The sequence below is a fragment of the Triturus cristatus genome, chromosome 7 (assembly GCF_964204655.1).
Source record: "Triturus cristatus chromosome 7, aTriCri1.1, whole genome shotgun sequence".
NCBI lineage: Eukaryota > Metazoa > Chordata > Amphibia > Caudata > Salamandridae > Triturus > Triturus cristatus.
Genome location: NC_140590.1, coordinates 1,278,126,244 through 1,278,414,601, shown reverse-complemented (window position 1 = coordinate 1,278,414,601; position 288,358 = coordinate 1,278,126,244). Strand labels below are relative to the sequence as shown.

General features: G+C 45.2%; 1 protein-coding gene and 1 pseudogene across 1 annotated transcript; one reads left to right on the top strand and one right to left on the bottom strand.

Moving 5' to 3' along the window:
* Nucleotides 1–64,245: 64,245 nt before the first annotated feature.
* On the bottom strand, nucleotides 64,246–193,214 carry LOC146811825 (polymerase delta-interacting protein 2-like). Its single transcript, XM_085618817.1, has 11 exons — nucleotides 193,078–193,214; nucleotides 155,368–155,449; nucleotides 146,355–146,452; nucleotides 146,181–146,268; nucleotides 131,914–131,983; nucleotides 122,507–122,614; nucleotides 94,521–94,657; nucleotides 78,291–78,317; nucleotides 75,935–76,060; nucleotides 72,165–72,244; nucleotides 64,246–66,114 (listed from the first exon to the last, which is right to left on the bottom strand). The coding sequence occupies exons 1-11, from the start codon at nucleotides 193,167–193,169 to the stop codon at nucleotides 66,009–66,011; spliced, it is 1,014 nt and encodes a 337-aa protein (XP_085474943.1). The 5' UTR covers nucleotides 193,170–193,214; the 3' UTR covers nucleotides 64,246–66,008.
* Nucleotides 193,215–242,608: 49,394 nt separating this feature from the next.
* LOC146811824 (E3 SUMO-protein ligase KIAA1586-like) lies at nucleotides 242,609–244,672 on the top strand (annotated as a pseudogene).
* The last annotated feature ends 43,686 nt before the right edge of the window (nucleotides 244,673–288,358 follow it).

Here is a 288,358-nt window from a genome sequence, read left to right as displayed (position 1 = left end):
CTCGTGAAAGGTTGAATAAATTAGAACTCCTCACCTGGCTCTACAGAGTTCGTGGTGGATGCGGCTAAAATGAGCAGAGTGGGGCATACGTAGCACACGTTTAAAATGTGACCGACCACTCGGAGAGCAGAAGAGTCTGAATGTAAATTAACGAAGAGACAAGATGGCGGCACGTTATGCTGGGTACTTTGCGTTACGCCTGAAACGCAGTAACGTCTCAGCGCAAGTCATGCGTTCCAGTGACGTCACTGCAGGTCCAAGGACAGCACGCGCTTCAAAAGGCTGCACACACACAATCACAGAAATGAGCCAAAAAGTACCTCCAAGCCAGAGAACAAACGGAGAAGACCAACGTGGGAACGAGGAAAAGCTGCTGAAATTCTGGGATGACTGAAGAAGAAAAAACGAGGTAAAATTTTCAGACGCACGTCAAAATGGCACCAGGTTGTGCTGAGCGAAGACCAGGATCGTCGCCAAAATTGTTATGACGGGTGCTCCAAAGAAAGACCAGGAAACATCAAGTAAGGCACCGAAGTTTACTCGTAGCACAACCTGGCATCTGTCTACCTCCACGACCCAGCTGCAACTGTCAGCCGTGGAGTGCCGTCAGCCTCACATTCTAGACACGAGCACAGAGAACACAAAGAGCATGAACGCTCGAAACAAGGCAAGAGTATCCAAAGAGCTCTAACAAAGGTAAGTATACCAAACTACATAAGTATACATCACAACAGAGTGCTATAATCAAATGTTTTAAGAAATAAATTCCTTAGCACAGCTGCAGCCATTTGCCTACTCCTTACTGAATATTAGGCCATTGCTTTTGGCAGGGTTGACCACCCTTACAAAGTGCCTTGTGAAACCTTTAAAACTTTGCAGTACACCACATTAATTTGTAGCTCTGCATTCTACTGCAGTTGAACTTGCTTCTTTAAGAATGTTTACCACAGTTTTTCTGCATTCTTTGCACCACTTCATTAAGGTGGTGGTGCTGCTGTTGTGTGGGCATTCATAGCTGCCAAGTGTAACTATGGCAATTGTCTCACTTTAAGTTAGTCCTGACCTTTTACCAAACATCACATTGTATTCTGGGATTTAAAATGTTGCTGTTAATATTGTAACCATGGGCTCAAAAACCCAGAAGTAAATTGCAGTTCGGTAAAAAGCCAGTATTGGCTGACGGTATCCCACATAACAATGTGACAACTTGCATCTATGAATTTCGTTGGTATGTGGAAAGTCTTGTCATTGGTTTTTACCGCTATCCTATGTGCTTGGTGACAGCACTCTTTTCAAGGGTACCTGCTACTACATCTTGTATTGAATAATTAAATTCTAGGGTGTTTGGCAGTTGACCTGCTATCGTTCTGGATTTGTTATAAAAAGAGTGCTTATATATCAAAGGGTTTTACCAATTATGTGTCTGTGGGTACATGTGATAGTACATATTGGCCAAGATTCTTATGAGCCATTCATTTCACCAATCAGTGCAAGAAGTAAACACTGCCAAAAAAATCAAATATGATTTTCATATTGTCAGATTCTCTACTGTGTATAAAATAATCAGATCTGACCTAAAACATGCATTGGAAATGTGCACCTTTTATTCAAGCATCCAAAACTGAAAGCATCAAAATGAAGAAACAATATTTAAGTGACATCCCTGAACAACAAAATTCAAGCAAAATAATCTTGGACCAAATTTATTGCTGCTACCTTGTACGACAAAGTTATATTGCATTGGCCCCTTCAGGAATAAATACAAATGACTCATTTGCTCTCACTTTGTTTTTTTGTTGTTTTTTTAATGGCATTTTAGTTTGTCATTGTACAGGTGTTTACACCGATGAGGGCTGTTTCCCATTTGGTGGAGTTTTATCAATTATTACAGGTTTCAACCTAAAACAGGATAGCCTAAAAATGTGTTTTTTTATTGATATAAATGGGTCGTCTACTTGTAAAACCACCATTTGTACCCATTGAAAAATGTCTGTCGGATGTGTAAAGTTTGAATTCAAGCTGCAACTCATGGTAAATTTGTGCAGTAGGTATCTACTATTTACAGCACACTGGTTTGAGAATTTAGCAATCAGGTTAGGAGAAAAGAGATTGTGTGGGCCCTTTCATACCAGGACAAAAGGATAAACAAGCACAGGACTTCAACTGATGTTCGTTCTCAAAATGGTAATCTTTGTGTCAGCTGTATTACATAATCTAGGGAAACTCAAATGTGACAGACACAAAATTTCTAACAGATTCTTGTGTGAAGTGGTCATTTTGATGGTGCCTGAAAAGTGATACAGAATTTCTGTACGTACTATTGATTGTCCAGGATTTCCCTTTGTGGATTTCTCTTTGTGACAGGTGCCCATCATAACAGGTATCATCCTAGTGCGCTTTGGACAAATGTAAAAAGTATATTTGGGATTTGGAAGTGTTGCAAATGGCTTCTACCTTTTTAGTCCACCAACGTGTTTCCCTTTTGGTTGCCCAATTTTTGCACCTTTACTTTGGGTGGGTCTCTCTCTTGGTAATTTTATGGCAATTCCACTGAGTGTGCTTACTCCCAGTGTCTGGCTTTTAAGATAACGGCCCAGCTGGGGCACAGGGCTGGTTGCACGTGAACACTTGTGCACACACATGTACACTAGTGCAGGCTGCTATGTGTGAGACTACAGTCATGTGCAGCCCAGTAATTGCGAGCATGTAGTCTGACGCAGAAGGCAGACTGAACGAAGAAGAAGGACCAGACTTTGGAGCCAACACAGGAGGCCTCCCCTCTCCACAAGATGCCCCCACCAGCAGGAGAGGAGGACCAGGAGTCAGGAGAGTAGAAGACCCCAAAAAGCTCCCCAAAAAGGGCACCCTTAGATGTAAGGAGGCCTGTTGAAAATGCTCCTAGTGGCTAGAGCTCGCCACCAGGAGTAAAACAAGCCAAAAATTAAAAAAACAGGCCACCATGGCCCGAATTATGGCTGCTGCATCACTGTTTGAACTCTCCCCCCCCCACAGGGAGGGCCAAGCCCCCGGTGGTAAACACTTTATTGATTCAGATATTTGAGGAGACGGGTGTGCATGGCGACCCCCTCCCTGAGCATAATTTCGCCCTCTGAGCCCCATCTCCCAGAGGCCGGTTTCTTGTGACTGGGGGCCTAGGACATCATCACCAGTACTTAAGGATGGCAGGCACAACAGCCCCCAAGTGGGGCTCTAGGTGGGGGCAGAAGACCATCTGTGCTCCCAGAGGGAGCAACCAAGGAAATGTTGGCTCCTGACCGCACTTGTGGTGCAAGAGAGTAGCTTGCGGGGCAGCTGGGTGTGGGCTCCCTTTCCTGAGCCTTGAAGGACAAAGGCTGTGACAAACCCTGGTGGGACCCGGGTACCCTGTAAAAAAAAGTGAAAAACTCCATGCGGCATGAGGCGACAAAAGAGAAAAGAACACTTAAAGAGAAGAGCAAGCTAAACATTAAACTGCTCGAGAGAATCACCACAAAGTGCCCTGAAAGGGCTTGGTCTTTACATGATTTTTCTTTCTTTCTTGTGGTAGCCTTAGAATGGGCAAGGGCACTACCAATGTAATTTCTAAGAGTTGTGGTGGGCTGCAGGGAGTGCAGCAACTACCCCAAGAAGTGGTTTACAAAATTGTCCTGGGGTAATTGCATTCTTGACCCCCACGAGACATTCAGGTTGATTTTAAACATCCCCAGAGCTGGAGCAGAGATCTGCAGTGGTTAGTCCTGTGGCTACTTTATGTGGCCTGAAGCTGTGTATAAAACAAACATTTTTTTAAAAAAGACAGCGACAAGTGATTTAAAATTGAAAATGCTCAATTACGAGTGCCTTTACACATGATTATTGACCCCATGGGATACAATGATGACTAACGTAATTATTGCTTTTATTGATGTGGTGACCCCTTCCGAAAGTATTCCTTATTAAAAATGATACCCATAATATTGTGATGTTGCAACTGGAATAGGAGGAGGTATTGTGATAATGGGAGCCATGTCCCTTCATGGGTCAAGTGTGGCTTAAGGATGTCATCAAAGGTAGTTTAGTCTAAGCATTTGTAGAGCGCATGGTTGCCCAAATGGTTCTCCCTGAGCTATGTAGCTATTATCATTATTGTATTTAGCTCATTTAAACAAATAGCAACGTTTTTAATTGCTTTCTGAAACTCAAATCCTCCTTAGTCTTATTTTACGTATCTTCTGAGGTAAAGCTTACCAAAGTCTGGGTGCGACATATGAAAAAGACCTGCCCCCACTTCTAGTTTTCCAGATCCTGATGGTCATCAGTTGATATGAATCAGTTTTACAACCTGCAGTCTTTTAACCACATCTTGTGGACTTCCAAGATAAAGCTAGTTCCCATGAGCTAGACAGGAGGGAATTAGTGCCTGAACCACAACTCTCCGTGAAGCAAAAAGTAGAATTTCTAATACTTTAATGAGCATTATCAAGATTCCAAAAACAACTACTGGCCATGGATCTGTACCTGTACTTCTGAGGTGAGTATGTTTCTAGCCAAATGCCAAAATGTTTGACTGTTTTTTGGGTGCTGGAAGGCTACCTAATGAATCTGGCCAGCACATCAGTGACAAACGATTGAAGTCCTTACCAACCACGATAACTTCAGTGTTGTCCCCATTTAGCTTGAAAAAACTAGCTGACATCTATTCTTCAACATCCTTTAGACACAACTTAAGCTCATCAGAGTTAAGAGTTGTATTGGGTGTGAGAGAGATAACAATCTGGGTGTCATCAGCAATGACACTACTGTGAGGCCACAGGATTGCACAATTTCTGCCAGTGGGCATACGTATAGATTAAAATACATACAGATTAAAAAGATATTTCCATCTACCTGATATACATATTTGTAACTTAATGCAGAGCATTTAGTATTGTGTGTGCGTAATAAATGTACTTTTCCTCTTTCTAACAACTGGACAAAAATGTATTGAGTGTTGTTGCATGTCAGCGAATGGTGGTTATTAGCCCACACCATCGCCCCTGAGTAGGCCTTGGACTGCTGTGCTTCAATGGAGTACTTCATTCCCAGTAAGGAGACAATTGTGGACCTGTTACTTGAAGAGGACTCACATCCTGAACAACAAATAACCCAATTTCATAAAGGAAGAGCAAAGAGAAGTCACCTAGAGTTATTGGGGACGGGGTCAACAGGAGCACATAGAGAGGGCACCTGGATTTGGAGCATAGACAGGACATCTGTAGCTATTAAAAGTGATAGGGGAACAAAGACGGGGGCTTCCAAGTTGCGGAGGGAGTGGGCACTTAGATGGCTAATTACATCTGGGGGCACAAATATGATCTATCTAAAGTGCAGAGAAAGGTTGGGGCCTGCAGGGTCTTAAAAGGAACACAGCAGATTGAGTCCCTTGGACCCATAGAGGGAGCTTTTGTACTTTGGTGCACAGAGTAGAGGAATTTGGGGGACAGAATGATGGGGTAACTGTTGTCAATTAAATGAGATGAATGTTGTTTAAGGCTATTGAAATGGGGCCTCTGTGTCATAGAGACCGGGTTCATTTAATGGTGCTTACAGGGCCCCTGGATGCAGAGGGAACTGGCATATGGGGCACTTACAAAGAGGCACAAAAGATGTGGGGATGTTGGATATTTCTGGGACACTGTGAGGGGGCCCTCTAGAGGCACTAAACACAGCAATTAGAAAAGAGCAAAAGAGGTGGTATCTGGGACATGAAGGGATGGCTGAAGTAATTCCGTGGGATAAGCGGAGAGAGGGCATGGGGCATCTTTTCTGATTTAGAACAGTTGGGGTAGGTAGATAGTTTCTTGAGACACCTATAGAGGACTATTGAAGGTAAGGAGTTTGGAGAAGGGGCATCTGGAACAGAAGGAGTGCTGCCTAGAAGCATTTAGTAGAACTTAATTGGGGAGCTTGATGATGTAGCTTCTTGGGAATAGTGAAATGGGTCATGTAGAGAAGGCAATTATTGGGAATATGTTGGGCGCTCAGAGAGTAAGAAACAAGTAGAGCGTAGTGAAGAAAATTAGTAGCTAAAGGTGGCATATTGTGCACCAGGTCAGGTGGTTTTTGGAGAGGACACATGGGAATGAAGCCACATCAATGGTACATGGGGAGGGGCCTTCACGATCAAAGTGCGTAATTGTCAGTTGGGGTAAAAGGACAGGGCATCTGAGTCAGAAGAGTCTAAATGGTATAGGTGTGATCCAGCGAAAGGCCAGGATGAATATTTCACAATCCACATATTCACAATGGGCCCATATACACATTCAGATTTTCCTGACTGTTTCGCTGGGGGTCAAGTTTTATTTCACTTTGATCTGAATTAGTCAATACTTAACTAATCTTCACAGATCAACACTCTTCCTTTGGTCAATGGCGCATTAGTCGAGTAGTTGATGGTGATATTAACAAATTCATTAATTTATCTTATAGCTTTTCAATAAAATGATCACAGACTCCAAGTAATATTCAATAGATTGAATCTAATAATTCAGTGAAAATTAATGCTCATTTATACAGATTCACAGTGCAAACTCCATCAACTTTCATGGGAGAGAAAATTAATTTATTAAATAACATACACAAATACATCCAACAATCTCAACGCATAAGGAGTGACAGATGAAGAGACAAAGGACATAATATCTCATACTTTACAAAGAAATATGCAAATTCAAGACAGAAATTTTAGGTACCTAATGGTGAAATGGGAAACCCAACCCCTGGCCAGAAGGGTTAGTGGAGGTCACCTGATAAAGTCAGGAGACAAAGACTGTAGAATAGGTGCAGGATAGGTTTATACGTACTATACTTCTCTAGAACCAGACACACCGGAGCTCATCCCTCTCTTCAACTCTCTCCCTCCTCGATATTCTTCTGCAAAATCTTCAATCTAATCAGGCTGTCTAAAGTATTGAATCTTCTCAGTCTGCTCTTCCCAGCAGCAGTTCTCGTCCACTCCTCACTCAGCATCAACGTCTCTTCGTAGCAGCGCTCTCTCTCACTTATCTCAAGTCACTCCAGTTATACCCTTTAATTTTGCATGTCCCAACCCTCAAAGGTTGCAAATATCTGTGAATCATGAACTATGATTGGGCTGGGGCAGGGTAGTTGTCATCACCTCATGCGGTCTTGGGCTGGGGCAGGGTAGTTGTCATCACCTCCTGCGGTCATACCAAAATTCTTAACTAATTCTTTGTTTAGTAAACCCTTCCCACTTAATTTATTAAATTTTCAGAACACTTCCTTTCACATGCATTTCACAAAATAGATACAATGTTTATATAATTTCTTCAGTTGAGAAACTTTCCCTAGCACACGTCCTTGGTTCTTGGCAGCCGATCAAGGTCCTGGTCAGCCGGTCATTCCAGGACTCTAATGCGCAGACTCAACTTTCGTTACATTTCACTTGTCATCTTTTCCTTTGGCTTAACACATCAGGCCCAAACGCACACTGTTGATAAAAGAATCATAAATGGAGGTTAATTTCTCAAATATGTTATTATCACCATTTACCACCCACTTCTACTCTATCCCATATTATTTTCTTCTTTGTTAAGCAAAAGCATTGTCAACGGCAGCTCTTTTACGTTCAGGCAAGCATTTGCCAGGCACGTGGTACTTCAAGACCTACAGTTAGAAACTCTTTGTGCATGTGTGAGAGTTTGCCTCTAACGTGGGTTAATCACGTGGTCATTTACGCGGGACGGGTTTGCACAAGCGCAGAACGATTCTCGGTTTCAAGCGGGATTTCAGTTACGTGGCACATTATTCTTTGTTAATTAAGCAAACAGAAAGCCTTTTTCCCCGTATGTGAATGTCGTGTATATGGTAATTTTTCTTTCAAGTTACTATTTCTACTTGTTAGTACTTGTTAACGAGAGGTTGATTCGAGCAAGTTTCTTTTCTTTGAATCCTTGCTCCATCAATCCCCCCTCTGATGGCATTTTAGAGCCTTCATAAAATACCCATCATTACCAATTGCCAATTAGATTTTAGTGTCTACATTTATTTTTATACCTTCTTTATGTCTTTCTTTTATGTTCATCCCTTTCATTCTACCATACAGATTATCTTTCATTTCTTCTAACTCAATCTCTTCCCACTTTCTCTTTCTTCCCATTCTTTTGTTCTTCATTTCAATCATTGACCTAGTCTTCAATTTTCTCTTACAACATTTATAGGTGACTACTATCATCAATATCATTAATGCTATTGAAATTGTAGGTATCACTATTTTTCCTAATAAACTACTTCCAAAGGTGGAAAACCAATTACGTAATTTAGAAAGACTTTTGCTAAATCTTTCCCATGCACCGTCAACCTCCAGTTGGGTCAAATCATTATGAATCTTCGAAATATTCTCGATATATCCCTCAATACCTTTACTTTTATCTGGGATATATGTACAGCCGTGTTGAACTTTCAACATGTCACAGACTCGACCCTTTTTTGCCAAAAGAATATCAAGGGCAAGTCTATTTTGCAAAACCATAGATCTGATCACCACTATTTCAGTATTGATCATTAAGAATCCTCCAGCAGTATCAGTTGACAATCGGTCAACTACAGTGGACAACAAACGTATTTTATGAGACTTTAATGTGACTCCAACTGATGGTATTAGTGCACCAAATATATCACCTACTATCTCGGAAAAACTTGCTCTCTTATTTCTTGTTAGTCCTTTACTTATATCACTCATTTCATTGTTCTTAGTAATGTCGTATAGCTTTGGAAATACAATGGCAATGTAACAACTGCCATACCATCATGCAGGTAACCTATAATAGGCATTTTTACTACACACATAATATATTCCTGGAAATACAGGATCAGTTCCTCCTTTTAGTCCCCATCATCCCATTATTAGAAAGGTATGTTCACATTCACTAGTACCAATTAATATACTATTATACTCCGTTTTTAATCTATGAAGACAGAATTTCCCTATTTTTGCCATGTCCAGGGACATTGCAGCATGAGCCTCGCCTTTCTTATATTCCCCTTCTAATGCAACCCATGGAGGTATAGGAGACTTTTGCTCAACCGCTTTCTTTTGAAAATCCTGCCTTCTTTCTTCCACTAGATTCAGAAAATCTTTTTCTTCATCATGCAAGAGGCATGTTAGATTATTTCTGTATGCGTATGTTATATCTATGAGGTTCATTGTTAGAAATAATTCCGCCATAAACTCTGCATTTCTAGCACTAAGTACTGGATTCATATTTCTTCTAATAGGAATTTCAGAAAAGACTAAATTCATGTTACTATGGAAATATTGCAACTAACCAGTAACATAGAACAAACTAGTTACAACACTACAAGACACACCATAAGTTAATGGAAGGTGATGATACATTACACCTTCCGAGACAGAAGTAGGAAGTTTCATGCAAACATAACAATCACTCACATCCATCGTCTCTAGGTAGTGATAGAGGAGTTTAGTGAATACATTTAATGACAAATCACTATTTGATTTATCATAATAATACATGCTTTTATCCGCTTGTGTTAATTCTGTAGTAGTAGCTTTCTTAGTAACCACACTTGCTCTCTCACTTACATTTGTATTGTTCTTATTATCAGTTATCATTAAGATGGGTATTACAGAGTTAACAAAACCCACATCAATATTAATATTGTAACACTACATAGACAACATTTAACACATTGAACATCCTAAATCTAACCTAAAGCAACAATCACTTAATTCTGCAATTTTTAATTTCTAAAGTAAGTTCTAAATTTTAGTTTCTTTCCAACATAAAATATGTAAAACCTCTGTGTGACCCCACATTTCATAAAGCTTTCAGCTTTAGCCTTTCCTCAGGGTCTGTGACGGGAAAAGTCGTGAAGACCAACAGGTGTACCCCGGGGGCACCGAGCTGACTCGACTTGTGCTGACTCTGGCGACGGCCATGGGGCGGAGCTTGTGGGAACAGAAAAAGCCAGAAGAAGGAGCAACTGGTATGGAACGCCGAGGAAGCGAGGAGCTATACGAAGACCCACGATACGAGGAGGAAGACGAGAGGACACCGGAGGAAGAGACAGACGAATCCGATCAGACGGGAGCCCAAAGCGACGACGGGAGGATCCAGAGGAGAATCGGGACGTACCCCGAGGAAGGCACCACAGACGAGATGGCCGGGACCCTGTCATCGGGTCCCGGCTTCAGGCAAGTGATAGGGAAGACAGGGCGCACATTGATAGGGTGGTGGCAAGCGCAGTCCAGCTTCTCTGGCCTATAGGAGGACCACCTGGACAGCTGGGGAACAGCACAAGAAGCGGGAGACTTCCTTTTTTTTTCTTTTCAGGGGCGGGCACGAACGGGGGCCAGGGAAAACCCAAGCTCACCTTCAACGGGAATCTGCCTGAAGAAAGGTCCCGGGGACAGGATAGACTAAACCCGATTGGCCACACGGGTTACACTGGGTGATTGGGGAGAGAAAGAATGACAAAAGGGAAATAGCGCAAAAGCTTACACGCGCAAGGATTATAACAGGGAGAGATAAGACCCTGACCGTCTCTTATTTTCTTTTACCAAGGGGATGCCCGGCAGGACAGCCCACGGGAGCGGGAAAGCAGCGGAGGCCGATATCGGTGCACGGAACCGACAGAGCCCGGGGATACGGACCACAGCGGAGAGCCAACTTCAACACAAGCAGTTCCACAGTCCCTCATCTGTACACCCCAATAAAAGTTTATATACCAAGCTCCTTTGCCTCGTCCGGTCTGTGGGGGCGTGACAGGGTCCTTGTTTCAATATCTTTTCAATAGAGTCCACCCTTTATGCAAAAGGAAAGACTTTAAGGTGGTCTCAATTCCCTTTCATCAGACCCTTCAAAAGTGTCACTTTTTGGTTCTTCATTTGGATCAAGATTTTCAAAGTCTTCAAGAATAATGTAGGTCCACTCTGGAGCTTTCTACTTTCTACTTGGAACCTTTACTCTTTTTGATTACCTTAATGATTTTCTTCTTGTTTGTTCTTGTTCAGCCTGACTTGATACCTCATCTACTTGTTCTAGTCTCTTCTCTGGTTGTCTTCTTAGAACGTATCTCAGTCTTTTCACTCCACTTTGCCGGCAATCTTCCTTTCTAACTCTCTTTGTCTGTACTGCCCTTTCACCTTCTTCGCCTATTTCAAGTGTTCTTTTATTTTCTCTTTCGTTTTGTTGTTTGTTCTGGATTCCCTACTTTTTCTTCTTCTATTGTTTGTTCTTGTTTCTGACTTTCTACTCTTTTCTTCTCCAATGGCACCAGACTCCGCTTCCAGGAAGGAATGCAGAACGTGGCAGCATGGATGAAAGACAGCTGCTTGAAGCTCAATTCAGAGAAAACTGAGGTCCTCATCCTCAGACCCTACACTTCCGCCTGGGACAACACCTGGTGGCCCTCTGCCCTAGGGAACTCTCCCACCCACACAGACCACGCTCGGAACCTTGGCATCATCCTTGACTCCTAGCTCTCCATAAACCGCCAGGTCAATGCTGTCGCTTCGAATAGTTTCAACTGCCTTCGCATCCTCCGTAAGACCTTCAAATGGATACCCCCGACTGCAGAAGGACCGTCACCCACGCACTTATAACCAGCAGACTGGACTACGGAAACGCCCTGTACGCCGGAATCAACAGAACTCTTCTACACAAACTCCAAACCATCCAGAACGCCGCAGCAAGACTCGTCCTCTGGACACCACGTCACAAACACATGACCCAACACCTTCGAGCCCTCCACTGGCCCCCCATTGAGAAGAGGGTCACCTTCAAACTCCTCACCCATGCCTACAAATCCCTCAACAACATCGGACTCAAATACCCAACAAGAGTTTTTCCTTCCACGTACGCAAGAGGAACCTCTGCTCCACCGACCTCGCCCTGGCAGGGGTCCCTTGCATTCGCAGAAACAGAACTGGCGGGAGAGCCTTCTCCTTTATCGCAGCCAAGACCTGGAACAAGCTCCCCGTGAACATCAGACGCTCCCCGACGGGGGGCGTGGCTTGGCGCGCGACTAAGATGGTCGCAGCCCTGTAGAGCTCCGTCGTGCTGGTGCCCTTATCCTGGGTTTATCCTGCAGGGGAACCCCTCCTGGGTGCTGTGAGCTGTGGCGGGGCATCAAAATAATTACAAACGGTTCTGTCGGGTAAACAATATTGCTTCAAGAAAAATCATCATTTTTATGCATATACGAACACACATAGAGACCATAAGTAATTTTTAAAGAGGCTTTATGAATTGCATCATTCATAAACAACTAAAGGCAATGGCTGTCAATTGTAAAACGTAATTGCGACAAAGTGGCATGAAGTGACATAAAGTGCTCAGTGCTCTGGTGAAAAGTGCGTAATATATACAGTGTAATTTTTGCAGGATACGAATAATTTGCAAAGGTCAGTCTGAGCGAATGATCAAAACAAACTGCAAGTCGATTAAATCAGTCTTTTGTGCAGAGTATTTCAACTGATCCTTCAATAAGTGTCGACGTTTCAACCCAAGATAGCGTGGTTCGCTAGTCAAAGCGGGTCTTCTTCAGGACGGGGATAGACAGCCTATGAAATAGTAATGCATATGGTCAGGTGCGTTTAAGAGACTGAATGGCGTCTATGAATGCGCAAGCAGGGTGAGGACTCACCAAATTACGCAAACCCAATGTTCCTTGAGGGGCGATGTGAAATGGAGAGGCAAGAGCAGAGGTATCCTGTTCTCCCTGATTAAAAAATAATAATAAAATGGTATAAGTAGCCCTATCGTGGCTAAGAGAATGATCAAATGAGTGTGATAATATGGAAGGACTTACTTGGAAGTCTGCGTGAGTTCCGTTCAAAATTGGAACGTGTCCGCGTAGGGAAAAGGATCGTCCTTTGCGGGAGTTTGGTATTCAGATGAATGATTTACTATAAAAAATTAAGGTTAAACTTATTCAGGAGTTCGAGTCAGCACAAACAGGCGGCTGACTCATCAAGAGGGAGGAGAAGGCGTGCACTCACCATCTAGTTTCTGTAATTCATGTACGATCAGAGGCGCGCAGGCAAACGTCCTGTCATTCGCGAGGTCTGTCAGTGAATGTGACAAGCACTGTCAATTAAATAAGCAGGGAAATGCACCGAATTTGGCGCGTGAGGCCGCGTCATCTTTCGGTTGCTTTGGAAACGCTCGTGACTCGGAAAGCTGAGTCCTGATTGGTTTTAATGGCGGGTCTTGATAGGCTAAAGTGAACGTTGTTATGGTAACGTCCAACTAGTTACTAGCGCTGTCAATTGGATGGGCAAGGAAATGCACCGGATTAGACACGTGGGGCCGCGTCATCCGTCGGTTGCTTAGAAACGCGCTTGACTCAGAGTCCTAATAGGGTTAAATGGCGGATCATGATGGGCTAGAATGAACGTTGTTATGGTAACGTCCAACATGTGTCTAATACTAGGAAACGCTCTGAGTCATTGTGAGGTGGCAGATCTCGATTGGCTAAGATGGACGTGGTAACGTCAAACTCAGGATAATGATAGCCCCGGTGTGTGTAATCAGAATGGGGCGATGTCAATAAAGGAATTGAATTGGAGCTTGAACAGTGATTAGGAGCGGTCTTGTGATGACATTCATAGCAAATAAGGCGATAATCAAATCGTGCATTGGAAATGTATATGAATCAAGCAAAACATGCGGGCACAAAGCGGATTTTGCTGTAAGTATTCAAAATGTATACATACATTTGGTGTTTAGGAGGCATTGGTGGAGATGATACAATAAATTAATTACACACAAATGGCTATCTGGCTAACATTTGGTTCATGTGAGCATTTGGCAATGTGGGATTATGTACATATCAAAAATTCCACAGATATACAGGTGGTTATGACGCATCTGACTGGTATACATGGAAAGGTAAAAAATTAATAAATACAATTCTTGTCAAAAGGTGTGCCCACCATCTCAAGGTATTGGATGTGTTTCAATAAAGCTTAGCTAAGTATAGAGACATATCTGAATGCCTTAAGTGTGGCACATCCTGGTCTGTGTCCTGTGTGACCAAAACATGGGGGTATGTGCGCGGGATTCATGTTACAGTTCTACCCATGGTACTGGAGATATAGACTAAAGTTGCCCCATGGTACTGGAGATATAGACTAAAGTTGCCCCATCTGTTTTGCCGTCTCTTCAATTTCGTTCAACCCGGTCTGTACAGAGTTAAGCAAATGGATCCACCTACATTCTTTATAGTTTAGGGTCCCAGAAATCGCACCACCCCTAACATTGGGGCTAACTTTCTCTAGGATCCACCATTTGATGCTGTCCGGGGGGTGATTGTGTGTCACAAAATGCTCAACCATAGGTGCCCCTTGTACTTTACACCTAATCCTGCTAGTATGTTGGAGGATTCTGGCTTTCGCTTTCTGAATTGTTTGACCTACATAAATAAGGCCACAGGGACAAATGATGGCGTAGATAACTTGCGAGCTATTACAGTTGGTGAATTGGGGCAATTTGTACGTTTTATTGCCATAACTAAAACAGTTCCCCTCCTGGCAGAGGTCGCATGCTTTGCATTGCCCACACTTGTGGTGTCCCGACAATGGTGGCAGTCCAAAATAGTTTCTCAGGTCTAGTTGTTTGGGTGGTTCAAGGAAGGCTCGTACTAGTGAGTCTTTAATGTTTTTACCCCGCTTGAATGCAAAGATAGGGTCTTGCTGGATCAACAATTCACTCGCTACCAGATTCCAGTACTTTTTCACGATTCTTTTGATGTCATTGCTCCTTGTGTTGAATGTTGTGACACAAACGATATTGTTGTCAATGGTGTTTTTAGCTTTGACCTCTAACAGCTGTTCTCTTGGACAGTACCAGGCACGTTTCTTCGCTCTTTTCAGAAGACCCATGGGGTAGCCTCTCTCCCTCAATCGGTTTGTGAGGACATCTGATTCTTTGAAGTAATCCACTCTACGGGTGCAATTTCTTCTTAGTCTCAGGTACTGTCCGTAGGGTAAGTTGTCTCTCAGATTGCGGGGATGATGCGAGTTGTATCTTAATAGTGTGTTTCGCTCCAAGGGTTTGCGGTAGAGGTCACAGTAGATGAGTCCTTCCTCCACTCGAAAGGTGAGATCCAGGAAGTCGATTGACTCGTTGTTGGTGGTCATAGTGAATTGTATATCATTTGACCTAGCATTGAGCCACTCATGGAAGTTATTAAGTTCCATTCTATCACCGGACCATACCATGATGACATCGTCAATGTAACGTTTCCAAATGGTAATCTGGTTTAGGAATGGGTTTTGGAGACTGTACAGATGTTCCTCCTCGTAGTTATCCATAAAGATATTTGCCAGGCTCGGCGCATATGTGGCTCCCATCGCCACTCCTTTGCACTGGTAGTAGAAATGTTTCTGAAAGATAAAATAATTCTTTTTCATTGCGATCTCCAAGAGTATAATCAAGAAATCGGTCGGGATCCAATGGGGTCTCTCTCGTTCATCCAGGACGGTTCTAATAACTTCCAAGGCTTTGTCTTGGGGGATTGAGGTATATAGTGAGGAGACATCCAATGTGACCAGCAGTTGTGTTTGTGGATCAAATTCCTGCCCCTCCAGCAATTGGATAATATGCATAGTATCTCTTACATAGGATTTCGTTTTGGGTACCAATGGTTGCAAGAAATAATCTATGAATTTATTCAGTGGTTCCAAGATTGAGCCACAACCAGAAACAATCGGTCTGCCTGGTGGTTTCAATAGTCGTTTATGCACCTTGGGTAGCGTGTAAATTGTTGGTATACGGGGTTCTTTGTTGTTTAAGAAGTCATGTTCATGTTTGCTCAGGAAGCCGCAGTCAAGTCCATGTTTGGTTGCCTGTTGTATCATTGATTGTAGAGTTGGTGTTGGATCTTTTCTTGTTAATTGATAACTTTCTGGATCTCCCAGTTGTTGTTCAATTTCATCCACATAGTCTTGAATGTTCTGTAAGACCACGGCTCCACCCTTATCAGCTGCTTTTATGATGATTGAGTCGTTGCTGCTTAGGGAACGTAATGCCTGTTTTTCTTCCTTGTCAATGTTAAATTGGATGTATTTCCTTTTATCCAAAATTTGCATTGTTTCATGAAGAACAATCTTTTCAAATGCTAGAATTTTTTCACTCATTTGGTAAGCATTTGGGGTGAAAGTTGAAGCTGGCCTAAAATTTGTCGCTGCCGGTGTTGGATTGAAGGAATTTTTACTGAAGTAATATTTCAGCCTGATTTTGCGAAAGAATTGCTGGAGCTCTAGTTTCACTTGAAAGGAATCAGGTATGACAGTAGGCACAAAAGATAGTCCTTTAATGAGAACATTTCTCTCAGCATCAGTCAAGTTATGTGTGGACAAATTTATTATGGGTTCTTTCTGATTGGTTACAATGAGATTATTTGAAACCCCGATCTGATCTGTTGCTCCAATATTGTCAATTAAGGCTCTCGGTGGTGCTGTGGTGTCTTCTGTGTCGGCATTGTTGGCTGCAACTGTCTCATGTGATCCGCTGTCAGTACTCTGTTCCATGTCTATACTTATCATACTCTGATATGTCCCATCAATCAGTGTTCTGGGATTGGTATTGTCAGAGTTCGGTAGCAATGTTTCGCTGTTCATGTTATCAGTGTTACTCTGTGTCTGAGTGTTGGCACTATTTCTCTGGTTTTCAGTGGTGGTTGGAATGCTGTATATCTGAATAGTGGTTGTCGTATTCTGTGTAAGGAGGTCTACCCTCGGGCTACAACTGTTTACCACCTGTATGTTTGTCTCCGGGTAGATATTTCCCCGTGTGTTTCTGGTTGGTAGAAGCGTACCCGTGATGTCCCTTGTTGCGTATTCCTGCCTCTGTTCCAACCTCTTGGTCTTTCCCAATTCTGTGCTCTGCCACCGCCCCTGTTGGTTTGGCGGTAGCCTTCCCCTAAAAAATTGGGGCCTTGATTGACTTGGTTACCTTGATAGCTGGTGGAGGGTCTATCAATGTCGGTATCAGAGCCACTACCAAAGGAGGAATCTGAGAAGGTTTTAAATCTCCTAGGGCCCTGTCTGCTTTTGTTTGAGAAGAAGCCTTGGCTGTCTTGCTGATAGTAATCGTCAGATAGGTAAGGATATGTGTTGTTCTTATCGTAGCCTCTTATATCCTTTGCTAGTTTATCCAACTTCCTATTCAGTGTGACTGTGTTAAATTCTGCCAATGTTTTCTCTGCCCGCTCTAGAGCTTCTCTAGCATTAGTAAGAGCTCTGTCCTCAAGAATCTCCTTCTTAAGGTCAGCGATTTCTTGTGTAAGTTTTTTGACGTACTCAATAGCTGTCTCTACACCTAGAACCATCCAGTGTCTGGAGCAGTTATTGGCCACGTAGCTGAATCCTTCCCTAAACTTGGGGATATCTATAAAGATTGCTGGTTCGTTGCGTACTTGCAATCCCTTGGGAATTATATTTGAGGACAAATACTTGGTTAGGACATGTCCATGAAGGCGGGCTCTAATTAGTTTCTTTTCAAGTCTTTCGATTTTGGCTAGTTTCTCGTTGAGACCTGAATCTGCTGACACTCTGTCAGAGCCTAGAAGAAAGCTAGAAGCACCTTGATCTTGTATCAGTTTAGCTATATAGTCTTCCGTATATGATAGAGTTTCTCTTTCAGACATACTAAAAAATTTTTGGAATGGTAAACAATACAAAAAATAATAATAAGAACAAATAACACACAGTACAATAAGCGAATTACAAAACAACGAATGAGAGTTAGAAACCCTCGCAGGTATGTACCTGCACTCAACTTGAAAATATCAAAATGGGGTAACCCAGTATCCCTCAGAACCTGGGCGGATAATCAAAATAATTACAAACGGTTCTGTCGGGTAAACAATATTGCTTCAAGAAAAATCATCATTTTTATGCATATACGAACACACATAGAGACCATAAGTAATTTTTAAAGAGGCTTTATGAATTGCATCATTCATAAACAACTAAAGGCAATGGCTGTCAATTGTAAAACGTAATTGCGACAAAGTGGCATGAAGTGACATAAAGTGCTCAGTGCTCTGGTGAAAAGTGCGTAATATATACAGTGTAATTTTTGCAGGATACGAATAATTTGCAAAGGTCAGTCTGAGCGAATGATCAAAACAAACTGCAAGTCGATTAAATCAGTCTTTTGTGCAGAGTATTTCAACTGATCCTTCAATAAGTGTCGACGTTTCAACCCAAGATAGCGTGGTTCGCTAGTCAAAGCGGGTCTTCTTCAGGACGGGGATAGACAGCCTATGAAATAGTAATGCATATGGTCAGGTGCGTTTAAGAGACTGAATGGCGTCTATGAATGCGCAAGCAGGGTGAGGACTCACCAAATTACGCAAACCCAATGTTCCTTGAGGGGCGATGTGAAATGGAGAGGCAAGAGCAGAGGTATCCTGTTCTCCCTGATTAAAAAATAATAATAAAATGGTATAAGTAGCCCTATCGTGGCTAAGAGAATGATCAAATGAGTGTGATAATATGGAAGGACTTACTTGGAAGTCTGCGTGAGTTCCGTTCAAAATTGGAACGTGTCCGCGTAGGGAAAAGGATCGTCCTTTGCGGGAGTTTGGTATTCAGATGAATGATTTACTATAAAAAATTAAGGTTAAACTTATTCAGGAGTTCGAGTCAGCACAAACAGGCGGCTGACTCATCAAGAGGGAGGAGAAGGCGTGCACTCACCATCTAGTTTCTGTAATTCATGTACGATCAGAGGCGCGCAGGCAAACGTCCTGTCATTCGCGAGGTCTGTCAGTGAATGTGACAAGCACTGTCAATTAAATAAGCAGGGAAATGCACCGAATTTGGCGCGTGAGGCCGCGTCATCTTTCGGTTGCTTTGGAAACGCTCGTGACTCGGAAAGCTGAGTCCTGATTGGTTTTAATGGCGGGTCTTGATAGGCTAAAGTACCATGGGGCAACTTTAGTCTATATCTCCAGTACCATGGGTAGAACTGTAACATGAATCCCGCGCACATACCCCCATGTTTTGGTCACACAGGACACAGACCAGGATGTGCCACACTTAAGGCATTCAGATATGTCTCTATACTTAGCTAAGCTTTATTGAAACACATCCAATACCTTGAGATGGTGGGCACACCTTTTGACAAGAATTGTATTTATTAATTTTTTACCTTTCCATGTATACCAGTCAGATGCGTCATAACCACCTGTATATCTGTGGAATTTTTGATATGTACATAATCCCACATTGCCAAATGCTCACATGAACCAAATGTTAGCCAGATAGCCATTTGTGTGTAATTAATTTATTGTATCATCTCCACCAATGCCTCCTAAACACCAAATGTATGTATACATTTTGAATACTTACAGCAAAATCCGCTTTGTGCCCGCATGTTTTGCTTGATTCATATACATTTCCAATGCACGATTTGATTATCGCCTTATTTGCTATGAATGTCATCACAAGACCGCTCCTAATCACTGTTCAAGCTCCAATTCAATTCCTTTATTGACATCGCCCCATTCTGATTACACACACCGGGGCTATCATTATCCTGAGTTTGACGTTACCACGTCCATCTTAGCCAATCGAGATCTGCCACCTCACAATGACTCAGAGCTTTTCCTAGTATTAGACACATGTTGGACGTTACCATAACAACGTTCATTCTAGCCCATCATGATCCGCCATTTAACCCTATTAGGACTCTGAGTCAAGCGCGTTTCTAAGCAACCGACGGATGACGCGGCCCCACGTGTCTAATCCGGTGCATTTCCTTGCCCATCCAATTGACAGCGCTAGTAACTAGTTGGACGTTACCATAACAACGTTCACTTTAGCCTATCAAGACCCGCCATTAAAACCAATCAGGACTCAGCTTTCCGAGTCACGAGCGTTTCCAAAGCAACCGAAAGATGACGCGGCCTCACGCGCCAAATTCGGTGCATTTCCCTGCTTATTTAATTGACAGTGCTTGTCACATTCACTGACAGACCTCGCGAATGACAGGACGTTTGCCTGCGCGCCTCTGATCGTACATGAATTACAGAAACTAGATGGTGAGTGCACGCCTTCTCCTCCCTCTTGATGAGTCAGCCGCCTGTTTGTGCTGACTCGAACTCCTGAATAAGTTTAACCTTAATTTTGTATAGTAAATCATTCATCTGAATACCAAACTCCCGCAAAGGACGATCCTTTTCCCTACGCGGACACGTTCCAATTTTGAACGGAACTCACGCAGACTTCCAAGTAAGTCCTTCCATATTATCACACTCATTTGATCATTCTCTTAGCCACGATAGGGCTACTTATACCATTTTATTATTATTTTTTAATCAGGGAGAACAGGATACCTCTGCTCTTGCCTCTCCATTTCACATCGCCCCTCAAGGAACATTGGGTTTGCGTAATTTGGTGAGTCCTCACCCTGCTTGCGCATTCATAGACGCCATTCAGTCTCTTAAACGCACCTGACCATATGCATTACTATTTCATAGGCTGTCTATCCCCGTCCTGAAGAAGACCCGCTTTGACTAGCGAACCACGCTATCTTGGGTTGAAACGTCGACACTTATTGAAGGATCAGTTGAAATACTCTGCACAAAAGACTGATTTAATCGACTTGCAGTTTGTTTTGATCATTCGCTCAGACTGACCTTTGCAAATTATTCGTATCCTGCAAAAATTACACTGTATATATTACGCACTTTTCACCAGAGCACTGAGCACTTTATGTCACTTCATGCCACTTTGTCGCAATTACGTTTTACAATTGACAGCCATTGCCTTTAGTTGTTTATGAATGATGCAATTCATAAAGCCTCTTTAAAAATTACTTATGGTCTCTATGTGTGTTCGTATATGCATAAAAATGATGATTTTTCTTGAAGCAATATTGTTTACCCGACAGAACCGTTTGTAATTATTTTGATTATCCGCCCAGGTTCTGAGGGATACTGGGTTACCCCATTTTGATATTTTCAAGTTGAGTGCAGGTACATACCTGCGAGGGTTTCTAACTCTCATTCGTTGTTTTGTAATTCGCTTATTGTACTGTGTGTTATTTGTTCTTATTATTATTTTTTGTATTGTTTACCATTCCAAAAATTTTTTAGTATGTCTGAAAGAGAAACTCTATCATATACGGAAGACTATATAGCTAAACTGATACAAGATCAAGGTGCTTCTAGCTTTCTTCTAGGCTCTGACAGAGTGTCAGCAGATTCAGGTCTCAACGAGAAACTAGCCAAAATCGAAAGACTTGAAAAGAAACTAATTAGAGCCCGCCTTCATGGACATGTCCTAACCAAGTATTTGTCCTCAAATATAATTCCCAAGGGATTGCAAGTACGCAACGAACCAGCAATCTTTATAGATATCCCCAAGTTTAGGGAAGGATTCAGCTACGTGGCCAATAACTGCTCCAGACACTGGATGGTTCTAGGTGTAGAGACAGCTATTGAGTACGTCAAAAAACTTACACAAGAAATCGCTGACCTTAAGAAGGAGATTCTTGAGGACAGAGCTCTTACTAATGCTAGAGAAGCTCTAGAGCGGGCAGAGAAAACATTGGCAGAATTTAACACAGTCACACTGAATAGGAAGTTGGATAAACTAGCAAAGGATATAAGAGGCTACGATAAGAACAACACATATCCTTACCTATCTGACGATTACTATCAGCAAGACAGCCAAGGCTTCTTCTCAAACAAAAGCAGACAGGGCCCTAGGAGATTTAAAACCTTCTCAGATTCCTCCTTTGGTAGTGGCTCTGATACCGACATTGATAGACCCTCCACCAGCTATCAAGGTAACCAAGTCAATCAAGGCCCCAATTTTTTAGGGGAAGGCTACCGCCAAACCAACAGGGGCGGTGGCAGAGCACAGAATTGGGAAAGACCAAGAGGTTGGAACAGAGGCAGGAATACGCAACAAGGGACATCACGGGTACGCTTCTACCAACCAGAAACACACGGGGAAATATCTACCCGGAGACAAACATACAGGTGGTAAACAGTTGTAGCCCGAGGGTAGACCTCCTTACACAGAATACGACAACCACTATTCAGATATACAGCATTCCAACCACCACTGAAAACCAGAGAAATAGTGCCAACACTCAGACACAGAGTAACACTGATAACATGAACAGCGAAACATTGCTACCGAACTCTGACAATACCAATCCCAGAACACTGATTGATGGGACATATCAGAGTATGATAAGTATAGACATGGAACAGAGTACTGACAGCGGATCACATGAGACAGTTGCAGCCAACAATGCCGACACAGAAGACACCACAGCACCACCGAGAGCCTTAATTGACAATATTGGAGCAACAGATCAGATCGGGGTTTCAAATAATCTCATTGTAACCAATCAGAAAGAACCCATAATAAATTTGTCCACACATAACTTGACTGATGCTGAGAGAAATGTTCTCATTAAAGGACTATCTTTTGTGCCTACTGTCATACCTGATTCCTTTCAAGTGAAACTAGAGCTCCAGCAATTCTTTCGCAAAATCAGGCTGAAATATTACTTCAGTAAAAATTCCTTCAATCCAACACCGGCAGCGACAAATTTTAGGCCAGCTTCAACTTTCACCCCAAATGCTTACCAAATGAGTGAAAAAATTCTAGCATTTGAAAAGATTGTTCTTCATGAAACAATGCAAATTTTGGATAAAAGGAAATACATCCAATTTAACATTGACAAGGAAGAAAAACAGGCATTACGTTCCCTAAGCAGCAACGACTCAATCATCATAAAAGCAGCTGATAAGGGTGGAGCCGTGGTCTTACAGAACATTCAAGACTATGTGGATGAAATTGAACAACAACTGGGAGATCCAGAAAGTTATCAATTAACAAGAAAAGATCCAACACCAACTCTACAATCAATGATACAACAGGCAACCAAACATGGACTTGACTGCGGCTTCCTGAGCAAACATGAACATGACTTCTTAAACAACAAAGAACCCCGTATACCAACAATTTACACGCTACCCAAGGTGCATAAACGACTATTGAAACCACCAGGCAGACCGATTGTTTCTGGTTGTGGCTCAATCTTGGAACCACTGAATAAATTCATAGATTATTTCTTGCAACCATTGGTACCCAAAACGAAATCCTATGTAAGAGATACTATGCATATTATCCAATTGCTGGAGGGGCAGGAATTTGATCCACAAACACAACTGCTGGTCACATTGGATGTCTCCTCACTATATACCTCAATCCCCCAAGACAAAGCCTTGGAAGTTATTAGAACCGTCCTGGATGAACGAGAGAGACCCCATTGGATCCCGACCGATTTCTTGATTATACTCTTGGAGATCGCAATGAAAAAGAATTATTTTATCTTTCAGAAACATTTCTACTACCAGTGCAAAGGAGTGGCGATGGGAGCCACATATGCGCCGAGCCTGGCAAATATCTTTATGGATAACTACGAGGAGGAACATCTGTACAGTCTCCAAAACCCATTCCTAAACCAGATTACCATTTGGAAACGTTACATTGACGAGGTCATCATGGTATGGTCCGGTGATAGAATGGAACTTAATAACTTCCATGAGTGGCTCAATGCTAGGTCAAATGATATACAATTCACTATGACCACCAACAACGAGTCAATCGACTTCCTGGATCTCACCTTTCGAGTGGAGGAAGGACTCATCTACTGTGACCTCTACCGCAAACCCTTGGAGCGAAACACACTATTAAGATACAACTCGCATCATCCCCGCAATCTGAGAGACAACTTACCCTACGGACAGTACCTGAGACTAAGAAGAAATTGCACCCGTAGAGTGGATTACTTCAAAGAATCAGATGTCCTCACAAACCGATTGAGGGAGAGAGGCTACCCCATGGGTCTTCTGAAAAGAGCGAAGAAACGTGCCTGGTACTGTCCAAGAGAACAGCTGTTAGAGGTCAAAGCTAAAAACACCATTGACAACAATATCGTTTGTGTCACAACATTCAACACAAGGAGCAATGACATCAAAAGAATCGTGAAAAAGTACTGGAATCTGGTAGCGAGTGAATTGTTGATCCAGCAAGACCCTATCTTTGCATTCAAGCGGGGTAAAAACATTAAAGACTCCTTAGTACGAGCCTTCCTTGAACCACCCAAACAACTAGACCTGAGAAACTATTTTGGACTGCCACCATTGTCGGGACACCACAAGTGTGGGCAATGCAAAGCATGCGACCTCTGCCAGGAGGGGAACTGTTTTAGTTATGGCAATAAAACGTACAAATTGCCCCAATTCACCAACTGTAATAGCTCGCAAGTTATCTACGCCATCATTTGTCCCTGTGGCCTTATTTATGTAGGTCAAACAATTCAGAAAGCGAAAGCCAGAATCCTCCAACATACTAGCAGGATTAGGTGTAAAGTACAAGGGGCACCTATGGTTGAGCATTTTGTGACACACAATCACCCCCCGGACAGCATCAAATGGTGGATCCTAGAGAAAGTTAGCCCCAATGTTAGGGGTGGTGCGATTTCTGGGACCCTAAACTATAAAGAATGTAGGTGGATCCATTTGCTTAACTCTGTACAGACCGGGTTGAACGAAATTGAAGAGACGGCAAAACAGATGGGGCAACTTTAGTCTATATCTCCAGTACCATGGGGCAACTTTAGTCTATATCTCCAGTACCATGGGTAGAACTGTAACATGAATCCCGCGCACATACCCCCATGTTTTGGTCACACAGGACACAGACCAGGATGTGCCACACTTAAGGCATTCAGATATGTCTCTATACTTAGCTAAGCTTTATTGAAACACATCCAATACCTTGAGATGGTGGGCACACCTTTTGACAAGAATTGTATTTATTAATTTTTTACCTTTCCATGTATACCAGTCAGATGCGTCATAACCACCTGTATATCTGTGGAATTTTTGATATGTACATAATCCCACATTGCCAAATGCTCACATGAACCAAATGTTAGCCAGATAGCCATTTGTGTGTAATTAATTTATTGTATCATCTCCACCAATGCCTCCTAAACACCAAATGTATGTATACATTTTGAATACTTACAGCAAAATCCGCTTTGTGCCCGCATGTTTTGCTTGATTCATATACATTTCCAATGCACGATTTGATTATCGCCTTATTTGCTATGAATGTCATCACAAGACCGCTCCTAATCACTGTTCAAGCTCCAATTCAATTCCTTTATTGACATCGCCCCATTCTGATTACACACACCGGGGCTATCATTATCCTGAGTTTGACGTTACCACGTCCATCTTAGCCAATCGAGATCTGCCACCTCACAATGACTCAGAGCGTTTCCTAGTATTAGACACATGTTGGACGTTACCATAACAACGTTCATTCTAGCCCATCATGATCCGCCATTTAACCCTATTAGGACTCTGAGTCAAGCGCGTTTCTAAGCAACCGACGGATGACGCGGCCCCACGTGTCTAATCCGGTGCATTTCCTTGCCCATCCAATTGACAGCGCTAGTAACTAGTTGGACGTTACCATAACAACGTTCACTTTAGCCTATCAAGACCCGCCATTAAAACCAATCAGGACTCAGCTTTCCGAGTCACGAGCGTTTCCAAAGCAACCGAAAGATGACGCGGCCTCACGCGCCAAATTCGGTGCATTTCCCTGCTTATTTAATTGACAGTGCTTGTCACATTCACTGACAGACCTCGCGAATGACAGGACGTTTGCCTGCGCGCCTCTGATCGTACATGAATTACAGAAACTAGATGGTGAGTGCACGCCTTCTCCTCCCTCTTGATGAGTCAGCCGCCTGTTTGTGCTGACTCGAACTCCTGAATAAGTTTAACCTTAATTTTTTATAGTAAATCATTCATCTGAATACCAAACTCCCGCAAAGGACGATCCTTTTCCCTACGCGGACACGTTCCAATTTTGAACGGAACTCACGCAGACTTCCAAGTAAGTCCTTCCATATTATCACACTCATTTGATCATTCTCTTAGCCACGATAGGGCTACTTATACCATTTTATTATTATTTTTTAATCAGGGAGAACAGGATACCTCTGCTCTTGCCTCTCCATTTCACATCGCCCCTCAAGGAACATTGGGTTTGCGTAATTTGGTGAGTCCTCACCCTGCTTGCGCATTCATAGACGCCATTCAGTCTCTTAAACGCACCTGACCATATGCATTACTATTTCATAGGCTGTCTATCCCCGTCCTGAAGAAGACCCGCTTTGACTAGCGAACCACGCTATCTTGGGTTGAAACGTCGACACTTATTGAAGGATCAGTTGAAATACTCTGCACAAAAGACTGATTTAATCGACTTGCAGTTTGTTTTGATCATTCGCTCAGACTGACCTTTGCAAATTATTCGTATCCTGCAAAAATTACACTGTATATATTACGCACTTTTCACCAGAGCACTGAGCACTTTATGTCACTTCATGCCACTTTGTCGCAATTACGTTTTACAATTGACAGCCATTGCCTTTAGTTGTTTATGAATGATGCAATTCATAAAGCCTCTTTAAAAATTACTTATGGTCTCTATGTGTGTTCGTATATGCATAAAAATGATGATTTTTCTTGAAGCAATATTGTTTACCCGACAGAACCGTTTGTAATTATTTTGATTATCCGCCCAGGTTCTGAGGGATACTGGGTTACCCCATTTTGATATTTTCAAGGTGAGCTGTGGCGGGGGCGGCTCGCTCACCCCCCAACACATCGGCGTGACAATCGGCACGCGTGGACATTGTAAGTGCGGCGGGGGGCGCCTGCAAGTTGCGGCCGGCAGTCCCGGAGTGAGGCTGGAGCTCGGCGCCCGGCAGCGAGCCCGACTGGACACCGCGGCTTGGTGGAGGCCCACTGGGCCGCGGCAGTTACGGCGCCGGAGCTCGTGATCCGGAGGTAACGCGGAGGACCCGTGGAGGTGCCAGTGCGGTGCGCATGCTGTGAGGAGCCAGCGTTGAGGACCCCCGTAGAGGAGCAGGTGTCCGGTGCTGAAGGAGTGCACGGCGGGAAACCCTGGAAGACGGACGACCTGGCTGGCTGCGGTGAGAGCGGGGTGGGCTTGACGACCCAGTGGGAGCCATCCTGTGGCTCGGAGCCCGCCGAGGCGCGATCGCATTGCCGGGAAGGGGGAGGCGCTCCCCGCTGCGACCCCCGGCTGCCCGTGGTGAACTATGGCGCAAGGTAGCGGGAAGACCGGGGAGTGAGACGCTGCCTGGGGCCCACAGATAGCAGGTCTTCCGCTGCTGCCCCGTTGCCCCGCTGTGTGTCCTGGGAGTGCGACACCTTGCCCTGGGGAGCCACGCGGAGGAGCGGGTGTCTGGCGCCGACGGTGTGGACGGTGGACAGCTCTGGGAGGCGGACGATCTGGCCGGCTGCGGAGAGAGCGGAGTAGGCCTGAAACCCCGGCGGGAGCCACCCTGCGGTTCAGAACCCACCGAGGCGTGATCACGTTGCTGTGGAGGGGGAGGTGGCCCCCGTTGGGGCACCCGTCTGCCAGCGGAGGACTATCGTGGAGGTAACGAGAGGATCGGGGAGTGTGACGCCGCCCGGGGCCCGCGGATAGCGGCTCTTCCTCTGCTGCCCACGCGGTGTGCCCAGGGAGTGCGGCGCCTTGCGCAGGGTCATTGCTGGGAGCTACCTGGCAGTACACAGGCGCTTGACTACCGACGTGGAGGCCCGCGCATGAGAGCTTGTGTGGGAGCGTAGCGAGTGGATCCACGGTGCTGCGGAGGGACAGACGGCTTGTACTAGACGGGACGTGGTCGCCGGTCGCGTGGACTGCGGGCGGATGCCCACTGCACAGCAGCTGGTCATGGGTCGGCTGCGCAATGCCCAGAGGGATGGCCAGCCACCGGCGGCCGGCCCGGGCCGGGCTGCGGCGCCCGGAGACTCTGGCCCGGCTCCACAAACTGAGCTACTGGCGGCTAAACTGGACTCTGTGCTGGCTGCGGTGGAGCGGATAGGATCCTCGCTCGAGCAAACGAGATCCTCCTTGGAGGCCCGCATTGACAAAGTCACCGTTGACTTCACGTTGCTCCACGCGGATCATCGCAAGCTGGCGGACAAGGTGACGCTGCAGGGGCAGACTCTACAAGACGTACGGCCGGTCGTAGCCACTCACACGGCCGCCCTCCAGGACCTGCTTGACCGCGTCCATGCTCTGGAGGATCGCGTGGACGATGCCGAAGGACGTTCACGGCGCAGCAACGTGCGCGTGGTAGGCCTGCCGGAGGGGGAGGAGGGGCGGCAGCCGGAGCACTACGTGGAGGAATGGCTGCGCGGCCTGATCGGCCCCGAGAAGCTTTCGCCGCACTTTGTGGTGGAGCGGGCCCACAGGGTGCCGGCGCGGCGGCCCGGCCCCGGGTCTCGCCCTCGACCCTTCCTGTTTAAGCTCCTGAACTACCGGGATAGAGATGTGGTGCTCCGGGAGACCCGGCGACTTGGCAACATCGCTGTCGGCAATGGACAGGTACAATTCTTCCCAGACTATACTGCCCTGGTGCAGAGGCGTCGCAGCAACTATCTGGCGGTCAAGCGTCGCCTGCGCGAGTTGGAGATATCATACTCCCTTTTGTTTCCTTCCCGTCTGCGGGTGGTCACCGCCGATGGCACTCGCTTCTTCGATGCACCATCTGAGGTTTGGGACTGGCTGGAGGAAACTGGGCGCAGCGATGGCCGGCGGCCGCCGGACGTGGAAGCAGCTCCGCGGCGCCGCAGGAGATCTCGACAGCGCAGGGGGAGAGGACACTGGCGAGCGGAGGAACGCACCCTGGGAGTGGCCCCTAGCCCGGAGAGGAGCAGAATGGAACGGCAAGAGGCGCTGGAAGCGGTGGCCACTCTTGGGTCCCCGGACAGCAGGAGTGGGGAAGCTACCCGAGAGCAGGGTGGACTGGTGGCCAGCGGCTCCTCTTCTCCGTCCACTGTAATATCGGATGACCAGCTGCTGCCGCTGGTCACCCCACAGACATCGGACCATGTCATGTAGGGCATGAGTGGTGGGGAGGTTGGGGTCATCGCCAAAGGTACTCCCCAGCATTGGGCCTGACTCGTGTGGGCTGTTGCCACTTGACCCGGGCCTGTGGGGTGGAGGGGGTGCTGGGGGGTGGACGGAGGGGGGGCCTGTTGTCGGGGTATCTGGAGGGGTTAGCGGGGAGGCTGAGATGAGGAAGAGGCGACCGGGCTTGTGTTTCTCTCTAGTGGGGTGCGCACCTGTTGTGCTGGACGTTCCCGAGTGCGGGCACACGCTGTGGGGGCCGCGCGCTCCTCCGGCTCGCATTGCGCCCTGCGCAGGGGAGGCCCTTGCACCGCATATACACAGGCACCTTTACAGGGGACCACACATACGCAGCGACCACCACTCGCCCGCCCCATCAGCCACAATTAGGCTCAGTTTAATATTGTGAGCGTTGCCTCATGGTTAGGTCGAACGCCCGCAGAGGGGTTTGCCCTGATGGTTACTTTGGCCTGTTTGGTCTGGTTTTGTGTTTTATTGTACGTTTACATGATGTTGTTCTAACTGGTTGTCAATGCAGCTCCCTATATAATCTAGTGACAGTCCTCTGCCTCCCGCTCTGGGGCGGAGTCCCTGGCCCCGGTCGCAGATCTCCACTTTGGATCTACACATGGCTGTTACCAATGTAATTACGTGGAATGTCCGAGGTATGCACACGCCGGCGCGTAGGTACTCGGTCTATGCATACATGCAGCGACACGCAGTGGCCATAGCTCTCCTGCAGGAAACACATATGACACCGAGGGAACTGGAAAGACTGCGCATGCGCTGGAGGGGTCAGGTATACGGCACCACATGCTCGGCGCACGCTAGAGGCACGCTGATATGGGTGAGGGCGGGTACCCCATTTGTTTGTTTGGAGGTGCTGGTGGACCCGGAGGGGAGGTATACCCTGGTACACGGGAAGATTGATGGGCAACAGGTGCTGCTGGGGTCCCTTTATGCGCCCAATGTAGAGCAGCCCTCTTACCTGGCCGGGCTGTCGACGGTGCTGGCGCCGTACGCTGGCCTTCCCTGGCTCTTGGGCGGAGATTTTAATTCCGTCCTAGATGTGCACTTGGACCGGTCCTTCCCACCCCTGCGGAGCACACAGGTGGGGTCGAATGCTAGGGCCCTGACCGCCTGGCTATCACAGTGGACCCTGATTGACCTGTGGCGGAGCATGCACCCCGGCGACCGCGTCTACTCCTTCTATTCAGCGGTTCACGGCCTCCATGTTCGGTTGGACAGGGTGGTGGGTACCCAATCGGTGCTTCCGTGGGTGGTTCGGGCGGAGTATATGGGTAGGACACACTCGGACCATAACCCCCTCATCCTGGGACTTCGGTGGCGCCCGGATAGACCTCCGGTTCCGACCTGGCGCCTTCAGACGGTGGCTTTGGAGGACTCGGAGTTCCGTGCCTCCCTGGGTACAGCGATCGAACAATACTTTGACCTAAATGAGGGCACTACGGATAGTGAGTTGCTGGAATGGGATGCCCATAAGGTGTATATTAGGGGGCACTGCTTGGGTGCGACGTGGAATATTCGTAGGCAGTTGGCGCGAACTCTTGCCGCCCTGGAATCCCGCCTCCTCGCGTGTGAATTGCCTGGGGAGGGTGGCGGTACAGGCTCAAGTGGCTTATTGGAGCTCAGGGCACGCCATGCTGAACTTCTAGAACGGCTGCGCTGCCTTAATTATGCGGCCCACTCGGCTAGGGTGCACGCTACGTCGGATAGGGCCGGGCGGCTCCTGGCCTGGCTGATTCGGCAGGAGACCGCGCGGGGCCCTATAGGCGCCATTGCTGGCCCCGATGGTACGCTTGTCCATACCCAATGGGAAATCCATCAAGCATTCACGGCGTACTATACCTCTCTGTACCGGTCAACTGGAAGGAGGAGAGAGTGTGACCTAGATGACTTTTTGGGCAGTGTAGTACTGCCCGTGGTGCCGGAGGAGCACCATGATCTTCTGGAGGGCCCCCCCACAGTGGAAGAGATAGGAGATGCTGTCTCCTCGCTGGCGACGGGTAAGGCGCCGGGGCCGGATGGGCTCCCGGCGGAATACTATAAGGCCTACCGCGAGTCCCTGATACCAAAACTCCACAGCCTCTACTTAACAGCTCTGGAGAACGGCACGTTACCGGAGTCGATGAAGGAGGCCTATCTGATTTCCCTGCTTAAGCCGGGCCGCGATGCTACCCAGCTGGGGTCTTACCGCCCGCTCGCCCTGCTCAACACAGACTATAAAATCCTGGCGAAGATACTGGCGGAGAGGCTGGCGCCGGTGGTGCCTGCGCTGATACACGGTGACCAAAACGGCTTCGTGCCTAAACGCAGCACCTCTCTCAATTTGAGGCGGTTCTTCCGAGTCATGGCGGAGAGCACCCGCCTCTGGCCCCGGGCAGGATGTCTGATTTTAGACCTGGAAAAGGCCTTTGATAGCCTGGAATGGGGGTACCTAGTGACTACGCTGTCGCGCTTCGGGATGGGGCTCGGCTTTCTCCAACTGGCGGCTCTCCTGTATAAAGGTCCGACGGTGAGAGTGCGTACTGGCCCATATGTTTCAGAACCCATTAAGGTCGGACGCGGCACCAGACAGGGCTGCCCGCTGTCGCCTCTCCTGTTTGCGCTCGCAATGGAGCCGCTGGCGGCGACGCTTCGTAGGGACCTGGCAGACGGCATTCCGCTGGGGGATGCGGTGCACCAGGTGTCCCTTTACGCGGATGACCTCCTAGTCTTTGTTAGGGATGTGTCTTCTATCCCTGTAGACTTGGAACGAGTCTTGTCCACTTTTGAACAGCTCTCGGGACTCCGGGTGAATGCCGCCAAATCCTGCCTCTATGCATTTCGAGACGACACTCAGGACCCCGCTTACCAGCTTGGTGGGGTGCGAGTGCGGTGGCAGTCGGACACCTTTCATTACTTAGGAGTCCAGATCTATCGCCGGCCAGAGGACCTGGTGGAGGGCAACCTGGGGCGTGCCGTGACGGCGCTTCGGACTCAGATGGCCTTCTGGAGTACGCTAGCCCTATCTGTCACTGGCCGTATAGCGCTGGTCAAGATGGTAGTGCTGCCTCGGTTGTTGTACTACTTCGCCAATCTGCCGCTGTACCTGCCGGCATCTTTCTTCGCAGGCCTCATGCGCTCCCTCCGGGATTTCGTCTGGGGAGCGGCACGCCATAGGGTTGCGTTGCCCAAGCTATGCCTTCCCGTTGGCCAGGGCGGGCTCGCAATGCCCTGTCTTGAACACTACTATTTGGCGGCGCAGTTGCAATGGATAGCCCGGTGGCTGGCGGACAGATGTCGGGAGGATACTGCAACAGCGGAGAGTCCTCCGATGGCTGTGGCGGAGCTTCTGCGGATCTTTCACCCGATGACGGGGGCTTCCCGGCCAGCACCGGCGCTGCTGGCGGTGGCGTGCAAATGCTACCGCAGAAGCCTCCGGCTCACCAGTACCAGGACCCCTTATGCCCCGGCTATGCCCCTGGAGGGTTCCCCTTGCGGCCGGGACACGCTTGGGGCCGCGGAGCTGAGGGACTGGCATGCGGTGGATATCCACACATTGGAGGATCTCTACCGTGAGGGGGAATTGTTGTCATTCGCGACCCTTGCGGAGGAGACGGGACTGGCACAGGGCCAGTTCCTCCGCCATCGGGCCCTGGTAGAGACGCTCACGGGGCACTGGGGAGACCTACGGGAAGAGCCAGAACAACACTTGGTGATGCAGTACCTCCATGTCTTGGGCCGCGGGGGACACCTGATCAGGTGGTTTGCTGCGGCACTGCGCGCGCATGCTGTGCCGGGTCTGGGTGCACTACGCGAGAAATGGGAGGGAGACCTCGCCCGCCCCATGACAGACAAGGAATGGGACAGGGTGTTGCAGGGGCCGAGGAGGGTACCTCGAAATATGAGATTTCGTCAAATACAATTCTTCGTCTTGCATAGGGCCTACCTAACGCCTGCCGCCATTAATAGGTATTTCCACCGTGTGGATGCCAGCTGCCCCCGTTGTGCGGAAGCTGATGCTGATCTGCTTCACATGCTGTGGGGCTGCCCGGAACTGAGTACATACTGGCAGGCGATACACGGGATACTCCGTCGGTGTACGGGACGGGAGATCCCTCTTGAGTGGCCTACTTACCTGTTGCACCTCTTTCATAGGTCGCCCCCGGTCAAGGTAGCATCTCGTTTTATAGACCTGGGGGTCATAGTGGCAAAGCGACTCATCACTAAACGCTGGAAAGCAGACGCTGCGCCACACGTACGGGCGTGGCGCGGCTCTTTTCTAGTCTGGGCCAAGGCGGAGGAGGTGGCACTTCGGAGAGAGGAGACGCTGGGTCTCCGGATGACACCGATCGCGTCCCAATGGGGAGAGATGCTGCAGGTCCTGCTACAATCAGATGGGGTGACTCTGGCTGGGGTCGAGGGTGAGCTGCAGGACCCGGGTTAGCTGCGGGGAGGTGGTCCGATCTGACGGGGTGCCGCAGCGCTGGGGCTGATTTGCTTGGATTCTGGCATTCCTGCGCGTCGCAGCCCGGATGTTCCTACACATGACGTTCCTGGGGTGGGAGCCGGGGGGGGGACTCGACGGGAGGGGGGGTTTGAGGGAGAAGGACGCCTGGAATTGAGACAGGAGAGCTGCTGTTAGATGTTGTTTTCGTTGTTCTGTGGCAAGCAGACCAGTTCCCCAGTTGCAGTATGGATGCGCAAGGCTGTTTGATTATTGATCTGGGGGTACACTGGGCAGCACGCGTCTATAGTGAATAAGGCGGTGACTTGCTACTCTCAACTGACACAGTGACTGCAACAACACGCGTGATGGTAGTGGTCATTACAGACTCACGGGTCACAACTTTAGCCCATACTGATTGCTCCTCAATTGGCGTAAAATGTTATGCTTATATGTGGCATACTACGAGTCCTTACTGTGTACCAGCTGTAATTATGCTTTTTGCCATTCTGCACTGCATTGTATAATCTTCTTGCTGCAAACTTTAAAAATTCAATAAACAGATTTCTAAATAAAATCAGACGCTCCCCGACCCTACACATGTTCAGGAAGGACCTCAAGACCTAGCTCTTCGACTGATCCAGAGCCACTCCCCACCCCCTCCCCCCCAGCGCCTTGAGACCCTCACGGGCGAGTAGCGAGCTATATAAACCCCCCGATTGCTTGATTCTTCTTCTGATTGACTCTGATCTAAATTTTCCTCTGCAAATTCTTTCCTTTTTCCTAAATTAGACTGTATTTGAATTTTCAATAATAAGTCTTCCCTTCATTTTCTTCTTGTAACTGAACCTGATCTAAGTTTTCTGCAATGAGTTCTTCTATTGCTGACTGGGCTGAATCTAGGATTTCTGCAACAGTTTTTTCTGGATTTTGCTTACTTTGTTCTGGTCTTTCAAGTTCAAGCTCTCTTCTGGCCTCTGCAGCAGTTTCTTCAGTCCCAGTAACTGGTGCCCACTCTACTTGACTCGTACTTGGTTGTTCATCATCAATGCGTTCCTCAGAGTCTGATTCTCTGATCTCTTGGACTTCACAACTGTCAGCTTCTGGTTCTTTTCTTTGTTCTACCAGTTGCTGCTTTGGTCAATCAGGTGGACATGGGACTCTTTGAGTAGGACTTGCGTGGATCCAGTTTGGAATCCCAGCACACTTTACCGCTGTTGTCATGACCAATATGACTTGATGAGGTCCTTTCCACCTGGGTCCCAAGCACGACTTCTTCCTATGCTTCGTTATCATGACCCAGTCATCAGGACACAAATCATGAGCTTGATTTGGCTGTGCTGCGTTTGGATCTTCTCCAACCTGGTGAGACACAGAACGTACCAGATCAGCCAGCCCTTTGCAATAATCCAATATTAAATCATCAGTTATATTCATCAATTTGTTTCCAGGTATAAATGCGTGTCTCACTGCTCTTCCCATGAGGATTTCATGAGGTTTAATCCTGTTCTTCAATCAGGAATGCTCCTAAGGCTCATCAATACAATTGGCAAAGCATCAGGCCATTTCAATGAAGTGGATGCACACACTTTTCCTAACCTGGATTTTATTGTGCCATTGAGCTGCTCGACCACTCCAGAGGCTTCTGGTCGGTAGGCACAATGTAACTTCTGCTCAATTCTGAAAGCTTCACAAATTAGTTTAATTATCTCATTATTAAAATGAGGTCCTCTATCTGATTCTAAAGTCACTGGAAATCCGAATCTCAGTTTAAGCTCTCTTAACAGTAGTTTAGCAATTGTTAGGCTGTCGTTCCTTCTCGTGGGGTAAGCTTCTACCCATCGAGAAAACAGACAAACAATGACAAGGACATACTTCAAACCATTGCTCGGTGGCAACTCGAAGTCTAGTTGCAATCTTGTGAATTGTCCTTCTGTTTTTCCAATTTTACCCCAACTAACCACAGTTTTCCTTCCTGGGTTTTGCAATTGGCAAGCCAAACATCTTTGGCAAAGGCTCTCTGCAACTATCATTAACTTGGGATTAAACCACATCTGTCTGAACTGTCTAATCATGACATCCCTCCCAACGTGTACAACTCCATGATACACCCTAGGCATTTGTGATAACAAGCTGTCTGGCATTATTGGTCTACCATCTGGACATACCCACACTTCATCATCAGCCCTTCTAGTGCAACCTGTTTTAATCCAGCATTCCTTTTCTTTCAGGTCTGCCTCATCCTGTAATTGCCTAACTTCATCCCATGTTTCAAAAGCAGAGAAAAACATTTGGTGGTAATTGGTAACTTCTTTTTCCATCCCTCTGTTCAAAGACATTGTATTTCTTGCACAAAATTGTGCCACTTGGTCTGCGTACTGATTACCCAATGTCACATAATCATTTCCTGACTTATGTACGGCACAGTTGACCACTGCAATTTCTTTTGGCAATTTTAGTGCTTCCAATAGTTCTTTAACATCTTTGCCATTTCGTATGGGAGATCCTGAAGAAGTCAGAAATCCCTTTTGTAGCCACAATTGGCCAAAATCATGTAGCACCCCGAAACCATATTGACTGTCCGTAAAATGGTTACTCTCAATTTCTTCCCAACTTTGCAAGCCCTCGTCAATGCAAACAACTCAGCAATTTCAGCAGACTTGACTCCTCTTAGACAGGAAGCTTCTATAATACCTGACACAGTACATGCAGCATAACCGGACATCAGTTCTCCATTTTCTCTTCTCAAACATGACCCATTAGCAAACAGCACAAAATCTGATTCTTCTAGGGGAACGTCAAGAAGGTCAAGCCTGGGCTTGGTACACATCTCTGTCACATCCAGACAATCTTGATCCACTTCTTCTTTCACTTCTTCACAATAAAAATCAGGCAACAAGGTTGCTGATTTCACCATGGTACATCTTATCATACTTACATTCCCAGCACACAAGATTACTCTTTCATACTTAGTCAGCCGACTAGGGATCAAATGTTGAGTAGGAGTCCTTGTTAAAAGGATCTCAACTGAATGTGGCACATACACTTTGATGGGATGTCCCATCACAATCGATTCACTCTGCTCCATACTCACACAAGTAGCAGCTACTGCTTTTAAACAGCGAGGCAATGCTGCAGCCACTGGATCAAGGGTAGCAGAAAAGTGTGCTACGAGACGTCGAGTCAATCCAGGTCTCTGAGTTAGCACCGAAAGTGCACACCCTTCTCTTTCAAAACAGAACAATGCAAATTCTTTTGTATAGTCTGGGATTCCTAAGGCTGGGGCCTGACACAAACAACTTTTCAATGTTATGAATGCCTCTTCACTTTCATCATCCCACTCAATCGGATCTGTCATTTCTTTCCGAGTCAAACTTATTAAAGGTTTTGCCAACAGTGAAAATCCACTTATCCATTGACGACAATATCCAACCACTCCCAAAAACATTCGTACTTCTCTCTCGTACTTCTCTCTTAGTTTTAAACATACTCATTTGTCGAATCACTTTTATTCTTTCTGGCGTCACGTTTCTGACTCCTTTCTCTATTTTGTGTCCGAGATATTGAACTTCTTGCTTACAAAATTGTAACTTGTCTGGGGACACCTGGTGTCCTCTTTCGGCCAAATGGTTCAGTAAAGCTATTGTGTCAGTGATGCAAGCTTCTCTTGTCCTCAATGCCACCAATTTGTCATCAATGTACTGAACCAAAACTGAATTTCCTAGCATTACCAATGTCTCTAACCACTTTTTCAAAATCTGGTTGAATACTGACGGACTTTGTTTACCCTTGAGGAACTCGGCACCGTGCCAAAACATGATCTTCAAACCGGAAAACAAAAAGATATAAACTATACGGGTGCAATGGAATTGAAAAGAACGCTTGGCACAAATCAATCACAGTATACTAATGAGCATCCCATGGTATCTGATAAAGAATCACTGCTGGGTTTGGTACTACAGGACAACAGGGTATTACTATTTATTGATTTTCCTCAGATCTTGCACTATCCTATATTTTCCACTAGGCTTCTTGAGTCCCAAGATTGGCTAATTACAAGGACTGCCTAATATTTCTTTCAAAATTCCTTGCTCAATCATTTGATCAATTACTTGGGCAACTCCTGCTTTTACTTCAGCGCTCATTTTATATTGTGGGGTGTTTGGGTATATTGCACCTTCCTTTACCATAACTTTGACAGGGTCTAACTGAGCCATTAGACCAACTTCTTTTCCTGTAAAATCCCAACACATCTGACCTCACTGTATCTCTTAATTCATCAGGCAAATCTCTTTCAGTAAGAAGTGAAAACATCTCATCCACTTCAGTTCCTGTTTAGCTAGCATCATTTTAAAAGCTACATCTTCATCCGGTGTTTGAAAAGCTACACCATCAGGCATACAAAAGATTGTACAGTTCATCTTGCACAACAAGTCCCTACCTAATAGGTTTACTGGACTCGAATCACATACCACAAATTGATGCATGTCTTTGAAATTTCCAATATTCGCTTCTATTGGTTTAGTGATCGGGGTCCTAATCTGCTTATTTGAAACTCCTACAACTTGGATAGTTTCTCCCGAGAGGGGTAGGTTTGGGATTTCTGCTGTTCTCACAGTAGAACGGGTAGCACCAGTGTCCTCTAGGAAAGTGATATCATTGCCCTCGACCTTCCCATCAATAAATGGACTGGACTGATTTACCGCTAAGGATGTGCCAAGTACACACTCCTCCTCCCCCCTCAGGCACCGTCATTGCAACATTCCTGAGTCATCCGCATCACTCTGCATCCAAAACTGTTGAACGGTCTGTTTATTCTTACCACTTTCTCCACGGAATCCGGTGTTCACACTGTATCTCTGCACCGGAGCATTCACATTGTTGGGCAAAGGGGCTTGAGGCACCTATAACTGATGAGTAACTATCTGCTGCTGTTGCTGTTGGTTCACAACCACTCCATTCTGCATCTATGGATTTAAAATGTGATTTTCCCCATTATTCCGTTGAAGGTTTCTACACTCATTCTTCCAATGTCCAAGCATTCCACACCCATGACGAGGATATTTCTTTCTCGCTTCTTCTCTTGACCACTCTGATTCTGTCCATTCATCTGAATATCAATTTGAATTTGCTTCTTGGCGTTCTGCTATCTTCACTTGTGCCCACATCATTATCTCATTTAACTTTTTATGCTTTGCATCAATGTCATCACTGCAGTATTTTGCATACTTCAGAATGTCATCGAGTGGCTTGCTTTGCCAACAAAGCATATGCTGCTAAATCATCTGACTAATTGCTGATCTTAGTCCATAGACAAATCTATATACAAAATGTTCCATATCTTTATCACCAATGTTCTCAAATCCACTATACTGTTTAAACACCTGCAGTAACCCCTTATAGTATGCATGCACTGTCTCCTTAGGTTCCTGAGTTGTTCTGTCTATTTTAACCCAATCAGTTTCATTGGGGGCAATTTTTCCTTTCAGGAAAGTAATTACCCGATTATATTTCTTCATTACTTCCTCAGATGGTGCACCTGTTCTCGCATCTCTAGGATATTCTTCGGTGAGCCAATCAACTGTAATTTTATATTCCATCCATAAATCTGTGGGTACCACTATATCAAACAGACCATTCAAATCTTTCAACAAAACCTTTGATACCTTGACAAATCTCCTCACCTGCTTGTACCATTCAACTGGTTTCTTTCTGAACCTCGGGAAGTCATTTGTAAAAGACAAAATATCCTGCCTGCTCCATGGAACATGAACATATCCACCACCTGGAACTTCTCTCATCGGACACATCTTTTCAACCTGTTCCACTTCTCTCATCAGAAATGCAGATAACTCTTAGGCAATCGCCTCCTCTCTTTTCTTAGTCCATCTACTTCTCCATCAATCTAGATCTCCCCATTTCTTTAAAAGGTGCATCAATTCTTTTATTTGCAGTCTCCTTCCTGACGCATTCAAGCTTTCTAAATCCTTTTCAGTAAATTCTGCTCTATAGTGCTTCTACAGTACTTTTGTGTTTTCTATAGCTATTCCAAATTCCAAGGCCACTTCCGCTATTTTCTCAGGCTAATTCTTTGCCCTCCAAGTTATATTCTTACATAGAAATAACAACTCTTCATCTTCACAAGAACCCAATCTATCAAGACCTATTGTACCAATGATGATTTCTTCTAAGTCCACCCTTAACTTACTTACATCTATAGTTTGTGATTCTTCTTTTCTAATCCTTATGCCCATTCCTCTAGATCTTCAGGAGAAAACCCAGCGGAACCCCCTGTCACTGGAGTGACGGTTAGTACTTTTCTTCTCACAATCATGGGTGAAATTCTTTTTGGGGTTTCCGTCACAGCCTCAATATTTGGGAGATCGATTAATGAAACATTCGACTCACTCTCACTAACTTGATCGTCTTTCACAATCATCTCCTTTCTAGCCCTATTCTGTGAAGGTGCCTGTGGTGCGGTGGAGAAGCAGACAGGGACAACGTTGTGTGGATTAGAGGTCTTTATTGTTATAGTAACACTGTTACGGTATGCAACTTTGTGATAGGTGAGACAAAACCGGGTTCCTCGGGGTCCTGATATGGTGCTTGTCTTCATCTCTCACTCTCTTCCCTCAGAGAGGAGAAGGGGGCCTCCAGCCGTCTTGTACCACCGTATCCAAGGGGTAGCTCACAGTGGATCGCCAGTTGTCAACACATAAAAGGGAAAAATAAACAAAGAAAAACACCCCATAAGGAGGAAGTTCTGTTTGGTTCAACTGTGATTGGGATCAGGGAGTGCAAGGAGTATACACCCAGTACCAGCACCAGTGCTTGTGTCATTTACACGCAACTTCCGCATGCCAGCAAGAGTGCTTCTCAGGCCTTCACCTCCCTCCACCTACCCTGCTTTTGCGGTAACGGTGTCCTTCCCCCACGCGGTTCCTATCCGCGCCCGTACCTTGTGAAGCCACGTCCCTCCAGGGGCGCAGCCGGCTTCTGCGTAGTGCCGGATAGAGTCCGGCTCCCTCTCAGGGTCATGGCATGCGAAGGCGTCCTCCTCTTCTGGTTTCGGTGTCGTTTTCCCTATGTCTTCGGACTTCGGCAGCAGCGTTAATGAAGAAGAAGGTTCTCACATACCTCACAAACCTCTTGGTCTCTTCCGACTCCTCTTTCTCCGTCCTTGGGCTTCCTGACGAATGCGCTTCTCATACCGCCTCTTCCGGCTTTAACCAGACCGGGTCTCCTGACGCAGTGATGTGACCAGTGAACGAGCCCGATGAAAGCTCATTCTTAAAGGAACAGATCTAGTTGTTCACTGCAGTAGTGTTTTGAAAACAGGGAGACAGGTAAGGGGAGCCTGGTTCCACTTCCACAGTCGGAGTGACAGTTTGGGGAGGTAGCGCTTCGCCACACACTCCTACCCCAGTCTGTTCACAGTCGGGGAACAGGGAAATGCGTGAAAGGAAATCCGCGTTCCCATTGTTGGTGCCTTTACGGTGGTGGATCTCAAAAGAAAAGGGCTGGAGGGAGAGGAACCAGCATAATATTTGTGGGTTATTCCCTTTATTTCGACTCATCCATAAGAGTGGGGCATGATCGGTGTATAAGACGAAGTGGGAACCCTCCAAGTAGTATCTTAGCTTGTCCACCACCCACTTGATTGCAAGAAATTCCTTTTCTATTATTAGATAACGCTGTTCCCGAGGGTAGAGTTTGCGATTTATGAATAATACCGGGTGTACATCGCCTTCAGGAGAGATTAGGGACAACACCGCCCCCACTCCATGTTCTGAAGTGTCAGTCTGGAGCAGGAATGGTTCCCTAAAATCTGGGGATCTCAGAGCGGGACTGGAGGTGATAGCCGTTTTTAAGGCAGAAGACGCCTTTTGGGCTTCTGGTGAGGGATGTAGCAGGTCTTTGGTCTTTACCTGTTTCTGTAACAAATCAGTAAGAGGTGCGGCCACTTCGGAATACTGGGGAATGAAGCGCCTGTAGTATCCCAGAAGACCCCAAAATGCCCTGACTTCTTTCTTAGTGGTGGGAAAAGGGGCCTGTACTATTGCTTTTACTTTCTTCTCCTGCGGTTCTATGTGACCCTTCCCAAGGAGGTACCCCAGATATCTAACCTTTTGGAAACCTGCCCGGGATTTCTTTGCGTTTATGTGTAGTCCTGCCTCTTGAAGAGCATGAAGGACCTGTTGGCAGTGTTGTAGATGTAATTCCCAGGTGGGGCTATAAATGATAATGTCATCAAGGTATGCGGACGAATACTCCTAATGTTTGGCCAATACCCTGTTCATAAGTCTCTGGAAGGTGGCAGGCGCTCCATGTAGGCCAAAAGGTAACACTGTGAACCCATACAGGCCTGTGGGGGTCAAAAACGCAGTTTTTTCTTGGTCTTGGACTTTTAGGGGCACCTGCCAATATCCCTTTGTGAGGTCTAGGGTGGTAATGTACTGCGCCTCCCCCAGCTTCTCAATCAGCTCGTCCACTTGAGGGAGGGGATAAGAGTTACATTTGGATATCGCGTTCACAGCTCTGAAATCAACATGAAAACGGACGGAAGCGTCTGGTTTTGGTACTAGCACTATTGGAGATGACCACTCACTTTGGGACGGTTTTATTACCCCCAAGGCGATCATACTCTCGACCTCTTGGCTTATGGCCTTTCTGCGAGCCGCAGGAATGCAATAGGGTTTTTGTTTTACTACTTGTCCAGGTTGTGTAAGGATGGTGTGTTCTGCTAGAGAAGTCCTGCCCGGGAGGTCTGAAAACAAGGGAGGAAAAGGCCATAGGGTATACTGTAGGGTATCTTTCTGAGGATGTGATAGGTCGGGGTTGACAACTAGTTGGTGTAGGGTGGTATCATGGGTAACGATGGGGACAATGGTATGCAGGTCCTTGGGGAGTGGGCCCAGCCAATTTTTCAAGAGATTGATGTGGTACAACTTAGTACGTCTGGGTGTGATTTGTATGTGGTAGGATGTCAGGCCTACTTTGTTCACAACTTTGTATGGGCCTTGCCAACCGGTTTTGACCTTTGACAAGGAGGACGGCATCAAGACCAGGACCCAATCCCCCACTTTTAGGTGTTGCCACTTCTTTCGCCTGTTATGTAGTATTTATTGCTTGGCCTGGGTCTGTTCTAGGTTTGCATCGGCGAATTCTCTTAGTTTCTGTAGCCGGGTATGTAGGCTTTGGGTGTACTCAAGGAAATAACTGGTTTCCTCCTGCGTTTCTTGTTCACAGACCTCCTTGGTTATTTCCAAATAAACTACGCGGCTCCTGGCCATGAAGGAGTTTGAAAGGGGAGCAGCAGAGGCTGGTTTGGGTCTGGCTTTGGATAACAGAGTGCTAAAGGGAGGCGTTTATCCCAGTCCTTCCCCTCAACACTTAACAATTTTTTTTGTGTCAACTTTAGTGTAGCATTGTAGCGTTCGCATAGTCCGTCAGTTTGGGGGTGATAAACGGACGTTTTGATATGCGATATATCAAGGGACTTGCATATCTGGGCCATCAGTTTAGAAACAAAGGGGGTTCCTTGGTCCATGAGGATCTCACAGGGGAAACCAACATGGGAGAACAGTTCCAACAATTTGTCGTCGATATTTAGGGTGGTAGTGGTATGCAAGGGAAAAGCCTCCGGGTACCTTGTGGCGTAATCTACAGTGACCAAGGCATAGAGGTTACACTGCTTGGTTCTAGGTAAAGACCCGATCAGATCCATGCCAAGTCTTTCAAATGACTTACCTACAACAGGAAGAGGTTGGAGGGTAACGGTTCCAGTGCAGGTCTGTAGTTGGGCGTTTAGCTGTCAGCGGTCATCTGTCACTTTTTGAATGCTCTCTGCCTGGTTTGTCATCGAGGTCCTTAGCAACACCTTTCTGCTTGGGCAGAGGTCATTTGTTTCTCCACTGCCCACTCCAGCTTCTCCTGTCCGAGTATCAATTGCTGGATTAGATTTTCCATTTTGACCGGTTATGGGGCATCTCAAATCCCACATCTGACACCAAGTGTGGTGCGGTGGAAAAGCAAACAGGGACAACATTGTGTGGATTAGAGGTCTTTATTGTTAGAGTAACACTGTTACGGTATGCAACTTTGTGATAGGTGAGACAAAGCCGGGTTCCTCAGAGTCTTGATTTGGTGCTCGTCTTCGTCTCTCACCCTCTTCCATCAGAGAGGAGAAGGGGGGGCTTTCAACCATCTTGTACCACCGTATCTCAGGGGTAGCTCACAGTGGATCGCCAGTTGTCAACACAAAGGGGAAAAATAAACAAAGAAAAACACCCCATAAGGAGGAGGTTCTGTTTGGTTCAACTGTGATTGGGGTCAGGAAGTGCAGGAATATACACCCATCACCAGTACCAGTGCTTGTGTCATTTACGCGTAACTTCCGCATGCCAGCAAGAGCGCTTCTCAGGCATTCACCTCCCTCCACCTGCCCCTGCTTTTGCGGTAACTGCGTCCTTCCTTCACGTAGTTCCTATCCGCGACCTTACCTTGTGAAGCCACGTCCCTCCAGAGTTCTGGATAGGGTCTGGCTCCCTCTCAGGGTCGTGGCGGGTGAAGGCGTCCTCCTCTTCTGGTTTCGGTGTTGTTTTCCCGACGTTTTCGGACTTCGTCAGCATTGTTAATCCCAGGATGACAAAGAAGGTTCTCATGTGTCTCTTGGTCTCTTCCGACTCCTCTTTCTCTGTCCTTGGGCTTCCTGACGAACGCGCTTCCCGTACCGCCTCTTCTGGCTTAAACCAGACCGGGTCTCCTGACGCAGTGATGTGACCGGTGAACAAGCCCGATGGAAACTCATTCTTAAAGGAACAGAGCCTGTTGTTCTCTGCAGCAGGGTTCTGAAAACAAAGGAGGGGACAGGGTAAACAGGTAAGGGGAGCCCGGTTCCACTTCCACGGTCGGAGTGTCAGTTTGGGGAGGTAGCGCTTCGTCACAGTGCCACAGTTTGGGACTTTGGTGTACCTCGTTTGTCACCATACAATGGAATCACAGGACCAATCAATACTGGTACTGTCAGTGCTTCCGCATTTAAGCCTAACTGATTTATCTTCTGAATTAGCTCTACTTTAGTTTTGTTCAATGCATTCCTTTCTTTTTCCTGCGATGCTCAAATGACTGTTGGATCATACAGAACTTGTGGAACCAATGGAGTCTCCATCATGGGGGCACTTGGAGCAATATCTCTAGCACTTTCCTGATAAAGCGGAGGACTCTTTATCAAATTGTCTTCTAATAACTCATCGTCAGATTAATTACATACTATCCCTGTCGTGACCATATGTTTTGTTTTCTCCTTACATTTACTCCCTTCTTGATCATCAGCCACCAATACTGGATATAAACCCTCTGTTACTTCTGCCCTTCTCCATCTTTTCATTTGGTCTCCTCGAGTGTCAAATGGGTATCTGGGTAAAAATCCTCTATTGATTCTCATACTTCCTCTATATTTCTCACGCTCAAATGCCTCAACTTCCCATTCTTCCAAAGTCTCATACTGTGTTAACCTAGGGTTTGGTTCCAATGAATTCATCCTGTTTCTCAAATGCTGAAGAACTCTTACATTAAATGTACCATGTTCGGGAGAAGCTAAAACACCATTATCTTTCGTATACTCCACCCAATTTTCCAACCATACACAAGTATGATATCCACTTTCCATCATCATATAGGAAGCCTGTGTATTAGGGGGTGGCATAAGGATACCCTCCCTAGTTATTATGTGCTTATCTTTCTTAAAGAAATTCTTGATCTTATTAATTAACTTAATTTTTCTTGTTCTCTTGTTTAATTCACTCTAAAAAAAATCCAAATAAACCTCTTCCATCACTAAACCTATTAATTATTCAATACCCGTCCAATGTCTGCGCGACTCGCTACAACAACCAATTAGAGCTTACTACGTATTTCCTTTTCCACCCAATACCAGCACGCTACTGTTCTATTGACCAATCTGATCTTTCAGCACACCTGCTCGTCTGACCAATGCCAGCGCGGCTCTTGTGACATCAGTATTACTCCTTCTACTGATCCTCCCGTTACAATCTGCAGTTTTTTCACACCAGCTGCTCCAACCAATACCAGTGCGGCTCTCTGTGACGTCAGTATTACTCCTGCTACTGACCCTCCCTTCACAAGGTAATACAACAATGTCTGTTTTCGTTATAAAATTCTTGTCAGTAACAACGTAAAAACAGCGTTACTCTGTCTGCTCCACTAAACCAAAGATAGTTTCTACACGTGCTACAAAGTAAATTCCTTCCTGTCACTACGAGTAAAAAACACTGTTTACTCTTCACTTAAGCTCGGGGAGCACCGGCTACTCCTCAAGGGATACTCCTCCTTTGGGTAAGGCCAAGGTTTCACAGGCGGGCCCTCTGCTGTCATTAACACTCTACTTTTATACGATATAGTCCCTAATGTAATACTGCCAGCCCTCCATAGCTTCTCAGTATTACGACAACAGACGAGTAACCTTCTGCAGTGTGATTTCCATTTACCACACTCTTCTAAATCCCGTTCCCGGGATTCCCAGGTATCTCTGTACCTGTGCTTCCAGACAACATAAAACGCGACACTAACTCTTAGTGTTAAACATATAGTCAATTAGTCAGAACAATAGTCAATAATCAATAATCACCAAACTAATCGTTAATAACCATCACTCTGCTACCAGAACAACTGATCCAGCGACAGGCCAGGATGAATATTTCACAATCCACATATTCACAACGGGCCCATGTACACATTCAGATTTTCCTGACTGTTTCCCTGGGGGTCAAGTTTTATTTCACTTTGATCTGAATTAGTTAATACTTAACTAATCTTCACAGATCAACACTCTTCCTTTGGCCAATGGACCATTAGTAGAGTAGTTGATGGTGATATTAACAAATTCATTAATTTATCTTATAGCTTTTCAATAAAATGATCACAGACTCCAAGTAAGATTCAATAGATTGAATCTAATAATTCAGTCAAAATGAACGCTCATTTATACAGATTCACAGTGCAAACGCCATCAACTTTCATGGGAGAGAAAATTAATTTATCAAATAACATACACAAATACATCCAACAATCTTAACGCATTAGGAGTGACAGATGAAGACATAATATCTCGTACTTTGCAAAGAAGTATGCAAATTCAAGACAGAAATTTTAGTTACCTAATGGTGAAATGGGAAACTCAGGACACTTCCTTTCACATGCCTTTCACAAAATAGATACAATTTTTTATATCATTTCTTCAGTTGAGGAACTTTCCCAAGCACACGTCCTTGGTTCTTGGCAGCCAATCAATGTCCCGATCAGCAGGTCATTCCAGGACTCTAATGCACAGACTCAACCTTCGTTATGTTTCACCCGCCATCTTTTCCTTTGGCTTAACACACCCGGCCCAAACGCACACTATTGATAAAATAATCATAACAGAGGTTAATTTCTCAAATATGTTATTATCACTGTTTACCACCCACTTCTATACTATCCCATGTTATTTTCTTATTTGTTAAGCGAAAGCATTGTCAGCGGCAGCTCTTTTACGTTCAGGCAAGCATATGCCAGGCACGCGGTACTTCAAGACCTACAGTTAGCAACTCTTTGCACATGTGTGAGAGTTTTCCTCTCACGTGGGTTAATCACGTGGTCATTTACGCAGGACAGGTTTGCACATGCGCAAAGCGATTTTCGGTTTCAAGCGGGATTTCAGTTACGTGGTACATTATTCTTTGTTAATTAAACAAACAGAAAGCCTTTTTCCCCATATGTGAATGTTGTGTGTATGTTAATTTTTCTTTCAAGTTACTATTTCTACTAGTTAGTACTTGTTAACGAGAGGTTGATTCGAGCAAGTTTCTTTTCGTTCAATCCTTGCTCCACCAGGTGCACTTAGAGCCACAGGGCGCACTGAACGAGGGGCCTCTGGTGTACAAGGAAATGGGATTCCCCGCAAGGGCAAACTGCTGTTAGAGACATAGAATTGTGGTATCTATGGAAGAGGTAGTGGGAATTTGTAAACCCTTAGAAAGCAAGGTTAGGCATCTCCGGCGCAGAGAGAATGGTAATTTGGCATGTGGCCATAGAGCCATGGTACCTGTGGAATCATGAAGTGGGGCCCGCCGGGAGCACAGAGAGAGGATAGCCAGCAAGTACTTATAGCAATTGGGGGTTGGGACATCAAGAAGTGGAATTAGGGGATCAAGGGGACTTGGCACATGGGGAATAGAGAATAACTGGAGCTGGGGTCCAGGAGATGAGATATTTAGCACAGAGGAATGAGTCTTCCGGCTACACTTTTTCAGGAGTTATCCTTGGGCAATATGGTATCTGGCACCAAGGGGATGGGCAACTGGTGGCAAGTTATGGGGACCATAGAGAAGGAGTGCCTGTGGCACAGAGAAAAGTGGCACTTTGCGAAGGCTCCATGGGGATCGGCCATACGAAGCAATGGCAAATCGGAAGGAGGGATTGGGCGCCTGGAGGCACTTAGAAATGCCAGTCACGGGTAGTGGGAAAGGGGCATCTTGGGATAACGGGACAACCAGAGACAGTGTGGAGAGCGGCCTCAGGTATTGAGTGCTTGTAACATTTACAAAGGGCTAGCAGAGCTAAGATGATGGGCACATCTGAAGCAAGAAGGGGGGGCCCTGGTGGAACTGTATGCGATTTCAGATTAGTGGAGATCATGAGTAATTGGGGCAGAAAGGTTGTCCTTTGGGGAAACTTGGTGAGCACAATATGGGACGGGAAAATGAATAGGTGGTATTTGGGACATAGGAATGTGGGACCAAGATGCTTCGGATAGTCGGATGTGGTTAATGGAGGAAAATTGGAATTTCTTGTACTCAAGTAGCTTCATTATAGGTAAGGAAAAGAATGTTGCACTAGAAGTGTTCTTATGGGATGTTGGTGGGGAATAACTTTTGCAGAGATCCTAGAACAGCGTCCGCCTAATGTTTTTGATGCTGTGTCACTCCCACGTGTAAAATAAATAAATAATAATCGGGCCGCCCACAACGATAAACACATTTTATCACAATTATTCCATAAAATTGGCAGCTCTTAACAGATTAAACAATTTAAACACTGCAGGTATGATCAGTTATACCATTTAAATATATATGGTATTATATGCATGATAGTTAGCTTGCTATGGGTAGCTTGGTCTCCCAGAAGTGAATAAGTATCTATAGCAAGATCCTTTATCAAAAATGGAGGGTTAAGGTGGGGGACATTGAGGGTTATTTCAAGCCCCCTTCCAGTTTGACAGCTACTCCTAGCCAGGACATGAGTGACAAATAAGGTTACCGATGGCTCATTACAAACTGGCTCACTGCTCCTTAATTTTCTTCACTAAAACACAACATTGTTTTTAGCATAATGGTCCGTGCCTGGTGTATCCCATGAGATTAATTAAGGCTCACCCCGTAGTTTGAAGACCTCTGCTCTAGTAAATACAGCCACTAGAGTATTTCTTGCCAACATCCTAAGTTATCAGGAAAATTTGGCTCCTCCATCTCGACCCTAGACATAGATCAGTAGTGAACGCATTGATCTCTCCAAATAAGGCAACTCCTTGTAGCAGGTCGTAAGCATTAAATCTTTTCTAGGTTCCAAAAATACACAGAACTAGACTCTGAGGTAGGCCATTTTTAGGTCGAGCCTAGAGCCAGCACGCATGCGCTGCTTTGCGAGACTTGTTGTAGTGGAGTAGGGAATAGAAGCCCTGCCCACTCCCTGCCCATATTTGCCATTGGCTTTTGTCATGGTTTGTCCTAAATGCTGGCTTCTGATTCATAAATACACTTGTTAGTCCCTCCATAGTACCGCCTCCTCTTCATTTGTCACCTCCCATGGCTACTGGCCCCTTTACTTCGGTTGTTACACAGTACGTGTTATTTAGACTGAGCACTATTTTCTTTATCTATATTCTATTACTGCAGGCATGACATGCTTTGGTGCCTTGTTTACAAGCCCACCTTCCCTGTCTCCCGTGGTCCGTGCCTTCTTTCCCCCCCGCCCTCCCTCTTGTTGTGGTACCTTAATTACTCACCTCTCTCCCGTTGTCCCTGCCTTCTCTCAGCCCGCCCTCCCTCCTGTGTCCATGATGCCTACCATTTGCAATGCAACCGTTCTCGCGTAAATGCGAGACCTATTGCATTGTAAATGCTAGTTTAACCTGCTCCTAATGTTATGGAATGGATTCCAGAAGATATAACAACCCCAAAGGAAGACCTATCCTTTCAGATGACAAAGGCTCCCTGAAGCATTCCTGATGAAAGACATTGAGACAGGAAGGCTGTTGAAGTAGGTTTATTCCAATAAAGAAGATCCCATCCAACAGGAACCAGGTTTCAGCATCAACCGAAGTTAACATCAAGTCATAACAAGTTCTACATGACATACATAGGATTTTATGGCAAGACAGGAGGCTATCATTTTGCATTATTACTTTTATTCGTCACCTCTGCAGCACTTTAAAGAACTCAGAACATAGTAAAACATAAAAGCTCCAAAATAGAACTCCATATTTCCTTATGATCCTGACGTCCGCCATCTTCTCGCTCTTTTGTTTAGTGCTTCTGGAGCAGATAAGTATTCATTATGAGGGTTATGAAATGTTAAAATATTTGATTGTGTTTAGATAAAATAGAAGTTAGATATTTATAAATGTCCAATTTATGGACATTAGATGAGTTATTTATGTGAATATTATTTAAATAAACGCGGAGATAAATAGTTTAAAAAAAAAAAAATCGATGTCATTCTGGGGAGGAAGTTTTATGAGTATTTGCTATAGTTGTATGTGTAGCGCTATCAAAATTATATCGCAGAGAAAAATGTGTTTATTAGAAAGTAGGGGATAAGTAAATATTTTTAAATACCGTTGCTGGCGCGAGGAGTTCTCTCCTCAGGTTCGGCGGCACGAGCTGGAAAGTCTTGAGGAGAGCTGAAGAGCCACTTGAGAGAGAGCGCGAGCGAGGGTTGCTCCGCGTATGGCGGCCATTTCATGAAGTTAGGAAGGTGCGCGTGTGCGCATCGGACCTTACGTTAACCAGGTTATCGGAGATGGAATGAGAGCGGAAATTATATTTGTTTAAAATGAATAAGAGGAAATAATTAATAAAGCGAAAAGAAAGAGAAAGAAGTAAATGAGGTTGAATTAAATCAAAAAAACACGAAATTAATCAGTTGTAAAGGGGATTAAAAGAAGGGGATGAGTTAGTGGTCTAGTTTATTTTTTATGTTAGCGATTGGACCACTTTCCAAAGAGAAATTGGGCTTGTTGTTTAAAAGGTGAAAGAGTGCTTTGGGAGAGTTTCCTAGCAACGATTAACTGTGGAAAATAAACGGAGGTTAGGATTTAAATCAGCTGTTTGGTAGAGAGTCAGTATATTTGAGGAGAGAGGAAAAAGGAAAGGAGAATGTCAGGGGAGCAAACTTCAGGTGAAACAGGAGGTTTGTTGACAGATGAAATAAGGAAGTTGGTGAACGAGGCGGTTGGTTCAGCTTTGTCAGGTGTAAAGAGACCTCATATTAATGATGAGGAGGAATTTTTCTCGATGGATGAGGAAGGAAATATGATTGAAGTGAGTGGAAAATGTAAAGAAAAGAGGAGGCATCTTGAAGACGGTGCATGTGAAAGTGGAGTCCAAAGCGGTTCAAGAAGAAAAAATGTTCAGGGTAACATAAGAGATGAGCAGGATTATACTGCAGATAAGAGTGACATTGATGAATATGTTTTGGATTTGAATTACAACGAAGATGAAGAAGATGAATTGGGAAGTGATTCATTGAGTAAAAAATGAAAAAAAGGTTATTGATCCTTTTGGGAAAAAAATGTTTGATCCGAAAGATGTTAGATATCCAAGGGGATCAGAATGGTGGCCAATTAAACATGTTTCGGAATATATTCAGTATTGGATAAGAAGGCCTTTGGAAAGAAGTGAAAGAAACATGAGGGCGGAGTGTTCTCGCCCGGTAATTGGCGAAAGAGATGCCTTAACAACAAACTTGGATCCAGAGATTATAACATGTATGTTTAAGATGGGGAGTGATCCGAGAAAGGGATTGGAAAAGGCCTTGAAACAGTGTGAAAATAAAATATTAGATACTTTAGGACCACTCGCAAGAATGTTTGATTTGGTGGAGTAGGCTTATTTGAAAGGAAAAGATTTAGATATTGGTTTGTTGAGAGGTTGGTGCCAAAGGGCAATTTGTTTCCTTGGAAACGCAAATGCGGGAATTATTGAAGAAAGGAAAGCTGTGCCGTTCAAAATCAGCCCAAAGTTAGGCGATTTTGCAAAGAAAGACACATGTGAAAATTCAAATGGATTATTATTTGGAGATGGTGCAGTTAAAGACTTAGGAAAATATGTGAATACATTTACATCTCTGGATAGAGTGCAGTCGAATATGAGGAAAGTTTTTAGTGGAAGTACTTCAAATAGTTTTTATGGCAGGGCTGGAAGGAGGGGGCAACCTTCCAGCCGAAGCTATTATAGGTCCCACTACAGTTATTCGAGAGGAGACAGAGGACAACAAAATCAGTACAGCTTCTTTCCTCAAAGAGGAAGAGGTTATCGTTCAAGGGGATCAAGAGGTAGAGGTCAATCCTTAAGTCAAAGTGCAGGTAAGCTCGAATACGAGGATTTGTACTGGTTCTTTCCAGGAAAAGGTGGGAGGAAGATTGAAAGGTTTTGTAGGAAATTGGGAAAAATAACGAGGGATCCTTGGGTCCTGAGAGCTGTGACAGGTTTCGAGATAGAATTCACCAATGCACCCTTTCAATCAAAAGAACCAAGAGAGCTAGTTTTCAAGGAGATTCAGGAAAAAATAGTGTTAGAAGAAATAGAGAGTATGTTGAGGAAAGGAGCGATTGTGGAAGTTGGAGAAGAAGAGATAGGCTTTGTAAGTACTTTATTTCTGGTAGAAAAAAAGGAGAAGGGTTGGAGACCAGTAATCAATTTGAGGAGTCTGAATCGTTTCGTGGTTTACAGGGATTTCAAGATGGAGGGAATCCATCTGTTAAGAGATTTGTTACAGGATCTAGATTGGATGGTGAAGCTAGATCTAAAAGATGCGTATTTCTCAATTCCGATGAGTATCAGGAGTCAGAAGTATCTCCAGTTCAGGTGGAAAGGGCGGATTTACCAATTTGTTTGTTTGCCATTCTGTCTCTTGTCCGCGCCTTGGTGTTTTACAAAAGTGATGAGAGCAGTGGTAAGTTTTTTGAGAGCAAGAGGGATCTGGATGATTGTTTATTTGGACGATCTGTTGATCATGAATCAGGATGTGACAGAATCGAGGATGCATTTGAAGATGGCGATAGATCTCTTGGAGTCGTTGGGTTTCATAATAAATTTGGAAAAATCAGTGTCGATTCCTTCTCAGTCATTAGAATTTTTGGGATTTGTAGTGGATACAGTCAATTGCATCCTATTACTGCCGGAGAAAAAGGTAAAGAAAATTCACAAAAGTGAAAGCCTTATTAAGAAAGAATGCGGTAAGTTTGAGGGAAATTGCAAGGGTCACAGGTCTTTTGTCATCATCTATTCAGGCTGTGTTTCCGGGCCCCTTACATTACAGGACTTTACAACGTTTGAAGACCTCGGGTTTGGACAGAGGTTTATGGTACGGAGATCGCGTGCAGTTGTCAGAGGAGGGAAGGATAGAATTGAATTGGTGGATGGAGAATTTGGCAGCATGGAATGGTCGGGCGACCTTTGGAATGAGACCAGATTTTGTTTTGGAGACAGATGCAAGCAATCTTGGATGGGGTCTACTTGTTTGAGTCAGGAAACAGGTGGAGTTTGGAATTTAAAAGAAAAAAGGGAGCATATAAATTATTTGGAAATGAGAGCGGGTCAATTTGCTCTGCAGAGTTTCAAGAGTATTTTCCGAGGAAACTCTTTTCTCTTGAAGATGGACAATATTACTGCCGTTACATATATAAACAAACTAGGAGGGAGCCGGTCCAAGAAATTGATGGAGGTTACACAGGAGATTTGGGATTTTTGTATGGAGCACAAGATTTCCCTACAGGCTCAATACTTTCCAGGTCAAGAAAATAATCGCGGATTGGTATTCAAGGAACTTGGTAGATTTCTGCGACTGGATGTTGAACAGGGAGATATTTCAGGAGATTCAGTTAATGTTTGGTCCTCTGGAGATGGATCTGTTTGCCTCCAGACTAACTTATCAGTTGAAAGAGTATTTCAGTTGGAGGCTGGATCCGGGGGCGTTATGTGGATGCGTTCAAACAGAATTGGATAGGGAAGAAGGCTTATGCTTTTCCGTCTTTTTCTATCTCATGTTCACAGTTGAATCAGCAAAACTTTTCACAAATTATTTCATCAACTCACTCTTATTGGTAGGGAATCTCATGTTACGAATAGTATTAATCAAATCATTCTTCGGTTTAACTCCATCACCAGTTATGTTGTGTCCTAGATAATTCATGGAATCAGACCTGAATTTACACTTTCCCATCTTAATTGTATGGTTGCACTCACACAATCTCTCTAACACCATTCTTAGACGAGAATCATGTTGCTCAACATCGTCACCAAAAATGAGGATGTCATCTTGGTATATGCAAACCCCTTTTAACTCCGAGTACATTTTCCTTGGCTCGTTGAAAAACAGATGAAGCTGACACTAATCCAAATGGCATTCTAAAAGTACTAAAAGGCGTTATAAAAGATGTAAAGTCTCTACAAGATTCTTCTAGCTCAACCTGATAAGCGGAGGTGAGATTGATTGTACTAAATACCTTCACCCCTCCTAAAAGAATCAACAACTCAGTGACGTTTGGCAAAAGATACTGATCAACAGTCACACATTTGTTTAGTTGTATCAAATCAATGCAGAGACGCAAGTCACCATTAGGTTTTCTGGCAGCGACCACTGGGACCAACCATTCTGTTCCCTCTACCTCTTCTATAATTCCACAACTCTTAAGTTTAGAAATCTCTTTTTGCGTATCTTCTTTTACAGATAGAGGCACATTTCGTACTTTGCAACATACAGGTACGGAACCATCTTTCAATTTGATTTTGTGTTGGTAGCCTTTTAAGCATCCCAACTCATGTTTGAATACACCAGGAAATTCTTTAAGACTCTGTAAAAATTCATAGTCGCCTGATTTCGTCACAGAACACACACTATCCCCAATTTGAATAGGAGGATCAGCGTTAGGATCAAGAAATATCCCAAAATCACCTTGATGTAGCCAACTGATAATACTGTCACCTTTTTTTGACACACAGATCTTTCCTGATACAAATCTGTTTCTATATTCAATTAGTCCAATGAAATACCCATTCAATTTTATGGGTTCCCCACCATAGGCTAAATGTGTGATATCAGGCTTTATAAGAGCAATCTTGTCTTTCAATTTAATATAATAAAAATCATTAGAAACAATAGTACTTTTTGCACCAGAGTCAAATAAAACACGAGCGCTTTCCCCATCAACAATAATATTGTCAAAAGGGCATGATTTTTTCTCAGATCCATTTTTGAACTTGAATCACTATTTGTCCACATTCAAAATCATCCGCCTCCATTTCACTATTGTTATTTTCAAAAATTTCCACCGTTTTGACTTTTGGAACATATTTGCTTTTACACATAATGTGGAATGACCCTTTCTTTTGCATTTGGTGCATGTCTGACCTAACGCAGGACACTTATCGTTTGCAAGATGGCCCACTCTGTCACATCTGTAACATCTCTGTTGCTCACTAGCTTTTCCTTTAAACTCATCTTTATCAATGGAAGAATCATATTTACTTTTTTCAACTTTCTTTTGATTTTTATCCTTAACATGTTGAACTTTTACTGTTCTATTCTCTTTGCAACATTGAGACCTCATCTAAGGTAGGGTAATCACGTAGCCAAAGTTCTTCTCTAACCTTTTCCATGTTGCACCCAAACATGAACTGATCACAAATGCGTTCATCAGTTAAATTCTCAAATTTACATGAAGAGGCAAGTTTTCATAGATCAGTAACGTACCCTTCTATAGTTTCTTCTTCCTTTTGCGTTCTTTTAGCAAACTGATATCTTTCTAAAATTGTACTAACTTTAGGTAAGTAGTGCTCATCTAACTTTTTAATGCAGATCTCAGTCATTCAAGTCTCGTTTCCACAGGTGAAAGGTCAGGAAGATGATCAAACACATCTTGGCCTTCCGAACCCAGACAATGAAGAAGTAAAGACGACTTCCTCTCAGCACTAAGAGAAGGACCACAAACCCTAGCATACCTTTTAAACAATACTTTCCATTTTTTCCATTGTATGGATGGAACCCCTGGACTTGAAAGGAAGAAAGGTGCTGCTGTTACGTTTTGCATGTTGAATTATAAACTGTTCCCAGCAAGTGCTACTAAGGGAACAATACATTGATTACCAATTTCTTTGTAGTAGGAAATTACCTAAAATCATTGAAAACACAAAAAATAACAATAAAATAAAGTATTTCATTAAGGTTGTCCCACAATTAAATGAAAAGTTCCTGCAAAAGATGTTACTAACAATGAACATGTGAGTGTATCACAGCTGATGTAACACGCAAAGATTAATATAATATATATATATTAACAATGAGCATGTGTGCATATCACAGTTGACGTAACTCGCAAAATTTGGGCATACGATTTAATGAAGTAAATTCTGAGGTACTAATCCTGTAATGACGTGCAAGCAATAGTGTGTGTGTCACTGTAGCGACACGCTTTAAATATCATGGGCTATTTAATACCTCGACTTCCTTGGCTTGAAGTCCATTAACTGTACGAGAATAAAGCGCGTCTTGCTTGGTTGCTGCACAACGATTCTAAATTAAAATCACAATTTGTTCAAAATGGCTGCCACGTATATTAAGTTACGTGCTGAAGGTGCGCTTGACATAGGAATCTTGATGTTACCAGTGAAACGCACACGTATCCATGCTGACGTATGAAGACTCGACAAAGAAAATGCCAGGAAGACGAAGATCTCCGTTTAGCTTGGAATACGGGTGAGTTTATTTTTGAATTTATAATTCTCAAACATTGTAAGCTTGTCACAAAACAGCCAAAGTTCAAACCATGCACATCAAAATAAAGACGATACAGAATCGCTGCCAACTTGTAAGTTTAACCACTGCGTCGCAGTTGCTGTGAATTTAATTATTGCCGCAGTTGACAACTAGTGAGTTTAAATATTGCGCATTAATGCAGTGCGAATACAAAAATCATGCCGCTCAATTCCATTACACACCAGCGATCTCCAGTGTACACGGGGAAAGCTCACGTCGAAATCAAATCAGAGCACACGGCAACGCTCACAATTTCAGGCAATACGCAGAGGTAGTTTCCAATTAAATATTTAGAGACGAGCCTGCATCGATATAATTATCGCCCAACCCCAATAAATACAGATAGGGGCGAGCATGCGGTGAAGCATCCAAGCCCTAATAAATACATTGAGCAATCCAACCTTTAAAGTCCTCAACTTCTCAACTTATTTTAAAAATAAGTCCAAGTTTTCAAAGTGAGAGAATCCACAAAATATTTAAAATATCTCTCACCAAAACTTCTGTGTTGAGATGATCTTTATAGCTTATCCTGCCGACTACGCCAGTGAAGCATTCCTGATGAAAGACATTGAGACAGGAAGGCTGTTGAAGTAGGTTTATTCCAATAAGGAAGATCCCATCCAACAGGAACCAGGATCAACTGAAGTTAACATCTCAAGTCATAACAAGTTCTGCATGACATGCATAAGATTCTACGATAACATGAGTACATGACATCAAGTGATTCCAATATACAGATGTCATTAAAAGAGACACTCCACTCTTCCCCAACTCGGAGGAGCCACACATATGGCGGTGAGCCGTGCCCGGAGTGGGGAATGTGGTGGCGGTGCAACATACCCTTGTGGCAGTGATTGGCTAGCCGGAGTGTGACCCCGAGGGCACTAAAGTGCATCAAGGGTTGTTCCCAACAATGTGGCAGCCCCGCCCATAAAAGGCGACATGAGACAACCTGGTCTCTCTTCCTACTCGCCGCCTCGGATAGAATGATCATCACCAGGAGGCATGGAGCCCCGTTGCATCTCCTTAGATTTTCGTTTTTCCACCCACCACCCCCAGGACAAGCAGCACTGGGTGGTGCGAGCCTGTGGCGGTCCTTTGTGACATAATGTGTTGACGGTGATAATGCAATGTTTTGTTTGATGCAATTTTACTAGAGTAAATAGAGGTCATTAGTAATATGAGGGATACAGAGTAAATAGAGGTCATTAGTAATATATTGGGGGAGAGGATGTCGCCTTACAGCTAGAGCGGCCGACCTCAATGCTGGGGAACTGGGTTTAAGTCTGGGCAACGACGCTCAACATCCTGTGATTCTGGCAAATTACTTAATCTCCACGTGCCTAACAAAAATGAATGTGTCTTCATGTAACGCAACTGGTGCTCATGTAAAGCACTCGGATACCTGATATCTTCGGGTCAAGTTCCCGCTATATAAAACTCTGGGGAAAAAAAATATATATATATTTGTTGTCATGTCTAACCTCTTTACTCTCTTGCAGGTCATGTCTGTTATGTCATTTATGTTGGACGTGAGGTCATGATTAGTAGGACAGTTTGGGTCCATGTGAGGCATCCTTCTACAACACAACTAACAGCAGCTTCAAGGGGCCTCCAAAGAGGTGTTGGCAGCAAGTCAAAAGGAGATGGTAAGGGTACCGGGGTTGGTGACAGACCTTACCTGCTGACTACCGGCACTGGGCCAAAGCTAGCACAGGCCTTGGGAGGGCGGAATGATGTGTAGTGGGGGCCTGCAGGAGGTATCCTAGCAGGCAGATAGGCCCCTTGCACAAGAGTATCCTGGTAGGTTGATGGGTGTAGGGGATGCCTGCCGTAGGTATTCTAGCGGGCAGACGGGTGCCTTGGACAGGGATACCCCAGTAGGGGATATTGGTGGGGGGGGGGTCCTTCCCTAAGGAGGAACCCACCTATGTCCATTTTATTGGACAAGAGGTGTTAAGAGGAAGGGACATTGCGACCAGTCATGATCCAAGTCACAAATGTATTTTTGCAGGATGCACAGGAACAAATGTTTAGATATGGTTAGGTTAATACCATGTATTAGATGTCCTGTTAAGGCTAGATATTAGTCCCTGTAAACATAAATGTAAAATGATGGGTTACTGTACATAAAGAAAAATGTGTTTTATGTATGTGTGTGAATAAATACGGCCAGGGAATGTACGACCCCTTACCCAAAGAAAGAACTTGTTTGGATTTTTTGTCTGTGACATGGGTTTGTTAGGTCGAGAGATTTGTTTAGGCACTCCAGGCTCTTCATGAGGCACCAGCATTTGAAAATTGCTTGAAGTCAATCAATCAGGGCTTGATAAAGTGCAACTACCACCCGCAAGGGTCTCAAGGCACCGGGGGGAGGGGGGCAGCTCCAGATGGCTAGGCTTCTCCAAAGGTATAAGGCTGTGTTGCCATGGAATGTAGTTTATGTATCAGTGTCTGCTACCAGAACTGGCCTGTTAACATGACTTGAATGAACGATTCGGTGGCTGAGCTCCATGAAAACTTTACGTGTATGCAGCATGAGAACGAAAGGTCTTCCCCCAAACACAGAGATCCAAATCTTCCTTCCGACTCCTTTTTATATGAGGCAGATTCTACATGCCACTATCGAGCTTGCTTATTCCTCAGTGTTGGCACCAGCTTTTGGCTTGTGGCCAAACAATCACAGCGGGCTGTGGCATAGATAATGTCACTTTGCAACATGGCAGACAATTTAATGTTGTCCTATTGCTGTATGTGGCCACCATGAAGGAGTATGTCCAGGGGTTCGGGTTGCACGGTCCCCACGAGGGCCGCGAGTCTCAGGTTTGCTGAGAGCTCTAGTCAGCCTCAGGGAAGCGACCACCTGTGTTGCAAAATCTTCGGAGTCCTTCAGAAGCTGCGTAGATGCAAACCGGTCAGATGCGTTTCAGGTGCCTGCCTTGCTGGGGAGTAACTCCTTTACTCCAAGGGAGATTCTTCAGTCATCCAACATAGTGTAGATAGTTGAAGTACTTGGTTTCTGCAGCAGAGTTTCGTCCAGGTAAATCTAAAGTCCTGTAGCCAGGGGTTCCTACTTGATACCCAAGGAAGGGGTGGGATAAACTCTGGGGACCCAACTATGGGAGGGTCAGGACAGAGGGGTGGCTACACCCATGTCCTTTGTCCAGTTTCGTGCCAGAGCAGGGGCGGATAGCCCCTGCAACCGGTTTGAGCTGGACTATGCACAGGGACACCAAATGTGCCCCAGTGCGAACATCAAAGCACACTCAGAGTGCACCCACCCAACCCCAATACACTAAAGCCTGTCTGGGAGGTGGTCACACCTCCCTGTGACAGCTAACCTATTGTCCAGCTGTCCCCTGCCGGAGTTTCGTCCAGCAGCAGGAGGGCAGACTTGTGTCTGTGTCTGGCAACATCCATTTTGTGATGCCAGGGTTTGTAAAGCTGGTACCGGGTGTACCGGTGTGGTCATATTTCTCCCTCTAGTAGGGTGGAATCATACCTCCCACACCAGTTACTGGTGTGGAGGTATGATTCCAAGGTGTTTGACACCAAACACAACATGTTTCCATGCAGCCGTTTTAAAGTTAGCATTTACCGTGAGGTTATAATGCACTAGTATATATGGTTGGCTGCATCACAAACAACCCTGGCATATAGGTTCCGAAAGCTGCAGAGGGGCTCTGCTCATGCATGGGCACCCTCTCACATAAAACCCAGCACCCTGCCTTCAGGATTGATAAGCCCTGCCATAGGGGTGACTGATAGGTTTATATGTGCAGTGATTAGGATAGATATAGTGAACCTATATCTAAGTAAGGGGTGCATGCACCACCTTACACAGGCTGCTGTAGCAGACCTGTTGTGTCATTTTGAATGGTCTCCAAGGGGTGGCATAATACATGCTGCAGCCCCCGAGAGGCCTCTGGGGTACCTATGCCCTAGGTACATAGTATACCATATACTAGGAACTTATAAGGGTACCCCAGAATCCAATCTGGAGTGTACCTAACGTATATGCAATCACTTTATAGGAGAAAGCAGCTAGGCTGGGGTCCTGAATAGCAGGATCCCAGCCAGTCTAAAGTCGAAAACAGTGAAACAGCAAAAAGTGGGGGGTAACTATAAGAAGCAGATTCTACTCTCCTACACCTAGCACTTGCTGGGACCTCATTGGGGAAGGTCCATATTCTCCCTTGCGTACATAGAGCTCCCAGTCTCTACATATCCCCAATCACGAGCTCCTTGTTAAGGGTGTGGGACACTCAAAGTCTTAGGAGGAACCAAACCTCTGTTCCCTACCCCCTGAAATCCATGGTGGATAATGTGGCTTTCACACGAGGTATGGGGTCTGATTTCCGAGAGTGGCTTGAGGCCGGCTGTCAGGCAACTGAGCACTTTTTCTATCAGGACGGTCCCATTTCCTTCGATACTCTGCGGGCATATTTTTCTATCCCTGAAGATGAACGGTTCTGTTATCTTCAAATTAGACACTGGAGTTTACACCAGCAGGTTAGAATTAGAGCCCAGAGGCAACTAACAAAATTAGAAAAACAGCTCCTTGCCAAAAGGTTCGATAAACGCCTTATCACAGAATTATACACACTGTTTTTACCATCAAGGGACGAGGAAAAATTCCCAGCCCAATCACCTGGGAGACAGAATAGGAGAGGCAGCTCACCAATAAAGAGTGGCAAGATATCTTTTATAGAATGCAGCACACAGCATATAACACATCTATCACAGAAATAGCTGTATAAATTGCCACTTACTGGTATTTGACCCCCGTCAGGCTCCACAGGGGCAACCCTACTGGTAGTGATGAATGCTGGTGACAATGCGGGGCTAAGGGCACCCTCACTCATATCTTGTGGAACTGTCCGAAGTTGTCTTCATTCTGGTATTCTGTGTTAAATGACATTTGAGTCCCACTTCCACACCCAGATCCCCAGGTTCCCGTCCTTTACCTTACTAGGACTCCCCAATGCTCTCACATACCTGCTTACAACGTGCAGAGCGCAGCACATTAGTATGGCCTGGGGGCGGCCCATCAAACCATCCTAGCACTTTGGGGCACAGCCAATACACTGATACACCTAGGATGGCTTCAGCTCCTTTGGCATGTTCTTGAAATGGAGAAGCTGACCCATACTCTTTCTGCCCAAGATGACACATACAGAACCCTCTGGCAACCATTCATAGCCCTTCTGTCCCAGGAATTTAGGGAACTAACCTGCCATCCCCAAATAGGTCTCGGGGAACCAAAAACCAACTGCCCCAACAGGGTGGTTTAACAGATCATGCAAAATTGCAAAGTCAGTTGCTGGGTGCGTTAAAAAAGGGAGACCCTGGTAACATTAGGGAAAGCAGGGCCGTGCATGGGGCAACCCTACAGGAAGCTAATTAACTGGGAAAATGATATTTGGCCTAAACTCCGGGAAGCTGCGACCTCCAATAGCCAGATCTAGTTCTGGTTCTTGGTTAGCCTTGGTAGTGGAAAACTGAGCAAACCTTCAGAGTCCTCAATCTTGCCCTGCGACTGGGCTGCTCATTTTGTGAGTCAATATTTAGACCACTCCCAGACCAAGAGAACCATTACTCCTAGGGGTGACACCTATTTGTTAAGATCTAATTTGCCCCAGTAGTCCTTTCGTTGGAGGAAACTGCGTGCGCTGGAGCTGCTTTTAGGCCAGGGAAAGCCCCAAGCCTCGAGAAGATCCCGGCAGATCTATTCAAATCTGAGACCACTGTCTGGGTACCCTACACAAATGTTGCCTCTAAAACATTAGGGAAGAGGCTATTCCCACTTCTTGGAAGGGTCCTGAGATTGTCCTAATTTTTAAAAAGGGGAATCCCAGCATCCCATATAATTACCACATAATCAGCCTTATAGATATTTCACAAAAGGTTTTCAGTAAACAGATTGAGTGTCTTTTGGATTGGTGCGAGGAGAACGATGTTCTCTCAAATCTGCAAACAGGCTCTAGGCTCCAGACGAGTTTTGTTGACCAGGCCTTCTGACTACACCTTGGTAAATAGAATATGGTGGACCTGGGCAAGGATGACCTTTTTGTGGCCTCGTTGACCTAATTGCAGCCTTCGACATTGTGCCTAGGGGGAAATTGTGGGAGGTGCACCAAGAAATGAGAGTCCCCCAAGATTTACTGAGCATAATCAAAAAACTCCACAAGGGTAATTTTGCAAATGTCAGGTGTGGCACCAAGGGGAAAGCGACAGAGGCCAATCCCAGTGGACCGAGGAGTGCGACAGGGCTGTGTCTTAGCGCCAACACATTTATACATTAATAACTGTCGACTATCTGCTGAATTGGGTTAATGACTGTCCCTCCTTGGCAGGGAATCCTGGTGCTCCTATTTGTGGACGACACTCTTGTCCAAAACTAGGAGGGGCCTGCATAACCTGATTGATAGATTCAACCAGTCTTGCAGAGTATGGTCTTGAGATCAACACCCCTAAAACTAAATACATGACATACTACTCTAAGGAAGGAAGGGTGAGATGGCTGGTCAAAGTGGGGAATAAACACCTGGAAAAAGTGAGAGAGTTTGACTACCTAGGCATCAGATTAGCTGAAACTGGGTTATGAGAACCACAGATCTAAGAAGCACACTTTTCAGGACCTCTCCAATCCCAATGAACTGTTGACACTCATGCAAGCATGCAAGCTGTGCTACAGATCCCACCCTCCTCCTGTGACCCTATGGAGCCTCCAACACTAATCAGCCAGTTGCAGACAGAAGAGATACCCCGTTGTGGTTTGTAGATGCAGGATTACATGAGTGTGAAGAGTCCACACTACCATTGCTAAGAGATGATAAAATTTACCATTTGTCTAAACAAATTGGGATAGGAACGGTCCTGAAGAAAGCCCCTTAACCCAGAGAAGGAGAAAGTAGGAATGAAACATGTCGACCAGTGGCTTGGGGGACATAATATATACCCTTAGGAAGCCACCATTTTCCTTGCTTTTAATCTTGCAAAAGGTACTCAGATTTAAAAAAAAAAAAAAAAAAAAAAAAAAAAAAAGAGGAACCGGCAGGCAATTTTAACCGATTCCCATAGAATCCAACAGGACATACGTGTTTCAGTAACAAATCGTGTGAGCCTGCCCACTCACTCTAGGAGCAGTGGGTGAGGATTTGATGACGAAGCAAGACACAGGTGGTAGTTGTTGGTTAGGATACTATAAAATAATCTAAGATTTCTAGGGTCTTCCAATTTCCACCCATTAGGAGATAGAGAAGGTAGGAGCACCCTTTTACTGTGGTTAAAAAAGAGTAAACACATGATTCCTGCCACAATACAGCCACTTGAAAGAAAGCATCCTGGATCTATTGTGGTCTTGTGGGAATCTATGCTGGTATGGCAAAGTAGTTGTTCACTAGTACAATGAAATGATCTATTAATGGAAAGCTGAATGTACAGGGAAGTGGTGCAGGATGCCTACCACTTAAAAGAGAAGACGTTGTAACTCATTGGAACAGGTGGGCCCACCAAGTCTGGATCGAGTCAGATAAGCTTTAGCTTCCATGGCTCATTTTCTAAAATTAACCAGCTTTCAAAATGGGGGAGAGGAGTTACAGCCACAGGAACACACCGGAAATTAGTATAAATTAGCAGATAACGATGCCTGAAAAGATTGCTCCTTAAAAATACCATAAACAGAGTGATTTTTATATAGATTTTATTAGGCAGAAAAAAGTATCCCTCTCCAAAGAAATATTAAGAATAATTTTCTGAGCTTAAAACATCATGGGAATACAAAACAGCATGGAGTTATTATGTCAGGAGCTTGAGTACCAACCAATTACTCACAGGTCTGAGCTAGAAGAAAGTGGTAGTCACACTTTTGCAGTAGGGGCGGGGAGGGACACAAGTAGGGTTGCAGCTTTTCAATTACTCAGTAATCTGCTTGGTGCAAGCTATGTGATATAAGCAAAGGAACCCCGACGTCCAGCGTCAGGAAAAGGCATGGTGCTTCTGTACAGATGAGTAAGAAATGCTTCTTGGGTAATATGCACAAGAGAACTGTTTGAGAACAACTATGCAAGGACTGACTGTAGACTCAACAAAGTTACAACTAGACAATTAGAACAAAAATAGTAAACAGAATAAACTGGAGCAGCTTAGACGGAGTGCCCAGAAGAAGCCATGACTCAACACTCCTGACTTCAAATGCAACAAATTGCCAATGAGAACTTTTTTCGGCTTACTATACAACAACAAGGCAGCTTAGATAGCAAATATGGTTTGCAACAAAATAATAATCCATGATCCTGTTTGTGATCTCACTCTCACCCAGGGAACAGCTTCATGCACAGCTCTCCCACAACTCTCGACAATTTTAATAGGAGATGTGTTCTAGCCTTTTTGTTTTCCCCAAAATGAAACATTTACTTCTATGTGATAATAGTCACCAATTTGCTTATTTGGCCTTTGAAGTGCTTGTGGAGTTATTTCCATCCGTAAATCCAGAACAGGCAATAATAGAAAAGCACTCCCATTACCTTTAAGGATCTTATTGAAGACATATGCGGCATAAACAAACAAAATGAGCATTTTTATTCATCCGCGTCTTACAACAGAGGCACAACAAAGATACACACATTTTTCTACAATCTATTATTTTACTTACTCGATCCTAAAGGCTACTTAAAGCACTTAAGCCAAGAATGCATTTTCATCCTTACTAGATTTCCGCTGCAGGAGATTTTCAGCATTTAAGTACATTTTCAAACAGGGGCCCCATTCAATTTTTGGACTTACTGGCCACTATCAGAACCAGGTATCCGAATAATGTCTTATTGTCCAGGAAAAGCAGAGAAGTTACCTGCGTTGGTTTCTGTGAAGGCAGGGTAAGGTGCCGTATTTTTAATTATAATTCTGAATAAGAAAGTAACATCTTGATGAAAAACTAGCAGACTACATAATTAACCAAAAATAGAAAAAAAAACATAACAGGTCAGCTGGGAACAACCCCCCAAAATACTATTTGGGTCACACATTTAGTAGTGCAAAATAAATAAATAACACTATAAATGAGACAGATGTACAAAGCAGCTCTACAATTCCGCTCCAGGAGTGGAAGACCTCAGTTTAGGTGCCGGATAGTTATGCTTCCGGTGACTAGCAGGATCAGATTACATTCAAGTTCCCACTGCCATTCGAAGTTTTAACATGGGATCTCTTTTTCCAAGTGCTGTCCCTCAGATTTACGTGCAGTGAGTAACTCAGCATCACGTGACGGACTGTCGCAGTACCCGGCTAGTATTTCAGGAGCAGCACCCTGTCCTCAGGAGTGTTGGAGCAAGATCATAGAAATACATTCTTACAGCAGAGTCATCACCAGATACTGGTACTGAATGTGTTGGAGTGAGTCAGGAGGGAGTGTTGCCCAGATTGTGCAGAAAGCAGGTCTTCATGCCTTGTTTATGTCCCATATCCCGGCAGGTCCTCAGGGCGGCTCTCCAGTGAAAATGGAGGGATACGGCAGTCAAACATGTAACCATCCTCTCGTTCCATTCGAAATGTGCCCCTGAGAAAAAAAATACCCATGTTATTGTGCCTGTAGGAGAGGGTGCCTGAGCGCTGGTTTTAGGGGAGCAATAAGAGATGGTGCGGATGAGCAGCTGGGGGGAAGTGGGGTATGTGTGCGCTGTGTAGCGTAGGAGTGTTGGTTGTGGGACAAGTCTAGGGCATGGTTCAGACTGGGAAAGATACAACACTGACACGCAGGTTTTGAAGGAGCTCAAGTACTTATGTAGGAGAGATGCCAAGTTTATCATGCAGAGTGGAGAAAATGTTACTCACCTGTACCAATCGTTTTGCAGCTTGTAGAGCTGTAGGTTCACACGAGATGCACACTCCTGCTATCTAATGTTGGGCTCGGGCAGTGCAAAGTTTTTTTTTTTTCACATAGATGTACTTTCAGTTTTAAGGTGACTCAAGATTCACCACCTGAAACATACAATCCACAAGAACACAGACTCACCATCAATTGGGTTTTCTCAATAGGGTTAGTGTTGAGAGGTGAATCATTAAAATGTCTGAACTGGAGAAAAATAATTATTCATAATTAAAGTAGATAAGCATTAATGTAAACACATGTGGTGCTGTGCACTCATATGTGGAGGTGGATAGGGCGCATGAGAATCTACAGCACTACAAGGTGCAGATCAATTGGAGAGGTAACGTTCTAGATTTCCAGCATGTGCTGATGAAGCTCAAATGCTTTGGAGAAAATGAAAAGCTATACCCAGTCCCTAAAGCGGTGGCTTATGAGTAGCAACCTGAGACATGTGGGGCAATGTTTTAAGTAGTTTGTCAGACTTGTACTTTTTATGGGGAGATGGATGACCACACAATTATGCTTAGTGAATGTGTAGCTAGACAACCAAGTGACAACTTGCAGATATCTCCTAATGGGATACGGTAAAAAAAAAAGCCATTGTGGTCCACTTCTTTAAAGTAGAATGAGCCATTTGCACAGAGTGTAATGTGCATTTGCCTCTGGCATAATAAATCTGAATGCATTCTGCAATCCACCTTGGGCTGCCAAGGTGCGACTGGGCAAATGCAACTAACACCTTCGTTTTTCTGATGGACTTGGTATGGCAAAAAAAAGTACATAATACATCTAAAGTCAGTCTTCTCACGACAGACTGTGGCCGCAGAAAAAAGGAAGAAACGTCAACAGACTGGTGACAAGAAAAGAAGCGCTGACTTTTGGCAAGAGACAAAATGTGTCCACTACGGACAACATAGTCTTTATGCATCTACAGAAAAGATTCTTCAGTGGGCAAGGCCTGTATTTGACTTACTCTTTGGAGAAAAATGATGGCTACTAAGCAAGCCACCTTCTGGAAGAGAAACTGCAGAGGACATGATTGCAGGATCTCCAAAAGGGGCACGAAAGTCAAATATGGACAACAGTAAGGTCCCATGAGGGCGCTGGTTGTAATCTAGGAGCAATTACCCTCTTAAACCGTACCATGAATGTTTTAACAGCAGGAATTGTAAAGGTGGGTTGGTGGTGTCTGTTTTATAAGTAGGCAGCTATTGCTCACAGGTTTATATGTACAGAAGAATACTCCAGCCCTGATGTTTGGAAGTGCAGCAAATAATAAATAATATTTTGTACAGTAACCCACAAGGGCTATATGTGTAGACTGTTACACTAGAGAATACATTGCTTGCATTTAGATGCCCCGGTGGTAGACTTTCTAGGTTCTTTCAAACTTTGCATACATTTTTCAGGGAGCTGTAAATACCCAAATTCTAGGATCCCTTCAGAGTGCAAGATTGCGGCCCCCGAGGTTGAAGTGCACTATCTGTGCCAGCTGTTGTGTGCGCAGGTGTTGAAGCAGTTGTAGCTTCCAGTGTGGGGGAATGGACAGCTCTCTACACAGCTCTCTAGAATTAGAGAAACTGTCATGGCTGTCAAGCCCAGAAGGAAGCTATGGGGACCATTGGTGCTTGTCACATTTTCCTGATATACGAAATCCATGGTAGCAGGGGGAAAAGTGTATGCAAATATCCCTGCCCAGCTGATCCACAGGTCATTGCTCGAGGACTGTGGTTGAAAGTAGCTGGGTGCCAAAGTTTGGCACATTGCTTTCTCATGTCTGGAGAATAGGTTGATTGCTGGAATGCCTTAATCTGAGAAGCCACTATTGGTTGTTGTTCTCCAACTTAGGGGTTTGCAGAGCACTCCTGCAGTGGAGATCAACACAGTTGTGTACTCCCCAGGGATGTGTTCAGCAAGCAAAGATACTTGAACAGCTAGCCAAACGCTACATTGTCTGTGCAAGCCTGGACAACTACACAAAGTGTGTGCTCAGTTTGTTTACATAGTACCCGGTAATCAGGTCTGTTTGAATTTATTTCTGAAAGGCTTGGAGAGCGAACCTCATATGTTCTAGCATACTGATGTGCAGGAGATGCTTTTTCAGGAGCCACTCACCCTGCACTGCGAAGTCTCCCCTCTAAACTCCCCAACCTATGAGGAATGAGTCTGTATTGATGGTCAACTGCGGCTGCGAGTCGACAATTGACCTGCCCAGTCGTGTAGTAGTTCGTGTGCCACCACTGCAGTCTGTGCTGAAAATTGGGCTCCTTCAACACTATACCAACCAGTTTCTCAGTCGCCTATGACCACTGTTTGGCAAGTTCTTTCCTGGGGAGAATCCTAGTCTCTGATGTCAGTCGTTGGAGGACGCATAAGGATTCAGCTACTTTACTGCTTCAGGATATCAGAGTGCCTCTCCTGGTTTAGTCATCGGAGTAGATTCATTTGACGTCTTCGGAGGTTGAGGTAGAGACTATACAGTTCTGGAGCTGCATTGCTGAATAGGACACCCACCTTCTATTTGGAGTGCAATTGTCTTTTTTGAATAAAAGGCGTTATACGCTGATCAAGCACTCTTGTTGCGATTACTCGGCAGTTTTCAGATTGGTTATGTGTGTGACATTTCCATGCTTCCAGTGTACTTATGAGTGACATTCAACGACCAAATGCGCAACAAGAGTAACACTTTCGGATGAGTAAAAATAAGGAATGCAGTGCATTTTACAGACAAAAGTATCAAAAATCACCCTTTTTTGAGCAATAAGAAGTTCAAAAAAGAACTGGAAACTGCTGGAAAACATTGGAAATGGAAGTTCATTAACCCACTGCAGCTTACTATTATGATCGTTATTATGGTAAACTTAAAAGAAAAAAAAAAAAGAGTGCATTATCAAATACATTTCTTTATCTTGAATCTCTCAGTTTTTCTTTGTTTTTGTTTTATTTTTATAACATTATTAGATTTTTCAATTCCTCCGCTTTGAAATTAAATTGCATCTGCAGAGTACCTTTACATAAGTTAACCACTTGATATATCACATTCCCAAACCATAAAAGTCCCCCCTTTGTGCGGACAGCTGAGTGCAGTATAGATGGGCTTCTTCAATTGGGCACACAGTCACTCCCACCCTCCACTCCGCCAGGGAAGGGGCGTTCAGGGAGCTCCACATACGAGCAATATCACGTTTAACGACCAAGGTGGCAATACCCACAACGTGTGCGATCAGCCCGAGGGCCGCTGATCTCATCAACCATGCCCATGAGGGCCACTCTTGGGTTAAGTGCAAAGTAATATTCCAAGACCTCTGAGAGTTCACATCTTATATGTTCCCAGTAAGGTGAGAGGACAGGGCAGGGCCAGATCATGTGGTAGAAGTTGGCTGTGGTTGCTGAGCAGTGGAAGCAAGTGGGGTGGGGGATCTTGCCAGCATGATATAAACCTGTTGGGGTGAGGTAGGTCGTGTGCAGATAAGTTAATTGAATGAACCAGAGGTGTGTGGAAATGGTCAGCATGCGCGAGGCAAGCCTAGCCTCCCACCAGTCTGCCTCGTCCAGTTCGCCAATTGAGTCCACTCAACATGTTTGAGAGTGTCAAAACTGTGTGGGGCATTCGCAATGAATGATTGATAAAGTTGGTCTATGATGCCCCACCAATGCTTCCCAGTAGCAGTTTGGCCTCGAGGGGGATAAATTCAGGAATGTAAGTGTCAGGAGGAATTTTGGCCCGGAGGGGGTGGCGCAGTTGCAAACATTTGTGGAATTGCGTCTAATGGAGGTTGTAGCAATCTTGTACGTCTTGAGAAGTCAATATATATTTCCCGGCCCAGACATCCCCCAGGACTGTGATGCCTATCAAATCCTATTTACGGAATCCCTCGAACCCCGCCACGTGGCTGAGCCATCGCCCCCTCCACAGTGGGATCATCCCAATCAGTCTACCGTTCCAACCCAAAAATCTCAGTGCGGACCTCCCTCAAAGGAAGACCACACAACTGATGTCGGGCAGAATGTGAGGTAATGGGGCGCCATATAAAATATATAGGATGCGGTCTAGCCCTTAGAAGAGAGAGTTCCCCTAGATAAGTTGGATCATACCACCCACCCACTCACCACTAAACCAGTCGCTAATGACAATTAGTTGGGAGGTATAGTAACTTTGAGGCTATTTTATGTAGTTACCCGAAGACGAAAGACCAAGAAAAGAGTTAAATAATAAGTTGTGCTTTAAGCCAATTACCCTCATTGCACTGCTCTTTGGTTATTGCTCTGCTGCTGGGCTCACCTGTGTCGGGGAGGGGGGGCGGCGGCGTGGGGACAGTGAGCTCACATTGGCAGTGTTGTAGTAGAATGAGCTATTGGGGCCGATTGCAGTCTCACAATAGGTTGGTGCTGATTGAGGCTTGACTTCAATTTTTTGCCTAGTTTTTTGGGTATTCTTTGCAGTTCTTACATAGCACGAATTTGACCCTTGCTCGGTTACCTTCGGGTCAAGTTTGTACTATACAGGATTACCAGTTATACGAAACATTCCTATTTTTCAGACACAGGTGCTACACAGTCACCGAAGCTGACCCCTGGCGCTGCCCTAGAGCCGTCTGGCTATAAGCGGGCCAGCGTGAGGAGTGTCTTGGGTCGGGCAGCCTCCGATTATGGCAGCTGGTTGTCATCATCGTCCATCCAAGCTGACAGATCACCCTTGCCTGGCACTTTTAAGTGTGCACCGGTGCCATGAGTATAGATGTCCTGGTCACACTGTATGCATTCCCCAAGTTGATAACACACTAGTGTCAACAACATAATTTATATATTGAGTGGGCAAGTTTAAAGTGCCTGGGCTGGGGCCCAGGAGTGAGGGGAGCGCACACTTTGGGAGATAGTGCTCTGACCCCGCGGAAGCAAAAAACCATCTCCACTAGCACATACAGTTTGTTGCGGCACCATCTTATTTTGGATGGTGAGAGCAAGAAGAGAGCATGAGGATAAACAATCTGTATGCTGCACCTGGCCAATCACTTTATAATGCACATTGAAAAAGGCACCAGATCCACAGGAGGTTGTCTCTGTCTCGGTTATCAGTTCATTTTATTTTCCGACATTGTTCATCTCAAGTGACCCATAGAGGTTGAGCCTAAGACCAGCTCACAATGTTATTTTTTTTGGTTTATAAAAAACAAAGGAAGCTGCACTCACAGCTGCTAGTGCAGTGAGGAAACAATGTATCAAGTAACTTTCTAGATGCTGATGTAACTAAAAGGGGTAAGCTCTTCCCGGATCGGCGCTGTCTGGCGCAGAAAAAAGATGAACTGACGTCAGCGCGCGAGGGCGGCGTCTAAGTACTCCGATGACGTGATTCCGGGCACGACGCCGACGACGGACGCGGTGCCGCAGACGACGCCTAGCGACGCGCAAGGGGTATTGCTGACGAAAAATCTTTCCGGATCCAGCCTGACGCCTGGGGATATTCTAAGGTGAGGAATCTAACTAACGTGTTTCTTTCAGATAAAACAGGTCTGTGCTCAATGTCCAAAAACAAATAATAAAGTGTAGCATCTGTGTTCAGGTGTATTGTCGTTTTAAGGGAAGGTATAACAAGTCACCGTCAACAAAAAAAACAACTTGTAAATCTCAAGATCAACACTTGAAGGCAGAACTGTGAACAGCAGGAGTTACAGCTGCACAGGCTGCAGACAGTGTTTTTTCGCCTGCCTCTTGTGCAAATCAATGGGCTGCCCACTCACCACATATGACCACTCGGGGCTTGCAGAGACACATGGCTGCTGTACTGGAAAGCTGGTTCCTCCTTAGACAGGACTGGCTCCTAGAGGGAAGATAACAAGGATCAGGTATGCCGCACATGACATCTGGACGCGCCCATGTCCCTTCTCAATTCAATGTCCAATGACCTCATCCCTTCAAAAGATGCCCAGCCTTCAAAAGCCTGGTGACCAGACCCCCTACATGAATGATCAATGGAGGAATAAGGGCTTGTGTGGATTATTGGTATAAAACTGCATGCCACCGTAGGCCACTTCAAAGCACTAAAAGGACTGGAGAGAGGACAAAAGAACAACTAGAAGAGCAGAAAAGATTGGAAAACATGGAGGAAAAGATGCAGGCCCTTATCAATGGATTGGCGCTCTACAGACAGGATTGAAAGGCGTAGAGAATGCGTTTTGCCAGTGGAGCCATTATTCCCTGGGCCTGCGCTTTTTCAGGATTCCATGCTTGTACTGCAAAATATACATTATGAAACATGCCTGTACTGTTTATTACTAGTGAGACAGCTAACAATAGATTGGGTCACACGTTTGACCAACTGTTTTTTCTCTTCCACTTTAGTCTTTTTTTATGTAGGCGCCTCTGGTTTTTTTAAAGTTCCTCAGTGAAGTGTTTAACTTTGGCCCCACAAAAATCTGATATGCCTGGTGATAGTTTGCTGTGGGTAACCTGCCATAGGCAGCTGACTAGCAGGTATTGTGTAAGAAAAGCTAAGGAATGTGATAGGAGAGGGAGGCAGAATTCAGGGCAAAAGTTTAGGGGTTGGGTGATGATACCAAGAATAATACGATCCTGACAGAGGCCATTGTAAACTCTGTACTGTATTATATTGATTCACCTGTATCACATAAAAAAAGAATGAAGTCCAGACAAGCTAGAAACAATGGTACATTAAAGATGAGGTAAACCAGATTGCCATTTGGAGGCGGGATACTGTTCTCCCCACCACTTTTCACCCTATCAACCAAGACAAGAATTCTTGAGAAGATTGCCTTTTTGATTAATACAGGCTCAGCGTCTAAGGCTTGTGTTCCATAAAGGTGCTAGATTGAACACTCTGAAAGAAAAGCACCCTGTAGCTATCTCAGTGTGGTGCAGTTCAGCCTGTATGATCAGGAACTCCAGAACACACCCTTCAATACTGAAATCTGTCTTTTGTGACTAATGCCTGATCTTGTCTGTGCATCAATTGAGATAATGCTGCTTTCCATTTGAAGTCTACCTTGTGACGTTCATCCCACCTTAGGCCAAGACCAGTCGAAAATTGTGAAGTCAATTCTAGATTTGGATGAGCAGTGAGGGGGCAACGTTGGGAGAATCATACTCCTGATTTTACCCAACCATCAACAGGGGATCTATGGATAATAACTGGGGAGGAAATGAGCTAGAAAAAGGACAAAGGAAACGGGGGCCCAGAAGTTCATTACCTTCTGGATCAGTTATTCTATTTCCATAACATTTCCCATCTCTCATCTGCTCTGCCGTGGGCACTCAAGACATATAAATGATCGTTCCACTGAACTTCCAGAGGTGCCACCCTAGCTAATAACTCACTAGCCTACAGCCTTACAGATACACAAGTCCAGAAATATCTTGATTTTGCTTATAGGTCAGTCTGCACTTCTGGTTTGTTTATATAGCGCTTACACGCCTCCTTACTGTTGCTTCAAAGCACTCAAATGCACATAAATGCAAAAGCAAGCAGTATCTAGATATACAGCAAAGTACCTTATGTGTGAGTGAACTGTGTGGAACTAAACACAAATTGAGAGGTCCAAGATTTCTCTTGGTGCAAATGCTCTGCCCTAGAGTCTGGTCAGTGCATAGACAGTTTAAGGGTGGCAGTGGTTAATTGTGAGCAATGGGCTCAACATTAGTCAGAGTTGGCTCTTCTGAGAGTTACTTGCATAGGTCAACCCCCTGGAACGAGACACTGAGCAAGCCCCCTCAAGTATACAGGTGATGTAACAACATAATGAGGTACAGTATTTACTGATCTTCGTTATGCTGACAGAATCTGAGACTACTGGATGTAGGGGATGCAAGGACGAATAAGAGGGTCGTGTGTGTGCATACTATAATTATACACTTCTGTTGCCACAGTGTTTTAAGCATAAGTCTAGATTTTACAAATTTGCCATCATAACCTGGAGATTTAACCCCCTAAAATGTGTTTCTAGCTAAACAAATCCAACATTACTAAACAAAACGTGCAAGAGGTGGGTCTGTCTGTGCATTGGCCGGGCCATTTAGTAGGTCAACTTTTAGTTGCTAATTCCTGTATTTAGGTGTTAAACATTTACCAACGAAGTGCAACTTTGCCCAGAGCGTATAAATATTTGTTAAAATTATAAACTAATCATAGAATACTGCTACAGCAATAAAGTCACATAATTTGTCTTTCCTAACAACATAATTTTGTCAGCCTTGTTCATAATTTGGTGCTTCAATGACGTATAATTCTAGTGGCCCTCACTATAGTAAGCAATAAGGAATAAAGATTCCATGAATATATGCAGCTTAGTACAAATTAAGTGTTTTAAAAGCCTAAAGCATATTTAAATGGCACATTACATTGTATCTCTGAAACTTTCAATTCCCAAGTGCTAATTTAAAGCCAGTTGCCCCTTACTGCTGGTTGAATGAAGAACTGAGATTGATGGGGTAAACGGGTCCTACATAAAGGCCACACCCCGTCCCCCAGTACTTACTACATCCACCTACTGGTTGCCTAGCTCCCTTCGTCCATCTGATCAGGCGGGGCCCTTCCTTAAGGGCGGACGGGCCCTCCCCTCCACCTTACCGCAGACATGAAGAGTGTGTCACGCTGAGAAAAGGTCAGCCTGACAAGACACTTTTAATGTTCATGCCAGGTGATATATATGCACCGGCGCCTCTCGGTCTGACCTGAACTTTGCCAGTCTGAGAATTTCACAACCCTCTGGGCATGACCTCCTCAGCCTAGCAAGCACCTGGAGGTCCTCCACCTCATTTTTCTTTGTGTTAGTTGTTTTAAGTAGGGTTTTATACACACAAAGAAAAAACAACAGTACAGATCATTTCATCATTACAGTTGTTGCACAGCACCCGCTCTGGTGATTGCTAGGTAGTAGCATGCCAGTGTGTGGCTGGATTGGGCGGTTTAGCTACCATAGTGTCCCAGAATGTAGTGAGGGACACAGGTGCATTAATCTGGCCAATTTAAACATCAAATAAAAAAATGTAACCTACTTCAATAAGCCCATTCTGAGAACCGGGGTAGTGTCCCTGAGATGTCCTCCACCTCATGACGAGGGGTGTGTTACAGATAGACATGGACCTGTGCGCTTCAGTTTTAAGTCCTGAAGTGCCTAGAGACAAATGTCTATTAGTGACACCTTGTCACAGAGTGGGATAGGGTCAGCGACTCTCCCTGACACAATCTCGCTACTGACGAGTAAGGGACTGCCGCGTCCTCTCATTGGCTGACCCAAGGTCAGCCAATGAGAGGAGGCAGCAGTCCCAACCCTCCAGGAACTTTGGAGACTTCCCTCACACCACTGAGATCATTCTAGTATTGTGAATGGGTGCATGCATGTGTATGTGCCTGTGCTTGGTGGTTGTGAATGTATGGGTATGCGTGAGTGTACATGTAGATAGTTGAGTGTGAGCATGTATGTTTGTGCGCGGGTAGCCCACTCCACCTGCCCAAATTACCGGGCCCCACTGAATCGGATATTCCAGCACTCACCCTTCCCACTACACCACGGCCTCGTACAGTCTCCAGCGTCCCTGTGAGGCTAAATATTCGCCAATGTCTCTCCCGAAGCTGCACAGTCTCCAAGCTCATGTTTTCCAATCGAATGCAGTAACGCCACTAAATTAAGAAGAAAATTAAACAATTGAGAAGGTGAAGGACATGGTATGAGTTTGTTCATACACAGCATGTCATATTATACCCTACCTCTTATTCTGAATGTAGGCATAGTGAATTACTTTCATCATGTTACCCTAAATAACATTTGTACCACTGCTCATAATTTCACAAGAGTCTTTGATAACTTACTAGTAATTTATTTCTTTGGCTAAACTACAGAAACATTAAAAATGCTAAAGTGATGACTAAAGTTTATAATCTACGCACCACCTTTAAATTACTGCAATCAGCAGTCCGTCGGTTAAATCCTTAGTAATCGACTGCAGCGTCACTACAGATTTCTAATGACCAACTAGAGCGCTAACATGATTGTTCAAGACTAAACTAAGGCTCTCCTGAATGCCAGTTTGTTGAAGCAGGAGCTGCTGAATTTAAAGCCCTTCCTGAGGTGCAGACTGAATTAAATAAGCATTAAGATGATAATGCAGGCATGAAACCAGAGGTTTAAAAGTGTGAGGGAAGGTATAGGTTTTTAGTAACTCGAGGCATAATATTTTTATAGGGGATGAAAATAGTTAAAGAGATAGACGTCTGCATAAGTACACTATACCCTTTCCACACCTGCTTACACAGCCTGCCCATCTTCTCCAGTGCTCAAGAGCACTCTAATATTAAAATAGTAACATTTAGATATATATATATATCCACTGAAAAATACAAAAGGTTAAAGTGGCGTTATAGGTAGGCGTTGAAATGAGACACAAGCCAACATTAAAAACCCTGAAACTACTTAAATAAGCCAGTATAGTTCACTGAACTAACCATAACTTGTGCCCCCTCATGCACTGCTTATGACTTCATATTACACCACACATGGCATTAAATGACTACATCGATGATTTCTTTGATAACATCTCATTCATAGCCTCCAGGTGGACCCTGCATCCAATCACAATCAGGACTTAGACTCAGTGCCTACGCTCCAGGAAACCCTGCACCAAACCGCCTGTAAGCATCAAATCCCCACTGCACACAATCTTCAGCCATACGTAGGCCAATTTTGCCACAGGGCTTAGCCTTTAGACATACACAAAAAACACTACTGACTTTGAAATATGTAAAAAATAAAAAAACTATTTAAAAAAAGTACTAAATGGTGCAAACTCATCTAAAGCATACATTACACTCCCTCTTGATAAAGTAGCCCTATTAAGAGTCCTAGCCCCTACTCTATGCACATCCTTCGCCACGTGCACAAGTTTTCACAGGCAGACTCTCAAACCGGTTATGTGGCGAAACCCCGGTATGCACAGCCTTTGTCCTGTGGACAACTTTTCAAGGAGAGTTAAACACATTCCACACACACAAGCCGATATAAGGAAGGACAAGCATGTTGCAAATGCATACACTCATTTGTAGTACAGAAGCTATAGCAAATCTGCTCTAGAGCCATCTCAAATACTTTTCGGTGTCAGAAGCAGATAGCAAACGGCCACACCCATTGAATGATGTCATCAATGAGATTATTGAACACGTCATGAATAATGCAATATGGGAGGTATTTTGAACTGATTTTTTTGCCTAACTAAAACGTCACTTTAACCTTTGTTTTTCAACGAATATATATATATATATATATATATATATATTGGGGTAGGCATCTTGGGTTATATAATGCCCTGTGCATTTGCATATATGGTTTATATTACTCAACCAAAACCAGAATATAAGGGGTTACTTTTATGTAGCAAGGTAAAAATCACACTCAAGAGGCCTCTTGACTATTAGGAGAGTTGTGTAAAGTAACAGTGGCATGCAAGATAATAGGGTATTTCTCATGCACGTTTTGCTGAACTGTGGTAATAAACTAAAATCGAACCTTAGTATTGAAATAATAATCATGTGAATGGTTGTTTATTAGTAAAATTTCTCTAAGTAATATATTAGTGGGTCATATTTATTTTCAATAGCATGACGTTTCAGAAAGCCAGGGAGAAAGAAAGAGATGGTGATTGCTCAAACTTGACTACCACCCACCTACACAAAACATTTTTAGTGAACAGCAGAGTCCCATCACCCCAAGATGCCCACCCTAAGCACATTCATCACAAAAACATCCAACGAGTAAGTTACAAAGAGTTGGTCACAAAAGGCCACCTTCCTCCACCTTCATCAGACAACCACCTCCCTTCCTAGCCCCCAAACAGCTCTCCCCTAAAATATAACTTACCCAATACACAGGGGTATTTTGTGTCTCCTACAATGAAAGAAGAGAAAAATAATGTATTAACCACAGTGGAAACCGGGTCTCTTTTAAAAGGGCCATCGCTCATGCAAACATTTTATAGCTGGACAAAAACAGCAAGTGTAGCAGCAAAGAACATTTCACAGGTATGTCAAGAAATACCCCGCAGGCCTTCAGAATGCCCCAACAGGCCTTCAGAAACGCCTCATAGCAATGCAGTAGAGGCCGCTGCAGCTTTTACTTCCTTTTTTACATTCTCAGTAAAATATGAAGCAATTTTGAAGAATAATAGCATTCATTTATTTCCTTGAGGCGATCTTACGCCATAACATCGTGCTTTCATTAAAGCTCTCCAGAGGAGCGTAGCTTTGTTAGTGGCGCCGACTGTCACAAAGGGTTTGGGGACTCAGCAACTGCGAGCGCAGGCCCATCACTTTTAGATTCCTCTTTGTCAAATGTGAAGGAAGCACATTAAGCATACAGACAATTTGGCTCTCCGCAGACCAGAGGTCTTCAAACCGGGGAGCACGTGAATTGATCTAAGGGGGTCTGCCAGGCATTGGCAAAGAGAACCATCATACTGAAAGCAGTGATAACTGTACTTCAAGTGAAAAATCAGAGAGGCATTAAGCCACTCTGTACTGGACCATCGTTAACATCGTTTTGTAACTCATGTCTACTCTAGGAGGAGGTGTGTGGGGGGGGGGGGGGGGTCGAAATAATTTTTAAGGTCCCTCTTTCCATTTCTGATAAAAGATCACAGTGTGAATACTTAAGGGAGCCAACGATGCCAGTAGCATGTTGGCAATTATATATTTTATTGCATTGTTAAAATCGATCACAGAACATAACTTAAATGTTTGGATTGTTGAATATATATATATTCACTTAAAAAACCATAGGTTTCACACAGGTTATAGTTAGGTGGACATTTCACTCGTAAAAAACCAATGAAATTCCCCCGTTATAGTTAGTTCAGATAACTATAACTCGCGCGCCCGCAATCCACTGCTCATGACGTCACATATTACATCACTCATGACATGGTCAGTGGCATCACTCATGACATCACTGATGACATCATCCTTGTGATAGAGTGGCGGTCGCGCAAGTTATAGTTATCTGAACTAACTATAACGGGGGAATTTCATTGGTTTTTTACGAGTGAAATGTCCACCTAACTATAACCTGTGTGAAACCTATGGTTTTTTAAGTGAATTTACAAGGTTTTTTAAATGCTAATTCCTAACTATAACGTGTGTGAAACCTATGGTTTTTTCAGTGAATTTGTACGTTTTTTTAAATGCTAAGTTATGTATTTATTAATATATATATTTTTTTTAAGGTATTTCACCGTGGGCGCATGGTGCGCTTCGCGCACCGTGCACCATGCGCGCACCCCGCAATTTAAAAAAAAAAAAAAAAAAATGTTTATTTCACCCTTGGGGGTCCTTCTGTGACCCCCTGACAAAGGCTAGGGGGTCAGGAACTCTCTTCCCTGCCCCCTTTTCACGTTTTCCACCTTTTGTCCCCCTTTCCTTTTCAGTGCGAGAGATAAAATGGCGGCCGACACTTCCTGATTTCGACCGATTCGAATGTTGACTGACATCTAACAACCAATCAGAATTTCGCTCGCTCACGGCACCTTGCGCGCGTATAGATATTTATATGCTTTTAAATGCTATTTTCTCAGGAAATACTGAACAGATTGACACCAGACCTGCAAAAGGCACTTCCCTGACCTGAGGACTACCTCTCTGCCAAATTTCAAGTAATTCTGTTCAGCCGCTCGGGCTGTACCTTCGACTAAAGGTCCTATGGAAAAATGCATGGGGAAAACGTGTTTTGGGACCCCCCTTTTTTCTCGGCCCCCGCTTGACGAATCACCCCGAGACTTTCAGGGTAGGAGCTGAGCGGAGTGCCCCATTAGTTTTGAAAATTTCACGAATATTCGTCAACCGGCGCCAAAGTTATTCAAAATAGAATTTTGAGATTTCCTATGGAAACACGGTCCTAACTATAACTATCTACTGGCGACCGCCAGTAGATAATATATATATATATATATATATATATATATATATATCAATACATCAGACAATTGTGTGCTACTATACTAAGTAATGTTTGTCACTCTGAGGTACCCAAAGGCATTTCTTTAGATGTGGCGAAGGAGGGGGAGGGGGCATCATGAACCAGAAACTCTAAGAATTGCATGAGGAGTATCATGAGGCCACCATACTCTAACATATCTGATTATTCCGAAGAATACCAACAAAATAGGGCCAAATGTCCCACTGCAAAAGATCATTGGTGGACCCTTTATAAGAACACCATTGTCAAATGAAACTTTGAAATTCACTGCATTTCTTCGCCTTTAAAAAGGGACTTGGTGCCATCTTAGTCACCAAGGCGATAGCATAATGTGTAACACTAGTTTCTCCGCCGTCAGCTGCTGATGACTGCCCACAACTGAGAACCACGGGGCCTAATGTTTTGTGCTGGTGGAGGGAGAAGCAGGTCATTTATTGTACTTTGTGAGGAGGGGTCTTGAACTATAGCTCTTAGCACCTTCATTTCAAAGGAAATCGCCACCTCCCCTACATATGAACTATCCAAGTGCGACTGCCTCCAAAGAACCACAATCACTAACATTCAGAAAGTGAAACTTTTTCAAGTTGCCTCTATTTTACTAAGTGGAATTAATTGTATGTATTGTTTTCTGGAAAAACACGCCTGTAGTTTGTGGTTTTAAACACAATCAAAAGAGGTTCATTTTACATTGATATTTTTAACTGCAATATTTATCAAGCCTTTTAAGAAATTGCTTGAATGTCTAGTTGACGTAGGTCAAGTGTAGACTTTTGTTCTGTGTTGTCACTTGGAAAACAACAACATAGCATGTGCATTTGTAAAGCACACGTTCACACGTGGGCATCTTGGCGCTGAATAACAGATGTTTATTGTTATCCAACTCAATAGTACTCATATTATCACCCTAAGGAGGATGAGAGGCTGAGTGAACCTGCCGGGATTTGAACCTGTTATGAGGTCAAACACAGGCCCCTACAGTTGACGCATTAGTCCACTAAGCCAGCGAACCCGGCTTCAATACACACAAAAATAAGAGTTAAAAACATACGAACATAACATTTTGCAAACCAAAACAAGTTTTAAAAAAAGGATTTAATCAAAAGGGGAGGAAAAGGGGAAAAAGGATAACACAAATGGCTGTTTCCATATTCCACGGTAACATTATCATTTGGGAACAGTAGTCTGTGGACGGGTGTGAAGCATAGATCACCAGTCATGATACTATAAGCAACCGGGAAAGCTCACCTAAACAGATGCACAGAGATGATCTTTTTGGGTAGCTCACAACACCCATCCTTACTGGGAACAAATATACAGATTAAATCGTCACTTAATTATCAAAAATGTAACAAAGTGTGTATGCTTAAGTGTATAACAGAGCAGGAAGAGACTTGGTAAGGTGGGGTGGTTTTTGTGCTGTGTGTGAAATAGCAAGGAAAACAAGTTTCATAACACTCACCCCACGTTCAATGCCTGAGTCCAGAGTGCAAAATTACCCTTCTTGTCATAATCCACACGAGTTTCCGAACTCCATTTAAAATTCACATCATATTAATTCGTAGTACATCTCTATAACAAGCCATATCCAATTTTAGTTGTAATAACTGGTAAGTGGATTATACGTACCCAAGATTCAAACTGCGGGGTGTCTCACCCCATCAAACATTATGCTTAGTGATTACTAACGCCACACATGTGAAGGAATGGATGATTAAAATTTAAATATATGCCTTGAGGAAGTCTAAATAAGGACGAAACGTGTCAGCTGCCAATAAATTCATAGGATGCGAATTTTGGAGTTTGAAAAAACAAAGAATAAAGGATATATGAAGATTTTAGAAAAGACATCCTGACTGAAAGACATTTTTTTAATGTGATGTTACACAAGGAATGAACTTGAAGTATGATATTATGATTACTACTGGGTGCAAACAAATATTAAAAAATTGCCGACCCATTCCAGCAGCCTATTTAGCAAAGCCCGTCCAAAAATATTGCCACAGCCATCTAAGAGAAATATTGGCCTATAGTTGCTTGGTGTTAGCTTGCTTCCCTTCTTGTGAAAGGATATTATTACTGAGGACTGCCAAGAATGTGGGATGGAATTGGTGGCTAACACAGAGTTAAAAACCTTTGTCAGAACCTCAGACCACAGCTGTGAGCCATCTACGAACATCTCTACAGGCACCAAGACGGGTCCTGACGCTTTGTTGAGCTTCTGGCTACAAACTGAGAGGTTTGCCTATATATCCCCAACCACCTGGGCCATATAAACAACTTAATGAAGTTATGGTGTACAAAATGGGGATCAATTATAACACAATCAAATTAAATACAATAAGACATTCTATCCTTATTGAAACCTGAATCAATCAAGCAAATTCATTTAATGTGCAAAGTTAGTGTTACCATCAAACATTATATCTAGAGGAATTACACATTCCCCAAGTACAAATCTCCGTAGCATTAAAACAAAAAACACATTCGCTATATATACATCATTAAAAGACAGTCCCTATTCTCTTGTGTCCTCACAGTATTGTAGGTGTCCAAAAGTTAAGTCCATACAAGGATTCACTGCAGAGGTAGTCAATTAGGAGAATCAGAACACAATGTCCTCTATTTTTTTCTCCTTATCTTTCCACTGCTTGGTCGGCTAATTTTATATACAATAGACCCCTCTAAACACAGTTGACGCGTTTCGGCCGTGTCAAATTCACGACCTCCTTAGAATGAAATGGAAAAGACAAGAGGCCCATTGACTGCACCAATATGGGAAATGACTAAATCAGAAACATTAACTAGGGACTCATCCCATAGCATACACACTGACCATCAAAATTCATGGAGGACCAATCATTCATATTTAGCAAATAGGGTCGTCATGTGCTACCAATGTGAAACACTGTGCAACTGCCTTGCACTATCAATAGAATGGCGTGGTTCCTAAACCACCTCCATAGGTGATCCTAGGGGATTAATACAGGGAAGAAGGGGCATGAAAGTGCATCAAAAGGATACTGCACAACCAAGTAGGCGTTGAAACACTCACTGCAAAGTGAATCATTTCCGGTGAACTGATAAACGTAATGCGAGAAAGGGAAATGCTACTTACCCAGTATGCATCTGTTCTTGGCATGTAGAGCTGTAGATTCACATGCTTTGCATAGCGCACCATCTAGTGTTGGGTCCGGATGTTTGCACTTTGTTTTTGGTCGAAGAAGTCTTTTCCAGTCACGAGGTAGGTGACTCCCTTTCGGTGACAGTGCGCACGGGCATCGGCTCCACTGTTAGATTGTTTGCCACAGAGGGTGATAATGGAGTTAGTGAGAGTAGTAAGAGCTGTCCATGTATGTATGTATATAAGTAAGATATTACTGCAACAGGTAGAGGTACCCGGGGAGGCGGGTGGGCACATGTGAATCTACAGCTCTACATGCCAAGAACAAATGCATAGTCGGTAAGTAGCATTTTCCATTCGAGGCATGTGAGCTGTAGATCACATGCTTTGCATAGACTATACAGCAGTTATCTCCCAAAGCGGTGGTTGACCTGTAGCTGTTGCAGTCGTCTGAAATAGTGTACGTAAAACTGCTTGGCCCACACTGGCTTGCTGTCTTGCTAACACATCTACACAATAGTGTTTTGTAAATGTGTGCGGTATAGAACATGTTGCAGCTTTGCGGATATAATCTATAGGTATATTCCATAAAAATGCCATAGAAGCCCCTAGTTTTTGTGTGGAGTGCGCTCTAGGGGAAATTGTAAGTGTTCCTTTTGCATAGCATGTCTGAATGTACTTGACTATCCACATTGCAATGCCTGATTTTGATATAGGATTGCCTTTATGTGATGGAGTAAAAGCGACAAATAGTTGTTTTGTGTTGCGGAAAGGTTTGGTCCTTTCTACATATTAAAGGAGTGCTCTTTTCACAACTTAAGTGTGCAAAGCACGTTCTGCCACAGAATCTGGTTGAGGGAAGAACACAGGCAACTCAACAGATTGATTGTTATGAAAGGCAGAAAGACCTTTGGTAGGAATTTAGGGTTAGTCTGAAGAACCACTTTGTTTTGGTGTACTTGTAAAAATGGTTCTTCTATGGTTAGCGCCTGAAGCTCACCCACTCTCCTCAGTGATGCGACAGCTATGAGGAAAGCTACCTTCCAAGTGAGAAATTGCAGTTCACATCTATGCAATGGCTCTAAGGGTGGATCCATTAGTCTGGTGAGGACAATGCTGAGATTCCACACTGGAGCAGGTGGAAGTCTTGAGGAATGATTCTTTTAAGTCCCTCCATAAATGCTTTTATGACAGCATTCTAAAGAGAGACAGATATTGTCTGTTCTGTAGGTATGCAGCTATTGCAGCAAGATTTAAGTGTATGGAAGAGTATGCTAAGTTGGAAGGCTGCAGGTGTAGTAAATAGCAAATGATGTTTTGAACTGAAGCGTCTTGCGGATTGATTTGATTGTTATTGCAGTATATTACAAATCGCTTCCACTTTGCTGCATGCTCTTGTGGTAGGACGCCTAGCCTCTTTGATAATGTTCATGCAGTCTGGCAGAAGATTAAGGTAGCCAAACTCTAAGATTTCAGGTGCCAGATCACAAGGTTGAGATGACTGGGATTTGGATGTCTTATCTCTCCATGGCTCTGAGTGAGAAGATTGGAAGTGAGGTGTAGTTTTTAATGAGGAACTACTCAGAGCTCCAACAGGGTTGTGAACCAGGGTTGTCGGACCCATGTGGGAGCAAGTAGGATCAGAGTGGCCCATGTGGGAGCATCTAGGATCAGTGTCAGGATGCCTGTCTGAGCTTCCGAGCCACTAATGAAACGAGTGGGAGAGGTGGAAAAGCGTAGGCAAATATCCCTGACCAATTCATCCATATTGCATTGCCCTTGGACAATGGGTGTGGATATCTGGATGCGAAGCTAGGGCATTTGACATTTAGGCTTGTGGCGAACAGATCTATGACCAGAAAAACGCACATTTGGAAGAAAGGAAGGAGAACTTGAGGGTGGAGTTCCCATTCGTGGATCTGTTGTCTTTGACGACTGAGCAGATCTACAATCTGATTGTTTACTCCTGGGAGGTGTTCTGCAAGGAGATAATATTTTTTTTAATGTATGGCCCTTCTCCAGATGGTCTGTACTAGTTGTTACAGTGGGAGAGAGTGTCCCCCCCCGTTTTTGTATGTAGTACATTGTTGTCATGTGTGTACGGATCAGGACAGCTTTGACTACTAGATGAACTTAAAACGCTTTGAGCGCTAGAAAAATCGCTAGCAGCTCTAGATGATTTAGGTGAAACTGCTTTTTTCTGCAGGGCCCACATGCCCTGAATTGTATGCGTCTGGAGATGAGCTCCCCAACCAGTGAGCAATGCGTCTGCTGTTAGCACTATCTGTGGAATGGGGGGGTCGATAAAGGTACGCCCGTTTGAAAGGTTTTGTGTATTCCACCACTGCAGAGAGCGATGGGTGCGGCCGTCCACCAACACTAGATCTTATAACTGACCCCGAGCCTGGTTCCACCAACGTGCTAAGCACTCCTGAAGGGGGATGCATGTGAAGTCTTGCGTAAGGGACTATTAGGATGCAAGAAGCCATCATCCCTAGTAACTGCACGAACACTCGAGCTGGCAAGGAGTGTTGAGGCTGAAACTGACTGAGCAGAGTCTGCATGTTGCGGATTCTGGCCGGATTGGGGTAGGCCAAAGCCTTTTGTGTATTTATTGAGGCTCCCAGGTACGCCTGTGTGTTGGATGGCTGTAGATGGGACTTGGACAGGTTTACTGTGAATCCAAGATTGTGAAGCAACTGCACCTTTTTGTGAATGTGACGTAGACCGCTTTCTTGAGATCTGGCTTTTATGAGCCAGTCATCTAAATATGGGACGACGTGAATGTGTGGTCTTCGAAGATGGGCTGCGACTACTGCCAGGCACTTGGTGAAAATTCTGGGTGCGGTGGTTACTCCGAATGGGAGCACTTTGAACTGATAGTGCTGTCCTGCTACTACAAACCTGAGTTACCTGCGGTGAGCAGGATGTACTGGGATATGGAAATATGCGTCCTTTAAGTCCAGCGTGGACAGAACGTCGCCTTGCTGAAGGAGCATGTGACCATTTGACAGTGATCCGACTGAATGTATAGATTTAGTTCTCTCAGGTCTAGTATAGGTCTGAGAGAGCAGTCCTTCTTGGGAATCAAGAAGTACAGGGAGTATACCCAGGCCCCTTGATATTTTAATGGAACTGGTTCTATAGCCCCTTTCTCTAACAGAGAGAGAACTTCTTGCTTTAGAAGGGTAAGTGGTTCCTGTGACATTGTGCGTGATCTTGAAGGAATGTTTGGGGGAGTGTCTTTAAGTTCCAGGCAATAACCATATTGGATAATTTGTAAAACCCATTTGTCTGAGGTGATTGTGTTCCAGACAGGGAGAAATTGGGACAGACGTCCCCAGACAGAAGTGGAATGATCTGGGGTAGCGGAAGGAAGTCAATGCTTGTTGTTTGCGGGGGAAGTGAGTGTGGGATTGCCTCTGCCTCTTCCCTTACCATTGTTTCCTCTAAAACCTCCTCTGAAATAACCTCTTGATGAGGGTGATTGGTTGTTGCCCTTGTAAGAGGAGGAGGGATTTTCTGTGGAAATATTTTTTGAGCCACCCCTGTAAAAGGAGTGCCAAAAGGAACCCTTATTCGCAGGTAACTGCAAAGCCTCCATGGACTTTGTGACCTCAGTGTCTTTCTTCATCTATTCCAGCGAGGTGTTAACTGCTGGATCAAAGAGGTGTCAAATGGCTGGTTGAGAATGGGGGCCTCTACCTCAGGTTTGAACCCTGAAAATCTCAATCATGCATGTCTGCATAGCAGTACGTTGGTGTTTATTGTGCGCGCTGCTGTGTCTGCTGTGTCTAGGGCACACTTGATGGAGGTATTAGTGATAAGTTTGTCCTCCTGGATAAGATAATTTGCCTTACATTTATGCTCATCAGGCAGAAATTGCATAAGAATTTCTAACTCATTGTAATGAGCCCTATCATTTGTGTCCAACAAAGCCTGAGCATTGGCAATGTGCCAGTGATTAGCTGCTTGTGAGCCTACCCTTTTGCCAGAGGCATCAATTAACTTGGACTCCTTGTCAGGAGGAGGGGCCTCACCTGTGGTCTGTGAGTTATCTCTCTTGCGAGCATTAGAAACCACAAGAGAGTCTAAGGGCAGCTGAACCTTGAAGGAGGCCGGGTCAGTAGGTGCTATTTATATTTCTTTTCAACCCTGGGTGTAATTATTCTTGCCCTTACAGGATCTCTGAAAACCTCATCTTCATGTTTAAGCATCCCCTTAAGCATTGGAAGTGTATGTGTAGTTTTTGAGAGGAACTTCGGGTCTCAAACAAGAAGTCCTACTCTAAAACAATTAATCAATCAACCATTTGTAGAAGCGCTACTCACCCATGAGGGTCTCAAGGCGCTAGAGGGGGGGAGGGGGATGAAGCAGCTACTGATCGAACAGCTAGGCCTTGAGAAGTCTCCTGAAGGTCAGCAGGTCCTGGGTTTGTCGCAGGTGGATGGGGAGGGTGTTCCATGTCTTGGCGGCAAGGAGGGAGAATGATCTGCTGCCGGTAGTCGTTCGGCGGATGCGTGGGAGAGTGGCGAGGTCAGCAGAATGAAACTGGCGGTTCGGGGTGTAGAAGGTGAGTCGTTCGTTGAGGTATGCTGGTCCGGCATTGTGGAGTGCTTTTTGAGCGTGGGTGAGGAGCTTGAAGGTGATCCTCTTGTTGACCGGGAAGCCAGTGCAGGTTATCTACAGCTCACATGCCTCCAACAGAGTCTTACCAAAACAGGAATCAATCCCACATTTTCAGACAGGGCCTACCCTGTTCCGCTCTGAAGAACATCAGCTAAGAAGTACCGTCATGTAAGTCACGGAAACGCATAACCCAGTCACCAAAGGGAATAAACCCACTTATAAGCCAAGCAGCTGCTAGGGAGTTTACCCAATCAAACTGTTGACCAATTTAATCATACTCAATTTACAAACCTCACAAAGACAAGTTGGCCTTGCCAGGATACAAACATTTGACCTACATAATACATCAGATATTAGCAGCAAGTACTAACTCACTGAACCAACTTGGCAGCTGTTTGCAGAGAAGACTGCTTAATGGTTTGTCATGGTTACTATATGTGGTGAGCTTCACAGTTACTTTCCCAGGGTGTTTGCTTGCAGATTTGTACTGCATGAGAAAAGAGAAAACAGAAAAGATGCAAAATGTTCTATTGTCTTCTTAAAGACTTGTCTCATTCTGACATATACAGATAAGCTGCACTACAGAAGAGAGATTGGGGTGGGAGTGGAGAGAGCAAATTAAGAGGAAAAGTATACAGGAGACGATGTACATTTTGTGAAAAAGGTCTGACAGTGACAGGTAAATAGTGACACAAACAGTGTAGCAGTGATGAAAGATTATGACAAAGTTAGAGTAACAAATAGTAATGGAAAGATAAAAAATCAGCAGAACATGTGACAGGAAAAGAACAGAATATGACAGAAAGTGTTGGGCAGGATAGTTATGATGGGAAAAGAGTGAAAGAAATAGTCGTGGAGAAAAAAGAGTGACAGGGGAAAATGGGTTGGTATTGGTAGATAGTGACAGACCTTAGTAAAGTGACGGGCACAGAATTAAAGTATGAAATGGAGACAGTGAAATGAAGGAAACGAGCAGGATGTGGATCGGAAGGGGCTCTCTTGTATTGGCTAGAAGGACTGCATAGTACCATGAACATCCATACAGAAGCAACGAAAGAGCATCATGATCAATGCAATGTCGTTTTGGTAAAGCATAATACACCCCCCCCCCCGCACCCCCCCCCCTCCCCCCAATGAACAGAAACAGTCTCACTATCAGTTACCCATCAGTTTTGACAGGACATCTTTAAAATCAGCGTCAGTGGCACACATCAGTACCTATCTGGCGATCAAAGTGACTAGGTGATTACATTTATGTGTCAAAGGGCAAGCGCTTTTATAGCAGTTGTGGGGGACAACTATTGATCATTGCTGCAATGCTGAATCGCTTCCTATGCTTGGCGTGCTTTTGTTCAATAGTGTACTTTACAGTTTGAGCGGATGGTTACTCCCTTATAGTACAAGGCCGTGGTGTGATTGGTGGTTGGTGGCAGCTGACCTCAACATTAGTCTTCAGGTGACTTCTTTCTTCTGGGTGGTGCAACCTGCATGCTGCAGTTCCTGCGGATCAGCCCCAGCAGTAGTCTGTCTGGACTGAGGCAATGGAAATCTGTTCTCTTGCCAGTCCGCTCCTGCCCACCACTACATGCAAGAAGCTCTTACCGCTGTTTTGTGATGGGTACCTTGCTGCTTGGGTATTTATGTAAGTAAATATTTCCATATATGTAGGAAGGTGGATATCTGACTATGGTTACCCCCAAATTTTTGCCTAGTGTCTAGCTGGTTTTTCGACTTAGTTGGCCTGAGATCCTGCTATTCAGGATCTCAGCCTGGCTGTTCTCTCTTTAAAATGGACTCCATGTACCCTAGGTACATAACCAATTGGAAGTGGATCACCCTGTCAGCCCCTGTACCAGTGTACACTAGGTACCCAGGGCATTGGTGTACCCAAGGCCTGCCAGGGGCTGAAGCATGTATTATGCCACCCCAGGCTTGGCCTAACAATTTGACACAACTGGCTGATCACTCAGCTGGGGTAAGTTGGTGTAATCACCTCTTACTTAGGTGTAGTATACCTATACCTAACCTTAAATGGGACACCTGGTAACCTATAAGTCACTCCTATGGCAGGCCTTAACAATCCTGAAGGCAGAGTGCTTGGTTCCATGTGAGATGGTGCTCTGGCATGAGCTGAGCCTGTCTGCAGTGGTCGGAACAACTTCCTTCTACTGTTTCCAGATATCGTCATACCATATACTCTAAAGTGCATTATGAACCTCGCGGTTAAATGCTATCTTTGGTTTGGCTTTATCAAAACATGTCGAGTAAGGTGTCATACGAATTGGAATACTAACCCCTCGCCAATTCTGGCGACGGGGTTAGCATTCCACCCTTCTAGAGGGACACGACAAGTACAGTACCTGAAACCCGGGTAAAATCAGACATAGCCTCAGCTCCACAAAATGGATGCTGCCACCACAGACACAAGTCTGCCCTCCTGCTGCTGGGAGTCCTTCCAGCTTGGGAGGTGTGGACAAAGGGTTTCCTTCCAGGGGAGGTGCGTGCACCACCCCAGACAGGATTTTGTGTATTGGTCAGGTAGGGCTTGAAAGAAACCAGACATGCCTGTGGCTCACAAGGAGCCTCGGTGCATATGCCAGTTCAAACCGGTCCTGGGGCACACCAGTCCCGTGCCTGGGGCGAGCTGGACAAAGGATTGGGGGTGTAACCACCCCCCTTCCTGGTCCCACCCATAGGGAGGGACCTAGCAGGTAGTCCGGCCCCTAGAATCCGCTTAAAGGTAGGAGCTGTGTCCTAAGACTTCAGACATCCTGGAATCAACTTGAAACTAAGAAGAAGACGGGAACTTCGACATTCTGCTGCACAGAAGACTGAAGGAAATCTCCCCTGTGGTCAGGGAGTGACCACCTTGCTAACGCAAGCACCATCCAGCGAATCAACGTCTGCTTTGCCGCCGCCTCCCGCCGGAGCCCGAGCCCAGAGACTGACAAGACCTGGACCTCCAGACCTCTCACCGCCCGATCTACAGTCCCTGAAAAGAAGAGACCCGTGGAGGCACCGAGACACGTGGAGCCAACCATCTTGAAACGACCACGACAAGCTGACAAGTGCAACAACCGAGGCTCCCTCCAAGTTGTGCTTTGGGATCTGAGAAGCCCAACACCCGAGCAGCATCTGCACCAAAGGTGAGCCCTCCAGCATCTCCACGATCTGCGTGGGGCCCTTCTGCATTTTGCCACTCGACGCGCCTAACCGGTTGCTGGCCCGCTGGCTAGTAGCCATCTTGGCGACGAACTTTACGAAATACACCGCTGGTCTGGTTGCTCCAGACTGACCCTTGCTCCCCTCCAAAGGAGCAGTCCCTCTGACCTTGCTGGTCAGAACCATCAGCTTATTTCATCTCCTACAACAATTGCTTTTGCCAAGGCTTGTTTGCTTCGATCAAGTCGCCGACACCGCCGACAGCGAGAGCCTGCGTGGGACAGCTCGTGAACCGACTCCTGGACGTCGTCGACCTCCAGGGACCACGTGGCTGCAGAGACAAGCTACACCTTTCTTCCTGTTTGCACCCGACATTGCCTGGTACCCACCTGGTGCCACGCTGGTCACTGGCTAGTGACTGTGAACACTGTCCCCTCTGCTTACAGGTCTTCAACATCTCCGATCCACTCTTGGATCCACCGCATCTCTCCCGGACCGACCGCCTGCAGCATCTTTGTCCACAGGCTCCACGGAACAGATAGAAGAAACCCGACGCACTTCGAGGCCTATGCACCCGCTTCCTGTGGGTGAGGTAAAGCTGGCACTCCTGTGCCCAAGTGTAGTATTACATCTCTAGTGCCTGTGTTCCAAATCTTGAGTTCCTAGTCCATCCGGAAGATCCTCTTTGCAGTAACTTTGTACTTTTTACGCACCCATTGAAACCTATGGGAGCACGCGTGTAACTATTTGCTCTGCACACGCCACCCGTGGACCTCCTGGTCACTAACTGAAGTTAGCTCCTTGTAGGCCCAGCGATTCTAGAGGCCCTAGGCCTTTTCCCTTTTCTGTTCGTGGTACTTATACCACTATTTTAGTATATGGTTCGAGCGGCCACCAGGGCCTATCCATATAAAGTGCAACTTCTGTGTATTCTACTGTAATCTTGTTTGACGATTTGTGCTCCTGTGCTCATAAAGAGACTAGGGGTTACTTTGAGAAATAAATACATATATATTTTGAATATATATCTGTGTGGTGTCCTTTCATTGGTATAAAAGGGGGTTGCATTTGGTAAAACAGCTGGCTTAACACGCTTCACGAGTTTAGCCTCAAAGACTGCTTAGCCTACGCTACCACTAGGGCAGCTAGTCCGAAAAGGTTGACTTACAACCACACCATAAGGGTTGCTTGGCATGGTACAAGGTGATCACTTTAACTAGTGAGCATCATATACCAGGCCAACTTCTCACAATATAGGTCCGAAACAACCATACAGTTCATGTGAACTTCACAAGGGCACAGAGATGCATGCCAGGAAAAGAACCCATTAGTGGATGTGGTACTTTTCAAGGTCTGGATTAGGTCTACGATTTCTGAAAAACCCTGGCCCTATGACCTGCAGGCCCCTGATGAGGAGAAAGAGCAAGGCCCACCTGAATGAGGCCTGCATGGAGATTGTCAGGCAGGCAGGGGAGGTGGAGTGAGCTACCCAGGAGCTACATGCACCATGCTGGCCAGAACTGACCAAAGAAGCATCTTTGTGGTTTGCAAAGATGAATGTTAGGACTGTGAGAGGGGTCAGCCTACAGCATCCGAGCCCCGACCTTACACCAGTTTTCAGCCCTATCGGAGACACGGAGATGTTTTCTTTTTCTCCCAGGCCTTAGTGGCTGAAGCTGGGCTCCCGATTCCAAAATCATTTGATTATTTGATCCCTTATGGTTGCAGAGACACCATCTTCTGAAGGCACAGTTAAACCCTAACCATACATCCAGTTCCACAGTCCCAACTGGTGGTCCTTTGAGTCTAGCAAGCAACCCAACTGAAAAACGTGACTAGCCAGTTATAATATGAAGACCATAATTTTTGGAATCCTTACTTTGGGTACTGCACTGGCATCCCTGTAAACTGGATTATGCTACTGGATTCTTAACCACTTGCCAACAAACTCGTCAAGCTGCCTAACCTTGCAGCCATAGCTGAGGGGAAACTAAGGCAGAGGGTACACTTATTACAGCCAAATTAGATGGCATCTCTGACTTGTTTACTGGTTTAGTTAACAATAGCCTGAAATAAAAATCTACGGTCCATAATCTCTGCAGGAGACCCCCAACCTTCACCCCCAGAATGTCCCTAGCTATTGGGTCTACATGTTATTTGTATTTTGATGCCTTACTAAGTTATACATTTGTGGTTCCCTTCATTTTCAATCCCAAAAGGTGTTAGTTGATCACTATTTACCTGCCATAATCTCTTGCCTGGAAAAAACAATGTATTATTTTTTTAAGAAATAAATCGTAATGGACATTGTACTTCAGTGCATTGTCATACAAACCCTCTACCATCTCCTGGAATACGCCCAGATTGCAAGACTCAATACTCTTCGAAAGACCAGTTTATAAATCAAGTACCAACTGAAGTAAAATAATTCATGCGGCTCTCTGTCACACTGGTAAACTAATGTAGCCACCAGAGATTCTGCAAAGTAACTACTTAAAGGCTTTAGAGAAACCATGCTATGTTTACTTTCAGCTCACTACCCCTAAACGTTTACCGGTCTGCAATTTTATTCACCTGGCAGTCTCCAAACTCCCACATGCTATCCAGGTGCCAGCTTTACAAGCCAGCATGCAGAGTTGAATTGTGCCTGGTGGTGGAGTAACCAAACTGCACCTCTTTTCATTCCAAGAAACAACCACCCTCCGTGACAATAAGGACACAGCTGGTTGGTGGCGGATTGAATAAGGTCAGGTTACATTTTTTTCTGTTCACTGGGACAAGATATATGCCCACACACTATAAAATCCAGTGTGTTAGTCCACAGTGTAGCATTTTTTCCTTTCCTTGTATATGTGGTAAGCTTGGATTCATATATGCTTGAGGTCACCAGGAGCAGGTACTGATGCCAAGAATGGTGTCCTACACTGCCAGCCACCACCTCTGCCCCATTTGTAGGTGCCCAGACCTCCCCTCTGGAAGGTCAGTAGTGTAAGAAATCCTCCTCCACTGTGTCTGAGCCCATCAATCCTTCCCTCAAAATTGTGCCCATTGGAAAAGCCCTAGCGAGGAGTGGTTTCTCCAACAGTACCAACAAAAATAAATATAAAACTGTTACTATAAATTCATCCCCAGGTGCCCTGTGACCTGGAGCATTAATGTGTTAACATTCAAGAGAGCACAATGAGTCTCTCCCAGGGCAGGGAACATACCCGCATGCCCATGTAGAAGGGTGTGGCAGTAACCCGCAAATTTTCTGTGGTCTCACGGTGGACATCAGACAGTTCTAGCCAATGATGATTCTTATCCTGCCAGGCCCGGAGGGTCTCCTGAACTACCAAGAAGGGCTCTGTGAAAAAATTGAGAAAAAAAAAATCAGCTGGTTTAAATGCAGACATAGACTCAATGTTACTTTCCTATTTCCATGCATACATTTTCCAAGGTACAAATTGTAGGAAAGTGCCCCTTTTTGACATGGTCACCCCCACTTTCTGCCTGTGCACTTGGTTCCTGCTAACCAGATCCCCAGTGCCAGATCCCTTTCCCTAAAACTGTACAAGTGTTCCCCCAATCGGCAATAACTTTGAACGAATTAGATAGTTTTATAAAGTGCGCATTACCCGAGGGTGTCTTAGCGTTAGGCAGATCCAGGCTGAGAGAAGGAGCCGCACGTTTAAGGGGGGAAAAAAAGCAAGACCAGGGTGACCCCACTGGTTAAAGTGGAAACAGCCAAGTCTTTAGCTGCTTTCTAAAGACCTGCAGGGCCGGCTGTGCGCAGAGAGCCAGGGGGATAGAGTTCTATAGATTTCCCCCCCGAAAGGCTAGCGTTCTGCCACCCCAGTTAGCTCGCTTGATTCTTGGGACCACGATCATAAACGCAGAGCTAGATCTGAGACTCCTGCTGGGAACGTGCCATGTGAACCGTTCTTGAAAATAAGACGGGCCAGTCTTGTGAAGCGCCTTGTGCATAAGGCACAGTGCCTTAAAAGACACCCTCTTCTCCACTGGCAAGGAAGGGGGGGGGGCACGTACATGTTAAAAAGGGTGGGGGACTGCTGAGTGCCGAGCCCTGCGGCACCCCACAGGGGAGCGAAAAAGGATTTGATTTTGCATCTCCCATCTCCACCCATTGTGTTCTGTCTGCCAGAAAATACCTCAGCAGTGATAGTGCAGATTTCCTAAAACCTAAAGCAGACAGACGCTTAATGGGTAACGCATGGTGGACCGTATCAAAGGCGGTAGAGAGAGCCAGGAGGATTATAGCCGCTCTGCCGCCTTTGTCCACCCTGATTCTTACCTCCTCTGCTGAGGCTACCAGAGCTGATTCTGTGCAATGGTTAGCTCTGAACCCATATTGGGCCAAGTCTAGCAGTTGATGCGTATCCAAAAAAGCTAGAATTTCTTCGTTCATATCCTTTTCTAGCAGCTTCGCAGGGAAAGGAAGACAAGAAATTGGTCTGTAGCTTTCCACAAGCTTAGGGTCCAGGGAGGGTTTCTTCACCAAGGGAAGAATGGAGGCTTCTTTCCAGCTGCTTGGGTAATGCCCGGAGCTAAGCACCTTATTCAATAGGACACTGAGTGGTCCAGCCATTGTGCTGGCCACCTTGTTAAAGATCGGGGAGAGGGGGACAAGCGTCCGAAGGGGCACCAGATTTGATGGAGCTCTCTTCATTGAGAGGGGCGAGAACTCCACGAATAGCGGAGGAGCTCCGTCCCCTGAGGAAGTCGCAAAAGTAACGGCCTCAGTCTGATGAGGAGGAAGGTCGGAACTACACAAATTTAGAGAGAATGCTTGAAAAGTAGTGTTGACCTTATATTGAAGGAAGGAACTCCGCCAGCTTATTGCAGAAATATACATCCGGCTAGAAGACGTCGCTGTTATTCCAGTTGAACAAGTGTTTGACCGTTTTGAAAAGTTCCCTAGTGAAGTTTGCATTAAGCCTGATTTTTTTCTGCTTTAATTAACTGTTTATATTCCAGGAGAAATTTCTTCCATTTGATCTTTTCCTCCAACCCCTAATCTCTCCTCCATATATGCTCCTGCAGTCTACATTTAAGCTGTCCTGCTTTTAAAGCTGGTGAGAACCAAGGAGCCGATGGATTTTTCCTATGGCTATTAAGCGTTTTTTTGGGCACCACTTTGGGCAAGCCAGTGTGTGAAGCGGATAGTAGCGCAATCTAAATTGCTCTCAGGCAAAGGAACTGATTGAGAGAGAGCCTCACATAATGCTGCCACTTTGGCCTGCTTCCAGGGCCTGTATTTAATTATTCTATTTGCACTTGTGCTATCCATTTTGTTAAAGTGGGTTGTGACTGCGAAGAAAATGGTCTTGTGATCCGACCATAGGAGTGGCAGAAGCGTGTCAATGACCAAGTCTGCACTGCTGGTGAAGACTTCATCCAGCATGTAATCCGATTATAGGAGTGGCAGAAGCTGGTCAATGACTACGTCTGCATTGCTGGTGAAGACTCCATCCAGCGTATGACTTGCTGTGTGAGTGGGAACATCTATTAGTTGGTGTAGATTGAAGCTGTTGAGCGTATCAACCGATTGCCCAGAGTCCTTGTTGGAGGACAGTTCTAGCTGAAAGTTAAAGTCCCCTACCAACGTAAAACTGGCATGAGTCATGCAGTATTCCATAAAAGACTGGATTTTATTGATATAGCCCGTAAGATTGATACCAAACTTAAGTGCTTCACAGTCAAGCTGAACCATTGGGGTGAAACTCGCCTCAAGCATGTTGGGATATACAATTGCCTGCTCTCCTCTCTCTTCCCGTGGGGGGGGGGGGGGGGGGGGGGGGGGGGGGGTAGCACATACACGTCTTGATGTTTGGATCAGACCCGCTATTGGCCCAAGTCTCCGTAAGAAAGCAGATATCAGGATTATGCTGGCACATGAAATCTGCGAATTCATATTTGTTCTTAATGAGCGACCTGGTATTAAGGAGAACACAGCAGTGTGTCTTGGCGCCCCTCTGCCCTCTTACTATTTCACTAAAAAGGGCTCTCGGGGTACCAGGCATTGGCCCCACCCCTATATAGGGGGAGAAATTGCATGCACCTCAGAAATATTCCTTGGAACTTCCACACAGGTTATGGGGGAGACAGTGGCTATTGGGTCCAGTATAGCATAGGGCAAGGAGTTCCTCTCCTATGTAAGAGACAGGGGTCCTGGCCCCTGGCGCCGTCCAGGCAAGGACGAGCACAGACAGGCTTGCCTTAGGCGCACCTTCGGCGCGCCAGCGTCCGCTGTGCGGCCGGCCCCTCTCTCACATTTATGGCAGAAGGTGGAGAGGGACTAGAGCGCCAACCCCAAAAGATGGCAGTCGGCCCCGTCTGGCCGGAAGTGAGGTTAGAAGTGGAAGATGTATCCACCTCCCCTCGGCTCCCACCACAACAATCCGGAAAACCCGGTGGTGGACCAGAGAGCCAGGGAAACACCCGCCATCAACTCTGCGCAGGGAAACCAGTAAGACCAGCTTTAAAATGCTCCCGTAGCCTCCCCCTGTGACAGTACCCCCCCACGAGTTGGCAGTGCCCGGTTATGGCTGGCTAACAAAGGTGCACAGTTTGAAACTATAAAAACGATATAACAATAAAAAAATGTTAAAAGAAGGTAAAAGGCACCTCTCGCCTCAAAGCGAACTGAATCCGCTGCGCGGCCGGCCCCTCTCCTGCATTTATGGCAGGAGGTGGAGCCGGACTAGAGCGCCAACCCCAAAAGATGGTGGTCGGCCCTTTCTGGACGGAAGTGGGGCTAGAAGCGGAATTTGTATCCACCTCCCCTCGGCTCCCTCCACAACAATCCGGAAAAGCCGGTGGTGGACTAGAGAGCCAGGGGAACACCCGCCATCAACTCTGCACAGGGAAACCGGTAAGACAAGCTTTAAAACGCTCCCGTAGCCTCCCCCTGTAACAGTATCCCCCCCACGAGTTGGCAGTGCCCGGTTATGGTTGGCTAACAAAGGTGCACAGTTTGAAACTATAAATACGATATAACAATAAAAAAATGTTAAAAGAAGGTAAAAGGCAGCTCTCGCCTCAAAGCGAACTGAATCCACTTTAGTACCAATGTAAGTCCCTAGTAAACAGTACCCCAGGTACTTAAGGCAAGGGTACTAAAGGGGGTTCCCCAGGGCTGCAGCATGTATTGTGCCACCCTAAAGAACCCCTCACCTAACTCATGCCGACTACCATTGAAGGCTGCATGTCTTGGTACAGACAAAAGTGAAAACATGACATGGCACACATCCCTGTGTGCCATGCCTACAGACACTTCATGCAGTATAGATAAGTCACACCTACACAGGCCTTACAGCCCTAAGGCAGGGTGCACTATACTACATGCGTGTACATATCTGCATGAGCCGACATGCGCCTGTGCTGGCCAGTCCAATTCCTGCCAGTGCAAGTGACCAAGGAAGCCATTTTAACTACATGTGCTGGACATTGGTGTAAAACGAGTTTGCCAGCTACATGATGGCTTCACTAAATCCAAAGATGTTTGGTATCAACATCTTATTTTAATAAACCCACACTGATTCCAGTGATGGATTCATTAATAGATGCACCCAGAGGGCACCTTAGAGGCACCCCCAGAACACCTACCAACTACTAGTATGCTGGTTGACTGGTCTTTACCAGCCTGCCACCACATATGAGTTTCTGACCCCAAGGGTGACAGTCTACGCTCTCAGGAGATCAGAGACACTGCCTCCTGCAGTAGAGGGTGTTTTACACCACCTACAGCAAGATGACCTTTAAATTTGCATTCCAAGGAAGGGAGCTTCAATGAGCTCGCCGCCTTTGGTATGTGAATCGGTCTTCCCTCAGAGGTAATGCAAACCCCCTAACCATGGCCCATTTGGTGCCTGGACTGGTGGGAAAATAAGTACACAGAGTGGCGTGTTCACCCTCCGGCTAGTTCCACCCCTCAGATGGGTTACCTGATGTGGGCACGAAATTTAAAAGTCTGCCATCTTTGTGATCCCAGAATTTGGAACTCTGGGACAGGGTATTGCCCACAGAAAGTCATCATAGAGGGGGCGTAGTGACCCAGGGGGGTAAGTAGCCCATTGGCTACTATTCTACACTCCCCTAACGCTCCTAAAGTTGGTATTTAGAGGGCCCCTGGCACCAGGAAATCAGATCTTGCCAACTTGAAAGAAGAAGATGGACACTGAAGAGTCACAAAAGCAAGAACAGAAAACCAGCAACTGACTTGGCGCCAACACTCCCGGCCTGTCTGCTGTACTCGACAAATGCGTCAAAGACAACTCGTAATGCAGCTGCCTGTGCCTCCAAAAACCTGGCAGACTTCCAGCCTTCCCCAAGACTCAGGAACACCAGTGGAGTAGCCAAGCTGCTCCCCTGCATCCTGCGTGCACCCCAGAAAAGCTGCAAGGACTCCGGGCTGCCAAAACCCCAACACCAGAAAGCACCATTGCACTAATGCCCCTTAGCATGAGTTGATGTGGGCCAACAAGTCAGCATGGTCCCCAGACTCTCCAGATCCGAAGCCCACCGTGGGTTTACTAATTGTGGACTTCCCGCCACCTACAGTCTCTTTGTTCTGGCCCTCACTACCGTGAGTGTCTCCGGTCACAGAAACCCGATGCACCCTGCCGCGCCGGCCAGAGGAGAAGAGGACCAAAGGTGTCCCTCCATCGCCAAGCATCGTGAGACCTGAGCCACCGTGTTGGTTGAACGGGACTGGCCCCAGTCCCAGCCCCTTTTTTACCAGCCCGAACCCCATTGACTTAAACTGAGCACCTGACGCTGTGTTGACCTCTGCACTCGGCTGCCACAGTGCTCCCTCAATTGACGTGTTGGTGCTGCCTTGTACCCTGCCCAAAACTCACCTAAGTCCAGAAGATTGGTCCTGTAAGTTGCTGTAATCAACTGTATTCAGTGTAGATCTTTCCTCCACAGAATAACATTACCACTCCAGAAATTGCAATATGTCGACTTTTAAAAACTGTAAATATTTCTAACTCGAAACATACTTACCTGACGTGATGATTTCAGTGCTTAAATATATATAATGTTACGTGTTATTTTTATAAATTGGTGTGGATCTCTTTAGAGTCTTGTGTATCATTTATTGGCTGTGTACATGCAGGAGATGTCTAACCCTCCTCTCTGATAAGTCTAAGGCTGCTCCACCACACTTTTCCCTAAGAGAACACACTGGGATTGCTAGAGTAAGCCCCTGTCCACTTATAAGGAATTTGTACACACTTTGGTAAACAGGTCAGAAAAGCAAAAATAGGCGCTCTGCACTACGAATGGGGAAAGTAAAAACCAAGACTATCTTTGAATGGTGCTCAAAGGAAAGAGGGTCAGTTACCAAACAACCCTAATATGTCCCTCAGAAAGGAGGAACAAACTGTATTAACAAACTAATCCGAGCACTCAAAGGTTAAAAAGTAAATATCCATTCCTACAGTAGGTGCTGTAAAGTCCACTTTAATCCAATTCTTCTGTTCGAGCCAAAAGAGGTGTAATCCATAGATCTTCGTATACCACATGTGCCAGACCGCCTATCAGTTGGCCACATCACTCTGATGTTATACTGTAAGTCGTTTTCACTCACTTACTTGTTGACTGAACTGTTCTATCCTGGTTGTGTAATTCTACCTTGGTTGGAACTTTCATTTGGCTGTGTTTTTTTAATATATGATTTTACATCACAATCAAGTAGCACTCATGGCATTACCACGCGAATTTTACATCGCAAGTGGCATTACCACGCAGCTTTTCACTTCGGAGCATTCTACCACGCATTCAATATGTTACCACTTCCCTTAGTTTTTACATTTTCTTTAGGGGGGGGGGGAGCCCCCCCCCCCCCCCCCCCCAGCCCCCTTTTTTTTCCGTATGCATTTTGCATTTTTAAAATTTTTATTTATATTCAATATTCACCTGCACGCCTTGCACCAGCAGCCTTTCCTTCCACCAACAACTGAAACAAGCGTGAAAACACACCTAAAACGACTGTAAAAATCAAAAAAGGACTACTCAAATGACGTACGCGCAGGACGCAGGAACGTAGAAGACGATGAAGATTGATGAAGATACTTGCGTGGTAAAGACGATCGATGAATGAGACGCGTGGTGAAGACGTTTATGTGGTAAGTGTACCGTAGTAAACGTAACACGTTGTAAAGCCTTTGTGGTAAAGGATGTTTCCCGTGTTTTTTGTGAAGATTTATGGATTACACCTCCTTTGGCTCGAACAGATTAATTGGATTAAAGTGGTCTTTACAGCACCTACTGTTGGATTGAATATTGACTTTTTCTTAACCTTTGAGTGCTCAGATTAGTTTGTTAATACACTTACAAAGGGATAACTAGACAATGCACACGGTTATCTCTTTTTGATATACTATATAAAGAGAGCGCTTCCTACACTAATTTCAACGAGCACTTTTTGTTCAAACTGGTAGAAGAGGAATTGAAGGATTGAGAGTGAAGATTAGTGTGAATACCAATTCGATTTTTTATTTTTTTTTTTAAAACCTTTATTCAGTTTATCCGGAACACAGCTATTCAGCCGACAACCCGGAGGTTCGGCAGCTTAGGTGAAGCAACATTGAAATGCATTCGCACTGAACCGACAGGAGAATCAGATAAAAGGTTCAATTTTAAAGAAACACCAACACAAACCAAACCCTTGCAAGGCGTTAAGCTTCGAGTGCACATGAGGGGTGCCCATCAGGGGGAGTTAGTCCCATTCATCTACCAGAGACAACACTATAATGAGAGGAGGGAGGGGGAAAGCAGAGACCCACAACAGGCAATCAGTCATCAACAATACGAACATAGCCGGAAAGAATGTCAAGGGGAAAGCTGCTCCTCTGGCTGATCCAGATCAGGGGGCAGACAGATGTCCCCTCTGTAGTGGTTCCATCGCCCCCATACTGCATGCCATTTCCGCGGGCGCCCTCTAGCACAATACACCGTCTTTTCCCTGAGCATGCTCCAGTCCATATTTTCCTTCCACGCTGCCAGCGCGGGAGGCACTGCCGAGCCCCACAGGCGCGCAATATCCCGCTTAGCCACCATGTTCCCCAGGGTCACCCACTGAGTTTGTGCGTCATCGAGATCGGTAGGACCCCAGACGTTCAAAAGACAACACCGCGCCTCCGGTTGCATGACAATGCCCGTCACCTCCCCCATCACTGCATGGACTCGCCTCCAAAACTCCACAATCACGCCGCATTCCCAGATGATATGTAGGAAGGTGCCCACCATGCCGCAGCCTCGCTTACATAAACCCTGCTCAGAAAAACCCATACGGACCAACCTAGGGCCTGTCACGTAGACTCGAAGTATTTTGAGCTGCACCAGCCGCAGATGCGACGGAATCGCAACCTCCTTAGGAGAGGAAACTGCATATTACCAGTCCTCATCATCCAGTTCGAGGCCGTCCCTAGTCCATTGATCCCGCAACCCACGAAGAAGGTCAGCCCGGACATTAATCAGCTTCTTATAGATGAGAGAGATCGTGCTCTCCGGCATATGGCCATCCAGAATTCGGTCCTCCAACGGAGAGGACGCAGGCACCTTCTCACCTTCTACAATGACCGACTGCAAGGCGTGACGCACCTGGGCATAGCGGAAAAACTCAGTGTTCCCCAACTCATACTCCTTCTGCAGCTCCTCAAAGGACTTCACCTTGCCCCGAGCCAGCAAGTCTCCCACCCTTGAGATTCCGATCAAATCCCATTTCTCGAACCCTTTTGTATGCCAAAGCTTCCCCAGGATATCCGAGTCAAACAGCGGGGTAGCAAGGGTAAGTCTGCCCCTCCAACCCAGGGAGTCCGTCGCCAACTTCCACACCCGCACCGCCACCCCAGTGGGCCCCGTAAGGGACAAGTCCAACGACTTCAAGTACAAGGCTCTGTGGTAATTACCGCCACGCAGCAGCCACCGATCCATAGCGATGCCGGGGCTCAACGCCGAGCCATAGACGCCATGATTAATCGCGCACAACTGGGTAGCCCAGTAGTATCTGCGAATGTCCGGAAGCGCAATACCACCATCGTACCACGGAAGCGTCAACTTAGCGATCGCTATGCGCGGTCGCCCATCCCACAATAGCGAGCGTTGGAGGCTTTCGACCTCTCTAAAGTAACTAGTCGGGACCCAGTCAAGAGTATTCTGCAAGGCATAGAGGAAACGGGGAAGAGACATCATTTTAAACAACGCGGCGCGTCCGAGGAGAGAGAGCGGCAGCCTCCGCCATCCCGCCGCATCCCGCCGCAGACGCGCCAGGGGGGGGAGCAGATTCTTCTCATATCGCAGGATGGGGTCAGTGGAGATGTAGATCCCCAGATACCGGAAGCCCTGCTGGGCGATCTGGATCGAACAGTTTCGGGGGACAGGCGGAACATCGCCACACAGTACATACAGATATGACTTACCCCAGTTGATAACAAGGCCCGAGTTCCTACCAAAAGAAGTCAAGACGTCGCAAACCACTATGAGAGACTTCTGGGGCGAGGCGAGGTATAATAGGATGTCGTCGGCGTAAAGTGAGATACGATCCTCATAGTCGGGCGACCATCGGAGGCCACGTATACTCGGATGCCATCGTATCCACGCTGCAAGCGGTTCAAGAGCAAGGGCGAACAACAAAGGCGACAGGGGGCAACCCTGCCGGTTGCCCCTCCCAAGAGGAAACGGCCTGGAAGCCCTCCCGTTTACCACAACACTAGCGAGGGGACCCTCATAAAGCAACCTCACCCAGTCAACAAATCCAGGTCCAAAGCCGAACTTGGCTAGTACCACCCACAGGTATGCCCACTCCACCGTGTCAAACGCCATCGTGGCGTCAAGAGACGCCACAATAGCCGGCTCCCGCAGCGTGTCCACCCTAGCAATCACACCATGGAGGCGCCTAAGGTTCAATGCAGTGTTGCGATGCGGAATGAAGCCCGATTGGTCCGGGTGGATCAAGTCCTCAAGCACCCAGACCAAGCGGTTCGCCAGGATCTTAGCGAGGATTTTCGGCTCAGCATTAAGAAGCGATATCGGCCGGTAGGAACTACACTTGTCCCGAGGCTTACCGTCCTTATGCATCACCACTATGGTTGCCAGTCGTTGATCAAGCGGCAGATACCCGTTCACCCGCGCCTCCACGAACATGGCGCGCAGGTGAGGAGCGATCTTATCCGGACAAAGCTTGTACAATTCGATAGGCAAACCGTTCGGACCGGAGGCCTTACCCGAGTTCAACGCCCGAATAGCACCCGCCACTTCATCAACCGTTATATCACCATCCAGGTCGTCCCTATCTACGTCAGAGAGGCAGGGCAGAGCAATATCACGCAAGAGGTCACACGAGTCGGCAGTCGGCCTGTCCGAAACCGAGGTGTACACTACGCGGAAATAGTCCGAGAAACACTGGACTATACCGTCGGGGTCAGTAACAACCGCTCCCTCCTCCGTCGTTAACTCCGGCACCACTCTATTGACCCGCTCTTTTTTGTACAACCAAGCTAGCAGTTTCCCGGCCTTATCCCCAACATCATACAGACGGCCCTGCTGCTCCCTGCTAAGGGTCTTGGCAGCATTCTCCGCCAAATCCCTGTACTCCGACTGCTTCAAACTCAGATTATGCAGCGTATCCGCTGCCACCCCCTCCTCCAGGGTCACTTCTAAAGCCGCAATCTCATCCTCAATCTGCACCACCTCGGCATCTTTCCGTCGACCAATTCGATATTTGAAACTCTCCTCAAAGGAAGATGCAACAGGCATACAGTGACTGCAACTTTCTACAGTTCTTTACTCCAGGAAGCGGAGGGGCTTGGAAAACGATGTGAGAGTAAAACTGTGTGTAAAAAACAAGAATGAGTGAGACACAGCGTGTGAGAGCCAAAAGAAGAGAATCAGAGAGTGAGGGAGACAGAGCGTGCAAGAGATACTTTCCAACCGCAAGTGAAATGATCTCATGTAACTGGGCAGGTGGGGGGGCGGGGGGGGGGGTCTAGTATTGAGGGACATTTGTGTACCATGAGATGCAAGGGAAAGGTTAATCTCAGCACCATTAGCAAACTTTCTCTGTAATAGAAAGCAAAGTGGATTTTATTTCATTACCAGCTGAAAGGGATTTACTTGTAAATGCCCTTGCATATTGGTTTGTAACATTGACTGGGCAGAAATAGTTGCAGTGCAGGGCAATTCAGACAACATTTGTAGAGAGCGGGGGCACCACAGAGTTCCCATGCTATCTCGGGAAGAGAAAGAGTTAATTCTTCTATCCTGGTGGGATAGTGAAGGGATTTGCCTCACCTTGTCTTGACACACAGAAGTGGCGAATGAATGTTGGGACACTGCATCCCCTGCTTGTTCTGGAGGGAGCATTAGGGCAAGGCAGCACCTTATTCTACTGGGGTCTGTCCTGGTGGAGTCTATTTTACATTTAAATCCCCTTTCTTTGCGCCCAGATCCAAGCACTAGTCTTTATTTGTATACAAAAAAAACTATTAGGATTGAAATTTTTTAAAGTTGGTGGGAACATTCGGTCTCTGGCTAACTATTGTATACTCTAGCATCAGTAGCGGGGCCAAGGAGCTTAGTTATCTTACCTTGGAGATCAATCAAAGCAGAACCCTAGTCCATCCCAAACTCCAGCCCTACGATTACTGCTGGGAAGGGATTATTAAAAGCAGAGGGCATCAAAATGCAACATCAGAGAAGGTACTTTGTGAAGAGCATGCGAGTAGTCTGTATATTTCCACTTCTATCTAAACTATCAGCTAAAGTATAAGTGCATATTGTGCCGATATTGAATGTCAGCACAAATATTATGTGTTTAGATTATGTATATAGATACTCCAATGCGGTCTGAATAACTGCCACTTTTCTGTCAAAGCTTATTGCCTGGGGAAATTAAGATTTTAGCTCCAAACACAACTTGCGATGGACACCACTACAGAGCTGCTCACAGCAGAAGTGCATTGATTTTAGGTTGGTGGTGGCAGTCTAGAATTGTAAACTAATCACAGATTGAGTGATCAATAAAAATATTACTATTCCCCCCTCCATCGTTCCACAGATCATAGAGCAGGAATGGGTCAGCAGATACCATAACGCATATCTTGTTCCAGGTAGCTGGGCCATGGGGCTGTTAAATGACCCTCTCATCGGTCTACTTGCCACTGGTTAGGCTCTTGCAAAAGAAATAACTGCCACCTTATCTAGAGGTAACATATTGTGGAAAGTAAGGGAGTTATGTTGAACAGATGGAGATATGCGGCTGCTCTATACCAAAGGAAGAACGGACATCATTTTCTTAGCTAGGGTTAGTCTCCAGAAGGATATAGAGGAGCAATTGGGGAGGTACTTTAAAAGGTAGAAGCATGGGAATTCAAATACACATCAGAAACCCTCCATCACTGCAGAGATTACCTATGGGACAGGGTCAGGGCATGAAGATGGTTGCTTCACAAACTTCTCCAGCTCTCTGGCCACAATATTGTAAATCCAAGGTTTTCTGGTAATGTTCAGGGATGAAGATCAATGTTTGGAAAAATATGTTGTTTAAAAATATCCCATACCCAATTACTGAAGAGTTTGGCTCTGTAGACCTCCGGACTATCAAACTGTAGGTTTCCTGGCAGGCAAAGTGGAGGAAAAGCAATCAGACTGGATCACTAGGTGATTAAAATGCACCTCCCTATTAAATGGAGATGTACACACAAATTGTAATTCAAAATCCTCTTTAGTGGTAAAGCTGGATTTTAAATTACTATTCAGAAAATGCTATATTTAGAAAGTTATACGAGAAGGGTATACAGTTCCTCTAGTTGTACAAGAGTGTGAAGAGTACACTCATCCTTGGAATCAAGACAAGGTGGGGAGCAATGTCTAGTTGGCCTGAAAGTGTACTAGTATGTGCAGGGTGGGGGAACCCACATTGGTGGAACTAAAACCCTCACACACCCAGCAAGCTAGGTGTCATGCTTCATCATCTGGGTTTTGCTCCTCGTCGGGTCGGCGCTGCAATTCCCGACGGGCACCCAAAGATGGGGCTCTTTAGCGGAGATCTTTTGTTCCTTGCCGAAGGTGAGTGCAAGTGAGGGCCAGGTAGGTGTAGATGTTAGTGAGTGTGTTTTAAAATGGGGTTGGTTAGTCTGAATAATGGATTTTATTCGGTCAGTAAACCACCCTATTAAAAACGAAGTGAGAGGCGGTGGTCTTGACTAAGTGGGTCAGAGACTACTCTGCTCTGCTCAGGTGGTCAACATGTTTCATGCCTCAAGGTCAGGGGGATCCAGCGGCAATTCATCAGGACCGGTGAAATAAACTATCTACAAGATTGTGAGGGTGCGTAGCTAATTGTTTACAATGGTGTCTGGATAAAAACTACCCTAGGGAAGTGTCAGAAAAACTAAACACTTCCGTTATGGATTGGCCTAGAGGAAAAGGAAAGAAGAAGCAAAACAGGCCAACAAAGTACGTTAAAAACACACTTAGTCATATATATACAATTCGTAGTATGGAGCCAAGGACTCCTCATATGCATGTCCACTATAAAAGCAATTGCGCTAAACAGGAGTGATCATGCATAGGTGGATGCATTGTGCAGGTGCGTGTCAAGTGATAAACATCCGAACCACTCAGATTCTTACGTTATGAGGTCTGGTTATGCTCACCTAACGTTATAGAAAGTGCCGCTCCAGTCGGTACATGGCGAGCCTCTTGGGGTGGCGTGTTAGCCTACTGTAAATAATAGTACAATAGTGAAAAAGCAAGAGGCTCACACAGGTAGGTGTGCCCGAGTAACACACTCACTGGTGCTAGGTCTAATCAGGGCAAGGTTAGCAAGGTCCCCCGGGAAAAAGGTGATCGGAAAACCGCCGCCCGAGGAGCGACCCGACCCCCGGCCCGAGCGTCTCGCAAGGGAGGACACGAGGAAGCCTAAGGATCGGTCCGCTGCCACAGCTGCGGTCAGCCGTCTACCGAAATAAAGGGGATCTCTGCTCGTTCAGTCTAGCGGTAAAAACGGGAAGCAACTACTTACAGTTCTGTCGCCCAAGGGTGGTTTGTAGACCTACCCCGCTCCGCCGAAACCGGGAAGTGTGGTTTGCTTCCCGCTGATCAGTTAAAAACCAATCCGGTCAGGTGTAGGCGAGTTCTGATTGGGCATTTGAAAGCTGACGAATTAGTTCGGAAAACAGCCTCGTCTTCATAGGGTGACTACGGGCGCCATCTTGGAATGGGGTATTATGCTAGGTAACAGATGGTGTAAGTATATATAAGAGGTCAGAGGGTTCTTAGAAGTAATCAGTGAGCTTCATAAAGTACTCATCTGATGTCTCCCTGTCAAAGCCTGGAAAGGTCACGCATTGTATGTATAATGTCATGAATTGGAAATCATATATATATACACTACGGGCGCCATCTTGGAATGGGGTATTATGCTAAGTAACAGATGGTGTAAGTATATCTAAGAGGTCAGAGGGTTCTTAGAAGTGATCAGTGAGCTTCATAAAGTACTCATCTGAAGTCTCTCTGTCAAAGCCTCGAAAGGTCACGCATGGTATGTATAATGTCATGAATTGGAAATCATATATATATACATATATGAATGCATAATTGGCGTTAAAACAGGCATAGCGGGAGGCTTCGAAATGTCAGTGTATGTCAGTGATATCTTATAAGGGTTACAGGGTATGTCCGATCGCTATCAGTAATGTAAATCAGAGCCCCTCCCCTGTGTCCTTCGTCAGGACAGGATTAGTGCTTAAACTCGGGCATGTATCCAGATCTCAATGTGTCAAAGTACCCCATGGTATGTCGTCATTCAGACCTCGTGTGTCAGATGCCAATTTGTGTACCCATCTTTGTTCTAATCTGAACAGTGCTTGTGATGTCATGCCTGGATGGGGCAGAGGAAGAGGGCGAAGGCGAGGAACACAGCATGTCCAGTGGCAGGACCAAGTCCAGCCCCCGATGGAGACCCGGAGCCAACGCAGGGGCAAAAGGACCTAGTAATCAACCTTTCTGAAAGACCACTCAACAACATTGAACTGCGAGTGATTCGCAAAGGACTAGGTTTTGTACCCACACCTAAGATTGACAAATTCAGGGAAGCATGCGAACTGCATAGTTTCTTTAGAAAGATTCGCCTAAAAGCCTTCTTTCACAACAAATCTGTTATAGATACAGAACACACAGACACTGGACTGCATAATCCATCAAACTTTACCCCCAGCGCTGGTATGGTTCCCCCAGAAGTCCTAACCTTTGAAAAAGCGATACTCAAAGATCTTGCCGTGACACGAGACAGGTCCAACACTTTCTATAATCTCTCAAAAGAGGAAATGAATGCAGCCAGGGCCCTGGCTGACGACCACTCAATCACAATCAAACAAGCAGACAAGGGTGGGGCTACAGTCATCCAGTCCACCCTTGACTACGAGAGAGAGTGTCGGAGACAACTAGGTGATCGGAAATACTATACACCTATCACTTTAGACCCCACTCCTAGGTTGAAGGACGCCATCAATAGCCTGACCCTGGAGGCTGAGACCAATGGGTGGATCACAAAGAAAGAGGCCGATTACCTTAATACACGGAATCCTGTAACACCATACTTTTACACTTTGCCAAAAGTCCATAAGGGAACCTTTCCGACCCCAGGTAGGCCTATTGTGTCCGGGATCGGCTCCGTCCTAGAGCCACTGTCCAGATTTGTGGATCACTTCTTACAACCCCTGGTCCAAAGAATACCGTCTTATATCAAAGATACCAGTGACATCCTAAGAACAGTAGAAGGGTTTGCACCTAATGGGGAGATCAGCCTCCTGGTCACCTTAGACGTGGAGGCGTTATACACAAATATCCCACAACAAGCCACCCTAACTGTGATCGAAGAGGCCCTTCGTAAGGAAGACTGGACATCACCCACTCCTGTGTCTTTTATTATGGACCTAGCATCCCTAGCATTAACGGAGAATTTCTTTGAATTCAGGAACGAACTGTTCCACCAATGCCAAGGGACTTCTATGGGCAGCACATTTGCCCCTAGTCTAGCCTGCCTCTACATGGCAGCTTTCGAGGAAGAGATCATTCAGAGCCCTACCAACCCCTTTGACGAGAGTCTGATTATGTGGAGGCGTTTTATTGACGACATCCTCATCCTGTGGAAGGGGTCTTTGAGCAGATGTGAAGAGTTCTGTCGATGGATCAATACCCAGAACCCCTATTTAAAATTTACCAACCACATCTCTCCATCCCACATTGCCTTCTTGGACCTAGACATCAGATTAGAGTCCGGGGTGTTGACAACTAGCCTCTACAAAAAACCAACAGACAGGAACAGCCTGTTGCTGTATAGTAGTCACCACCCCAAAGCACTGAGGGACAACCTTCCTTTTGGCCAGTTTCTCCGTGTGAGGAGAAATTGCAGTTCTGTGTCGGACTACAAAAAAGAGGCAGACATTCTGGCAAACAATTTAAAAGAGAGAGGGTACCCCACCGTTACCATCACAAAAGCCATGAAACGTGCTAGGAACAACCCCAGAGAGGTTTTACTTGAGACCAAGGCCCGGGAACAAACTGAAACCTTGACATGTGTCACTTCGTTCACCCCGTCCTCTAACAACATGAAAAAAGTAATTAAGAAACATTGGGGCATTTTAGCTGCTGGGAACCTGTCTCTACCCCAACCCAGGTTTGCCTTTAAAAGAACGCAAAACCTTAAAGACATTTTGATCCACACTAGACCTAAAAAAGCAGCGCAGAATCCCCAGGTCACTCTATGGGGGCTTCCACCAGTCACTGGACATTTCCCTTGTGGAAATTGCACATCCTGCAAACAGACGATGACCACAAAGGAAGTGACTCTGTCCGATAGCTTAACCTGGATATTGGTACGTCATACAAATTGTAACTCTAAGAATTGTATCTATCTGTTACAGTGCCCTTGTACATTGAATTACATAGGGATGACGACACGGCCCATTAAGACACGCATCACAGAGCACAAAAGCAACATCAGATGCTTAAAGGAGACCACAAAACTGTACTGCCATTTTAAAAGTCTCCACCACACAGCAGACTCTTTAAGATGGGTCGTTCTTGAATCACATCCAGGCATGACATCACAAGCACTGTTCAGATTAGAACAAAGATGGGTACACAAATTGGCATCTGACACACGAGGTCTGAATGACGACATACCATGGGGTACTTTGACACATTGAGATCTGGATACATGCCCGAGTTTAAGCACTAATCCTGTCCTGACGAAGGACACAGGGGAGGGGCTCTGATTTACATTACTGATAGCGATCGGACATACCCTGTAACCCTTATAAGATATCACTGACATACACTGACATTTCGAAGCCTCCCGCTATGCCTGTTTTAACGCCAATTATGCATTCATATATGTATATATATATGATTTCCAATTCATGACATTATACATACCATGCGTGACCTTTCGAGGCTTTGACAGAGAGACTTCAGATGAGTACTTTATGAAGCTCACTGATCACTTCTAAGAACCCTCTGACCTCTTAGATATACTTACACCATCTGTTACTTAGCATAATACCCCATTCCAAGATGGCGCCCGTAGTGTATATATATATGATTTCCAATTCATGACATTATACATACAATGCGTGACCTTTCCAGGCTTTGACAGGGAGACATCAGATGAGTACTTTATGAAGCTCACTGATTACTTCTAAGAACCCTCTGACCTCCTTGATATACTTACACCATCTGTTACCTAGCATAATACCCCATTCCAAGATGGTGCCCGTAGTCACCCTATGAAGACGAGGCTGTTTTCCGAACTAATTCGTCAGCTTTCAAATGCCCAATCAGAACTCGCCTACACCTGACCGGATTGGTTTTTAACTGATCAGCGGGAAGCAAACCACACTTCCCGGGTTTCGGCGGAGCGGGGTAGGTCTACAAACCACCCTTGGGCGACAGAACTGTAAGTAGTTGCTTCCCGTTTTTACCGCTAGACTGAACGAGCAGAGATCCCCTTTATTTCGGTAGACGGCTGACCGCGGCTGTGGCAGCGGACCGATCCTTAGGCTTCCTCGTGTCCTCCCTTGCGAGACGCTCGGGGCCGGGGGTCGGGTCGCTCCTCGGGCGGCGGTTTTCCGATCACCTTTTTCCCGGGGGACCTTGCTAACCTTGCCCTGATTAGACATAGCACCAGTGAGTGTGTTACTCGGGCACACCTACCTGTGTGAGCCTCTTGCTTTTTCACTATTGTACTATTATTTACAGTAGGCTAACACGCCACCCCAAGAGGCTCGCCATGTACCGACTGGAGCGGCACTTTCTATAACGTTAGGTGAGCATAACCAGACCTCATAACGTAAGAATCTGAGTGGTTCGGATGTTTATCACTTGACACGCACCTGCACAATGCATCCACCTATGCATGATCACTCCTGTTTAGCGCAATTGCTTTTATAGTGGACATGCATATGAGGAGTCCTTGGCTCCATACTACGAATTGTATATATATGACTAAGTGTGTTTTTAACGTACTTTGTTGGCCTGTTTTGCTTCTTCTTTCCTTTTCCTCTAGGCCAATCCATAACGGAAGTGTTTAGTTTTTCTGACACTTCCCTAGGGTAGTTTTTATCCAGACACCACTGTAAACAATTAGCTACGCACCCTCACAATCTTGTAGATAGTTTATTTCACCGGTCCTGATGAATTGCCGCTGGATCCCCCTGACCTTGAGGCATGAAACATGTTGACCACCTGAGCAGAGCAGAGTAGTCTCTGACCCACTTAGTCAAGACCACCGCCTCTCACTTCGTTTTTAATAGGGTGGTTTACTGACCGAATAAAATCCATTATTCAGACTAACCAACCCCATTTTAAAACACACTCACTAACATCTACACCTACCTGGCCCTCACTTGCACTCACCTTCGGCAAGGAACAAAAGATCTCCGCTAAAGAGCCCCATCTTTGGGTGCCCGTCGGGAATTGCAGCGCCGACCCGACGAGGAGCAAAACCCAGATGATGAAGCATGACACCTAGCTTGCTGGGTGTGTGAGGATTTTAGTTCCACCAATGTGGGTTCCCCCACCCTGCACATACTAGTACACTTTCAGGCCAACTAGACATTGCTCCCCACCTTGTCTTGATTCCAAGGATGAGTGTACTCTTCACACTCTTGTACAACTAGAGGAACTGTATACCCTTCTCGTATAACTATTTCAGGGCTTGTATACTGGACCTCGTGAAATATAGCCCACCCGCTTTTATTTTTCCTTCGTTTGATTGTGACATTTAGAAAGTTGCCATTTTTCTGCCTAAACCAACTGCATCTTTCAGCCAGTGTTCTGGGTCACATGACTGACTGGTTCTGCTGTTGTGGGGTGTATATTGCTTCCACACAGTGATGCAAAGTAAGCTTAGGTGGGAGGGGAGAGGATATTCCTGACAGGATGGCTGGGGAGGAGTTGCACACTGCCCTGATTACATTTCAAAAGGGACCTATCTTCAGTACATGCAAAAGAACTTGACATAGGCCTGCCATTGCCTTTGTCACCCTGGACAGTTTGGAGCCAAGGGGAAGAACTGACCAGAACCAGGTTTAGTCAGGTCAGGGAATTCCTCTACACAAAGGCTGACACCAGGTACAAAAGTTGGGCCTTCAGAACCTCTCAGCAGAGCCCCCCTGTACCTGTGAAAGATTTAGAAAGAATGCCCTGCTGCCTGCGCAACAGGGACTTCCCTGCTGACTGGAATATCGGACCCGCTTGCCTAGAACCCAGGCTACCCAGAGTGACTCCTTGGTCAGCTGGCTGATTTCCTGTGTGAGTTCAGGGACACAACAAGTTTTCAGAGGCCTCCCTGCAACTGCCCAGAAGACAGGCACCAACTGAACCTCCCTGAGCCAAGCTGTTAGCCTGTGCAGTAGTGAGCCCCGAAACCTAAGAGGTGCTCCCCTCCGCCCCACCCCCTCAAGCCCTGGGCCCTTGGCTGGCATCAATGTGAATGTCTGCAAAGAAGGTGAAGATACAGATGTTTTGAGCTCCACGCGACTGGGTAGTGACCTCTTCGCATCAAGAATTAACTGCCCAAGACGACCGCCAATGCGAAGCTCCAGCGGGACCTTCTCTTCATGCAACAGGCGACGACTGTCAAACCAAGACCTATACTTCACAACAATAGCCCTCGATGATCGACAACATGAAGCTCCAGCGACAACAGACTCTTCGGGCCACAGCAAAGACCATCCGTGACGCACAACCGGCTCTTCGGGCCACAGCAAATACTGTGGACGCTTGACCTGCTCCTCGCATAGACGGTCTCCTCCCCGAAGCCCCAGCAACTGCAAAAAGCGCCCTTTGCGTCGGTCTTGATAAAGTAACTCTTCATCAGGACTAACCTGGTCCCTGTATCCGACCTGGGCTCCATAATGGTCGGCCTGAACTTGTGACTTTCTCCCAGTCTAGCGTGACCGGATAACCGCGAGTGGTCCTTTGTGGTACTTTTCTCTTCACTATTTTCACGGTAAATTCTGAAAACTCATATCTCCGGTTCTACTGATTCGATTTTTGTCATTTTGGTGTCAATTTATTTATTTAAATTGACTCTATTTCCTTTTATTTCGTTTGGGATTTTTCTTGTGTTGGGACTTCACTTTATTACTGTTTGAGGGCTGCATGAATATTTTATACATTGCCTCTCAGTCAGTGTTCCCCAAATTGTGGGTTGCAACCCATGGTGGGTTTCAAGCAGATTTTTGTTGAGTCACGAAAGTCCAAGCAATAAATTATGATGCCTTTAAATTCTGTATTTATCTAGACACTTTTGCTGCGCTTCAAAGACAAAGGTCAAATGTCAGGCTAGGTCTTCTGATGAATTGCTACTTATTTGTAATTTTTTTTCACATTGGGTTTGGGGTTTACAAACCCATCTCACTTTGCTGTCAGAGAAAAAAAATGTGTGACAATAGGTTTCACACATGTTATAGTTAGCTGGACATTTTACTGATAAAAAACCAATGAAATTCCCCCGTTATAGTACAGTTACTGCAGGTAACTATAACTCACGCGACCGCAATCCTCTGCTGATGCTAATACTGTATTTAGACACTTATTTGCCCATGTCTTCTTCCATTAAATTTTAGCTTTACATATATTACAAATATTTTTTTTTCATAAAGACACATATGTCATCAGCAGAAGATTGCGGTCGCGTGAGTTCTAGTTGCCTGCAGTAACTATAACGGGGGAATTTCATTGGTTTTTTATCAGTAAAATGTCCAGCTAACTATAACATGTGTGAAACCTATGGTTTTTTCAGTGAATTTGCAAGGTTTTTTAAATGCTAAGTTACTTTACGCCATTCGTGGCGTGCGCGCCCAGTTAACGCAGTTCGTTCCGTGCGCGCACGGTGCGCTTCGCGCACCGTGCGCGCACAGTGAGCACGCGGTGTGCTTCGCGCACCGCGCGCCCACTTTACGCAGTTAGTGCCGTGCACGCAGTGTCCACGTTAAGCGGGATGGGCCATGTACGCACGATGCGCTTCGCGCACCGTGCGCACATGGGGGACATATTTTGCGCATCTTTGTGAAATGTATTCTTTGTTAACTTCTTACATGTTTTATGCCATACACAAATGGTGCCCTTCGGGCACCATTTGCACACGGGGTGGGGAGAATGTGGCTAATTTTTTTTTTTTTTTACAATTTTTTACCGTACGCGTACGGTAAGCGTAATCGGCGATTTTCCGGAAAAAAAAAATTATTTATTTTTTGGGCTTGGGGGTGGTTTGGGGACCCCTGTATCAATGCTGGGTGGTTAGGATCTCATGAAACTGCCTCTTTACACATTTTTGGGGTTCGTTTTTGCTGCCCAACTCAGGAAGCGAGAGAGAAAATGGCGGCCGCCGCTTCCTGGTTTCGACCGATTCGAATGTTTACTAAGATCTAAGAGCCAATCAGAATCGCGCTCGCGCACGCCACAGTACGCGTACGGTAAGCGCACCGTAAGCTGCCACAGATATATATATTGATTTAAAGGCTATTTTCTCAGAATCTACTGAACAGATTTACACCAAACCTACAAAAGGCACTTCCTTGACCTGGGGACTACCTCTCTGCCAAATTTCATTAAATTCTGTTCAGCCGTTCGGGCTGTAGCCCTGTCTAAAGGTCCTATGGAAAAATGCATGGGAAAAACGCGTTTTGGGACCCCCCTTTTATTTCAGCCCCCGCTTGACGAATCCCCCCGAGACTTTCAGGGTAGGAGCGGAGCGTAGCGCCCCACCTATTTTGAAAAATTCGCGAGGATTCGTCGACCGGCGCCAAAGTTATTCAAAATAGAATGTTGCGGATTTCCTATGGAAACGTGGTCCTAACTATAACTACCTACTGGCGACCGCCAGTAGGATGGATGGATGGATGGATGGATGGAGATATATATATATATATATATCTCCTACAAGAAGAGAGGCAGGGGACAATGGAAAGCCAAAAACTAATAAATCCAACAACCGATGAAACCTCAATAATCAATCTGACCACTATAACACTCACTGAGGAAGAGGAGAATATTTTAAAACTCTGCCTCTCCTATGCCCCACAGACAAATATGAACTACACAAATACAAGATTTGATATATATATTATGCTGTGCGCAAGTTGAAACACCGCAAGTTCTATCTAATGAAAAGTAAAAATCTGGCGGTTACAACAACACCCGATAGTCCAGATGATGTTACAGCATCAGGGACGATTATACCCAGCGGCATTGTTGATCTGTGGATGATAGAAGGTTCGGATTCCACAGCGATCCTATCCGCAGGAGCAGGTGGTACAAGCAGCAAGGATACTACAAAACAAATATCACCAGCTACACCATTTAAACCTACTTCAACTTTCATCCCAATATTGATACGGGACTCTATAGATATATTCAACGAGAATGTAATCTCTCAGATCAAAGAGTTACATAAGAAAAACAGTCACAAGAAACCTAGATTTGATATGAGGAACAAACAATATGAGTCATTGATCCACAAATTGAGTAAGGATATGAAAACCATAGTACGGGGCAGTGATAAAGGTGGCAACATCGTACTTATGACCAAGACAATGTATGACAAAGAGGCCTATTCCCAGCTCAACAATAGAGAGCATTATGAACGAAGCAATGTATCTAAGGTAAAAACGATGCAAGCCGAATACCATAAAAAATTATCTAAATGGAGAAACAAGGCAATGTTGACTGACGACGAATACAAATTTTTGAGGCATGATCATCCAACAATTCCATTCATTTATTTTATCCCTAAAGTCCACAAAGACATGGAGAACCCCCCGGGCAGGCCTATTATCTCTGCTAGGGGTGGGTTACTGGAAAAAACATCAGTCTATATAGACTATTTTTTGCAGGGAGCTGTAAAGTCACTGGAGTCTTATGTTCAGGACACTGGGGATTTCTTGTACAAGTTACAAGCGGTTGAGTGGAAGGAAGACTATTGGATGCTAGCGTTGGATGTCTCATCACTATATACAAGCATACTTCATGAGGACGGCACAGCAGCAGTAGTATATTATTTATCCAAACGGGAGGAACAATTTAAGAATCACACTGCTATGCTGTTGGAAATGCTTAATATTTGTCTGAATAACAATGTTTTTATGTACAACAACCTGCTATACCGTCAGTTGCAAGGAGTTGCTATGGGGGCCAGTTTCTCTCCAAGCTATGCATGTTTGCACATGGGGGCTTGGGAGGAACTGGTCCTCAAGACGGAGTTTAAAGAGGTGATGAAAACAAATATTGTTGCTTGGTATCGATTTATAGATGACTTGTTTGTAGTATGGCAGGGTGATAGGGAATCAACTGAAGCATTTGTCAGAGCTATAAACATCAACACACTTAATCTCAATTTTACGGTCACCATAAGTCAAACAAGTGTCACCTTTTTAGATACGGAAGTGTATATTGCCAATGGTGCGATTGAAACCAGATTATTTAGAAAAGCATCGGCCGGCAATACTATTCTCCATGCGGCCAGTGCCCATCCCCAACATCTGATTGCCAGCATACCATTTGGGGAGATGCTGCGCCTTCGTAGAGTATGCAGCAATGAGGTGGAATTAGGTGAAGCCCAGGCAGCAAGTAAGAGTAGATTCTTACAACGTGGTTATTCAGAATCAATGATTGACAAAGCAATTACCAAATCTCGATTAAGGAAGAGACAGGATTTATTGGATAAGTATGGTCAAACCATCACCAGTAATCCGGTCTCTGATAAGGTTGCTGAAAGACCTAACAAGTTCAGAATCATAACGGGATACAATAAACAACAGAGAATTGTACCGTATTTTGAATCGCAATTGGCCTACGTTGAAGAGTGATCCCATTTTGGGACCGAAATTGCCATGCAGGGCTACCCTCACTTTTAGTCGTGCTCCCTCAATGAGGGACTGCCTCATCAATACAAATCCAGAAACCATAGAAAAGACCACATGGTTGCAAATCAATGGTGGATTTTTCAGATGTAAAGTATGCAAAGCATGTACACATGGGGTTAATACCAAAACTTATAAAGATGGGTTTAGTGACAGGAATCACAAAATAGAAAAGGTATTAACTTGCAAAACAGAATTTGCTATTTATGTGCTCCAATGCCCTTGTGCACTTAGATATGTGGGCAGCACCAAGTTAGAAGTACATAAACGCATCCTGCAACACCTAAGGGCAATTTCGAACCAGGACAATACATACCCGGTGGCTCGCCATTTCAAGGAGGTACATCATAGCAATAACAGGGAATTGACATTCTTTGTTATTGATGCTGTACCAGCGAGCAGGCGTGGAGGTAATAGGGAAGCAACGCTTCGCAGATTAGAAACCAAGTATATACTCCGCCTAGACTCTAAATTTCCGGGTGGGCTTAATGTTACAGAGGATCTGCATACTGCTCTAGGTTAGTATTTGATGCCCATCTGTACTTTGCACGTAGTAATTTTGAACTGTATATTGGATGGTAACTGCAATCTCCTGTACTTTGATGAAATTGGTTTTAGCAAAAGAGTTTATAAGGGTTTTTATCACGTTGAGTTTGATATTTTATCTTATGTACTATTTATTATTTTATAGTGAGTAATGAGCACCAGTATTAAGTTTTATTGTTGTGGACTCCTATGATCTATATATGTATCTACATATCGGGATGTAACTCAAATTCGTGATATATTCTAAACCCAGACACTTCTGCACTTTAAAACTAGTTTGCACTTTATTTAGCGGGACCTTGAAATTGGCTTCGTATTTGATTACTCATTTAACGACTAGGGATTTCTAGTAAGTACATCTTAATAATATGAAATACCCACCATGGCCGTTTATTAATCACTGTTAGCTCCAAGGATCAGATTTTGAGTATGACTGGGCCCAGTCTGCCCATTACATGTGTTTGCTAACACGGAACTGCTGCTATTTTGTTTTTAAAACAATTTTTCTTCTGATTATTATATTTATTGCTATTACACTTTATATGCACATTGCACTTTATTACACTCCACTTTGGTTACACAGCTGCAGAGGGTAGCGACAAAAACTGTGACACTGGTTAAATGAGTTGGAATATTTAGGGATTTAACCCATTATATCTAGATTGAGTAATTGGAAAGATGTAGGATGCTTGGAAGTGTAAACGCAAATGCTGTTTTGATTGCAATGCACAGACAAAAGCCAAAATTTGTAAACATGTAAAAAGAATATGTTGGCATTTTTGTGTTTTAGATTCAGCTATACACTATTGAAGCTTGCATTAGTAACTTGAATCAATGATGGTATTCATTTGCAACATTAAGACCTACTGTACACATTGTGCAAAGGTTAAGGCATTGTATATGGTAGTTGCTTGACATGCATAGTCTTTCCATTAGGTCTATGTGATTTTACCGGTATCACGTGCAGAGTGCGTTTCGCCTACAAAAGGGTGTGTCTACGATATTCACGTTGTCATGTGAACAAGGCTCAGGTGGAGCCGAAACGTTATGGCGACTAGCACGCAAGATTTTTAAATAAAGAAATTGCACCAAGATTGAGGTCCGTGTCTGTACTGTTGGGGGCCGGCGCCAGAAGTGGGCAGAGTCGACGGAGTAAGAGTAACGGAAAGCAGTGGAGATATATATATATATATATATACATATACATATATATTCCTCCAATTCGCTCCTGCTGCTTTGAAGAAGCACTCGACAGTCAGGTAAGTGAATGGACACTTTTATTGCATAGATGAAGATGGCATTTCACTCGTTATGTTCAATCCTGTAGCCTACGCGTTTCGGAGCTGTGCGCTCCTTCTTCTTGGGCTGTTGGTGAGTGCGGGATCAGCTGCTGCCAAAAATGTCCTGTGATTCACTGTGTCTTTCGTAGTGAATGAATGAGTCTCGTTTTCATAGTGAGTGAGTCTCGTTTCCGCTATAGTAGCGCTGTGAATCTTGGGACTTGTATTCTTTGCGTGCCGCTTTTCACCCACAGTGGGTCCCATACTTGTCCAACTATTGAAAGGGGGGAGGGAGCATAAAGTGTCCATTCACTTACCTGACTGTCGAGTGCTTCTTCAAAGCAGCAGGAGCGAATTGGAGGAAGATGTTATACGACGGCTTCGGTCGTAGAAGAAGCACCACCAGAATGAAAAAGGCGGGAGCCGACCAAGTCTGGGGCCGTGAAAACAGGAATCTTCCTCGTTTTAGCCGGCGCAGCAGGGGCAGTATACTAATGAGGATGACATTGTTCACCCGGGGCGCACTGGAGCGCCTGATTGCAGAGGATTAGTACTGAACCTCTGCTCCCTCCCCCCTTTCAATAGTTGGACAAGTATGGGACCCACTGTGGGTGAAAAGCGGCACGCAAAGAATACAAGTCCCAAGATTCACAGCGCTACTATAGCGGAAACGAGACTCACTCACTATGAAAACGAGACTCATTCATTCACTACGAAAGACACAGTGAATCACAGGACATTTTTGGCAGCAGCTGATCCCGCACTCACCAACAGCCCAAGAAGAAGGAGCGCACAGCTCCGAAACGCGTAGGCTACAGGATTGAACATAACGAGTGAAATGCCATCTTCATCTATGCAATAAAGTGTCCATTCACTTACCTGACTGTCGAGTGCTTCTTCAAAGCAGCAGGAGCGAATTGGAGGAAGATGTTATACGACGGCTTCGGTCGTAGAAGAAGCACCACCAGAATGAAAAAGGCAGGCGCCGACCAAGTCTGGGGCCGTGAAAACAGGAATCTTCCTCGTTTTAGCCGGCGCAGCAGGGGCAGTATACTAATGAGGATGACATTGTTCACCCGGGACGCACTGGAGCGCCTGATTGCAGAGGATTAGTACTGAACCTCTGCTCCCTCCCCCCTTTCAATAGTTGGACAAGTATGGGACCCACTGTGGGTGAAAAGCGGCACGCAAAGAATACAAGTCCCAAGATTCACAGCGCTACTATAGCGGAAACGAGACTCACTCACTATGAAAACGAGACTCATTCATTCACTACGAAAGACACAGTGAATCACAGGACATTTTTGGCAGCAGCTGATCCCGCACTCACCAACAGCCCAAGAAGGAGCGCACAGCTCCGAAACGCGTAGGCTACAGGATTGAACATAACGAGTGAAATGCCATCTTCATCTATGCAATAAAGTGTCCATTCACTTACCTGACTGTCGAGTGCTTCTTCAAAGCAGCAGGAGCGAATTGGAGGAATATATATATATATATATATATATATATATATATATATATATATATATATATATATATATATATATATATATATATATATATATATATATATATATAGGATAAAGTGTGACTGGGCTGGTAAGGACGTTTCCATAACCGAACAAAGATTTCGGACCCTTTGTAACCAGAAGAGAAGTATGAAGCATGGAGTGCATTAGAATATCTATTTCTAGACTGGCCTGGAGGAGAAAACTTATCAACTCAATTAAAGCATTACAACTGAGATGCCAGAAGGCACAACCATCATCCATACTCACAAACAGAGAAACAAAGTGTGCTTATATGGTGTAGCTTCTGGTCAAAGTAAAGGTTTTGACTCCCAATAAAACAGTATACAGCATTTTAAGGGGGATGGGTGCAAATGCTAGGAATGCCGTGGTGTTACAAGGGATGAGAAAAAAATCTTACCGTTCTCAGAGTTATATGCGAAAAACCTATTGAACAGCTCATGCTGAATGGGGCCCTGGTCACTGGAACTGTAGGGAAGGATGTCTTCATGGCTTACATAGTCCAGGCCTGAGGAAAAAAAAAGGAGTTAAACATGAGCAGGGTAGGAGGCAAAAAAAAGTGGGCAGCAGTAGGCAGGTGGGGGGAGAGTGCATCTCCAAAACAGACTGAAAGCATCACTTCCACAGTAAAAAACAGAATTAAGACATACAGATCACAGGCAAAAGTACATCCACAGTTGTAAAAATGAAAAGGTATGAAAACGTCTGTCGACCTGTTAGAGAAGTACAAAGACATCCATTTCCATCATGGGGTTGACATAAATATTCTCAGGATCCTGTCTCCAGTCCTCATAGAAAAAGGTCAAGGACAGATTCACAGACAGACATGGGTAACACACAGCACTGCCTAAAATAACATTAAGTAATGTTATGCATTTTTGTATTGAGCTACTGTGTCGCTCTGTTGGCTGCTCAAATTGAAGATTCCGTAGCATGCAAAAAGGGTAATATAACCAGGTGAATGTATCCAAGTGGGCTGCAGTTAGACTATACCAATCCTTTTCATTTTTAGTTATGGTATTAGTATGGTATTTGTGAATGCGTGTGTGTTCAGAAGTAGTGCGTGGAGGACTTAGGCTTTCAAGAAGTCTGTTCTTGTCACCTCAAAGTTTTTACCCAGGGTGGTTAGCACAGGTTCGAGGTCAGGAGAGCAAGGAAGTTCAGCTTTGAAGCCGGCGGGAATAGAAGGTCAACTTGGGTTGTCCAGTTAGCACTCTGTAGAAGAACTGATGTGATCTTTGCATTTTCTGCTTATGTGCCCCCATTGCATTTTGTATATTCTTGTACTTGAGTGCTCATTTTTCATTTATACATGTGTTACATTTAGTATTTATTGCACATATGGAAAAGGTAATGTTTGCTTTATTACAATTTGATACTGCATCAGTTATTCATTTATCTGCATTAATTTGATTTGTGTGTGGTACAATTTTGTGAAGGTGCAACAAAATTAATCTGCCAATTCTTCTCGGACGTCACTCATCACTAGGTCTGCCCTTTTCAAATTAATCAGAAAAGTGTAGTTTGGGAGACATGTATTACGCAGCTTCCTGGAAGTCTAGAAAATTGTGCAAGCTGAGCTACAAAACATCCTTCATGTACACCATCGTTTACTCAACTAGTTCGGCCTTATCAGCTCGTGGAAAGAGAAAACTAAGACAGAGCGACCTTCTTGAAGAGCAGAATAGGCTTGCTAGTCAGAAAAGGTAAGGAAGGGGGCTTGAGGCCACCTCAAGAGAGAGTCAGATGAGCACTTTTGGTGCAAAGACAGCCTAGCTAGGGGCTAAAAGGGAGGGTTTGGGACTGGTTCCATCTTTCAATTAAAGGAACTGCTACTACTGAACCATCATCATAATGCTGCAATTCTTTTAAATAATTTGCCTACAAAATTGCTTATCTAATATTGTGTTTCTAAATTGTTTTCATTGTTATAGTTACATAAATACAAATTATCTGCCCTAGATTATGACACTCATTTTAATAAAGTCTTTACAATTTCTAGGGAGCATTTCTTGTGTCTCCCCACCCATGGTAGCTTTGGAGCACACTAACAAATGGTCCTATAGCCTCACAGATCTCCTTAGATCGCACCATCCTCATATAATGTGCAGGTTGTTCATGTTTTACAGTGCTTTTGCCAAACGGTTTAGAGGGGGTCTACAACTGCGACGTATTTTGGAAAACCTGTGACACGTTTCAGAATGATCATTCAGAAGCTAGTGCCGAGAGTTTAGGGCTTGTTTAAAGCCATACACAAGGCCTCTCCTATACAGATCATGGGTGGAGACCCAGACTCATGAAGCAATGCATGTCCCACTTGAGGACATCTTTGGAGAAGTAAACAATCAGTGGCTAAGACCCCCAACAGCACCGATCTTGGTAGAGATGCCCGGATACCAACGCTTCAATTAGCTTCCATTAGCCGACAGGAGACGGGCCGCTGAAGGGGAGGAATGAAATGAAAAGAAATGATGGCAAGATACCAGCCCACGCGGGCAGAAGGCATGTAGCTCAGTAGAATCAGCAATTGTGAAGTAAGGTTTTCTCACAAAAGTGCAGGATTCAGCTCAATACTGCCAGACCCTGAAATCAGGGACACCTCCCTTCCACCAAACCGCGTAAATAATAATAAATTGAGGGCTCAATAGGGATAGAGAAAAGCTCCAGAGGCAGAAAAGAACAAGTTAATTACCTTCGGTAACGCTTTTTCTGGATGGATACAGTATCTGCCTGTGGATTCCTCACCTTGTGAATATCCCCTGTGCCAGCAACTTTCAGAAACCTTTGTATCTCTCCACGCCGACGAGGATCTCTTATGGATCACTGGATCCATAAGAGGACCTAGTCCGTGTGATGACGTCAGTTCCGCCCTTTTTTCCGTACCTTCGAGGCACGCGGACGGACCGACAACAATATATATATATACAGCATACACAGTACATAATATACAAACTAACACATACAGTGTGAAGGCAATGCAGGAAAGCAAAATAAATAACACTTCCTTTGTCAGTGAAAAATAAATTTGACACATCATCACTATTGTAGGTATACAAGGATGGACAACGGGGAGGCGGGTGGGTCAGTGAGGAATCCACAGGCAGATACTGTATCCACCAGAAAAAGCATTACCGAAGGTAAGTAACTTGTTCTTCTGATGGATACATCTGCCAGTGGATTCCTCACCTTGTAAAAAGATTCCCACAGCAGTCCCACTCCCAGAGGAGGGTGTCCATCCTTCTATACCAGAAAGTCCTGAAGGACGGAACGAGCAAAGTGACCCTCCCTCCTCACCTCGGAATCCAAACAGTAACGCTGCACGAAAGTGTGGAGGGAGGCCCAAGTTGGTGCCCTACAAATGTCCTCCACAGGAACACCTCTAGATAAGGCAGATGTAGAAGACTTTGCCCTGGTAGAGTGAGCCCTTATACCCTCTGGAGGTTCCTTACCGGCCAAAGAGTAACACATCTTGATGCACAAGATAATCCATCTGGAAAGGGTGCGCTTGTGCACCGCTCTGCCATTCCTGCAGCCAACAAAGCCCACGAAGAGCTGTTCATCCACTCGAAAATCCTTAGTCCTATCGAGGTAAAAGCTCACCGCCCTCTTAAGGTCCAAGCGGTGAAGCCGCTCCTCCTCCTTGGAAGGGTGATGGCGAGGATAGAAGGTAGGAAGGGTAATGGACTGCCCCAGATGGAAAGGAGTTACCACCTTAGGCAGAAAAGCAGCCCTGGTCCTGAGTACCATTCTTTCAGCATGAATGGTCAAAAATGGGGGTTTCGAACTTAGAGCTTGAAGCTCACTTACCCTCCTTGCGGAGATAATGGCAATGAGAAAAACTGTTTTGAAAGACAATAGCCTTAAGGGACAATTGTGCAAGGGCTCAAAGGGAGAACCCATCAAGTAAGTTAAGACAAGATTTAAGTCCCATTGAGGCACAATAAATGGAGTGGGCGGAAATTTGTTGGTCAAGCCCTTAATGAACCGTAATACAATAGGTGACATAAACAAGGACAGCTGACCCGGCAAGCAAAGGAATGCTGACAAAGCCGATAAATAACCCTTCACAGTAGCTACAGCAAAGCCCTGCTGAGCAAGAGAGAGCAAACTGAAGGATGTTGGATAAACGAGCCCTCAAAGGATCAATAAACTTCTCTCCGCACCAAAGGACAAATTTAGACCACCTATAGGAATAGATAGACTTGGTGGAATGACGCCTGGCAGACAAAATTACATCTACCACGTCAGGCGGGAGAGAAAAAGAATTCAGGTTGCCCCGTTCAATCTCCAGGCATGAAGATGTAAGCTCTGGAGGTGGGGGTGTAGTACCTGCCCCTCCGACTGCGAGAGGAGGTCTGCCCTGAGAGGGTGATGGAGCGGAGGGCACGAGGAAAGGGTGAGAAGATCTGTATATCACACCCTTCTTGGTCAATCCGGGGCAATCAATATGACTTGGGCCCGGTCTTGGCGAATCTTCCTCAGAACCCGAGGAATCAAGGGTATGGGAGGAAACGCGTAAAGGAGATGAGAGTCCCATCTCAACTGAAACGCGTCCCCCAAAGCTCCCTGCATCGGATACTGGAGACTGCAGAATGACAGGCAGTGAGCGTTCTTGTGAGTGGCAAACAGGTCCACCGGAGGAGTTCCCCACGTCCGAAAGACGTGACGAACCACCTCCGGATGGAGCCTCCACTCATGGTTGGCAGAGAACCGCCGACAGACTGTCTGCACGCACGTTCAGAACGCCGGCCAGATGATTTGCCATCAGACAAATCTGATGATCCTAAACCCTGGACCAGAGACGCAGAGCCTCTCTGCAGAGACAATGAGACCCCACTCCTCCCTGCTTGCAGACATACCACATCGTGGTAGTGTTGTCCGTCAGGACTTGAACAGACTGACCGCGTAGGGAAGGGAGGAAGGCCTTGAGTGCCAAACGTATAGCCCACAACTCCAAAAGGTTGATGTGAAGCAACCTTTCCTCTGGACACCAAAGACCTTTGATCTCCAGATCCCCCAGATGCGCACCCCACCCTAAAGTGGATGCATCTGTTATCACTGTGGCCACCGATGGAAGGGCTTTCCTTGAGACAGATTGCCCTCCACGCTCCAAGACAGATCCGCTGCAGCTTCTCTGGAGATCCTCACAGACTCCCTGAGATCTCAGTTGTGCTGATACCACTGCCTGCGGAGGCACCACTGGAGCGCCCTCGTGTGCCAGCGTGCATGGTTGACCAACAGAATGCAGGAAGCAAACAGACTGAGCAGACGAAGGACCTTCAGGACTGGAACGACCGCTCCATTGTAAAACAAAGGAATCATTTCCTGCATGTCGAGAATCCTTTGTGGAGGTGGGAATGCTCGACACACAGTAGTGTCCAGTACCGCCCCTATGAACAGGTTGTGCGGAGAGGGCACCAAGTGAGATTTGTGCACGTTTATTGAGAAACCCAATTTGTACAACAGCTGAGTTGTATCCTGCAGATGATGAAGCACCTTCTCTGGCGACTCTGCTTTGATCAGCCAGTCGTCCAGATAAGGGGAAGACTGGAATCCCCGACCTTCTGAGATGGGCTGCCACCACCGCCATCACCTTGGTGAAGACTCGAGGTGCAGTAATAAGACCAAACGGGAGGACCGCAAACTGATAATGTTGCGACCCTACCTTAAAACGGAGATACTTCCTGTGCGACTTCAGGATGGGGATGAGGAAATACGCATCCTGCAAGTCGATCAACACCATCCAGTCCTCCTGTTGCAGTGCTTGAAGAACCTGCGCAAGGGTGAGCATCTTGAACTTCTCCTGCTTCAGAAAAAGGTTCAAGATCCTGAGGTCCAGAATTGGACGCAGCCTGCCATCCTTCTTCGGAATCAGGAAATACCAGGAGTAGCATCCCTGACCCCTTTCCTGCTCGGGAACCACCTCTATCACACCTTTTTTTTTAGCAATGAAAGGACTTCCTCCTGCAGGAGAAGGTGGTCTTCCGAGCAAGCACCTTAGCAAGGAGGGTAAATCGGAGGGAATTCCCGAAAGGGAAGAGCATACCCATTTTCTACAAGATCTACAACCCAAACGTCTGTAGTGACAGATTCCCAATCTTGTAGAAAATGGGTAAGCCGACCCCCCCACAGGACCAACATGATCCAGAATGGTGGATCTAGGGCTGCTTTGCAGTGGCAGGAGGGAGGAAGAGGAGGAGGAGAGCAGACTACCTCGAGCACGACCTCTGTTCCTGCCCCTGTAGCTCTTATACAGGGTATTTTGCTGCTGCTGCTGAGGCTGCCTGTAGTTCCGAAAGGACGACCTCCCAAAACCTCTGTACCTCCTATAAGAGGAATCTCTAGGCTGTGCCTACAGGCCCAGAGACTTAGCCGTGGCTTTACTGTCCTTGAACTTTTCCCCGAACCGCCCAGACCCAAACGGCAGGTCCAGAAGCGTTGCCTGCACATCAAGGGAGAACTCTGAAGATTTAAACCAAGCACTCCTCCTTGTGGCGATCGAGGAGCCCATGATCCTGGCAACAGAGTCCACAGTGTCCAAGCCACTCTGGATAACCTGACGTGCAGCCGCCTGAGTGTCCGACAGGACTTCATTAAAATTCTGCCTGTCCTGCTCAGATAACTTAGGAGCCAGCTGTTTAGCAGAATCCATGAGAGCGTGGATATAACGGCCCAAGAGACAGATGGCATTTGTGGACTTTAAGGCCATTCTCGCCGAGGAGAACACCTTCTTGGCCGATAGGGACACAAAAAAGCTCAACCAATCACTAGGAAACTGTGGAAAGGTTTCAGAAGACTTCTTTGAGCAGGCAGCCTGAACCACCAGACTTTCAGGAGAAGGATGGGAAGTAAGAAAGTCCGGGTCTCCTGGAGCCGCCCTTTACCTTTTAGCAACAGACTTAGATACTGCCGGAGCCGACAAGGGCTTACGCTAAACCTCCATGACTGGCTCAGTGATGGAATCATTAAATGGTAGTAAAGGCTCTACCACGGTGGAGGGAGAATGCAGAACCTCAGTCAGGATGTTCGATTTAAATTCAGCAGTTGGGAGCTGTAATTCCAAAAGCTCTGCTGCTTTCCTTATGACCATGTGGTAAGGAGCCACATCTTTAGAGGGAGCATCAGTAGGAGGAGTAAGCTCCCATTCTAGTGACAAATCAAGGCCACTTGCTTCCTTAAGTTCCTCAAACAAATCATCTGACTCCATGAGCTCACCCTCTTCCATTTTTTCCACCTGGTACCTTTTCTCCTCCAAAATTCTCTCTGCTTCTCGCCTGGATCTAATCCTCAGAACCGGCGTCGGCGGCACAGCACACTACTCCGACGGAGCCGGTGTCGAACACGGATCCGGAGGAGCAGCCGGAGCCGAACGAGGTCGAGCCGGAGAAGGGAGCGGCGTCGATGGCCTCGGCACCGGGAAATGCAAAGACGGCGTCGCTAGAAAGAATGGCATAAATGGAGCCTGAGCGTAGGCCTGAGGGACCCCCAGATTAAAGACCAAGGGACCCGAAGGTGTTCCAGAGGGGTACCTCGCTCTCGAAAAGACGCCATACATAGCATTTAAATAATGCGATGGGTCTTGCCCCGGGACAGGAAAAGGGGGGTAAGGCTCAGACTGAGGCATTACCGTACTCGGGCCAATCGGCGCCGACAGTGGAGGCAATGGAGCCGAAGACTCATCAGGAGCAGGAGCCTTCTCCACCGGACCCGGAGAATGTGTCGGAGTCGGTGATGGAGCCGGAGAGCGCTCCAAAGAAGCCGCAGGCGAAGTCGGGCAAACAGGAGAAGCCGGATTTGACACAGAAGGAGAAGGAGCAAGTGAAGTCGATCTCGGAGCCTTCTCCTTCTCCTTATCCGAACGGCGCCGAGAGCCGTGCCTCTTCTTTTTATGTTTCTTCGACTTCGAAGCATGACCCGACGTCGACTTCGAGCCCGACCTCGATCGCCTTCGACCTCTCTTCTCCTTCCTCATTTTCGCTATAAATAGCTTAACTTCTCTTTCTTTTAAGGCCTTTGGATTCATCTTGCGGCAGCAAGAGAATCCCTTGACATCGTGATCCGATGACAGGCACCAGACACAATCCTCGTGTGGATCCGTAATGGACATGTGTTTACCACACTCTCTACACGGCCTGAATCCTGATTTCTTCATTGACATCTTAAAAAAGAAACAAGAAGAAAGCAGAAACACCAAGTAACCAGTAAAGCTACGGAGAGTCCCAGAAAACCGTTCGCGTAGACGGCGCGGAAAAAAGGGAACGGACGTCATCACGCCGACGAGGTCCTCTTATGGATCCAGTGACGTCAGTGGAGCCATGCTTCTGTGACGTCGTCCTCGTTGGCGTGGAGAGATACAAAAGTTTCCGAATGTTGCTGGCGCAGGGGATATTCACAAGGTGAGGAATCCACTGGCAGATGTATCCATCAGAAAGCATGCTATTGAGTCGACAAGAGCAAGACCTTTACAGGTTTCAGGAATGGGAAAGAGCTTCTCCTCACTGGGGCACATTCAGAGGCAATTGTGCTGTTACTCCAGAACTGCAATCTCCCCACATGCTTGGTAGTACACTATAGACAGTAGTGCAGGCTCTATAGACAGTAGTGCAGGCTCAGTAGAAGGGAGAGTTTGTTTGGAGGGAATATGTGGAAATGACGACAATACCAAATGGCATTATGGACTCAGACTACCCAGGAAGAGACCCTGTTGGTGTGAACTCCCTTAGGACCAGAATGTAAATAAGACAGAAAGTATTTGCCTATGCTGCCCTTCTGCTTAAGAGAAGAACCAAAGAGTAAAGTCTGCAGGAAGCCTCCAGAACCACACAGAGTAGGCCCTGCATGGTTTAAGGGCTCATTTTACAAGTGAGCAGATCTGCTGAAATAGTCAATGATGTAAGAGATGGTACAATTGCAGGGGAATGACACTGCTAGTAGGTTGTAGATAATGTTAAATAAAAGCAGTCACAGTATGCACCCAAAAAACATGTGGACAGTGCTTCGTGCATGGTTGTGCGAATATGCTGTTCAGCCAATCCATTTCCTGGTAAAGATAGTACAGTGAAGCACTTTTAATAAATGAGAGTAACTTAGAAGGGACGCCAAGGGAGTCCAATAGGTAGCCAAATCCACTGCAAAATAATTCAGGTCATTGATTCCTACCTTGGTGGAAAAGTGAGAATCCCCTATCCTATTTACCAAACATAGCGCCCTGGCTGTGGGCGCTCTGCCATGTCATAGCAGAGTGACCGTTTGCAAGCATGAGAGCATCTTGCATCAAAGGGTATGTACTGACATACATCATCATCCCTCCTTGGTTGCTGTGAATCTGCTGAATGCTCTCTGGGTAAGTTCACAGTGTGGGACAAGGAACCTTCTCAGATGAGAGCATGGTTCAGTTTCTTTGTCCTCGGAGTACAGATTTCCTGGTCTTGTGTCTTATCTCTGCTCAAATGATGCTAGAAATTTTGTGGTATACCTCTGGGGAATGAGACGGTCTTATGCTCTGATTGTGCTGGATTAAAGTAATTTGCTCCTTCACTCCCCCAGCTACAGTGTTCACCTTCGGCTAAAAGATAGTTGCATGATGATTGTTAATCACAATCAAGGCAGAAGTTAAAAGCCACTCCATTTCACCTAAACAGAAGACATTGGTAAAGGACCAAAGTCCCCTATTGCAAAGCAATACCTGTAAAAGTGATGCTGATCAGCTCCTGTACTCTTTTCATACCAGTGAAATATACAGAGCTTCCAACAAGCACATACAAAACCTCAACCTCTCCTAGAGGCACACAAGAGTTGCAGACTCACCAGGAATTGCATAGAGGGCCCGGCTGTCATCATGACTGGCAAGAAAAGTCACTGCTTCGGTCTGGGCTCTCTGCAAAAGAAGTACACGATGCTTAGTAGTACACCCCGACACAGAAATATATTACAAAAAGAAAATCGGAGACAAGAGGACAAATCTAGATCAGCATGCACACGTAGAGGATAGAGCGCTATGGACTCACAAAAAGGGGCTGGGAGGATAACACCATTTCAAAGGTAGTGGGTGATTTGGGGACATTCTGTTTGGATTTTGGAAACCAATTCTGTTAAGTGAGATGTGAAAGCATGCATGGTGCGGCTCAACTTCAGATAGACAGGGAAAAGGGATGGGGTGAGAGAGCACGAGAAGGCCTGGGACAGGGGAGGGTATGTGTGGGTGCAAGGGTGTATGTGCCTGCTCTCTCTTGCTCCCCTAAATGACTGAAATAGCAATAGGTTCCGCATATCAAGTTCGCTGCACATTGTGCGGGAGTGAATGCTCCAAACTTTGGAATAGCAGCGGATCCAAGCAATGTTTCCACTAATAATTTTACACTGTTTGTGGCAAAACGCGTTTTTGTGCAAACTTTTCGATTATGTGTGGAATTGAAAATATTGGTGAGTGACTATGCAAGCAATCACAGAGAACAAAACTATTACTTCATATGGTGTTAAGGGAAAGATATCCATTTCCGATTTTTAAATAACTCCTCAACAAACACCTGGGGAGGCCCTCTTTTGATTTTAACAGTCATACATACATACATACATGCATAATCTTTATTCAATTATAAAATACAATCATAAAAGACAAAACAGTTAAAAAAACTGCAATTGACAACCACACTTGCTTTAAAACCCAGAGAGATAACACACACAAGAAAGAAACTGTGGATGAATTTAAAAACTGTAATTACAGTAAAACCGGCCTTCATTAATTTTAAAATTGGTAGCAAAAACTTGTATTTAGAGCAAATCCTAACAATGTGTAAGGTGCAATTGACAGAGGCATTGTCACAATCACAAATGGGGGAATTCCGAATCCTTAAAACAACCATGATTAAAAAAGTCTAAAAGCGGAAATAGATTCTGCCTAAAATAAGTCAATAAGCATCGCTGATGACAAGTCATGTTCAAAGTCAAATAAGGTTCTAAATTACTAACAGTTTTCACTAAAATTGCATGTCCGATGGATAGTTTCAATTTTGCAGAGTCCTCCCGGTCCGCTGCCTTCTTGCCCATAAATGCCGCTACAACCCATTTATGATCAGAGCTAACTAAGCAGCTGGGATTAGCATATAAATCGGGCCTCCCAAAAGACATCATATTATGGGAGATATAAGCCAGGCATGGGATCAGAAAGGGCTTATCCAATTTGAAACAATCCTGCAATATTCATCTGTTAAAACCAAGATCTTCCTTTGTCCAAATTGATAACCAGAGTTTTACTGGGGGAAAGTCGGATCTGGTCAGTAATGTAACCTAATCCCAGTTCTTCATGGGCGATTTCATAGGGTACAATTTGTGGTACTCCCAGGAGGCCCCTTAAACATTTATTTTCCGCTACCTGTATGGGGGTGTCGGGGCCATAGCCCCATATTCCACTGCCATAACTTGCTAATAGGATGCACTTGGCCTCAAGATTTTCAATACAGATTTAATGTGGGCGAGACCCAACTGGTGAGAGAAATCGCCAATGCTAAATGTGGCTCTGTTAAAAGACACCGCATTCTGGGTTATGAGTGGGTGCCAGCTGACACCAGAATCCAACTGGACCCCTTAATATTTAAACATATCTACCTGACTGACGTGGTGTCCCTCTACAACAAATTGTTTGTGTTCAGCGGAACACTCTTCATGGCATGCGATTTTGTGAAGTTGGTACAAAGGTCAAGGCTGCTCATAAAATCAATAAAAAAGTTAAGACGGTTTTGTAAACCCCTGGCTGTCTGAGCAATGTGTCATCTGCGTAAAGCAGGGCCAGTATAGAACGGCCTTCTACTTTAGGGACATCCACAGCCAGGTCTGACAAAACATGGTCTATTTGATTAATATAAAATAACAAGCATTTGCAATGCAATAGGTCTCGCATTTACGCGAGTTTGAGCTATTGACATTGCAAATGGCAATGCCTTTTATTCATGTTTTCGTTTTTGAAACATAAATAAAAGGCATTGTCATTTGCAATGTTAATAGCTCAAACTCGAATAAATGCGAGACCTATTGCATTGCAAATGCTAACGGCTGTCCTGCAGTTCCCCCAGGGCACAAGCAGGCATCCACTTCTGTGAGGACAGCTGATCTCAGCAAAAAGACAGAAGTGGATGCCTGCTTGTGCCCCGGGGGGGACTAACAAAAAAAAAAAAAAACACACGAAGCGGCAGTTTGTTGCTATGGCAACAAAATGGCATGGGACTGTCCACAGTACCACGGACACTCGCATGCTGTTTGCAATGGACAAATGGCGAGAGCAGCCATCTTTGTCCATTGCAGACGTGTGCATGAGAGTCCTCGCAGAATTGATTCCAAAAGGTGCTCTCCTGGCTAGAGCAGCGCATGCGCTGCTTTCGCCAGGCGAGACCTAAAAAAATGGTGCTAAGATACAGCCTTGACTCCGAACAGTCATTTAGTTATGCACTGTAGAGGTTGTTGCCTGGAAGTTATGGAACAAATTCTATGCAGAATCTTCAGGATGTGAAATGGGTTGTGCTTATGAGGTAAAGGTTTAGTTCCCTTCATTATCAGTGAGCTACAATGAATAGGCGAAAGACCCCACCAAAAGCCATTTTATACTAAACAAAAAGGATGAGGTTTAGTGCAGTGCTAAAAATAGTGTTGAATATCTTCATGCGATACAAGTTTTTTTCTGAAGCATCAATTTGCTGTTCTGATACGGAACAGTTAGGCCTTTTTTTGTCAACTAGCATTTAAACTGGCTTGACAGCAGTGGTACCCAAAATAGTGTGCCACTGAAGTAGGCTAGTTTTTATGAGGCATGCACAAGTAATGCTAGATGCTCTGAGCAGAGCATACAATATTTCATTTTGTTACTAGAGGAGACTTCCTTCCCTGATCAGACTGATGCACATTTCCTACCGATAAAAAACATAAAAGTTGCCCAATACTGGGATTCAGTATTGGTACTTTCAATAAGGCCTGCTTTGATAGAAAAGAGTGAATTAGTGAGTGACTGAATCATAGAATTCAGTCCATAAAGAACTGCTCTGCCTCCTTGTACTCCAAGTTCAGGAGTGCCTTGGGCTGCTGTAATTGCCTGAATTGCAATGCCAAAAGACAGGGGTTAGATTTAGTGTTGCTCCATTCTGCAGGCTAACTGAAGGTACCTGTGAGAAAGTGGCTCTGTATATACTGTTCCCAAATAGGTACAGTGTGCACAGAGTCCACAGTCCCCAGAGGTTTGGCAGAGGCTAAAGTTAGATATAACCTTACTCTCTAAAGTGGTAGCTTGGTCGAGCAGTAAGGCAGTATCAGAGGACAGTGTAAAGCATTTGTTGTACACACTCAGTCAGCAAATGGTCTCACACACTCAAGAACTGAACTCTAGGCCAATGGTTTGTATTTAAAAATATGTGGTTTTATTTTAGAACCAACAATAGGTATCAAAATATACTTTCTCAGAATGAGATGCTTTAGTTAAATACTTTGCAATAGGCAATTGACTTTTGCATGTAATAGTTACAGTTTGTTGCAATAGGCAACACTATTTCAAACACAATAATACATTGAGCTCAATGGGAATTTTAAGTTATATGCAATGGATTACTTTCAGGATTACTTTTCTAACTCCAGGACTGAATCCTAGATTCAGTCCTGGGACAGTTCTTGGAAACAATCATCACCAACCCATTATGAATGGCATAGGTTGCCTAGACCTAAGCCAGTTTTATTCAGAATCTGTTTACTCCCACTACCCATACTCTTTCTCTCACTTGCCCTATGACGGGTATTATAAGGGAGCTTGGAACATCAGTGAAAAAGTTTCCCCCATACCGGTCCTCAGCAGATATTATGAACCTTACGGTCGCTATGACCATTATTGACATGGAACTCTCGCAGGGGCTGTTATCCCTTCTTTTGCTGGAGACCAATCTAATAAAAAAGATCTCGAAGCAACTATTGCTCCAGATAGAGATCCCCTCCAAATCATCCTGAGTTCCCATGCCCAGCAGCACAGTTTACAGCCTCCTTCAATCACCCAGGATGCCAACTCTCTTCCATTGCCTTCCTCACACAACTTGTCCCAGGTTACTCCCAATCTTCTTAATCCTCCTATAACACAAGATGCAGCTACTGATATCCCTCCTCTTAGGATCTTAAATTGGAATGTAGCTGGCCTCGCCAGCAAATTAGACCTCCCTTATTGGAATTCTTTAATAATGTCCTATAGTATTTGCATCTTTCAGGAGACCTGGGCCACAGAGCCGTTCCATATGGTTGGTTATACTACCTTTTTCATACCGGCCATCCCATCTTTGACAGGAAGAGGACGCCCTTCGGGTGGCCTACTGATCAGGGTTAACATTTCTCTTGGGTGTATTACCAGGCAGGCCCTTATTGTCTCCCCTGATATTTTAAGACTTACTCTTAAGGGAGCCCAGGGAAGGAAGTCTCTTGACATATTCAACGTCTATGCTAGGGGCCTTAGTGGAGGAGCCTTATCACCTGCACTCGTACTTCTTGAGGATGAACTACGCAAGTGTCACCATGCATCTCACGTATTGGTAGCAGGAGATTTTAATTGCTCCTTCGAGCCCCTTGCCTCAGCAGATCTCCCTGATCTATTTGAGGACGACGCTAAACGAGGCATCCCGATATTATCATTGCCTCCTATCAAGAGATGGACTAAATCAGTTGTATTTCTGAACACCATGACTCTGGAGTTTGGGCTGAGGGCGGCAAATGGCAGAACATCTTCTGATCCTCATGGCGTACATACCTACAATAGGCCAAACCACACCTCAAGGATCGATTATATACTTCTCGATCTTAAGCTTTGGGTGTACATGGTGGACATGGAAATAATTCCCTCTTATGATAGCGATCATAACCAGCTATCTCTCTCTATTAAATCATTATGGGAGGAAGCACACGGTTCCTTGTTCCTACCAGTAGCTAGTTCTCTGCAAACCTCTGAGGTATGTCCTACCAATTGTGAGAGGCGCCTTAAATGGCGCAAAGTAATGCTGGACGACGGTAAAATCGAATCAATAAGGTCAATCTTACATGCCACACAAATTGAACTGGCCTCATCAATCATCTATGAGTCTGCTTGTGTTAGGGTTCCAATTGTTTTCCAAGATAACATCTGTAAATTGGGAAACTTATTCCGAGTACGCGGCCCACCGAGTGGTGGGCCCAAGCTCACCCCTAAGGGCGGTTGGTACACGCACAGTTGCAGGATTAAGAAATCTGCCCTAATTGTGGCCCTTAAAAGTGGGAATGCATCTATGATCCAGAAAGCTAGGAAGGATTACAAGATCTCTGTCACTAATGCCAAAAAGTCTTGGGAGGAACAGTTTTGGCAGACTTTAAGGGAGGCCTCCCTTAAGCGCAATCCTGGTGCCTTTTGGGATACAATTAGATCTAAGAACAGACCAGCCCACGAACTCCTGACATGTAACATCACTAGCATAGCATGGTACGAGCACTTTCTCAAATTATACTCCTCTCGTTCCGAGACTGTGGAGAAGTCTTTCTTTGATGGGACGCTCACTCCTGTGGACGCTCCGATCACTGATCCTTTCTCTGATGGGGAAGTGCTCTGTGCTATCCAGTCCATTGTCCCGCAGAAGGCAGCGGGTCCGGATGGTATCCCTGGCGATGTCCTCAAACTCTATCCATCTAGATGGGGGAAGCTTCTTTCTACCCTAATTAATGCCATCGCCAATGGTGCTCCGGTCCCCGAATCCTGGAAGGGGGCCGAGGTTGTTCCCATTTTCAAAAAGGGTGCTAGAGACGATCCAGCTAACTACCGCCCAATTAGCCTGATCGACTCATCTCAGAAGGTCACCGGGAAAGTGATTCTGGAGAGGATTTTAACTTGGGCGAATGACAACAACATCCTCTCAGACTATCAAGCAGGATTTAGGGTCGGGACAGGTACCATAGGACAGGTCTTTAGATTGTTCCTCATCTATTGGAAGGTCGTCCTTCTCGGAAAGGGCAGTCTCTATCTTGCCTTCATAGACCTAAAAACAGCATTTGACCTTGTCCCTCGAGACTCTCTCTGGCGTGTTTTGGCCAATATGAATATTCCTCCTTACTTGTTGGCTTTGTTAATAAAACTCCATGACGGCAATTATGCCCAAGTACGTTGGGGCCCACAGGGCCAGAAAACAGAGAGAATTCCAGTAAACAGGGGCGTCCGTCAGGGATGTGTTCTTGCTCCCACCCTTTTTTCACTTTTAGTGAACGGCGTAGTGGATCATTTGTTGAAAGTCCCTGCCGATGCACCATCCCTGGCGGGCGAACGTGTTCCAACTCTCCTGTTTGCTGATGATACTCTCCTGTTGTCCAAAACACCCATGGGCCTGCAAACTCTTCGATAGTTTTCAATCCTTCTGTAATGACAGAGGTCTTATTATAAACACCACCAAAACAAAATATCTAATTTTGAATCCCCCTAAAAAATTAGGGCGGCCTCCAGTCTTAAATGCAGTTTCCCTTGAAAGGGTAAAAGAGTTTGATTATCTAGGTATCCGCATTACAGACACTATGCGTTGGTCATCTCATCTACAAAAGATGCTTTTAACCCACAAGAGGGTCACTGGTGCCCTTCTGAGAGAACATTGTTCCTCTACATCTAGGCCAATAGCCCCAGCTCTGGATATATATAAAGCAAAGGGCGTGAGTTCGGCACTTTACGGTGCCGAACTATGGGGCTCATATAACATTGATGAGCTTGCTAGATCGGATTCCAGTTTCTATAGGGAACTGATGGCACTCCCGCAGAGCACTCCTATAGTGCCCTTACTAATTGATCAAGGGTGCCACGCGATGAAAGACTTGGCAAAAATACGCCCCTTGCTCCTTTGGGCCCGGCTTTGGCGGCCCCCCGAGCTAGCCAAGTATGCGGAAGGCTCATCAGAAATACTGTCTATGCCCTGTTGGATTAAAATCAAATGGCTGAAATATGTAAAGATCCTGCTTTCTGACCTTGGCCTTAAAGATGCTTGGGTAAATAGAACCTCGCCCCCGAAAGCAGAGCTGAAAAAATTATACTGGAGTTGGGTCATTGCAAAAAGGAACTCCAGTTCTCAATTCGGCAGATGCACCATCGAGTTCCTTATGCTCAAAGATCAAGCCTGTTTTGAGCCTTATCTTGACACTATCCAGAAGCCATTCGACCGAGCCCTTTACTTCAAGTTTAGGGTCGGTACTCTCCCGGTGCGTGAGCTGACCGCTCGATGGAAACCACCTTTCCAAACTTCGCCACTCTGTCCTTTCTGTGAGACCAAAGTTGAATCTATTGCACATGTCCTATTTGCATGCCCAGAATATAAAATCCCAAGATCTTACTGGCTAAAACCTCTATGCAGAGTCCTGGGCACACGCGACCACCTCACAGCATTGCGCATCCTTAAATCAGACACGCGATCTCTATATGCTTGCGCTCTATCGAAATTCCTGAGATGGTCCTGGCTTTTAAGAGCTAAAGCCCTTGTAGCCCTCAACTAAGTAGCCTGATTGTTTTTACTGTTTGCTTGCATTCCTGTTTTATATTGTCCTATTTATATTGTCTATATGTATTTTTAAATCTTCTGTACATCTTGGGAATATGACGACATACTCATATGACCTGTCCCTCGGTCTCGCTGGTTTGTTCATGTTATACTTGTATGTGCTTTTTAAGATATTTTTTATCGAAATAAAGCTTATTTCATCATCATCATCAAGTGAGTAAATAAGTTTTAGTTACTGTTGTGATTTTTAAGCAATATTTTGCTATTTTAAAAGTTGACAAACTTTTTCTAATCAAATTACCAATGTTATCATATGGAAGGAAATTCACTTAGCAGGCAAGTAGGGTTATGGTTACTTTTTCTAGGTCAGTGTTGGATCCAGCACAAGTGTACCACCTGTAAGCAGTTGAGAAACTGCGTTTAAGTTATACAGGGGATTTTTAACGAATATTTATAAGTTTGCAAAATCGACACTTGAAGACATTTCACAGAAAAACAGTCAATGGTTTCCTATGGAAGAAAATTCAAGTTACGGGTAAAGTATGTTCTCGTTACTTTTGTAATCCAGTGCTGGGCTCCTAGGCTCAGTACTGGGACATCTATTTAAAATAGGTAAGTAATTACATTGTTATCGTTGGCACGATTTTTAAAGAATATTTGTAAGTTTCAAAAATCGACACTTAGAAACTTTTTCAGCAAAAAGCAGGCAATGACATCCTATGGAAGGAAATTCAAGTTACTGGCAAGTACGGTTAAAATTACTTTTCAGGGTCAGTACTGAGCTACAAGAATCAGCACTGAGGTCTCTCCTGATAACAGGTGAGTAAATCGGAATTCGTTGTTCGGCTGATTTTAGATGAATATTTTAAAGTTCCAAAACTCCACACTTAGAAGAATTTCCAAGTGAAACCAGTCAATGTTAGCCTATGGAAGAAAAGTGAGTTATCGGCTTTTAGGTAAGTACTCGACTGGCATAGTTAAGGTTCTGGGCATAGACTCAGGGGTCTCCAAGGGTCAGGTAGGTACAGTTGGGACACCCTCAGCGGCACAGGGGCAGCCGGGTGCAGAGGTAGTTAGGCTCAATGTTATCCAATGGGAGGCAGGGGGCCTTCGGTTGGTGGCTGCTGGCGAGCAGGCCACGCGGCTGTGGGAGCTGGGCTCCTGGTCACTTGCTCAGGGCAAATGGGGAAGTAGATTAGGACATAGGTTGCACTGCCAGGGGCACTCGGGCGGCTGGGTGCAGGGTGCTTCTGAGCCGTCGGGCGCTCAATGTTATTCAATGGAGATCTTGGAAAGTGAACAAAGGCTCGGGGACGGAGGATCTTCAGGAGCGACCAACACTTCGAGGGGTAAGTTGGGATCTTGGAGGATAGGTAGGCACCCAGGAGTTGGGGCCGTGGGGCGCCGGGGTGTCTTTTGACTTCGGAAAATCTTACCCCCTGCTGGTCGCGGTTGGAGGGGTCCCTGGTTCTGAGGCTGCAGGCGTCATCTGGGTCGTCGAGGAGGGTCCTTGGGCACTGGATTCCAGGTCAGAATCGCCGGGGGGACGTCCTCAGGGTCTTTCTCCACTCGGGCACAGGCCGGGTTCGGCGGGTGCAGAGTGTGCTGGATTCGCGGTTCCTGGCTGGCACCAGGGGTATTGCGGTTTGAGCAGAACCACTGCTCGTGGGAGTCCCAGTCTTGGTAGAGTCAAGGTGGTCAGGTCCTCCGGGGTTTTTGAGGTTGCTGACCACGGAAGGCGCCGGAGTTCCACAGGAGCAGGTTCAAGGATCAACAGGCCGGTAGGGCTGGGGCCAAGTCAGTTGGTGTCGTCCTCTTGTTAGCAGCTGTGCGGCGGGTCTTCTGGGTTCTTGATCTTCTTGCTTGTTTTCGAATCGGGATCTAATGAAGGAAGGTTCAGGGTGTCCCTAAATACTGAATTTAGGGGCGTTACAGGTAGGTAAAGGGCAGGGACCACTGGGTCCCTGCCCTGGGGTGGGTACACCCCCTATCCTGCCACTCTCCTGTGGGAGGGAGGCAGTGACCTAGTCCTGATTGGGCAGGGCTTCCCATCTTCAAGGTGGCGAGAGCCCGGGGACGTGCTTCACCTCGCCTCCCCCACCTGAGGGGTGGGGTTGGCAGAGGCTGGCAAAGCCCCTGTCCTTCCTTGGGGTTTCCGGCCAGTCCTCCCGCCAGAGAAGGAGTGGAGAACTGGTAGGGGCCAGTTGCTGGGTACAGCAAGTGGCTTGGAGAAGCTCACAAAGGCGGAATGCCTTTGAAGCTTCCCCTGCCCATCCTGGGGAAGGAGACTTCGCACCTCACCCAAGATGTGCATTGTTGCAGGCCCAGGAGAGCAGATGGCTCTCTACCCAGGGGTCCAGCAACATGTCTGCTGTGTGGCAGCCTAGGCAGCCCCTCAGACAATACGTGGATTGTAGGCTAGGTTCAGGGGGCATCTCTAAGATGCCCTCTGTCGTGCATCTTACAGTAAACCCCACACTGGCATCAGTGTGGGTTTATTGTGCTGAGACGTTCGATACCAAACTTCTCAGTCTTCAGTGTAGCCATCGTGGTGCTGTGGAATTCGTGTTGACGACCTCCCAGCACCATATACTCTTAATGGCAGCACTGCACTTACAGTGCCCAGGAATGGACCTGGGTAGTGTAGGGGTACAGGGCTCATGCACCTGTGCCCACACCACTGGCATAGGGCACCCAGCTAGAGGGGTGACTGAGGTATGCCAGGGCAGTGTGTGTTGTGGGCATGGCACACAGGGATGTGTGCCATGTCGACTCTCTGTTTTGTTCTGCACCCAGACACTCAGCCTGCAAAGACAGTGTGTGTGTTTCAGGGTACAGGGCCTCTAAGGGTGGCACAATAAGTGCTGCTGCCCTTAGTGGCCTTCTCTCGTCACAAGGCCCTGGGCACCTAGAGTAACATTTACCAGGGGCTGACATGTGACCAGAGATGCCAATTTTGTTTTGGCTGTTAGGCAGTTTTTAGGGAAGGAACACAGGCCCTGGGCACCTGATAGGCAGGAGCCCAGGGCACAACAAGGAAAAGTGCATCAGTTATCAGGCAAAAAGTGGGGGGAGGGGGGGGGGTTACTGCAACAGAAACCCACTTCCTTACAGTACCTCACAACGAGTTCTAAAAGTGAACAAAGCGAGATATTTTTGAGGGAGTGCACGGCCGCTTTAAGGTAAGAAGTCAGTGCATTTTGGGTTTATCAGAACATCTGCAAACCCAAAATCTTTTACCATTAGTTACTTACCCATTTACTTTTCACAACTATGGTCACCTCTATTAAATGCTCATGTGAGTTCTTAAGAAGGTGTGCTTTTACTGCCAGAAACAGAATGACAGTGCATTGCTATAATGTGTCTTCATACATTCTTCCAAATAATCAATTCAGGATGTATTTGATAGAATTTTGTTTTCATAGGCTCAATTACTGGACGAAAATATTAAATTGTGGGTGGAGGGAAAATCATGTTTTGGGTAAGAACATTTTTTTATCATGGCACCAGCATAATGATTCAGTTTTGACATACAGAACTGTTCTGTTGTAAGCTGCATCAATCAACAAACAGGATGTATTACTCTTTCTGGTAACGTCGGATTGATTGGATTTAGTACTTGCAAGTCATTAACTTGGTGCAGAAGAAAAGACCCCAGATAGGTGTTCCTGTGTTGGAATTTAGTTTCAGGCTGCTCAATAGGAAAGTAAACATGAATGAGACTGAATTGTTACAAACAAAGGATTGTGCTGCAGGGTTAGTCCATATGTAATGTAAGCTGTAATAAAGTTGGATAAGCCACTGAGTCAGATACCTGGCTTTACTCTTGGTTCTCATGTTAACGCAAGCCAAAAATGAACAGAGCCTTCATGTGGCTTCTAAATCCCACCATCTTACTGCAATCACCTGGCACCTCTTCTGCCCCTGGCCCTCCTCCGACCCCGGCAGCTCAGGAGGTGCTGCAACGTGTTCATTTTGTAGATGTGCTGAAAGTGAAGGCCTAGCCAGAGTGCTGTGAAAGTGCTCAGAGAAGATGTTATGCCAACAATTTTTCTTTGATCAATTTCACAGCACTTTGCATTGTTTTGACACGTAGCCCATCCAAAAATCTGCCTCCGGCCCAGGATTAATGAAACAAAATGGTTACTTGACAGTAGGAGCAGTTTTGAAGCTTGTAGAATTTTCTGTGAGTGGTGTTTTTCTATTTGGCATCGAGGGCTCTCCTGGCGCCAAAACTTTGCCTTTGTCCCTCGCAAGCACTTGCTAGCGTTGATGGCTTTGTAGATGTCTCATCAGTGTAATTTGGTCAGGACTCATGTGTCTCTCTGGTCTTGTGCCGACATTCGGTTGGTGGGTGTTTTGACGCCGAGGCTGCCTTTGAGGACCTTGCGTTCGAGGACTTAGCGTTTATGCCTTTCGGTGGTTTTGTTACCTTTTACCGTTTCCTCTCAGCATCCTTCACCGCCTTCTTCTCCTCTTGTCTTTTTTCAGCTTTGGTTGCGGAGTCTTCAATGTCAGACTCCTCTCCTCGTGTTGTTTCGGTCTCCACAACATTTTCCTCTTCGTCACTTGATAGCCCGAGGTATCTCAGAGATTCCTGCGTCTTGCGAGTGCTAGGCATGTCCTCTGTCGGCGTCATAACTGAAGTGTTTACGGTACAAACACGGCGCAGGTCTCGCAGCCTTAGTCCTTTTGGTTCCTGGTAGGCAAAGGTTCCAGTTGGTTATTTCCCATGAACGTTTACCATCTCTCCACTCTTCATTCTTCGGCCACGTGGTCATTACCGGCAGGATACCCCATCGGGGTCTCAAAGGTGGCCCTTCTCCGTTACTTAGACCTTCTCGGGGCCTTCGGTGTTTTCCCATCTCCTTTCCTCTCTTCTCCGAAAATCTTCAGAAGTCCTACGTCGTGCTTCCAGACCCAGTGGTGGAAAAAAGAATCTGAAGATGCAACCACGCAAAAGAACTTCTGGAGCGCCGTCTGACGTCGCACAAGGGATGGACTTGACACCAAAAGGTGGTCAACAACGCTCACGCACAAAAAAACTACCTGTCCGGACCCCAACTACTAGATGGCGGAATAATGCTGGACCCAACCACTAAATGGCGTAATAATGCACAGCATGTGAATCCAGAAAAGAATTCCTGCTGCAAAACTGAAAAAAGGCCATACGGTTCGGGCTGTGTGTGAAAGTTTGCCAGCAGCGGATCTCTAAACGTTACTTGTTTCATGTGAACGCTGTATAATCTTCCACACCCTTGTTTTGCTAACAAGTTTAATTGTCTTCACTGAAGGTTTTGAGCCTCTCCTAAAATCAATTTTAGTTAGGTATTATGAAGCAGATGTTAACATTTAAATAGAGTACCCCACCATCCTTTGCCATACAAATATTTCCCATAAAGTCTTATTGCTTCAACTTGGTAATGCTTGTAATAAAGTGCATTTTTAACACTGTTTGTTGAAGAATTCAAGAGCAAGCATTACGCACTTATACAGTGGGGAAGAGAAAGAGATACCCATCTATTGGCTGAATTACATGACGAGAAACCAGGAAGCCACGGGTAAATTACTGTTTTCCCTCTTGGCCAAAGTGTGTGATACCACGGAGTTACCATATTTCACTCCTCCTCCATTATTACATTTGAGGAATACCTGCGAAAATATCAATTCAGGTTGTGTGCCAAACAAAAAATACTCTTGCAAATATTTGGTAGATTATAACTTTGCTCCATTAAGAAAATGTTCCTAGCCAAGTGCTTCATTTCTAAAATTATAAGTGACAGGCCCAAAGTTCTGTTCAGCAGCCCATGGGTGGCCTATCAACGATCGGGTGCAGAATACCAAGATTGCATAGTCTTAAATTCACCTCATGACTCTTTGATCCACCTCCATACACTCCCTGCCACTTTAAACAAAGATGGCCTGCATGTTTTCGTGGAGAGAAAGAGAGAAAAGGAGAAAGACCAAGAGACAGTCAAAGAATGAAGACAGGAAAGTGAACCAGAGAGTGAAAAAGAAACTTAACGAAAAGGAAAATAAAAGTGAATGAGAAAGATAGTGAAAGATAAAGTGAATGAGTGAAAAAGAAAGTTAAAAGAGTGAAAACCAGAAGGAAAAAGGTATTTGGGTGCGTGCATGTCTCGGTCTCACTGCCATTTATGGGAAGGTGCACGAGTACGCAGTCCAGAGCGAACATACGCTACAGGTCAGCAATGCTGTCCCAGCACAGAGGTACCATGAGGCATTTCAGGTCAGAAATTACTTTTTTCAGTACAGCTGTATGGCAGTCCACTTGTGGCAGTGAGGGCTGTGTTGCAGGTCAATTGGCAGAGTGGAGCACGTTCCCCAGTATAGAAACAGCAGCGGGTCAGGGTTGTCAGATACACCGGCTGAGCTTTATTTGAGACTTATTGCTGAAACAGCAGGTGTGCTGCAAGACAGACTGATGTACAAAGGCGGAGGGGTGTATGGTTCAGGTAAGACAAAACATAAGTGTGGTAAAAGTCATGATTAATAGAGATGTGCAGTTATGACAGTACTGGCACAGATAAATGCAACTAAACTCACAATGTGGGGGCAGTCACGGTTGTCCACCAGCACCTGGTAGTATGGATGCGTTTTGCCTTTCACCTCTTTAGTAGCGGTCTTTTCAGAACTATGAAGAAAAAAAACACACATGTGAGAAGGCAGTAGCTCAACTAGGGAGTCTACCCCTGCACCCATTTCTGCCCAACTACTCACTTGGCCCCATTGGCAGAAGCAACATCTCTATCATAGAGGCGTGCGAGCCACGGGAACAGCACCACACCACGATATCCGAACACCTTGTGGAGAAAAAGCTGTCAAGTGGGAAAAATTCAGGAAAAAAACAGAATTAAAAATTGAACACAACAATCTTCAGATACAAGCAACCCATCTTAAAATAAATGTCACAGTGCTAGAAGGCGATTTTAAAAGAATTTCCCATAAAAAAGCAAGAATGTCAGTATGAGGTTCTAGTGATACAGCACCCACAATGACAGTTTTCAATGATTGCAGTTGTTCAATGGAAACTCTTCGTAGATACTGGTAAGTGCGGTTATTAGATTTAAATGTGAAATTCTTGATTCTCTAAACCTTAAGAATGAAGTGAAACATATGGAGATTCAAACATACAGTAAAGTACAATATAACAAAAATAGGTGAGTCCTTCCTTCTACGGATACGGACTTGTTAGTCTGCCTTTTTGTTAGCAATAAATGGTAAGTGGAAATCAAAGTCTGCCACCTTTGATTCACCGCAAAGTTAGCAACATTAATAGACAATTATCTCTTGCATGAAAATTGGGATTTTGAAAATGTAGATAATGCACGTTCTGGTGATTTCTAATTTTAGCAATGGGGTTGCAAAAAGGATGGGCATTATCAATGTACTAAAGAAAAGACTGACACAAGTATGAAAACATATGTATATATATCACATAGTGGCATTCGCCGCTAGATAGCTATAGTTTGGTCTGCTTTTCCATAGACCAAAGTTTTTTTGGTTTGCTTATAACTTTGGCCCCCTTTGATGAATCTCCGCTAAACTTGCCACAAAACATTCATCGACCTCAGTTCCCTCCTGGAAATTTTAAGAGTGATCCATTAAGCGGAGGCAAAGAAAAAAGGGTGTCCCAAAACGTTAAATCCCCATGCATTTTCCATATACGTCTTTAGACACAACTACACCAAAAACTGCTAACGAAATGACACCAAATTCAGCAGAAAGCTAGATCTTGGTCGGCAGATGGAGCTTTTTGTGATTTGATGGAAATCCGTTCAGTAATTTGAGAAAAATAATTGCATATTGTGGCAGCTGGGCCACCGAGAGTACCGCATGTCTCCCGTGAGAGTGCAAAATAAACAAGCAATGAAAATGCACTATGTCTCACATTTCCTTGAGTTCGAGCTATTGGCGTTGTACATGACAATCTCTTTTACCTATGTGTATGTATGTAGTGGCAAGGGAAGGGAGTGGAGGTAAGTGGGTGTCTAGAATGTGAATCCTGAAGAGTGAATAAAAAAAAATAAAAAAACATGGATGCTGTAATTGTAGGTGCGAGGGTGTGGGTTTTCCATTTAAAAAAGAGGGTGGCAGGGGTCTGTGAACAACAATTTGTTGCTGTGATCCTGGGTGCTAATAGTTCATGTGCAGGGAGTATTTGCACTTTAAAGCATAACACACAGAACAGATCAGGGAAGCAGATACAAAATTTCGTTTTAGAGAAAAATATATTTTCGTTGGAAAGATTACGGTAACATTAACGAGAGAAGGACGGCAGCACAGGGAAGGAGATATGCTGCTCACAGCAATAACAAGGAATCTTTTATCTCTTGCTTGGGTGGCTTGGCAGGAATAAAGAAGAGATTATGCGTCCAGTTGCAGACACCAATCCTGCACAGTAGAGGATGTGGCGTCATAGCCAGAGTTGCCGACTTTGAAGCTGGAGAACCAGGCTCGAGTGTTGGCAGTAGCTCAACTTCCTGTGATTCTGGTCGAATCACAATATTATTGTTTTAAAAAATGCAATTACTGAAATCTGATTGTGTGAGTTGAAAATGAATGCCCTCATCTGATCCCGAACTCAAAATGCCTACATCTTCTAAAAGCAAAACCACAGAGAAGGGAAAACCATATGGCGGAACAGCCAGAGCTCCTGGCTTTGGAGCTAAGGAACTGGGTCAGAGTCTCGACGTTGACTCGACATCTGATTCTGGGTGAATCACTCGATTTGCTGTGTCAAATGTAAACAATTTAAAAGGTGCCGTGCCAAATGTAAAGCAAATACGCTGTGTGCATACAGATATCTTTCTATGCATTTATTCTAGTATATAGATTCGCTATATGCATTTATGTTACATATGCATTATTGCTATTTGACATCTGGGTAGGTGCCTTGTCGAATATATTTTGTCTTCGTTTTAAAAGTGTGGTACTAATAAATTCATGAGTTTCATTTTAAAAGCTCCCGATTAGTTTACATGCCTCATTTTTGAGAGTGCAGAGTTCCTATTCTACATGTGTCATTTAAAGGTGCAGTGAAATATATGCATTTGCCTTATTTTTAGAAGGCCGAGTTTAACTCTGTCCTATTGTTCAAATTTTGAAGCATTACATTTTGGTGACACGAACAGGATTGGATATTAAAAGCGAATATGTTTTCGCAAAGGCAAATACCCAGATACCAAATAAGATACCGGGGTGGGAAGTAGCCCCCTATGGTATGCTTGCGCACAAGTGGTCTTGTTGTTTAAGGCTAAGTGAAAACTGGAATGCATGTATAGCCGATGCTGAGCCAGTACAAATCGTGGCATGTCTGCAGAAAGTGCCAATTGAAAAAGAGGAAAGAGTTTTGTACTTTAGACCAAGGTTGGATTCTCTTCAATGCTTATAGGAAAATGCATGAAAAATGCATTCAGTTGGAACAAGAGTGTGAAGAAATGGAAGTACAGTTAGTAGAAGCCAAGAATACTTCTGCAATTATGTTATGCCAGAACAAATTGTTGCAAGATAATTTGAAAACTTATCAGCTTGTGGCTGAAAAAGCGGTGGTTGGTATAGATTCTTTTGTGCAAGATGATTTTAGGAATTTTCAGAAAAATGCACAGACCACTTTACTGCAGTTAGGGGCAGATGGATGTTTACACAAATACCCAACTGGGTCAGATTGGCTGCCAACTGAGATGGCCGGCTTTACACGAAGGAATGCAATGCAGAGAATGAATGAGGATGTATGTTTAAAATTGCAATTTTTATAGTTGTTCCTCATAATTTGATAAATGGATTACTAAATACATCAGTGCTAAATAAGATAATTAGTTCAGCTCCCCCACCCCAGCCTACAAACATGTTTAAATTATGTTGTTAATTCATCAGACAGGCAATCCCTTGTCTCAGGTGATGGCAGTACGTGAATTGGGTGAGTCGAACAAGACAAGAGTTCCTCCCGGTCTGAAACTTGTGCTGATAAGAATAGAGTGTTCACAAAGAGACATGCTTGTGGCATAGTTATAAGACGGAGTGTCGTGGGAAGAAATTGAAGGCACGGCTACCAAGAGTATGTGGGAGATGTATTGGAGGCTAGAGCTGGATCGAAAGGGTGTTCTACTGTTTCAAGTCTGAAGCATTACAAGTGGATACTGTTTCTTGTGGCACAATCCGCTCTAACCGTAAAGGGTACTCAAAAGAACTTGTTTGTCAAAAACCTGAGAGGGGATAGTGCAGCTCTTTGTGTAGTGATGAAGATCTAGCTGTGAAGTTTGCAGACAAGAGAAATGTCTACATGCTGACTAACATTCACGGTTAAAGTACTTCACCCTTGACTGTTTGAGGTCAGGTTGCTGAAGCGCTTAGGGACATGGGTGGTGCCGACAGAGTAGATCAGAGGTTGGAACCTTACACTGCTTATCAGAAGGCTTACATTTGGTATAAGAAGTTGGCTATCCATCTTTACCACTTAGCAACCTTTAATGCTTTTGTTGTATTTAAGGATTGTTCTTGAGAGTCAAAGATGATGTTTGTTAAGTTCCAGGAGTCTGTGATAGGCAGCATTGTTGTAGAGGAAAAGGCAAGTGTTCCTTGAGTTGGAGTGGTGGAGGGTGTGGCTAGACTGAAAGATCACCACTTTGCTGATCACATTCCTCCCAAGGGCAAAAGAAGAATTTCCCAGTAAGGGATGTAGTTTGTATGTGAAGAGGGGCACAGAAGGACACAAATGTGGTTCCCAAGTGTCTGCGCTGTGTGTGCCTGCTCGTTTTAGAATGTACCACGTGCAAAATAGTTTTTGGGAGCAACCGTGAGTGTAAACATTAACTGCCTGGTCTGTATTGTTTTATATTTTATGTTCAGTTTCACAGTTGGCATTAGTGCAATGTAAAAAGAATGTGAAGGTGGTGTGCATGGACAGGCGCTTGGCTAGCGGTGTGCAGGGACTGGCGCTATGCTGGCAGTGTGCAGGGATTGGCGCTAGGCTGGCAGTGTGCATAGGCTGGTACTTAGATGGCAGTGTGCGTGGGCTGGCGCTTAGATGGTGCTGTGCTTGGACTAGTGCTTCGTTGGCACTGTGCATGGACTGGTGCTTGCCTGACGCTATGCGTGGACTGGCGCTTGCCTGACGATGTGCGAGTAGTGACTTCCTGCTGGTCACTACACACACTGCTAGCCAAAAGACAGTCCACACACTCCGTCAGCCGGTGTGGTTGCTGTGTCAGGCATATGGACGTATGAAAGTGATGAGCCCTTGATTGGCGCGGTCTGTAATGTGACTAATGTACTGGGCTTGTGGCTGGAGGCATGAATGGGCTTGTGTGTGTCTCGTATGAATGATGTGCGAATAGACTGTAAAGTGATTGGGGCCTGGACGCAGCTTTACAGCTCACAAGCTGTGAGTCACTGGTTCAGTTTTTTGACCTTTCAATTATTAATGGAACATTTCATTTTTGTGAAATCTCCTCTTATTAAAATGAGATATTACATATATAATAACATTTTATATATAGAACCATCACTCACCCTCGTGCGAAACCCAACCAGTATGTGTTTATACTTGATGAACATATGGTTGTGCAGTAATAATTGTCTTTTCCGTCTCTCTGCCAGGGTGTACATGGTCTTTTTGTGAATGTTGTAATGTGTTGGTTCCATGGCTGGCAGTGTGAATGGTCTTGTGTGTATCACGTACGAAAGATGTGTGAATGGCCTGTAAAGCGGTTGGGGCCTCAACGCGGCTTTACAGATCACAAGTCATGAGTCACTGGTTCAGTTTATTAACCGCTCTATGAACAATGCTTTTCATTTTTGTAAAATGTCTAATAAAACTTTTTATATTGAACCATCACTCATCCTTGTGCCAAATCCCACCAGTAAATGCATGTACTTGAGGAATAGATTGTTGTGCCGTAATATTTGTCTTTTATGTCTTTCTTTGCCAAGGTGGGCATTATCTCTAGGAAAAATCTACCAGCTCTAGATATTTTCGTAAACTAAACATCCAGGAGTGCACAGTGGCGTTTCTCTCATGGATCCCAACAAGTTTTCTTTCCCACCATGCACTGCAAACCTCCAAATGTGACTAAAGACACATATTTTTATTTTATTTTTGTGCCATAATCTTCCAGAATTAGAAACAAAACACACATTTCCTACCACCCAAAATGTATTGTGGAGACATCAAAATGATCTAAACACAAAACATGGTTTTGCAAGGGGGGCACCTGCATTTTTGGACCTGGGCTCGGCGGCCATCTAGGGGAACCTACCAAACACAGACATTTTTTAAAACTAGACACTCAGGGGGTGTGGCTCACATGGATCCCCCAACGCAGGCGCTGTGTGCTGTAGACAGAACTTCCTTTCTGAAATAATCTTTAGCTGCATGTTAACAGAAGATTACTCTAACTCAGCCCAATGATAAATATTCTTGCTGCACCAACTTTTGGAATACCAGCTAAAATTTCCCAAACTAGACCTAATCCCATCCACCCTGTATTAGAGCTGATGTGAAAAGGAGGGTAATCTTGAACATATGTTCTTCATCTGTACACACATCAGTCCTTTGCGTAAATACATCATCACATACATAAGAGACAAATTCAAGATATATACTGGCATAGATTTTGTCACAGTGATGCTAGGCATACTAGCGGACCCCTCGTCTGAGGACTGATCTGAGATTCATTCATTTTTGCTGACCATTGCCAGGAAAAAAATCTTCACAGATCCACAAAACCCACCTCAATCCACACATGGTAAACCTGGCTCACTTAGCTAATGGAAGGTCAAACTCCACTGCAATCTCTTCAACATAATATGAGATTGCCAGCCACTTCCTGGGAAAATCTTGAGGCACTATCTGTTGAAGAACAACCCACCATAACTTCACCCACCTTCAGGCATCACCAATAGAGTACAAGATACCGGCTCACCCATCTAGAGCCCACCATAATATGAAAGATTCATCCTAATGAATTATATGCCATAAGCCACATACAAACTTAAACTTGATGTTTGATATCTTCTTTTCCCGCTATCATTTGCATGCTAAATAGGTCTTGTAGAGTGAACTACCAACTTTTTATACTGTATACAAGCATTCTCACCTCATTAAGTTGCTTCCTTGAATGTATTAGCAACTCTTACTAAATTGTATACAGAGCATCGTTTTCAATGTCTGTAAACTACTATTTTCTTTATGTTGTTTTATATTAATTTGTTTTTTCCACTGTAATCTAAAATTCAAAGACCATTGAACAAAAAATAGCCATCGTACTTCTTGTCGAGTTGTCCTTAAAAGCACTAAGTTAACCCCTTCTTCCAGTGTGTCTATTTTGAAATATGTCCTTGGAGTCCAGAAAAATTGATTTAACCTTTTTAAGATTACTTTTGCAAACATATTGCAAGTACTTACAGGCAGCTAACTCATACACAAAAGGAGTAAGGCAAGATGGGATTCGAATAATAAAGGTTACTGGACACCGAGCAATGAAAATAGCCATGCCCTTCCTATAGATTCAAACCTAAGGAGAATATACTATTTCTTTATACATCAGCTCTACTATACACCTGTAGTTATTTATATACCAGTTCTACTATACACCTGTACATCTTTTATTTCAGATAACCCTGGCAATAGGTGTAATAGGTGCATTAGGTAAACCAGGAGTCGCGTACATGTTCTATTCTACCTTGGGGATGTTTTTAATCCCCCTGGATCTTTTTGTGGCTTTGCTCAAGCACTTTGAAAAGACTTGAGATTAACTCCAGTCTATACATAATCTAAATTGTTTTTGATCATTGTCAGCCAAGACTTTACAGCCTCACCGACGGTGATCTGTAGAGGTACCTGGCACGGTTGCCTGGTGGCATTATTTAAAATCCATTCCATATTATGAAAATTATTATTATAAACTCAAAGTTAAATGTAGTTCATGATACTATGAGGAAATCTGTCAGACGAGATTGCTGTGTTCTGAGATATAAAGATAGGTTACATTATAATCATTCGTTTAATATTTATGGTATGCAATTTCCTTACCGAATAAAGCTTTTCATTCATTCATACTGGAACACTTCGATTAAGTGGAGCTATACATTTATTTTATTTCTGCTGCCTTTTCAAATTAAAAAAAATATATAAAAGATTACTTTTGCCCCACATATTTGTAGTCTTTTGGCTAACAAGGTTGAAGTGGGTCCAGTAATTTTATTCAACTGGCTTTTTGTTGATGGGATTTCAGGTGTTAGCAGGCGTCAAACTCAGCAGCAATTACCAAACTCCTGAGTAACTTGGATGCGATTTGGAAAGGAACTTGCAGGCACAATATAGTGTTAGTTGATATTTCTTTAAAACCTGATGTTAATGTTACAAATTACATGCACTGACATGGTTGAGATCATTCCTCTTAAGCGAGTGAACTGCTGTGAGATAGAGTTGTTTCAGTAAACCCTAGCAGAATCTCATGCTACCAAAGATTTACTGAAACGAGATGACTATCAATCAACAATACCCCATTGTTAACATGGGGTACTGTGTTCTATGCTACAGCATTAGTAGCACCAAGAGGCAATAGCCCTACAACATTTAAGTTCATATCTGTCAACAGACAGAGCCTCGACCTTCTAGCGTGCTTTGCTGAACATCATTATTTTTCTACTTACTTATAGAGGCATTCATGACCTATATATTTTAACTATAGGTTTGACTGAGAATTCACTACATTCAGTTTTACTACTTTGGGTCACACTACATATAGGTCCCTAACTAATAAACCCTCCTAGCTTAAACTTTGAGGGCTCACCCATATTACCACAACGAGAAGAAAATAAAGGTGGAAGTTAATGCTACTTTTGGGTACTGCAAACAGTGTCCAATGCCCTGTGATAGCAATGGTAAAAAGCAGCTTCTCACCAGAGAACTGCCCAGTAACGACCAACAGACACTGCAATAGAACCATAAGAAAAGGCTCTACAGCATAAGACCATGTATCCTGGTTTATTGTCCAATTACTTGTTTTTAGTTTCTTAAACCTAAAACAATCAAAGTAATTTCAGGTACTGATGTGTAGGGACCTCAGGAGGGGCTGTGTGCTGCTCTTATCGATCCCATACATGTGCCTTGTTTTTCAAGAGCCAGAAAGGACCAACTCCCTGGTGGAAGGCTTACAGGGTGTAGACAGATCAGACTACAATAAATAAAAGGCAGAAGCAGCCCAAAATGATCTGGAAACAGAATAATTAGTAATAGGCCACAAATAGAAAATGTTTGTCACCATGCTACAATTCTCAAAGTACTTCACTGTGGCTCAGCTCCATCCATCATAGCTTTTTCCCTCGTGCTGTAATCCTCCTGCTCCAGTTTATCTCTATTTCTCAAGAATAGAGGCTTTATTTACCCTAAATTGAGTGGGAACATGGATTTCTGCAAAGAGCGGTCCCAGGAACGTACACATGCATTTCTGGGAAAAATCCTACTTTGACTCTTACCAACTTGGTGCGCGTTTTAGGGAGCGTAAAAATTAAATACAAATGCGAAGGCAAGTTTAATGCTCGTCTCTGGACAAATGTTTTCTAACCCCTTCCTCAGCAATGACCTAGTATTCAAATATAGTTTTCTGTAGAAGAAAATAAATATTTTCACAAAAATGTATACTAATCTAAGGTAGATATATACATGTTGAGGTTAAATGACGATATCAAAACCATGCTGATTAAATATGTATTCTTCTAATCCCCTCACCTGACCCGCATCATACTGGCCTTGAGATTTCGGGGCCTCGAAGACACCAACAGCCTCCAAAACAAGGTTGCCCGCACGATTTCTGAAAGAGAGTAAAGAATGGCAGTGTGATCATCATCAGGCCTCGCAAAATTATAAAAATGCTACTAGACCTGCAGGTCGAGTAACTTCAATAATCTACTCGACATAACTAATGTACTTGACCTGTAAACTGGTCTCAACCTGTGTGATCATTGGCAAATATTTTACTTTACAGAATTGCCTTTTTTCTTCATTCTCACATAAGTGCACCTTTAAAAATGGAAGTTCAGCATTTCTGCTGTACAAAACAAAACTCTTCTGTTTAATTAAATAGGCTAAACGTTTGCACTATGTGTAATAGGAATCTAGTCCACATATAGGGTACACATGACCCCTAATCTGCCTCTCAGTTTACTAAAAGCATTGCCATCAGTGCAGGGGCTGGAGTGTTTCTCAGTTCATGTTTAACCACTCACTTTCAATAAATAGATTACTAAGGCATTATGTGGTAGCGCACTGTCATTTACAGACACTACATTTCCAAGAAATGGGCCAAAAACCTTCCAACTAATGTAGCTTTACTGATAAAACTATATAGTATATTAACAATAATCTGTGAGAGCAGAGTTTCAGAAAACATATTTATCATTTGCACACCACTAAGTACAGTTTTCGGATTTGTTTTTCCTCCTAATAAAAAAAAATAAAAAAATAAAAATATATCACACAGAAGTACAAAAGAAGGGCTTTCACAACTTCTGAAATATATTTTGAAATGTTTGTACAGTTGACTAATTAGCTATTTAGATGTGTGTTGGGAAAAACCTGATATGTTACAGCCTTTAATTTCAGACTTGCTACAGCATGTCAGACAGTTCAGTTTACAAAATCCTGGAATTTTGCAGTCGGAGAAGGAACAGTAACTGTAAACTGACTTATGACCTCTTTCTCTGAACACGGAGCAACTGTGACAAGATAAAAATAAGATTTAAATGCATCATTATAACTTCTTTACTTTTGGACTGAACAGAACACATGTTCTTTGTCAAGTCGCCAGAACGGGTAGTAGGTCCTAGATATAGCTCGATCTGATAAAATCTGACTCGCCATATTGAGTGGGTGAGTAGATTTTTCGAGGGCTGATCATTACGAAGTGCTCTGTAATATCGCACATCTCCAGGAATGTGTGATCTTGCAGTAGTGCTCTGTCAATGGCACAAAGTCCTAAGTTTCTTCAAGCAGTATCCTATCATAGTCGTTAGTCACCAAAACTGTTAAGACTCCTCCAGCAATGCCCTATCGATGTCCACCAGTAACACAAGTTCTCTACTACAGACTCATGCAGGGCGAGCTTGCTATTACAATGTGCAAAGTGCTGCTTACCAGTTCTTTTATCAGTACCCTGTCGTTTGGTAGGACCATAACACGAGGTTCCTGTCATTCATTTAAGATACCAGCAAATCAAACTTCCCAGAGGAGCATAGGTTTCTTTCAGCATTGTAAACGTCCTCACCAGGCGGCCAGGATGGTGCTAAAGCATTGCCTTTACGTATAGGACTGTCTTAATGGCCCCATTGTGCCCGCTCAGTGGCCGAAGGTTCCACCAGTGCGTGAGCTTGTTCCAGCTATGCCACTTTACTGTTGCAGGACTCCCTCCAGCAGTGCCCTGTAACTGCTGTATAATCACAGAGTAAGAAACTGGAATATTATTTGGGTACGCGACTACTCACCTCAAGGAATAATCACAACCCTTGTCAGGGTGACCTCTCATAGTCACTAAATTAAGATGAGCTCAATTAAGTTCCTGGTAGCTATGGCACAAAGCAGACAGGTTTACATGAGGGCAACGTGCAAAGTATTTATACAGTTCCAAAACAATAATAAAGTCAAAATGCAAAACAACAAAAAATCCAAACCAAATGGCCATCCAACGTCTTTGTTACATAATTACCAGAGAAGAGCTGCAGAATTTTATTGCACTGCTACTTGGGAAGATGTTGCCCAAGTACACAGGTTGTTCAATGATGATCAGTTCTTTGGAAATGTTCTACGGTTTGTTCAGGCAAAAGCAATTGCTCGATGGTTACAAATAACTAGATTGGAACTCCTGAAGATGATTAATGCCATTAAAAATTGATTTACCTCCATAAACGAAGAGCTGCGTGCCATGAGAAGGATGATCATGCAGCTACGTTATTTACTTGATCTTATGACGGCCATGGAAGGAGGAGTATGCGGAAAGGTAGGTACTTCTTGTTGTACTTACATTCCAGTAAATGATACGGACAATAGATCATCATCAGAAGCCATACAGACTTTGTACAATCTACAAATGAAAATGGTGGCTGAAGGAGGTGCTCCAGATGAGTGGTTCAAAGGGAGGCTTGACTGGCTACCATCCTGGATGTTGGTATTGTTTAAGGCTTTATTACCACTTCTCATGCTATTGGTTTGGACATGTTGTGGTCATCAATTAGTTACAGCTTGTTGTAAGAAGAGGAATACAAAGGTGGGACAGATGTTCACAATTATGTCACCTACACAGGTAGTAGATGATCAGGACAATAGAGATCATTTGATACCAAGTGCAGATGCAGGATTAGAGACAGTAGTTGAAATATCAACTAGAGGGGGAAATGTTGAGCAGGAAACAAAATACAAAGAAATCTCACTACAGCAGATATCAGTGGAGAGCACAGCAGAATTGTAAGTGGTTAAAGAACAGTTCAGGCCTAAGCTTCACGATGATACAATATAGGTGAGAGTACACTAGAAATTAGAATGTACGATCAGCAAGTTTCAGTTAAATGGAACACATGTTTAAACAAGCTTTGTAGAGTTTTATAATCACAGCACAAGTACGTCTCTCATTCTCCAATTAAATGGAAATTTGACCTGGAGAATATAGGTGAAAGGTAGCTTCAGTTAAGTGTACACAGTCAGATAAGAAGTCTTGGGAGCAAAACGATAAACATGCATACACGTGTGAGGTGAAGTTAATATTGTACTAAAGCTTTGTTAGACTTACAATAAGCAAACGTAGAGGGAAGGTCACGAGTTTAAAGGACACAGGTGATGTGAGGTTATGTAAGGTTTGATTAACTAGATGCACTCTTAGACCGGTTATTGACTTTTTGGATAGTTGTATGTAGCCCAGCACTTTGTGCAATATATAGGTGTGGGTCTGCAAAAGGCAGATTGAGTTCAGCTGGTAAACTCTGCGAGACCAGCTGTTTTCACAGTTGAGAGGAATTAAACTGCCTTTGCCTTATTTCAGTTTTCCCACAACAAAACCTCTAGGAATACTAAGTTCAAGTGTATCAAACTTAATTGTTTGAACCTAAATTTCCTTAACCCTGAAAGACTGAGCAAGATAATGGAAATGGAAACCCTGACATATCCCCACTGTACCCCCACAGTGGTTGACTTTTAAATGGTGTGGAGTTGCCCCACAACAACCAGATGTTGGGAATGTATACAATATCCCTAGAAGCCACCTAGATCAGATAGAACTCAACACTCCTGTAGCATGCTTATCGGAATTCTTTCAACACTCCAAACCCAAAAATGCCAGCCACAGAGTCCAACATCTGCCCTTTGCCTTAGCAAAAAAAGAGTGATAACAATGAAGCGGGAGAACAAGGGATAGCCCCTCATAATAAAGATGGCATTGAAAAGTTGAGGTGGACCAAAAAAAGAGAGCACAGAGACACCCAACTGTAAATTTATGGGATGAATTACTGAGTGCATTTGAAACATTTGTAGAATGGGGAGAAGGGGTAGCACATCAAAGATAAAGGGAAGAGGCTAGAAACATTGTGAAGAGCACAAGGAGTTATGGATGATCTTATCAGAGGTTTGAAAACAGACGCCACACTCGAACACAAATGAAAGTTCATTATTGTGAAGCGCTTATGACTCCCAATGAGGCATTGGTGCACTTTTTACAGCAACTATCATGGAGTCAATGAAGCACTTTTTACGGTGAGCCTCATGCTACTCCGGAACCAAAGATAATAATGAATAGGTTAGGACAATAATTTATTATAATTTTTTTTCCTGTGCAGTAGTTGTGTTAGGATTATGCTCTGGATTTCTTGCGTTTAGGAGAGTCTGGGATAGGGTTAGAATGATACGAGTGGATATGAAAAGGGGAAGTAGTGAGTTGTTTTGTAAGTAATAGTCATGTGTGCTTGTTAGTTGGTTGAAATGGCTACCAGAGAGGTTAAAGATTGAGAAGGATGTTTGGGAGTTCATAGTAGTCAGAAGGATAGAAGGGTTCTTGTTTCCAATTTTTTTTCCCATAATAGCAAAATGCAAATAGTATATACATACATATATTTATATATGCATGATGAAACTCCTGTGTATAAATACGCATAAGAACACTGAAGCAACAATATTTACATGGTTTGTGGCCCACATTTATCACGTGGTACATTTTGTATGGTTTCAAATAACTGCAATTAACACACACACACACAAACACACACACCACTTTTTGCAGTTATTAGTAGCAGGTGTAACCCTCTTAACATGCACATATATGTACACTCACTAAAATAACACAAGGTTAAAATAGCGATATAGTTAGGTGAATGTCAGTGACATTAACATTTTGAACTAAACCACAGAAGCTCACCAGTTATAGTTAGCAGAGCTAATTATAACTTGTGCCCCGCTATGCGTTGCTTATGACCTCACATATTACATCACTCATGACAGGTTCTAACGACATAATTTATGACATTACTGATGATATTTCAAATGACATCACTGATGACATCACGGGTGACCTGACTGATGACATCATCCAAGCTTCTTTTGCACACATTGCTCTATAAACTAGTATGGCATTAGAGGAATTAGAATAATATGAACCATCATTAATGCCATCAAGGATACAACTCCCTTGGATGTGGCAAGCATGGGTTGTGTGTAACCTTGACTCTATACCATGCACTTAACCACTAGCCTAGTTCACATTAACAATTAACCACAGATATATGGGAAACCGTTACTGGAGACAGTGTTCAATCTGTATACAAGTGATCAGAGAAACCAAAGTCCCTCAATATACTCAACATCTCTTCCAAAATTAATACTAATACGGATAGCCTTTATCTGTATCAAACTTTTCACAGTCACCAAACCTACCCTGAGAAATGATGCTGGTATGAGTAGAAAAGTGGGTACTGTAAAGAGTGTTTAATCTATGGAGAGAGTTTACTCTGTACCACACAGTTTACAGACAGCAAAACTCTCATGAGAAATATGCCACAAAGTATTAAAAAGTAGCTACAAAGAAGATGGTTCACTCTGCAACACTTGTGAAAAAAAATACACTATTCACTTAAAATACCAAAGTTCTGAAGGTGCTAAAGATTATACTTCCTGCAGCCTTCATACAGAGGTGAAATAGCACATCTTCTGAAGCAAAAGAAGCATATGTACATGGGTAGGTACCTGGACGCCCCCGCATACTATTACATATGCCCCCGGGACTTGGCCCAACTAGAGTATCTTTTTTTTTTTTTTTTTAACGCAAGCATATGTTTTTTTTTTTTAAATATCGCAAATTCATTATGACCTCGGGGTAAAACTTATTTTTTTTTAAAATGCTGTTATTGCATGGTGGGGTCCCCGCCGATCCCAAGGGTCACCGGACGGAGCTCCAAGACAGATCTCCTAGGATTTGGGATCATTTTATTTTTATTGGCAATCTAAGCTCAGTCTTGCTCTGCCCCAGCTCATCTTTCACCACTAATCCTTGGAACTCGTAGAATTTAACTGGTCCTCTTACCGCAAGGAAGATTCACATAAAAGAAACTGGTTATCGTACCTGTCGAGGATCCATGCTGTCGCATCAAGATCAGCTGGCAGCATCCTCTCACCTATGCGCGCTTTGGCCCCTTATCGGAGAACTCCTCATGGGAGATCATTGCGCATGAGGAGGGATATCCCAGTGAGCGAGGTGAAGAGTGCCATTGAGCGGAGGACACCCCGCAGTCCACAAGGGTGAAGCTTACCAGGGTCTGCCGTGGCGTGCCCTGTAAGCCTGCTGCTGGGATCCCCTTGGCTCCTCTCCCCATATTTGGACTGCTCCGAGACAGAAAACCTGACTAGTCTGCATGGTGAATGGCACAGCACGGATGTCCTGGGTGATGCGCTCGGTGTCTCTGGGCCGGTCCTAACAGGACCAAGGGTAATGCCATTTGTTTTGTGAGAAGGCAGCGGGATCGGAGCGAGGAGGTGATTGCCACTGATGAGATTCAGAGGCTCTAGGCCTCAGACGTTTACGGAGAGGAATGACCCACTCAGCACAGGACACTGAAGGTGAAAGACTCTGGGGACATTTTCAGACTTTTCCTTTGCCCAGCACACAATCATTTCTCTGTGTAGACCAAAATGGCCGACGCCAAAACTAATGAGAACAGCAAGAATATACACACAATGGGGAGCGGCCCTCTTTGAATGGTGTTCCTTGGCTTGCCCCACCAACTTAAACTGAGAGAACAAATGTGATAGAAAGAAGACTGAAAACACAAATAGGGGTCAGCCATATTCGATTGGAGAACCCTGGCTTGCCCTGGACCTGGGAACGTTCTGGGTTCCCTCAGAGGGACCGGTACAATTTGCTTGCCTGGAATTGCACCGAGGGTTGGAGCTGGATCACAGCAGCATGCTGATGATCGTACTGTTGTAGGAACTCTCGAGTCCCCAGCCCATGGAGAGTTCTCCTGGTGAGGAATGTAGGTTATATATAATTTAGTTTTGCAAAGTCACTGATACGGTTTCTCTCTACGTCCTCACCCAAACTCTGGTGATTGATCAGGGCTGTCATCTTTTGCCTGCCGGTGATTCTATACTGAACTCCCTGAGTCCATGTTGTCACTACCATTTCAGCATGCATAGATAGTGACATAGGACTCTCATCCTGGCTTGACCATAAAAACATAAAAGGGACTACACTCCCTACTCATCCCTTAGGGTCCAACATCTACCCACTTCCTCTTCACCCTAGCTCCTCCCTGCCAAGTGACTCGCCATGAAATCATCACATGTCAATATACAGAACCCTCTACTATCCTCCGTTGGGCACAACTCGTTCAAATTCACTGATACGCCAAACTGAACCAGAAACGCTGCAAAACTTTTCAAACACAAAATGCTCAAACTGATTAAAGAAACACTCTTTCTAGATTCCCATTTCTGCTACAAAAAGGGCTAAATAATCAACAATCTAATATTATTCACCAATCGTCGTGCTCAATCGAAAAAAAGCCATATCCTCCATACTTGCCGATCTTTTTGGTGGAGGTGATCTCATGGCCTCAAACTTGCAATCGCACCCTTCACGGTGTACAATGCCAAAAGCAACATAACTATTTACAACAACGGCACTGTTTTCATCCAATCATCTAATGGCAACCTGGAGCTCCTCAATGCCCTCTTCTCCTACATTAAAGATGAGATAGACAACAACATAACCCCCCATGTATCCATGACCAACTACTAACCCAGAGAGATCCCAATATCCCATACAATCCTTCCCTCACCTTCCCTATCACTCTCCTATGCTCTCTAACTTCTCTCCCACAGCTTCATTACAACCCAATCTGCTCTTGCACCCCCCCCTTCCCCTCGAAACAGATGACCAACCCTGTTCGCCCAATCACCACAACTCAAAATATTACCCGCACACCAGAGAGGAACGACCCCTCCACATCTACTATCTCCCTGACAACACCCTTCCCCGAACAAAAAGTGAATCAAATATCCATGCCTATCTTTGGAGTAAGAGCATCAACTCTACGCTCAATTAATCATCTGACACTCTGAAACCGTTCTCCATGCCAACCAATTATAAATCTCTACTTCTTTAGATAATGCAATATCCCTCCACGACAATGTTTTAACCAAACTTGATCTAAACCGGACTCACCACTCTTCCGCCTAGTCCCTAATCCTTCTTCCTCCCACCCCTTAAACCACACACAATCACACGGTCATTGACCAGCAACCCATCCGCACACATCGGGACCCTCCAATCTGTCAACATCCTCACTCACAACACTCATTGCACATCTCCTTCAATTCAATCCGATTGAACTTCCACTGTCTGGTCCACACTTTTAGACCTAAAAACAGAACAACATCTGATGAGAGCCAAGATCCAGAACTTAATACACATTACCTCTACAGGCCTCTAAAAATCCTTAAAGTGTTACTAGACCAGCAGGTCTAGTGACTCACAAAATCTACTTGATCTAATTATAATTAGGGCTCTTGGTTTTCCGTTTTTACGGATTTTTTACATATAAATACAGACGGAAAACTTTATTTCCTTGGTCTGTATTTATATTTAAAAACTGCAAAATACTAGCAAATTTTGCTGCACTGCCGTCAATATTTTGCTGCGGAATCTCATGACTTCAGTGGCCCCGATTTAGACCTGGTGCAAGTCTGCTTCATCGACAATACCTGCCGCTGCCTGCTACTTGGACCCCGCTGTGAGCAGCTGGTCTGTGGAGGTGTCTCTGTGTGACGTAAATTCAGTGTAATTCACTGACTCATGTAAACAGGTGGCGGTGAAAGTCTTAGCGGTGTTGTAAACAGGTGGCGGTGATAGTCTTAGCGGTGTCTAGACTTGTTGTATGCAGCTGCTATGTGGAGTTAAACCCAGTGTAAGGTGTATTACATGGTTACAATGGCTGCAAGAGCGTTTATGGTATTAATACTCCGGCACGCGCTGTCTTTACATGGAGAGGGTGTACATGGGATATACACCCCTGTTTCATTTTCTTCTACACACCGGGGGGGGGTGAGGGTTTCACGTTGCTTATAGACCCTGGTGTGAAGCTTTGAATGTGGAGTTGCTTCCCTCTGTCAATGCACCTTCTTTGTTCCAAACAATTCTGCTATCCTGTGTGTAAAAGGCAGCTCTTTATGGTTCGGTGTTTAAGCCACTGAGCACAGGAGGGTCCTGTAAACACTGCCCGCAGTCTGTTAGAAAGGGGTGAAAAAAAACAACAAAGCCTCGTTAACAAGTGAATGGTTTTTTTAAAAGGGAGGGGGGGGGGGGGTGTCTGTGTGTCTGTGTGTCTCAGCCCGGGATGACACACAGGACGAGTGGGGAGGGGAGGGTGTCAGTGCCCTCACAACAACCAGAACCATGTGTGCATTGAAAACCTCACTAGCTGCTGGTACTTCCATTAGGATTTGGCACTTCCAGAGCAGGCAAGTCAATAGACATGCAATAGACAAGCTGTGGTGGTTGGACGAGGATTGTATCGACTGAGAAGGCTGATGTCAGGATACTCTCAGCATGAAGATGCAAGCGAAGAGGTGAGAGCGACCAAGCCCTTCAGGAGAGATTATTTGCCTTGCCCCAGTACCTTTGTACACTGCAGTGAAGGTAGCTGGCTGCTTCAGTAGTACTTGGAGGGTGAATGGATGGACATTGTTCAGTGCCGCACAGCTCTTTCAATACATTGTACATAGCGACTTCCTTAATGAAATGTCAGTGATGGACAGATATCTTAGTACATTGCTGAGTGCTGGGCAGCTCGCTCACTACATTCAGTGCTGAGCAGTGTCCTCAGGACCTTGTCAAAGCTGGGCAGTGTTGTCAGACCCTTATCAAAGCTGGGCAGCTCTTCATGTACATTGCTCAGAGCTGGTCAGCGTACTCAGTCCCCTATACAAGTACTGGGGAGTTCTGTTGGGACTCAGGGTGTAGGTGGATACCCCTCCCACTAAAGCTCTGCACGATCCTTCGTCGTTCTCTTGATGTGAAAATTTCCCAACACAGAATTAGTAGCTATATCTTCCTCTCTTACAACAAGTACATTCACAGAGGTGCGTGGGTCCTGCTCTGCAGCAGCAGCGACCTGCTGGTTCCAAGTGAGGCACGTTGGCGGGTCTGTGTCTGGGTTCTGGTGCTTTAATGGCAGTAGTGAGACAGAGCAGGCAGGGTGCACCGACAGCTGAATGGGGTACGAGTGCTGGACTAGCAGAGTCAAAGGCCAGGAAGCAGGAGCACTGGCAAGGCTTTTACTTGGTCCCAGAACTGGGGTTTCAGGGGTGGGGGAAAGCCAGCATTCCAGTGCGTTTGCAGAGACCTATGTGGTGCATGAAATGGAATAGCAAGGGCTGTTGCAGCGTGGGTAAGGGTCGCTGCAGCCCGGGGTAAGGGTCGCATTATATAGGCCCAGAGTTTTTTGTTAGAAGCCCCCGCGTTACCAAACACCAAAGGCTCTATGTTTATGCTTCCACCTCGCACTTCTCTCTCCACCCTACACTTCCTGCCCTTTTTTTTTCCCAACCTATTTTTTATTAGTTTTCTAGTACAACATAGCCTATATTGTACTAGAAAACGAATAAAAAATTGTCAATTTAAATAAATGTGGAAAAATACTAGCTGTAGCGTTGTCTTTTGCTTGTGGCAAAAATAATTATGGATAAATACAGACGGAAATGGCAAGAAAAATAAATACCATAAAACCGCGAGCCCGAATTAGAATACTCTTAACCCATAAACCTGGGCAAGTATTTTAATTCACTGAGACGCCATTTTCTTCATCACATATGAGAGCACATTCAAATACGTGAGTTCAGCATGTCTGCTGTACAGAAAACTCTGTTTGATTTAATAGACTAAACCTTTGTCCATACATAATACAAATCTAGCCACATATAGGATACACATGACCGCTGACTTGCCTCAGTTCATTAACCGCATCGTCATCAGTGCGGGGGCAGGAATGTTTCTCAAATCAGGTTTAAAAACTGTCCCTTTTAATAAATACATAACTAAAGCATAAGGTAGCCGCACACTGTCATTTGCAATCAGCAGATTTTACATTGAAATGGCGACAGAATTTCCCACTAACGTGGTTTTAAAACTATATAATGTACAATGTCTGGAAATTAAGTTTCTGCAAATGTTTGTCATTTGCACATCACCAAGTAAGGTGTTCTGATTTGTTTTGCTCCTGTGTAAATCTTTGTTTGAATCACACTTCTGAATTACAAAAAAAGTTATCATAATTCCCGATACATTTTGAAATGCTTCTTCTATTCATTTACAAGCTGTTTAAACTGACATTTTACAGCGTTTGTTTCACAATTATTGTCATTTTACAGCGTTTGTTTCACAATTATTGTCATATAACTCACTTGACAAAAAGCACCAACTATAATAGGAGAAAGAAACTTAAACATCATTTTCCAGGAACAGGTAAGCACAATTAGTGAAAAGACAAACTGACATTTGACCGCAGTCCTTGAACAGACAACAAATGTGTCAAGACAAAAATAATATTTAAAGGAGTCTTTACAGATCACTAACTTTCTGAATGAGCAGAACACCTGTTCCTTTAGGCTTAAGTTAACTCTCCAGCAGGGACGAGTAAATGCTTAAAATAGCTCGACCCGATTAAAATCTCACTTGTAATTGCAAGTGAGCGAGTGGACTTTAAGGTCTGCTCTAATCTGAAACATAAAGGTATGAAAGAAAAAATAAACGTTACTGAAACCAGAACACTCCCACCTTCAATCTCCCTACTGCCAACAGCCCTGCTTACAGCAGATACCCTGTATCTAAATGGAGCTGTAAACTGAATCTTGATCTCTCCTTCAGACCCAATAGGCTGGCTAGCCAATTAATCAACAATGATATCCTCTTCCTTCTCGCCTCCTACAATCATGCACCTATCAAACACACTATGCCTGCGGGCAAAATATAGGGGCCACAATAAACCTAAAAATAGCAAAGGAGGGCATGGTCCACATTTAACCCACCCTTCCATGTGACTAGACTAACCCCCATTACATCACATTCTTCAAAGCACAAAAGGCAGTAACCTCCAAAGGCCAACCAATTAAAGAAATGCTGGGTCAGAGACACCAAAAATATCAACGTACTCACTCGATCTGCTCCCAGTAACAGCATACTACCTCCACCCACTAAAATATCAGACACACAAGCTCTCCCTGACCACTATATCAACTTAATGTGCTTAAAAAGCCCAGATCAAAAAAGAAAAAAAAAAAAAAAAAAAGGAATCCATTGTTTGATACCAGCCTTAATGAAGAACGTCGCTCACCAAGATCAGCAGAAAGTACATGCACCTGTCCATCACCTACCAACCTCAATCTGAGATAAAGAAGAAAAGTCTACAACTGGCAGATCAAAGCTCCAAAGCATCTTTTTTCAAACTACGACTAGACAAGGACACAAACCGTTCTATAAATTGTTTACAATTATCAAAACCCAGAATAATAGGATATGTATTTCCCTTTCTTCTGAAAATCGAACGCCTCCCAGCTGTGAGGTTTTTGCCTCCTACTTATTAAGAAAATAAAGCTAATTGACACGGACCTCCAAAATGCTCTTATTTCCCAACAACCCTCCACCTCACTTCTCCATACTTTAGGGAAAGCGCCCTGAAAGCTCTTCACCTAAACCAAAAAATAATGCCTCCTGTTCCTTCTTTAAGACAAATGACGAATCTAACAACTCAAAACTACTATCATCCCTGAACTACTCTAACTATTCCAATGATCCCTTACCCTCCAAACACTCCCTGCTTCCCTTATGGACCAGGTTTATCAATGCCTCCCTAACACAAGGCTACATACCAGATGCTACATACCAGATTGTTTTAAAGGTGGCGAGGTCACCCAGATTTTAAAAAGACCTAACTCCAACCAGTCAGACCCCAACAACTATTGCCCCATCTCCAACATCCGAACTCTGGCCAAGGTCCCAGAAAAATGGATACAGCGACAACTATGCAATCACATGGAACAATTCCAACACCTCGACCAATGTCAATCGGGTTTTAGGCCAGGACACAGCATCGAAACGGAATGATCCATATTGTTGATGATGCCCTTAGATTTCTCGACTACAAAAACTCCTGTCTGTTAATCCTGCTTGATGTCAGCTGCTTTTGACACAGTTAAACACAAGAACCTTCTGAATCACCTAGATTGCAAGATGAGTCTCTCTGGTCCTGTGTTAAGATGGTTCTCATTCTTACACAACCGATCTCAAAGAGTTATGTTCAACCATGCCCTATCCACTCTGACAGCAGAAACACCTGCCATCCCTCAAAGCTCCTTTCTCTCCCCCAACCTGTTTAACTTGTTCATGGAACCCTTAACTGTAATCCTCAAAACTCTCTAACATCTAATACACGTTTGTGGACGATACTCAGCTTCACATGAAAATCACATCTGCAGAAGACATCATCCTCCTCAACAACAAGCTGACAAAAACTCAATATTGGCTGGCTTGCCACCACCTCAAACTTAACGCCCTCAAAACTGAATTCCTCCCAATCTCCACCCAACCACAATCCTAACATTAAAGAATGTCTTTCACATCTAGCAGCCGTGAACTGTACCCCCTCACATCACAACCTCATCACAATGTCTTGGCATTATCTTGGACAATCACCTTTCTGTGCAGGATCATATCAGCACTGCCGCGAGGGGCGGCAACCGCCAATTGCATGCTCTAAGGTAATTAAAACCTTTCATTCACAGCGCAGAACTCAAGACAGCAGTTCAAGCACTAGTGATATCCAAACTAGGTTATGGTAGCGCCATTCTCGTGGGCCTTGAAAAAGTCAAACCGGCACCTCTTGAGGCAATATTCAACGCAGCTGCTCAACTCATCACATGCTCAACACAAGCATTGGCAAAGCCAATAGGTCTTGCCTTTGGGATTTTCCAAGCGTTTAGCCATAGCTATTGGCTCTGGCAATGTTTTTAAGCCAAGTTGTAGAGCATTGTGGCTGCTGTGCAGCATGTTGAAAGGTTCGAATAAAAAAGCGTTTTAAGCAGGTTTGTTACCATATATATTTGAATGCACAGCAAATGTGACAAGATAAGAATAAGATTTACAGGTCTATTTAAAAAGGCAACAACAGAAAAATGCACAGTTGGTGTGAAAAGGCTTTGCTCCTTGGGAGGTACAAACTCACCCTGGACAGCCTAAAACAAATAAAGCCAGCAAACTGAAAGCTAGGAAATGTGAGAAACAAAGCCAATGGTAAACAGGCAGAATGCATTACCAGGGAAGCTTTTTGAATGTACCCAAGATGTGTTTAGTGTCTGGTAGGCTTCGGCCTAAAAAGTACCTTAATCACAGCATGAGCAGCGGAAAGACACTAATTAAGAAGAATCAAATCTGTGCTTGGTCCTTGTGCCAGAGAAGAAAGAGGAAGTGACACCAGGCCAGGGCTGTCCAATTAAGAGACAGCAAAGAAGAAGTGACACTGAAGCCACCAAATGGTAAGCAATGTGTGGTCTCCAAGCCCTTTTTGTAAACAATATTGTTTCATAATAGAGAACGCATGGCACACACACACAGGTTAAACCCTAAACATCATCCAAGTATAGTTCCGCTTCCAACTGCCTGATCTTTATATTTATTTTATCTATTATATTTTGCCTGTAAATTAATATTTATAGCCATCTGCACCCAAGTGCTTGCCTTGTAATAAGGAAAATAAGTCACATGGAAATAGTAACTTGCCCAGGATCAAACACTGCGGTAATTTGGGGAAGGCGAAGCTGGGATTAAAGCGCAAGTGTGTTGGTGTTACAACTGACAGATACAGCACCTCTTCTCCAATGGATTGCATGTGAAAATTGGTGTGGAGCCAGAAGAGTGAGGGTTCCAGCTGTGAGTGAAACAGGTTTACACAGATTTCTACTGAAAAGAGCATCACCTGGCTTTTGTGAACGGTTGGCACAGTCATGACCCCGACCCTTATATGAATAAAACAGCTCTGCATTTTTGTGCAGTCAGGGAGTTGTGAAGATTACCAACAACAGTGAGTGTGCGGAGTAACAGAGGCACAGGCAAGCCTTTCACTAAAAGTTCCCTCTCAGTAATGGAAATATTCAAAGAGGGGGCATGTTCAGGAATCTCCAAGACGATGCCTCCTGTGCTGGAACAATTGGAGGCGACAGATCTGATCTCTGCTTGTGACATCCCCCCTCTAGCTGGTGAGTGCATTATACTGGAATAAGCTTAGAAGGACCTTTCAGAGGTTAACTTGTTCCTAAATACTTTTACTTTGGAGTAAGTCATATTGCACTATTCTGCCGCAGAGTTAGGACATCCCCGTCACAAAATCAAGAAGTGGTCCGTCTTTACCAATGTATTCATCATAATAATGTGTAGTTTACATAGCTACTACTCAGAAAAGTTATGTTACAAATGAACACATAAGATTTTGCTTAAACTCCTATTTGATGTCTGGGCCTTTGCAGACTCTTCAAACAACAACAAATTGCCAGTATTTTTCTCTTGGAAATACTCACATTCTTGAGTTGCGAGTATGGTGGTTGTGTGGGGAAGAGCCAGCTCTTGACTAATCTTCTGAAGTGGAGATGGCGGTCTGTGAATCTTATGTTTGCCACTAGGGTATTCCAAGGTTTGGCTGCTTGAACAGAGAAAAGTATTCCTCCCATGTTATTTTTCTTGTATTTAGGAATTATGAGACGAGGATCCATTCTGTGAGTGAAGGTTGCTTTGTTGTATGCATTTGTTGATTTTTTACCTGCTGAAGAGTGGCAGTTTGCTATGCATGGCTTTGTGTGCGATTTAAATTAGCTTGAAGGAGGATCTTCCGGCAACTGGTAACCAGTTTAGTGCCCCCAGGGCAGGAGAGACACACACTTGTGGCTTTTCATGTGGGAGGAGCCTAGCTGCAGCTTTCTGAATTCTTTGTAGTGCTCTCAAAGTTGACAAGATTGAACCGTGACACAGACCATTAGCGTAGTCCAATTTTCACAGGAGAAAAGAGATGGTAGCTTGAACCTTGGGTGGGAATCCTAGGTGTGGGAAGATGCGTTGTAGTATTTTCATTGTGAGAAAGATTGATTTGACTACCTTATTCAGTTGTGGATTCATCGACAGTTTTGCGTCCATGGTAATTCCAAGGTGTTTAGCTACTTGGATATTTTTGCAGGTGGTCCTAGATAGTCAGGCCAGGCGTAGAGTAGACTGTAGGATTTCCATTCCCCACAGGTGTGTACCTCAGTTTTAGAGATATTCAGTTTGAGGAGGCTCCATGTCATCCATCAACGGCCCAGAGGCAACCGAAGAGTTTTGATGTTTAATTTCCTTTGGCTTTTCCAATTTCAGAAGTCTCTGGATGACATATGTGTAGTTATACTAGGTGATGTCAAACTCCTTGATCATATCTCGTAGTGATTTGATGCAGATGCTGAAAAGTATCGGTGAGATTGAGCCTTAAGGGACTCTTGCTTTAATGTTTTATGGTTTAGAAGAGAAGGGGGGGTGTATAATATTTGTTCTGTTGTGTAGGTTGGATGAGATCCAGATGAGAGCTGTTCTCTCTATTCTGGCTTCCTCAAAACTTTGGATGAGTGTATGATCCACTGTGTCAAAGGTGGCCGAAAGATCCAGGAGAAGAAAAAAAAAGACAGCAACTCCGTCAGGTCCATTGCGTTTTTAAGGTAATCCCAGATAGAGAATAGGGACACTTCAGAGCTGCTTCTTAGACAAAAACTAGTTTGGAAGTCGGAAAGTGTTGAATTGTCTTCAATGACTTGTGATATCTATGTGAAAGCTGGTCTTTTTATAGGTTTGCCCATGAATGATCTGTTTGCTATAGGTTTGTAGCTGGCAGGGTCTTGATTGTCCAAGTTAATTTTTATTTTTTTTTTAAAGTAGGCGTATGTATGCTTTTTTAGATCTTCTGAGAAAACTCGTGATTAATGAGATGTTGATGAGTGGTCTAACTGGAATTGAACCTGAAGTTGATAGTTGGATGTTTTTGGTGATTTAAGGTGGACAAGGATCAGAGGGACAGCCATAAGGATTACTTGCTTTGACAAGATTCAGAAATTCAGTTGGTTACAGTTGTTTGAAGGAGCGTTGTTGCTGTGCCCCCTTTGGTAGGAGTGTATTGTTAGAAACGGGTTGGGGTTGTTGAGCTTCTGTTATTTAAAATAGGTAGTCAACATATTTGATAATTATCATATATTCTGATACAGTGAAGGATAGATAGATAGATAGATAGATAGATAGATAGATAGATAGATAGATAGATAGATAGATAGATAGATAGATAGATAGATAGATAGATAGATAGATAGATAGATAGATAGATAGATAGATAGATAGATAGATAGATAGATAGATAGATAGATAGATAGATAGATAGATAGATAGATAGATAGATAGATAGATAGATAGATAGATAGATAGATAGATAGATAGATAGATAGATAGATAGATAGATAGATAGATAGAATACTAACCCTGGGCGGAGTTCGCGGAGTTGCGCTGCACAAAACTCCGCCAAGTGGGAAAAAACCTCTGCCGCGCTACGCAGAGCTCCACAAGCGGCGGAGTGCGATAGAAAAATGCTGTTTGCGGTGATTGCACAGTGCCGGATGCTTGTCTGCACTGTGCGATCATTGTGAACAGCACCATGCACAGCACAAGCTTTCCTTCTTTGCCGCTCGAGTAGATTTTTACTCGAGCGGCAGCTTTCTCAACGCGAGCGGGCAGTTTCTCAACACTCGACCACTCGCAATGAGAAACCTAACCCCCCACCCACCCCGCATTGAGAAATCTCACCGGGAGGTTTATTTTCCACTCTCACGCTCGCCAACTTGATATTGACGATCGCAAACAAGGAAAAATCTCGCCGGAGGGTGGATTTTCCTTGCTTGTGCTCGCCAACTTAACGTTGGTGAACCGGAGCGAGGAAAAAAAATCCTCTCTGCTGCGCGAAGCGGTGTTTTTCAGAACTCCGCGAGCTCCGCGTAGTGCGGAAAACTCCGCCAACTCCATGAGCGGAGTGGAGTTCACCGCCCAGGGTTTATATATATATATATATATATATATATATATATATTACCTACTGGCGGTCGCCAGTACGTAGTTATAGTTAGGACCCCTTTTCCATAGGAAATCCGCAACATTCTATTTTGAATAACTTTGGCGCCGGTCGATGAATCCTCGCGAATTTCTCAAAATAGGTGGGGCGCTACGCTCCGCTCCTACCCTGAAAGTCTCGGGGGGATTCGTCAAGCGGGGGCTGAGATAAAAGGGGGGTCCCAAAACGCGTTTTTCCCATGCATTTTTCCATAGGACCTTTAGACAGAGCTACAGCCCGAACGGCTGAACAGAATTACTAGAAATTTGGCAGAGAGGTAGTCCCTATGTCAAGGAAGTGCCTTTTGTAGGTTTGGTGTAAATCTGTTCAGTAGATTCTAAGAAAATAGCCTTTAAATCAATATATATATCTGAGCCCGCTTACGGTACGCTTACCGTACGCTTACCGTACGCGTACGGTGGCGTGCGCGATTCTGATTGGCTCTTAGATCTTAGTAAACATTCGAATCGGCCGAAACCAGGAAGCGGCGTCCGCCATTTTGTCTCTCGCACTGAGTGTTATTTATCAAACATGATGCCCAAAAACATGTTACGGGGCTGTTTTGACAACTCCCTCCCACATAGTCATGTTGAGGGAGTCCCCAAACATCCCCCAAGAGCAAAAACGGTTTTATTTTTTTTTCGGCAATTTCGCCGAGTACGCTTACCGTACGCTTACCGTAAGCGTACGGTAAAAAATAGAAATTAAAAAAACAGTATCCACACTTACCCCACCCCCTGTGCTTTTGGTGCAGGGCTTATTACATCAGTAAAAAAACTATATTTTGGCAACATGAAATTATAAAATCGAAATAAAAAAAACACTATCCACATTGACCCCACCCCCTGTGCTTTGGGTGGCCGAAGGCCACCAAATGTACAGGGCTTATTAAAGTTGATAAAAACCGCGCACGGAACGCACTGCGTTAAGTGGGCGCGCACGCCTCGAATGGCGTAAAGTAACTTAGCATTTAAAAAACCGTACAAATTCACTGAAAAAACCATAGGTTTCACACACGTTATAGTTAGGAATTAGCATTTAAAAAACCTTGCAAATTCACTGAAAAAACCATAGGTTTCACACATGTTATAGTTAGCGGAAATTTTACTGATAAAAAACCAATGAAATTGCCCCGTTATAGTTAGTGCTGGCAACTATAACTCACGCGACCGCAATCTTCTGCTGATGACATATGTGTCTTTATGAAAAAAAAATATTTGTAATATATGTATAGCTAAAAATGTATGGAAGAAGACATGGGCAAATAAGTGTCTAAATACAGTATTAGCATCAGCAGAGGATTGCGGTCGCGTGAGTTATAGTTGCCAGCACTAACTATAACGGGGCAATTTCATTGGTTTTTTATCAGTAAAATTTCCGCTAACTATAACATGTGTGAAACCTATGGTTTTTTCAGTGAATATATATATATATATATATATATATATATATATATATATATATATATATATATATATACACATACACACTGAAGAAAACTGATTTATAAGTGAAATAGAGATGCACGACTGTGGCACTGTTTTTACTAAACATTCCCTTTTTGATTTTCAATGTAGCCCTATCATCTTGGTGCAATATTTAACCTAAATGGCAACACAAATAATTAGATTGGCCTCATGTAACATAAATGTGGTCAATAACCATACCAAATTTAAATGCACGCTCAAGTGGTTTGTGTCAGAACAAATTAAGATTATTTTACTTCAGGAGACACACTTAAAAAGAGATTCATCCCCTTGCAGGTTACATTTCTCAAGTTTTTTTGCCTCAGCAGGGGCTGCAGTAAAGGCGGTAGCAATCTTGTTTACACACCATTGTGATAGAGAAGTCTTACAGTTTAACAAAGACCCCAACGCTAGATGGATTATCGTAAGCTGGAAGATGGGCAACCAGATCTTCCAGATAGTTCGTTTTTATGGTCCAATTTCCGTTGACACAACTGCCCTGGAGGGTCTTAAAGATGCCCTCTCCCAACTTCCTGCTTATGTTATCATAGGGGGAGATTTTAATCTAATACAGGACTTGCAACTCGACTCCTTAAGTAAGGATAAGGTTCAAAACAAACCCAGAGTAGCAAGAAGCGTGGCCACCTTATTACATGATTTCGCTTTATTGGATCCCTGGAGAATCCAGTGTCCCCGGGCACGTGAATATACTTTAAAAAATTTTTTTTAAGAGACTTCACTCTGCATCGAGAATCGATTTTTCTTAATTTCGCAATACTGGGAACGGGGCAAGACTCATATTCTTGCAAACCCTTTTTCGGACCTTTCGGTTCCGGTGGTAGAAATTAAGGCTAATCGGGTTAGACATGAATATCCCGAGTGGACTTTAGATAAAACTCAATTAACCAAGGAAGAATGGGTAACGAATATGCAAGTTGAAATCAATGATTTTTTATAAATAAATATCATCAGTCTGGGATGCTTGCAAAGCTTACATTAGGGGGGGGGGGGGGGGGGGAGATAAAATTGTATAAATCCAGCATATCAAAAATAAGAAGTACTACAGCTCTGGCTCTAGAGCACGACTTAGATCAAGCAGTCCAGAGACTTTATGAGGAAAGCGAAAACGCTGGCAAGCTCCTGGTGTGGTCTTTAAAAAAGAGAACTAATAAAGCTACTATCAAAACTATTTTTGATGAAAATAGTAATCAAGTAGTAGATCAAATGGCTGATATTTGGGACGTATTTCTTTCACATTACAAGAAAATATATTCATCCCTATCTTCGACTTCTTCTACCTCCATAAATGAATTTCTTAATCCTATAGAGGTACCTAAACTCAATGACTTTCAGCAAGCTCATATAGTAGCCCCAATTACAATCGAAGAAGTTCAGGAGTCCATTAAGGAGTCCCCTAATGGGAAAGCATGTGACTGTAACGGCTTCCCGGGTGAATTTTAAAAGGTTTTTATGCCCCAATTGACAGAAATTCTAGTCGAGTTATTCAATGCAATATTAGGAGGAAGCCATCTACCTAAGTCTTTCTCTGAGGCAGTTATAATAAGCTTCATCAATAAAAGTAAACCCATTGACAATCCGGGTTCATATCGGCCAATTAGCTTACTTAATGCCAATTACAAATTGTTCACTATAATCATGGCAGCAAGAATAACCCTTTCTGCCCAAATATTGGTTCATGGAGACCAGTAAGGTTTTTTGCCTGGGAGAACGATGGCAAGCAATACCAACTTTCTAATCCAGGCAATTGATTATTATACACATAAAAAGATTAGAAGCTACAATATTTATGATAGGTGCTAAAAAATCTTTTGATTTAGTTCTTTAGGAAATCATGTTTGCAATTCTTATGAAATGTTATTTCCACTTACAACTCGTCAATTTACTAAAGAATCTTTATGGCAATGCCGAAGCAAAGATCATAAATTCTCAAACAGTAGGATCACTACAAATCAAACGAGGAACTCAGCAAGGGTGCCCAATGTCACCAGTGCTCTTTGCGTTACTTATAGATCCTCTAGTATCCTTGCTACGACAGGATCCACAAGTGAGAGCCCCTTTGCCGGGAGCTCCTAAGCTAAAACTTTTTGCAGACGACATAATCTGATATTTGTCTGTTGAGAAGCAAAATATCTTGAATGTTTAATTAATAAATAAATAAATAAAGTAATTAATTAATAACCAAATCCTTTTCGGACCTGGGGGGATATAAAATTAATCATTCTAAATCTGAAATTTTAACTGTTCTGATCAGGTTCTGCCATTAGATATGCGCAATAAGGTCCGTATGTCCAGGTCAATTAGATATTTAGGGATATATGTGTCACATGATCCTTCACAGCTATACCAGCTCAATTATGAAACTACACTAAGGCTAAAAATATCTTTAAGCAGTGGTAGGCCTTACCACTCTCGTTGATCGAGAAAATTGTGTTATAAAAAATGAGGATTCTGCCTTTATTTATTTTTTCCAATTTATTACGTGAAGTCTCTTAAAAAAATTTCAACGAGGCAGACCAAGTGCTTCCGTCATTTTGTTTGGTCTTTCATGAAACCTCGCACAAAACTAGAGACACTACAGCTACTTATTTTAGAGGGTGGACTTGCGCTCCCTCATTTTTAAAAGTATTACCAGGCAGCATTTTTTGATTGCTGCATAAGGTCACTTACCAGCCGTGATCTGGGTAGCAATTTCTATCTGAAGCAAATGCTCTAAGAATCCGGTTCCCAGCTTGTTTCATTCATCAAAAGTCCGAGGCTCCGAAAGCGAAGCAGATAGACACCCCAAATTATTTCTGAAAGGTTTTTCCAATTGAAGGAGGAATATCAGTTTATCTCCTTTCACCCAGTAATGCTAATTCACAAAGCAGGGGGATAGGTCTTCAAATTAGCCAAAAAAGCATAATAACTTGGGAAAGATTGGGGATACATTGCTTTAGGGATTTCCTCGTAGGAGGTGAAATGAAACCTGGAATCAAATTAAACAGTCCAATCCAGGACTTTCATCTTCACTACTTTTTTCAATTTCAGAATTCTTTAAGTAGTGCACAAGTCCCCCCCAGATGCTCTAGCAAATCGGATTAGTTTTAACGATTATGTGAAAGAGATCGAGTGGCAGGGAATTAGTATAAAATCTTACTTGGTCAACTACTGGCTAAGGTTGTGCTGCAAGCACTACATAAGATTCAAAGCTCAATAGGCTGAAGGGTTGGATACGCAAACATGAACAGCTTACAATATACGGGCGTATAAAGCCATACTGGGGGCCAATTTCAAACGCATTGCTTTCCTTTGCAAGTGGCATATTTAATATACTCGAACTCGTCTCTCCAAAATGTAACCCTCTGTTTCGGGAGCATGTTTCACATTCAATTGCCATATTGGGGACTGGTTTCATATTTGCTTCTCACGTCCAGCTTTAATTACATTTTGGAAGCAAATATTTCAGTGGCTTAGCAACAAGCTAAAAATAAACTTAATGCCCGAACCAAGTACTGTTCTTCTAGAAATGACCAATGCACTCAGCTTACCTATCCGACAACAACAGGGTTTTTATTGCATCACTTGCTGCTAAATCTCAAATCCTGCAAAGATGGAAAGAGGCTGAGCCCCCGACATTTTTCCAATGGCTATTCAAGATGTCCCGATTTGAGGCGAAAGAAAAATTAGATTTGCGAAGAGTAGGAGCCTTAAGTAATTTTATTTTTAATTTGGGGTAGGATTTAGGCTTACGTTCACTTATACCTGTGAAAAGGGAGCTTGATATAGCTAAATATAGTTTTTTTTTTTTTATTGATGAGTATTTATCATGTATATTAATGATAATTGTGTAATTCTATCTTGATGAATTGTTTATGTCTGCTTTTACTAACTGCAAAATATACATTTCTATTATAATTCTTTTTTAAATCACATATATAAAAAAGGTTAATAGATTTAATTTATTTCAGTTTAAATGATTTAAAGAATATTAGAATCAGCACTGGGGTTTGGTTAAAGAAAATTCGCAATTAAATACGAATGAATAAGCAATATGGTTAGAGTTACCATTAATTTGAGGTAAGAAATTAAACGCATTTTAAATTGATTAAGAATTAGGTCGGATTAGCATTCGGTCTCGGTTAAAGTTAATTTTGATCTGTCATAAATACAAATATAGTAACAGGATTTGTGTTAGCATTAGGCTTACACTATATAGCTTTACACAAATCAAGTCTGCTCTGGGGTTAGGTTAATGTTACTACGTATTCAATTAAATTAAACTAGAGAATAAGAGTCTGCAAAAGAGGGTTAGGTTAGCTCTAGTAATGGATGTAATTTATTTAAAATAGGACTAAAGCTAAAATTAGGATAATTAAATTATTTAAATAAATACAATTTAATGTAATTAACAGTAAATGTAGGCCTAAGTAGTGGAGTTGGGGTAACGCTAAATTATGCTGAAAATGTACCTTGTTGCGCAATCAAGGTTGTACCTCTGATTTAGTGGTACCTCGAAGTAGTCCGATACAACCAACAACTTCAATGTAGAGTTGCCTTCAAGAGCTCTAGGATTGTTAAAGTGCGAGTTTTTCTGTAAAAGAATATAGTAATGCTACAGGACTCCAGTTGTGCGAGTCGTTTCCAGGAACAGCCTGTTATTGCTAGAAGACTCCAGCAGTGTGAGATTATTTCTAGCAGTGTGGGCGTCTTCCATTCAGTGCTACAGAAGCCCAATATCCCAAGTTTACTCCCAGCAGCACCACGCAAGTGCACAGAGATGCCACTAGTATGCGCTTCCTACTGCAGTAGCTACCCTGGCTATAAGACTCCAGCATCGGTATATATCTGGAGGTACCCATCACAAATACAAAACTCCAGCACAGAATAAGCCAATATCAGCAGTGACCCACTTGGCAAGACATTGCAACATTCATCTGTCTAAGCGAGAAAGGCTGCTTCTTTATGAAAAAGTCAAATTTAATGGAACAGGTCTGTAATTTAACAATTTCTCAGCAGACGCCTAACAGACTATGCATTTACCAACCTCACAAATACAAATAAATCAGACGATCCTTCACACTTCTAAACCTCCCTTAACCCGTTACACCAACCTTTAACCAAACGCTGTCCCGGTTCTTCACTAAGCCCTGAAATTTCATCATTTCCGTTCGAATTCATTGCAACCTTCACCCTTCTCTATCTTTTGCTCAATCCCTAATCACAACCAAATCCACCTGAAATGTTCCCCCAATGTCCCAAACTTCCATGAGCTGAAATTAGCCAACTAGTAACAATCCAATCCTCCATCTACAGTCTGTTTGTTTCCATGCCAATTAGGAAAACACTTTTTTTTTTTTAACAATGCTTTGACTGGTTATGCAAATTATAAACATGTGATCACACTTTTACAATCAAAATACATCTGGGAGCCAAATTAATAAACAAAAATAAACTTTATTTAGGTTATGTTAGGCAGCCCACCGCTGTGACACCGTTCCAGGGTGAGAAGTCAACAGAAGATAAAGGTTGTTGGCATGGTGAGGTGGCAATACAGCGAGGGAGAGCTTCAAAGATAAGTGGATGAATAATCCTGATAAATATAGGAGCAAACTAACAGCGCCAGTCTTTCGGATGGGCGAGTCGTGGGAAGTAAGCTTTGGAGCTGGTAAGCAGAGAGGATGAAGGGGAAGAAGTGGAACCCCTGATGTATTATGTGCAGGCCAATGGTGCAAGAAGGTCTAGCGATAATTAGGGTTATTTATAAATAATATAGGTATGTATAGATGGTCATGGGTCCCCAACACAGGCTTATGGCTCAGTGATGGAGTAACCGAGCATTGTCCTCTGGCCCACATAAACTTAAGATCACTTTTCATGTCTTTCAACAACCGGATGCCTGATAGTTGGATCACATTTTTTCCCCTACATGAAACACTAACAGATCTGGACAACCCCAGCCATTGACTTATTCAGCCAGACAGGTAGAAGTTGTCCCCAATGCATACCACTCTTCCCTCGCCAGCTCACAACTATCTTTCCTCTGACCATCCTTGCTGTCATCCAATGCATGTTATTTCAGCCTGTTTAGCATCACACCTTACAAAAAGAAAAGTGTCCTACAAGCCAAACTAATACATTGTTTGCCAAAAGATCTGCCACGGACGTGCATTAGGAGAAAAGGAAATTACCAAAAGAAAATCTACAAACAATCCCTCTGCCCTATCAAAAGGTTCTGTTCTAGGCTGATGTATCTCTTGCAACTATTTGATCTCGATGTCCCCATTGGCTTGTCATCTTTTAAAAATCTCAACCTCTCCAAGGCTGTGGATGGCCGAATCTTAAAACGATTAGTACTAATAAACCTGGCTGTGAGATTCAACGAGAGTAGCACTTTCCTCAGAACTTGCAAGGCTAAATACGGACTCAGAAAACTTCCATCCTCAGGAATGAAAAATATCTCCAGTAAATTCCACTCTTGCTGTTCAGAACTAATATGCCCAAACTGTGCATCTACCACTACCACATGAATGATACATATATATCCAGTTGCTCTTCACTAACTTGAATCTTCCTAACCAATTCCCGCCCAATAACTGAAGAATTCAAAATGCCTAAAAAAATAACCAAGTTGTGCATAATCTAAAAAGGGCAATGCCCCACTGTGAACAACAGATCCGCTAGAATTCCCACTATACCCAACAGCTTCTGACCTATGATTGGTTTCCCTTCATCAATCATCAACAAAGTGAACCACAACATCCTTCCTCTTTGTCCCATCTTGCCATACATCTCTCGCCTCTGCATCCCGCTAGCTAAAAATGCTCTTCAAGCTTGCTGGTATGCCTTCCCTTAGACATTGCTACACATTATCCCACTAGCTGCAGAACCCTTAGTTCCCGTGTTCCAACAGCTCTACTAGCCTCTTGGTCTTTACTGTTGCTGCGCCCGACACTAGTCCACAAAACTCCTGGGACTGTGAATGAGGCAGAGCATCCACTATGTTATTCTTTGCACCTGGCACGTGTTAAGCTCTAAATAAAATGTTACATTTAAAACAACGCATCATAAATATCCACAACCGAACCCAATCATTCCACACTTTGTGTCTACTTACTAATCCCACCACTGATTGGTTGTCCATATTAACAAAGTCAAGAAATGTAATGCTTGCATCCTCAAGGCATCAGATATTCAGGCTATTTTTCATTGCACCACCTCCCATCCCAGAACGGTCCAAAGCTACAGTTCCTACCATATCAGAAGTAACCTGCACCTAGCCTAGTACATCATCTGCCAAAGAATATAGATTTATACTATTGAAATCTTCCAAAAAGGAAAGCCACTCTTAAATGCTCCGTCAGACTAGCATTCAAATATAGTCATGGTGGGACAAAAATGTTCCAGACATTAAAAAACCCAATTTGATGCAAAATTCTCATCCTGCTCTCACCACTCTGCAGGTAAAATTCTGGATGAGCCATCCGAAGTCCCAAAACCTAGCCGAAATCCTTCAGTGGACCCTCATCCCAGTATTCTGGCTGCCTCACTATCTAGATAAACAACAACCATGCACGTGGCTCCTTTAACATCAATAGAAGTAGGGCTGTAGGAGCCCTTTCCTCCAATCGGTTAACACCCTCCCTCATGACTGTTGACCCTGTGCCCCAACAGTAAGCTGTCTGAAAAATTGCACAAGTGGGTGCTTACCTACCATACTTAACACGGTCATAGCTTAAATTAAAGAAAGCTCTTGAGAAAAGCCCCCTATTGAAATACCAACAAGACACTGATGCTGATAACTGACTCCTCACAAAAACCTCCACCCCAAGTTATTTGGAGTGGCATTAAAAGGGTAGGCACTGAATTAGTAGCCCCCTTGTGGTATGCACCACCAGCATAGTCAGAGCCATCCCATGAAGCAATAATTCATAGTCTAAATAATTCATAGTCTATCTCATCCCACTTTTTCCTCTGGATTAGCTACCATCCTTGACCTGAACTCCAAATTTGACCTCAAACCAGCGATGCCAGAGAAATCGATTTGCATTTTCCTTATTACAGTGATGTTCTTAAATAATGTTTTGTTACTTACCGGTAATCTTCATTACCCCGATTAAGGTACTCCTCGTCCCAGTCCTTACACAAATGAGGCAATCCTGCCTCTTGACAAGCTATTCTAAAACGTTGGAATTTTTTCCATGTCTATTATATGAACCCCTCCCACCCACCGACATGCCTGTTATCAACAAGACCAGACACAACCACAGCGGTAGGGAGGGAACAGGACTGGGATGAGGAGGACCTTAATCGAGGTAATGAAGATTACCTGTAAGTAACAAAACATTACCCCCTCATATGTCCTCCTCGTCCCAGTCCTTACACAAGTGAGGACATCACAAGCAAAAAAACATTAAGAAAAACACAGGACACCAAAGATCCATGCAAAAATAAAAAAAGTTTAATTAAATACCTGATTAAGACACTGCAGCGTTCATAATGCCAACAACAAAATTGTTCACAGAGGCATGCAAGACATCAAGATAATAATGCCAGACAAAAGTATGATGGGACTGCCAGGTAGCCATCCTACAAATATTCTGGATAGAAACCCCAGCCGACTCAGCCTAGGAAGCGGACACAGACTACGTTGAAAGCCCCCAAGCCGGAGGAGGCAAACCCACAGACTTATGGGACTGGCAAACAGCCAAACGCACCCACGTCTGATGGTGTAAGTGGACACATTCTTCTTCCCCTTGGCTACACCCCCACAGGAGACAAACAGGGCAGGGGAAAGAAGAAAACCCTGTGTACGCTGGAGATCAACCTGAAGGGCTCTGCGAAACTCCACAGTAGAAGGAACAAGTGCATCCGCATTCCCCAAACAATCAGTAAAAACCACCTCCTGCTGCAAATGAAACTTGCTGCAAACCTCAGGGAGAAAAGCCAGGTCAAGCCGCAACACCACCTTGTCCTGAAAGAACTGCAAATAAGGGAAAGAAACAAGCAAAGCACCCAACTCACCCAATCGCAGAGCAGAGGTGATGGCCAACAGAAAAGCCAATTTAGCAGACAACCAAAGCAAATCTGCCTCCAACAAAGGCTCAAAAGGGTGCAACTGGAGACCCCTCAGAACAGTTGACAAATCCCAAGAGGTCACAATCACAGGAGTGACTGGACGATGAAGCCGAAAACTCCACAGGAGCCGACTCACCAAAGGAGCAATACCCACCAAGGAGTCCCCCGAACCCCTACACAACCGAACAGCAGCACACTAAGCAGATAAAGTAGAAGGAGAAAGATCTTTAAAAAAAACATCCCTGAGAAACTCAAGAATAGAGGCCGGATCAACAACCACAGGATCCACACCATGAGAAGTACACCAAGTGACAAAAGAACCGCAATGCTTACTGTAACTCTTAAGGGTAGAAGGCCTAAAGGAATGCTGGATATCACAGGCCACCAAGGAAAACCGGCCCAAAAACTTTAACATCAAACATTCAAGGGCAAGGCCATCAGTTTTAACTGATGAAGACGAGGCAAGGACAGAAGTGGGAACTGAAGCGGAGACGGGATCACGGGAAGCCAGACAAACCCGCCCCCTGGCAGCCGGATTAACAGCGGAAACTAAAGGAGGCAATGCCAAAAAGGAGCAATCAGGAGAACAGACACCTTCTCCATCTGAATCTTTTGCAGCACGCTCGGGAGGAGGGGAATCGGAGGAAAGGCATACAGAAGGCCCGGGGGGCCAAGAAATCGAGAGGGCATCCACCGCCCACGCCTGAGGACAAACCAGCTCGGAACAGAACCGAGGGAGAAGGGAGTTGTGCAGCGAAGCAAAAAGGTTGATCCAAGGCATCCCGAACCGAAGACAAAGGTCCCGGAATAGGGGAACAGACAGATGGAACAGAACCAAGGAGGGGAGGTTGCAGCTATAGCTGTATGAATGAAAGTTCAGGCGACCCTGAATGTAAACAGCCCGCAAGGCCAACAGGTGAGACTCCGCCCAGGCACAAATCATGGAAGACAGCAGAGACACGCACCAGGTCCCCCCTTGGCGGTTCAAGTAACAGCAAGCCACCTGATGGTCAGTACGAACCAACAGCTTCGCCCCCCAGAGGGGAACCTGAAGGAACAGTATTGCCTGCGACACGGCCGCCAACTCCCACCAATTCGAGGAACGGGACACCAACTCCCACCAATTAGAGGAATGGGCGCTCCCTGCCCGGGACCACTGTCCCTTGGCCCCCAAAGTGGCCCCCAACCCCAAAGACTGGCATACGTTGTCAACAAAAAGGGAGAAGGAAGTTGAAAACGGACCCCTTTTTAGGTCGAGCCTAGAGGCAGCACCCATGAGCTGCTCTGCGAGGCATTTTGTAATCTGTATGTAGAGATGAAACACACCCATGACAGCCCACCGGTTTTAATAGGTTGCTTCGTCTGCCTTTACTAATTTCACAATGTTGGTAGGTGTATAGTACACATTTGTCCCGCTTTGTGGGTGTTCTGTTACGATCCTTTTGATATGGCCCATATGTTCTCTTGACCTGCACTATTTTTCCTTACTGCCTTCACCGCTGGCTGGCACACAGCTTCTTGTTCTACTGGCTTCCCTTCTATAAGCTCACACACTGCAGCAGGCAAGAAGCTCGCCTTGTAGCGATCGGAGAGCTATATATATGTGTTTTTTTTTCCTTTAAAAAAGGCACAAGCCTCAGTAAGTGCTTTAGGTCACCCTGCTCCTCCATTGCCTCTCGGGCTGTGCGGGCGCAACCATTGGAGGAGGGGGCGGGGTGGAGACATGGACCCTGTTTTCTCCTTGTTCTCGGAGATCCCAAGCAGCTAAAAGCTCCGTCCTCCATTCTGCTAATCCCTTCTAGAGGCGTCAGAAGCAGAACTGCTGGCTGAGTCCCTCTTGGTTACTCAGCGAGTCGGTTTCATTTTTGCAACATTTCTTCCATCAGCCTCTTAATTCGTAAATGCATGCAGACAAGGGGGAATTTAAGATTCTTCCTCTTTCCCTTACTAAGGAGGAGGGGGGAGGCGTAGAGCAGGGCGCTCGGTGAGCTTATTTTTCGCTGACACAGCATTAAAAACAAGAAGAATCTTATCTTCCCCCTTGTCTTCATGCATTTACAAATTAACAGGCTGACAGAAGAAATAAATCAAACAGACTCCCTGAGTAACTGCTTGTAAAGCCTCTGGAAACTTTTAAGGCAGCTCTAATCACTGTGCCTCCTGCAGAGCCCAGAACTTGTACAGTAATTATCTGCGGAGTGCAGGAAGCATGAGTAATCCACAAAACACTATCAGGGAAGCCGTAAACAAAAAGAAACATTCTTAGTTGAGTGCCAGGACAAAAAGTAACAATACTATTCCACCTCACTTGCAGTCTTTAATCCCCTCAGCTGCACTGCACACTGTCTGAACTTCTTTTAAAGGTTCCTTTCTGAATTGACCGGTTTACCTCCCTTTTCTCTACCAATTGTATCCTAAATGTGACGTAAACGTAATGTAATTTCTCTACAAATTACATCCTAAATGTGAAGTAAATGTAAACGTGATGTCCTAGAACTTCAGTTTAAAATGTTGTTTTTACTTATAAGGTCGAAAAAGGCAAGAGCTATTGGCTATGCCAATGCTTGCTCCAGATTGGGAGTGCAAAGCCACAAGCCCCGAACCACAACAGGGGAGAGAGGAACTAGAGTGTCATAACCTACACTAGAGGGGTCACACCGAGACAACAGATGATTCACCAAAGGCTTGAGGTGCAGGCAAGCTCAGGGAACCACAGCCGGGGTCGCAGCCAATAACCCCTGGACCCGCAACCAAGCCCGAGCTGGAGCAGACGGCAGACTCAGCAGGTCCAGCAGAAGCTGTAGGGAAGAGATACGAGCAGGAGGGAAAAACATCGCTCCCAACAAGGTGTCAAAAATGTCCCCTGATAAACTGCAGCCTCTGAACAGGGAGCAGATGAGATTTTGCCAGATTCAGCTTGAACCACAGACCCTGGAACATAGCCATGGTCGCATCCACTGTGAGAAGTTGGCCTTGTATATGCTGACCACTAATTAAAGTGGGCACCATGTACCAGTCCAAACAACCCTTATTGATGATTAGGTTAAAGACAACCTCTATTGAAAGCTATCCTAGTGGTAGCTATGTAGAGCAGTCTTCAGGTTAAGCCTTGAAGGAATGTAAAGCAGCTTGTTTCACCACATCAGAACCTCCTGAATGACCAAATGAAAGGAGAACCACACAAGAGATATATAAAATATACGTATTTATTACTAAACATTCTCTACTAACCTCTTTATGAGATTAGAGAACAAGGCACACAATATGAAATCACTAGAAAAACAATAAATAGCACAATACACAGCGGGCTCCAGGGAGAGACCGGACCATATACTAAGAAAGTGGTACAACACCCACGACTTGACTAGACACAGTACCTAGAGCACGTAGAATCGCTGGGACTCCAAGGAACCACCCAAAGTAGTGACACAGGGGACCCATGGAGGACGGGTGCAGTGTGTGAACACAGGCACGAGCTCCGTACAATCCTATGAGAAAGTCGCGGTTGGAATTTTAAAGATAAGGGACACTTCAGAGAGGACTTTAAGCAAACCCAGTTAAACATGGTAGGTTTCAAGGCCAGCACCCTTGAGAGTACTGAGATACCTGTGTTACCTATCCCAGAGGAGCTGGGTGCACAGGGGTCAAGTGATGTTGGGAACCTTCGTCGTTTTCAATAGCGTGATGCGGAAAAGTGCTGCTGCCGGGAAGATGAAGTGTCCGGTGGAATCCAAGCCTGGATCCAAGGTGAGAAGAACCTTAAAGCAGAGGGGACAGAGTCCGGGTCACTTCACAGTGACCAGGGGCATGATAGACAAATGCCCACGGATGTCGGGTGTTTCAGGTGAGACGAGGTGAAGCTTGACTCTGCAGCCACAGAAGACGACGACCAATGTCAGAAGGTGAGCTGTCCCACGAAGGATGTCAAGTGCAGGGGGGTCAGTGTCCGGGTTGAACACTATCAAGCCTTGGCAACTGCAACCCACGCGGGCAGAGGCAAGATGCTTCGGTGAGGACCAGCAAGGTCCTGGGGACTCTCCAAGCTATGGAGAGTCAGGGCACGTCTGGAGCAACGAGGAAAGCCCACGGAAAGTTAAAGTTACCTTCACAGGGACCCACAGGCCAACGGACCAGGGATCGCAAAGGGACCTCGAACTGAATCACGAAATACCAGCCCACGGAACACTCGTGGAGTGCAGGCCGGAGATCTCCGGTGGGATTACTGCTTGGGGTCAGAAATACAAGTAGCCCAAAGTATAGCCTCAGGGATCGCCAAAAAGCTTATGCTGCTGCAAAAGTGCACAGGGGTTCGGGTTGCATTGTCCCCACGAGGGATACTGGGCTCAGAATTGCCGAGAGCGCAGATCGACCTCAGAGACCTCGGGAACCCACCTCCTGTGTTGAAGAAATCTTCGGAGTCCTCAGGAGCTCGGGAGATGCAAACTGGTCAGATGCGTTTAGGTGCCTGCCTTGCAGGGGAGTAACTCCTTTACTCCAAGGGCGATTCTTCAGTTATCCAGCGTCGTGCAGATCATCAAATTATTTGGTTTCTGTAGCAGAGTTTAGTCCAGGTAAAATCTAATCAGGGGTTCCTACTTTTTCCCCAAGGAAGAGGTGGGACAAACTCTGGGGACCCACCTATGGGAGGGTCAGGACTGAGGGGTGGCTACACCCATGTCCTTTGTCCAGTTTCGCGCCAGAGCAGGAGCAAATGGCTCCTGCAACCGGTTTGAGCTGGACTATGCACAGGGACACCAAATGTGCCCCCAGTGCAGACTTCAAAGCACTCTCAGAGTGCACCCACCCAGCCCCAATACACTAAAGCCTTTCTGGGAGGTGGTCACACCTCCTTGTGACAGGAAACCTATTGTCAAGCCTTCCCCTGCTCGAGCTTGGCTCAGCAGCAGGAGGGCAGACATATCTGTGGTTGGCAGCATCCATTTTATGATGCCCAGGTCTAGAACGGTGGTACCGGGTAGCCCGGCAAGTCACATAATTCCCTCTAGGAGGGTGTAATCATAACTCCCCCACAAGTTACTGGTGGGGAGGTATGATTCCAAGGTGTTTGACACCAAACACGACATGTTTCTATGCAGCCTTTTCAAAATTAGCATTTACTGCGAGGTTATAATGCACTTACATAAATATCGTTGACTGCATCACAAACAACCCCGGAAAATAGGTTCTGAAGGCTGCAGAGGGGCTCTGCTTATCCATGGGGACCCTCTCACTTAAAAACCAGCACCCTGCCTTCAGGATTGATAAGGCCTGCCATAGGGGTGACTGATAGATTTCTATGTACAATGATTTAGAATAGATATATTGAACCTATATCTAAGTAAGGGGTGCATGCACCACCTTACACAGGCTGCAGTAGCAGACCTGTGGTGCCCTTTTTCAATGGTCTCTCAGGGGTGGCACAATACATGCTGCAGCCCCTGGAGTACCTAGGCCCTGGGTACATAGTTTACCATATACTAGGGATGTATAAGGGTACCCCAGCATCCAATCTGGAGTGTACCTAAAGTACATGCAATCAATTTAGAGGAGAAAGCAGACAAACTGGGGTCCTGATTAGCAGGTTCCCAGTCAGACTAGTCGAAAACCAGCAAAACACCAGGAAAAAAGTGGGGGTAACCATACAGTCAGATTCCACCTTCCTACATCTACTGCCAGAAGAGCCTTAGGAAGGGAGGAAGCAGAGAACAATCAATCAATATAGGGAAACACAGAGAAACCCTGAAGCTGCAAAATTCCCACAGCAGGAGCGAATACCTTGGTAAAAGTCCGGGGAGCAGTAGAGAGGCCGAAAGGCAACACCTGAAACTGGTAATGGACCCAGTTCACTGCAAACCTCAGGAACTGCTGGCTTCCAGGATGGACAGGGACGTGAAAATAGGCCTCTTCCAAGTCCAGAGAAGCCAGAAAATCACCCTCTTGGATGAGGGGAATGATGGACTGCAAGGTGGTCATTTGAAAGTGATCCAGCTGCACCAATTTGTTCAGGGCCTTGAGATTCAGAATTGGGCAGTACGAACCATTGGGTTTTGGGACAAAGAAGAGCATGGAATAGAAACCCAGGCCTCGTTCCGCCTTTGGAACCAGAACAGCGCCCATCTCCAGCAACATGCTCACTCCTGAGAACATAGCAGACCTCTTCACGAGGTCTCTTGACAATGAGGGTAACCCAATAACAGGTCTGAGGGAGGAGGGCCCCGGAACGGAATCTGGTACCCGTGACCGATAGGACCCACTGGTCAGAAATGAGAGTTGCCCAACGATCCAGGAACAAACGAACCGGAGACCCTACCACGGCATAGTCACTTTTGCCCAGCATCAGCAAGAGCGCTTGAATTCTTGGAGGTCCGTTGTGAACCAGGTGGAAGTGTCGTCTGACGGAGTTCTGGAGGGGGCAAGAGAGTTGGCGATCCATTGGTGATGGTCGGTTGCTGCTTTGTTGGCATCTGTCGTGGTGGGGGGGTGCAGCGGAGGCGAGGTGTTTTAAGGTGATTTTGCTCCAGTGTGGTGTGAGCTTGTGTGCGGTGGTTTTTGAGAAGGAGAATTGAACGCAGTGGTGGTCTGGCCAGAGCGGTTCCGTGGTGTGACTGAAGCGAATGTTTCCCCAGCGAAGATGGGGGTTGAGAGTGTGTCCTGCCGTGTGGGTGGGGGTGGAGACAAGTTGCTTCAGTTCAATGTTGGCGAGATTCTCTAGGAGTGCGGTGGTGTTGGGGTCGCGGAGGTTGTCTAGGTGGAAGTTCAGGTCTCCGATCAGTATGTAGTCAGTTGAGGCGAGGGTGTGGGGAGCAATGTAGTCTGCGATGGCGTTAGTGAACGGGGAGCAGGGTCCGCGCTGTCTGTAGGCGAGTGTTCCACGGAGTGTCGTTCTGGGGTTGGGCTGGATATGGAAGTGGATGTGTTCCATGGGGGGGCAAGGCGCCGTTCGAGTTGGAGGATGTCATTCGAAGGGGGCTCTTGTGAACTATGGCAAGGCCTCCTCCGGGCAATTTTTCCTCAGAATCTTGTATCCGTCGGGGATGGCAGTTACGATGTCGGGTGCGGAGCTGGAGTTGGTCCAGGTCTCTGTGAGGAAGACAACATCAGGTGAGTGAGTATTGAGGAGGTCCCAAACTTCTACTGAGTGTCTGTGCAGGGAGTGCACATTGAGGAGGATGCAGCTCAGGGGTTTGTGTACTCTGGCGTCCGGTGAGATGGGGGTGGTTGTCGGGGTCCAGAGGTGGGTGGTGGTGCTGCGGCAGTGTTGGCAGGAGAACAGGTCTTAAGATTTGCTCGGAGTCGAGAGCTGGCAGTTGCTGTTGACCCAGGGTTGAGTGTGTGGAAGGTGCTGGGGTCGTAGCGGCGAGGGGTCGCGGCCAGGGTCCCTGGTGTTGGTTGCGGTTAGGCCGCACAGTGGCCGCCATTAAGTAGAAGTCGGGGAGGGTGAGCCGCTGGGCGGCGGGAGAGGGAACACACAGGGGATGCAGGGCTGAGGGGCAGCAGCAGCGCAACAGGCAGATAACAGAGAGGACTGCCAGAAGAGCAGGCTCTTCCACTCGAACACCTTATCTGGGACACCAGAAGGCTCTGGGAGCAGTGCCTGAATGGTGGAGCTGCGCAAGGTGGGGGGGGGGAGCAGTTATCCTGACCATGGGGTCAGAGGTCTTGCTCCATGGCATCAATACCTATTGGCTACTGAACCTGTCTCCCCATAGGCTACTCCAGACCTATGTTCCCTTCCAGGCTGCTGTACAGATACACTGACCCATACCAATCTACCCTTTGCTTTAACCCCCCCCCCCCTATATTCTGTAAAACCTGCTCCCCTCCTCACATACCCCCTAAATTCTGTGCATTTAGTCTAACCCGTTCTCAAATGATTCAATAAAATCCATAGCCCTCCCCCACCCCCATCTCACTCATCGTTAACCATAGTGTTGTTCTTTGTCTTTTCCCACAAAACATTGCCTCCAAACATATCCTTGCCCACACAAAATTAATCTTGGTCAGAATAGGCTTCAAGGTCAATTAACGGCCCATGCGCTGTCACAGTCAAGCCCCCGCCTAACAGCCTTTAATTTCCTCTACAATGATATCGATCCTCTGTATCATCTATCTGACAGGCACCATTTCATGCCTCCTCTTGTTTGATGAAAATGCAGTGGATCAGTTAGTCCACTGGGCCATCAGACCCCGCAGTCTAAGGCCAGAACTACAGAACCACAGAAGTATGAGCTTCATTAAACTGCGCCGTACCAGCGCAATGGTACTCCAGCAGTACACATTTCCTCCAAGCAGTGCCCTGACAGGGCTACTAGGCTGCAGCAGTGGAAACCAACAACGCCCTGTGAAAGGGTGCTGTGGTGTATGCTACATTACAGCAAAGCAATGTAAACTCGCTTCAAAAAAACAATAGCAGGGAGCTGCAGAACCAATAACAGCATAAACTGGTCCTGCAGTACCTTCGTCAGATATATATTCACAAACACACACACCTTTGTAGGGGATGTTAACAGTTTGATCTGCATTGTGCATGTGTTCGCCCCCTCTTCCTGCAGAAGTTTGTTTTAGAGACATAACTTGTCATACTACAAAACACGAGAGCACACTGCCCTTCATCAGTAAATACCAGTCAACCTAAACAATCACCGTTTGCCTCCGCAGCAACAACTTCCTTCACCACTATCTTTTTAAACTGCAACTGCCTGGGTGTTTTGCCAGTCACAATTCACACGCTTCCCAGGTCAACGCGTGTGTAGGTAATGCATTCCAGTTTGAATTTGCTTTTCATTTTGGGGATTCATAGTCCCAATTAATACAATATAAAAGACGTGACTTCGTATCCCAGCATGAAAAGATAAACCCTGAACCGGAAGATCTACTCGTAGATGCGGGCCACGAAAACTTGACAGCTCAGTGACAGATTTCGATCAATGCCTTGCAGGGCTATTGTCAGGCGCTCCAGTTTCCTCCAACGTCCTCGGAGCCAAGCACTGCGGAGTACTCCATCACTGCCCTGAGCGTGCTTTAGCCACCCACAAATGCCAGGTTTCTCCAGTAGGATTCTTTCAGTAAAAGCTTTCCCTAGCCATATATCATGTGCTAGACTCCCAGCTGTGTGAGCCTTCCCCAGCATCGCTCTGTTAATTATATGAGCAATCAAGCAGCGAGAGGTACTGCTTAGTCTTTATAACGTAGCTCTCAAATGTATTTCTCACCTAGAGCCCAAGCTTCGTCTCTGCTGTCTCCAGGGTGAACTCAGTGCCTGATATCGGTTCAATCCCAACAGCCTGGCCACAGGCGCCGCCATTTTACTATCCCGGCATGCACCTCGACAGCCTTAAAGGGGAAAGCAAGCCCTGGCTCTTAAAGGGGCAGTCCACGCAGACTGAGACATATTAATGTATGAAACTGGTTCTACTACCACCTGCGTCCTGTGATAACTTCCTTTCATCCGGAATTTATGACAATTGTATACTTTATTTATTCATACCTGGGGCTTTTGGAAGATTCCCTGCGATGTCTTCTTATAGCAGCTCTTTGCCCGTCACTTCTCCTCCACCCTTCTCGCATACATTGCAGCCCTTTGTATTTGTTGGCAGTTTTGGAGCTTACACATACATGCCAGCATTTCAGAAGAGCAAAGTGGGAGATTTAAAAATAAAAAAAAATCGGGTTTCTGTCATGCATGGACTTTGGAAGTGTGCTGCTGCAGGATCGGACATTTGAAAGCAAATTCACGTGTTTTTTGTAATCACCTTTCAGAAGCATGGAGAGCAATGCAGGCAGAGAAAGAGGGGGATGCAAGAGTTGTGCACTAGCCTGGCAGGTTGCGGTCATTGCATACACCCCCCTCCCCCGTCAGCCCGGGCTGAAACAGCTTCCGGGCACACACACAGCCGCCCCCCCTAGTACTTCACAGGTGTTTAAAAGACCATTCTGTTGTTAATGGGGCTTTGTTGGTTTTTCACCCCTTCTAGAGCCCCTGCATCGCCATTCTGACTATTGCTGGAAGAATTAGCACGTTACACAATACCAAACCCTGTCAGCTGAAACCCAGAGGAATCGGTTTTTTGCTTGCAGGAATCGGGAGGCGGGAGACTAGACTTGAAATCGGTAGTCTCCCGCACACTGCTGCACGCCACACACTGCTGCACGCCGCACACTGCTGCACGCCGCACACTGCTGCACGCTGCACACTGCTGCACGCCGCTGCACGCCACACACTGCTGCACGCCTCACACTGCTGCACGCCGCACACTGCTGCACGCCGCACACTGCTGCACACCGCACACTGCTGCACACCGCACACTGCTGCACGCCGCACACTGCTGCACGCCACACACTGCTGCATGCCACTGCACGCCACACACTGCTGCACGCCACACACTGCTGCACGCCACACACTGCTGCATGCCGCTGCACGCCGCACACTGCTGCACGCCACACACTGCTGTGCACACCACACACTGCTGCACGCCACACACTGCTGAACGCCGCACAATGCTACATGAAACACTGCTGCATGCCACACACTGCTGCACTCCACACACTGCTGCACGCCGCACCCTGCTGCACGCCGCACACTACCGCACGCCGCACAATGCTGCGCACACTGCTGCAATACACACTGCTGCACGCCGCACACTGCTGCACGCCGCACACTGCTACACGAAACACTGATGCACGCCTCACACTGCTGCACGCCTCACACTGCTGCACGCCACACACTGCTGCACGCCACACACTGCTGAACGCCACACACTGCTGCATGCCGCTGCACGCCGCACACTGCTGCACACCGCACACTGCTGCACGCCACACACTGCTGAACGCCGCACACTGCTGAACGCCGCACAATGCTACATGAAACACTGCTGCATGCCACACACTGCTGCACGCCACACACTGCTGCACGCCACACACTGCTGCACGCCACACTGCTGCACGCCACACACTGCTGCACACCGCTGCACGCCACACTGCTGCACACTGCTGCATGCCGCACACTGCTACACGAAACACTGCTGCACGCCACACACTGCTGCACGCCACACACTGCTGCATGCCGCACACTGCTGCACGCCACTGCACGCCACACACTGCTGCATGCCTCACACTGCTACACGAAACACTGCTGCATGCCACACACTGCTGCACGCCGCACACTGCTGCACGCCGCACACTGCTGCACGCCACACACTGCTGCATGCCGCTGCACGCCGCTGCACGCCACACACTGCTGCACGCCACACACTGCTGCACGCCACACACTGCTGCACGCCGCACACTGCTGCACGCCGCACAATGCTGCACGCCACACAATGCTGCACGCCACACAATGCTGCACACCGCACACTGCTGCACACCACACACTGCTGCACACTGCTGCATTACTCACTGCTGCATGCTGCACGACACTGCTGCACGCAGCACACTGCTGCACGCCGCACACTGCTGCATGCTGCACTCCGCTGCAAGCCGCTGCACGCCACACACTGCTGCACGCCACACGCTGCTGCACGCCACACGCTCCTGCATGCCTCACACTGCTGCACGCCACACACTGCTGCACTCCACACACTGCTTTTATGCGAGTTTATGCTACTGACATTGTAAATGACAATGCCTTTTATTTGTTTTAAAACCAAAACATAAATAAAAGGCATTGTAATTTTACAATGCCAATAGCTCAAACTCTTATAAATGCGAGACCTATTGCATTGCAAATGCTTGTTAGAGAGCTGGCATGTTTTGGCCATATCAGCGTTTGAGTAGCTTTTATATTCGCGTTGTGGTGCTTCGTTGTCCTGAATTTAGAATTTGCTAACAGGTCAGCTGAATTAATAATGGGCGTAGAATGACTGCAAGTTCGTTATGCAAAGAAAAATACTAGTTAGATCAGATACTTAAACACGGAATTGGATAAAGGTAGAGCTCGGTCTTGCTTCTGGAGAAGCCAGATCTGTTAAGAGGTCAAAGTAAAATTTCTGAAAAGAATTAATAATTGGCAAGAATCCTCTGAAGTGATCCATGTGTTGGGGTAGCTTTAAGAGTAGAATGTACTTTGGAAGTTCCATGTGGAATGTGGGGCTTGACAGGAATCAGTTATGCTGTCGCACTGTGAGGTGCAGTTGTAGGTGACTAATCTGGTTACAATAAATCCTAATATATACAAAAACTTGTTGTGGGTGGATTCCCTTCACTGGCGACGAGTGGTTTTAAGACTGAACCGTGTCTACTGCCAAGACGGTGTGTGACTAAATATACCAGAATCTACGCAGTGGATTTAAAAGCAGTGAACCATGAGTTAATTGAAAGAGAATGGGGAACTCTGACTTTATTGGCTTCTGTTAATGCTGGGTCAGCAACTTCGACTGAGCTGCTAGTACAACGTATTAAGGAAACAGTGCAAAAAGGCAAGACGCGATGGAGCGTAATCAACTGCCATTACCGGTGTGGCCTATTTGAATGTAAAATATACACCCCTTGCGCTTTGAATCTAGCCTTACTAGCCGCTTGCACGATAAACCATACTAAAGCAAGACTTTTCTCAGCCGGGTGCCTCTGACTGCTGTTCAACTGCAAATACAGCATAATATCTGATTGAGCCTTGATCAGCATTTGCTGAATTATTCCAGCTGGGAGCCTTAAATGTAAACAAAGAGTGCCCGAAGAACATGGCCAATTATCTCTGATGGACCCCTAAAGCTATCAGTATGTGCGCCTCCACACAAACTGACCAGCATTTTAGGAAAAGCAATTATTGTAGTTGTGCGCTTACAGGTGAGTGAAGCAATTAACTCAGCTGGAAGTCTTTACATGAGGCGAGTGTGCAATTTACACAGCAGGAAGAAATTTCATTCATTTAATTCTATGTCAGTCGATGGAGGCTTCGTATTATGCTACTCTTTGTTTACTGAAGCAAACACAGCATCCAATAAACTTTAAGCTGCATAACCCGGAAGGACAGCCCCCGTCCTGTATGCACCAATCACATTTTCCCAACTTGATATAAAATGTCTCGAATTCCATAGTCCGTCCTCTTTCTTTGCTGCTGCTGCAGCGAGTTAAGTACATGCAACATTACCTTTCATTTGTGTTAATTGCATATTGTTATTGTTGGTGATTTATGGCATTATTATTTGCATGATTAGTTGAATGTACTTCACACCGCGCGCAGCAGTATTTTAGTTGATTACTGGTATCGGTGGCTATCAGTGGAGCGGGATTGGGACAGACGCGCTTTGCGCAATTGCGGAGGCAGTCCCCTTTCTACTGCCACGATCTACGCGCATGCGCCAGCAACCGGATCGGGTTTTATCTACCGATCGGCTACTCACGTATGTGCTGCTTGACTGCCAAGATCCTTATTCCCTGTGAACGCCCAACAGGGCGAATAAATGCATAAGGCTGTGCCTCAGGGGAGTATTTAAGGGGTGGCTCCCTCCACACTCAAAGAATAAGAATAGCAGTGTCTCAGCAGTGATATACATCAATGGTCTGGGTGGTACAAGGTCTCGACTTTTGGTGGAAATAATCAAGGATTTATGGCACTATTGTCTGCTGCACCACATCTCAGTGATGGCGGAGTACATCCCGGGCAGTTCCATGTGTTGGAAGGCACAAGCATGGTTCCCATTGGTGTTAACTTTGGCATGTGCTCCTCCAATACGTCTGATCTTGTTCCCAGAGATACTTCTGGACCCACTGGGTCAACTTCATCCACTAGTGATACAGGACCAGTTGTCCCTCATGGCGTGGAGACTTTCAGGAGACGTTGGCAAATGCCAGGAGTTTCGTAGGAAGCAATGTTTTTCCTGTCACAGTCTTGGGCACCCTCTACGCATAAACGATACGAGTCAACTTGGCGTATGTGGGTTGGTTGGTGTTCTGAATGACAGGCGGATCCCATGGGATCCGGAATTCATATGATTGTTAACTTCTTATCGGAGATGGCGAATCAAGGTATGGCCTATCGGACGGTTAAATAATTTACGTTCCGCGATTTCACCTGGACATCCCCATGTGGATGGTAAACCAGTGGGGGAACCTCCTCTAGTATGCAAGATAGTGAGAGGCATCAGATTAGTGAATCCTCCAAAACCTAGATATTTCACGCTGTGGGGCATGGCTGTGGTACTTCGTTTTATCAGGAATTGGCCAGCGAATGAAGGCCTATCTCGCAAACAAATGTCAGCGAAGCTTACATTATTGTTATGTTTAATCTCCTGCAGACGTGCTTCGGATGTACGGGCACTAGATTTAGCAGGAAGAGTATTTACTCCTGCAGGAGTTTCCTTTACAATTTCGAAGAGAACCAAAACAAATTCCAAATGTGTCACATATCCTGCTTTTCCACACCACAGCAAATTATGTGTGTGTGCAATGCTTAAAATGTTACGAAGATTGTACTAGGGAATTCAGAAATGATGTAGCAGGACAATTATTAATCTCATTGCAGAGACCTTTTCGCCCAGTCACTTCTGCGACTTTGGCCAGGTGGGTTACTTGGTTGTTAAGTCATGTGGGTATTGATACTTCTGCATTTGGAGCTCACTCTGTAAGGAAGGTTATGGCTTCTAAAGCCTTTTTGACTGGTTCTCGCTTGGAGGACAGCATGACTGTGGCAGATTGGTCTTCTGACTCAACTTTTAAAACGTTCTATCACAAGCCAATTGTTGATGTGGCATCTACGGTGGTTGCTCAACTTTAAACTAGCATAATACAAAGCCTCCGTGGACTGACATAGAATAAAAAAAATTCTAGCTGCCGCATCAAGAATGTTCAATTCTATTACGGACATGTAGGCGAGGATTATCTCACCCTAGAGTAACATGTATATCATGTGGTAATTGGTTATGTTTATGACAGAAGTTTGATTTATGGTATAGGTACATGTTAAGAGAGTTGTTTATGGGTTTCCCTCCCGATTTTGTTGTTAAAGTATTTCCAGATATTGGAATATTACTATTTATATTTACTTTTCAGGAGATCAGAGCAAGGCGACTTGAAGGGTTTTTAGGAAGCGACGATGAGTTTCGTTTAGAGAGTTATCTTTATTGAAGTTATGGTTCGAGTCGATGGAGTGAATCGATGGAGTTTGGGTTTAATGGTTTAAGTTACGGACTGTGATTAATGGCTTGCAAAGAAAGAGGATGGACAATGGAGTTCGAGACATTTATACCAAGTTGGGTAACTGTAATTGGTGCATACAGGGGGAGGGGCTGTCCTTCTAGGTTATGCAGTTTAAAATTTAGTGGCTTCTGTATTTGCTTCAGTAAAGAAAGAGAAGCATAATCCTCACCTCCCTGTCCTTAATAGAATAGAATATTCTTGATGCGTCAGCTAGAACATTTTTTACTCTGCTGGAAACCCTTTTCATGCCGGCAAAACGTTCAAGTGAGGCAAAGGCAATTTTCACAGCAGCAACCTGAATGTGAAGTACCAGTGGTACCGAGAGGAAGTGAAAGTGTGTTCAAGGAGCTGCCATAGAGAGGAGAATTCCATTGCCAAGAAGAAGCGTCAGAGCAGGAAAACAGACAAAGGACTACACTCCTGGTAGTCATTATAGCAACACTAGATGAAGGACTACAAAAGTCACAGTGGTAACAATAGATAAACAAGCATTTGCAATGCAATAGGTCTGGCATTTGCAAGAGTTTGAGTTACTGGAATTGTAAATGACAGTGCCTTTTGTTTTGAAAACCTGCAAGCGGTACCTAATCACACACTTTGAACTTATAGTCCATGCTTACAAAAAGCAAAACTGGCAGTAACCTTCTGTAAAGCAATACCTATTGTATTGCAAATGCTTGTTATAGAGCCTGTAATGCTTTAAAAATTACCAAGTTGAATTTGCAGCATCAACAGTTTAAATCTGGAAACACATATATTATACCTGCTGTAACTGATCAAGCAACAGCTGGCAAAACACTGCTACTTTGCCCACTCCCCCTAGGTCTTGACCCTGCATGACCCTCCCCCCTACTCTTGCAGTTGCAACCCCTTGTGGGTCGCTAAGCTGCAAGCGCTTTGAAATCCCAATAATAGAATGCAGCACTCTACAAAAACAATCAAGACACAAATAGAAAATAAAAAAGCGTTCCCACTGGCAGGCGTAGTTTTGCTCTATTCACCCTGGTGCCAACCAAGAAAAGTTTGGGATGGCACTAGAAAGGGGAAAAGCTTGGGCCATACAACTTATTTTTTTTTAAAAAGCGCCTCATACCACACATCTGTGGTTCCAAGAACTGTACATACGTGATTGTGTTGTGTGTATTTGTGTGCCAATTACCAACATTTCTATGGCCACGGAGTACAGATATTACTCATTTAATGGTACACAATACACTGCAGAAACCCGAGAGGGTGGGAAGGTGCATAGGGATTGGTGGGTGAAGGACTGCAGCACTTATGTGCAGGTGGCATGAACACATAAGATTCACAAGCCATGGGCACAGCAGCAATCTTAATTTCACAATCCCGAACTAAGGAGACGTACTAAATAACGTACTAAATTATGTGTTTTTCTCAAGTCAGCAACTACTTTGAAAAACTTGCAACAGCAAGGGCGGGAGGCAGGGCGAAAAGAATTGTCTTTGAATGTTATTAAACGGCACATTTGACAGACGGGAGTGTTTGAGGCGGGACCAGGACACACTACAACGGCAGCTATATTTGTGATCTGCCTTTTGTCTTCTTTGGGAGCCACAGACAGAACATCTTGTCTTTGTTCTTGAAGTGCACAGCTTTTTCAAACACGTTTTTATGCCGGGGTTAACTCCTTGCAGGTCAGCTGAACTTTTGTCTCAGAGAGCTGCTTCATATAACTTAATTTAAAGACCCACCCTGGTTCTCACCTCAAGCGCGGGGCTATGTTACGTCACATGCTTTTTGTGAAGACTGTTCAGAATTCCACATTGCCCTGTACAGTGCGTGCCACCTTAAGCCAGCCTTGCTCATTGGTCAGTACACACTCTATAAGGAGGGCAGACTCCGATGTTGTGTGTGTGTTAATTTGGTGTAATACAGGCGCCGAAACTGGTGCAGGAATATGTGCCCCTAGGCTCCCGCTGTTAACACCTTCCTCCAACACATCCGGCGTGAAAATGAACTTCAGAACCCGGAGAAGCGGTGTCAGCCCAGCAGCCCCTTTAATAATGTCAAATCAAACTAGAAGCTACAGAATAAAATGACCTTTTGAAAATGAAGAGAAAAAAAAATTAGAACAGCACTGGACTGTAATTTGGCCGCACAGCTTACATTCCTGCATGCTGACCAAGGTACTGTGTAGTGGCTTGGGTTGCCGCCTGCTCTGGATGGCTCTGTGCTGTGGTGTAGAGGGTTAAATCCTGCTCTGGCACCAAAGTCTGTCCAGAGCACACCATGCTGACAGATAAGGCGGCTGTAAAGCGTGCGCCGTAGACAAACAGCAACAAGATCATGAACCTAATAAAACAAAGATACCGTGTTTTTTTAAATTACGTTTTTTGTAACACACCTGTATACATACTGTGAGAAGTTTGCCTGGCATATGCAGGTCACTAGTTATAGTGGCCACCTTGCACCAGTCCAATTCGACTCTTATGGTAGATAGGTTTAAGACAACCTTTTAAAAAAAGCTATCCTAGTGGTAGCTGTGGAGAGCAGCCTTCAGGCTAAGTCTCTGAGGAATGTAAAGCAGCTTGTTTACCTTATAATCTCTTGAATTACCAAATGAAAGGACACCACACAGTTATATATATCTATATATTCAATATATATGTATTTATTTCTAGACACACTCTACTAATCTCTTTATGAGATTAGAAGTCAGGAAAACATTCAAATATCAACGTTTCACAATAAGTTAAGCACAAATATGGCTGGGGCCCTAGGGGCGTACCACACCATTTACTAAAAAAAAGGTTTAGGAAAGTCGACTTGCAAGGGGACAAGGCCCAGGGCCTGTAGATTCGCTGGGGCTTCACTAATGCAGCAAAAGCAGGTAAGTAAAAGACCCACGGGAGACGTGTGCAGTGTGAGAACACAGCCGCGGGTTTCCTATTGATTTCAATGGAGCAAGTCGCGGTTGGATTTTTAAAGTTTTAGGGTACTTCGAGGAAGTCTACAAGCAAGCCACTTACAAGGTAAGTAATTCGAGGGCCAACACGCACTAGGGCACCGGAGTGCACGAGTTACCTCACCCAGGGAAGCCGGGTGCATAGGTTTCTTTTGGTGTCGGGTCACGTCGCTGTTTTCTATGGAAGGCAAAGAAGATTTGCTGCTTGCGAAGACTGAAGAAGTGTCCGGTGGAATCCATGGCTGGATTCAAGATGAAGATGACCTGAAAGCAGAAGGGACAGTGTTCACAGTCACTTGCCAGTGACCCGGGGCCAGGAAGATGGATGTCCACGGATGTCGGGTGATTTCAGGCGATCAGGGGTGTTTTGACTCTTCGCTCACGAGGACCAGGAGAGATCGACGATGACCAGCAGCTGGATTCGGAGTGTCCCACGACGTCTGCAGCTGACTGCGGTGTCGGCAACAGGATTGGAGATCCGCTTCCGGGGCTACAGGGACTTCGGGCTCCAGCGGGAGCGGGAAAGTTTGCGACCGTTGATTCAAAGTTTTGGTGCCTGCCAAGAAGGGGAGTCAGTCCTTGACTCCAAGGGAGATTCTTCCATCTTCCAAAGGTAGTGGAATGTCGAAGGACCAGGATTCTTCTTGTAAAGCGTCGTCCAGGGATATCTAACTTGCAATGGCAAGGGTTCCCTATCTTATACTAAAAGACAGGGAGGGACTAGCTCTATGACCACTCCTCTGGGAGGGTCAGGGTAGGGGGTGGTTACACCCACTTCCCTATGTCCAGTTTCGCGCCAGAGCAGGGACAGGTAGCCCCTGAACTGGTTTGAGCTGGCATATGCATAGAGGAGCCTACTGCTCCCCCAGTGCAGGACTTCAAAGCACTCTAGGAGTGCACCCACCCAGCCCCAATACACTAAATCCTGTCTGGAAGGTGGTGACACCTCCCTGTGACAGGATGCCTATTGTTGGGCCTCCTCCACTGCGAGTTTCAGTCAGCAGCAGGAGGGCAGCCCAGTGTCTGTGCTGGTGGCATCCATTTTGTGATGCCAGGGCTCTTTCAGATTTCTACCATGTTACCACAGTAGATACATGTCGTCCCCTCTAGAAGGGTGGGATCTGTAATCTGTTCCCAGTAGCCAACAGCAAACACTCTCTTAGCACTCCATTGAATATCTCAACTAAACAATTTTCCCTGGATGGTACAAGGCAGTTTTATGATGATGTATGTTGTGAGATTTTAGAAAATCAGCCATCTTCTCCAAAACAAATTGCGGACCATTGTCAGTCATTCTTCATTGACAATCCGGACTTCTGGCCACTTTGAGAAATAGTCAACCATGACAACGGCATGCTTGCCCCTCACTTCACATTGACCGAAGGGACCACATACATCCAATCCAAGTTTTCTCCTTACACCATCGGGAGTTTTTATGGCCACAATAGGTGACTCTTTGACCACAAAGGATTTATCCCTATTCGTGCATGCATCGCAGTCTCTCACGTACCTTTCTATGTCCCTGTCCATTCCAGGCCACCAGAAGCCCATGCGCACCTTGCGCTTCATGGCAGTCATGCCCCCAGGACCCTCATGCAACAGCGTAATACGTTTTCCTCTAATAGAATACGGAACCACTAATTTCTCACCTCTGCGTAAGATGTTATCCATCACTGACAATTCTGTCCATACTAGTTCTATTTTGCAAGCAGTTTATCCTCCTTCCTCCAACCACTGGATAAATTGCTCCTTACTTTGCCCAATTCTACATCTGCATCAAGCGCACATTTCCATTCATTTTTAGTGATAGCTCCCTCCAACAGCAATCCAAACGTGGCCATCATCCACTTCCTGTTGCTCCATGCCTTCATCAATTGGTAACCATGATAGGCAATCTGCCTTAACATTTCTTGAACAAGGGACATATTTCATCTTGAAGGAAAACTCTTGAAGCCTAAATAGCCACTTTGCAATCAAAGAAGTGGATCTACCTCCTCCTTTAGTTGTAAAAACATTCACAAGAAGGTTGTGGTCTTTTCTTATTTCAGATCCGGTTCCCCATAAGTATGTTCTATAATGCTGAACCCCCCACCAACATGCTAAGGAGAGTCCCGCGCGGCAAGCCTGAAGTAGCTTGCGACGTCCCCGATCAGCCCGGTGAGTGGGACTCGTTTGCGAAGGGGTTGGGGGGGTTGTTGGGACACATTCCCGGGGCCTGCCCCCCTCCTACCAGTACTTACTTCCTTGGGGGCACAGCTGCTGAGCGGACTCGCAGGAGGGCGAGCCGCTCCACCGTTGGGGCGTGATTTTTGTTCAAAGAGCCCCAGAGTGGGGCCTCCACCTACCTGTGCCCGCTCTTTCTGATTCTGTGGGGGCATATTTATTTTAGAGCCTGTGTGCTCCAACGAGAGGGCGTCGAGGTGCCCATGCCCCATTTCTCCCAGCTGCCCCGCTTGCAGAGGGCAGCTGCACCAAGAGGGCAAGTGTTATTGTTCAAGAGCCCCAGAGCAAGGCTCAGGCCATTTTCCCCGCTGCCCCGCCTGATAGAGGGCAGCGGCCACGGTTGGCGCAGGTTGATTGAGGAGTCCCTGAGAGGGACAGATTTGGCACAAGGAGTGCCAGTGCCCACATTTTGACCTTCACAGCTGCCCAGCAATTAGTGGGCAGCTGCAACGTTTAGGCAAACTCATTGCGCACTTTGTGGTCGCTGCTCGTGCAGCCAGCCCTGACATTTGCAGGACATGGGGCCTTGTTGAGCCCCTGAGAGAGGCCAGTTGGCCTGGGGACAGTTTTCATGTGTTATGCCCCCGCTTGGGGCACACTGTGTTTATGCTGGTAATTACATAATGTAATTGAGCTGATGTTTTATACCTACTGTAAATGCCTATTGCGTAATGCGTGATGCTAATGAGGTTTGGGCCTAATGTAGTTTTATGCCTAAGATGATTCATGCGCAAAGTGGTTTAAGCACCCTCTGTTTTACATTGCAGGATCTCATGCTAAGTTCCTAGCTTTACCAGTAGTTGCTGGTTGTGCGCTACCTTTATTAGTTGTGCTACATTTACAATTGCCGATTTGTGATTGTTCTGACAGTGGCCCAATTGGCCCTGTCAGGTGTATATAATCCCCTGTAAATACTGCCCAGTGCCAGTTGGCACAGTGTATATTATGTGATTATGATCTAATGTGTTTATTATAATGCAAAGGCTATTTTTATATATATCCTTGTGTGGAGTTCCTTTTGTGGTGGGCCTAGGGTGTTGTTGCTGTGTGCGCTCGCAAACGCTTTACACATTGCCTCCAGGATAAGCCTGACTGCTCGTGCCAAGCTACCAAGGGGGTGAGCAGGGGTTATCTATGGCGTGTAACTTCCTTGCCCTGACTAGAGTGGTGGTTTCTGCCTGGCTTTGGCGCAAGCCTTAGCCAACCAGAAATCCCATTTATAACAGAAAGTAAGTCTGTATTGAAATCAGATAGTAAAGGATTGCAAGTCAATTGTTGTGAAGCAGGTTTTCAAGAGGTGAATGTTGTGAATAAGAAAAAAGATTTGTGCAAGCCTAAGTCTACCGTTGGATACACAAGAAGGAACAAACTCGGTGTTTTAGATGTGGGAGCTCTAGGCATGTGGCTACATGTGAAACTTGTCCAGCTGCAAAGACCAGGTGTTATCAATGTAAAAAGTCTGGGTATTTCTCTAGAGTATGCAAAGCTAGCATCGATGAGCATAAGACAGGAGATATAAGACGCAAAACTTCTAATGAAATGATTGGAGAGGACTCATCTGAGAATGACAAAGTTTTAGTTGTGGGTGTGTCGGATTCACAAAATAGCATTTTGTACACTGAAATAGATCAACAAAAGGTACTGAATGTTCAGGGCACTTATAATTCTCCCAAATGCAGAGCACTGATTTCTGGAGTAAGTGTGGATATGTGGGCGGACTCCTGCTCTCCTTACACTATAATTGATAAGGATACATACCTTAAATTACCGGATTTGATATTGGAAAATACCCTTGCAACTCCTGTAGGTTATTGTGGTACAAGGTTGCCCTTGTTGTGTTGCTTTGAATCTTAATTACATTTCAAGAATAAATCTATTGTGGGCATAGTGTATGTGGTAGAAAAAGGTAAAGTGCTGTTGGGATGGATAGAGCAAAAGAAGTTTGGAATAAAGCTCAATCTAAATCATCCTGAACAAGTTATAGTAATGAATATAACTGAAACAGACAAATGGAAGAGTGCATTCCCAGAGGTATTTCAGAACAGGCTAGGCAAACTGAAGGGTATGTCACATAGGATCATTCTTAAGGAGGGTTCAATTCCTAAAGTTCATAAAGTGAGGAGAGTTCCCTTGGCCATGAAGGAAGCATTATCTACAGAGCTAGAAAAATTGTGCTCTGAAGAGATTATTGAGCCAATAGGGCCATCAGATTGGCTGAGTCCCATTGTATTAGCAAGGAAGGCCAATGGTAAGGTCCACATGTGTGATGATCTTCATGACCTTAATGATAGCATATGGGCGGATCGCCACCCGTTACTGAATGTAAACCACATGCTGAGCACTTTAGAGGAGGGTAGGTGTTTTACAACTCTAGATCTGTCAAAAGCTTATCACCAGATTGTTTTGCATTCAGATAGTAGACATTTGACTTCCTTTGTAACACCACAAGGGGCGTTTAGATACTTAAGGATGCCATTTGGTTTGGCCTCTGCAGTCTTCCAAAGGAACCTCACAGAAGATTCTGGAAGGAATAGATCATGTGACCGTGTTTCAGGATGACATTTTAATATATGGGAAGAACAAGCAAGATCATGATGTTATACCAGAGCAATTTTTGAGGACGGTGCAGGTGCCAGGGCTAACTATAGGGATTGACAAATGCAGGTTTGCACTGCTAGAGGTGGAGTACTTTGGCCACGTGATTGGGGCGGAGGATATCAAACCCATACTGAAATTGTTGGAAGCTATTCAACTTGCTTCCAGTCCCAAGAACAAAGACCAACTCAAATCGTTCCTCGCACTGGCAGAGTACTATGCAAAGTTTGTTTATCATTTTGCTGATTTAACAACAAGAGCAATGAGGTTGCTTCTAAAAAAGGGGGAGAAATTTGCATAGTCTGACGAAAGTGAAAAATCATTTTGTAGTGTATAGGAATGTATAGTCAAAGCTCCTATTTTGAGATTGTACAATCCTAGATATAAAACCGTATTGAGTACCAATGCAAGCGCATATGGACTAGGCGCAGTACTTTTACAATTGTGTGAAGGAAAGGAAAGGTTCATTGCATTTTCCTCAAGAACTTTGAGGGGAGCTGAGGAAAGCTACTCTGTGATCGAAAAGGATGCATTAGCATGTTGGTGGGGGGTTCAGCATTATAGAACATACTTATGGGGAACCGAATCTGAAATAAGAAAAGACCACAACCCTCTTGTGAATGTTTTTACAACTAAAGGAGGAGGTAGAGACACTTCTTTGATTGCAAAGTGGCTATTTAGGCTTCAAGAGTTTTCCTTCAAGATGAAATATGTCTCTAGTTCAAGAAATGTTAAGGCAGATTGCCTATCATGGTTACCAATTGATGAAGGCATGGAGCAACAGGAAGTGGATGATGGCCACGTTTGGATTGCTGTTGGAGGGAGCTATCACTAAAAATGAATGGAAATGTGCGCTTGATGCAGATGTAGAATTGGGCAAAGTAAGGAGCAATTTATCCAGTGGTTGGAGGAAGGAGGATGAACTGCTTGCAAAATAGAACTAGTATGGACAGAATTGTCAGTGATGGATAACATCTTACGCAGAGGTGCGAAATTAGTGGTTCCGTATTCTATTAGAGGAAAACGTATTACGCTGTTGCATGAGGGTCCTTGGGGCATGACTGCCATGAAGCGCAAGGTGCGCATGGGCTTCTGGTGGCCTGGAATGGACAGGGACATGGAAAGGTACGTGAGAGACTGCGATGCATGCACGAATAGGGATAAATCCTTTGTGGTCAAAGAGTCACCTATTGTGGCCATAAAAACTCCCGATGGTGTAAGGAGAAAACTTGGATTGGATGTATGTGGTCACTTCGGTCAATGTGAAGTGAGGGGCAAGTATGCCGTTGTCATGGTTGACTATTTCTCAAAGTGGCCAGAGTACGGATTGTCAATGAAGAATGACTGACAATGGTCCGCAATTTGTTTTGGAGAAGATGGCTGATTTTCTAAAATCTCACAACATACATCATCATAAAACTGCCTTGTACCATCCAGGGAAAATTGTTTAGTTGAGATATTCAATGGAGTGCTAAGAGAGTGTTTGCTGTTGGCTACTAGGAACAGATTACAATGGAAGGAAGAATTAAGGAGCATGTTGTGGTACTATAGGTCCACACCAAATTCGGCAACAGGAGAATCTCCTTTCATGCTCCTTAGAGGGAGGAAACTTACAACAATGGATGAGAGGTAGGATAGACAAGGGCTACAACAGAGAAGAGGTAGTTAGAAGAGTGAGAGAAAAGCAAGATGACTATTTGGCACAGACATAATAGTAAATTGAAGGGAAATTTTCATAAGTTTGTGAAGGTACAGTATGTGCGTGTAAAATTGGGGACCATGGTAAGGTAGGGAGATTCAACATTTTCACATGCTAAGAAAGTTGAGGAAGTTCTTGGTAATACTGTCATTCTTGAGGGCGCGAAAAGTGGAACATTAGGAGACTGGTCCCTTGTGGTGCAGAAAGGAAAACTGAGAAAATTGATGATAATACAAGTTATTTTCCAGGTGGCAAAAATGTAAGGCTTTACCCAAAAAGAAAAAGGGTAAGCCCGATATGGCTTACTGACTATGCAAGGTAACTTTGCCTCTGCAGTAGTGTTCATCATTATCCATTTGTGTACTTTTGTATATTTCATGTGTTATATAAACATTCACTACAAGATGGATGGATGGATGGATGGATGGAAGATCGTCTGGGGATGGCTGGATACTCTTGTGATTCACCAGTGGTGAAAGGAAATATACATAGATGGATGGCTGGGTGGAAGACAGGAGAGTGTGTCCAGAAGGATGAGTGAATGCATACACGAATGAATGGATGAATGCTCCATATGATGGACAAATGAATGGATGCTTTTCTGGTGAATGGATACATAGATGGATGGGTGGATGAGTCAATGGGATTCTCTCCAGAAGGATGCATGGATGTACACATGAACAGATGAATGCTGCCGGCCCCTGCTAAGATGTTGGAGACCCATTTGAATTTCCATCTTTCAAACTTCCTCGATACCTCTGGTTTCTTGGACGGGTCCCAACATGGCTTTAGAAAGCTGCATAGCACGGAGTCTGCTTTGACGAAAGTCATGGACAACATCCGCAGAAAAGTGGATTTGGGTCTAACCACCGTACTGGTGCTGCTGGATCTTTCAGCAGCATTTGACACCCTGTCTCCCCTTACTTTAACAACTAGGTTAAGGGAGGCAGGGGTAGAAGGACCGGCACTCAGTCTCCTGAGCTCCTTTCTTCAACAACGAGAGCAGCGTGTCATGCTAGGTGAATACCTCTCCCCCGCTAAGTCTTTGCAATGTGGGGTGCCACAGGGGTCGGCATTGACTCCGACCCTGTTTAACATCTACGTGGCCCCACTTGCAAGACTAGTAAGATCTCAGGGGATGGAGGTAGTGTCGTATGCCGACGACACGCAGATTATGGTATCCCTGACTCACTCTGTGGGTGAAACCGCTTCTAACTTTAGGGCCTGCATGCAACTTGTTGCAGAGTGGATGATTGCCAACTCCCTAAAGTTGAACGGGGACAAGACAGAGGTCCTGGTCTTTGGCAAGGACCAGGGCATATGGTCAGATGATTGGTGGCCTCCTTCTTTAGGTAGCTGCCCAACACCAACACAATCTGCCAGGAACCTAGGCGTCATCTTCGACACCCAGCTCTCCATGGAGCTTCAGGTCAACAGAACGGTGGCTACCTGTTGGGGAGTCATCAAGACCTTGAAAAGAATCGTACACTACTTGTCCCCTCAGGCACGGAAACAGGTGGTGATCGCCCTTGTTGGCTCAAGGCTTGATTACTGCAACTCAGTGTACGCCGGGGCCAACAAGGGCCTGCTTCAGCGTTTGCAGGTCATACAAAACGCGGCAGCGCGGTTTGCTCTCGCTCTGCCCTGGCTGGCCTCGATGATCTTAGCGAGGAAGAACCTCCACTGGCTCCCCATCCCCTCAAGGATCACTTTTAAACTCCTCTGCCTTACATATAAGGCTTTAACTGCAGGCCCGGCTGATGCCCTTGGATCACTTCTCTCTAGATACGTTCCGAGTAGATGTCTCCGATCCAGTGAGCTTAATCAACTGGTAATTCCCAGAGCCAAGAAGGCTAGATGGGGGAGCAAAGCTTTTTCCATACTGGCTCCTCTGATGTGGAATTCACTCCCCCTGGAAATCAAAACACTGCCCTCCCTTGACCTCTTTAGGAAGTCATTGAAAACTTGGCTCTTTATCAATGCCTACCAGTAGGCTCTGTCTCTTTTCGCTCACAGTCGTTATTTGGATTAGGCGCCTTGACGCCCATTGGGCATAGCTGCGCAATATAAATAATGTTTCATTCATTCATTCAATGATGGAAACATTGATTAATTAATGGAGGATGATTGGGTGAATGATGTAAGGGCTGAACACCTTTATGTCGACCATATTCGCTCGCTCTGTAAAGCTCATCGCCCACTTTTACGCCTACCACTTTGAAATGTCACCAGCCGCCACTGTTAAGGACCATCTTTCTCAGTATATTTCATTCAATTTTTAAGCCACGTACGATGTCCTCTGTCTTGTGACATATACAGTGCTGGTGTACCTTCAGGTGGCATCGGTACTCCTCTAACTGGTACAGGCACATCTCCTAACATCACACTTTTCAAATTCATAAGGATTTTAATTCTTTACACCATTCAATCTCTTTATCCTTCACAAATGATTTCCATCAATTGATTTCTCTTCCTTGTTTAGTTTTCACAACCAATACCAGGGCGACATGTGGTGACCTAGTCAGCCTATCACAGCGTGGCATTACACCAACTGACTAATATAAGCACGACACTCTATGACGTCAAACATACTCCTTGCAGCGGCTACCCCTCCATCACAATCCTTTGGGTGCGTTTTCTTTAACCTAAAATTCATCTACAAAACAAATGCTAGCCAACTTAAAAAACCTCTGTCGGCTCCACTAAAAAAATATAGATCCTTTCATTCAAGAAATGTAACTAAATACAATCACTTAATCTAATTAACATACACTACAGATGAAACCTTGACCGGTGCGATCTCCTCCAGGTTGATAAGCTCCCTCCCTGTGCACTGGGAGAAACAGTAACAACTGTGACACTGAATCTCTCAAAGAAATTTCCCTTCTCTTAGTGGTACTGGTACTGCGGACGTCGTCTCACGACTAGCACCTTCGAAATACAACAGACAACTTACTCAGCATATGCTACACTGAGACCCCTGTAGATGTAGATCCTGGGATCTCAGGTCATGTCAGACCTGATAACAATTTAAAATACATTACATAAAGCACATCACCCAAACATAGACTTTAATTACTTTGCATAACATTATACAGCCATTTCATAACACCTCAATCTAAGTTTAAGAGTTTGCAACATGCAACTGTTTTGATACCCACACCACTGCTTCAAATCGTCTTCGCTCCAATCCTCCCGTACTAGTACTTAATTGCCTTCAGTTGAACATGGGGTGGGCAATTTTAAACAGGGAATTACAATAGGGATCTCAGTAGGGACCACCCCCTAAATTCTAACTTCATCGAACAGAAACAATCCAACTCGTTACCAGACTTTTGTTCCAGCGTTACTGGACCCTTTTTATTTATATCTTTGCCATCTCTTGCTTCTTAACACTGTCTCTTATAACACTCACTTGGCTCTCTGATGGACCTTGTATTGTGCCGATGAGGGGTTGGACATAGAGGATCCGTTCTCAGATTATCCAAAGAGGACCAGGAATTGGACAACCATTTACAGGCTAGTAATCAAATTCATATATATGACTCGCAAGACAAGCTACCATACATACAGAATTATCACAGCTATTCGAAACTCCTGAAGAAATTCAATTGGACCGAAAACATACAGACCAATAATTCTGGGGCTCTTCTAATCAGGCACAGTTTCTTTTCACATTGCAAGTTTATGAAACGTTCTCACGATGAGATAGCATATTTGCTTAAAAGATGTGCAGAACATAATGTAATGAAAATACACATTTCATGAATATAAAGCAAGGCACTAGTATTCTTTCAATGCAGAAGTACTCAAAAGGAATCATTAGTCATAGTGTAAATCTTGCATGTAACTATGATATATTGGTGCATTTTCAAAGTACCAACGTGTAAAATTATTTCAAAATATAAAATATTAATGTTGTTTTAAATGGACTACATTAGTACATATATAAGAATCTAATATTTCATAACTTTGTCATTGAGCAGCACTTTTTCTTTTCTCATTTGGTGCACCGTTCGCATGTACAATGATGAAATTCAGAATGAGCTCTAAATTAATAAACAGAAGGGGTCAAATCATCTTAAATTGAATTAGTTCTTCACACACATTACTATTTCGATGAGTATGATTTAGAATGTGCATATAATTAAGCCATCACATTATTATCTCATGTCACACATTACAGCTCTGTAGTCTTGTGTGAATATAATTTCATCTACTCTACATTTATCTGCATGCTTTTATGATGCAGTAACTAAGTTCTCTCATGTCTAGTTTCTTCCATGTGTAATTTATGCCCATTCAGTTGTATTACTCACAATATCCCAAAAATCATTTTAGATATGTATCAAAGGATCGAGCTGCTTATCAGCTGCATCACACCCATCATGCCACCTGGCACTGTCACTGCTGACTGGCATTTTAGCCCAATCTTTGACTGCTCCTAGTAAATTCTTGTTCGACACAAGTGCAGTTAAGTTTTGTTTGTGTCTCAGGCTCCAACACTTCATACAATGTTAAGGGACACAGGTTTCACCTTACTTTTTACCAATGATTATAACACAGGGCTAATTTCTGGAACCTGAAGAAGGGGACTTCATCGAATGAACTGGTCAGAAACACTCAATCATGAGATTGATGGACAATTGATTTAAGAGCTGAGATTAGTAAACGTTGGCGTGGTGTGATGAGTGGGTACAATTTTCATTGTTTTACAGCCACCCCTTAGTACATCCGCCGTGAAGTTAAGGTCAGCTTGGAAAAGCCAGTAAGGACACACAATATGTATTACTGTCAAACATCATTGCATATACCACAGTGCATTTTTTAATGTTTAAATTAGATTTTCTTCAGAGTTTTCGAAGATTGTACTGCTGATCGTATATGCTTAACATGGAAGACTATTGGATGCCGGAAAAAAAATAGATGACAGCATCCATTGAGGATGCACATAATATTTAGTCACATGACTGTGAGTGATTGCTCAAGGGAGAGAAAATGATAGGGAATGACAGCCAGGAAGGCAGAGGATAAAGATGTTGAATGGGATGATAGTTTAGGCTGGGTGGGGAGGGGCAGGTTGAAGAAGTAGCCTGCCAGGAGGAATATTAGGGACTGTATGCAGTGGGCTCAGGGTACGTTTCAGGACATAGCACCAGGTATAAAGATGTAAAGAACAAGACCGATACTGGTGACAGGAAAACCAGCTAAGCAATAAAGGAAAAGGAAGATGGATGGATGAAGATAGTGAGGATTTACAAAAGTTAGAGGTATGTTCCAGTGCAGCCATTGGGTCCTCAAGGTATGGCACACCTCATGTTGAGAGGCGTGGGAGGACAAACAGCAACAATTCTGGCAGTTGAGTGAAGATTCCCAGTTTGGATATCTTCCAGCAAGCACCCACAAAGCACCCACAACTTGGGTAGTTTGGAGTGATTTGTGGGTGCCAGCCCAAAGGGGCGGGGGGTGGGGAAGTACCAGTATATCCCCAAAGACAGAACATTGCTGGTGGTTGTGTGGTGAGGAATGTGGAATTGGGGAATTGCTGAGTATGGGTGTGATGAGAGCAAGGTTAGGGGTAATTCATGGGTGCATGAAGAAGAAATGAATTACAATGAGAAGAAGTAGAGTTGAAGGATAGTGAGATTGTGGAGCTGGGTAAACGCAGATATAAATGCGTCAGTCACATGAGTTTCAGGTTTAAGGGCAGCAAGAAACCGCTATCCCTGGATGCAAGGCAAGCAGGAAGTTATCACAGATGGTAGGAATCTGCAGATGGGTGTTGTGAGCCAATCTGGATAAGAATAAGACTTGTAAGATAGCATGGTCACACCAGGTAATACGGTCTGCATTTAGGTAAGAAGAATGATGAGCAAAGCACCTACAGGTGGGGCGAGTGGAAGATGGAAGAGGATGAACTAAGGAACAAGGAGTTGGTGGGGTAAATAATCCAAAGTCATTGAGGTCACTGTTGCAGGGGGTGATGAGGACAGAGTAGAGGAAGCAAAGATAATAGGTTACCATTTATAGGAACAACATGGCAGTAGGGGTTAATCTGCTACTAGCTACAGAACAGAAACTATGAAAATGGGAATTTGTCAATGTTTTTAAATTTTTATATCTGTAAATTCAGTTAAAGGAAGGTGCAAATTTAGAGTGGAGGTTGATAAAGTAACCTACGGTGTCAATTAGAATTAAACATTGGCTAATATTCAGTAGCACCTAGAGCGAACGCCACTCAGGGTGATGCGCTGCACATTTTAAACTTATGGACATCATACAGAGAGCACAATTAGGTAATGGGGGTATCACATGGCTTTGCTATGATGTGGAATTTCAGGCCAGACTGGTTGTGAATCTACAGAAGCAAAAGGGATAGGTGGATAGTGAATTGCAACTTGACTGGTTGAAACCAACCAGACCTGTATCAACAATCTATACAGCAAGTAAACAGCCCACACCATACAAACCCTTTCTGCGGTATTCCTCCCAGTTTAGGTTAGGAGGCACTTTCAAGTGAATCCTTGCACAGCGAAGACACTGGAATGGGGTTTTAACTAAAGGCTTCATGTGAGTTATCAGGGTGGATGTGTGAGGAGGTGGGAGGTCAAATGAAGTATACTAAAGACATTTCACATGTTATGGAGCATTGGCAAAACAGGGTTGGGGGCAGAAAGGTACGGTTGCAGGCCCTTTACACACCACCCAATACCAGATTTGATTATCACCTAAATGAGTGGCGCCCAAAATGCAGGAAGGCAAAATCAAACGTAGTCATAATTTGTCTTGGCCAGAGGATTGCTCTGTGTAGAACTACATTTGTGCCCAGGAGACAATAGTTATGTATGTGCAGCGGGCAATGAGATTGCATTGGTGAGGTAATATGATGCAGGCTTGTCAGTAGGCCAGAGTGAAATTTTAATTACGATGAAGTAATCTCAGGAATTGTACATTATACTTGTGGTGCGTAATTACGGAAAATTATGCGATTAGGCCCATTCACTTCATTTTGGGTAAAAATTCCCGCCGCAGAGGAGGCTGCTGTTCCTGGTCTATTGTATTTAGTGCTATTTTCTTAGCGCACAATACATCCACTGGTTCATTTTGGTCGATAGGGTGCAGTGTGCGCTAGAAAAATAAAAGTAAACGGTGTGGTATGCTGCTCAAATAATCCTGCATAGTTTCACTATTATTACGCTACAGCAGGTTACACCCCACACCTAATTATGAGAACAGGGAAGGCATTTTTCAGAAGACTTTGTTTTATGATGTTGGGTGCTGTGTTACCACATTACAGAGTTATTTTAAATGCTGGAGCGAGAAGGGATTTGGGTGCAAGGATTTTCTTTTTAATAGATTTCAAAGGAATGACTATGTGGTCTTCTGCAGAAGGAATAATTGCGGCAGGTACAAATATAACAAGAAGTGATGGCCTCCAAATGCTTTGGATTATTTTGAGATGGCAAGTGACCCAAGAGAAAAGGCATTGGGTTCCTGCAATTTATTCCATGGATAGAAGAAATGATACTGTGGGGCAAAGCTCCAGCAAACAGGAGTGAGCCTTAGCATGGATAGTCAAACAATGGTAGCGTTGGGAAATGGACAGACAATAACATTGCAGATGCATTGTCATGTTCAAAGTGGAGATTCTGTGGGAGGGTTTTAGGAGAGGAAAAGACAAGGATGCCATGGGAACTATGGCATCTGGGGAACAGAGTATGCTGTAGCTGGTGTAAAGATGGAGGCCCCATCCGCAAGCAGATCTTGTACACGTGAGTGGATCTTTGAAAGAAGATTTAATTTTTTACATTTTACTCTATTTTCTACATTTTTCACTTTATAACCGTTTTGGGCTGCATAAATACTTGACACAGTATCTCTACAGTAATCCTGACTGCTTTTGTGCCAAGCTACCAGAGGGTTAAGCACAGGTTAATTTAGAGACTTTTGTGGTTCACCCTGACCAGAATTGTGGTTGATGCTTGAGAAGAATTTTCACCCACTCAGTCAAAAACCCAATTTCTTACAGTATCCATCATTCAGTAACCACCTACTACCCCATGTCTCTAGCAGAGGCTTAACAATCTGCTTTTCAGAGAATGAAAGAACTTAGAAACAATGCTATTAAAAACCCTTGATCAGACCTCCAGTTGGCAATTCACTGCATTTGCAGACAGCACCACTCCATTAGATGTGGTCCTGTGTGTAAATGTTATTTAAAGAACTATAAGATTCGTAATCCCAGCTTCTGCTTTTTTAATAAAAGTGTGATGGAATAAACATTGCATTAACATTTTTATAGGGCTCCCAACAGAATATTTGTCCATGAGGGCAATCTCTGGGTCAGAACCTACTCCTTCATAACTGCAGTGCTGTGGGCAATGTGGAACTAGGAAACAATATTATTACTATTATTCCCATCCTCCCCACTGAAAACTGTGTGCTTATGGTCAATCATATTTTCAACACATAATTCTGCTGCCATTGGCTTTAGCATTGCACAGGGGGTAGAGGGTGTGAGGGTACTACCACAGACAGTTGAAGCGTATTACTTGCTGTCCTGTGGATGGAAGGTGGAGATCGAGGCACTATATGTATTCAACACCGCACAAAATATGAAACACAATAAAAAACATTTAAACTTTTGCTGTCTACCGTGCGTGGAAAATTAGTGCAGATGGTTGCCATGAGGAATGACTGCTCACAAACTGAGTAGCTCAAGAAACAGGCAAACAGGACTTGAAATATGCCTTCTGTATGAGATGCTCACAAAATGTAGATTTTTCACAGCCTGGTGGGCAGAAAATCTGGATTTTATTAAGGACACGGAGGCTAAGATTATGCAAATCTCCTTTATTGCCACAGCTCAGCAGTAACAATGAAGATAATATAGAACTGTAAACAACATTCCATTATAGTATATAGAGCATGAGCACACATCCATCTTCCTTCTTTGCCTTTGTCCAGTGCTGAGAACAAGAAATAAGCTCAAAGAAAACATAACTTCGAAATGACGTGGAAAGAATCACTTCAATCAATAACAATCCATAGACGTCTTATTCTGGAAGAAAAAGTGACACAATAGGTAAAAAAATGTGAAACCCAGGGAGGGTTAACAAGTGGAGGGATAATCTTAGCCACCGTGATCCTAATAAAATCTAAATTTTCTGCCCACCAGGCTGTGAAAAATCAAAACTTTATGACATGACACGGAGGCCAACATTATGCAAGTTTAAAGTGAATTAAACACGTTGTCAATCACATTATTGATTGGTCTAAAATAACATTTTTTAAACATACTTTCATTTGACCAGTTAGTGGCTCTAAGAATATCTTGAAGCCCACCACCTAGCATAAACGCTTTAGAAGCTGATGCACCTCGGAGAGAGTGTGCACCAAAGATAGACACATCGACACCACTCTCACTCATCACTTCTTTCACCCATCTTGCAAGCGTGGGAGATGAAACTGCTGTATGGGGGGACGCGTGAAAGATCAGTAGTTGAGTTCCAACTCCTGTCAGACCAGCAGTTCTCATTTCATACTTTTTCAGACATTTGACAAGACATAGACTTTCATTCAGAGAGACGAAAGGGTATAAAATTGAAGATGACATCATTTTTGTCCTTTTTTTAAGGTAAAAACAAACTCCCTTAGTTTGGTAAGCCCTGCTAGTAACATCTAATGCCTTTACCTCAGCGGTTCGTCTGAAAGAAACTAAGCAAAGCAATACAGTAAGCTTATAAGAGATATGCTTAAGAGAAAGGTTAACATTATCTCCCCAAGAGGATATAACTAGTAAAATGTGTCTTACGTCCCATAAAGCCGTATATTTTGGGGTTGGAGGATTAAGAACCCGCATACTTCTCATAATTTTCTTTGTTAAAAGGTTTGTCCCACCGAGACACCATCAACTAAGGAATGACCCGCAGCAATTGCTGATCTATAGACATTAACCGTTCTGTAAGTTAGGCCTGAAGCAAACACTTCCGATAGGAAGTTTACTACGTGAACTAAATCAGTTGAAACTGGATCGTAGTGTCATTGAATACACCAGCGAACCCATTTATTCCATGCCAGTTGATATGCCTTCCTTGTTCCAGATGCCCAAGACTCAGATATGCGCTGGAAAGCATCTTGCGAAAGCCCTGGGATTTTCCATTGTCGCCTGAAATCCTCCAGGCCGTCAGAAACATTAGACCTTGGTCTATGAGAGGATGAGATTCGCCTTCTGGACCCAGAAGTATTTGTTTGAAAGGCGGTATTAGAAGTGGAAAGTCCACGGTCATCTCTAAAATGACTGGGGTTATCACTACCATGTTCTGTAAGTAACAATGGGCATGCAAGAGAGGACGTGGAAGCATGACAAACGGCGGGAAGGCATATGGCTTCAAACCCTGCCAATTCTGGAGGAAGGCATCCACCCCTGATGCTTGAGGATCCGGCTTCCAACTGAAGAAGTTCTTCAACTGAGTGTTCAGCCTGTCTGCGAAAAGATCTGTCCCGAAGGGACCCCATTTGTCTTGGATTATCATAAATACTCCTCTGTCTAGTTTCCGAGTCCTTGAAATTCCTTGAGAACCAGTCTGCTATGCCATTGTTCAAACCAGGAATGTGCTCTGCTGTAACAGAGAGTCCCTTGTTCAAGCAATAGTTCCAAAAATCCTTCGCTATTTCCGTAAGACCCTTTGAGTGTGGTCCCCCCATCTTGTTGACGTATTTCACTGCAGAGACATTGTCCATGTGCAGCATTATGCAACATTTCATTAGATTCTGGGTGAAGCCTTGAACGGCAAAAGAACCCACTAGTAGCTCCAAGCAGTTGCAATGTAGTTCTTTCTCATGTTGTGTCCAATGACCCCCTGTTGATGAGTCGCCACATGTGGCACCCCATCCTTTTAGACTCGCATATGATTCTATTATTAAGTCTGGAGTTTCCCCAAAGATGACTCTGCCATTCCAAGCTTCCGCATTCTTAACCACCAAGGCAGTTCTTTCCTCGAGTCTTGGTCTAGGCATATCATTTGTGAGTAAGAGAGATTTGTTCTGAGAGCTTTCTGTTTCATCCTCTGAAGGGCTCAGTGATGTAAAGGTCCTGGAAAAATTGTCTGGATGGTTGAGGAAAGGAGACCCAGGATCGTGGCTAAAAGCTTCAAGGGGACAAATTCCATTGGTAGTATCTTCCTGAACTCTTTCCGAAGTTTCTTTATCTTTTCCCTTGGTAATTTCAATTCTGTAGTCAGAGTATTGACCATGAAGGCCAGAAACTGAGTTTCTTGGCTTGGTATTATACATGAATTTTTTGTATTTATTACGAAGCCTAGATGTTGAAGTAGGTAGATAGTAAGATCCATATGGCGAGAAACCGTCATTTTGGATTGACCCATTATAAGGATATCTTCCAGATAAATTCTTAACCTTACGCCCCTTTCCCTTAGCCATGCTACCACCAGATGCAAGACCTTGGTGAAGCACCTAGGGGCTAAAGAAAGACCGAACGGGAGGGTGCAAAATTCCCAGTTTTCCTTCCCATGTGAATTGGAGGAATTTTCTGTGTGGGTGTCAAATCGGGATGATTAGATAAGCATCCTTTAGGTCTAGATGTGTTAACCAGTCTCCCTTTCCCTAGACGTCCCTTAGGAGGTGAATCCCTTCCATCTTGAAGTGGTGGTACGTTACACATTAGTTTAAGCTTTTTACATTTCTGACAGGTCTCTGACCCTTGTCTTTCTTTTCCACTACGAATATATTGCTTATAAACCCTGTTTGTGAGCTCTCTTTTATAGCCCCTTTGGCTAACAGGTCCTTTATTTCTTGAGAAACTAGTTTTCTCCGTTCTTGAGAGAAGGTTATTTCTCGAGGTCTTTTGGTTTGAGTGGGGGTATCTGTGAATTCTATTTTCTAGCCTTTGCTGTATCTAGAACCCACGGGTCGTGTGTTATCATAGTCCAATTCCCAGAGAAAAGGGCTAGTCTCCCTCCCACCTTTATAGGGGTACCTGAAGGGTCTTTCAAGCTTCCTACCTGTGGAGAAACCTCTGTTTCTTCTTTCCCCTCGGAATGGTCTTCCGCGGTTTCTCTGCCTTTGTGGGAAGAAAGATTGGCCTCCATAAAAAGATGTTTGCTGGAACTTTGAGCCTCGCCCTAGAAAGGGTCTGGAGGTTGATTGTCCACGGCCGGGGAACCGAACCCGCATTCGCCCGGACCTTCCAAAAATGTTGTCTTGAAAAAAGACTTTTTTAATTTGGCGCTGAGATTTTTTAATAGAGCTAAAGGTCCCGACATATTTAGCCATGTCGCTAATAAAATCTTCTCCAAAGAGGAGACCTTGTGAGGTTGGTCCTCCTTCCTTATTTGCTAGCTCTATTAGTTTTGGATCAATTTTTAGGAGAACTCCTTTTCTCAGTTCGTTAGAAATGGCAGTATTAGCATTGCCAAGGAGGCAAATTGTTAGTTGGACCCACTGGCGTAATTCTTTAGGGTCAATAGGAGTTCCGTCAACATAGGCATTTTCCGCCAGATCAAAAATCTTTGTTAGTGGTCCAACTGTGTCCAAGAGACGGTCTTGACACGATCTTAGGCTCTTGTCAATCCCTTTCCTAGGGTCTTTGGTACCATTGGCTATAAAAGCCACGACCTTAGGGTCAGGTTCAGGGGTCATAGCAATTTTATCAGGAAGGGATGAACGTGGGCACTCAGACCTCAATCTTCATCTGACTTGCTTAGGAATTTCTCTTCTGAGCCAGAAACTAATGTAGTCCGCTACATGTTGGGAGGGGAACCATTCTGGGGATAAGGGGCATTTGATTAACAAGGGATCAAACATATCCTCCCGAACGGGTCGGTATTTCCCATTTTTGAGCCTGAGGCCTTACTTGCCTCTTCGGTTCTTCCCAATGTTTTGTCTCCCATGTTCTCACCGTCCGAATTAAAAGCTGATGAACAGGAGAGATCTATCTCCGCTTCATCTTGCTCGTCGCTGTCAATATGTATAGGGAGGTCAGGGTTTGTCTGTTGCCCTTCTGTGATGCCAAAGGCATCATTCTGGTCACCGCCTGGGAAGCGTGAGTGAGCTGTTTTGCCTGTTTTCTTGGTCTTTTTAGCACTTTCAGCAGTGTGTTCTGTTGCAGCTCTTTTCTTTGGGGCCTTAACTGCCCCTTCTTTTGCACCAAAAGTATGCGAGGTACTAGTGGAGGGCCATGCCCTTGACAGCATTTCAATTTTATTATTAATTGTCTCATTAAATAAGTCCATAACTTTATCCATGGTCTTGGATACCATGGATTCAAGCTTACCTTTCAAGTTAACATCGGGATTAAGAGACATTATGGGGAAGAGTATATATTACTGTATCCAATATATTGTTGAATAAAATCTCCTACCTCTTTTATTTTTAAACAGTTTAACAGTCTATTTGTTCTTTTCTATTTAAAACCAGGTTAGAATGGTGATGAGAACCTCAAAAGATAATATGAAGTAAAAGGGATTAATTTCTTGAAGTCCAAAGGATTGTGAATAAATTGCGAGATCGTGATGAAAAAATTCTCTTTGACGAGAGTCAGTCGAGCCGATTTAACAGCAGCAACTGTCGGATGTTGCATGCTGTAGTTATGACAACCACGCACGTCTCTTGCGTGCTTGGTTGTTTTTTAATGGCTTTTCCTCTAATTTTTCTTTCCTCCACGTTGCGCATTAGAAAAGCGCATCGCGGTTGGGAAAGAAAGGAGTATTGCCTCGTTGAAGTGGCCGGGATCGAGAGAGGCAAAAGGTAACCACTAAACTTGCTCGGTTGATTTGACCGCACCAGCCCATATGCCTCCAGCGCTCAGAGCGATCAGAGGCAGCGGGGGTGCGGCACGTTTCAGACACTTTGCCTGGCTCGCGCTCAGAGTGCTGCCAGGCAACGGGGAACGCGGTCGCGTCTTTTCAAAGGACGCAAGTAAGGAAATATAATTTTAAAATATAAGGTCGACGTCAGGGTTGGACGCAAAATGGGAAATAAGATTAGAGATATTAATTGGACGTCAGGTGGAAGAGCACTAAAGCATAGCGCAGGAAAAAGAAGGATCGTTTAGGGCCCAGTGAGATTCATTAAAGGTTGTCAGAAGGTTAATAATGTAGAAAGGACATTTTCAATCAAGAAATGAGAAAAGACAATGAAAGACAATCACATGGTAGGGTCAATAGGACCCAGGTATGCGATAAACAGACAGAAACAAGTAAATATAGGTACTGTATAAGCACAAATACAATGAGGGTACTTATCTTTGTGAGCAGCAGTAACAAAAAAGGAAGATGGATGTGTGCTCATGCTCTATATACTATAATGGAATGTTGTTTACAGTTCTATATTCTCTTCATTGTTACTGCTGAGCTGTGGCAATAAAAGAGATTTGCATAATGTTGGCCTCCGTGTCATGCCATAAAATCAGATGCATTGTGTGTGTGTGTGTGTGTGTACTGGAGATAGATGCTTCACAAATGTGAAAAACCTGATGTGAAAGAAACAGATACAAAATGGCCAGTATGTAAGATGCCTTCGAAAACAAGATACAATTTGTGTGTGCCAACTCATACACACATATAAAGCTTGCTGTGTAACCACAGAGTATCCTACGTTATGAGATGCTTGAAATAATGAGAAACGTGTCACCAGCTTGTGAGATGCTCACAGAAACTCAGTATAGGGAAATATGCAAAATGAGATGCATGTGGGTAATGCTTGGTTAGTAAACAAATCTAAGGTCTTCTTTGGAGCCAGTACTTTTAATTCACACAGTAATTTGAAGTTTCTTGGTGTCAGTTATTCTTTTTTAAAAGGCACTCTTAAGGTTGTTATCAGGTCATGGAAAGGTTTCCACTAGGTGCAGTCCAAATGTGTTGTACTAAAAAAACTATTTTTAAAAGCACTATAAGCATGTAAACATTGAGGGGCAAATTTTTAATTTTTGCTACAACGTAGCACAGTAACCAAGGTTGCTTTACTGCATCAATATGAAAGAGTAGAATAGCACCAGCTCTACTAAGGTATGATGTCTGTTTGATCTCTACACGCGATAGTGCACATTTGACTGGTTTGCACCAATGCAGACAGCCATGCACTTAAGTGCATGGGTGTGCGTGAAATCAAGCTTAGGTTTTTGTATTGGAAGGACACTCTTCTGTACAAAAACTATGCTTTAACATAGTTTAATATATTTACCACTGTGTGTATGCTGTACACTTTTAAAAGATTAGAGAATAGAAAACTTAACTCACTCTTTATACTTGCCTCGAGGAGATGTACATTTTTGGCACAAAGTCCTATCAACCTTTTATTTAGTAACTAAGGCTTTGCAGCAAAAACAATGGATGGTTGTATGGGAATTAGAGGTGAAATAGCCACTGAAAGCTCAAGGCAGGCTCAGGCTCGAAGCCTGGCTCTGGCTTATCTTGAGATCCTTTTGGAACTGCAAGCCCAGAACGAGCCGTGCTTTCTCTTCTCCCTCTACCCAGGATGTGGCATTACGGTCAGAGTTGGCGATTGTGAGACTGGGGAGCCAGGTTCAAGTCTCAGCATTGGCTCATTATCTTGTGATTCGGTCTCAATCACTTAATCTACCCATGCCAATAAACAATACATGTGATCTTGTGTTACCGGTGCTCATATAAAGCACTCCAATACCTCTGGGTCGAGTTTGTGCTATATTTTAAAAAAAGAAGAACGAAGCACTAAGAGGTAAATATAAAGCCGTAACATAAGGAAAGACAAATAGATATTCATTTAATGGCTGATTTATACAAGTGAAATGAGAAAACCTGAATAAAACAAGACTTCCCTGCTTAAATTGTTGTGATCTTTGGAAAATATTTTATTTCACAAAAATCCTTTCTTCATTTTCCCATATGAAAGCATATTCAAATATGTGAATTTAGACTACCAGTTACAGTAGAAATCTATCACTTTTAACAAGTACTTCTCATGAATTTTGAAGAGATGTAATCACATTTTAACGTTGTATGATTTACACAGCAGATATTTTCAGGACTCTGCTTGTGCATGTGCTCTAAGATCCAAGCCAGACACTTGGCTCAGCTCTGGCTCAGCTCTCCCTGTTAATTTATTTGCTTGCCCACATCTAATGAGAATGCTCATGTACAACACATGGAACGTACCCATGCTGCAAAGTAACACTTTGCTCTACTTTCTGTTATGTCAGGTAACTTTCCAATGCAAATCAGGATGTGTGTTGGAAAGTATATTATAGCACAACACTTTGTACCGGGTTTACATCACTTTTGTGTGATGCAAACCTGGTGAAAAAAGTTAGTAAATTTCCCCTGGAGTCAGTGGCGGCCAGTAATTGTAGAAGGAAGGGTGACACACACAATTCACGACACCAACTCAAATGCATATATACATACATATATATACATCACAACAAGGGTGCCAAAAGCATCAAGAAGGCACTCGACTGCACCCTCGCCTTCAGGCATATCCATGCAGCTCACCGGATTTCACCATTATCATAATTATTGCCGACGCGTTTCAAGGCATTGAGCCTCTTCTTCCTGGGCTGCCGAACAAACCATCGGAGACTCGCAAAAATACATTTCCTGACTTTTATTTATTTCCATGACATATATATACATACACACATATATACACATGCATACATACACGCACGTATCAAACATTAAAAAACAAAACTTACTTTCAGTGCAGCTCTCTAGGAGGAAAGCCTCGGAGGTCTCATGAGACCTAAGGTCAGCCAATGAGGGAGGGCAGCAGTCCCTCAGTGGTCACAGAGTGGGATGGAGTCAGTGAGACTACTGAAACCACCCCACTCTGTGATGACATGTCACTGATTGACACTGGGTCCTCTGCACTTCATGTCTTAAAACTGAAGCACCCAAGTCCAAGATAATCAGTTAAGCTCCCCCTTGTCATGAGGTAGAGGACCTTTAGGCACAGTTCGTGAAGGGGCTGTGATTAACATGAATAATTAAACAAAAGCCCACAATCTTCCCCGCACCACGCTTTACAAACAAAAGAGTAGAGCAAGTTTAAAAAAACAGTGTGTACTTTTGAAAGTACACGCTGTGTTTTTAAACTTGCTGTGCTCTTTAGTTAGTAAAGCTAGGTGCGGGGAAGATTGTGGACTTTTGTTTAACCCCTTCGCTGCTAGGCCTTTCCCCCCCCTGTGCTAAGCCTTTTTTGGGCTATTTGGGGTAGTGCGTGCTTAGGACCCTGTAACTTTTTGACCACATAAGGTATCCACGCCAAATTTGCGTCCCTTTCTTCCAACATCATGGGGATTCTAAAGGTACCCAGGGTTTGTGGATTCCCCTGGAGGGGTCCCAGAAATTAGCCAAAATACAGCAAAATTTTGTTTTTTGGGGGAAAAATGGGAAAAACGGGCTGCAAATGAAAGCGTCTGGGTTTTTCTCTGCAAATGGTATCAAAAAAGGGTTTGTGGGGCTGAAATCACAATTTTCCTAGCTTTTAGGGAATGATAGACTTTTGTCAGAAAACCAAAATGTTTTACACAGTTTTGGCATTTTTCTGGGACATAGCCTTTTTGTGCTTTCAACCTCCTTCCAGTTAATGGTAGAAATGGGTGTGAACGCAATAATGGATCCTGGAAAGCTATACATTTCAGAATCCCCTGCAAACCTCACTTTTAGCTGACACAAAACGTTTTGAGGCAACATCAACATTGCCTATCAAAAAATGTTTTGGGCCCTTCCCTGTCGCGGCTACTTCGGCCTCCCACACAAGTGAGGCACCATTTTTATCGGGAGACCTGGGGGAAAGCTGGGTGGTGGGAAATTTGTGTGAACCCGGTGATGCCACAATTTTCCCACACAAAAATTGTGAAAAAAGTGATTTGTTTAGCTAAAATTGAGGTTTGCAGGGGATTCTGGGTAAGGAAATGTTGGGGGATCCATGCAAGCCTTACCTCCCTGGAAGCCCCCGGGTATCTAGTTTTCAGAAATGTGTGGGTTTGGTAGGTTTCCCTAGATGGCCGCCGAGCACGGGGCCAAAATCCCAGGTGACCCCCCTTGCAAAACCAGGTGGTTTTGAGATAGGCAATTTTGATGTCACCTCACTACGTTTTGGGCCCTTGCCTGTCGTGGGTACTTGGTCCTCCCACACAAGTGAGGCACCATTTTTATCGGGAGACCTGGGGGCACGCTGGGTGGTGGGAAATTTGTGTGAGCTTGGTGATGCCACAACTTTCACACACAAAAATGTGTGAAAAAAGTGATTTTTTCAGCTAAAATTGAAGTTTGCAGGGGATTCTGGGTAAGGAAACGTTGGGGGAACCACACAAGCCATACCTCCCTGGAAGCCCCCGGGTGTCTAGTTTTCAGAAATATGTGGGTTAGGTAGGTTTCCCTAGATGGCTGCCGAGCCCCGGGCCAAAAACCCATGGGACCCCCATGCAAAGCCAGGTTGGTTTGTGATGTCGCCTCAATAGATTTTGGGCCCTTCCCTGCCGCGGGTACTTGGCCCACCCATACAAGTGAGGTACCATTTCTATTGGGATACTAGGAGAAATGCTGGGGTGTTGGAAATTTGTTGTTACTTTCCGTCGTGTGAAAATTTGGGCACAATAATGCAAGGAAAATGTCACAGTCACATTTTGAGGTTTGCAGGACATTGTGGGTAAGATAACTTGTTGGGATCCACAAGAGAGACATCACCATGCACTCCCATGGGTGTTTAGTTTACGACAAAAACTACTGTTGTTAGGTTATTCTTAAATGAAATGTACAGCTTGGCAGAGAGACAAAACAGACAAAGATTACTGCACAGCCATCTATTCCTCAAGCACACACACATACTGGTTGGATTTGGCACGAGGGCGAGTGATGGTTCAGTATATAAAATTGTGTTAACAAGAGATTTCACAAAAATGAAATGCACTGTCAATAATTGAATGGACAAAAAACTGAACCAGTGACTCGCAGCTCGTGAGCTGTAAAGCCACTTCAAGGCACCAACTGCTTTACAGGCCATTCACACACCTTTCATACATGATACACACACAACCATACCACCAGGCACAAAACCAACACATTACAACATTCACAAAAAGGACAAGGTACACCCTGCTTGACAAAAACAGAAAAAACACATTTTTAAACACAACCACCTATTCCTCAAGCACACACACATACTGGTTGGATTTGGCATGAGGGCGAGTGATGGTTCAGTATATAAAATTGTATTAACAAGAGATTTCACAAAAATGAAATGCACTGTCAATAATTGAATGGACAAAAAACTGAACCAGTGACTCGCAGCTCGTGAGCTGTAAAGCCACTTCAATGCACCAACCACTTTACAGGCCATTCACACACCTTTCATACATGATACACACAAGACCATTTACACCACCAGGCACAAAACCAAAATATTACAACATTCACAAAAAAGGACAAGGTATACCCTGCTTGACAAAAACAGAAAAGACACATTTTTATGCACAACCACCAATTCCTCAAGCACACATACATACTAGTTGGATTTGGCACGAGGGTGAGTGATGGTTCAGTATATACAGTTGTATTAACCAGAGATTTCACAAAAATGAAATGCACTGTTAATTGAAAGGACGAGAAACTGAACCATTGACTCACAGCTCGTGAGCTGTAAAGCCACGACAAGGCACCAACCTCTTTACAGGCCATTCATACACCTTTCATACGTGTGACACATACAAAACCATTCACAACGCCAGCCGCGGGCCCAGCACATTACAACACTCACACCAGCAGACAGCGCCATTCAAGGTCCCATCACTTTCACACGCCCACGTTCCTGACACAGCAACCACACCAGCTCACGGATTTCGTTGAGTGGCGTTTGGCTAGCAGTGTGTGTAGTGACCAGCAGCTAGTCACTACTCACACACCGCCAGCCAAGCGCCAGTACACGCACACCACACCGCCAGCCAAGCGCCAGTCCATGCATACCGCCAGCCAAGCGCCAGTCCACGCACACCACACCGTCAGCCATGCGCCAGTCCATGCACACCGCCAGCCAAGCGCCAGTCCACGCACACCACACCACCAGCCAAGCGCAAGTCCACACACACCGCCAGCCAAGCGCCAGTCCACGCACACCGCCAGCCAAGCACCAGTCCAAACACACCACCAGCCAAGTGCCAGTACAAACACACCGCCATCCAAGCGCCAGTCGACGCACACCGCCAGCCAAGCGCCAGTCCACGCAGACCGCCAGCCAAGCGCCAGTCCATGCACACCACCCTGACAGCCATATGCCAGTCCACGCACACCGCCAGCCAAGCGCCAGTCCACGCACACCACACCGCCAGCCAAGCGCCAGTCCATGCACACCGCCAGCCAAGCGCCAGTACAAACACACCGCCAGCCAAGCGCCAATCCAAACACACCGCCAGCCAAGCGCCAGACCACGCACAACGCCAGACAAGCCCCACTCCACGCACACCGCCATCACATTTAGGATTTTTGTAAATATAAATAAGAAAACACAAACAAATTGCAAATAGATACAAATCTACTAACATTAAAAATGAAACTAAATACACTACACAAATGACAACCTTGAAACTGAACAAAAAATATTAAACAATAGAGGCCAGGCAGTTCACTTTACCACTCATGGATGCTCCCAAAAATAATTTTGCGTGTGCTACATTCTAAAACAAGCAGGCACACACAGCCCAGGGTGAGAAGGATACTCGGGGCAGTACATACGAGTCTCCTTCCGCATACCTCTTCGCCAACAGACTCTACATCTCCTACCGGGAAAGTCTTTTGAGGGTGTGGGAGGAATGTGATCAGGAAAGTGGCGATCTTTCAATCTAGCAACATCCTCCACCACTCCAACTCTAGGAACACTTGCCTGTTCCACTAAAACAAGGCTCCCTATTACAGACTCCTGAAACTTAGCAAAAGTCATCTTTGACTCAGGACAAGAATCCTTCAACACAACAAAAGCATTAAAGGTTGCCAAGTGGAAAAGATGGATTGCCAACTTCTTGTACCAAATGTAAGCCTTACGAAGAGCAGCGTAAGGTTCCAACCTCTGATCTACTCTCTCAACACCACCCATGTGCCTATTATAGTCTAAAATGCACACAGGTTTGCACGCTTCAGCAACCTGACCCCAAAAAGTCACAGGTGCAGCACTTTCATCATGGATGGTAGTCAGCATGTAGACATCTCTCCTGTCTGAAAACTTCACAGCTAGAAGCTCCTCACAACGCAACACAACGCACTGCACTGTCCCGCACAATCTTTTGACAAACAAGTTCTTTTGGGAAACCTTTACGGTTAGAGCAGATTGTGCCACAAGCAACAGTGTCCACTTTGGCCAATTCCCTAAACAACCGCACACCAGTGTAGAAGTAATCTACATATAAAGGGTGGCCTTTGTTAAAAAATCCTCTACCAAGTTCCCAAACAATTTTCTCAGTCACTCCAAAAGTGGATGGACAACCAGGGTGGTTAATCCTGGATTCCTTACCGGTGTATACTCTGAAATTAGAGACATATCCAGTCCTACTGTCACACAGCATATACAGCTTAATTCCATAGCGTGCCCTCTTACTAGGAATGTGTTGCCTAAAAACCAAGCGGCCCTTGAACAACACCTAAGACTCATCCACTGCAATTTCATTCCCAGGAGCATAGATCTCAGAAAATCGATCAACAAAGTGATCAATGACAGGCCAAATCTTAAAACGACGGTCACAATCAGGGTGATCTCGTGGCAACGCTAAACCATTATCGACAAAATGCATCATCCGAAGCAGAAGCAAATACCTATCACGACTCATGACTACCGGAAAAATAGCAGTTGCCATCAAGGGACTAGTAGACCAATATGAAGACATTGATGGCTTCCTTAGCAAGCCCATCAAAAAAGTTAAACCCAAGAACTTCTTCATCTCTTCCAGATTTGTGGGAGTCCACCGGGTAGCTCTAGAGTGGGGTTTAGGACTGGCACTGTTGTCCCTCAAAAACTGTTCGGCATACAAATTAGTCTGCTCAACATTCTCTGCCAAAAACACATCAGCCATAAACAACTGAAAAAAATGTATCGGCAAAGTTTCCAGTATTCAGTCTACACCCTGGAACACCAGTAAAGTCTGGCAATGCCGGCTGCACCATGCCTGGGGCAACCCAGAGGTCAGCGCTTTCAACGGGAAGCCTTTCAGCCCCAGGCTGCAGCCCAGATGCCTCTTTCTGCACTATACCAACGGGAAGCCTTGCAGCCCCAGATGCCTCTTGCCGCACTACACCAACGGGAAGCCTTGCAGCCGCAGGCTGCAGCCCAGATGCCTCTGGCCACACTACACCAACAGGAAGCCATGCAGCCCCAGGCTGCAGCCCAGATGCCTCTTGCCGCACTATCGACACATCAGTCTCCTCCTCTAACACATGCACTTCATCCGCACTAAGAGTATCTTCATCATCCGATGATTCCATGTGGAGAGAAAACTCACTGCCAGAATCGTCCCCTGCCTCCTCTGCCTCAGATGCAGAGTCACTCTCTGAACCATGGTCAGAGGAAGACTCAAAAAGCATACCAACAACCTGCTGAGCAGTAATCCCATGGCTAGCCATTATCCTTACTTAGAAAGGAGACTGCACAAACAAGTCAACAACAACCAACACTGTGCAAAACAAGTCAGTAAAAAAATGTGTGCTTTTATCACAAAGATCCATATACTCAAAAACTATACAATTCACTTACAAGAGACAGCTACACTCACCAGCACCTACTCTGCAGAAACACAGCAAAAACCAACGATATCCCACTAGAAAGAAAAAAACATAACCAATTACTCACAAGAAAATAAAATACACATTGAGCACAAATGCAAAAAGTTGTTGACACTCCAAAAACAGAAGCCAAACATACTGCTATTATTACACCATTTGCAAAAAACAAATTCATGCAGAGAAATTAAACTCATTTACATTGTACAAAAAAAAGTTCTTACCAAACACATGCAACGACACAAACAGCAGAACCACCAGTAACTAAAGAGCAAAAGCCTTCACCTAGAACAAAAAAAGGAAAAATAGAGCATTACAATTGCAATTCACAAAAAATAAAACAAACAACATTATAGCACGCTATGTTACTACCCAAATGGTCAATCGGCCAGATGGGCCTTCAAATAGGGCTGAGAAAAATAGGGGGTGATCTTGCCCAAGAGATCGGGTGAGGTTGTCTGCTAGGCCAATTTGCCCCTCAGGTGGGGCAGAAAACAGCAGACAGAAATGTGCCCCCTTGCAAAAGTAATAAATCCCTAGTGCCTAGTAGGGTTTTCTGCCTTCCCCCTCCCGCCTAGGGCAGAAAGGCCAAAAAAAGGGGCAGAAAGGCCAAAAAAAGGGGCAGATCTGTCAACAAAATCCCTGGTGCCTAGTGGGGTTTTCTGCCCCTCCCTGGGGCAGAAATGGCACAAAAATAGGGCAGAATACACATATAAAAAAATCTGCCCCCTGGAAGTGACCCTTGGCCAAGGGGTTGCTTCCATTTTAAGTTAAAAGAAGTCCCTGGTGTCTAGTGGGGTTTTCTGCCCCCCCCCCCCCCCCAGGCAGAAAGGCAAAAAAAAAAAAACAGGTAATCTGTCCCCAGGGGGGGGGGGGGGGGGCAGAATACGCATGCTAAAGCAATATGCCCCCTAGCAGCGAGCATTGCCCAAGGGGTCACTCCCATTTCATTTTTAAAATGAGTCCCTGGTGTCTAGTGGGGTTTTCTGCCCCCCTGGGGGCAGAAACGCCCAATATAAATGCCGATCTGCCCCCGGGGCGGCAGAATACACATTAAATACAAATTGCCCCCTGGAAGCGACCCTTACCCAAGGGGTCGCTTCCATTTTTATTTAAAATAATTCCCTGGTGTTTAGTGGGGGTTTAAAACGGGCCGATCTGCCCCCGGGGGGGGGGCAGAATTCCCATTACAAAATAAAATGGCTCCCTGGAAGTGACCCTTGCCCAAGGGGTCGCTTCCATTTAAATTACACAGCTAATCCCTGGGTCTAGTGGGCTTTTCTGCCCCCCCTGGGTCCAGAAACGGCCAAAAAAATGTCCGATCTGTCCCCATGGGGGCAGAAAAGTCTTAATTGAAATTGGCCCCCATAGGAAGCACCCTTGCCCAAGGGGTCGCTTCCTTTTCCAAAAAAAAACAACATCCCTGGTATCTAGTGGGGCATTCCTGCTCCACGATCGGGACGCTGTGCGCGATCGTGAAGCAGGAATGCCCTGCATTGAGACATCAGGGGAGAGGAAATACTCTTTCCTCTCTCCCGATGCCTCAAGGCATCCTGATTTGGCCCCCCCGGAGACAAAACACATACCTCCTTCGATGGACGCGCTGGAAAGAAATGATTTCCAGCGCACCCAGCGCTTCCTGATGACGTCGGCGCGCGCTGTGCGCACTGACGTCTTGGGGAAGCGCGGGGGGGCTCAGGGGTGGCAGCGGAAACTCTTCCGCTACCATCCCCTATGTGGTGCCAACATCGATGCCCCAGGGGGGGAGCGCCAGCGCTTCCCCCATGGACTGTGCTCATGATGGAGCTGTTCCGTCATAAGCACAGCCCAACCAATGCTCATGACGGAACCACTCCGTCATGAGCATCGAAGGGGTTAAGTATCTGTGTCCCTGGAAACTTAAACAAAAGATGTCAGCGGACTCAGTGTCCAGAGCGCTGCTCAGTTTCTAATTACTGCCACTTTTGTTGACGGGATCTGGCTATAGTTTTCCTACTTGAATATGCATTTCATCGGCGGGAGCAAGAATTTAGAATATATGTGCTTTAGGCAAATTCTAAAAGCCTGAAACATGAGGTACAGTTTCTTTGTGTATTATTTCAATCTTTTTTAGTATAATTTTGATTAACTACAATAATACATAAAATAAGCTCTCTCAAAATACATTATCAGTCAATTAAGCCTAAAATCTAGGGGCGTGGCCAAGCGAGCTGCAATGGCGGACGTGTGCTAGAGAGCTCCGTCCGGCCCGACACTTATCCGCCGATTATCCTGGCTCCCTCGGACCGCTGACGAGTCCTGGAGGGGGCGTAGCGGCACCAGATCCTTGCAGGAGGCGCTGGGTGAACAACGCCAGCGCCCGGAGGGCAGGGGACCGGACGCCGACGGGCGCGGGTGCAGCGGCCTGGTGGACGGCAGTGCAGCCGGGGTCTCGAGTTTGGTGATCCCAGGGGCGGACGCAGGACGCGCGTCGGCCCAGGTGCCCTAGGAGCGGTGGACGTGGCAGCGGGAGGCCTGCTGGCGGCGGCGGTTCTCGGGGGGCAGATCGGCCCCTGGAGCGACCGAGAGCTTGGTTCCAGCTACTGGTGAGGAGGCGAGTGGAAGGAGGAGCGTCCCGGACTACGCGGCGCAGGGATCAAGATAGGCCGGTGGGAGCTGGTCTGGCCTCGGCGGATCCGGGTGCGAGGGGGCCCCTTCGCGGCTGCGGAACTGAAGTCTCTGGAGGTACGGGAGCCCCTCACATGGCGTTTCCCCCCCCCTGTCCCCCCCCACTGTGGGCCTACCTCTGCGTCTGGGGGTTCGGCGGCTAGGTCGGGCCGCGGGGGCTGGGGTGTCCCTGAGTGAGTGGCCCGCAGGCTCTGGACGGCTGGAGCTGGGGCCGTCGGGCCTGGCGGTGCCTCGGCATCCGGGGTGGACGGGGCCGCAGAGGAGCCTAGCGGTGGCAGGTGACGACCCATAGGGGGTGCTTCGCGGCGGGCACGAGGTGTTGCACTGATCGGGAGGAGCGACGGACCCATAGCGGCAGGGCGGTGCGCCCGACAGCCATGTGGCAGTTATTGGGCTGGCCAGTGTGGCGCCGTGGGCTTTGGCTTGGATCGCGCCTTTGGGGTCAGGTATCGGCGGCTGTGTCGAGTCGCGTTCCCCCCTGTGAACCCGGGACCCCGTCCAGTTCTGGTGCGGTTTCACGGGTGTGCCGCGTGGGCTGGGCCGCCGGTGGGCCGGCTCCGGGAGATCTTTGGTGCGGGCGCCCCCGGCCGCATACTTCGATAGGCGCAGGAGGTCCACGGCGGTGCACCATGACGAGGGACAAGGGCGGTGCTGGCTCCACGAAACAGGGGCGATCGATAAGTTCACGGGCCCGGGGGCGACGAGCGGGGCTGCCGGGGCCTCCCAGGGAGTGGTGCCGGACAATGCTGCGCTGATGGCGGCGATTACCCAATCCCGGGACATGCTTGATGTTAAAATCGGTGCGGTGGGCGCGGATGTCATGCTACTGCGACAGGACCTCTGCAATGCCGTCTCTCGTATAACGGAGGCAGAAACCCGCATCTCCGGGGTGGAAGACGATGTCGGGGTCCTCAAACAGAAGGTAGCGGGCTTGGAGAGTATTCAGAAGGGCCTGGCGCTCCGGGTCGAGGATGCGGAGGGACGGGCCCGGAGGAACAATCTGCGCTTTGTGGGCTTTCCGGAGGGGTGTGAGGATGGGGGGATGGAGCGATTCCTTACACAGTGGCTGGAGAGTTGGATCCCCGCTGAGGCGCTCTCTCGTTGCTTTGTCGTGGAGCGGGCCCATAGGGCGCTCCTACAGAAGCCTCCGGTGGGTGCTCGTCCACGCCCAGTGATTGCTAGACTCTTGAACTATCTCGACCGTGACACGGTGCTGAAGCTGGCCCGCGCCAAGGAACCTTTGCTATATAACAATCACCGTATCATGGTATTTCCAGACTATACCCGGCTGGTTCAGCAACAACGCCAGTCGTTCATGGCTGCTAAGGCCAGGCTGAGAGAACTGAACCTTCCGTATGCTCTGCTCTTTCCTGCCCGCCTGTGAGTGGTGTTTAAGTCCCGCACGCACTTTTTTGAGTCCCCGGAGGAGGTATTCAAGTGGACGGACGAAACTGTGAGGGTGTGGGTTCGCTCCCCGCCTGGGCTGCATTCGGACTCGTCCCTAAGCGAGGGGCCATCTAAGGATGCTAACAGGCGACGCCGGAGGGGACATGGTCGCTCGCGCTCCCGAAGGCACTCTGCATCGCCGGGGGGCCTGGCTCGGGGGGCGGCGGCGGCTCGGTCTCCTCCTTCGGTCCCATGATGCGCGTCAGGAGTGGGTTGCTGCACTATCCCTTCCATTAGACTCTGTGACTATTGCGTATACTGGGTCATGAGGGAGCTATTACTATGGGCCGAGTCCCTATTTGTTTAGGGTGGTGGGGGGTGGGTCTGGGTGACATGGGATGTTTACTGGGGATCCATTGGTGTGCGCGGTCCGTGCCTCCCTGTTGGAGGCCGGATACCGCACACGCCGCGACAGGTACTTCAGCGTTCTTGAGGTATGGGGTTGGGGGTTTGGGTTGGGGTAGGGGGTTTGTTGAGGGAATGAGTTGCGCTCACACATTGTGCTCTTGTTGTTATTTACCCCCGCAACTGGGTCCAGGTATTTGTGGCCTATTTCAGCTGAGGGTCCTATGGCGGGCGGGAACGTAGGGATTGGAGGGCCCGCGGGCTGTCTCCGCATCGTGAGCTGGAATGTTCGGGGTGTGTTAGACAAAATTAAACGGGGGCAGTGATGCGCCAGGCCAAGAGGATGGGGGCGGACATTCTCCTTCTGCAGGAGATGCATTTGATGGGTTCCAAGGCCCTGTGTCTGCAGCGTTATGGTTTCCACCAGGTCTTCCATGCTGGGTTTACGCAGGGTTCAAGGGGGGTGGCGGTTTTAATACATCGTCGAGTCCCTTATGTACATGTGAAACAGTGGTTAGATCCGCAGGGACGATACATACTTCTTCAGGGTAAGATTGGGGACAAACCTATTGTACTTGGCTGCGTCGACGCCCCCCCCCCCACTTCAATGGTCCTTGGTGGAACGGTTGCTCTCTCTGTGGGCAGAGATGCCTGATGTGGCTGCGGTGGTAGGGGGCGACTGGAATGATGTCATGGATTTGGGGAAGGATAGGGATCGGGCCGGGGGTGGTGTGGGGGGTGCTCAATCCACCAAATTGTCATCCATGGTATGGTGCCTTGATTGGGTGGACACGTGGCGACATGTGCACGGCGATCAGAGGGAATATACATACCTCTCTGCGGTCCATAAATCCTTTTCGCGTCTCGATTATATCTTTGTACCCCGGGTAATGGCGACAAGGGTGACCTCTGCGGAGATCCTCCCTAGAGGGTTGTCGGATCACTCTCCGGTCTCCGTGGGGTGGCAGTGGGGCAGGGGGCGGCAGCCGTTTCGTTGGCGATTGGCGGCGTGGAACTTGCAAAACCCGGAATATGAGCGTTGCATGAGGGAGGCTATTGCGGACTATCTTGTAGCTAACGCGGGGTCGGCTCCTAGTGCGGTCATTCTTTGGGAGGCCTTAAAGCCCACCCTCCGGGGGGTCGATATTGCCTGGTGTGCCGCGGCCCGTCGAAAGCGCCGAGAGGCACTGGTTCGGGCGGAGGCGGAGGTGGAGGGACTTGAGCGTCGGAGTCGGGGGACAGAGGCGGGTCCGGCGGTGCGACAGCTGCTGCTAGCGCGGCAGTCTTACGCCTCTCTATTGATGGATGAGGCCCGCCAGGTGTGGCTAGCTACGCGTAGTCGAATATATCAGTGGGGCGATAAGTCAAGCAAGATGCTGCATCGGCTCTGCCAGGGCTCATATGCTCCGCAGGCCCTGCCGGGGTTGTTAGACGCGGAGGGGGTGTCGATAACGGACCCATTGACAATCGCGGAGAGCTACGCTACCTACTACGCGGCCCTATACGCCCCTAAGGAATGCCTCGACGAGGCTACGGTGGTTGGGTTCCTCGAGGACCTCCCGCCCAGGGCGGTATCGGATGAGGCGCGTCGGCAGCTAGATCTCCCACTTTCAGAGGAGGAATTGGGTAAAGCGCTGGGGGAACTTAACTCCGGGAAAGCGCCGGGTCCTAATGGGTTCCCCAGCGAGTTTCTTCGTCGCTATAATCTACAACTGGCATCGTACTATCGAGCTGCGGTGGAAGAGGCCAGGGAGACTGGTCGACTCCCGCGGGACTGGCGTCATGCAGAGGTAGTGGTGTTCCAAAAGCCTGGTCGGCCTCCGGAGCGTCACGAGTCTTATCGCCCCATCTCGCTTCTGAACGTAGAGGCCAAGGTCCTGGCTAAGGACCTGGCCAATCGCTTCCTGCCCTATATCTCGACCGTGGTTCATCCGAACCAGGCGGGATTCATGCCTCACAGGGCTACGCGGCATAACATACGGAGGGCGCACGTGGCATTGGCGGCGGTTCGGGGGACGGGGGTGCCAGCGGCGCTGTTGCTGGCAGACATGGATAGGGCGTTTAATTCCTTAAGTTGGACCTATTTGTTTGCCCTACTTCGTCGACTCAATCTGGGCCCTCGTTTCCTGTCCTATGTGGCGCTCCTCTACACTGACCTGACGGCGTCGGTCCGTGTGGCGGGGGCGCTCTCCCCCAGCTTCCCTATTGGTCGTGGCACTAGACAAGGGTGCCCCCTGTCGCCCTATTTATTTGCCATTGCCATGGAGCCTTTGGCGGCGTGGGTACGTATAGATGCGCAGCTGCAGGGATTTGAATGGGCCCCTGGATTATCGGACAGAATAGCCCTATATGCCGATGACGTCTTATTCTTCCTGACGGCGTTGGACAGGTCGGGGCCCCGTCTACTGGAGATAATGCGGATCTTTGGGGAAACGTCCGGGCTGTACATGAACCCCCGTAAGTCCACCTTGTGGGTTCTGGGTGACCAGGAGGGGGTGGGAGAGTGGGCCTCTGGGCTGCAAATAGCGGACAGTGGATTTAAGTATTTGGGTGTCTTTCTATCAGAGGCCCCGGAGATGTCGTGGGCACGGAATGTGGCGCCGGTCTGGGCGCGCGTTCGAGAGGATATTACGACTTGGTCCCGCATGCCGCTGACAATCTACGGTAGATCGGCGATTTTTAAGATGGTGGCACTTCCTCGGCTATTGTACCAACTTCAGAACCACCCATATACGATCGCGCCCAGCTGGTTCTGTACGGTGAATTCGGTGCTCGGCCAGTTTCTGTAGGGACAGGGGGTGGTACGTGTGGCGTTGCGTAAGTGCTTTCTATCCACCTATTGTGGTGGGCTGGCGACCTCCGACATGCTCTCGTATTATCAGGCATCACACCTATTGGTCCTCAACGAGTGGCGGTATGGCGACCGAGGAGACCCGGCTTACACTCTCGAGCGAAACTTGATGGGGCGGCATTCTCTCCATACGATCCTTTATTCGCCGGCGGTGCGGGGCTCGCTGCCGCCGGTTTCCAGAGTAGTCTTCCAGATCTGGCGGCAGTCCTTAAAGAGAATAGGGTGGTGGAACACATTAACGGGGGAAACGCCACTATGGCATAATGGGCGGCTACCGGAGTTAGCGGCGCTACAGGGGTTCGGCGGCTGGGACGACATCGGTATCTCTACCTTGGGCGACGTGACGAGGAAGGGATCCCTTAAATCGTTTCAGGACCTGCAGGAGGAAGTTGATATGCCCCGGATGCAGTTCTTTCGATTCCTCCAGCTTCGCCATGCACTTGCTCCTAGCCTGGAGGGCCTGACAGACATTCCCGAATTTAGCCCGGTGGAGGCGAAAGTCTTCATGGGCGATCTTGTAACCAAAAAGATCTCCCGGATATACCAGTCTCTGGTCACCCATAGTGCGCCCTCCCTGGATAGGTTACGGACGGCGTGGGAAGACGATGTAGGCTCGTTGGAGGAAGAGGATTGGAGGGAGGCCCTAGCCGCCCCGCGGGGCGCGGCCATTGCGATGCGCCTCCGTCTGGTCCAGTTCAAATATCTACACTGGGTATATTTCACTCGGGTGCGCCTGTATAGAGCGGGCTTGATCGCCTCGCCAGTGTGCCTCAGGTGTGGTGGGGCGGAGGGTTCCTTCCTGCATACGGTTTGGCACTGCTCGTCGTTGGATCGATTCTGGAGGGGGTTTTTTTCGTGTATGTCTGAGGTCCTGGGGTGGCAGCTCCAGCGTACGCCGCAGCTGTCCTTGCTTCACGTCATGGACAATATTGGGGGTAATGTCTATAAACGGCACCTCCTGTTGCTTGGTCTTACCTTGGCGAAGTGAGACATAGCCAGGCAGTGGAAGGATGAGCGGGCCCCTTCGGCGGCCGCATGGAAAAATGGTCTGGACTTTTGTATGGGCCTGGAACAACCTATCTTTGTGGCTCGGGGCTGCCCACGCAAGCATTTCAAGATTTGGAAGCGGTGGGCGGATTATCGGGGTCTGTGGCTGGAGCCCCCTGCTGTGCCTGACGATATCCCAGTGGGAGTGGGGTAGGACTAGTGTGATGGGGGCTGTTCTTTGGGGTGTCGGGCGCCATGGGGGTGCGGGGGCGGCCTGGGTGTGCCGGGTCTCTACCAGGGTGGATGGGTCGGGGTCCTTACTCCTTTGCTGTGGTTACCGGGCACGGGTAGGAGAGCAGTTTTCAGTGAGCGAAGCGCAACTTGGGGGGGGGGGGGGGGTGGGGTTTGTCGGAGATCCGAGGTTATATTTTAGATCAAAGAATGTAATGGCTTGTTTTGTTTCTGGTGTTCTGTTTCTTCTTTTTCAAAAACACAAAACGAAAATTGTCCTTTGCAATGTCTCTCTCTGTAATTCTGTGCGGTAGTGGCGTCTGGGGTCACAGAGCCCTGCCTCTTATGTGCAAATGACGAATAAAATCTGTTGTTTAAAATCTAACATACATACATAATTATTTAGTACAGCATCTAAACAGATTTCATTAAAATGGTTATCATTTTATTTTCTTGCTCAATGCAACCTGGAATTTGAGCCGCTCAGGAAAGCACAATTTCTTCAACTCGTGATAGGATATGTTGCCAGCATATTTTAGGGTACCATGGGATGACTATGGGATTTCTCGCATTTTGCTTATATTAGGTTTGAGTGGAGCTACATTCTTCCAGATCTCAAAAACAGGGCAGGATAACAGACAGAGCGGAGGGCCTATATTCTTAGGTAACTCTTTTTTGTATGTTAGCAAAGTGTAAACATAGATGATGACACTCAAAAACACGTTTGAGCGTAGGCATAGACTCCCATTTCCCGCTGCCAGTGCTGGATTTTGCCTTGCATGTCCAGGCCATGCAAGTCATGGATGCCCACAATATACTGAGGGTTACAATTATGCAAGAGGTGGGTACAATTATCCGAGGGTTAGGCATCATCGTGCCATAGATGCCTGGAGCTGCCACCATTATGCTTGAGCTAGTTTTATTCAAATGGTAGGCACCATCATACCATGGATTCCCTCAACTTGCAAAGAATTATCAACATTATGCCAGCGCCGGCTTTATACTGGAAATGCGCCAGTCACACACATTCAGGCATGCTCACCCATACTCTGGCACACGCACTCTCACTAACTGTATCAAATGTAGTTACTCTGCGAGGCTGCAGTGCGTGTGGTGCAAGCTGCACCCCCTCTCCCTCGTGGTACCTACAGCATAGCAGGAGGTATGGCGTTGAAAATGCAGAGATTGAATTCTAGCTAGTCACTTTGTGGTTTGAGACATATAGTGGTTGGCTGTTATTTAGGCATCTATTTTAGTATTTGAGGAACTCCCTTGAATAGGCCCCCCTACTGTGCCTTGTTCTGTGTTTTGTTTAAACTTATCTGCAAGTAAAACATGATTGAAGGTTATTCCTCTTGATGCTGATTTTTAAATTTAAGGCTGATTTTTTTTATTTACTGTTCAAAAACACCCTTAAGTTCTTATAATCAAAAGCTATGTTACTCTTCTGTTCGGGTGGTCTGTCGCAGGTTTTCTGCCATTGCAATGAATGGAAATGCAGCTCTTTGATAATTAATAGCTCACTGTTCTATATTAGGTTTTAAACTTATAAACTGCAAGTAACAAAAAGGGCTGTTTGACAGAAGCAGTAATGCACTGACTTATTTACATTGCATGCAATTTGTGATCTGCATGATTCACCAGCTTCTTTACATCAGGCCTTTTAAACTCCTCTGCTACTTTATGATAAGTCAACTTCCACTAGACAAAACTCGGATCTCTCTGCAGCAGGTCCATCAATCTTCAGAGTTATCTTGTGATTTTTATAGTTGCCTGAAAATTGCTAGAAAGTCTTTATCAGATTTTTTGCATGCCACTGCATCATCTTCAGGTGGGATCTTTTGATGGCTTGTGTGCTGCTCAGTCCTCTTTGTGAATTTCCTTGTTCACCCACCACAATCATTTGCGCAGTTTGAATGCCAGGGAAAAGCTGCATCACATAAAGTGTAACACAAAATACAGATTTATAGACCAGTTTAAGATAATGGATGCTAATAATGAAGCACATGGGCACGTGCCTGTTTGGTCTAGACTGGAATCCCAGGTAATTATTTGGTCATCTTTCCTATTGGGGTCTCTAGACCGGTCCCATTCCTAGTTTGTAACTCTTCGAGCGTTTGCTGACGATCTTGTCTTCAATTGCAGGTTTCCAGTCTATAAGGGATTTGGATTTGTGTGGTCTGGTGCGAGTACCCACAAAGACAAGGTCATTCTGTTTACGTTCCTCGTTGGGTTGTGGGTTGCTGGGTAAATAGATTCACAATCTGCACCCCTTTTCTTTTGCAGGTTTGTGAGACCGTACTACGAATACAATTGCACAGGCAGACGTTAGTACAGGCAGAACAAAAAGGTAATTGTTTGGTAGAGTTAAACTGGTGCATCTTCTGTTGCAGGTTTCACAGACAGTACCCCACACATTTAAACAGGTGTACGTGAGTTCAAGCAGAACAGGTAATTGTTTGGTAGAGTTAAACTGTTGTGCATCTTGTACATTGTAGTATAACATACTTACCCATGTTTTCTTCTGTTGCAGGTTTTGCAGACAAAACCCCACATATTTAAACAGGTGTACGTGAGTTCAAGCAGAACAGGTAATTGTTTGGTAGAGCTAAACTGTGGTGCATCTTGTACATTGTAGTATAATATACTTTCCCATGTTTTCTTCAGTTGCAGGTTTCGCAGACAAAACCCCACATATTTAAACAGGTGTACGTGAGTTCAAGCAGAACAGGTAATTGTTTGGTAGAGTTAAACTGTGGTGCATCTTGTACATTGTAGTATAACAACAGCTGGCATTCATGAGCATAGGCATCAATGTAAGCCATGTTCCTTTATTTTGCAGGCTTTGTGGCACAGCAGGTTCAAACCAGCGGGCACGGAAATGTTTAAGTGCAAAGCTGTACCTTCTGCAGAGTGCGATGCTTCACCACAAAGGAAGAAATGTTGCCTTGTATTCAAGGAAGAGTGGATGAAAGAAATTATGGAGGCTGAGAAATCACGAAGCAATGTTCGCTTGCAACTTGAGGAACTATTTCAATACAGTCCAGATGTGGGCTTGATTTGCAAAGCTTGTGCCGAAGCCAAGATTGTTGGGGACTTTTCTACAGGGAAGAAATGGAGAGATGGTTGGAAACTGGATTACCTGAAACGCCATCTAATTAGCAAAGTTCAAGAGTCTGCCAGGGTGATATTGAGAAACAGAAGTGCTGCTGCCAGGTATGGTTTTGGAGTGCGGGCAATGCTGACAGAAACTGCCACTTACAAAACAAATAGAATGGAAGTAGTTGAACGGCAAAGATCCCTGCCTGAGGAAATAAAGATTCTCATCAACAACGTGTTGCTGGCAGTCAAGATGAATACTTCAATGTTATCTGTACAAGACATCCATGACCACCTAGCTTTCAATGTGAAGATACCAGACAGCTTGAGGAGCAAGAACTATGCCTTTGAGTTCCTTGAGGCCATCAATAGCGTTATACACTGTGAAGGTATGGCAGAACTTCGTAACGCTTTGTATCACATGTTGATAATTGATGAGAGCACAGATAATTCTGTTACAAAAATGCTCATCCTGTACTTCAAGTTCTGACCTGTAACCTCAACAGAGCACAAAACACTGTTTGGGGGCGTAGTGAAGCTGACTAGTTGTAATGCTGAGGCTATCACTACTGCTGTGAAAGAATTCTACACTGCCAATTAACTGGACCTCATGAAAATGGTCATGTTCACATCCGATGGTGCGTCTGTGATGCTGGGTAAAAATAATGGTGTTGCTACTCGCCTTAAACAAATCCATTCCCCATCTAGTTGAGCAGCATTGTGTCGCTCATCGAGAAGATTTGGGAGTTGATGATGCCTGGAAGAGGGTTCCAATGATTAAAGAGATGGAGACATGATTGAGGACTGTCTACACTGTGTTCTCCAGATCTCCTGCAAGGAAGTTCAAGCTGGATGAAATGGCATTGGTCACTGATTGTGAAGTGGTCTCTTTTCGACCATTGAATGAAGTCCGGTGGCTTTCAAGGCATTTTGAAGTTGGTGCACTAATTTGGAATTACGAGGCTGTTCTTAAGTACTTTGAGCATGAGAAAGTTGAGGAGAATGATCCAGTTGCTAAATACTGTTACAAAAAACTATCTGACTCAAACTACCATATTTCCCTTGCAGTACTTAATGACATTCTGAGTGAATTTGCATCTTTGTGCAAATTGTTCCCAAAAAGTTCTTTGACTACTGTTGAAGCTGTACATAATGCAAGAGCAAAAATTGGCCAAATTAAGGAACAGTATTTGGGGGACACTGTCTTTTGGAGCAGCAATGTAAGAGATCTGATGGTGTTGTACAAGGAAAGGCAAGAGTTTGACAGTGGGCCTATTTTGTCTTTTGTTTCCCTTCTTTGTGAGCACATGCAAAAAAGGTTCCCTGAAGATGAACTGAAAGAATGGGCAAGTTTTGAAATCCAGGCAATAGCAACACAATCACATTTTGATTTTGGGAGTGAGAATATACAAAGACTTGTTGAAAAGTATTAAAATGTCTTGGTCTTGGGTGATTGTGAAACACCAGAAGATGTTGTTCAACAATACAGAGACTATAAATATGTGGTGGCAGAACATGTAAAGGGTGGGTTATTTACCACCTTTCAAGACATGGTGAATTTCCCTGTACGCAATGCTACTCAGTATAGTGTGGTGTCCCAGCTTGTTGATGTCTGCACAACATTTCAAGCATCTAGTGCAGATTGTGAACGAGGATTCAGCCTCATGAATACTATCAAGAGTAAATTGAGGAATAGACTAGAGCAGAAGCATTTAGATATGCTGATGAGGACAAAGGCCTACCTCCTGAATGGGAAAGTTGACCTCAGTAGAGTTTATCAACACTGGAAAAATGGCAAGAATGCCGTGAGAAGCAACCCTGTCACCCATCTAGTGATGCCACTTGACGTGTCTGAACGGCCCTCTCCCACAGTCCATGTTTGCCTGGATGTCAGAGTTTTACAAACTATCTCCGGCGGGATAGCCCAACATTACTCAGTAGCTTTCACATCAAATTGTAAATATGTTATGTAATTTTCTAACTTATTGTGTATATGTAATATTGTATAGGCTCTCAACATTTCCCCACCCAATGAACAGTGCTCCAGTTAAGAATATTTGGTAAAATCTTATGATGGTACCACCATTGGAGTCTTGTGCTTTTCTAAACATGAAGTGTACTTGCATGTGTAACCAAATCATGTCATGGCGTGTTTATCCAATTTGCAAACCGACTTTAAGACCCTTAACGTGGCGCTGTATGTGTGAAAATACACCATCTTTTCACTTTTTTAAGTAAACTTTTGGAGTGACATTTGGCGTTGCACACACGCACGGTCTGAATCCTGGTGCACATAGCCATGGTTGCAGCGCACAGAGACCCTCCACTGCTGCACACAGAGGAAAAAAATTAGAGGGAACATTGCCTATGACACCCAGAGATGGGCTGCTGCTGAACCCTCTTGAAGACCAGCTCTTGGCGAGGAGTAGCTGATCCCCCACAGACACCGCTGAATGCATCACATAGAGGGGGTGGGGAGTGCTCCACCCGGGGAGGGGATCTCTTTGTTGAGCACCTGTGTGAAGCAGCGCGTATCCTCATCGCTGCTCTCCTCATGTGCACATAAAGGTGCCATCTTGTTTTTCCTGCCTCGTGGGTGAGCACCAGGTTGCCTTGACCCTTTATTTCTTGATCAGTCCTTCTTTGACAAATGGGCGGTGCGACCCGGGTCCCTTCATCTGCCTCCCTTTCGTCCCAGCTCTGCCCTCTATATCTATCTCCGCTTCGCTCATCAGGGTAGTGCAACGTTCTTTGCTACCTAAGGGATACCACAAAGTTATTTTTAATCTGGGATCCCATGGGTTAAGATAAAAGGTGTGTGTAGATTGTTTACTGCTCATGAGCAGAAGGAAGGGTTACACTCTGCACGTTCCATAAACATTTGCCGCAGCACTGTCTCGGTCCTCTGCTCTGACCCATGGTGCACAATATTGTTATTTGGAGTGTTGGATGCAGAGACCCCATTTGGTTCAATTGATAAGTTGGTACGTGTGTGACTTACCTCTATCTTTTTGGTAATTGTTGGATACCAAAACACAACCCCCATGTAACCCTGACTAAGAGTAGGGATTCTCCCTTTTTGGTCCTGAAGAAATGCCATGGATTCCTCCAGGACCTCTAAAGCATGAAACATGTCGACCTATATGCAGTTGAGAGATTGCCTTTCTTCATAACTAGAAGTTAACAATCAACACACACCTTTTATTGCTCCCCAGGGGACACCGGATTAAGAATAACTTTGTGTACCCCTTAAGTAGTTTTAATTCAACACTTTACTTATCTCCCACACACCCGTACTCATGATCACTGCTTTTTTAACTAAAAGATCTCTGCTAAAGACCCTTCTTGTGGGGCCCATGGGGTGCTGCAGCGCCGACCTCACGAGGAGCTAAGCCTGATGATGAAGGTGTGTGAGGGCACTACTTCCTAATAAGAAAGACTCCTCCCTCTACCACATATCTAACCTGAGATATAGTACCACAGGAACAGATACCCCGTTAATTTTTATTACTATAAAATAAATATTCACCTTTCCTAGCATGCTGAATATCGAAAAAAGATGAATTCTGCTGGATCACCTCCGAGGTCTCCTTACAACTGATACAGTTGGGACATATTAAATAGGTAATATGCCAGACCCTGTCAGTGGCAGGGCACTCAGGTTATTGTTTTATGCTTCTCCCTAGTTTGCGATATGCCAAATGCTTTAACGACAATTTTTTAGGTTCAGATGTGGTCTCTTACCCTCTGCGACAGCTGCTTCAGGACAAACCTTCACCCTGCGGATTCAGCAAAACTTCCAATCAATTGAACTGTCTGCCCACTTTTGTTGATGTGCTATGTCAATCCATCCAGACAGGGTCACCTCCCTTTGGTTGCAGTTGTACGTTGTTGCAAACCTCCTGGCTGGCTCGCCAAAATGTCGATCGGGTACGAATTCCTTAGTAAAAATAGAAGACAAGAGGCATTTTACAAAACAGGAACAGTTTTATTTAATTAAACAATTTGTCAGGGAGAACAGATGTGTGCACAGAGCTGAGGACAGTCTCAAGTTACATTGGGTTTGCGTTCGTTTTTCATACATTTTTAACATGAAGCCATAAATGCATCCAGAATCCCATATATGGTGGGGAATGTTGGTTGCTGCCTTAGAGTAATAAATTAATGGTGGTGTATATGTCCAGATGTCCGGTGTGGAGCATGCATGATCACTGCATGTGCTAGGTCCTGATTGGTTATGTGTTCTTAACTCACGTGGCATCTGACATTATGGTGTTTTTCTAAGCTTGCGTACCCCCTCGGGACATGTGCTCTTTATTGGGGGCTATCTCCCCTGACCATTGTGATGTCACGTGTCTATCTGTGGGATTGATCAAGAGTTTCCTACTCAAGTGTTTGCCTGCCAGTTATGCACCATCCCACCTGTGACAATCAATCAGTTATCGCAGATCGCAGACCTAGATTGCTGGGCCTGACTGACTACATACTTGCACGTCAGGGTAGATGTGGAGTTCGGGATGGGGATTATATCAACAAGGACAATATTTCATTTTTGTCAACCAACGCATCAATATCCATATTAGCAAAGTCTTAAGTCTTGTGTATTACATATTCATCTAGAGCACCGAGAGAGTTAACAATTAGCGCCATTTGAAAGCTATATTAACCGCGTTAGAGAGCACAGGTCTAAAAGCCTACCCAAAGAAGTGTACCTTGAGGGCCTTGCAGGCTCATTACTTGGGCTACAAGTAAGGTAGGGGCTCTCCAACCATAAATTGAAAAGGTACATGTTATAGTGGTGCATGGTAAAGAAGGAACTCAGCATCCTAGTTGCATTCCAACTTGAAGTTATTTGTCAGTTTTTTTGCCCAGCCCCTGTTTTATTTTGACATTTGTCAATGGGCGCTTGGCTCTCGGGTCAAGCCAACTACCTCTTCTTCTCCTATGAAATATCAGCGCCCTCTGAGTGGTTTGTAAAGATTCAGGCAACCCCGGTGGTTGTTTCGGCTGCCATGGAGGTATGCTTAGGTGCAAACACCATGAGGTAATGGTGCTGTAACATCAAAAGTGAGTAAAGCCTTCCCCTCACTCCTTGTTAATGAACCACCAACAAACCAGGACATTTATTATTTATTCTCATTGACTTTGTTCTTTAGCTTTACTCTACCACAAAGGTATTACTGTGCTTTACATTTAAACATATAGAGGAGACAGGAGTCTAAATTATAAAGAACTCTAACAGAGGTAACAATAAGACATGCATTGAATATATACTGGAAAATCAAGAGGAGGCAATGGAAATAGTTGAGCAAGATGGGGGAGACTGATGAGAGGGGAGAGGAGTTAAGAGACTCTGGCAAAGCATTCTTAGGAAACCGCGAAATGTATATGTGCAATATCAACATGCAGACTTGTGCACAAATGTATTAGGTAGCTTTACTTACTCTAACTAGGACTCAAAACTGTTTAAAGCAGCATTGCTCAGCTAGTAGTTTGACTAAAATGTGCTGAAGCACGCATTAAAATGTTTAATTCTTGACCTCTCAATGATCATATTTTGTTAAATAAATGTTTTGCATAGCTCTACAAAATGTTTCTACTTATACAAAGACAGTTTGAATACCTGTGTAGAATTTATCATTTAGTAGAATTATGAAGAATAATCACACAAAGAATGCAGCACATGAACTGAATTTGTCCTCTTTTGAAGATACTTGATTTATTTCCAAAGGATGAAGTCATACAAATAATGTTCCTTGTTACTACAGATGTTAGCTAACATACCATTTGCTTTATTAGAAGGATAGAGATGTAGTCTCATTCATTGGAAAAGATGTCCTGAACATAAAAAGCCTCATATGTAGTTCAGACTAATATAACAAAGTTGCACACTCACATATTATTGTCTGTAAACTATTGTATTCATGTGAGAAGAAGAGGAGTGAACCTGTTCCCTAGAAGAGCCCCGAGAGATAATTGGACAAGAGGAGGAGAAGATGCAACATGAACTGCAACATCATTTTCAAATGTTTATGATAGTATGTGAGTAGGTTACTGGCATTCTCCCACTATCTCACTACGACGTTACCCCATTTCGCTCATTCCTTTTTAGGTTTTGCCTGCACAAAGTTTGCGATGTGCTTGTGAAATCTCTTGTATTTAAGATATCTTAAACGGGAGCTCTAGTTCCCGTCGTTGATTTCCTGGTCCATTCACAGTTGTGTGGAACTTTTTTTTGGTTTACTTTTCTTGGCTGCATGCATTGAAACAGCTGTGCCACATTTCTGATCTTTTCAACGTGATGCCACTAAGGAGTATTCATTTATTCTCTCTCTACATTTTATGTGGGCTTAAGTTCTTGAACTTCATTTTATGACATTGTTTTGAGCAATTATATTAGTGTGCATTGCAAGCCTCTGTGAAGAGCTCACTCACTCTCGCCCCATACTGGAAGAATTGGACAACGCTGCCATCTACTGGTTATTTTTTTAATTGAATATAAAAATTGCTCTGCATACATTTTCTCTTCAGGTTTTATGTTGCTCGGGTACTGAACTGAGTACCGGTAGTCAACTCCCATGTCAAGTTGGATATCTTTGTTTTTAGGTTTCGCCAACACAAACAGCTTATTATTAATCATATGGGCAAAACCTAATGCATTTACCAATGCTTATTCATTTTGGTGTGAGCTGAGCTCTGAAATCCGGTGGATGGTGCATGCGCGATTGGCCAGGCATATAGGCCTTTAGTTAGCTCTGAATCATGAAATTATTGGTAAAGTTTGGAGCTGGTGCAACTCCCTTTATTAGGTACAATCAGAAGATAGACATGTAGCATTTTTTAAGAGGCAGAAAAGGGCAAAGCCAGGCCTTTTCTTCATTAGGCGTGCATCACGCCTAGCAAGCAAGCTCACAAATGCCCAAGTTCTGTACAGAAGATGACTGCAGGTAATCTGGCACACTGCTAAATGAGGGTCATGGCCCCATGTGCGGCCTTCAAGTGGTAAACTTCGTAGCCTAAAACAGGTTGTCAGCCATAGAATTCTGCTGAATACCATGTGATGGAGGCCAGTTCATGGTGGGAACCTGTGACCGTCTCAGACTAAAGTAAGCATGGGAGGACATTATTTACATAGCACAGCCCTCTTCTCAATTCCAGTATTATCCTGCAGTTGCCACGTAGCATTAATAGAGGGCAGCAGTATGACCATATGGGCAGAGAGAGGCTTTAAACTTGCTGATGTTCTTCATGTTGGTTTTTGCTAGGCCTATAACGTGGAGGACTACAATAAGCGAGTGAATGAGTAATGAGGGATGATTAGCCTATATTTGTGGCAAAGGAGGGACATTTGGAAGGAAAACAGCAAGATGAAAGGGTTAAATCTTAGGTGGTTGCTGCTGTTGACGACTGAGTATGCCATCTTTCTCTTTGAAGAGATATACACGAGAGGAACAGCATCTCCATGGTTCTCAGAAAGGAGAGGAAGCACAGAAGACTATTTCCCCAAAATATAAACACTTACACCATCTCAAACCTTCCAGGTGCGATATGATGCTTTGCAGGTTGAAGGATTTGCTATGTTTGGTGCATAAATATGCACAATTAGTGAGCCTTTCCCTAGAATATAAGTAGCCCACCCTTTGGGAGTATTCCTAGGCCAGAAATATCAGGCACTTAATTGGTGGCCAAGAAAAACGTAGGGAAGCTTGTGCTAATCATCTTCAGGATAGAAAGACACTTTAGAAATAAATACAGAGGGAACCAGGCTACACAAAAAAGAGTCATTGTTGTGCATTAAACCCTAGCAGGGATTCCTGATCCCCCACACCTCTGTGCCTGTGTTATCGTTTGTGACTTCTCAATACCCCCATCTCATTGCCCTTCATATGCTCCCCACTAGTAACCTAACCATTTTTCGAGCCTTTGAATGACCATAAACACCCTTCCTCTTGGCCATCCATTTACATTCTCCCAGTAGCCAGCTGCTTTTGCCTCTGTTCAACCTCCATTGACCGGCTGGATGGACATTGCTCGGTCTGCCATATCCACTTACCACTCCGCAATGCCCCTCTCAGGACGCCCAGACAACACCTCTATAAATCAGATATACATGATCAGCCTCCATATAGCTTGACCTTCCCTCTGTGGATCATATACCCAATATAAGGAGGACAAATCACTTGGCGAGCACCCCAAACTATCTGCAGATGCTGCCAATCCATGCACTGCTGCCAAGTGTGTATTCCATGATTATTTTCTAAGCCCCATCCAACCAATTGCCAAAGGGGCCCTCCCCTTGCATCATTCGTCTACCCCCCTTATTTAGCAAATTTTAATGCTCTCAGATGCCATAGCACAAATCTCAGCTTGCTGTTCACCCCCTTTTCCCTCTCTTTGTGAGGAGCCCAAATGTGCTCATATGGCAATTCGTCCAAGTGTTACTCCACTGTCACCTGTCTTCTGTTTCTCTAGCTTACATAGCCCTTTTCAGTACCAGCACACCAATTGTCACTTTTTGGGTGCCCCTTTGTGGTAAAGAAGAGGGTACCACACAAGAAATTGGCCCCATGCGACCAGTCCTTCTCAACCCCTAGAGGCCCCTTCAAATATCATAACTGCAGTAGGTCTGTGTGGCACTCTGTGTGATTTGTAATAGAAACTGTCAAAAAACATATTCCCCAAGTACCCCCTACTCATTTGGGGTTCCCCCCATGGAGGAAGGGGAGCAATATAAAAACGACCTCCTATCACCCCTTTCATAGTACACCCAACACCTCTTTTAATACTGCACCCCTACTTTTGACTGCGCCCCGCCCCTCTCCTCCCCAAAAGTCAAAGGTGGGGTGGTAAAAACTAATGGGATTCCCTACCATAAGGTCCACCCTATTTAATCATCCCATCTGTGTGCAGGGCACTGCTTATTTATCTGCATTTGGCATCACTCCCCTATGCTCCTCCTCTGACCCCTAATTTCCACCCATGCTTGCTCTGTACCCCAGACCTCACCTACATCTATGACCCCTTCTTCCTCCCTAGTACTGCCTTCCCTCTGTGACCCCACACCCAACTCCGCCTACACCTATTCCCCCCTTCTCCTCTAGGTTCCTGGTCTTCCTTTGCCTCTGTGACACCACCCACCCACACTCCTAGGCTCCCCCCTGACCTGTACCCCCTCCCTTCCCCAACCCCTCTCAACTTGCCATTCTTGCTCTACCACCACCACGTGTGCTCCTCCTCCTCCTCATCACTATTCCTGGCTTAAGTTCTTGAACTCGATTTTATGACTTTGTCTTGGGCAGTTATATTAGTGTGCCTGAAGTTCTCAGTCATTCTCTCCCCATATTAGAAGAACTGGACAACACTGCTTTCTACTGGTTATTTTTTTAACTGAATATAAAAATTGCTCTGCATACATTTTCTCTTCAGGTTTTATGTTTCTCGGGTACAGAGCCAAGTACCGGTGGTCAACTCTGATATCTTTGTTTTTAGGTTTCACCTGTACAAACAGCTTATCATTCATCACATACGTGAAACCTAATGCATTTATCAATGCTTGTTGTCTTTGTGGTTGCTAATGCTTTATTCCTTAATGCTTTGACACTCGACTAAGTATCGTGAACCTCTCTTTATGGGAAGTTCTGCTCTGATTGATAACTGATTTTTAAATATTTTGAGATATATGCTTGATCTCACTCTCTTTCGAACTCAAACTTTTTATAGGTTCCTACTGAGACCGTTTCAACCTATTCTTAAAATAGGGATTTCTTCTTTTATAGAACACGCTTATGCATTTCATTATTATTTGAATTAACCATTCCGGTTGTTGTATTAGAGGTGTGAGTATCGATAGGGTTATGCATCGTGAATTGTGATTATTATTATGTTGTGTGATTGAATTTGGAGTGCGCATTTGGAATTACATGTTGATTTTTATGTGTTTATTGTGAAGAAGTTGAAGAGGTTATCAGGCTCAGCATAGCCTAGGAACCTGGAGTATTGAGATAAGAATAGAAGACACTAATATAGTTTTCTTGTCTGCTGAGATTTGTGGTGTAGATCATGGGGTACTGTCAACAACACAATTGAGATAGGGATTATAATGATTTGCTGTGATTGTACTAATATATACATTGATTAGATTGATTTCCTCTAGGTCAAAATTTCATTTGGTTGTGTGAAAAGACAGAAGGTTTTAAAACCTTAATATTCCGATTGTTGAGTTGCCTTTTCATTCTCTTTAGTGGAGCAGACAAAGATTAGCTTATTTATGTTTGTTTAAGATTACAGAACTGTGTGTACGAGAGAATTGTAAAGGAGGATGAACCGCCGCAAGGAGTGAGTTCATACATCATGCCATTCTGATTAGAAGGTCAGTGTACTGCTGCGCTGTGATTAGTTTATAACAACCCAATGTGCAGCACTGTAAAAAGTCAGTTGTTGTGTGAGTACTGCATTAAGATTGGTTAACAAGTCTTCAAGAATTAAAGCTGCAACAGGATAGGAAAAGGGGATTTGACTTTTATGGAATAGATTAAAACATTGAATTTTTAATTGCAATACTGAACCATTTGTTCAACTGCAACAACGGCGGGCCCTTCTTGCCGCACCTCACATCAGTTCTCAAGATAAATGTGATAATTGTCGTGCAATCAACTCCATACGCCAGCCGCTGAATGCCGCTACTGTGCTCCAGATCAATACAACATAAACAAATGAAAATGGGGGTGCACGAATGAGATAGTCCAATGAGCCAAAGCGTTGTAACTCAATGTCCACTTTAATTCAAATTCAATTTCAGTAGATAAAAGGAATGGTCAGCCAACGCATTTCATTCCCTCAAGGGAAACTTCATCAGGGCTTGAATCAATATATATGTTCTTGAAAATAGAACAAATCTTGTGATTTCCATGAAGTATAGTGTATTTCACATGTACTTCATATTTCGGCAGTCGCCTGAACAGGGTTCCAGATATGACGGCGTGTTCTTTGTTACCATTTGTTGTTAAACTTTGCAAAATATTTAAAAAATGTCTCAAGGGATTAAAAAACGTTGTCAGAGGTGATGTTACAATTCCGATACAGGAAGGTGAAGAAGTGCCCCCCGAGGGTACTCCTGCACATTATATGACAATGAAATTGGCATTCCATACATGTTTGTGGCTTCGTCAATGTTGCAAGATTACTGAAAAGGAAGGTCCTTTGAGCTTTCTATGTTATGGTACATTTGACTTGAGAATTATTGACAAATTGAAAGAGAAGCTGTACGAAATTAAGTCACCACCTAGACCCGCACAGTACAAAGCATTAAATATGTGGAAAAAGACAGCACCAGATAGGTAAAGAGAGAAATACCAGAATAAGACTAGAAGAGCAGTGCATAATTATGCAGATGTGTGATGAGATGAGGAACAACAGAGATGAAGGAAAGCCATAGTTGAGGGTACTATATTATACCCAACTATTACTACTGAGACACAAGATAAAATTAAAAAGAATAAAATGCAAGGAAAAGAAGATGAAAATGATAAGAAGAAGACAGTTACTGATGGTGATTCAGAGCATGAAACATTGGATTCATTGTTAACTGTGTGCCCACCACCTTATGTGAACCCTATAACAAAATCCTGAGAGTACTTCGACATCTGATGTAACAGTGGTTATTGCCCTCATAGACACGAATACGATTCAGACTGAAGGACCCAGACAGAGGATACAGCCTGCTATGCAACCTGTTATAACAAATGGAATGCTTCCGCAAATTTGGAATGTTCCTACAGTATTACTGCTTTAATTGTAGCTGTACCAACACCCATTATTAAGGTTGTGAAAGCACAGCCATTAGAGATACGCACAGTGACTGGTCTGACTCATGTGATTTTATATGCAGCAGTTCAAGGAGCTACTGGAGGAGCACCTGTAACAGGATTTGTTTCAACATCACAAAATTCAGAGATTTTTTACTGGAATCCACTGCAAATGATTTAATCATTGAGCGAAGGGGTAAGGATTGTCTTTATGACACAAATAGCCCAGGGAGAGACTAATTTTTTCCAAGATGGGTTTTTTTCCCACCAAAGTTTGAGGAAGCTGCAGAATTATAAACGATAGAGAGTACAGAATGACAAGTTACCCCAGAACCTGGAAGGGAGTCACGTCTCTATGTTTCCAAACTAAAAGTGGAATTAGAGGAAATTATTAAAGGGTGTTTAGAACTTGAACATTTGAACCAGTATCAAGAAAAAGAGTTGATTTACCTGAGTAAAGAGATTAAAAGACATGCAGCAATTACATATGATTAATTGGATGATGGAACTTTTTTAACTGTGGAGAATTCATCACCATCTCCTCTGCTGGAGGTCCATAACATCGGACAAACGGGTCTTGCAGATCATTCAGGACGGCTATTCTCTGCCTTTCCTTTCTTTTCCTCCTTCTATTCAGCCAATTCAAGGACGGCTGGCAGAGGATCATCTAACTTTACTCCAAGAGGAAGTTACAGCTCTTCTGGCCAAGGAAGCAATTGAAAGGGTTCCGATTTCAGAAGTAGGAAGTAGTTGCTATTCCCGCTATTGTCTGATACTGAAAAAGAACAAAGGGTTGCAGCCCATTTTAGATCTTCAGACCATCAATCTCTTCCTTAAAAAGGAGGAGTTCAAGATGCTCACGGTGGCTCAGGCCTTGTCCACCCTTGACTACAGAGACTAGATGGTAGCGTTGGACTTGTAGGAGGCATATGTTCACATCCCAGTCCTGCCGGGCCACAGACATTACCTGTGGTTCAAGGTAAGCCATGAGCACTTTCAGTTTACCGTGATACCTTTTGGCCGTACCAGCACCCCTCGGGTGTTCACCAAGGTGGTGGCAGTGGTAGCAGCTCATCTGCGCAGGTTGGGGTTTCAGTCTTCCCCCACCTCAAGATCTGTTGAAGGCATCCTCACCCCAGGCTGTCATCTCCCATCTCCAGACTACGGCAAACCTCCTGCATTCCCTCCCTGGGGTTCTCTATAAATGTGCCGAAGTCACACCTGACTCCTTCTCAATTGCTCCCTTTCATTGTAGCTGTTCTGGACACAGTGCAGTTTTAGGCCTATCCTCCCGAACAGCTAGTCTAGAATATTCAGGTTATGATATCGATGTTTCAGCCGCTATACTGGACTTTGGTGAGAATGACTCTGAGGCTACTGGGCCTCATGGCCTCCTGCATCCTGCTGGTGAACCACCCCAGATTGAGTATGCAGGCTCTGCAGTGGGACCTAAAGTTCAAGTGGGCGCAGCATCAGGGGAATCTCTCTGTCATGGTCCAGAGGGAACTGCAAAAGACTTGCAGTGGTGGTTGACGAACTGCTATTGGGTCAGAGGCAGACCCCTCTCCCTTCCTCAACCAGATCTCACAGTAGTGATAGGTGCATCACTTCTGGGATCTGGGAGAAGTAGAGATCTGGGGTACACTGGTCCCCGCCGGAGTCGAGGCTTCACATCAGTTTGTTGGAGCTTCGGTCAATCCAGTTGGCAGTGAAAGCATTTCTTCCCTATGTCAAGGGAAAGTTAGTGCAAGTGTTCACAGACAACACAACCGCCATGTGGTATTGCAACAAGCAGGGCGGGGTGGGGTCGTGGACTCTTTGTCAAGAGGCCCCGTGTCTCTGGATATGGCTGGAACTGCGGGGCATAACCATGGTGGTTCAACACCTGGCAGGTTCTCTGAATACCAGGGCAGACAAACTCAGCCATCGATGCCTAGCAGATGGTGCAGGGACAGAATATTGATTACAAAATATCAAGTTGCACAAATATCGAGTTGTTAAGATCGTGGGTCAGAAATATCAACAGCAAGAATTTCGTGGTCAAGAATATCGACTTAAGGAAAGTAATATCGATTTTAAAAATATCGAAGTGGGAGGAGCCTAGCGCGCATCCAAGATGGTCGCGTGAACACAGGGCTCCCCGGACCCTCGCTGCTCCTCGGAATTTATCCTGAAATTATCCTGACTTGGCTGACGGAATCTGGAAGGCGAATTCTGGCTGAACGTTGACCTTCTTTCAGAAACCGAATCGGACCTGGGAATCCTGATCTACGGTGGTTGGAACTTTCGAGGCCCAATCGATGGCTGTGCCCGGTGCGAGGGTGACCTGTGGAGCCGGGCTGTAAGTGAACAACAGCGGCAGCGGATCTGTGCCAGTGGCCGCTCCATTACTTTCGGTTTCACTTTTGGATCCCTGAGGGGCTGGAGATCGTAACTGACTGGAGCGGCTGGGTGTATATCTCTGCTGGATGCCCTTGTCTCCGCTTGCCGCCAGTGTGCCCGTTGACTTTGGTTTCCTCGCCCGGCCGCATCACGGTATCTGGTGCGGCCTCTGACTGAGTGCCCCCTTGACGCTGGGCCGGTGGTCCCCGTTGGTGAGCGTAGTTCTCATGGGTGGCAGGGGGGGCCCCGAGGGGCGTAAGACTAAGACATCCCTCCGCGGGGGTCCGGTCCAGACGAACAACATGGACCGCTATACTCAAGGAAGAGGGTCCCCTGGAGCGGCTGGAGCCCCCTCGGACGAAGCTGGTGGTGGCTCGTCCATGCCCTCGGATCCGTCCCTGCAGGACATTATGGGCGCCATTAACGGCATCAAGGAGACTATTGCTACGCAATACGAGGCCTTGGCCCGTAAAATCGACACGGTGGCTATTGATGTCGCACTGATTCGGGCGGATCTCTCCAAGACCAACGAGAGGGTTCAATCGCTTGACGTGCGGACGTCCACCCTGGTTGCGGATGTGTCGGACCAGCGGGCCACTCTCGGCGACCTCAAGTCGGCCAACGATCTGATGGCCCGGCGGCTGGAGGACTTTGAGGGACGGGCCCGCCGCAATAACATCCGCGTCATAGGCGTCCCGGAGACCTCCGACAACCACCCGGTGGATCTCTTGGTGGAGGAGCTCATCCTCAAGCATCTTGCCCCCGCCGGCCTGAGTAAGTTCTTTGCCGTGGAGCGGGCCCATCGAGTTCCGGGCGGTCGGCCGCGGCCGGGGGCCCCCCCGAGGCCCATTGTTGCCAAACTTTTCTACTACAGAGACCGAGATGTGATTTTGCAGGCCTCGCGGGCCCATGGCCCGGTCCGCCATGAGAATGCGTCTATTAACTTTTTCCCGGACTTCACCCAACTTGTCCAGAAACAGAGGATGGGCTTCCAGGGGGTAAAGCGTCGCCTCCGCGACCTGGGTCTCAAGTACTCCATGCTTTTTCCCGCTAGGCTCCGAGTGGAGCACGAAGATCGGACAACCTTTTTTGACTCTCCCGCCACTGTGAGTGACTGGCTTGACTCGCTGCCGGGCCGCGGGGACCGGCCTGGGCCCTCTGCTGGTACCGAGGGTGGCGGGTCTCCCTCGGAGTGACTTTGGTCCTTGACTTTGCCATTTTGTACTGTTCGGCTGGGTTCAACTTCTCTTTTGCATTTTGTTTCATTATGATCTATGTGGGGGGCAGTTGGGGACGGGTCCCTCTCCTCCTCCGGGGTCTTTCCGTAGAATGGGGTTTATGGGGCGACAGGCACACTGCAAGTTGGGGTGGTTTTTTGGGTCGCAGGGGTGCAGGGTGGGGGGAGTTGGCAGTTGGGGGGGTGTTTTGATTTGTGTGTTTTGTTTTTAATGCGAGGTCTTTGTTCTGTTCCAGTCTTGGGCGTTGCGCTATCTGCTGGGGGACCTTTGATCGATTGGAGGGGATGGGGGGGGACGGGTTGAGGTTGATGTCATGGAACGTCAATGGATTGGGGGACCGTATCAAACGGGGTGTTGTGCTGCAGTATTTGCGACGTATGTCTCCTGATGTGGTGTTTTTACAGGAGACGCATCTGGTGGGTAACGTTTGTCATGCCATGAACAGGGGGGGGTACCGACTCGTTGCCCATTCTGGTTTCACCACTGGCTCTAGAGGGGTTGGCATTCTCCTGCGCTCTTCACTTCCGCTGGAGATCACCAGGGTAGTCCCGGACGATAGAGGGCGCTATGTGGCTTTGACTGGGCGGTGGGAGGGGCAGTCCCTCTCCTTGGTCTCTGTCTATGTTCCCCCGGGCCTCCAGAACTCCACCTTTTCGGACTTGGGTCGAATGCTGCTTGAGCTTCCTGACAGTCTTCTGCTTATGGGTGGGGATTTCAATTCGGTGGTCTCGGGCGACCGGGATCGCCACCCGCCCAGGGCCCTCCCTGCTGCGCAGGCGTGGCTTGGCGGATTCTTGGAGACCTTCGGTCTGGTCGATTGCTGGAGGTTAATGCATCCTACACAGTGTCAGTACACTTTTCATTCTGGGGCGCATGGGAGTCTCTCCAGATTGGATTACTTTCTTATGCCCGCGGCCCAGACTGCCCGGATTCGAGAGGTTAAGCATCTGGCCCGGGGTATTTCTGATCATTCCCCACTGTGGTTGCTTTTTGACACTGGGATGCGGTCTGCTGGGCGGATCGCTCCTATTAACCCTTGGTACCTGCGGAACCCCACGATCCGCTATAGTCTGGTCAAGTCGATTGACCAATACTTCCTTGAGAATGATGGGTCGGTGATGTCCGCAGTGTCCCTGTGGGAAGCTTTTAAGGCAGTACTCCGTGGGCAGGCCCTATCCCAGATTGTGGCGGCTAAGAAGGTTAAGATGGAGGCGGTGGTGAAGCTGGAGACCGACATCTTGGGGTTGGAGGCGGCCTTGGAGACGGGTGTCACTCCGGATGGGCTACATGCCCTCAGCCTGAAGCAGTTTGAGTATAAGTCCCTTGTCACTGACGCTGCCCGGACCATGTATAGGGAGCAGCAGGGTAGGTTGTATGATGCTGGAGACAAGGCTGGTAAATTGATTGCTTGGCTGGATAGGAAGGAGAGAGTGAATCGTGTGGTCCCAGAGCTCCGGGTTGCGGATGGAGTGTGTGTGACTGAGCCTGGCGAGATTGTGGAGTGCTTTGCTGACCACCTCCGGACGGTGTATTCCCCAGTGTCTGACAGAGATGAAGACGACTCTCGTCTTCTACTACGGGATATTGTCCTGCCCGGCTTATCCGTCGAGGACCGTGAGCGGTTGGATGCCCAGAGACGTTTTAAGGCAGGGGCAAAGTGGGCTCTGGCCCAGGGCCCCAGACCTTCAGGGGGCCCCCTGACAGACCCAGCTCTGTTCTGCTGTCTTGCCCTGATGACCTTGAATAACTCTTACACAGATTATTTCAAATACCGTTTTCCTTTGCTTTATTTTCCATGTGATTGATATGTGAGTGTCTATTATAGACATTTTGTAGAGAAAAGTTGTGTTTATGTGACATGCAACAGCCATAAACAAGTTATAAAATCAAATCAGAACCACACATATGAGAAATGGGAGAGTGTCACAGAGATTATTTGCAGTAATATTAGTGAGCAGCTGCTACGTTACAATATTGAAAACACACATCACCAGGGGCGTAGGAGACACTAAAATTCTGGGGGGGACAGGGACAACCTTGTGCACTTTCCAGTGACCCTATACAAATCACCGCCCGTTAAACAAATACAATCGCATACTTTCGGAGTGAAATATTGAGAAAAGCGGGCATGTAGTCACAGTTTGCATGTATGCTTTATTGTTATTTACATTCATATAGTAATGAGACCAAATGTTTAAAAAAAACATATATATGAATCTTGCATCTTAATGCACAAAGCAAACAAAGGCCGCTGACTTAGGGTGGGGGTGTCGTGTTTGCAAGTGCATTAGGGTTTGAAAAGTACCTGCTGCTGCATTCCTGGTCTCCAGCAATTTTCAGGCAACAATAAAAATGTGAAGATAACTTTGGTGATTAATGTTCTTTTTTTTGAGAGAGATCGAAGGCTTGTCTATTGAAAGTTTTAATTCAATAGGTCAGTGAGTTACTGCTTTTGTCTGAGATATTCTTTTGGTATTTGAAGTTTATAAGTTAAAATCCTAACATTGAACAGTGAGCTATTAACCGTCATCAAAGAGCTGCATAAAAACTTCACTGTATAGATTAGAACGTTGTGATTTTTCCCCAGTCTTTCCCTATCCTAATGTTGGAAAATGGGTTCATTAGGATAGAAATCAATTCTGATTATTGAAGAGAACCCCCCAACCATGGTGTTATGTTTTACATTCTGCGTTTGTGTTTCTCTAGTGTTGCAAAGCCGCCCTGGGCACTCCCCAACTTTTTGCTGACTGGTACTGGTGGTACCTGACTGACTGACTGACCCTGGCCTCTGCCTAAACAGCCAGTGCTATTCTGAAAGAGGCACATAAAAATACAGTGAAAACACCTACATACACTAGGGTGCACTATGGGTTAGGGTACCCCTATGATTGGCAAGACCTCTCCTATAAGGCCCTAGTACATAATAGGGCAGGGGGATTAGAACCACTTTTAAGTCCCTAGAATATAATAGGGCATGGCAGTTTAGAGGCCAGCAGCCCTTTCTGCGCTTGCATGTGTGCACTGCTGAAGCCTGAGGTCAGTTTAAAAGTAACCCTGTGTTATAGGGCTGCTTTTAAAATGCAAATTGTGCCCAAACTCGTCTTTTGGGTTTGGGGAACTTACAAATTGATCAACTACAATGTTGGGGAAAAAATTAAGTGGAAAAATGTTTTCCACTTAACTATGGCTGTATCATATTTGCCACATAATACATCATCTGCTGCATAATCTAACGATTTCCTCCAAAACAATTTTGTAGCTCAAACAGATCCCAAATTACTAAAATAAATGTGACTTGTGTTGCTGTGAAGTTTAGGGCCCTTTGCAAAGGTTAGTAAAGAAAACAATTCCTAAGAAAACAATTGGTCCCAGACACTCCTAATGACACTCAAATTAATACCTGTAGGAGAGTGTAGTATGCAATCAATTCATACAACCAAAAATGTATAATGTAAAGGCACATTCAACAGGGAAATCTCATAGATAAGAGGCCAACCAAAGTCAATTAAATTGCAAACATCAATTTATTTCCCGCTGAATCATGTTCATAAAATGCAAACTTAGGGGCTGACTACGATGGCAGGCGGACTTCAGTACCACCGCCATCGAATCAGGGAATGGGACCGCTGGCCTTCCAGGTGGGGACCCCACAATAGGCATTACAATGTGACTGCCACTACGGTGTTCGTAGTGCCCATCTTTTACATTGCAGCAGGTGCTGCTGGCTGCATCATCCGCCGCAAAGTAAAAAAAAAAGGAACATGTTAAATATATCGGTGCCTGCCACATGGTGCAGTGATATGTTGTGGGGCATCATAGATGCCCCCCAGGACCCATGTCTGAGGGCCAGGGGTAAAGGGGCCTGCTACGGGCCCCCAATGTCCCTTTCGCCAGCATTTCCATGGCAGGTGAACCGCCATTGATAAGCTGGCGGGTAAGGGACATTGTAATCCCTGCTGCGGTGCATGGTAGGCACCACCAGCATTGTAGGAACCACAAGCCCCTCCACCACACCGGCGGGCTCAAGAAGCCCGTCGGGTGCGTGGTGGATGGTCTTTCCGACCGCCAGGTAACCACCCGCCATTGTAATATTGCGGGCTGTGATGCAGTCACCAATGGCGGTGGGACCGCCACCGACGGGGTGACGTGGCGGTCCCACTGCCATTATAATCACCCCCTAAGTTTGGTGTGCATGCAAATCCTACATTGCCAACCCCTGGCAAGTTGCACTGCTAGTGCTGGAAAAAGGCCAATGGAGGTACCAATGGGGGAGGTGGACTGGCCTCAAGGGTCTTGTGACCTCAGTGACAGATTCACTGTTGATCTAGGATGTGCTTCTTCATATGCCTGCCCGTAAGACTGGAAGTGAACTGCAGTATGGATTGTGGTGGACAGGTCCACCTGCGGGTGCTAAGACACCTGGGCTTCTAAGGACTATCGGGCCTTCTAAGGTGTAGCATCAGAATAAGCTCTGTCAGGAGTGTGGTATGGTGAACTGGTCATGAAGGTCTGAACATGGTTCTCCAGTTCCAAATTCAGCAGCTCTGGCCAGAGTGCCACATTCTCTCCCACACTGAACACCATACTGCCCCACTGAGAGAAACTCGCACTGCCTTCAGCACAACTCAATTGTGCTGCGACTAAATTCAAATTATGCACTAGACAACAGTAAAATGCTGCCTGAAAAAAAATGAATAACACCCTGGAAAAAGCAAACACTCATAGGGAATGCAAGAATAAGCAAAGCATGCGAGCTGTAATCAGAAAAAAAACATGGTTACATTAACGGTTTTAAACTCATTATTCAGAAATCAGTAAGTGATTTTGCCTGAAAAGTTCAAGACATGGCTACTGGACCAGGAAGGGACCCCTTTCAATGTCCATTGCTTATATCCTTTCAAAATGTATGAAGTTTGGTTTAAAAAAGACCACATCCCCAAACACAGAGCCGCATTTTATAAGCTAAAATAATTAAAAAGTTGCAAACGATCATATTAAACGTTTCCACTCTACCCATCAACCAGGTATTGCAGTCCCTTTAGGAATGGCGCACTTACCCACCCTGGGAAAACAATGTTGTTCAAGGAAAGAAGATAAAAAATAAAGTAGCGCTTTCACTGGCAAACTCTGTAAAGTGGCGCTAATGTGTGTGGGTGTAAATAACAGTCTGGCCTGTCTGCTGTCCACTCTGTATTGCTTTATTTAGGTATTTAACTATGTTTTCTCAACATTCCGAGGTGTTTCGTTTCAATAGAAAACGGTCAGAAAATGAGGACATTTACAGCCAAAGTGTTCAGCCTTTTTTGGATCAATTTCACAGGGGAACAAATAAAGAAAAGGAGAGGCAAGAGAGAGTACCTTAAGAGCTGCCTCTTGAAATCAGCACGTAAGCAGGAGCGAGACAGAGACAGAAAGAGATGGAGGAATAAAGAGAGAGGGCAGCCGCCAGAGGCAGATCAGAGTAGTGGACACGGTCCTTGCCATGAAGGAAAAGAGACAGCGTTTATTTTTTCTCCGTTCTCTGCCCTTCCCAGAACGGCTGAGCCTTCCTGCAGCATAACAAAAGGCAGAGGGCGGGTGGCCTCGGACTCCAGGCGGGTCAAGTGCAGGGCCATTAGGTAGCGCTTTCGCGTGCTAATGGCCCTGTGATAACAGAAGGGAGAGGGGAAATTCCTTTGTCCCCTCGTCCCCCCCACCCTTGTCCCCCGTGTCCCCCCCACTCCAAAATCTGGGGGGATATATCCCCCGCGTCCCCCACACTTCCTAGCCCATGCACATAACTATCCCTGAATATTACATGTAAATATCATTAGAATTTGGACGAGTGCGCATGTGCATTTTCAATGACCCAGCCAAAGAGGGCATGAAAAAGCTGAAATTGGATCATGAATTCAAAACTGTTCCTAACAGGGGCCCCCAAAATATGCTTGGCCCAGGGCCCCCAAAATCCTTAAAATGTCCCTGTCTGGAATGCCTCTGGCGACCCCTGGCACTGCCTTTGTGACCCCTGGCCTCAAAGGTAGCAAAGGCATTTCAAGGAGCAGAAATTAAACAGGGGTCGCAGAGCTTTATTTACTTTCTGTCACCTGCAAGGAATGTAACCATGCAAAGCACATTCAGTGAAAACAGAACGCTGCCATATCATACCATTTGTAACCTGGTGGCTCCTGTGGGAGGTGCCCCTAAGATTATTTTTCAACTTGTTCATAAAGGCATGAAAAAAACATAAACAAAACTAAAAGCAACAAACTCGGAAAAGGTATCTCCATTTCTCTAGCTGCCCCTGGAGAGAAAGAGAAATATAGAAGAGAGAGAGAGAGCACCAGCGAAAGCTGAAACAATGGAAGAGAGAACGAGTGCACGACAAAGAAATAAGTGAGAAGGTGTGTGTGTGCGCATGTGCATGAGAGAGAAAGAGAACCCAGAGCTGGGAGAGAGAGAGAGAGAGAAAACAGTTGTGATAGAGATTTGCATGGTAGAGGTGGGAGGCGAAGCGAAACAGACATGCAGGAAGGAGACAGGGAAACAAAAGGAGAAACAAGTAAGAGGTGAGATTTGAAGGCAGCCAGTGAGATAAGTGGGAACAAAATCAGGATGGTGAGAGACAGCTCATAGTGAGAGAGGATGACAGAAAAGAAAGAGAGCTATGATAAAGAGGCAGACTAGAAAGAGACAACTAAGAGAGTTTGAAAGGATAGAGGGGACAAACTAGACTGATAAGAGAGAGAGAGGAAACGTTTTAGAGAGAGGCAATAAAGAGGTAGAGAGGCTGAAATAGAGTCAAAGCGAGATAGACAGGTGAGAGACAAAGAGAAGCAGACCGATTATAAACAGACAGCTGCAAAAGGGAAGTGGGGAGGAAGGGCAGATAAAAGATAAAGAGATACAGAAAGAGGTGAGAGTAAAAAGAGAGATAGGTGATAACTTTAGTTGTGAGAGCAGAGAAGACATGTCAGAGATGATAAAGAGACAGACAGTTGGGAAGCAAATGGCTAATGGGGGAGGCAGGTGAAAAAGGGATAGATGCGAGAGGGAGGCAGGTGAAACAGAGTCATATGATATAGAAGAGGGAGAGTACACAAAGGACAACCTGGAGAAACAAGAGACAAGATGGCAGTAGAGAGGAAGAGAGGGTGCTATGAGAGATCAAGCGAGAGAGAGGACAATGACAGAACAGGAAAAGAGAGATGTGAAGCATTGCAGGGAAGTATGCAATATAGAAATTTGACATGGGAGGGAGAGATTTGAACTGAGAGAAGGGTAGAAATAAAAGAGAGCGACGGTGGCAAGGAAACCAGTCATTTTCTCTAGCAAATAAATATGGCAAAGTATGATGGTTGTACGGCACCTTAACATGATGATGGACAGTAGAGCAACAGTGAGGAAGCATTCAACAGTTGTGCTTGGAACTTTCGGGCTTTTTTATTTTATTAAAAAAAATAGTCATTGAACTTATTTCATGCTTGTGACTTCTGGTGACCACTTCCTAGGATACCATCAGGTCAAATGATGTCACTTCCTGTGATGTCATTGGGGACAAAGGTCGTGTGAAGAAACGTCCACTACCCCAGGCATTTTGGTGAATTGACGTCCATGAATCACACCCAGGAGACCCCAGGGGAACACTGAGGTGGAAAGATTTATAAGAAACCTTAAAAAGGTCTCTGAGTTTGAAAAAGACAATATAGAGGGGCAATAATCATGTTTCTATGTGAATAGTGAACCACAGCCCACATATCCACCAATAATGCCCCTGCGTCTAAAAAGCTCCACCTATAACCACTCCTCGTGGGACCCTTCATTGACGACTCATGGGTCTATTCAGAGGCAATGGAGAACCACCGGTGAAAGGATGCCTGCCCCAAATATCAGAATTCAGGGGATTGTGCCCTTCTCTGTGATGCTTCCCTGGATTGAAATTCAAGGCACGGTCAAACCCCTACCGGGGACTGCCTGGTCGACGAAAGGCACAGTTATCTCCTTCAGAAACCCCTGTTCACCAGGAACATATCTTTTTTCAAAGAAGCTAAAAGACATTCAGACGAATTTGACAAGTTTCTCTGAGAGGTGAGGCCTTTGAGAAAGGTGGTACCTTTGAGGAAAGGACAGAAGAAATGCCACCCCTCGACAGCACAATTGAATTTGAGGAGCCCCACAGTGATGTTATGGAGAATGCCATACATAAAGCATAACATGTTTAAAGCACACGTTCAACCAGAAGGGTATCTTGGCGCTGAATAACAGATGTTTATTGTTACCCTACTCAATGGTACTCATTTTATCGACCTCAGAAGGATGAGTGGAGCTGCCAGGATTTGAACCTGTGACCATAAGGTCAAACACAGACCCCACAGTGGACACATTACTTCACTGAGCCACCAGACCCGGCGTAGAACCCTATCCCAAGAACTGGCGGACTGGCCCTAAAGCCTTTAAGGCTTTTTTTACACACACCATCCCTACTGTTTGCAGCTACACCCAGCTCCATGTCAGTAATACATACATTTGAAGTTTAAAATGTAGCTGCAAAATTCTCTGTTAGCCTGAAAATTAGATTTATGTATTTTTGCTTTTTAATATTTTCTAAATCCCGCTTTTGAGAGGCGTGGTATGTCCATAGATCCGAATGGGTGCGTATCTCCTGTCTCAACACTGCACCATTAGACTTTAGGACAACACGACCAGAAAAAGTTAGACGCATGGTGACTGGCACGAGGTCCCGTGTGCCCGCTCATTTCACACAACGACATTGCATATGGGGACAAACCGACATTGCACAGGTATGTAAACTACGGGGGCTCCCAGCAGGGTTGTTCCAACTGTCTCTCATAACCGAGCCTTCAATGTTTTCCGAGACAATATGAAAAGTAGGATGAGGTTAAAGGGCACGGCACCAGGGCCGGACTCGCCGTAGTGGGCACCGGGCAATCCCTTGGTGCGCCGCATGGGTGGGGGCCGGTTTTGGGCCCCTAGGGGCCGTTTTTGTTACAGGGGCGTTTTTGCAGCATAGGTGCAAAATCGGCACTGTAACAAAAACTGCCGAAAACCGACCCTGGCAAAGAGCTCGGCTGCATCCCCAACCCGGGAAGGGGGGGCGGCCGAGCGCTTTGTCAGGGCAGGCTTTAGTTCCCAGGCCGGCCCTGCACGGCACGTTTTAAGGCAAAAGCAGTCACTCGAAGTACACAACCAGGGACACTGCCGGAGAAGCAGTTCGAGGCTGCCATTAGATATGGACAAGAAGAAGGGCCAGACTGTTTAGATGAGATTGAAGACAGTGAAAGCTGTGGAGACTCCATCTGCTTTAGTGTGGCAGTTTCAAATTCTTTTCCTGGAGGCTTCGGTCCTCCATCTCAGTTTCCTTATTTTGTTTTATAAAGGCTAAACCAGCCCAGTTGCCAGTTTTAATTTTAAATTAAATACTGTCGCTTTCAGATATTTTTAATTTAAAAAATGTTTGAAGCCCTTGCACATATTCATATGTTCATTAGAAATGTAATTAAATAAGAACGATGAATAATAAAAATATTTTGAAGTAAGCAAGTTTTCCATAACCCAGCGCTGCGCTGTTAGGACAGATACATTATTCCCTAATCCATGCAGACACACAATTGATGGACGGACTGCAGAACAAATCAAAACATTCACCCCCAGTCAAGAGATCTGGGTTAAATCCATCATTCTTTTGCTCACCATGCCACCCCAGTTTAGGCCTGGCCATATGCAAATCAGTCTTGACCATGTGACTCATGGGAACACTCCAGCCCAAGCCAGGTCCTCCCTGGACCAGAAACAAGCATCCTAGGACCGGGGGTTGTACCCCTCTTCAGCCAGGATAGCTTGATTCCAGTGGCATGGAGAGCACCAGACCTACATCTGGGCTGATCCGTCCCACTCGGGGTGACAAATGCAAAAACAACAGTTGATGGACAGAATGCAGAACAATGTCATACATTCACCCCAGTACAGAGATCTGGGCCAAAATCCATCGTTTTTATTGCTCACCATGCCATTCCAGTTTGAACCCAGACATATGCAAATCAGTCTTGACGCTGTGCCTCATGGGAACAGTCCAGCCCGAACTGCCAAGCCAGGTCCTCCCTGGTTATCTATAGGACCAATATTTCCAAGGTAACAGAGGAGCAAGGAATGCTTGGGATTTTGTTGGTTTCTGGTTCAGGGAGGGAGCGTTTAAGCCATAAAAACCACACAGTACATGGAGGGGGCCTTTAAACCATTTTTGGCTGCAGGAGTACACCCAAGATGACAGGGGCATCATGGCCGAGGCCAGTCAATCTATTGCAGACTCTGGATGATGTCATGTGGAAGGCTCAGATGCAGGCTTTTAGCATAGCCCAGCCTAGCAATGACCCGAGTCTGATTGGAAAAAGCACTACCTCATCCTCAGTTGGATAAGGCACACCTTTGCTGCTACTTTGATCTGGGAAGATCCCTGTGTTCTTCATATAAGAGGAAGTATGTGGACAGTGCCTTAGACTGAACCAAAGACGGGGTTGCAGAGGAGCAAGGAGAAGAAATAGTTTGGAGAAGAGGCTAAAGACAGGACATGAAAATGTAAAGTCACTCAAATAATAAATCACATAGAAAAGTGTATTCTTTTGGTATTCCATATGCAAACCTTGCAAACTACATATAGTATAATATTCATGACAATTCCTTTCTTAATTCCTTACAGTTCCAAATTTTCTCTTGGAGATCGAAATATTGGTTATTGAATGTATTGCTCAGCATATTTTTTAAATTGCTCTCTTAATGAAAGATTTTGCATAGTCAAGCAACGCCGTTCTAGCAATAGCACAATCTTGATGAACGAAACCACAACAAATAAAGTAATCACGTCAATTGCAGGCAGGTGCGTGCTTTCTGGCACAGCATTATGTAGCAGGACAGTCTAATAATACGTGTGCTGTCACTTTAAACATAAATAGCATAATCTGCATATGTGCTTATCTATAGGTGTATCCCACCACCACTGCCCTTCAGTCACCTATAGTTCAGGAAGGTTAAAACAGTTTGTTGACTTTGATGATGGGCGATGTTGGTTAAATGGGGTTTTATAGGATATGAAATATGAAGACTGTTGAAGCAGAGACTGGTTATTTGTGGACTTTGGGACTGCTCGAGAATGACTGGCTTCTGTATCAATTATGTTTATTTTATCGAAATATCTAATGGATTGCTTCAAAGAATCAAAAATTAAAAAAAGAATGTGACGTCAGAAATATCAACAATTTGCAGAAAACTACGTAGATGTACAGATAACATTTTCTGTATACCAAAAACTAAGCTTAAAAGAATCAAGAGGATCAATTAACCAATTTTCTTGAAAAGTTTCTATAAAAAAAGTCACCCAGTGCTGTAGCGGTCCACAGCAATAAACCGTCCATCACCAACTGAACAGGCATGGAGTAACTGAAGAGATACGCCGTGCGCTGCTGGCCAACGGAGGACTTTAACTTAGTCCACCATTGCAGGCCCCAACAAGCTTCAAACTATGAATGTTTCTTGACCACTCACAATGACAATCAGATATGGGATGATATTATCAAAGTGCATTCCAGCAGATCTCTCAACCATGTCTTTCTCCACCATGTCTTCCTCCAATCTATGCCTGCTCAGGACTATAAACTTTACTCAAAATATCCCAGGATAGACTTCCAAGTTCAGTAATAAGCTAAGTGGATTGTAATCATAAGAAATATCATAAAGGGACATGTACAACTGTTCTTAGTGGGCAGCTTACTGAAAACCATAAACTGTGCACCTCTCTCACACACATCTTCTATCACACTGCTAAGCGCTGCATCCCAAAACATGATAACTGCACCTTGGAGTTATCATACAACATGGAAACACTTCTCACATAGGGTCAAAACAAAGACAACACACCACATACACTTCACGGTATATCATGCTACCAATGTAGGCAAGTACTTCAGCTGCCCATATAGGGCTAGTAAGTGCTTTATAAATGTTGCAATACAAAGTCATAATCATTTCCTTTACAACCTGCTTCTTTGACAGGATCAGGTTGCCCCTGCCCCTGATTTCGCGCTTGTGACCGCCCACATGCTATTGACCGAGGCTGCCACGAGAAAAGAACTGCTCTCTCCCTGCAGATCGGTTTCAGTGAAGAAGCTCCGAAATCTTTAAGGCTCCTGCTCCTCTCGTAGTCTGCATATCCAATGGTGGCCTCTTAGTGTTGGTCCGGCTCCTTTCGCAGCGAGAAGGGGACGCGACAAGCCTCCGCTCTTGTTCTTAGCCTGTGCATTCTCTCTGCCTTTGCCGCCACTGATGCCATTACCTCCACATCACCACCACTGTGCCCAACTTGCTCTTGGAGGCGGGCAGCTGTGGGTGTACAGCAGGACGGTGAACTGGGGGCGATAGACAATTGGCGGTTGGTTGCAACGCTACATCCAGAGGAGCCTACCTTTCTCTATCGGCACCTACCTTTTGAAGATAATCGCTGGCTTTTCCCACGCTTCTGGGGCTTCAGCATCTCCTAATGTGCATCCCCGCCAGGAGGCCATTCAGTGGTTTCAGCCCCTGGGTGAGGGGCATTTTAGGAGGACTCCAGCCTGAGCTTAAGGTTTTGCTATCACCATCAGCCATTGCCATTTACATCTGTCTCTTAACTAGTTTATCTAATTAATCCAACCAACTGAACTGAATAACCAATCAGCAGAACTACCAGTTAAGCTATCGAATCACCAAGCCACAGAGTAGCTGATAGGTTTTCAAGTGGATGACATTGGACGCCAGTGTTCTCTACTGCCCAGCTCCATGTGCCTGAGTGTGTGGTTGGAGGCGGCGGCCGGAAGAACAGGGGGAGCAGGTAAGTGGTTGTTATTCTGACACTGTGTCTGGCTGGCACTGTTGGCATTAAAGCTGCTGGTCGCTGCTGCACTACTTGAAGGCATTGCCGTACTAGTGCGAACTGGAGAACACCAACTACTACAAACTATCACCAAGCCTATATGGTGTGTGGTGTGAGCCATTAGTGGCATTAGTGATACTAGTGGGCCCTGATAATGCCCAAATGCAAGACTCTTGGAGAGAAAGTGGCCATCCCCAGGCCAGCCTGGGGCTCCTACACTATCGATTCCTTTCTAGTACGCGCAATGGGAGTCATCAACAACATCTATCTTTGGAATTGGAATGTCTGGGAGATTCACTCAGGATCCCATCAGTGAGTCGTGTTACAGGGAGATGCCAACTGTGCCGCTGAGTCCTACCAATGTTGTTGCAACCTCCAACCAGCAGGCTACTGCTCCTCAAGTAGCCTTAATGTCCACATCAATCCCTCAGGCACCTACTGAGGTAGCTACAAAGGAAAGTCCACCAACAAAGAAGTGAAAGGGAGCCAAGCAAGGAGCTAAACAACTGGGCAAAAAGGGGGGTTCGCGACTAACCTGGGCCAATGCCAAGACTGCGGGCTCATTAAGTGCCCCTCCTGATGAAGACGCTCTTCTGCCCTTGTCCAACGTGGTCAATCACTTTGAATTTGGAGGCAACAATCTAGTCTCTAAATTATGCAAGCATTTCCCCGATTTTGGACAGAGTGTCCAAGTTAGAAGATTCATTCTCTTAGTTTTTGTCTCCATCAATCTGTCAAAAAGATCAAAGCTGTTTTAGCAAGTCCTTAGGGGTCCACCCCTAAAATGCTTTGCCCATCTCCCCAGAATTTTCCCCTGAGCCCCAACAGTTTGCCCACTCACTTATAACTCCATCTGGCATCTCCACTGGCTCTATAGTCCCTGTCCTGCCAGTTAACAAGCAGGGGACAGCTAGGGCAAGTAGGGAGTTCCCCAAGTGGGACCCTGGAGGGGTCATGGCCATGCAACACAGCATTTTGTCAAGGTGGGACTGAGGAGACCAACACGCCATAATCATGATCCCCTAAATCTCCCTCACGATTGTTGTCCATATGTGGCTATCTTGACCAATGTTCCAGAGTTAAGTCTGGACCAAAAAGAAATATCTGCCCAGCTGAAGAACAAAGTATGCTACTTGCTGTCCTGTAACACCGATTTTAGGTCAAATGAATTTAGTGACATACTATTTGTTCCGGGAGTTGGCTGGTTGGGAACATCGCATGAGAATAGAAGTGGTGATTGTGTGGTAGTTCACTGTAAAAACGCAAAATTGGCAGAACGTCCAATTAAGAGTGGTTCCAATCTGCGTTGGGTGGGTGCTGAGGCATGTATTGATATTGCTCCATTGTGGTCCTTTTATATCCCCAATACTCACCCAGTTAGTAGTGTTTCCTTAGGTGGTTTGGTTACACGATGCCGAAAAGTGGCCCCAAGCTTAACCCCTCTCCTAGTCAGAAAGAGGTTTCAGCCACTTTCCGTTCTAGAAAGAATTGACTGACGCTATAGCAGTCCCTGTGATGCCCCCGTTTCCTTTGTGGCGTTTGCATTCTCAGATTCACACCAAGGATCAAACAGGGCTAAAGGGTGTAAGGGCCAAGGGGAGGAGGGACTTAGAAAGAATATCCCTACTCCAATATATACAAATTTTGTGGAGACAGAATCTTCTTTGGTTCAATCTCCCTCTATTGGCACTGCCATTGAGTTGCATCCACCTGGTGTGCATCTTCATGTTCAGACTTTCACCTGCGATCGCCCCATAGTAGGACAGGTCTCGTTGGACATTTCCGACAAGTCCAACGTAGTACCACTAGTCGAAGTATCAACAACACTACTGTTGTCATGGAATATCGCTGGCCTCAAGGGGAAAACCATGGATCCTGAGTGGGGGTCATTTATTGACACCCACGACTTAGTTATAATGCAGGAAACATGGGCACTGGGAAAATGTTTTCAGAGCAGGGTACTGCAACTAAAGCATAGAAGCTTTTCCTTCCAAAGCTAGCCTGCCTTCTGGCTGACTCATTGTTTGGGTTAAGGATTCCTGGACCTAACTGTTAAAGTTCTGGAAACCCATAGTTATGATAATCTGGGTCTTTCTTTGATGGATTCAAGATTGACCTCTACAATGTTTATAATCACTCATCTACCCGTAATAGGGAACCTCCCTCGCTACGCCAGCTAGCATGTCTGTTGTCTGCGAGAGATGTCCGCTGGTTATAGCAGGTGACTTCAATGTCACCTTGAAGCCACTGGATGGCTTGTCATCCATTTGTAGCTTGGAGGACGAGGCCAGAGGTATTCCTCCACTTGAGATTGACTCCCTTTCCCCTTGCCAGTGGCTTCAATGCAATTGTTAACACTAACATTAAATCAGGGTATTCGTGCATGCAATGGGAGGTTTCTATCGATTTAAACTGCGCTCACACATTCTCACGGGGTCTCAGTCAAAGTGTAGTGGAGACGGGGTTCTATGTGCACACATTGCTATGTTAGCATAAGCGCTTTAGATGTAAAACGCCATCTTGCCACTTTGCTGCTTTTGCACACGACACTGCAGGTAGCTGTTATTACAAGAAAAACTGCTTGCTTGCTTTTTCTTCACATGAGAACTGTCTGTTGTTCACATCCCTAGACGTGCACCGCGACCTTAGTCTGAACACTGTGTGCAGAAGCCGTCAAGGTCGAATAACAATGTATGCTTGTGAATTCAGGTTGATCGGCCCGCGCTCTAGCCATAACACGCACACAGCTGCAAATATCTGAAACTCGGGTGCCTTTAATATTGCCTTTTGCATGCATGATAGACACACTTGGAGAAAAACTTTTCCAGACACAGAGCAGAGCTGATCCCGTGATGTGATTCACCTAAACTGATATTTACGGTATATGGTTCCCCATTCAAGCCTAGAGACCTTCTATTAGTTTCATAATACTAGCTTACTAGCGAAGGGAGGGTGGTTGTTTTCCACTATCATCTGTAATATGATTTCTTCCTTCATTTTCTATGGTATTGTAACAAGGCTGATGGTTTTGTTTTTAATCATTTGTCTGCTTATGTTAGCCAAAGTACTGCATCTTAGAGCACGTAGTTAAAGATAAACATTTTAAACTTTACAGTGTCTCTGATTACTCTTGTTGTGGACTGATATGAGAATAATAACGAAAAGGTGTTTCTGATTCCCACCATTCCTGAGAGTACTCTAAGTCGCTTGTTCTGGGTTGTTTAATCATTGGTAGCTTCGAGATGATACGGAGAACGTGTGGCTCGACGACAAACTCTCTTTCACTCCCCATACCAAACGCGTAGCTGGTATGTGTTTTGGTGCCCTGCAGTGCCTTCGGCCCATTTTTTAATTTTTTGATGCGGACACCAGACAGATCATAGTTCAAGCCCTGGTCCTCACTAGGCTGGACAATGCCAGCTCTCTGCTTTTGGGCGTGAATCAGGCAGAACTAGCCCGTCTTCAGAGGGTTCAAAATGCAGCAGCCAGGATGCTGGTCGGCCTTCCTAAGTTTGTCTCGGTTCGTCGCACCATCCAAGACCTTCATTGGCTACCAGTAGATCAGAGAATTAAGTTTAAAGCTCTCTGCTTAACTTTTACAATTCTTAAACTGGCCTCCCCTCCTATTCTTACTCAGATTATCCGGCACTATGTTCCTTCCAGAACCCTCCGATCTGCAGGGTCTAATTTAGCCATCGTTCCACGTTTCAAAAAAGCGAGAATAGGTGGACGTTCTTTTTCGGTGTTGGCAGCCACCCTTTGGAACTCTTTACCTCCCACCCTTCGTTCTATCCCAGATTTGCTCCCTTTTAGGAAATCTATAAAAACATTTTTATTTGCCACAGCTTAGTTTCATTCCTCTTGGCTTGTCTCAGCGGTGTTATGTTGCTATGTCTCCAAAAGCGCCGGGACGCCTCTTGGCTGCGGCATCCGTGCGCTATACAAAAACAAATAACATAACATAACATAACAACAAGCTTGACAATTAAAAAGGTTTTGTGTTATCTTATACCCTTTTTGTGCTACGGTTTATATAGATTGTTTTTCTTCTCTGTGTCCTTATGGCTGAAGTCGCTATTGCAGCGCATAGTCGCGCACCTCTCCGGTGTCATTTGACGCAGTTCGGGGTGCCTGACGATGGGATGTCTATTATCTTTGTAGTGAGTGCCGATGCATCGCATCCCTTTGAGCTGTTTTACTCTTGGGTTACTTTGCCGGCGGTGAATGCGGATGATAATACGTTTTACTCATACACTCCTATGGCAGACCCGGCTAATTACATGCCATATAGGACGCAGGAAATTCCAATTTCTGCTTGGCAGCATCGTATTTGGTTCAATGGCGCCCTCCCCCACACGGTTACACCGGTTTGTTTAGGTCCCTTGTCCATTCCAGGGGCCACTTGGCCAGTCTTGGCCGGCATTACTATTAGTCCCGTCATGGTTAATTTGGTAATGGGCAAGCGCCCCCAGAATAAGGACGATATGCCTTATTGGCTTGCTGAGAAATTTGACCAGCTGGAAGCAGTTTTTCCGAATTCTATGCCTGTGGAAAAACATAGGATCCTTACTATTAGTTTGCAGAAAGACTTAGTCCCAGAGGTGACTGATTGTGGCAACTGGGGTAAAGTGTTTGCAGCAGTCTACTCGAAGTCTTTCGGCACCCCGTCTATTGCTGTACTACCCTCCGTGATCAAACGTGTTCAGGATCAACACGGTCGGGAGGCGGCGGTTAGGGATGAGGCTTGTAGGCGTGTTTGACGTAGTTGCCACGCTCATCCTTGCTAATGTCAAGGGAGATGCGGTTAACTTTCAGGTGTCGAATGAGCTGCACCTTGTCGCCAACATCGATAAACCCCGGCAGTTACCAAAGATTATTGCGGAGGCTTATAAGACCATTGGCCGCAATAGTTTGGGGGTTAAGTCTTTTGTTCAAACAACAACTACGCAACCGCAAACTAAGACAGGGACGTCTTCTAAAGATGACCGTCCAGCTTTTCCTAAACAAAATTGGAAAGCTAAAAAACAGGGGAAGCAGCAACAGAACAGGGGCCTTGTCCCGCGTCGCCGGTTCAAGCGACTACTGAACCCACATATCATTTGCGCGATCGCACTAGGATTAGGTCTCCTGATAGATTTCAGGTTCCTGAACAACGTTCTCCTCATTCTTCACAGGAAACATCGGTCTCACAGTCTGGTGGAGGAGAACGTGGCAAAGGTCGGGGTGCCCAACAAGGACATGAGCAGCCCCGCCAGACTGACGGTAAAGGCAAGCAGGACGAATTTGCAAGACAACGACCCCCGTTTGAAAAGAAGAAAGTTGCTGTTCTAACAGCGAGGTATGCCACAGATAGTGAGAACGCAGCTTCGGAACCTGACTTGGGCACTAACGCTGCTAGACAGCGCAGCGGAGGTTACAGTAGTGCAGCAAGCACTACATCCATATCTGAAGACGACAGCAACTGACACATTCATTACTGTAGAAACTGCTGATACTAGAGTGGCTCCCCCTGACAGACTATATGACAGAGTCCTTTTAATAGAAGGTGACATTCAATGTACCATAAAAAGGATTTTTTGGGAAAATCTGACCTCTACATATGACATACTGTTAGCAGAGGCAGACTGGCCCCCAGCTTTAGTTTTGGCCGCTCCTAGAGGGGAGGAGGTAAGCGTCCCATCTTTCACGCACACTGTGCCGAAGGATCAGGCTCAGAACTTTGCAGAAGAGTGGGCTCAGGTACTTGCTCCGGCGTTGTACCGTGCTCAGGTTGGGTGGGATAAATGTAAATGTAAATGTAAATGTCAAGGTACTTATAGAGCGCACTGTCACCAGACGGACACCTTGCGGTGTCGCCTTTGCGGTTTCCTGGCGCTGATACTCATACCGCTGTGGAACCCCTCCTGGCTGTCCCTGTAAAGTGTCCACTCCTGGGCACCCCCAGGGTGAAGCCAGGCATCCTTAGCGCTGTTGGGGCCAGTGTGGAGGCTAAGCAAGCTATTGCCCAGAGTTGCAGCGTGGTGCCCGTGATTAGAATAGGCACCGAGGCGAGAATAGACAGGTCCGAGGAAATTGAGCCCGAGCCCCGCCGAGGCGGAAATCGAACCCTGGTCCCTGGCCAGAACTCTGCTTCAGGGTCTGGTCGCCAAGCCATGAGATTCCAGTACGGTCTATGCCCCAGCCGCAACCCCAATATCCCATGTGCCGCAAAGCCAGATCTCACGTCGCAGAAATCCTTGAACAATTGGAATATCAAGGTGTTATTGAAACATATGTGTCACCCATGAATAATCCTTTATTCACTGTAACCAAACCTGATGGGTCGTACCGCCTAGTTTTGGATGACCGGCATTTGAACTCTCATTGTCGGACGTGCGCGGTACAGAATACCCACATTTCTGCCCTCGTTGATAGTCTCATGAGAAAAAGGTTTAAGACCACACTTGGCATCTCCAATGGCTTTTATAGCCATAATCTGTCCTCGATTAGTAGTCAATGGACAGCCTTTACTTCTGGCGGCAAACAGAAACAGTTTAAAAGATTAGCCATGGGCTATAAAAACAGTCAAGTCTTTGCCGCTCGTGTTGTCTCTCTTTTAGAGAACATTGACCCTGATGCGTACTCGTATGTTGATGATATCTATCTCACAGCCGACGAATTATCTCCGCATCTGTGTGGCGTTGACCGCATCATTGTCATGTTTGTGGACTTCGGTTACAAATTTAACTTTGCAAAGTCGCACATTGCAGAGTATACAGTGTTGTTTTTGGTCTATGAACTCAACAACGAAGGACGAGGTTAAGCACCTCACTTCCTGGAGAAGTGCGTATGTTTGCGTGCTCCGACAACACTTAAGAAACTACAATCGTTGTGAGTTTTTTCTGTGTTTATTTAAAATTGGACCTTTGCATTACTCTTTCAACTGTATTGGGGACACATCACTGTATCTAACTCTCAATGCTGCCGAACCTTCGGGCTGTCGGCTGAATAGCTGTGTCCTGAATTTTGAAATAAAGGTTTTCACAAAAAAAAAAAAAAAAAAAGAAACTACAATCTTTGCTGGGTCTTTTGAATTTCGGGCGTACATACATTCCCGATTATGCCCAGCGTATCAAGCCGCTATATGCCTTGGTACAACCTACTTTTTCCAAATCGAGCTGGCTGCCAGAACATTCAGCTATCATGCAGTCTTTGCAGGCTGATCTTCTTGCTTCGAAATACCTACTGACGCGTGATAACCACACTAACCTGGTAATAAGAATTGTGCCTGGTGCGGTGGGTTTCACGTACTTAACGTTCAATGAGGGCGACACAGTCCCCATTGCTTACAAATCTCACTTGTACACTTCGGCTGAAATGCGCTTTTCCACAGTCGAGAAAGTTTTGACTGCAGTGCAGATGGCGATTCTGAAAGAGAGAGCGCTGTCGCAGGGGAACCGCATGTTGGTTGTCACACCGTATCCTGCCCTAGAGGCAGTGACAAAAGCCAGTGTACCAAATTCTAAAGCTTTGCATCCGCGTTGGATACAATGGGCCACTTCTTTGACGTCTCCGGATGTCACTTACATCTTTGATGCCTCATTGCAGACCCTTGCGCCGCTTGAGGATTACCATTGTGTCATTTACACTGACGGTTCGGCGCAACCGCCGACGGATTCTAAGCATGCTTATTCGGCGGCCTGCGGAATAGTGGCTGGTACTTTCGTGAATGGTGAATTCAAATCTGATGTCGTGCACACGCAGTCATTGGGTGATTGTACCGCCCAGTTGGCAGAGCTTCGTGCTCTGGTGCTTGCACTGGAGTTTGTTACTACTCTTATAGTGAGTGACTCTTTTTTACTGTGTTCAGTCTTTCAACGACAATTTATTCTTTTGGTCTCAAAACGAGTATCGTGATTCCAAAGGTAGCACAATCAAGCATAAAAGGCTTTGGGTTCGAGTCGCAGAACTTAAACAGCGTCTGCCGCTCGTGAATATAATTCATACTCTTGGGCACCAGCGAGTAGGTGTCCACGCTGTCGCAAACAGCTTAGCTGACAAAGCAGCGAAAACAGCAGTGGCAATATATCTAGTAGCAGCAGTTACAAGATCCAAAAGTAAAATTGATGATGACATCTTGACAGCTATTGCTGGGACAGAGAAGGGTGGTAATTACCCTCAGGCTTTCCCTTCTTAGTACTCTTATCATTTAAGTCCTGATAAAGTTCCCTATGTGAGAATTAACGACGTTGGTGACAGATTGATTCCCAACGCGGACTGCAGACTTTCCTTGATAACAGCGGCTCACAAAGGTATGGGTTCTGCCCATGCCGGCATTTCGGCGACTGTTACTCTCTTACAACAACGTTATTGGTGGCGCGGATTGTATAAACAGACTCGTGCTTATGTTCTTAATTGTGACATTTGCCAGCAGATTAAACCTTCAACTGCAGCGCGCCCACCTCAAACACAGTTGTACATATCTAATAAACCACTTGGGTGCGTTTATTTAGATCACTGCGGTCCTTTCTCCTCCGACACTGCGTATAAGTGTATCTTAGTTGCAGAGGATTAGTGCACACATTGTCTTTGGGTCTGGCCACAACGGAGTGCTGATGCTCGAACGGTCATCAGGGATTTGCGTGTCTTTGTGGGAATTTTTGCATGTGGTACCCTTCATTCTGGCCAAGGTCCTGCGTTCGCCTCTAAGGCGTACAAAGAAGCCATGAGATCTTTAGGGGTCCAAGTCAAATTTTCGTCCCCAAACCGGCCTGAGGGCAATAGTGTTGTGGAGCGAATGAACCGTGACTTAAAGCAATCCCTGACAGCTAGGGTTTTAGGTACTGGCAAGAACCGGTTGGCCCATCTGTATAGCTTTCAACGTGCACTTAATAATCTCCCTAGAAGGTCTCTGGGTGGGCAGACCCCATACGAAATGCTCTTTGGCATAAAGAGGTTTGTCCCGGACCTTGATGGTCTAGACATGGCAGCGTCAGCCGCACCCTTTGACGTCGATGATCACTGTGCTGTATTACAGAATCTACAAGAGACCAGAGACAGTCTTGCAAAGGAACACTTGCCCTCCACAACTGATGCTGCACTTCAGATTCCGGTAGTTGGCTGGCTACCTCGAGTTGGTGACCTGGTCCGTGAGAAGGTGGGGAACACGAAGGAGTTCAGCCCCTCTTATCGTGCTCCAGTACCAGTGCTTGGCATGCAGGGTACAAGAACAGTCATTTTACCACCACATACTGGTCGCAAGGATAACATGTACATCTCCATTGACAATGTCACACTACAACGAGTGGCTGATTCTTCTTAGTATGACTCCAGCGGTCTCTTGTCCAGCAATGCTGAGAAATTCTGTTTTGGCTTTGGCAACTACCAACAGGCCTGACATTGCCATAGAGATGCATACAGTTACTAATCCTTTATTGCCTCCACCGGCTGGTGGTCCAACTGAAGATACTGAGCATACTTATCCCACAGATGTGTTGTTACGTGGTTTACATTCAAGTGCAGTTGACCAGTCTCGTTTTTCATTTGACACTAACTCTATGACTTCCATTGCCCCATCGAAAATTTCTATTTTTGCTGCTTGGTTTAAAAGACGTTTTTTAATTCCCCCTTGGACTTACATTTGGCTGGTGCTCATAACCTTTTTTGTTTATGTCCATTGGATTTGTGGTTGTATTTTTTCGTCTAGTAAATGGACACTATCTCACCGAAAGATCTACAATTAGATTAATTGATGGAACTTTGGCACCCCACTCCTCATCACACATCATGAAGAGGGACCAGACTTTTGTGAATATTACTGTCTGGCTTGTGTTAGATGGGATTGTATGGGATGTTGTTAAATTTCAAATTAATGGTCTGTGTTTCTATGGGGGATGTTGTTAAACAAAACACCCGCTCTGATGATTGGGATGTCCAAGCCATAGAGGCTCTTTTTTCTGATTTGAAATATTATGCTGCTTTTGATGCTGAAGATTTGTATTTAGACACAGCAAATTATGGGGAGTTGTTTTGCTACCAACACTATGACAGTCATTTCCTGCATAAAGCAAATACATTTAGAAATGTTGTCAATTATACGCAATGGGAACATTGTCCAGCACCAATTGAAGGCAGCTCCAAAACTCTACTGAACAAATTTACATATTTTACTGATTTCAGTGTATCTGAACCTGAAGCCTTTTATTTTAAAGTGGATGCTGAGTCAGCTTCCAAAGTTAGACTGACTCTCACTAAATTATTGTATTCCAAGTCCTTTATCGATGAATTGGCTATAGGGGGCTATGAGCTGTGGGAAGATACCATTGATCTTAAATCTGTTTGGGGTTCTAAAGCATGGCAGATACAAGGTACAGAAGCTCTGCATCGTGCTTGCCTTATCCCAAACCACATGTTGTTTTTGAATTCCACCATTTTTCAAACCACCTGTTTTTGATTGGCTACTTCTAAAAAGATGAATTCCCCCTCTATTCCTGATCTGGGCGCTTATCCAAAATGGAATAATCACACAGATCTGTCCCTTGATGTGTTGCAGTCATTCATTGCTAATACATCCTTCAACATTTCAAACCAAGACTCTGAAGGGTGGTTAATATGGCAGAAAAGCTCAGATTCCTGTCAACATCGTTTTCTGGGTCTATACCCTGGCTATACACAGATTAGAGTGGACCCCCGATTTGAATCTTCCCATTCTGTTACTACCTATTGTGCGGGGACGTTATGTCAGAGCTGGCTGCAACATTCCACCTTGACATCTGTTAAACTTCATTTATCAAAATTGAACGACAATGTGGATTTGAATGATTTTGTTAAGGGTCCTGTGGGTGGCAGGTCCAAAAGATGGGTGCATGCCGTTTACAACGAAGTTTGGAAATTATCTCAAATTGAAGCTGCATCCAGATTAAGGGCTATTGATCCGACAAATTTGGAAAAAGTGCTAGCTGTCATCGATAATAGCATTAACACCCTTTCTTCCAGAATTTACACATTAGATTTATTTATTTATTTATTTGTAGGTTTATATAGCGCTAGAATCGACTCCAACTGGAGTATCTCTGCGCTTTATGGAGCCGGTAAAACAGAGGAATGAAAGGTGCTAGATCTCATTTCTGAACAACACAGTTTTCAGGAGTTTTCTAAAAGTGAGATGTTCTTTACACTGTCTCAGATAAAGGGGGAGTCTATTCCACAGAGTAGGCCCTAAGATTGATAGTACTTTACTACCGTGTCTAGATTTTTTTGCACGGGGAGTCACCAAAAGAAGATAGTTACTGGACCTAAGTGAACGAATTGGAACATAAGGAACAAATTTATTCTGAAGATAAGTAGGCCCTTGTCCATTTAAACATTTATGAATCAAGCAGCATATCTTGAATTTTGATCTCTGGCGAATAGAAAGCCAGTGTAATTGCTCCAGAAGAGGTTTGGACGCAGTTCTCGGAGGGGCATTAAGAACAAGACGCGCTGCAGTGTTTTGAATGACCTGAAGCTTAGCCAGCACTCCTTCGTTGGCGGAAAGCAACAGGCCATTACAATAGTCAATACGACTCAAAACCAATGTTTGGACCAGAGTTCTCCTAAAAGAGTCTGGTAGTAAAGGAAAAACTCTGCGTAGTAGGCTAATAGTATGGAAGCAGATTCCAGCAGTGTGGTTGACATGCTGTCCAAATAACAGGTCTTGATCCAGACGAATAATATTGTTTCATCTGTTGTGGATATTGTACAGGATGATATGTCTGTTTTATACCATGGTCAAAATCAATTGCGTTCTATAATGCAGTTTGCATGGACTTTACAAACATTGAAGGCTGGGAAAGTTCCCTGGGACTACATAAATACATCATCTTTATTCCTGCCGTTTAATCTGACTGCAAAACAACATTTTATGTCCATGAAAGATGCGACATACTCATTATTGCATATTGAAAAGTTAGAACCTTTACCTTTCTCTGTGGCTGAATTGAACTCAGCTGTGTGGCTTATCCACGGTTTAATCACCTTGCCGTTTCCATTAAGTTCAGTTCATGTATGAAACATTATGCCCTGAGCAAATATGAACCATTGGGTACTGCCTTCCTGCATGAAGTTTGGTTGCTCCCATTTACGTACAGGTGCATGAGAGAGGGTAAAGAAGTTAATTTAAAAGGAGATGAATGCACTTCCACACCTGATCACTCAGTAGTCTGTAGGAACATCCAATTGCATGGTGCCTGCAACGTTCACGCACCGAATTTAGCTTGCATTCTGAAGGGAAATCCTGTGCCAGCAATTACACTCACTTTTACATTATTAGCCAACGGTAGATATTTGCTTTTAAATAATGAGGCATGCTGCGGGATGCTAGTGGGGATTCCGTACATTGTAACTGTCTCACAACGCGTAGTCTGTTGTAAAAATGTCCTTTTCCCGCCCCCGCATGGGAGACTGGATGTATCCATCTGGCCTTCCATCCCAACCTTGAAAGCAGAGTTCAACAAGATGAGCAGAATAAGGGCTCTATTGTCTCAAAAAGAAGTTGCTCTGACGTCCTCCGGTGAAACATTCGTCCTTCACGTGGCAAACACCCACACCGAGGTGCATGCGCTTTTAAATACTGATCTCCCCCTTCATTTTGGTGCTCTGATTCATACTATATTTAATGCCTCGTCAACAACTGGCTTGATGCATTTTTTCAAAGTTGTGGGCTCCGGCCTCGTGACCTCCTTCCAAACAATATTGGTGTGATACCGTCATTTTTTCATTCTATTTTTTCCAGCGTCTTCGGCGGGCTACCATTGAATCTCGCCCTGACTGCTGGTGTGCTCCTGTTGGTTTGTTTGCTCCGCAATGGCAGCACGATCTGTATCACACAACAACCCGCCGCGGCTGTTTCAGCTGCGCAACCGGATGCTTGAAAACTATGGAACATTACTGCTGGCCACTTTAAACGTGGCCTATAGATTATCCTTCCGGTTCTCTTACTTTACTTGCGTGCAACCTGTTTTCCAGTGCCTAGATTGTCCATTCGAATGGGCTCTGGATTTGTGCCTCTCGAACACGGTGTCTCCTGCCCTGGATTATGATCGACTAATGAGTCCCTTGGTGGCTCATGAGTTGGACTGTTCTGGCATCGGGATTATGGCCTGTGGAGCGGCACATGGAGTCCTAGGGAATTGGGATATATATGCGGCAGCATATGACTTCTTGGCGAGAAGTTATCTTGAAGAACACGCAAGTTGTCCTCTGATTGTGCTAGAAGCTCCGGTTATCGAAGAACATGTATGTTCATTTACTTTACTTGACTGGATGGCTGACTCTTTGACAGAACATTATAATGACTTCCTCTTAGAGGCAGTTACTACTTATTGTGCCTACACGTTGATGGATTAACTTGGAAGTTGTCCATCTTCCGCAAGTCCAAACCCAGATTTTTAATTTTTTTCTTTTTTTACTCCACATTAGGCTCTGTCACGCCCCTGTGAGATGTTTTAATTTTTTGAACAAGTTTTTCAAACTGTCACTACCAATTATATGGATTGGCAATACCTGAACTTGGTTCTGTCTCAATCGAACTTGAACTCTCCGTTCCTACTTTGCTTCCCTATTTTGTGCATGGTCCGATCAAGGGAGGGTGTAGTGGAGACGGGGTTCTATGTGCTCACATTGCTATGTTAGCATAAGCGCTTTAGATGTAAAACGCCATCTTGCCACTTTGCTGCTTTTGCACACGACACTGCAGGTAGCTGTTATTACAAAAAAAACTGCTTGCTTGCTTTTTCTTCACATGAGAACTGTCTATTGTTCACATCCCTAGACGTGCACCGCGACCTTAGTCTGAACACTGTGTGCAGAAGCCGTCAAGGTCAAATAATGTATGCTTGTGAATTCAGGTTGATCGGCCCACGCTCTAGCCATAACACGCACACAGCTGCAAATATCTGAAACTCGGGTGCCTTTAATATTGCCTTTTGCATGCATGATAGACACATTTGGAGAAAACCTTTTCCAGACACAGAGCAGAGCTGATCCCGTGATGTGATTCACCTAAGCTGCTATTTACGGTATGGGTTCCCCATTCAAGCCTAGAGACCTTCTATTAGTTTCATAATACTAGCTTACTAGCGAAGGGAGGGTGGTTGTTTTCCAGTATCATCTGTAATATGATTTCTCCCTTCATTTTCTATGGTATTGTAACAATGCTGATGGTTTTGTTTTTAATCATTTGTCTGCTTATGTTAGCCAAAGTACTGCATCTTAGGGCACGTAGTTAAAAATAAACATTTTAAACTTTACCGTGTCTCTGATTACTCTTGTTGTGGACTAATATGAGAATAATAACGAAAAGGTGTTTCTGATTCCCACCATTCCTGAGAGTACTCTAAGTCGCTTGTTCTGGGTTGTTTAATCATTGGTAGCTTCGAGATGATACGGAGAACGAATGAGACACTGATGCTAGTCAGATAGGGGTTCTGGGTACGGAGGTGAGTTTTTGGTACACCGCAATTCAATGAGGTCCTGGTTTCCTGCGCATAGTTCTGTGCATGAGCAGAATCCCTGCAACAAAAGCAGATTTGATAATGTACTATGGGACCTAGAGCTATGGCATCTAGCAGCTGATTTTGAAGTAATCCCTCGCACGGATAGTGATCATAGCACCCTTCAGCTCAAAATGGGAAGTTCTTCCCTTTGGAATCCAAATTTATTGGGACAGAAGTCCGACACCAGGATTAGTCTGAACAATAACAGAAAGTCAATAAAATGGTCTGAACTATCCCTTGATTTGATCTCCCTAGCTGACATCTACGAAGTAGCTAACGAGACACTTACTCCTCTCATTGACTATCCAGGCACAAGGTTACTATTGGATTACCATCCTACACTGTTCAGTGCCCTGAAGTCTCACTTTACTAATGCCCAAGAGGGTAAAAATAGCCCCCGTCTTGGTATAATAAAGAGTGCTGTCAGGCAAAGTCCATGTTAATCAAGGCTGTCAAAAGGGAAGATCATGAGGGTATCCGGGTAGCCCGATCAATCATTGATTCATCTATGTGTCCCAGGTCACATAGAAGAAGTTGGATGTGTTTAAGCCAGTAGAGAAGATGGGCATTTTTATGGCACATGATGTCCTCCACGGCTAACCTATAGTACAAGAACTCGGGGGTCATCCACAGCCTCATCCAAAAGAGAAGTGGTTTTAGCACTGCTAAATCACCCACCCTTTTAAGTACTGTGTCATAAAAAGTGGGAGGATGGATGTACTCTCCGGGAGGCTAAATAGAGATTTCAAAACGTTTTCCTTGGATATCAGGCCTTTGATGGGGGAAGGCCCCCAGACTTCGGCACTGTATAAAGCTGCTGCCCTATATACCTCAATGGCTAGGGATGCAGACCTAGGGGTGGTTGCCCTATATTTTTTAATGATAGCAGAGGCAGATTGTAAAAGAACTACCTCGCTCTTATCCAACTGAGCTTTCCATGCGCTGCTCTTTTTTTTTTTTGAAACATTTTTTTCTTGTTTTCATAGCATCAACTCAGTACAAACCCCGCTACCTCCCCCGTCAAAGAAGGTACTTCACATACATTGTTACCAGCCAATATCTGGGAGAATGGACTTCCAACCCATGCGGGCCCCCCCCTCCCTCCCCACCCCATGTCAGTGTGCCCCCTTCCTTCCTCCTCTCTCCTGATGTGCCCCTTCCCTGCTATAAATCAGGCATGGGTGCTCAACCTCCTCTAGGGAACCAAGGCTTTCCCTCGTGCCTAGCCACACCCTTGCTTCCAGCGCTCGCTACTACTCCCTTTCTACTCCCCGTTCAACGCCTCCTCCTGCCTGTCAGAGGTGTCCCCCTCTTTCCCGGTGTCAGACATCAGCCCCTGAAGTTCCACCGCTAGCGCCTCCCATGCTCGGGCCGTCGCCAGCGCCTTCTCGTCATCCCTCCGAAGAGCTAATTGCAACCGGAGCGTACCCTCTGCCCCCGCCCATCGCGCAAACGCCGCCCTCCACCGCAAGAAGGTAGGCCCCGCCCTGGACTTCCAGTGCATAGTCAGTTCCCTCTTGGCCATTATCAACCCTAAGTCGTAAAACTTGCTAGTAACCTTCGTCCGGCGGGTGTGTGGGAACCAAAGTAGTAAGCAGGCCCCCGGTTCCGGGTCAATAACGCGGTCCGTCACCTGATTCAGGCAATCCATAACCTCTGCCCAATAGTCACCCAACTGAACGCAGGACCAAAACATGTGACGAAAATCAGCACCCTCTCCCCCGCACCGCGGGCATTGAGAGTGCGCACCCCCAAAATATTGCAATATCTTAACCGGTGTCAAATACGCCCTGTGCAACGTAAAAAATTGAACCAACTGAAACCGGGCATTGCGCGTTCCCTTCCAGGCCCGCCGCACCAACGTGGTCCATGTAGTCTCGGGGATCGGCTTCTCAAGGTCCAATTCCCACTTGCCCCTCAAGGCGGCAAGGGGCAGCAGGCCTTCCGACGACAGTCTGCGGTAGAGACAAGTAATGGCCTTGGACGTCCCCGCCGCCATCACTACATATTGGCAACCTGCAGCGATCGGTGGCTCCCAGAGCCCCACATTCCAGTGTCTCTGAAGGCTCGCTACAAGGGCCGCGTGGAGTAAAAAGTCCCCACGTGGGAGCCCGTAGGAGTCCTGCAACTCCTGGAAGGGCAGCAGCACCCCCTCCCTGAATAAGTCGCCCACCATCTGCACGCCCAGCTCCTCCCAAACGGCCAGCCCAGACCAATCGCCCCCATGCGGGAACGCCGTACACATTCCCAAAGGAATCTCCGGGGCATAGGGGCGAGTTATCGCCGCCCTCCTCTGGCATCGGTTCCAGCACAGCCGGAGTGTACGCTCCTCCAAAGTAAGCAGGGCAAGGTCCAACCTCTGCTGTAAGACGATGACATGCCGCGGAATCAACCTGCCCTGTGGGCCCCCCGGCCTCTATACTCCCTGGCAACCGCCTGCGTAAGCCATTGGAGTTGGGCCGCCAGATAGTACCACTCGAAGTCCGGGACTGCCAGGCCCCCCTCCGCTCTCGGCCGCCGCAGTGTGGTCAAAGCCACCCGCCTTCTCCCTGAGCCCCAAATGAAGCCCGAGGACAGTGCCCTGAGCCTTGCGAAGTACGACGCAGGTATCCATATAGGCAGGGTGCGGAAGAAGTAGAGGAGTCGTGGCAACGCAACCATCTTCAACAGCGCTACCCTCCCGGCACACGAAAGTGG

What these genes read in the sequence shown, in the direction of transcription:
- LOC146811825 (XM_085618817.1), bottom strand. Translation starts at nt 193,169, where the DNA reads ATGGCGGCGCCTGTGGCCAGGCTGTTGGGATTGAACCGATATCAGGCA. An exon ending in GCCAGTATGATGCGGGTCAG is followed by an intron (nt 146,453 to 155,367) that starts GTGAGGGGATTA and finishes CCCACTTGACAG; the next exon opens with CTTTTTCTCCACAAGGTGTT. An exon ending in CGCATATAACTCTGAGAACG is followed by an intron (nt 94,658 to 122,506) that starts GTAAGATTTTTT and finishes ATTTTTTCACAG; the next exon opens with AGCCCTTCTTGGTAGTTCAG.